Genomic DNA, 288358 nt, shown 5'->3' on the forward strand with positions numbered 1-288358 from the left:
TCGACTCAGACTATGCTTTATCCTCTTATAAGAGTAAGACCTAAATATTTACACATAGAGTTGTACCAATAGACTTTAACAAACGATTTGAGGAACTAGAAAAATTCTACATACAAACCGAATAATTTTTACCAAAATTCTCTTTCTCAATTTAGTTTTCTTACATTGACTTGAACTTGAGAAAATGTTTTTGGCAAGGTGCGTTCTTGTTCGAAGAATAATGATTTTATCTTCAATATATTATAACTGAACGTATCTGAAGATCACCTCATTAAATCCGTACTTATTTCGTTCTCTGCCCAGTCTATGTGTCTCTACATTTTATGCTCTTAAAAGAAAGTGTATTCTATCTGAAGTTAGAAAATTGTCTAGAAAGTAAATTATTTCTTTCAAGATTATTAAAAAAATCACACAAAAAGGTTAGCTTTTTTATAAACCTACTTGATTTCAGAGCAACGTTAAATCGGATATAGACTGTCGTATTTTATTTAGACAAATGTGTCATTATTTGAGCTGTAGTATCAACCGAATTAACTGTCATTAGAGATTCAGATTCATAACTTTCTCCAAAGATCCTACTCCTAACTTTAAGTAGCACGTTTTGAGGTGTTTTAAGATGAGTCGAATCCAATGAAATCTGTTCGCTCTTCCAAGCAAATAGTTGATCGTGTTTTTTGAAAAAACTGGACATGTTGCAACCATGCTACTAGAACAACGAAGAACAGTATATTTTAAGTGGTACGCAATCATTTGTTTGCCAGTTGTCTTTCCGGAAGATCAACCGCCGAAAACGGACTTAATAGCTAAGGCCTTCGGCGATAATTGTTTGTCGCAAGCAAGTGTTTTTTGAATGATACAAATTATTCAAACGGAAACGCGTTGACCACGTACCACGTCCAGGACGGCCATCAACTGATGATCAATACCTCAATAAAATAAAGAAATTGGTGCTTGAGAACGTTGATCAACAGTCAGAGATCTTATTGAAGAAGGAAGCATCATTGAAAACTATGTTGAAAGATCATTTGAGTCCAAGAAACAAGAAAACACAAACCAAATCACTAACAAACGATTACTAGGGCGTTATAAAACGTATTGCTAGTGGCGATGAGTCTTGGATATAGCTTACGACCCGAAAACGGAGGTTTAATCGGACGAATATCGTGGCTAAGGGGAGCCGAAACCGAAGAAACCACGTCAAAGCTGATCAAACTTCGAGGTTATGTGAACTCCGAACTCCTTCCGACTGGCAAAACTGTCAAGGGAATACTATTTGAGATTTATGCATCATTTGCGCGAAACAATTCGTAAAAAGAAGCCGGAATTATAAGCCGACAACCCTGGGTTTTTGCACCACGATGCACCGTCGTATATTGCATGGATTCTTCGTGAGTTTTTCGCCTAATTTTAAACTAATATCGTGTCGCAATTAACGCGTTTGCCTGATATAGCTTCGTGCTACTTCTGGCTATTCAGCAAACTCAAACGATCGCTCCGGGGAAACCGTTTGGAGACAACTAAAGACATTAAACGTGAATCACTTCGCGCATTGAAGACTATTCCAGAAATTGACTTTAATAACTGTTTCCAAGATTGGGAAAAACATTGACACAAGTGTATTGGGGCCAAGGAGATTACTTTGAGTGGGAAGACATAGAATTTAAAAAATAAATTAAGAATTTTAAAATTAAGACCAAAGTCTTACTATTTTTTGCTCATGGTAAACGATTTAATTTTGGATTGAAAGATAATGGAAATCTCAATTGGAAGCATATCCAAGTGCATATGGCTTCAATTGCACCGCCTTAATTTTTATCAAAGCTTACGACGGGATACATGTTGGGGTTAAAGTAAATTAGCAAGGGTACTCGGTAATGAGACAAACTAATAAAAATAAAATCCGAAATAATGAAAAATTTTCATTTTTTTGTTAATTTCTCGTGAGCATTTACTGGCGACGCGCATGAATTGCTGCAATTTTTGTCATTTGGAGGCCTTTATCCGCCCTTTCGGATGATATTCTTCGCCATTAAGCACATCAAGTTCCTTTCAACCAGACCGTGCGGGTACTCCATCACTTAAGCGAATTAATGACAGCGATTGTCAAAAAAACATGCTGGGTCACTGGATGGCACGACGGAGGTGTAGCACGAATTACTCGAGCGCGCACACATACACAGGCGAAGACATAAAAATAAGAGTACAACTTTTAATGCGCTCACATACACACGTATGTGGATGTGTTTGTGCATAAAATGCCTATATATTGCTGGCGCAAGCATTGTTTTTATGTATACCTGATATTATACTATACATGTATGTATATACCATATGTGTGTTTGTTTATGCGGCTTCTGCGAAAGTGTGTGCGTGTTTTATATTTGGCACATAATTTCATTCGCAAAAAAGTCCTACACGTGCCCTTGTTTTCAACTTTACTACTCTGACGGTTATAAATATACATGTGTATGTACATATGTATATAAAATTGTATGTATATGCCTGCAGTGGTATATAACATGTTTTGTATTCATGTTTTGCTCCTCAAAGACACATTTCGATTTTATTTATGCTACTTCGACGTTAATGTAAAGGAGGTTAATAATTCCTAGCTGTCGATTTCGATTCAAAAGGGTTCATACCTAAATATCCTTCCCTTCTCATTTCTACTATGGGCAAAAAATAGTAAGACTTTTTTAATAGTTTTAAAATTCTTGTGCCAACGTTTTTTCTAATCCTCGAAACTCGTTGTTAACGTCCATTTCCGGAGTAGTCTTCAATGCGCGTAACGATTCACGTTTAATGTCTTCAATTGTCACCAAACGGTTTCCCCGGATCGGTCGCTTGAGTTTGCTGAATAGCCAGAAGTCGCACGGAGCTAAATCAGGCGAATACAATGGTTGCGACACGATATTCCTTGAAAATTTAGCGAAAATTCACGAAGAATCAGTGCAGTATAACACAGTGCATCGTGGTGCAAAAACCCTGAGTTGTCGGCACATAATTCCGGTTTCTTTTTATGAATTGTTTCGCGCAACTGACGAATAACTCTCAAATAGTATTCCTTCTTGACAATTTGGTCAGTCGGAAGGAATTCAGAGTACACCACACCTCGATAATTGAAGAACCGCGATTTTTAACCTGCTTTGACGTGGTTTATTCGGTTTCGGCTCACCTTAGCCACGATATTCGGCCGATTGAACGTCCGTTTCCGGGTCGCAAGCTTAGATCCAAGACTCATCGCGAGTAATAATACGTTTCAATAGATCTTGCTAGTCGGAAAGCATTGTTTCACAGACGTTAAGCCGACGCTGTTTTTCGAAACAAAATTAGTGATTTTGGATCCAATCGTGCTTTCACTTTTCTTTCAAAATGGTTTTCAGTGATCCTTCCGATATTCCGAAGATGCCAGAGGGATCGCTGGTAGTTAATAGTCGATTCTCAATCACGAGTTCCTTCACTTTATATCAAAATAATTTGGACGTCGAGACGAATTGATTTCCGGATGCCTGACCGTTCCGCAGTCAAAATTGGTTAATATTGCACTTACCGATCACAAGCCGTCATTAATCGAAAGAATATATTATGTTACAATTCAGTCACTCAGTCGACTTTACGAAGCTTTGACGCCGATGGTTTTCTGTGGATTTGCCTTCTATGATTTCAAACAAAAGAACTTTCTTGGACCCGGCCACATTTGGGTGAAAACCCATATCTTGGAATCTACTCGATCGATATCGACAATATTTGGCAAGTAAGATTATCTTGACATTCTTATATTTCAGTGCGGAAGTGGATGAAATCGGACTCCAACCACGCCTACTTCTCATATAACAGAGTTTTAAATTCGATCTGATTTCTTCATTTCTCTGTATACAATTCAGGAACCAATCACTGTATCCGGATAAAACTTTGCATAAATAGTTCCTGAAGTGTGCCAGCCTTTGTCCAAAAATTGCCATCAGATACCAAATACGAGTATGTGGACCCCAATTCCTATTGCGAACTTTTTACCGAAAATATCAGTCAGCCTTTCAAATATATTATTGAAATTGCAACTTGCCAGAGTACAAAATGTTCAGTTGCACCCGAACTTAGCTCTTCCTTACTTGTTTTATTTTAATTTATTTATTTAAAAATTTTCTGCATTCTTTTTTACATTTCAACTCTTTTTAATATATGTACATACATATGTATGTGCAAGTATGTATGTATGTAGGTATTGGGTATGCCTTGTTCGTTAACTTTTTTGTTGATTTCACTTCGGTCTTCTTTTTAAAATGTACTTACACATACATACATAGATATGTGTGCGTGTTATGAGGCATGAGCGTTTGTTGTTGTACGCCATTGAAACTCATTCGTCCATGCTGCCTATATACAGACATTTTGGGATTATATACTTGCATCTACGTATATATGTATGTGTATGTGTACGTGTAAATACCAGTTTCCGTTGCCGTTCCTGCATACATACTTACTTACCCACACACACACTCAAACACACACATTCATTAAAACTCTCTTTTTGCGCTATATACTTGAATGAATGCACACACACACACATGCATGTGAACTTGTATTAATTTATATCTGCAACCCGTCCTCTGCAGTTTTTTTCTGCATTCATTTCATAGCAGCATATGTGTTGGTGTGGTGAGGCTTTATGTGTGTGTAGGCACTCGCGTAGTCGGCTCGCACAGACCAGCCAAGGAAAGAAGAAAATATTATAAAACACAAAATATAAATAAAATAACAACTGATGGCAATGTGTATGCATGTGTGCGTGTGAGTTTAAGGCGCAGGCCGTTTCGGAGTTGTTCGCCGCAAAATCCATTGGAGGCCGCCAATACAGGGCCTTGCAGAAGTTACTGCAAATATTGTGTTTTATTTACCTGAGAGAATGTACCTTAAGGCGGACTTCATGAGAAAAATGTGTGGGTTTCAAAGCGAAAAAATCTATTTTAATATTGTTTACGTCGAGCGAGTCAACTAAAAACATGGTTACTGAATCGTGGACGTGGTAAACTCAAATATGTAGTTAGTGCTAATAACAGTGCATTTTTGACGTGTCAGAACCTCACATAAAACCAATCAATCCGAGGTGGTTAAAAGCTAGTATGATCCGACGAATGTCCAAAGACTATCTAGTCGAAGCAAAAGTGGGAAAATAGGGCTCAAATCTGTTAAAGATTTCCTGTAAGTGAGTCGTGTCAAGCTTTCATGTTATTCTATTCGCAACACCATCACCCATCTTCTAAACCTGCATTCATCACTGGATAATATTCGACCGAACCCGACCGACCAGTGAAGAAAATATAGCAGCCGTGGCTGAGAGTGTACACGAAGACTGTGGAGAGTCAATTCTAGTTCAATGGATATGTAAACAAGCAAACTTGTCACTTTTGGGATGAAGAACAATTTGAAGAAACTCAAGTGCTGCCATTTTATTCAAAAAAATCAACGATTTGGTGTGGGGCCGGTGGGATGATCTATATTTCTTCAAAATTGATGCTGGCGAGAACATAACCGTCAATGGCGGCCATTTTCATATCATGATAATAGATTATTTGGTACCGGAAATTGAAGCTCGTGATCTCGGCGACATTTGGCCTCTACAATACAGCGCCACTTCTCACACATAACATCAATCAAAGGACTTATTGAGAGAACACTTCGGTGAGCAGATAATTTAACGTTTTGAAGTGGTCGATTGGCCACCAAGAGCGTTTGATATCACACCGTTAGACTGTTTCCTGTGGGGATATGTAAAGTCTAAAGTCTATGTGGACAATACGGCTTCAATTTAGGTCTTGGAGCAAGACATAGCGCATGTCATTTGCGAAATTTCGAAATGTTTGAAGGAATAATTGTAAAGTGGACGAAAAGGGACCATCTGCGATGTAGCCACGGCCAATATTAGAAAGAGAAAATCTTCAAAAAAGTAAATGCCAAAGAATGTTCTTTCGAATGATAATAAACATTCCTCATTTAATTTGCAGTTTCTGTGAATTTTCTTTAAAAAAGTAGGGAACATCGCAATGGATCACCCTATATAAGCAAAGAAGTCTTTGTTTTTAGCTTTTTAGTGATTATTCATTTGTCGGACCCTGTATTATGTCAGCCTGAAATGTTAAATACATACATATATGTACTAAGTATGCTTCCTTTTGGTCTTGAAATTTTCATTATTATGTTTAACTCTTATTTTTTCTTAGGTCTCATATACGTATGTATACACATAAATATATGTGAATATACACACATACATCTACCATCCATATATTAATTTGAACATGCACTTGTAGATGTATTTCGGAAAATCGGATTAAAGAAAAATTTAAGATACTGCAGGACCACCGAATTGTACTTTCTCTAATATCGGATCTCAGGGTCTCGTGGGAATATGTGGAATAGAGTGACTTTGGTACAAAATTATATTTTTACTCTACCAAGGCTAGTTATGTTTGGTTAAGAATTCGATCCTAACAAGGAAATCACTTGGAAAGCTTAGAACGCCGGTCCTACATATATATGTATATAATTGATCACAAGACCTACACAAATCGACAAAGCACTTTGAGCATATCATAAATCTGTTGAAATCACTGATGTCAGATTCGGACGGCGAACCAGGAGACATCGCCTTACATAAGACTACTAAGACGTTTTAAACTCGATTTTATAAAGGCTGGACAATGGAGTAGAAAGTTCCTTACCTTCTACAATACAAATTTGGAAACTTGCGTCCTATTGGAGAATGTCCAGTAAGAACTCCTACGATTTTGGCAGAAAGAAAGGTTTATTCTAAGGGCAAATACTTCAGTAGTAAGTTACCTCAAGTTCTACTATAGGCCCAAAGGATCATGCAGTCGCAAAGAAGTGGGTCGTCGACTAAAGTCTACTAAGCACACGTGAGGTCAATTAGCCCAGTGCTTCCGATATAAGCGGGGCAAGGATGTCTAGCTCATCTGCTTTGCATATATCAGTGATTCCGCTATGACCGGGCAAGCAAACGAGTCTGATGATGAAGTTATGATAATGAAATATTTCCGATAAGAACATACACTCTACAACTAACTTTGAGCGCACAGTTAGCGAGCTCAGCGCTAATTCTAAGATTGCCAGAGAGCCCTAATAGAAAAGTATCCCTCTTAACCTCGATTCATCTAAGAAAGAGCTCACTTTGTCAACGACTTAACCTCAATCATATACCTACATACATGACATGAATAGAACCCATCCTAATATTCCTTAACCCCTTATATAGACTCCGAACTGATGCCAGATCTTATGAAAACGTATTTCATCATGAAAAACTTGAAGGTTCTTTAAGCTCATAGGAGAAGAGAATTGAAGACAGGTAGTAGTGGCAACTGTAATTACAACACCATCTTAGATGGCATCATTTACTCGTCTATCTTGGAACCAGTATGAACACCACCAACAATGTCAGCCTGGAAATCCAACGCAGAATAACTCTTGCCAACAGGTGCTACTTCGGACTGAGTAGCAATCGAGAAGTAAAGTCCTCCAAGCAAAAACCAAACTCTATAAGTTACTCATAATTCCCGTCCTGCTATAAGGTGCAGAGGCATGGACGATGACAACATCCGATGAGTCAACGGTACCAGTTTTTGAGAGAAAGGTTATGCGAAAGATTTATGGTGTTCGATGGAACGATGAGCTGTTCGAGATATCCAACGCCATTGACATAGTTCAGCGAGTTAAGAGACGGCGACTACGCAGGCTAGGTCATGTTGTCCAAATAGACGAAAACACTCCAGCTCTGAAAGTATTCGACGCAGTACACGCCGGAGAAGCAGAGAAAGACTGAGACCTTACTCTGTTGGAAAGACCATGGCGCGCTGTTGTGAACTCAGCTATAATCTCGTAAGCGGTGTCTATGTCACTAGAATACTGGAGATGCCACTACTTTATATTAGGCTAAGAGGCAAGGTGTTAAAGCGGGGAAAGGCTAAACGACTCAGCTCGAAAGCAGAAGTGTGGTAAAACGGAGGAGTTCTGTCTTTAATATTATATAGTGCTTTCAATATAACCTTCAAATGCTGCCTCAAATCTCATTTCAGTCGTTTTTTGTCCAGTATATATACACATATGTATGCACGTACATATATGTATATGTACATACATTTGTTCTGCTGCTTGAATCTCCCGAATATAATAAAAAGAAAATGTAACAAGCTGCGTCAATCATCATCATTCAATCCTTTGCTCCAATAGCTTCCATATGCTTGTAATTATGAATGATAACTATTTCGCCAAAACGGGTGTTTATAAATTCCCGCACAACTACTAACTATTTACGCAAACTACGAGTGTGGAATTAATTAAATACTCATTACATTACAGTACATGCAAAAAACAAAGAAAAAAAAACACAAAAGTGGAAGAATGCCAGAGCGAGCGAATAAGAGTTTACATCGGCAGCTGGCTTTTTATGGTGTAAGTACGTATCCCACAGCCAGCCAAGCAACAACAAACATACTTACACTTATTATATACATATGTACATACATACAGATTACTCCATTTTATTATTATTAGTGGGTCAGTGCAGACAATACATGGTCGCTTCATAACAAAATTATTTACGAGCACTCATACTCTCGTTTAAGTCATACGGCGACATCAGCTGTCCTCCAGCTGTGATTCGCTTTGTGCCACACTTCCCGGCCCTGCCACTAACACAAGGCAGTGGCTTTTACAGCGCACATTAATGCTAGTGACATGCCACAATTTCGTTGCACTCGAGTCTTCGAATATGGGAATGTGGAGTACTAGTTTTGTACCACTTCTGCTGCGGTTGTCCTCGACGAGATCGCGTGCGCTCCGCCATATAGTGGCAAGTTTTGGTGTTGTTGTTGTTGCTGTTGCTGTTGCTGCAAATTAAATGCATTTCTTTGAAACCGCATTTAGTCCTTCTTAAACCACGCTATGCCCCAAGCGCTGGTAATGGGTTTAATGTTGCTGCACAAAGGCTTAACTACTGGTATTTATATGCCTTCATACATACTTATAGATATATGTATGTATATATATGCATACATAAGTTGCTTGGAATCCAGCACCATTTACATGCTACAATAAGCCGCACAAAGTAACGTCTGACCCGTTGTGGCCCAATAGACCGGACGGCCAAGCCGCGGATAATGTTTATTTATGGCGTTGTCGTAGTGTTGTATAACTTTTCTATATGAATACATTTATTTAAATGCAATGCATATTTATTCTCGGCTCTTCGTTTGCACTATGCCTAGCCTAGGGGCAATATTTTTCACCATAACCTCACAATTTCAAAAGGTGTGCAAAAATAACTTTTTTCTAGAGTTTCGCAGAGAATTTGTCATGATTATCGTATAAGACTTGATGGAATCCCGCAAATGGCAACGAAGCTATGGTGAAATCCACCACCGATATAGCTCGAAAGTATATTATATCGAACTCCGAGAAGCTTGAGACATTCTAGTTCGCGATTCGGAATAAAAATACGAGGCATCTGGGAGCGAATCACTTTACGTCGTAGGGAACGTACTTCACACACCTCTGTGTTTCCACACACCTTCTTATCATTTTACTTAGCAGAGATTGTACTTAATACCAGTTGCTTTTGGCTTCCACTCAGCTTCTAGGATACACAGCTCCACCTTTTCAACTGAACCCGTAAATATCCAGCTAAATCGAAAGCTTAACAAGAAAGTCAATGATAAAACTGTCCCTTCAGTATTCAAACTTCCGTCATCTATTGAATGAAACTTGCCAGTAGTATTGAGAAACTCTGGTAAATTCATAATTTCGCTTAAGAGTTGAATCGAGTTCGGGACTATAAAGTTATCGAACTCGTTAACAAAGGTAATTTTGAAGGTCAAATAACTAAGCTTAGAAAGTTTGCGTGTGTATTTCCGCATTTCAGTACTCTAAATTAATTTTCTATACTGTGTTTTTAAAGCTCCTAGAACTACCATTCCAAGGTGTTGAGTCCTTTTCATTGGGGGTGATTTTTCGAGTGTTCGTAGCGAGCCCCAAGCTCAGCGGACACCGATGGCTAGGTCATGTCGTCCGAATGAATGAAAACACTCCAGCTCTGAGAGTATTCGACGCAGTATCCGCCAAGAGAAACAGGCGCCAAACAGCGAAAAGGAAGAACGACTGAGCGCTGTCGTAAAATCGGATATAACCGAGTAAGCGGTGTCTACGCCAATAAACAAGGAGAGGAACTACCAAGGACTAAGGAAATTTCATTGTTGCCATTGTTCCAAGATACTAATGTCCGGAAACTAAATCAGAATTAGACAAGAACAAAATCTTCTCTCACCAATCTCTCGATTTCCTTAACACTTCTTCAATTTTCTTCTTCTTTTTTGTCAACCATTGAAATGTGTTTTTGTTTTTTGCGGAATTTTATTTTCTTGTTTATTTTCGCAACTCAGATGTTTGTTGGGCTGTTCGTACGAGCCTCAGCGCCAATTTCCACTCAACCAATAACCCGATCTCTCCCCAGGCACCGCCAACATCGCCCTGGAGTTACTTGGTCTGTTGCCGTTGATGATGATTGCTGGCTGCTTGGTTGACTCTGAAGCACATTGGCGTCGCTATTCTAGTGGCCCCTTCAGCACAGTGTAAATAAAATCCAACAAAAGGATATTGGCATGGAAGGCCGAGGCAAGTCAAATGAGAACACTAAAGTCATAACGACCGACTGAACGGTACGCTGGTAGTGACTGTGTGGTAGTGGTTGTGGCTGTGCTGGATTATTCTATGCACTCCCATCGTCTCACTTAGCTCAATTTGACTCTCATCACTGACTCACTTTGCTATGATCATCAAGCGTTGGAGTCGAATTTGCAGCCGCAATGATGGTTTTTCATACTTCTGAGTGCATGCATAAGTAAATACGCAGATATATGTATGTATGTATATACTTATGTATGTAAGTACATAATAGTACTCGTTAAGTATATAAGTGTATGTGAATATGTATGGTATTTATGTTGGGCAACGAGTAGACACAGTTCTGAACTATGCCGAGTCGAAATGGAGAGTTCGTCCATGGCAGTGAAGTTGCTGCAGTGGGCTGATAAATAAACACACATATTTGTCCGCATATATGTACATATGTATATACACATACAAACACTTGCAATGGGGCAAGCGCTTCAGAGTAGGACAACGAGTACCGAACGGCACAATGTTGCAAAAACAAAACAAAAGCAAAAAGGTTAAAACGCAAGATAAGCCGATACTATAATACCCCTCACAGGTGCTTTTTTTTACAGGTATGAAAGACATAAAAGGGTATAAAAGACTTTTATTTTGATTTTAATACGTATATGTCAGTTTGTATGACGGCCACCATATATGTTATGGACGTCCGAACTGAAGAATATGTTTGAAGGTTAGAGCGTTGCCTTGGTTAATAATCCATGCCAAATTTGTTGAAGAGTGGTCCGATATCGGCGGTTCCGACAAAGAACCACTTTCTTGTGAAGAAAAGGACATGTACATACGAAAGTTCAGATCGTTATCTCAAAAACTGAGAGTTTAATTCGCGTATACGTAGATGGTCAACAACAATCGTTGTGATTTACGTGAATACTTGCCATCGATGGCCTAACCTCACGGTGCTTTTTTAAAGCTTTTATATCTAAACAATGCAAAGGTCGCGTTCGATGCTGTTCTAAAGCCTCTGTAAGTCCAGCACCCGACCGCAGTGCGACTTCACATTAAATTGAATTTTCTAATTCTACCTGCCTTAGATTTAAACAATAGCCACCATGAATCTCATCAAAGCGTCAAACCCAATGAGCAGACTGGAACGAGTTCCAGGGGATAAGTGCTCTCCGTCGTACCAGATTTAAGACTCTGGTCAGACCTTGCAACTTTTGCTGCTCATGTTGAGTACCCATCAAACTCAATGACTGGTGACATTTATCGCTTTAACTTCATTTTTTTTTTCAGTAGAAGGAATCTCACTCCAAGTCTATAATACCAGTTCAAGCTGAGTATTATAGCACTATTTCTGACAAGACTGTGCTCAAATTTCGAGGCAAGCTTTAGTCGCCTCTTACGACAGGCATACCTAACCGCGGGCAAATTCTATCCCCTGCCCGCTGGGGAAATATATGTAGATGGATAGTCACATGGAGATGGAAAAATCGGCTCAGCTCGCCACGCTGATCAATTACTATATACATATGTATATGTATGTATGTATATCTTATAGGATCTCCAAAGTTTCCTCCTAGACATTACAAAATTCCTGTCAAACTTAATATACTCTGTTCGGGGTATAAAAATCAGAAATATAACCAAGCTTGTATATACATACATACATATTTATGTCAGTACTTACTTATCCCAATGCCAATGCCATTATCATGGCATGACTACGTCGTTGCAGCTCCTCTTGCTTTTCTTGCTGTTGTTATGTTTATTGTTCTCACTGTTTGAATGTTCGGTGCTGGCGGCGGGGCAGCAAGAACAAGCTCCACAACTGTGGTGGATTGCAAAAATAAAAAAAAAACAGATGTGGCTACATTCAATGCGCCAACTTCCTTCACTTCTTTCCGATCTGCTTTCGGCGCTGCCAACGTTTACGGACAAGCCGATACTCTGTTTACGCCACTGCACCCTGAATGGCGGCGTGGCGTGGATGTGGATTCGCCACGTTTCCCCACACACCAGCGCAGCTTGGTTAAAAACCAAAAGCGACAGTGACTGCAAATTTTTAGGTTTTGCTTTTTATGCTTGGTTGCACGAAAGTCAGGAAATATATATATATGTATGTATGTATGTATGTACTTATGTATAGTTGTGTACTTGTATCTACGAATTCCCATACCTATTAAATACTTCTCGCATATATTATATTTACATATACATAGCTATGTGTAATTCTGGTTAATGTTTGAAATGGAAATGATTTTTAATACCTTAATGCCTTTCGCTGTGTCTAGGCATATTCTATGTTCGTATCTTTCTATGAGGATGGCAGAGTGTTTGCAAAGAAGATGGAGTATCTACAATGAGAATATATAAATAGATGAATTTATAAATATGTATGTATATTACAGTGATTTTACTTAAGTTGTTTTCGAGAAATATTTGTGCTTATTTCCACTCTTTAAATCCACTAAAGAATCTAATACAGTTTTGATTTTTATTATTTTCTAAACATATTTTTGATTTGATTTTGATCGGTCAGTGGGAAGAACAACTTTTTGCTATAGTGGTATGATCTGAACGATTCAGTACTATCCCATTTATTAAAAATAAATCCAAATAAATCCATTTATTGCTGTGGTGTGTGAGATGTGGCGCCTTCTTGTTGAAACCAAATAACGTCGAGATCACGAGATTCAATTTCAGGCATCAAAAAGTCGCTTATCATGGCCGGTCGCCATTAACCATTGCCAAATAATACTGAACAAAAATAGCATGACAACTTGAAATGACTCATGCGTGATCTGTCAAAAACAGGCTTTTGAAAAATGTCTACTAGCCCCAAGGAAAACAACCATCAAGTGTCGGTAGCCTAAGTTTAGACGTGGCGAAATGAGCATCGAAGACGGTGAGCACAGTGGATACCCATTTGTAATTGTTAACATTAAAAAGTCCAATAAATAGTTTTGGATGACCGTAAAGTGAAGTTGTTCCAGTTAGCAGGCACTCTAAAGATGTCAGATATTGATCGAAACCAACGACGATGATTTTGAATCACATCGACCCAAATCGAGGTTACATCTCCGAAAGTGTAATCCTTTCTTCTTCTTCTTCTTAATTGGCGTAGACACCGCTTACGCGATTATAGCCGAGTTAACAACCGCGCGCCAGTCGTTTCTTCTTTTCGCTACGTGGCGCCAATTGGATATTCCAAGCGAAGCCAGGTCCTTCTCCACTTGGTCCTTCCAACGGAGTGGAGGTCTTCCTCTTCCTCTGCTTCCCCCGGCGGGTACTGCGTCGAATACTTTCAGAGCTGGAGTGTTTTCGTCCATCCGGACAACATGACCTAGCCAGCGTAGCCGCTGTCTTTTAATTCGCTGAACTATGTCAATGTCGTCGTATATCTCGTACAGCTCATCGTTCCATCGAATGCGATATTCGCCGTGGCCAACGCGCAAAGGACCATAAATCTTTCGCAGAACTTTTCTCTCGAAAACTCGCAACGTCGACTCATCCGTTGTTGACATCGTCCAAGCCTCTGCACCATATAGCAGGACGGGAATTATGAGCGACTTATAGAGTTTGGTTTTTGTTCGTCGAGAGAGGACTTTACTTTTCAATTGCCTACTCAGTCCGAAGTAGCACCTGTTGGCAAGAGTAATCCTGCGTTGGATTTCCAGGCTGACATTGTTGGTGGTGTTAATACTGGTTCCTAAATAGACGAAATTATCTACAACTTCAAAGTTATGACTGTCAACAGTGACGTGAGAGCCAAGTCGCGAGTGCGACGACTGTTTGTTTGATGACAGGAGATATTTCGTCTTGCCCTCGTTAACTGCCAGACCCATTTGCTTTGCTTCCTTATTCAGTCTGGAGAAAGCAGACCTAACGGCGCGGGTGTAGAGGCCAATGATAACAATATCATCGGCATACGCCAGCAGCTGTACACTCTTATAAAAGATTGTACCTGCTCGATTAAGTTCTGCAGCCCGAATAATTTTCTCCAGCAGCAGATTGAAGAAATCGCACGATAGGGAGTCGCCTTGTCTGAAACCTCGTTTGGTATCGAACGGCTCGGAGAGGTCCTTCCTCGACTACGTAAACGACGTAAAACAATACGCCGACCAGACTTACGACGCAACAAACTTCAGACATGCACTGCACTGACCGGCATTCAAAGTGGAGGCAATCGCAACTTCACCCACTCCCTCATAGTGAATGGCGTACTTGGAGTGAAACCACCACCCATTGCAGATGGAGAGCTCGGGTTGCCGCGAGAATCGAATGTGCAGCTTCGTTCTGGATACTGTACCAGGTTAAACATATCAAATATATCTCCAGCGTGCAAAGAGTCTCGGCATGACACTAACTCCACTTTGAATGCCCTGCTAATACTACACATCTAACACCTCCATCCCTATGGTCCAACCCCGTCGAAACAGCACTTTTCCTGGGTCTGCCGTTGGATGACCTCGATGACAACTTATCTAATCCTTACCATCCTAATGAACACTAAGTATCCGTTACAACAACAACAACAACAACAACGAGTTGGTGATTCGGATCAGTGTTTGGAGATGTTCAAGCGTAATAAACCCGAACTCCATCATTTCCCTCCGATGTCCAATTGAAAGTAATCCGAGTAGACTGCACAGGTCGGCTGGCAGAGTTGCGGCCATCTATATTTTGGATACGCATGAAATAATTTTTTGAAAAGATTTTGAAAATTTTTTCACTTGAAAAACAGAAGAGCCGTCAACAGCGACTATTACGAGGCGGTATTGAACCATTAGAAGGACGAAATCGCTGAAAAATGGCCGCATTTGAAGAAAAAGAACGTGTTGTTTCACCACGTCAATGCACCGTGTCACAGGTCAAAAATCTATGAACTGGCCTTTGAATTGCTTCTCCGTCACCGTGTTCTCCAAAGAAGGCCGCCAGCGACCATTTTCTGTTCTCAGATCTCAAAAGATCTCGCTGGGAAAAGTTTTCGTCAAATGAACAAGTGACGCCAAAACTGAGGTCTGTTTTAAAGCAAAGAACAAATCGTAATACAAAAATGGCATCGAAAAATTGGAGGGTCTCTGTAATAAATGTATTACCCTTGAACGTCGAAGGGAACGAATTTTGACAAACAATAATTTTTTACTATGATAAGGCGGGGACTTTTCAATTGATCTGTTATATAAAATATACAGAATAATAGAGAGAAAACCGAGATCTGGAGAAGAAGAGAGAAAAAATCTGCAAAACATTGTTACAGAGCACTAAGCCAACCTGAGAACTCTAGGAACTATCCCCGATCTCTCCCTGTGTACAATATAACAGAGAAAATTCAAAATTTATTGGCATGTTATGCTTTTGCTGTGATTTGAAGAGGGATCCGTTTTAGTTATTAGATTTTAGTTCAATACTCTAAAATAAAACATCTCAACATTTAGTGCAATGCCATTTATAGCTTCTACTTTCGAATACCCTCGGTATTTTCCAATGTGTCCTTGACTAGTATCTAAAACCATATTTACTTCATGAAGCAATTGTAACTAGCCGACTCTGGTGGTCAGCTTAGAACCTGAATATTATTTTGACTGAATCAATCTTTGACCTGCTTCGATATGTTTCCGGTCATTATTTTACTCAAACATACATATTTTTAACCCGAGCAGGTTTTGAAAATTCTAACATGGTGGAAAATAGTCATTGAATCCTTGAATTAATGAAAGTTCTGTCTCTATTCTGTAACAAGCCGTGCTTAATCATTAGATTACTGTATTCTATTAAAAAATGGTATAATTGTGTACATATGTATGTATGTATGTATATATGTACTTACATATGTACATATCCATATAAAGCAATATAATGGGATACCTATTAGAAATTCTATTCAGCAAATCAAAATTAGCTCTAATTATAATGCAATAAATAACTGTTTGCATACATACATACATATGTATGTACATACACACATTCTTATGTATGCAATTCGCTTTTCATATCACAACTCAGCAATTTCGGCCAGTCAGCGCTGCAGCAAACAAAAGCGAAAAATGCAGTCGTCGCACAAGCACTGCGCTGCAATGCACATCTTTATGCACATTCACATTTATGTTTACTAGCTAATACATATTTATCTATATCTGCACTTATGTAAACATGTATGTACATATGCATAAGCATAAACATAGCCATCACAATCTGCATGCAGCGAGTACCATAGCGAAAATTCTGATTGGAATCATGTGCTTCATGCCGCTGGAATAGCGCACGAACGTACATTTTTATTCTCTGCAATTCCATGCGCTTCTTAGCAGCGCAGCTGGCAGCGAACCGGCAAGTTATAAAAAAGAGGGGTTGTTTTTGTTGTACAATTTTTGCCGGCTATGTTTTTTGCAATATTTTGTAAACGAAAAAAGCAACACAATAGCGTTATCTCGTTTTCACCGCACTCAAAATAGTATGACGAACATGTTGGAAGCCAACCGAACTTGTTTGGTGCTATGGCTCGAAGCTTTGCGCCGCAGTAACAGAAAATATTAACAGCGACTGCGCAGTAAGCAGTTGCGCAGTATTGTTGTTGCTCTCCCATAGATAATTTCCCTGCATATTGGTTTTTTCAACGCTGCTGCTTGTCTTTATCTCTGCATTTGGCACACCGAAAACAATCAACGTGTTTAAACACGTTCTGTTGTTAATGACGTTCACTGTTACGTCGCCGTTAGTTGGGGCAGAGACTGTTAAAATAATTTCCTGTTGTATGATTTTGAGCGAACTTGTTGCTGGGGCGAACATCGAACTTGGTCGTTTTTTATTTTGAAATTTTTCTGTTCGAACGGAGCTCACGCCGACAAAGTTGCCAACAAATGGAAATAGTTTAAATTTCGCTTTCTGCTGAACAAGTTGTGTTACGGATCATAGCGGAGTGCGTTGTTCATAGTGTGTCAGCAGTGAAGTAGCTGAAAAAATAAGTAAAAACTACAAAGTATTAGAAAAATAAACAGTAAGCATAGTAAACGGAAAAATCGCGAGTTCTGCCAATTATAGCAGAACTAATGAAAACTTTTTGTGTAATTGACGAATACGTATTACTAGTTTTTGGCGAAATGTATTAAGTTGCTTAACTCGAATTTCGAATAATATTATATACTGCCTGAAACGCAAAGAACAAACGAAATAAGTTCGCCGTGTTGCGGTTCTGATTTGACATTTTTGCACTTTGCAATTAACAACTAAATTAGAAAATAGTTAAATCTTTTTGATCATTCACTTTTTAGTAGCCGCGAAACCACAATCGACAACCATTATAGTGATTCCCAGCGCGAGCAACGAAAGTGAATAAGAGGAAGTGTCAAAAGATGCAAATTAGTTTTTTTGTTTGCCGAATTTACAATCGACTCGTCAATTCTTATTGGAATAATGCTTTCTAGTAGCAGACGTTCGTGAAAAAAATTTATGCGAAGATAAAAGGCTTAAATAATTGAAACCAAACTCAGGAATCCACTTGGATATAAATAAAACTATTAACGGAATACTTATGAACTAATGGAAATGTATACAAACATATGTATATAACCAATTTAAAAAATCCTTTCGACGTTTAATAATGAAAATGCGATATTTTATTATCGTATACAGTTAAAACTAAAGAATGAATTTCTAATATAAATATAATGTTTTGATATAAAAATAAAACCGATAACAGGAATAATATATAACTTTTGATACAAAAAAAAAAACAAGTTTTATTAGCAAAAGTGTGCATTGCAAGGGAAATGTATTTTCCCCTTGTGGAAGAGTCGAAATTTTCGGTATAAAAATATAACAAAATTACAAAACGCCATAATATTTGCATATTTCAAATATAACTGGTAATTTTGTAAATAGTATTTGAAATAAACGTACACAATAAAATTTCAAGAAAATAATATCTAACCATTCAAAAGCATTAACCCTTTAATGGATTTATGACAAAAAAATTAAGAGAAAAAGAGAAATATTCGCTTTAAAAGTTCAGCACACAATAAAAATAACAAATAAGAACAAAATAGCGGTGACAAAAAAAATTTTAAATCATGTCTCCCTTTAAAAAAATCCAAATTGAATTTCAACTGTGAAAACAAACCAATACCTACTAATAAAAGTAAATTTTTGTAAAATAAACTACAAACATTGAGCATCGGCATCCTATCCAACTACTAAATGCTACTTATGGCGCCACGTCGTGACAGCAATAGCGCCAACAGCAGCACCAATCTTTTAGTTCAACATCAATTGCCACAATCTCAACAGCAGCAACAACCGCAACAAAGTCAGCAACATATTCAAGCATTTTTGTACTCCACATCCTTATACAACGGGGCCAATCTACTTGATTCCAATAACGGTTCTACCTTGATCACTAACAACAGCAACAGCGATAATCATAACACCAACAATAATTTGAATAATAGCAACGGCAACAACATCAACATGTCACCCATGCAAACGGGTAATTTGACACATGCAACGCTGAATGGTACCACTGGTGCTGTTGGTCCGTCCTCCGGCACTCAGAATGGCCACCACCCACACCATGTTGTCAGCAATATAAGCAATAATAATAATATCAGTAATAATGTGAATGGCAATGTAAACGGTAATATTCATGATCAATACACTCGCTGTTGCTATCCAAATGGTGATTGTTTAAAAGTGGACGGTTCCTGTCTTATTGCTTTGGACGATCTAAGTGACACTGTACGTGTGCTTTGCAATAATGAGAACTGTAACATGGGACAGTATATGCATCGCGAATGCTTTGATTCTTGGGAGCAATCTGTGTTGGTGACCCTCAAGACTATGGGACGAGCACGTTCATGGTCAGATCGTCAACGCTCACAAAACTTGTGGACAAAGAAGGGTTATGATTTGGTATATAAGGCGTGTGTATGCAAATGTGGACATGGTCATATACGCAAAGACCTCGAGTGGTCATCGCCGGTTCAAAAATCAAGTGCAACGCTAAATGGCGGACAGTTTGGTAATGTAAATGGTAACACTACGGCTATTAATGGTGGAGTTGGCCAACAGCGTGTGCTCTTGGTCAATGGTGGTAATGTCAACAATATTGGTAGCAATGCCGCAGAGGATGATGATAAAAAGAAGAAGAAGAAACGCAATCGTAACAACGGATCAAAATCAGCATTGGCAACGGTAAATTCAAATGGGCTCGTTTCAAATGGGCAGCAACAGCAAGTGCAATTGTCACCAGCAACAGCACAAGCCCAACATTCGTTGCAACAACAACAACAAGCAACGCAAGTTTCTAATCAGCAGCCGCAGCAAGCACAATCGACAATTTCTATGCTTAACGGACAACAGAATGGAAACGGAAATATTAGTAATGGAATCAGCGCCATATGCACCACCAATAATGTCACCAAAACCAATAATAACCCAACTACTGCTAATAATGCCATGAATACAATAATTTGCAACAACAACAATAATAATCAAATCAATGCTTTGAATAACTCGAGTGTTGGCGTTATCGGCTCAGGTTTGCATAACAATAACAGTGTCAACCTACAGCAACAACAACAATCGCAGCAGCAACAACAAGCTGTCACCTCTTTGAATAATATTCTGGGTCTAGATTTGCGTGCTCGCGCTGACAGTTTGTCATCCAGTGGTGGTGGCAGTGGCTCGACATCGCCCTCAGCCTCCCACTCAAGCGCCGATATTTCCATTTCGCCCATACACCTTCATCAACAACATCAACAGCAGGCGCAGCAGCAGCAGTTGCAACAACATCAACAAAATAATTTGCAATTGCAACCATATCAGCAAAGTTTGTTGCAACAAAATAATCTCACAAAAAGTATTTTGAATGGTGCATTAAACGGTTGCGTGGACACAATGCAACGCAACACTACTGCACTGTTGGCTGCCACACAGCCGCAACAGCCTGCGGCCACAACAATTGTAGGTGGCATTGGCGCCGTAAATGGATTAAATGGTTTAAAACAATTGAGTGTTTTCGATCCGCATTTGGTGCAACAGCAAAAGAACAAGGAGGTCGAACTTTATTCGGAGCGTGTGCGGTAAGTTTAAATATGCATAAATTCATAAAATAAAATTTGTCTATGGAAATATTTGTGTGGTACGCCGCGAATAATTAAATGTAGCTATAGGTGTTATACAAATGTGATGCAATCAAAATTTGTTAATAATTTAAACAAGTTTAATAAATTTTTATGTCGGAAACGGAATAAATTTGCATACATTAATACTTGATTCTCTACTTCTGCTCACTTGTCTGGGAGAATCGCAAGCAACTTTTTTTTTGTCATTTTGTTCGTGTTGCTGACACAATTTAATTGCTATTAACAGCTGAACATAATATAAACACCGTAAGTATTGCTTTAATAAAGCAATATTTTGCAAATTATTTATTTCTTTTTAATTTGGGTGATAAAGAAATAATTATTTTTTTAATTCCGGTGACAACGACACATTTTTTATTAAAAATATGTCAACGGTGAACGCTCTGACTTAGCTACACCACGCTTGTGAAAATTGCAATCATGAAAGCTGTAGACATTTTTTTTTTTTTAATTTGATTGTTATTTTCAATTGAAAATTCCTAGCTAAAAAACTCCTTAACGTCGACCTTCTGATTGTCATCGCTTTAGATAATTTTTTTTTTTTATCGAAATGCGCATTCCAGCTGTGAGTGATCGTTTGTGCTGTCGTATTTTGCTCCAGCTGTGAAAAATCTTTTATATATCCACCCTCTCCAATCATCTTATTCCATATGTACATATGTATGTATATTTTTTTTATAAAAAACAGCAATTTCATTTGCTTACAATTATTGTTGGTTTGCTTTTGCTGATATTTTTTCACAGTTGTCCTATTTCATTTCCTTCGAAAAACTTTTAGCCAAAAATAATTTGTCAGTTATATTAAACAAAAATAGCAACAATCACAGCCGCGTTACTGCTCGGAGAATTAATTATAATTTTTTGTTTTGCTTTTGTTGGTTTCTGTTTTAATTCATGCTTCGACGCGTCCGGTTTTGTGAATTTTCGTTTTTCCTTTTTTACTTTTTTCCTTGGAATCAAAAGTAGTTTAGTGGTTCTTTTACAATTTTTACGCAAAACAATTCTGCAAGCAAGCAATAAGCCTACATTTGCAAAACAACAATAAAAGCAACAATAAATAAATTTTTTCTATACTGTAATTCTTTATTGTCTTTTGTTCTTCACTCTCAAACGTTTTTTTTTATGTTTTATTTTACACTATATTCGCCTATGAATTAGTTTGTACCTCTATTTTCAAGGCCATTTCTTATTGTTGTGCTTACAATTTCGTGTTTTCTCTGCACCATTTTCGTACAATTTTGCGGGTGTTATTTGTCAGCAATATTGTATGAAGTGATGTAGAAGAGCTAGCTGTAGTATGTATGTATGTATGTACAAATACACATATTTCCATATATAATGGTATATTTCCTAAAAGAAGAAATTTCAAATAAAAAATGTAATACTGCATAAATATATAAGAAATATAAAATGAAAAAGTAAATACTAAATCTTAATAAAAAGATTTCCTATTAGATACATCTTTTTATAATTTTCCTAATAATGAAATGATTATAAGTAATAATAATATAGCTAACGATTTCTTGTTCGATAATATTTTTAACATAATTTTAAAGAGTAAGCATCTGTTCTAACACCTAAATAATTATTCCAATCGGCTTTTTTAATTATGTGCCTCAAATCAAAATAATTAGTTTTTTGTTAAAAAAAGAAATTGCAGCAAAAAAATCGACTTCCTACTTACACCCCGACACTATTCCATTACTCACCATCCATTGTATTTGTAGCTATCAATTAAACGTTGTTCTATGTATTTAAAAAAAACTATTAATATTCTATTAATACCCCACCCACCGCCGCTGATATGTCGTCACCCATTTATTCGCCAATCTGCCTGGCGTTAAATTCTGCTCGTTATGTGAACTCTATCACGTTCTTTATTTACACGTTTATACGCATACAGCTACTCACAAGTATATGTACATATGTACAGCAACAAAGTGTGTTCATTGTGTGCTTATTGTGTGCCCACATTCGCTTTCGTGAAAAAGAATAATTTTAAATAAATTGTGTATGCTAATTGCTTGATTTTGCGCTGAGAAGACAGAGCGCTAAGGAAAAAAAAAAAATAGAAAATAAAATTCATGAACCACAATAAACAATTTCTGGATTCAAAGCGCGTGGTTTTTGTGCCGCAAAAATTTTTTCAATTATTTTTAGTATTTTTTTTCCTTTATTTTTTTAATGTTTTTTTTACTTTATTTTTTTTTTTTATTTTTTTTTTATTTTTTTTTTTATATATTTGTTTTTTTATTTTTTTTTTAATATATTTTTTTTTATTTTTTTTTAATATATGTATTTTTTTTTGTTTTTTTGTTTAATCTTATTTTTTTATATTTTTTTTTTAATTTTTTTTTCATCTATTTTTTATTTTATTTATTTTTATTTTTTTTAATTTTGTGCTTATATTTTTTATTTTTTTCTTGTAATAAAATCATCTAAATTCTTATCTTATATTGTTATTTTCTCACACTTTCAAGTTTATTAAAATTTTGCCTTTGCTTTATTATTTTATTTCCATTAATAAAAAATGTAAAGCTTCATTTATTTTTTTTTACTTTCATATTTATCTCCATTCTGCTCATTCGCAACAAAACGCTTTTGCAGTTGATCGACGCACACAGCGTCACATAGCGCTGTTTTACACTCGGGAACCGCTTGGTGCGCTGATTCTAGCTACGCTTTTCGAATTTTGGCATTATTAATTTTTGTTTTTTTCCATATTTTTTCATATTTGCTTTTCTGGCTCCTTGTTACGCACGTGTCTTCGTGTTTTGCGCAAAAAAAAAAGATAAAAATATATATAAAGTAAATAAAAATTGTGCCGGCATTTATCATTGCGCTCAATTCCTTTCCGCTGTGTTGCTGATAAATGTCGCTTTTGTTGATAAACAATTTTTTTAGACTAGTCAAAATGTTTCATTAAGAGCGGTTGCACACATACATATTTATATACGTACATGTGCGTGTGTGTATTTATACTAAAAAAATACTGTTTCTTCCGGTTATATCCCCACCCTTGCATAGCGAATTTTTCAAGTTTCGTCGTGCTTCCATTTTCGCTTACTTCTAATGATTTTTGTGTTTCTTATTAGCAATTTGCTTTTCAAAATTTCACTCGAGCTCATGGCCAAGGTCATTGCTGGCGTTTGCAGTTGCTCAAAATCAACGATCAATTATGCTTGCTAATTATTTAATTATTTTGTTTGCTTTTGGTTTTCGACAAATTTAGATAAATTTCTCTCTGAATAATAGCAAAGTGCTAAAGTGATTCATTTCAAGGTTCTCTACTTTTTTAAAGAAAAAAAAAAAACGCAAAATGTTTATTATCATTCGAAAGAGCATTCTTTGGCATTTATTATTTGAAGATTGTCTCCTTCAAATGTTGGTCACGGATGGTTCATCCGTTGAGTCCAATTTTCGAGCATTTCGACTGGTAACTAGCGAATGACACACGTGATATTTTGCTCCAAGGGCTGAATCGTAGCGGGATTGTCCGCATAGACTTTAGAATTTATATATTCCCACAGGAAAAAGTATAACGGTTTGGTATAACATGATGTTGGTGGTCTCTTCAGGTTGCTCTTCGTCCCAACTGCGGCAATTTTGCTTGTTTACATACTCATTGAGCCAAAAATGGGTCTCATCGCTGAACAAAATTTGGCTCGAGAACGATGGATCTTCTTCCAACTTTTCAGGAGCCCATAGATCGAAGCGATGTCGTTTAGGAAAGTCCAACGGCTTCAGTTCTTACACAAGCTATATTTTGTACGTTTTCAATTTAAGATCTCGACGTAAAATGCGCCAAGTAGTTCTATACGTCCGTCCGAGTCGCAGCGAACGGAGCCGAATTGACTCTTCACGGTCTTCGTGTGCATTCTCAGCTATTACTACTATATTTTCTCCACTGCTGAATGCTGGGTCTCAAGATGAGTTATGGTGTACGCTCAGTAGGCCGATAAACAACATAAATAACATGACAGCTTGACATGATACACGATGAAAAAAGTACCTATACTTGGATCACTCGTTCTATGCAAAAAACTCGATTTTTTTTATCAAAAAGTCGATTTAACCATTAAATCAATAAATGCAATAATTTTGTGTAATTTTTCTTTTGTCTCTAAGAGCGAAAGTTTTATCTAGAAATTTTTGGTAAAACTGAAAATTAATTTCAAATTAATTTTCGAAAATTGTTTCGTAGAATTGCCGTTAGTTGAAAATATATCAGTTTTCACACATTTTTCTACAAAAAACTATAATCCTATCAATAAGCTAAGCCTTCAGCGCACTGAATGACATAGAGTGGTCAAGTTAGTCCTTAAAACTGTAAATCTTTCATTTATCACCAACACGAACGCAAACCAATTACGCGCTTATATGATAAGTTACGCCGGCACTATCTCGAGCCAAAAAGCATAAATGATGGGAAAGTGAGTGACAAAAAGCGGTTTATTTTATAATATTTTACTTGGAACTGTTTTCTGTGCGTTTCTTTCTCTTCACGATTTACCACTCAGCCTCAATTGCCAGTGTCTTTGCAGTCATTATCGTTACGGCATCGTCATCATAATCACAATTGCTCGTCGCCGTAGCCGTTGCCGTTGCCGTCACCGCCACCTTCGCCGGCGCTGCTGCTGCATTTGAGAATGCAAGTTTTAATTAAAGCCAGCACTCCCACACAAACTCGCCAAATAAGTCGATACGCAGTCAGACAGACAGACGGTTAGACAAGCAGCCGCCTCGTGCACATGCACTGGAGGCGATTGCCCCGTGTCGTTGTTGCATTGCCAAGCGTTACGGTAATAAGCGCGCCACTGCAGTGAGCTTCGCGCGCTTTTCTCGACTTCTCTCCACGCATACATACTTATTTATTTATATGCATTTATTTATAATGGAACCACTCATGTCTGCCACGGCGCTCTTACATCTGGTCTTGGTCTGGGTCTGGGTCTGGGTATGTGTATGTGCGTCGTTGTGCTTTTCGTTTGCGTCTAGCGTTTTTGTTATTCTAACGTTGTGTTGCTCGCGTTCTGTCTGTCAGTCAGTTTGACAGTTCGTCAGATAATTGACTACAAAAACAACACAATACCGACTTCATTGAAGTTTTATATCTTATTACAATTTCGTTTTGAACTTCTTATGCTTCCGCTCTGCTTGGCTTTATAGAGTTGAAACTCATTGTTATTTTTGTTTTACTTATTCTATTTCTTTATTTTTCTTTTAAATCATTAGTCGCAAATGCTTTTAACGGTGACATCAATACATTTGTTTAGAGAAATGCTCTGATTTATTTACGAAGCTTATGTCATTTCCGCTTTTTTGTGTGGAAAGTTTTTAAGTCAACAAATTTCTTCTGATATTTCCAAAAAAATCAAATAAAATTATTTTAAATGTGACTGCAAGTTATTTAAGATCTTGAAAGCTTTGTAGGATATAAAAGCTTTTCTGATTATGAAAGGTCATCGCATCGCTGTTTAAAATGATGTACATTGACTATGAAAGCTATTATTTAAGTTCATGGAAGCTTTGTGGTACCTAAAAGCTTTTCTGGACATGAAAGCTCCTCGTGGCTTAAAAGGTACATTAAGCTTTTCTCACTTCTAAAGCTGCACAATGTTACAGCTTTCAAGTACTTTGTTGTGAATAAAATTTTTGAGTGGTTCTGGAAACAATATTTAAAGCTTCCACAGAATTAGCTGTTAATGAAAGCTTCTAGAAAATTTACAGCAGTATTTATTGGGCGTGAAAGCCTTTTATGATTTGAAAGCTGGTTAAAACAAGTAAGCTTAGCTGTTTCCGAGAGCAAAAAAAATTTGTCAGCTGTATTTAAAGGTCATGAATGCTCGTTAAAACAAATAAAGTGGTTGTTTCTGAAATCAATTTAACGGCTTTATTTGTAGGCCATGAAAGCTTTCTATAAAGAGAAAGCTTCTTTGGAATTGAAAGTGTAGCTGTGAATAAAAGCTTCTGGTGCTTTAAAAGCTACTTTAAGTATGAAAGCTGCTTGTAGCTTCAAGTTGCATTAGTATGAAAGCTTTATGGGAGGTGAAAACATGGGTTATTTTAGTTTTAAGGACTTCGCTGTGCAAGAGTGCTTCAAAAGGCTTGTCAGCAGTATTTACTGACCGTGAACGTTTTTAGTGATATGAAAGCTTCTTGGAATATGAAAGCTTCCAAAGCCATACATACATATATCTTTCACTGTATTTTTCTAAAGTCGGTTTTAAAGTTTTTGTAAGCAACTTGATTCTTAAACTCAATTTTAAATAATGCTACAAATTATTAACTTATTAGAGGCACTGAAAAGCGGCTAATCAATTATTGTGAAAGAAAGCTTTACTAAACCTACAACAGCAAAATAAAATCAGTGGAAGTTTATTAAGTACTACATACTCACATACAAATGATAAAGTGTTGCATGCATCATTGTGGCAGCTGCTATGAAAATGCACTGAGATAAACGCTATTCAGCATGTGACCAGGGAGTGACATTGACCGAGACCCAGACAAGCATTTTCTGCAAGCAAATTAATGCGAAGAGATCACTGAGGGTGCAGCGGTTTAATTCAATGAAAGTAGACAAAGAATCGAGAGTGTGATTTGTTTGTTTTTTGGCTAGCATGTACGTATGTATGTATGTATGTGAACAGTACGAGCAACATACACTGATAACAAAATAAGCATGAAAACCGCACGAAATAAAGCCAAAGTAGGCTTTGCGAGTATGTGAAAGTGCAGTTCGTATAAACAATGCCCAATAAAGGGTCGCAGAATGGAGAAATTGTTGGAAATTTTAACGACAGGAAGTGGCGGCCAGCCGGTTAAGGCATTTAGAGCCAAAGGAGCACAGAAAAATTGGGTTACACAGTGTTGTCTTTTTTTTGCCGAATATTGAGTATGGCAGTATATGGACAGACTTATGGGTGGATACATATGTATGTTTGTGTGAATGTGTGCATTTTCATGCAACTTTGATTTTACCCGCGATTTTGTGGACCCCAATGGACAATAATGGGACCGGCGGGTCAGTTGGTGCACCAAAGCAAAACTTGTGGCCGCCCAGCGGCAACACGCAAATGCGCTCAACAGCAGGAGCAGCAGCGACAGATAACATGCAAAATGCAAAGGGTCCAATGGCCATGATCGTAAATCACCCGAATGTAGCCATTGACATTCGACATGCCAACTCATCTGTACGCTTAGATGCTGTCGGCTGCAGTGCACAGCAGGCTGCCACGTCACTGCACGCATGCTGCACGTACATACACTCGTTTACATTAGTTCGCTGTGGCAATACATGTTGTTGCAATAAAACCGTAACAGTGTGTAAACAACAGTAATGCAGACAATTTCCATATTCAAGTTCAGTGTCCAAGCAAAGTAGTATGTCCATATGTATGTACATATATGTGTTTGCGGCATGCAACTGCTGTCTGTTGTCTGCTCTTGCTGGCATGCAATACTTCCTCCATAGAGCAATGGAGATATAAAGCATCAAAGTTGCAACAAAATGGGCTAATAAAAGCCGTGTAGTACTAAACTAAACTCACTGTGCCGCAACGCCAGAAGATGAGAGCTTTTCACTGGCGTCTGTACTGCCGCTGCCGCTGCGGAGGGAGCGCTGCAAGCGATTGCGGGTTGAAATGCAATTTTATAAAATCCGCAAACATAAACACATCACACAGACGCTCACACACGCAGACTCATTTGAAAATAAATAAACACACACACACGACCCACGCATGTTGCCAACTCCCACACACAGCTACCGCATGCAGCCAACCAGCCAGTCATTCATTCATGCATTCATTCGCACTAAAAGGGCTCATTTTAATAGATTGCAAATGGGGTGTGTTGCTGCAAATGCAATTGCAATCCGCAGTTTACTCTTCGCATCGCACATTTTTTTATTTCGAAAGCTCCATGGAAGTTCTCTGTGGACCGCGCACTGTCTGCTGCAAGCGCCTGTCATTTTGTGTGTTCAACTGTCGATGTTATGACTGTTTCTTTGACAGTTTTGTTGTCTCGCTCCCTGTGTGAAAATAAGTACGACTCTAGTTACCACTGCTTGCGGTAGCCCAATGAGCTTTTTTGAAAGTGATGAATTCAGGGGAAAATTCGAAATATTTAATTTAGATGATTGGACTTGTAAAATTTTGGTTTATTATGCATTTCAAAAATATTTTTGTATTTTTATAACAATAACAACAAAACAAAAAAATAAAACGAAAAAACTTAAACTTCAGTTTCGCCGAAGCTATTGTTGTTGTTTGCACCTTTCACAGTTGCATTTCTAGCATAAAATGGTATAAATTGATCTTTTTCTTGACTTTGAACGTCCATTTTGTATGACAGCTACATATATGCTTTTGTAGTCCGATTTGAACAATTTCTGCAGAGGTTGCATCATAACCTCAAACAATAACCCAAACCAAATTTCGTGAAGATATCTCCTCAAATGAAAAGGTTCTTCATACAAGGACATAATTTTCATCGGTCAGTTTATATGACCGCTATATGCTATAGTGCTTTGATCTAACCAGTTTGTTCGGAGATTGTGTCGTTTCATTTGACAATAATCCGTACCAAATTTCGTAAAGATATCTCGTCGAATACAAAGGCTTTCCACACAAGAACTTGTGAACAATTTCTCTGGAAATTTCATTATTGCCTCAGGCAATAACAAATGCAAAATTTCGTGACGATATCTTGTCAAATGAAGAAGTTTTCCTTACAAGCACCAATTCAGCAAGCTTACAAGCAATCATTCAGTTAGTACGACAACTGTTCGATATAGTGTTCCGATATCGGCGGTGCCGACAAATGAGCAGCTTCTTGGGGCGAAAAAGATGTGTACAGAATTTCAGACCAATATTTCGAAAACTGCACAGCTAGCTCGTGTACACATACAGACGAATATGACAATATGAACTCAGCTCTTCACGATTATCATTTAAATGTATATTTTAAAGGTTCATTGACGTTTTATTCAGGGTATTACAAATTTCGTGGCTAACTTAATATACCCTGTAATGAGGTTATATTACTTTTAGAGAAACTTAGAGACAACAAAATTTTTTAGCAAATAATATAATATTTATAATATTTGTGGCATAAAAATCAGAAGTGCATTACAAATTATTTGTGGATTTTTTCTTCATTAACTGAAATACTGAAAAAATATAATATTTACAATATTAATTTCAATATTTGTCATCTTCAGTTGGCCACTTTTCTTTTACTTGCTATATTTGGGCTCTCCGCTCTCTTGTCTAAAAATTTGCTTGCAAAAATTATCACATAAAAGTAGCCCAACTGCTTAGTATTCTATTTATATTTAGTTATACCAGTTCCAAATACGTCATACCAGTTTAAATATTTTATACCAGTTTCTTATATTTTATACCAGTTGTCTGTTCGACTCGCAACTCTACAAGATTTGGCGAATCGAAAACAGTTATGGCTTGAACATTTAATAAAAACCTTTTAACTTCCTTAATAATACTTTTAATTTAAGACCATCTTCTTTTATTCGTTTCCGCTCTCTTGTCTATAAGTTTATTTCCGAAAAAATCGTTGCTTTCGGTCGTTGAACTAAGTGGTTACCACATAAAAGCCGCTAATCGCTTGCTATTCTATTTATATTTGGTTATACCAGTTTCATATAATTTATACCAGTTGTCTGTTCGATTCGCCACTCTCCAGGGTTTGGCGCAAACTGTTATGGCTTTAATACTTAATAAAAAGCATTTAACTTCCCTAATAATACTTTTAATTTAAGACTATCTTCTTTTATTCCTTTCCGCTCTCTTATCTAAAAGTTTACCTGCAAAAAATCGTTGCTTTTGGTCGTTGAACTAATTGGTTACCACATAAAGGCCGCCTAACCGCTTGTTATTCTATTTATATTTGATTATACCAGTTTATATATTTTATACCAGTTTCATAGAATTTATACCAGTTGTCTGTTCGATTCGCAACTCTCCAGGTTTAGCGATCTACTAACTTCTCTAATAATGCTTTCGATTTAAAACCATCTGCTTTTGTTCGTCTTTATGAACCAAAAATTACTGAATTAAGTTCCCAGCCTAAAGCGCTGAATAAAACTGCTTGGTAACTAATAAAAATAGTTAAACAAGCAATAAGATGTCAAAAGCCAGCGTAAATAAATTTATTGTTGTAAATGAATTTGCCATTTCAAAGCAAAAAAGTTGCAACTGCTGGCTCACTGGGTACCGTCGAGTACTACATACATACATACATATTTCAGCTGCAGCTGTGCCAGGCGCCCTTCACATGTACGCGCATGTGTATGTGTGCGCGTGTGTGCTTGCATTATTGCAACATAAAAGAGGAAATTGGATAAATGCTACATACAAAACTGTCGCTTTTTATTGTCAATTCGCTGTTGTTGTTTTTGCAACTGGCTTACCACCACGCCGTTGTACATATACACGTACGAGACTAGCACACACATACACACACACACAATTGCTGGCATATGGAGTTGTTTGCAAAAGCTGTCGGCAACGCTGCAGCAGCTGCCATTGTCGACTTGGCAGGAATTGGCTTGTAATGCACACACATATATGCACATACATATGTACATGTGTTTGTATGTATGTAAAAATGTGCATTTGTAGTTGTTATGAGTGTCATTGCAGCGCTGCGTTGTTGTTGGCCAAGGCACAATATTGATTGCAATTTTCTGGCTGGCGCGGCGACAAGCCATAAAAGCCTAAAGTCACACACACACACGCGCGTTTGTATGTAGTAGTTGCCCATGTGTGTATATGTGCATTGACATTTTGCAGGACTATGCCGTCGAGGACGACTATGTGTAGGTGCGCGCGTGTGGGTGTCTGCCGCAGTCAGTTGGCGCAAAGCCGCTTAGCCATGCAACAACAACAACAATAACAAAACAGTTGTAGTGTAGAAAAAAGAAATGTTTGGAATAAAAGCGAAAAACTGCAGCTTTGCCAGAGCGCATAAAGCCTTTCAAGTGCAAGCGCAATTCGGAGTCTACACATGGATGGAGTTGCACATGTGGCATTGTATGTTGGCAATGAAAATTGCCTGTGTACCATCATATATTACATATAATGTCACAATATACATACATATACACAAATATGTTGTAAGCTTATATGTATGTGCACCCTGGCTGTGCAAAGGTTGTTTAAGTTGCATGTGGCAAGCAGTGAACAGCGGGTGTGCCTACAAATATCCACCAGTGCCACTGGTTATCATTGTTGCAACATTAGGTGTCGATTTTTTTTTGCCTTCATTTGCAAGTTAGCCTACGAAAAATTTAACTATAGCATTGTAGTTGTTGCAATTCAACCGTTTTTGTTGTAGTGTGTTTGCATTTCTGCTATCTCGACTGTCTGAACTCCAGCAAATTCGCCCACAAGCACCCACATCCCACCGTTTCTTCGCAATGTTGGTGTAATTTCGCATTCATTGCCATTTATCCAGGTCTATGTGCTATATTTTAAATATATTTATACATATGTAGGGGTATATGAAAGTTCAAGCTGTAACCCAGTAGTAAATTTTTTAGTTTCTACTCAACTTAGAAGATTTATGAGATGGCCGGTTGCGCGAGATGCTCTTTAATATACTGTTTTAGAACAAAAGAGAAAAAAGTTGTATTATCGAAGCAATCATACTCTTCACAAATGAACAGATTTCAAAAACTTGATTTTGATCATCTAGTTTGCATGGCAGCTACATACATATGTATATGATATAGTGGTCCGATCTGAACAATTTGTTCGGGTATTGTAGCATAGCCTCATATAATATTTTGTGAGAAATTTTGAGATGATCGCTTTCGAAATAAAAAAGTTTTTCATACAAGAACTTTAGTTTGAGGGGTCAGCTCGTATGGCAGCCATATGCTATAGTGGCCCGATTTGAATAATTTGTTCGGAGATTGTGTCATTGCCTTGGATAATAATCTAAGAGAAATTGTGAGACGGTTGCTTGTCAAATCAAAAAGTTTTTCATACAAAAACTCGATTTTGATCGTTCAGTTTGTATGACAGCTATATGCTATAGTGGTCTCATCTGAACAATTTTTTTGGAGAATATAGCGCTCCCTTAGTCAACAATCTATGCCAAATTTCGTGTAAATGTCTCGACAAATAACAAAGTTTTCCATACAAAGACTTGAGTATGAGGGGTCAGTTTCTATGGCAGTTATAAGCTATAATGGCCCGATATCGGTGGTTCCGACAAAGAAGAGGTTTCTTGGTGAAGGTGAGGCGTGTGCAAAAAATAAGATCGATATTTTAAAAAACTGAGGGTCCATACATATTGTATGAGTATTATATCTTTTGTGTGCACATTTTCGGAGGCGTGGGTGGCTGCTGCCCTGCCCACCATTTCTCCCTTCGCTGCTGTGGCAGTTGTTACGTTTTCCTCTAGCGGATTTTGGATTTCGCTCGCCATTGTTGCACGGCATGTTGCTACATTTATATTTATTAGCATATTCATATGAACCGCAGGCCGCTGGTTGTAGTTTGTTTGTACAAAAACGAAGAGAAATTGAAAAAAAAACACAACAACACAAAGAGCGAGACAAAATAAACAATTAAGTTAAACATTATATTGAGAATCTGGTAAACTTTTTAATTATATTTACTACCTGCCTTAAATATGCAAATGTAATGTGTTTTTTACATGCAGTAGGCCTGTTTGCAAAGGGCTGTTGCATGCAACATTTTACTACTTTTAATATACAAGTAGCTTTATTGGTTTTTTGCAAGCCAGAATTTTCGGTTTTATATGATCTGGTATGAACTATATAACCTTTATTGATTTGTTGTTTTTGTGCTTTTTGTGCTTTTTGTTAAACCATTTGTTCGCCTGTCTGTCTGTATAAACGCGAACTAGTCACACAGTTTTTTTTTTATTTCGATCTGAAATTGTGTATGGATCCTTTTCTCCGCAAGGGGCTGCTCTTTTGTCGAAATCGCCGATATCGGTCCACTATAACATATGGCTGCCATACAAATTGAACGATCAAAATCAAGTTTTTGTATGGCAACTTTATTATTTTTAAAGAATATAGCTTCGTTTTAACCGGAGTAAAAATTTTTTCGTTAAATACTTCAAACAAAGGGTGTTTCCATTTTAATGCACAACACTGTATTTTAAAAATAAATAAATTTTTAAGTATTATTTGCGCCCATCAACATTTTTTCCGTTTTTGCGATAAAGACGTCAAAAAGAAGCTGTTTCCATTTTAATGCGCAACACTGTATTTTATAAAAAAAATTAAAGTTTAATTATTTTATAAATCCAGCAACATTTGTTCCTCTTTTTTCGATAAATACTTCAAACAGAGGGTGTTTCCATTTTAATGCACAACACTGTATTTCTTCAAAAAACTTTATTTTTACGTATTTTAAGCGCTCAGCAGCAACACTCATCAGCCATTATACGCCATTTTCCAGTTTTCGCCTTTAATTTGTTGCTACAAATGTGTTAATATACCCCCGCCTACTCCCTCAAATCTCTCTTGCAATTTGATTTCTGCAGAAAACTGCGCCTGCAATTTAAATTGTCTGAAATTTGAAGTCATCACTGACGCACTTCATCATCATCAATGTCAAATGCAATGACTTCAGCCGGCCAATAGTGAATTCACACCAACCAACCAGCGACGCAACGAAACAACATGTGATCACCAGAAGGCAGTCAAGTGTGTGTATGAAGAATGGTTGACTAAATGACGGGCCGAGGCGTTGACTGACAACACCAGCCTATATATGAATATGCATATGTGGTTGCAGATAAAATATGTGTATTGCTGCAGCAGACAACTTCAGTGTCATTGCGCATTTACAGTAATTATGCCAACTCGCTTCATCCGCTCGTCATTTTGAGTCCCAGCTCAGTTTAACTTCGGGCGCTTTGCGTACTGGCTTTCGAAGTTGAAGCGCGAATAAAATGTCACTGCCGTGCGGTTATCAAAAATTTTCTGTCTGGCTTGAAATATGACTAGTGCTGAGTTTGGTCTTTAAGTGGCTTTCAGTTTAGATATTATAGGCTTGATTGTTTCAAGATTTTCATATTTTTTGTATCCAACTTGTTGGTCTGGTAAGCAATCGTTTATTCTTGATTATGGTTGGACTTTGTTGTTTTTTGTTAAACATTTTTTAACCACTGTCGACCCAAAGCGATGAGTTCTGCGCGTAGTTTTTCTTACTCCATTTTACTGTTGGATCTTGCCAAGTCATTTGGTTAACCACAGCTGCCGGTTGCGAATCGTCCCATTCATTTGACTGCTGCGTTGATTGGGCGACTTCTGTTTTCTTATATTTCATTAATTTTTAATTTTTTTAATTTTTGCAATTTTTTGAAACTGTCACTTTTATGCCTCAAATTGCAGTCGATCGCTGCAGGTTCGCAATACATCTCTTTTGTCCACTAGTCTTGTGTCTTCAATACGTTGCTGGATCTCGTCTCGTTGCTTGAGGAAATTATGTTACAGTAGTAAAGAGAAAAATGGAACAAAGTTCAGACAAACTAAAAACATATGGAAATGTCGGAGATGAGATTAGTTGACTTAGCCAAGTTTTGATGTTTCTCCGGTGGCTGTCCGTGTATACGCGAACTAGTCCCTCCGTTTTTGAGATACTGATCTAAAAGTTTGCACATGTCATTATCCTCGCAAGTAGCTGCTCATTTGTCGGAATCGCCGATATCGGACAACTATAGCATATAGCTACCATACAAGCTGAACGATTGGAATAAAGTGCTTGTATGGAAAACTTTTTTAATTTAAGAGATATCTTCACGAAATTCTGCACGGATTATTGTCCAAGATAAAGGCACAATTTCCGAAACAATTGTTCAGATCGAAGCACTATAGCATATAGCTGTCTTATAAACTGGCCAATCAAAATTATGTGCTTGTATGAAGAACTTTCTCATTTGACGAGGTATTTTCACGAAATTTGGCATGGATTATTGTTTAAGGCAATGACGCAATCTCTGAAGAAATTTTTCGGATCGGACCACTATATCATATAGCTGCCATACAAACGGATTTTTTCAAATTGAGTTCTTGTTCGTTAAACCTTTTTATTTGTGAATGCTGAAGTAACAATCTTCAATGCAACATCGATTTCGGCTATTTTTTACTTGTTTTAATTAAAAATTAATTTATTTACCTGAGTGTGCTAAACCAGGTCCTACTGTATATCAGCGTTACCATTTCAGTTCTTTTGGATTATCTACGCACGATAATCTCGCATTTCAATCACATATCACCCGGTTAACCTTTGCAGTTTGCCAAAAACGAAACAACAACATAATGTATTGAAAAAAACAACAACAACGAAAAAGTCTTCAAAAAATGTAGAAGCGTGGGGAAGCTGACCGAAAGTTGTCTGGCTGCGAAGCATATAAACGCAAATTATTGCTTTTTTCTGTTTTTGCTGCTTTTGTTTGCACGCATTGCATGTCCATGTCCCTGGCAATGGCAGTTGCATTTTCTTTGCAACATTACATTTCTTGTTGTGGCTGTGGCATGTTTTCTCTTTTACGGCAGCAGCGTTGAAATTAATAAATTTCAGGCAATTGACACATTTTGCAGCCAGCAGCCGTTATGTTTATGCAGCGACAACAACAACAAGTGCAACGAAGGGCAAGTTGATTCTAAGTTTTTGTTGTATTATTTACATACACATACATATGTATTTATTTGTATTGCAAACATACATTTATGTAATTATGTGTGTTTGTTGTAATTTACGACAGCTTCTGTTGTGTTTTTGGAGTTCATAATGCGTCACTGTCCATTGCCAGCTGCGGTGTTTCTCATTTAATTTCAAAGATCTCAACACGTTGCATGAATAGCATTGCGATGGTCTCAGAGTTTGGGCTTCTTTGTATGCAGATATGCATGTTTGTGTGTGTATGTGTATTGGTGTATAACATACAGTTGGTTATACTCAAATTTCCATGTTCGTTGTTGCTTAAACTTTTCAATATTAAATATTTTCTATAAAATAGTTTTGAGACATCGCAAATTATTATGAAAAAACCAACAACAACAAAAATTGTTGTATAAAACAATAAACCAAAAATAATCATAACTCGAAATCCCGTTTTGCTCGCCGCGTGAATCACACGCATATTACATAAAAATCCTGTCTTGTAACGGCATATGCCGATTTTCCCAGCGACGACAGCCGGGCATTTTTAGTTGCGAATAAAACCTTAAAATATTCGCGAAAAAGCATTAAAAGGCGACTTTCACTTTTACAAGTTTATCCAATCAAACAAAACATGAGAGAGTTGCCAGATTCGTAAGTAGGCGCACATGTATGTATGTATGTGTTAGTGTGCTATATACTTAAATGTCTGTCTGCATGTATTTTAACACGTACGGAAATTGCGTGGCAACGCATTATTGCTGCTCATCACCAACACAGCCACACACACACTTGCAACAGCCAATTCGACGCACTGGCTGGCAGTGCCATAAAATCACCTAAAATTAATAACAAAAACAAAATTATTTAATATGTTGTAATTCAACAACTGTTGCCAGCAGACAACAATATGCATTACAACAACAATACATACAGCATCACCAGCAGCAAAGCATTCGTGAGCAGGCAGCCGGCAACAACAATTGCTGCTGTCATATAAGGCAGGCAGCTAGCTTCAGTCAACTGCAGTAGTTGTTGTTGTTGTTCGTGGCTCAGCGCTTCGTTATTGTTGTTGCACCGCTGTTATTGTTGTTGTTGTCGTAGTCGATGACAGCATCTCTCGCGCCTTTTACAGCATGTTGCAATATTGCAGGCACCACAGCAGCGCTGCAACAGCGGCGCCAAGTCGTCAATAATTTGGTGAACGCCAGCAACAACAACAACAAGCAGCGAGTAATATTAATACAATAACAGATATATTACGATGATGTGCAGCGAGTGAGCGTCTGGCGACCGACTTGCCACATTTAAAATTGCGCTCACACAGCGCGATTTGTCGCTGTTGAAATCCATAAGGAGCTGTAAAAAGCCATTTTGCCAGTCGCCTAACTGCTCGGCTAAATATTGAATGCGCGTCCGAATGATGACATCACGCTGCATGTTATGTGAAGCGGCAAAAAAATAATCAATAACTAATGAAATAAACACAAAATAAAAAATAAAAAATGCAACAAGTGCAATATGTGGCACAAACCATTAGCTGAAATTGTTGAAATAATTACGTATGTACTTTGAATTTCATGAATAAAATTTAAAAAATTATAGACTGACTTTGATAGAAAAATACATGTTTTATATAAAAATAACTATCAAATAAATATTGTTTACTAAAAAAAATTACTTAATTATTTTTTTTTGTTTCTGTTCTATTTTATTTTTTATAATTTGTTTTTTTTTATTATTTTAGTTTGAATTTATTTTTTTTTTATTATTTTAGTTTGAATTTATTTTTTTATATATTTTTTTTTTCTTATTATTTGACTATTTTATTTTTTTTTTAATTTAATTTTAATTTTTAACTTTTTTTTAATTTTTTTTTCAATTTATATAATTTTATTTTATAAATATGTTATTTTGTTTTATAACCTAAAAAGAATATTGGTTCACCGCAAGTGTTGCACTTATGCTTCCACACAAATGTACATACAAACGTACTTCCAATAATTTACAAATGCACAATGTATGTTTTGCTCATGTATGTACCTGCATGTGCAGTTATTTTCACTAGCTTGCCATTCTCATATCTCTGTTAACATTCGCATTACACTTACCGTTATCATTATCGTTAAAAACGCATTACGCCAGCAGCAGTTCGCGCGCAACACCCCAGCAATGCAAACTTTCAACGCCCCATTTCATTTCATTTGATGTTTTACAACAACACACAAGCACGCACTCCACTTTTTCTCGCGTCCCCTACCACCTGAAGATCACAAAAGAAAGTTCCACGTCCTACACGCTTCGCACTTTGTCAATTTGCGGTTACGGTTTACAAATCAGCACATTTCGCTGTCGAAATTATACAATCCACTCAGGCTCAGCTTTTACGAAACGAAAGTGTCGCACTGGGCGCCCATACGGTTTTACGTCTGCGAAATGCAATGAAGCTTGCATATTAATCGCTCCGCTTTAATGCAGTGGATGATACTGTTGCTTCTTCAAATTGTAAGTTTCTTGGTGGAAGTATTGACTTCGCTACTTGATATTGAGGAAATCAAAAAAATTTTGAGGCTTCAAACACTTATTTTATGCCTTCCAGGTCTTTCTATTTCCTCTACTAATTGTAACAGTCTACTACTTGTCTTCTAAATCATATGAGAGACCTTAATAGTTAGTAAGCATTAAAAAATTCAAGATCTATGCGACCAAGCGCCTATCTAGTACTTCTTTCTATGATTCTATAACGAGTGTTGCAACTTTTTTTCTCAAAAAGCACCAGCAATGTTTCTATATTATACGCCGGGTACACCAAGTAAACTTAATCCAGCCGCTGGCGCCTAATTCCTTACCATCTCAGTTTTTACATAACAATTTTTTTCGAAATTTTTTTTTTCGAATTTGTCTGTCTATTTACCAATCCGCCATAACCGCCCTCGCGCTTACAGCAATGTTATTGCCATCCAACGCGACACCATCGAGTGCTCATCGTAGTTCACGCCACCGGCATTTTCACCACCTACCGCATCGTTTTGGGTGTTGCGATGCGCGTACTGCTGCCAGTTTGCCACACTCGAAATGATCTCCGCAAACGCAATTCCATCGTTCAAAGTCATTAGGTTTTATGATTATTAGCTTGTTTAGTTCCTCAAGTGTTGCCTCAGTCAGTTGTGAGTCAGTCAGCAGTCGCTCAGGCGGTGTGTTGCGTTGTGTTTCGACATATTCATCGTTTTTTTCTTTCCCTGTTATCTGCAGCTTATTATGAACTATGTTTCCATATATTGTAAATTTGTATTTTTTCCTCGTTCATATGTATAATAGTTTGTTTGTTTTGTTGTGTGCTGTTTGTTTTGGTTCGTTTGTCGTTTGCGGCACTATCATATGTTCGCTGTTGTTTTTATTTTTGGTTTTTGTTTCTGTTTCATTTGCAAACTTATCTTTCTGTCATAACAATTTCATGGTTGTTGCTCTTCAAACGTATGCTTTCTTACCTTTCTATCGTCGCTTTTCGTTTTTGCAACTCCCTCTTTTCTATTTGTCAAATACTTATACTTTAGTTTCATTTCGTTTTTTTCGCATTTCGTTTGTGTTTCTACTTTTGCTGTGTTTGTTATGAGTGGACTTTATGGAGCTTGTAAGCAGTTTGTAAGTGCTCAAGTCCAGTTTAATTTTATTGACATTCCCTCGCCAGTTCGGGGGTGGATCAAGTGCTTAATTGAATAAATATGATGACGGTTATGGCTGGTCATTTGCGCGAGAAAGATGATCTGTAAGGATAAATATGTTAAGCAGATGAGAAAGTGTGTTTTAGGAACTGTTGCATGCAACATGTAACAAGTATATATCAACGTTTGAATGTGGAAGTTTGAGATTTAGAGATTTTTATATTAGTTAGATAGATACTTTATGGAAATATAGATAAATGAATGAAATCCGTTGTATAAAGTAATCGATTTTTGTTTTGGAGTTTAGTATTTCTGGGTTTATTACCAAATAATATCGGTTAAAGTGTTTTGCAAAGCACAATAATTAGTTTTTGGCTCTGAAAGGCCTATATTATTTGAGCTACTACATAGCTCTGAATTTTGTCTATATTGAAGCCTTAGGAGTGCACTATTTTGTTTCCTTATATTGTCGAACTCATTCCATACTTCTCATGGTTATCATACTAAATAAAATGCCCATACCACGATTTCTTCAAAGGTGCAACAGGGCTTACTTTCAGCTGTAATAACATTTTTAGAATATTTAAAACATAGACTGTTTCTTTAACATCCATAATGATTGGATAGTAAAAAACCTAATTTTAAGTTTTCCTATCAACAACTGTTTCGAAATAAATTCCGTGAATCGAGATCAAGACGAAGCGTGGCAGAGTTGAAAGCGCAAGTTCGAGATTTTCCCGTATATCTATCAGCTGTAGAGCTTCATCTGGGCTATTACTTGATATAGATTCAATTTAAGTCTTAAACAGTGATATAACTAAATCTAAGAATGTGAAAGTTCAGTTTTCTATATCTCTGCATCTCATCAGGACGTTGGAATTAACTAGAATGTGCGCTCTGGTACAAAAAATAGCCTCTCTACCTAAAGTAATTAAACAGTTCTCGCACTTTTGGTTATAATAAATCAGGTTTAGACTATTTATGATATAAATCTCACATACAAATATCCATACGAACTAAGTCTGTCGTTTTATATGTTCTTGGTTTGATAAAAAGTCACAAAATCTCAACATTAAATCTAAATAAAAATCATATAAATATAAGATAATAGTCTATTATATAAATTCTGCCATTAATAACTTCTCCCTAACATACAAATTATGCAATAAAAACAGTTGTAGAAATTTGGGGTCAATGTGACCCGATGCCATGCTGGCGGGTTAACACTACAAGAAAGTAAGTGATGCTACTTCATAACTTTCTTAGGTTACTTTATGTCGGTAACGTTTATATGATGGTGGTTTGCCATAATTTTTTCACATAAAAATTTTAAATTTTTTATACCAGCCAAAAGCTTCTTGAAACTACTTTCAAGAACCCCTACCAAATCAAGTTCTTATACTAAATTTTTTTTCTTTTTTTCCTTTCAGGTAAGTGTCCAATTTCTATAGTTAAGCGTTCGCATTAAAATTTCGGTAAGTAGTTGAAACTATAAGATTGCTTTGCAAGAAATCTGCAACGAATGCGTCTGCACTTGAACGGCGCGCTCATAAACGCTCCCTAAAGGACTATAAACTATGAAAATATAAGCACTTGTTCACTTGCATAAACTATACGGACGTATTCCCCCAAGTCGTTTGCACACCGTGGGTCTACTATTTGAACAGTTTATGCAACTAATGAATATGCATAAACCACAGACGACACGGCCATAGCCACCAAGTGATGTGTAGAGCGCGCCAAAGATACACAAGACGTGGTGGCAAGTAGGGGGCGCAGCGAAGTGCTCGACTTCAAAAGAAATGTTGAAGTTTTCGAAAAAGATTCTCGTTGCATTCAAGTGCCACAGCGAAAGTTGCAAGCAGGGCCACTACAGCCACTAGTATATTAGCATAATTTGTTTTATTTCTGTTTTTGTTATTTTTTTAAGTTTGTTATTTTTGCTTTTGTTGTAAGGAAATTTCTGGTGAAAAGCAACGTGCTACTGCTTCTTAAGTACTGCATCGCTAATTAGCAGCATTTGTACTTCTGTGCACTTCTCGCACCATTATTTACACTTATGTATGGCTTATGCATTATTTTTTTCTTTTGTTTGTATGTGTGTATGAGTTGGTGTGTGTAGCGTCGGTCATAAGATTTGGTTTTGAAAAGCGCAACCCACAGTCTTCGTAAGAAGTTATTTTCTTTCCCGTAAAAATTACAATTTCTACGGTTTTTTATTTATTTTTGAATACATATGTATTTGTGTATATACCATACATACTTAAGCACATACTTATATTCATAAATATGTATGCTTTTCTTTAAAACTTTGACCTTGCTGTTCTATGTGCAAATCGCTGAAGTTACTTGAAGGCAAAGGCAATATCGCTGGTTGATGACAAATTTATTTTTATATCAGGGAGTGTTAGAAAGTTTTTGTTTGAGAAATCTCTTCTAAAAATATTCAAAGTACTTTATATTATATAAATTTAATAATAATAATATTTTTTATAATTTTTTATATAATTAATTTAAATATTTTCAATTAACATCAAAGAAATATATATGTATATTTTTAATTTAGTTTCAATTAATGATTAAAATTAATAATTAACAATAAAAATAAAAAAAATTATTTTTAATTAAATTTTTTAATTTATTTATTATTTAAATTATTTTTAATTATATATTTTTTTTAATATAATTGTGTGTGTTTTTTTTTAATAATTTCTACGAAAGTATTATATATCATTAAAAAACAGCTATACATTTTTTTTTTATTTTGAAATTAATTGATTTAATTAATATAATTTTTTCATTAATTTTACTATAACTTAGTTTTAAATAGTTAATAAAAAACTAGGTTTTAAATTTTAATTAAAAATAAAAATAAATTTTTTAATAATTTCTACGAAAGTATTATATATCATTAAAAAATAGATACATATATATTTTTTTTAAATTTGAAATTAATTGATTTAATTAATATAATTTTATTCACTAATTTTACTATAACTTAGTTTTAAATAATTAATAAAAAATTAGGTTTTAAATTTTAATAAAAAAAAATAAATAATTATTTTAATAAAAAATATTTTTTTTTTACTTTTTGTTAATACGAAATTCTTTCTTAATTTATCTCTTTGTTAATAAAATATTTGTTTTATATTGAAAAGTAAAAAATGAAAAAAAAAGGAATTTTAACTAAAAAATTATTTTATAATTGAACAATTTCTTTTAATTCTAAATTAATTAATTTAATTTTATTAATTAATTTTTTATTTAATTTTAATAATTAATTTTTCCATTAATTTATATTTAATTAATTAATAAAAGAATATTTTGTTTTAATTAAAAAAAAATAATTAATTCTTTAATAATTTTTCTTTTATAATATTTTTAATTACAAAATTCCTTTTTTTGTAATTTGTTATTTTTTATTTGATAATATTAGTCAAATTTTCAAACAAATTTTTGTTTATTTTTTTTTTAATTTAATTGTATATTTGTTTTTATTTTTATTTTATAACATTTTACATTTATTTAAAATATAATGTTTTTTGATTTTTTTTCTAACTGAAATCTTTTCATATTAGTTTTTATATCTTTATTTATATTTTATATCGTTCTGATTATTGAATTTTTCTATATACAAAGTGAAATACATATTTTTTAATTAAGAAATAACAAATTTATATATTTTTAAAGGTTATTTGTTTTTAGTTTTTGTTTCTATTTCTTTTTATTTTTTTATTTCTTTTTTTTTGTTGTTTGCTAATATTTTTAATTTTAATTTGTTTTTAATTTAATTTTTTCTTCTTTTATTTTTTTTTGTAATATTTTTTTAAAAATTTTATTTGATAACAGTTTACATTTATTTATAACAAAATGTTTCTTTTTACAGTAATGATATTAATATTAATATTTTGTTAAATGTTTGTATTTAAAACTTTATTTAAAATATAATATTTTATGATTTTTAGTTAAGAAATAAAAAATTTATATATTTTTAAAGGTTATTTGTTTTTAATTTTGGTTTTTTTTTTTCCTTTTTTTTATTTGCTAATATTTTTAATTTTTATTTGTTTTTAATTTAATTTTTTTTTAATAAATTTTTTTTTATATTTTTTTTATAATATTTTTTTTTTTATAATATTTTTTTATAAATTTTATTTTATAACATTTTACATTTATTTAAAACAAAATGTTTTTTTAAAGTAAAAAATATTTTTGTTAATGCTTCGTTAATTGTTTGTATTTAAAAATTTATTTAAAATATAATTTTTTATTCGAAAAGAACATTTTTTTTTATTAAGAAAAAAATTATAAACTTATATAGTTTTTAATATATCTAAGAGTTTTCTAATTTCTCTTTTTTATACTTTTAGTCTTTTCGTATATTTGTTTTTATTTTATATTAAATTAGTAATTGTTTTGTGAAATAAAATGCTTTTAAGGGTATTTAAGCGAATTTAAAATCCATAATAAACAATTCTTCTTAATGTTTTATTTTTTTATTTTTTAAATATATTTTTTTTTATATATTTTTTTTATATATTTTTTTTATATATTTTTTTTATATATATATTTTTTTTTTAATGTTTTTTATTTTTAAGTTTTGTTTTTTCATTATTTCCTTGTCATAAAATTACTTTTTTATACACATACACAAATATTACTATAATGAAAATTGTGTTTCAACTGCAAAATGAGTTCTTAAATGAATATTTCTTGTTTTCTTCATAAATTTAATTTTCTAATTTGCTGTTTCCTCGCATTGCCGTCTCTGCGTCTTCACACCACACCACCGTGGAAAAGCGAAATTCTTGTAACTCTGGCACTTTTGAATAATTGCAGCTGAGGTTAAGTGTGCAGCCAAGCTGCTTTGTTGCACATCCACTCCTGCCCAGTGTTGCACTTGGAATTCTTACTTGACATTCGCGCTTAAGTTTTATGCGATTTGTAGTGCCTGCAGACGGCGGAAGAAATAGTTTACAAGAAGTTGTTGCGCCCCACAGCGCCCGAGCGCCTTCGCTGGAAGCTTAACTACTTTTTCTTGTACTTACTTGGCTTTGTATTCTAAATCCTTTTCGAGTTTGTGCAACAAGCAAATATGTGGCAGCTTCTGTTTTTAAGAATTCATACTTTTTTTTTACTTTTTTCTGTTATTTTGTTACTCTTTACTTAAGTTTATGACAAGAGCTTGGGAAGCCGCGCCGTAGTTTCGCGCTTGCAACATGTAGTATCCGTTATAGTTATTAACCGAAACTGATTTTACAATATGTTGCCACTTTAAGCGGCTTACTTGATCTTGTCTTTTGCATATGTTATTTAGCGTTCTTTCCCAACTCGGTTCTTTTCTGTGCGAAACACCATTTTTTTTGCCTTTTACCCTTGACACAAAACGTGGCATTTGCAGTTTTTCGCCAGCGAAACTCCAAACCCCAACGGGTTTATTGCCTTTAAAGTGGCAACTCAGTTTCCTTGTAGAACTCTTCAATGTTTTCCACTTATACCCTTTGCTTTGCAGCGACTTACTTAATTTTCGGCAAGTTTCAGCGCCAAACGCCTTCAGCTCCCTCGTCGCCGTTTGTGTTTTGCTATGAATTATGGCGAGCACATGCCGCATTGCTCTTGTTTTTGTCTACCGCACACACACAGGGTACAGGGTACAGCGTCTCTGGCAGGATACCCTCATAATTGCGAATTCTACATTTCGGTTTAAGCGCTTGTTTTGCGGTTGCCGCTCTCGTCGCAGCGTTAATGTGCTTTATAATGTTGAGGGCGTGATTTTATGCAGCAACATTCCACACCAACCCCTAGCCAGCGCCGTGCAGGGACTGCGTAGACGGCCATAACTGATTGGTTGCGTGTGTGTGTGAATGGCAGTTTCTGGCTCCTATTCTCCATGGATCAATTTCTGGAAAAGCATGCGGGTCGGCGGTAGGTTGATGGGAGGGATCGCTTGCCGCACACGTTTTTGTTTGTTGTGTCTACGTTTTCTGCAGCACGTTTCCACCACGGCTGCTGACGACTGCGTCTGTGCCTGCGACGGCGACGGCATTGGTTCACCGAAAAGTGCAGCGAACTTGCACTTGTGGCACTTGCGGTTATTATTGTCGATTATTTATGCAGTTTATGGCTTTTGAACAAAAGCTCTGACACCGACTCACACATACGCACACATACCCACCCATGCTGTATTTACAGCATTTAAACGGTACTTTCTTTTGGCGTGAGTTATTTTTGTGGTCGTCGCGCTCAAATGGTCGTCCGGATGGGTGCTCTACAGCTGCTGAGGGGTTCGCAAATGATTTGCTCAAATATAAAATGTGGATATAATTTTTGTTCCGCTATTTAAGCTTGCGAAAAGTGGTGTTTAAAACTTTCTAAGTGGTTTAAGCTTAAGAGACCATTTTTGGAGTAATAATGTGAGTAATAGATGTGCCTTCTGAATCAGCTTAAAGTTTGTATTTATAGCTTATTTCCAAAGGTCTAAAGTGTATTTTATACATACATACTACATTTATTTTATCGTGTGTATTTTCTTTTACTAGCTTCTGAGCTTTGAGTGGAAGCTCACTAGAAGTTTTTATTATATTTAAAGCTTACCACCAGGGTTTATGCTTCAAAGGGATTAAAATTTCCAGAAATTAGATATTCAGAGACTTTCAGTGCAGATATTGAGTCAAATTCACCTAAGTGTCATTAGAGAGTATTACTTATGTGTGGACTTACGAAAATAGCTCTTCCGAATAATGAATAGGTTAGGTTATGTCCAGAATATATTTTTTTGTGGTTGTTGTAGTGGCAGAAGATATTCCTGAAGTAATTTCGAGGCCCGCTGCCGAGCCGACAGACCTTGGCCGCATAAAAAACCGGGTCCATTCCGGTTATTTAGATCCGACGTTCCAGAAGTAATTTCGAGGCATGGTGTCGAGTTTACAGTCCTTGTCAAGATAAAAATCCGGATCCATTCCGGTTACATAGACCCGTCTTTCGTGGAAACGGGAATTTTTTCTAAAGCTATGGTTGTCGTTTACCTTTGAATTTAGGAAAACTGACTTAGTGGACATAGCAAGTAAAAATAAAGGCTTACTTATTCAATCAGTAGTTCAATATTATTCCTTCACACGACATTCTACCCCACCGAGACTATAAATAAAGCTCCTCAAAAAAGCTGCAATGTCGAGAGCTTTTACAACTCCAAGGCATGCCTCTCCAAAATTATACCGTTATCAGAATCTAAGCATCAGCTTTCGGCACAGTAGTCTGAATATTCTAGCAGAACCATACTAAGTTCTCAGAACTCTTCAGATTCTGCTTTTCCTCTCTTAAATACCCTCCAAATATTTCGACATCTTTCAAGCCAAAAAACCTAAAATTCTTCATTATTTTGTACTTTGAGCGCTAAATTAATCAAAATCCTATGTGGAACACTCTGACTGCTCTACAACAACAACAACAACATACGATACTTAAATTCGAGGTAACATAAATTGCTTTAAGAAAATATCTGAGTATGATTCAGCTGCCAGAAATGCAACTGCAAGCCTTCAAAACTAAGACAATGATGCAATTGAAGAATTCGAGCGCTAATAATATTGACTCTTCCATGTTACCTAATCGTCTACTATTAAGAAACTTATGCAATAACGGTATATCTATGTAATTTCACATTTCTTTTGTTGTCATTGTGGTCGTTTGTCTGGCCAAATAGCTTTATGTCAATCGTCAATTTCATCTCATTGGCAATTACTGACCACAGTCATGCGCTATCGTATGTCCAGTTGAGCGACAGTTTTCCCTTCGGCAATTTATCCATGACATTCTTGTAAATATTTCCTTTACTTTCTCAACTTCCATTGTTTATATGTATATGTAAGTAGTGGTCGATAAAAATGGCAACTAATAAATATTTAAACTCCTGCCTTTCTCCTCGCAAGGCAAGCTATCAATTTCCATTTCATGATTGTCCTGCACTAGCGTATGTACGTTGCATGTCAGAGGTTGCCACATAGCACTATATGTGTGTGCATGTATATTTACCGTTGCTATTATGCAAGTAATTGCACCATTGAAAAATGTCGACTAGACAATATAAAGGCGGTGAATTGACCATACCATCTCTACCCTACCCTATCCTACTTCGTTTTGCTGGCTGCCTAAGTTCCCTTTGACGACAAAAGCCCACAATTGCTATGGAATGTGCGATGGAATTCACAGTTATACACGTATAAATTGATTTGCTGGCACCAAAAATTCACCATAAACAATTTTTAATAGTTTCGCTAATATTTCTATGAAAATTGCATGTTTTCCATAAAAAGAAAACACTATCCACTTTAATATCTTCTTTAATCACCGTGAAAATCCTTCGGCATTTAGTTTTTATTGTGCTCTTCCTTCTTTAAAATACCACCAACACCAGCGTCGTTTGGCTTTTCATCAACTTTACTTTTAATTAATTTGCAACAATGGACCAGACAACAACATTCCATCATCATTTTGCTTTATGTCATAATTAACTTGGCAGCTGCCGTCTCGACTTTGGCTGGCTGACGGCGCGCTTGCTTTTGCGAATTTATTTCGAGCTTTTCTTTTCTATTGTGCGCTTCCTTTTCGCCAATTTTATTTCACATATTTTCTTTTCCTTGTTTGGCATTTGATTATTTTTCACGTTTTTGTTTTTGGTTTTGCAAAATGCTCATAAAATTTACGAGTTCAAGTGCATGTTCGGCATCCTTTCAATTCGTCGTTGCTCTCGTCTGCTGGAAATGGCGGTTGTGTGGCCTGTTGGTCTGGCGCTGTCGCTATTTTTCTTTGCCTCTCCCTTCCGGCGCGCTTAAAATGCTTATATAACTTTTATTTTTCAATTTCAGCATTTGCTGAAGCCGAAACTCATTTGAGGTCGTATATGCAGAGTTGCCATAATTTTTGTTTGAAAATTATTAACAGTTTTGAATTTTGAAGCCAAGCGAAGTTAAATTCGTTTTCAATTTAATTTTTTTTTATATACAATTTTTTTATTATTTAATATTTTATTTGATAAATTTATTAATTTTTTTTATTAAGTATGGTTAATTTCAATCATCCAAAATTTATTTAATTATTTTTTTGTACTTTTAATTTTTTAATTTATTTTTTAATTTGAACCTAATTTTAATTTAATTAAAATTTTTAATTTTTTTTTTTAATTTAAATAAAATTTTTAAATTGTTTTTTTAATTTTAATTTTTTTAATTACATTTTATTAATTTTGATTAATTTCAGTTTTGAAAGATTACTTTTTTCAAATCATGCTTTTTTAATTTATTAATTTTTTTAATGTGTTTTTATTAATTTTGATTTATGTATTTCAATCAAGACTTTTATAATTTAGTTAATTTTTCAATCGGTATTTTTTATTTTTTTAATTTACTAATTTTTTTAATTAAATTAATTTAAATTTCTTTAGATTAAATTAAATTAATTTTTTTATTATTAATTTTTAAATTTTGATAATTTCAATCAAGATTTTTGTAATTTAATTATTTTTTCAAAAAGTGTTTCTTAATTTATTAATTTTTATATTAATTATTATCTTAATTAAATTAATTTTTTTATTTAAACTATGAGTTTTAGAAATAATTTAAATATTTTTTTCTATTAATTTAAATTTTCTGTCTTTTTGACAGTTTAAACTATTTATATTAAAAAATACATATGTATATTTTTATAACTTTTTTTTTTAGAAGTTTTGACAACCCTGCTCCCAGAACTAATTTTTTCGCCTAATACTGTGTAGTTTTGCCAACCCTTTACCGTATTGCCATTATCCTTTGCAATTTTATGGTTTGTTGTCGCAATTTTGTTGGCCCTTGCCAGCCTTTCGTCTCCCTCCAACCATATTTTGCACTGCTCGCATTGCCTCATTTTTGAGTTGTCCTTCTCGGCCGAGATGCTAGCGATTTGTTGCTGTTTGTGTAGTTTCCGATAAGCTGCCAGCAATACTTCGTGCTAGTGGCACGAGTTGGTGGCGCACTCCAGCACCAACTTCCCAGCTCGCTACTTGGCTCCGTTCTTGTCTACTTGTTTTTGTTTAGGGGCGCTGGCGGAACGATTTCGCCCGCTTATCTTAGTCATTTATATTGTGTTTGTGTCATTTCGCTTTCGCTCCTGCTGCGCGCCACAGAGCGCTCTTCCTGCTGGCAGCAGCAAAACAAAAGCAGAACCCTGCAAATGAAAATCTGCACTAAATGCTGCTTTTTGTATTTCGATTTTCTTATTTTTTGGCTTTTTGTTTTGGCTGTTGTTTGTCTGGCGCGCGTTGGTCTGCTGCCGTTGCCAGTCTGCGCACAGAATCGGATTTGCTTATAATTTTACTGACATTTTAGAGTCACAGCGGCGCGACAGCCCGCATTGTACCATTCTTACCTCCTACCGCCGATCTCCAGCCTCTAATCGCTGTTGTTGTTTGCTAGCTTCTACAGGTCAACTAGACACAAAATTGTTGTTTTCTGGTTTAAGGACAAAAGGTGGATTTTGGCTCGAGTCGGGTGCGTGTTTTGAAGGAAAGGGATAAAGTTTGACTTGGCCGTGCATCATTTCGCTGCTCACACTTTTGTTACATTTGATAAAATTTGTTGATTCCTGGATTTACAGCTTACTGTAATGACTCACTATTTGGTGTGTTTTTTGTTTGTATTTTTGAATTTTTGTTTTTATGTCTGTCTGATTCATAATGCAGTGTAACTGTCACTCTTTTGACATTTGTTTATGAATTACTTTTTTCCTGTTGTGTCTGTTGGTGTATTCGGTGATTGCTCTTCTTTTTGGTTGTTGTTGGAAATGCTGCAATTAAGCGGCTGCATTTAATCACCGCCATTTTAAGCCCCTCATCTTTCAGAGATTATGTATTTTTATATATTTTTTGTTTTTTTATTTATTTAAGTGCGATGGCAAACCACTCCGCACCAAAACAAAGAAAAAATTTTAAAGTCAAGCGCGAGCCAGTCCCTCAGTTTTTAAGATATCGATCTGGAATTTTGCACACGTTCTTTTCTCTCTAAGTAGCTGTTCATTTGTCGAAAGTGCTGATATCGGCCTACTATAGGATATGGCTGCAGTACAAACTGATAGATCAAACTCAAGTTTCTATATGGAAAACTTTTTTATTTGAAAAGATATCTTCACGAAACTCGACATAGGTTGTTATCAAAGCAAACGTTACAATCTCTTTAACAAAGTGCTCAAATCGGGCCTCTATATCATATAGCTGTCATACAAACTGACCAATACAAAACGAGTTCTTAACTCAAAAACTTTTTTATTTGAAAAGATATCTTAACGAAATTTGGCACAGGTTAGTGTCCAAGAGAACACTAAAATCTCCGAATAAATTGTTCAGATCGGACCTCTATATTATATAGCTGCCATACAAACTGACCAATAATAAAGGGGTCCTTTACCGAAAAATGTTTTATTTGATAAGAAATTTTCACGAAATTGGGTATTATTGTTTAAGTTAACGGTACACCCTCCGAACAGATTGTTCAGATCGGACTATTATTACATATGGCTGGCATGCAAACTGACCGATCCAAAAGAAGTTCTTGAAAGGAAACTGTTTTAAAAATTTGTGAATGGTTTTGTAACTTCAGAGCAAATGAAAATATTGTTTTTATATTTGGGTTGCCACATATTTTTATTTTTTTTTATTTTTAATTATTTTTAGTTATTTTTATTTTTAATTTTTTGAATTTTTTTTATTTTTTTAATTTTTTTTTTTATTTTATTTTTATTTTAATTTATTTTTTTTTTTAATTTTTTTTTATATATATATTTTTTTTAATTTTTTTTTTTAATTTTTTTTTTTTTATGTGAGTTGCCAAATATTTTCATTTTATATTTTTGATAAATTTTTTTTTATTTTTTTATAATTTTTTTTTAAATTTTTTTATAATATTTTTTTTTTTTGAGTTCTGATATAAAAATAACTGCCGGAGTGTCAAAAACACTTTACCCACCGATGAAATTACATACATAATTCCAAATTTACACCTTTCTCTAGCATGACAGTTTAAGCAAAAAAAAATTGTTTCTTCAGTTCCACACTCATTTCTGTGCTTAAACTTAGAAACCATAAGTGTAATTTGAGCAAAAAAGTCTACGCCGAAAATGGCCGCTTGCCAAAAAAGTCAACTATTTTCTTTGTCGCTTCTCCACATAATGCGGTTTCTCAAACCACTACGCACACACGCATGCATATTTGCATAACTCCAACGCGCCGGTGTTGCCATGTGCGAGCATAAACGCATAAAGCCATAACAATCCACAGCCAGAAAGAGCTCCGATAGCCTGGCGTTTGCTTGTGGATTTAGTATTTGGCATAAACAAATTTGGCTAAAACAAGCAAAGGAGCGCCAAATGTTGTTGTACAATAGTTGTTGTTGTTGTTGTGCTGTTGCCGAGGCTTGCACAAGGCTGTGGAAATAGTTGCAGCGACAGCAAGCACCAATTGTGATATGCTCATAGACACATACTTATATATTATTATTTGTACATATATGTATGTATATATATACGCACACTTATCTATCATGTGTGTGTGTGTGCAAAAATATACATACTTAGTTAGGTACTTACGTGCAATGCAAGTTTGCTGCTACGCATGCATGAATGCCGCCGCTCTCGCAAGCACATGATATGCTCGTACACACTTGTGTGCATCTTGTTAAGTTTTCGCAGGCGTTTGCCTTTCGCCTTTGCTTAGCAAACACACAGCCCCAAAAGGTGAATACACTTTGCTTGAGTTGTTGCTAGTGTTGTTGCTATTGCAATTGGTCTTTGATATTGCTGTGTGGCTGTTGCTGCGCTGCGGTTGTTATTAGCAATGGCTCGGCTCTGTTGTTGTTGTTGTTGTTGTTGTTGTTCTTGCTTTTGACGTTTATTGATCGTTTGCACTGCGCCGCATTGCTTTTCAATTAACCGCCTTCGATATTCATTTCAAACCAAGTGCCTTGAAGCATTGCGCCAGTCGCACGCCGGCGTTGGCTTCCATGCCAAGGTGCCCAAGTGCAAGCGCACACACACACAAGCGCTTATATAAACAAAGATATATGTATATGTATATGCATGTAAGTTTGTAGAAAATACATATGTGTGAATGTATGAATGCATGTGTGCCTTTGTTGCTTTTGCCCAGCGCTTAGTGTGACATTTACGACCGCATAACTCACAGGCGCGCATTTTTTTGTTTCCATTTTGTAGTTGTAATGATAGACACCCGCCCATTTCCGCAGCAATGGCTCACAATTTCCTTGGCGCGTTTATAAATAAAAACAACTGCGAAATATAACTGGATTTTTGCTCAGTTTCATGTCACTTCGTAACCTTAAGCTCATTGACCAGCTGAGCGCTACTGGCGAATATATCGAGAAAATATGTCGGCTTGGCTTTTCTGTGTTGGAGCTGCACCAACAATTTTCCGTTTAACACAATACCCTGCGAGTTGATCTAGGTCCAAAGGCACATGTGTATATGTATGTATGTACTATGAGGCTGTGATTGATTAGTAATTCTATGATTGATGTTGGAAGTTTAATTTTTTTTCATTTTTGAAAGTTAGCCGTAATTAGTTCTGGTTTGAGAAAGATTTGTGTAAAAAAATCGAAAAAATTAAATGACGAAAGAGCGAATGTTGTTATTATTGTAGTATTTATTTTCCTAGTAGTTTTCATCCACACCAATCTATCAGACTACATTCCAAATTTGTAATAGATGACTTTAATTACGCCTGATAACTGAAATATATGAATATATCTATTACGTTGATTCCAAAAACTTAATAACTGTATTCGAGCACTATCCATTCGAGAACAGTCCGTAGCAAATCGACCACACCAGACCGTCCGAACACTATAAATTAAACTATAACTAGAATACTTTCATGTTACAGGTTAATTAACCGATTGTTGAGTTACCCAAGATAGTCTGCTGTACCGGGCTATTGACTTTTTGATGCTTCATCTAGGCCATTATACTGTGGCTTCTAAATAAGGCAGGACAGTAGTATAGGAGCTGTTCTAGACTTTCTGTCATGCTTACTTCCCTGCATTTTCCGCATTTATTGTCGTTATTTATGCAAGCCGGATGTGCATGGGGTCGTGAACCGTCATTGGACTAACAAACGTCCTGCATTCTTCTCGAGACCGTGTGAATAAAAAGTATGTGTGTTTTACCTCTGGGCCCTTGCACATGATCTTGGCGATCCTGCATGTCTTTAAAGCATCATCAGTCGGAAATTTCATTGAATATCGTTTTTAGTGACTTACGCCCTGTACTGGCTCGGTTTTACAGTTAATTTTCATGAAAATAGTGTATTAATCATATGTAATCTATGTACTAATCGGATATTTTAGTTCGCAATGGACGAATTTTTTTCCCGGTGACCCTTACTTGGTAAAGTCATCTCATCATCTCGGAAAGTCATGTCGTTTTAATAGGTAGAGATCACTTTCTGGCTCTGGAAATAATTTCACGAAGTATAGTAGGCGAAAATATGTTGTCTCGACGACTTCAGCGGTTATCCTTTGAGCTCTAAGCTAGTTCTCGATGTAAAGTGAGAAAAAAATAGGCGGCTTAATGGAAATTCTTGCGTTAACCTAAGATTTTTTTTAAGGATAATTACAGCTAGATATGTTTTGAATTAAAGAACAACATTTCAAGGGTCCGCATTTTCATGAATGCAGGTTCCTACGTTGGCTTAAAATTGAACATTTTTAATTAGTCATAATAAAAGCGTAAACTTCAATTATAAAGTATACGCTTAAGCGCTCATTATTCCATAAAGAAATAATTGTTTTATTCTCACTTCCACTGCAACAACCTACGTCTCTTACTCTTCCCTGCTCACGCCACGCGGCTTGTAGAACTCAAATGACTCAGTCAGTGCATAAAATTTGCGATTTGTGGTGTGCGGCATTTAAGGTCAATACTTTGTTTGTCGTAGTATTGAGAAGCGATTAACACCTTCAACGCTTGACCATGATCGGCAACACCTCAACGCTGCGCCGATTCATACCACACGCACAGGCAGTCGTCATAAATTGACGTATTTACGCGACGCGTTTCTTCACGCGGTTCTTTGTTTGTTTTTGCAATACACGCGCGCGCCGATTCTCAAGTACAACTGGTCCGCGCCGCCGTAAATTTAGTGCGAAAAACGTGTAGTCGACCGCTTTTCACAATCTTCTGAATGAAATTGCAAAGAGGATCTCTTAAGACGAATGCATTTTATACAACGAGTTTTTAGTATTTTTTACATCTCGTTTGATATAACTTCATTAATTTTTTTTATTGCTTTAGCTTCATTGTTGAGCTACCGATGAGCGTGCACCTTGGCTGATGTTGTCGGCAATCATAAAATATGTTTATGGCTAAATTGTTTTTTTTTTTTACTTTAATAATGTGGAGTTTGGGGTGTGGGGAGTGTTGACTACCTTCCGGTTGCAAAAAATTATATTTTCTGATAATTATTCTTATTTATTTGCATTTTTTTCATATGATAATAGTATTGTATGTGTGGGTCTGATATGGTTTCCACTGTCGAGAGTTTAAGTTGGGCTTAGGTTTCATTGTTATTGATATAATCTTATCTAAATCATCCGATCCCTTTAAATTTAGCCCATATTTATACTCTTAAGAGATGGCAGAGACTTTCGTTATTGTCTTATGGCTCCAGTCGACATACTTCGGTTAATGTTTTGGGTAGATAGCTTGTTGATGCCAGACAAGTAACATACTATCTGACCTATATTTTTCGTTCTTGCTTACTACAACTCAAAAGCTAACAATTATTTTATTCGAAAATAGAACTAAAAATGCGAAAATCGAGTTACCAAATACAAGAAGTCCGAATTCGAGTAAATCTTATTTCGAATCGAGTTTCAGAATAGAGTCCCTGAAATTCTGCACACATTTTTTTCTTCCCAAAAAGCTGTTAAGTTGTCGGCATTACCGATATCGGACCTCTATAGTATATATAGTATGTAACCATCACACCAACTGAACGAGCAAGATCAAGTCCCTGTATTGAATACGTTTGGAACTTTCTTTTTTTTCTTGATTATAATTACTGGTTGTCTTCCATTCCATAAAATTCAGAATATTGATGAATCGAACAAGCAGCTCGTATAAGTCATAAAACTACCATATTGCAATAGAGATGGAATATACAGCAACAATTCAATGAGATTGTACGCTGAATTTCTTCAATTTCGCTCAAACTTAGCAAACAGAGAGGCGGTGAATAGAACGCGGCTATCAGCACTACTGGTTTATTATACTAGCCATACACATACATACTTACCGACATATTACTTACACCTAACAGGCATTAGTACCGGCTTTAGTAGTTCACTAGCAACAAAGTTGCAAAAAAATCCGTTGTAAATCATTAGCTTTTCGCTTGCTCCTATGATTCTCGAGACTCGTACGCGTTCTTGACATTCCAAACTCAGTTCGTGTTATCGCACTCCCATTCACACACACACACACTATAAACGGTGCAACAACACAACTACGAGTCGGCATGCCATTTGCTACTCGTTTTGCCATTGCTTCATCGGCTATATGTGCGCTTGTTTGTATGTGCATGTGAATGTTTGTTGGTGCTTGTAATTGCATTTGCTGCTGTTTAACTCTTTCTTTGTTGCTGTTGTTTTAGCTACTACATCGCGTGTTGCATATACCGCAGCGCCCATGTACCCCAACGCGCAGCGCGCAACGACAGTGAAATCTACAGTGCAACGTTCTCTGTTCGTACGTTTGCAATTGTTGTTGTTGTATTGCCTTTAGTTTGTTGCTTTTGCCTCGTCGCTTTGCTTTAATGCATTTGTCCTTGGCTGAGTGCATTGCCAGTGTGCGCGCTGGTGCAACCAACTAGCCGGCCGCTCAACTGACTGCCTACCGAAAGCAGCTCTGGACTGGTGGGTTGACTGGCTGTCCGTACGTCTGACGCGGCGACTGACCAGGCGCACAGCTGTGGCTCACTTGGTCATTTGCTGCCGATCACCAGCCTAAATGTCTATACTTTCGTTTGACTATTTGTCGGTTCGTTCGTCTGTCTAGTCGGACGACTACTGTTTGTTGTTGTTGTGCTTAGTTGAATGTTCTAGCCGAGCGCCTGACTAGCGAAGCGCACGCTAGCAGCCGGCTGAGATTACAACTTGTAGTGTGATCACTTTTTTGTTTTATATTTTCGCTTTTTTGTTTTTTTTTTCGTTTTTTTCTCTCTCTATGCGCTCAGTTTCACTCGCTGCTGTTGGAATCGTTCGCTTTCGTTGCCTATGTTTTATTATTATTTATTGTTGTTGTTTCGTTTGTTGATAGTAAAATTAGTTGCGCCTAATTTATAGCTATTGCGCTTGTCTTCGTTCCCTCTCTCTTACTTTTAGTTTCGTTGCATTTCATTTTGTTGTATTTTTATGCCGTTTTATTGTTTAAGTAATTGTCGTAAAGTGACGTGTTGATTGGCTGTTGACTGCTTTGCCGGTGTCCAGCCACTACTGTTGGCAGTGTGAAAGGTCAGTTAAGATCAGTTGATGAACGTCAAATGATATTTAACTTTTGCTATTGTTTTTGTAAGTTAGCATAAGCTAACATTTAGGCTGGTAGGCTCTAGGCTTCTCAGCTGGTGATGTTTCTAGATTGCCGGTGTAGTTGTGGTGTTTAGGTGGTAAGCGGGTTAACTAAATTCCTTGCTTTGAATATAACCATGGCATTTGTATATGTATGAGAGGCCGCTTTTTAGTGAGCGCTGTGAAAAGTATTCTCTAAAAATAGCGAGTCAAAATATTTAAATTTTTTATGTTGTTTTTGTTCATTTCTTGTGTTTCGTTTGTGTATGTATTCGAAGAAATAATTAGAAATAATAATTAATGTGTTTCTCGAAGAAATGGATGAAAGCTCCGACTTATACTTCTTCATTCTTTGAAAACATTGTTCTTGTCTTCTATCAGTTTAGGGCTGAAATAACAATCGCTTAATGCCATGTTGGGTTGTTAGCCAAATTAGTTTTGAAGAGTATTTCATAGGAAAACTTGCTTTAGTTCCGAAGATAGGCTTAGGTCACTAAATACTCCCTTTTAAATCTTGAAATATTTTTCTAAATCTTCTATATCATAAACATCTGATTTCCGAGAATCATGGGATCAGGAATGTGTGTTGAGTGATCTCGAATTTAGACGAGTCTGAAATCATAGTCTGGAGTTTTATGGAAAGAAAAAAGTTTATTTAGAAGAGTTTTGTGAAAATATGTTTATGATCGGAAAATAGATCTTGAAATTTATTTCCAAGAATATCTATCGTTGTTGTTGTTGTTAAATGGATGGCATAAAACATTCCTGAATCAATTTTGAAAGATGGTGCCGAGTTGACAGCCCTTGGCTGGAAAAAATTCGGGTCTGTTTCGACTACAAGGCGCGAATGTGATGGGAACGGACCTATCACGTCTGTATGTATATGTTTGTATGACCGCTTAATGTGAAGTTAGGTTTGGGAATTGTACAATCTAGGGCTTTAACAAGATCTAAGATCCAAGTTATTCATTTTCATAAACATAATTGATCGTTGAGTGTCATTTCAGGACTGTGAGCTAACTTCTCCAATATTTTAATGCGTCTGGAAACCTTGTCTGGGATTTCATGTAAATCTTTTAGATCTCTAAACTATCTCAAGATTCATATGAAAATTTGGCCCGAATAGACTCAGGTAATGTATTTCAAGAAGATTTCTATTGTAAAGTATGTATGTATGATATGTACATATGTGTGTGATCGCTCAGTGTCAGTTTAGGGCTGTGAGGTTATTTAGTCAATAAACTAAGGGTTTTCAGTCAGTCTGTCGGTTACTTAATTTATTTCAGCTTTTTGAAATCGGTTTTGCACTTTTAAAACTTTTGAGAGCACTTTCGTTGTGCACTTAACCTCAGAGGTGATCGTGTTTTGATTATTCATATTTTAAATTCTTTAAACTAGATAAATAAATATATGTATATATAAAGAAGGGTTTTTTCTACGTTTTAGAAAAACGTCAAGCTTCGTGATATCCATTATACACATATGATCACATTTTTCCTGTTTTGGTCCGATTTTGGAATCGATAAATGTTTTTTTTCTTAGATTGGTATAGCCTTTTGAAATGTGCGTGTGAAGTTGGTTTCTCCACATTTCAATTAGTGTGTGTTTGGATCAGTCCGGGACAAATTTGATCTTGAGTTTACTCAATGTCCTAACAATTATTTTTTTTTTTCGTTCATACAACTCGGTAGCGAATTCTTCTAAGATATGTATCTGACTCGATCTTCTTAAAGTTCGTTAAACATACTGATAACTCGTTCTAATACTGTTATAAATAAATCCACTGGGCGAACTTAGGACTTTACACACATTTTTAGACAAACCGATCTTGTGTAAACAAGAAGACCTTTACGAAGCAAAAGCATATCACGTGTGCGACTTGATAAGTGAGTGATTTAGTGCGGAGATTTAGTGAATGAAGTAAAACGCAGTGACAGAGTGACTAAAGTGATTTATAAAACGCAGCTTTAATTCGAAGGATTTAAGGAGATTGTGATTTATGAAATAAGCGTTAAATGTATTTATTTGTGAGACGTCACCGTCACCTTCCCACCTCTAAAGAAGTAATGAATAATGCGCTGAATATGAGAGTTATTTTTAAATCTCTGATACTTTTAATATAATTTATAACGGTGGGGTGCGTGGGTGGCTATAGAGATACATACCTTACAAAATCAAGAAAGCAGCAGTGTCTTTATAAATATACCAGAGAAATATATACTACATATGAATGTATGTATATTCGTATATACATATGTACATATATGTATATAATATATATATATATATAATATATATGCAAATGCATGATTTCGCAAGCAAATAATTGAGATTACGGACTTGCAATTAAGCAAGCAAGCGAATAAGACTCTCCGCGGCAAGGGGACGCTGCGGCGCATGTGCGGCGGGTAAGAGCGAAAGCGTTAACTGATAAAAATAAACATTGTGTTGTATGTTTACAATTTATTTATTTGCATACGTTTGCACTTTTTGTTGTCGTGTTGGGTTTTTCGCGCTGGACAGCTGATAAAACAGACAATCGCACACATCACATCACACACACACACATTCGCACACGCAATACGCAGTCACTCGGGCACTTGAGCCGATGCCTATGTAAACACTTGCTGTTTGAAAGTGAACGCTGTGAGCGCGTGTGTTCCGCGCTGGCGATACATTAGCCGGCGTTGTATGCAGGTCAACGCGGCCAATCAGCTGTGCAATAAAAGCGATAAATAAAGAAATCTGCGCATGCAAAAGCGCAATCGCTTGCACATATGCATATATGTATGTATGTATGTGATTATTTAAGTTTCTTGCTGCAATTTTGCGCTGGCTTCTTCAGATTTGCGCAGCGCTCGCCTTGAGCTTCAAGGAGGAAATGCGCTACACATACTTATGTATATCTATGTATACAGATGCGTGTATGTGTGTCTCTGTGAATGCATGCGCTTGTTCTTGTTGCGTAAGTGTGGCAGTAAGTCTTGGACTCAAAGATCTGTGTAGAAATAAATCTTTTATATACAGCTGTTTTAAGATTTGAGGTTATGGTGTATTGGTCCCTCATTTTTTGAGATATCGATCCAAAATTGTGCACACCTTCTTTTCTCCCCAAAATGCTGCTCATTCATCGGAAGTGCCGAAATCGGATCATTATATCGTATAGCTGTCATACAAACTGAACAGCCATTAACCAAGTTCTTGTATGAAAAGCTCTTTTAATTGATAAGGTATCTTTATAAAATTTGGCATAGATTATTATCCAAGGCAACGCTACAATCCCCGAACAAATCATTTAGATCGGACTCTTATAGCATATAGCTGTCATACAAATTGATTGATCAAAATCAAGTCCTAATATGGAAAACTTTTTTATTTGATAAGGTATCTTTATGAAATTTGGCATAGATTATTGTTCAAGGAAACGCTACAATCTCCGAACAAATCATTTAGATCGGGCTTCTATAGCATATAGCTGCCATAGAAACTGACCGCTAAAAATCTAGTTATTTTTATTTATGCAGAGTATAAACGCTTTGGTGCAACAGAAGTTAACGTTGTTTTTTATTTTTTTTTTCAAGTTAGTAAAGTTTTTTTTTAATGAAATTTCGGCTTTACCGTTGTTTCAACTGCAATTTTCTCACAACTACTCTATTCGTTACTCATTTTTACTACACTCATAGCTGCTCGCAAGCAAACTATTGAAAATTTTTCACTTTTTTGCACAACTTCTTGTTGCCACACCTCCCCTCCCACACATCGATCGTACACACATTGGTTTCAATGCGAATTCTGCAACTTAAATAGGTGCTTATTTGCGTACTTTACCCTGCTTACTCGCATATTTACTTTGATATTCTAAGTTCAGCACTTACATACATACATTCTAAAGTATATATGTATATTAATATGTATATATGTATATTAATATGTATATATATATGTATATACTTATGTATGTATGTATGTTTGTATGCATATTGGCATTGGCCACACGGGCTCATATTTGCTCGCCTCGAAAGCACAAAGCGTCGCTTTGTTTGCACCCGTGATATACTCGTACTTCCAGTGTGTGTACACATACTTTTGCGCTTTCCCTTAAAGTGCTTAAAGAAAATAAAAATGTAAATATGTAAGTACGTAATCAAAATATATGGCAAATAAATAAATAACAAATATAGCGGAGGGCCAATGAAACAATCACTTTATATTTATACAGAATAAGTGATACTTTCTGCTCGCCACTTTCCATATACACGCCATATCTTTCTTAATTTTTATATATGTAAGTAACTGCCAGGGAATGGTGTGATTGTTTACATATTTGCATATTTGTATGTGTTTGTGTAATGACATTGTAATGCGCGGTGATATGGGTCGCTGAAAAATTGTATGAGAATCAGTACATTATGTATATCTACATATGTATGTATGTTTGTGTATTCTCCCCCACATGGCATTGATATTAAATTGGGTCATAATTGCATGAGGGGTATGTTTATCTATTATTATTCGATCGCTTTTGCATATTTAGTTAATAAATTAAAAATAAGCTCATTGGCTTACCATTTTTGACGTTTTTCCTGGTAGGGAATAGAAATTAAAAAAAAAAATAATTCCACGTCTTCGAAACTATTACTCGGATCAAGTTGAAAATTTAGGGCAATATTCTAGAGGTATTGTAGAATTTAATGAGACAATAAAAGCATTCGATTTTTTGAAACCCGTAAACCCAAATAACAACTTAAGTTTTTTGAAGCTGAAAATAAGATTAGAAGTACAAAAAAAAAATACATATGTATGTATTTCCCTTCTGGCTTTTCACGGTCAGTCTAAATTTCTCTAAAAGTCTCAACCATCAAACATTTGCTTCTCTTTGTTTCTTATTGTTGTTGTTTGCAAGAGTTTTGCTACTCCTGTTTGTAAATTGGCATGCATCCGACCTCCGTAACCTCCGAAAAATAACAGAGTCCGAACTGCAGAGTGTTAAAACTATACTCAAAAATTTCGCTATTTTAATTGAATTGTTAAAATCTGGATCAATAATAGCCATCCCGTCTTTATACTCTCAACAGGGTATATTAACTAACGAATTGGACTCTCAGGTTTTGTGGTAGCGGCCCGTAATTTTGTTCACGTCTTTTTCATCCCAAAAAGCTGTTCATGTGTCGGGATCGCTGATATCAGATCACTATATTATATAGCTGTCAAGCAAACTGTACGATCACAATCAAGTTCTTGTCTGTGAAAACTTTTTTATTTGATAAAATATTTTCACGAAAACTTTATAGTGGTTTTATTATTGTAAATTTACCCAATGAACTACCCTGAACCCTCCCGCATATACATATGTATGTATGTAAACATTTGTTTCAATATTTAACAACAAATAGCGTTCATGTGATTCCCACTAATCTACTGAGGAACAACGGCAACTTGACGGACATTGTCGGTTTGCGGTTTTTAAATGCATATATTATAAGTCCAATCTGTGGTTCTCCCACAATTATATAAACGTAAATTTAATATATTTTACCAACACTGTTATCGCTTCTAAAATATTGACATATCGAACGATTTACTTAATTTGCGGTCGGACGTCTACCGGTCACATTCACATGAAAATGCGCGAAAATATGATTCAGTCGCAAATCGCTGAAAATGTGGGTACTTTCACGTAGCGCTGAAAACAGCTATGTATGTATGTATGTATGGTAACTCACAAACTGACAAAGCGTTGGGCGAATTTATAAAAAGCGAAATTACATCATGCAATTAGCGGCCACCCACTGTCGCTCGTTCTGCCCGCACGCCGCGCACTCTTGCTCCCTGCGCCTCTTTCGTTGCATTTAATATGCTTTCGCTCACTGCTCTCTGCTTTGCATATGAAACGGTAATTCATATCGGGAATATCCAAGTATATTTATTTATTTAAGTGCATTTATGAGGATACTGACTTTTCAATTTCCCAGTGTTTGCCCTATTTCTCGCTCTATTCTCTTATTGAATATATTAATTGTTTATTATTTTTAATTTAATTTTTTTTTTATTTTAATTTATTTTAATTTTTTTTTTAATTATAATTTATTTTATTTCATTTATTTTTTTATTGATTTTTTTTTCATTTTAATTTACATATGTATGTATTTTCATTTTTTTTATTTTTTTTAATATTTTTCTTTTTGCTTTTAATTCTGTGGTTGCTTCAATTGTCAATAAACTATTTTTACCCGCCCAATACAGCGCTTATATAACGGTTTTTTATACTTGCTTATAAATATTGTTGCCGCAAACTTGTTTAAACACTTGATTTGCCATTTGTTTAATTATTCATATTTTTATTTATTTAATTTCCTCGTGTCTTAAATCCCACACTCTCGTCAAAGTTGTCATTTTTTATTCGCACTCTCTCGAAATATTTCGCTTCGTTCTTCAAATTCTGGCAGTATTTACCGTTTATCGGTTTGCATTCATTTTTTTATAGAGCTTTCACTTGGTTTTTTTTTTTTTAATTTTCAATACTTGTTTTTATTTTTCAATACTCTTTTGTTTATTAATGTGGGTTTTTAATTATTTTATCTTTGTTTATACATTTCTAATGATTGAAAATTACCTTTTGAGATAATTTTAATTAATTCTCAAATTTGTATTAAATTATTTTAATAAACAAAAAACTGACAGTTAATCACAATTTACATACATACATATGTATGTATACTTGCATTTAATTTGTATAATTTTGATTTAAATTAAGATTTTCAATGATTTATACATATTTGATGCAATGTTGTAATTGTGGGATTTCATTAAGGGGTTATTTACTAAGGAAAAAAAGTTTCGTGAATTTTTTTGAAAGGGCTTGAACGCTCTGACTGACAGACATACATATAATCATTCAGATTTCAAAACGTCTCATCATCATCCTGATCACGTATACGTAGTATATTGTTTATAATCCTATATCTGTCTCCATTACTTTTGGGTAATGCATACAACCATTAGGTGAACAAAACTATTATACTCTGTAGCAACATGTTGCAAGAGTATAAAAAATGTTTTTTTTTGTTTTTTTTTTAAATCTGCAAGTGGATATAAGCTCTTATGTATAGTATAACTGCAAAACGACCGCCAGTTTTCAAAGTCTTTTTAGCGCTCTCACCTCAGTGAATTGATCTACAAATTCCCATTACATTTATGAATAAAAGTGATGTAAGCTCCCTAAGGTTCTCATTTCTGTTTTCTCTAGTCTGCTTAAATGCTTGCGGTAATTTACAGCTATAATTTCCTATCATCGGTTTATTGTGCAGGCGTTCAGATCGCTTTCGTAATTGTGCTCGCAAAGCTCACTCGTATTTATTGTAAATCGCGTGAGGCAGGGGGTGGCAAGGCGCCTTTGAATTGTCTTATTCGTTCGTCATTGCGGCACTAATGAACTCATTCCAAATAATTATTGAAACTACAAAATTGCTTTCGGCCCAATTGTGGGATATTAAATTAATTTTAATGTTTCTGTATGCTTGAGTTTACATTATAATTTTCCCTATGATTCTAGCGTTAATGGAATATGAATTATGGAAGGAAATTGCCTGTTATTTCCATCTTATTATTTGTTTTTACAGCAGAAATGATCTGCATTGTAGAGGTTTGGGTTTTGTCTTTTTTATTTTTTGATTTTTATTAATTGATTTAACACGCTTGAACACTATTCCTGCGGCACAATCCTGTTTTAAATGAAGATTTGGCCTATTGTTGACTGTTTTGACAATTTAAAGACATCCATTTTTAAACACCCACAAATTATATGCAAGACTTTTCAAACAACGAGTTTCGCATCGTGTGCAAAATTGCATTCGGACGAATATTTCATTGCACTAAATGTCTTTATTGCTCTTGTGAGCTCATGTAGATTGAGGTAGATCAGTTGTATTTCGTGTTTATTTCACTTCATTACTCAATTACAATAATTAAATATTATAAAGTTTCAACCGAGCGTGCGACATGCAAATTACAACAAAACTAGTTGTAAATTTTTATTTATAATGCATTCAGATTCGCGCACTTTTTTCTCTTTTCTCCCTGGCCAATGTATTAAGCATTATTCTAAAAATAGTTCTAATTGTTTTGCTCATATTTACATATGTATGTATGTACTCGCGGCAGAAACTATCATTCATTCATATCACTTCCTTTCCATATACATATGTACATAGTATAAAGGGTCTGCTTTGCTGTTTCACTTGTTGATCTTGTCGCTTTCTTGTGTGGATTAAATGATTACATAATTTCATGTTAAAATAATTTTTGAAAATATAAATCCATGCAGCATAGTAAATTCACATTCATTGTTCCTCGAAAAAAAAATTAATTTTTTTAATTTTTGATTACACGCAGATAATACAAGGATTAACAGTTGAGAACTATAATTTGTAATGCACTAATATTTTTTGCAAATTATCTCATCATAAGTATCTAAAACCGATTACAACTGTTGAATGCCCGCAATTGACCTATGGGCGGCAACCCAAGCTAGAAAAAGATCTCAACAAAATCTCAAACTCTCCCACGAGGTACACAATTTGTTTGTGCAGAAAGGAGTCGTAATGCGTTAAACTCGAGTTTATGCTGAATACATACATACATAGGTACACAACTCAATGTTCTATTTATCGCATCATCCATTGTTGTTTGTGTAATTTGTTCGGCACTTGCGTGAGAATAACATTACAGTGTATCCGAAACGTGTCGCCCTTTCTCGGCACTCTTGCATTTATCGCTTTTTTATTTGTATTAATATGCAATTAATTGCCATGCAAAGGTGATACGCGCACAAAATACTGAAATAAATACACAAATGTAAGTGTAGAGTGAAGCAAAATAGCCGCTTTATTTCGTTTAAAATGCATATGACAGCGCCACCCAAAGTGAACGATCGTCAAAGTCAACTCACAAGCCAGCAACAAATGTCAATATGAAAAGAAACGCCAAAAAATACAAAAAAAAATGTAGAAAACGCCGTTGAAGTGTCGGCGATCTGGTAAGATCACTATCAAGCGCGGACACAGACCACAAAATTGCCAAAAAAAAAAACGAATACTTTTAACCCACTGATACACATCCCGAATTTATACCACAGCGTTATTTCTACAAAGTTTCGCGTGTTGATAAAAAACGCGATAAGACAGACACAAGCACATGACGATACCTGCGATCAACAGACAAGAGTAACATATACATACAAAAAAAAAAAAACAATCGCCGAAATAATAATCATAAATATCGAAAAAATAGGAGAAGCGAAACACGTAGCTCTGCGCCGCTCCCAAAAATATGTCAAAGATCACCCAAAACGCAATTTAAGAAATAATAATTTAAGCTTGTATTCAAGCGTTTGTTCGTATTGTACGTGTGTTCGATATGAAACACTTGCCCGAAATTATCTGGCTACGAAAACTGAGTTGCAGGTATGAATAAATAAAAATTACAGCAAAAAAATGCCTTTAACAGCTGCTCCGCACAGCCGGCCAGTCAGTCACAGAAGTGTCAGCGGAATAACAATTAAAAAGTATACGAAAAGTTTTTTAAATTAATTTGAAAATGTGGAACTGAGGAAGTAATGGCATTGATCCAAAGTTGTGTACAAAAAATTTATATAAATATATATAAATAATCAGTGAAAGCTCTCATTTATAGGTGAAAAATATAACAAGGAAACAACCGTGAGCTGTGTTAAACATACATATTCAGTGAAAGCTCTCGCAAGGAAACAACCGTGAGCTTTGTTAAACATAAATAATCAGTGAAAGCTCTCATGGATAGGTCAAAGCTATAACAAGGAAACAATCTTGAGCTTTGTTAAACATACATATTCAGTGAAAGCTCTCATGGATAGGTGAAAGCTCTATCAAGAAAACAATCGTGAGCTTTGTTAAACTTAAATATTCAGTGAAAGCTCTCATGGATAGGTGAAAGCTTTAACAAGGAAACAACCTTGAGCTTTGTTAAACTTAAATATTCAGTAAAAGCTCATGTGGTTAAAGAAAAGCTCTAAGAAGGAAACAGTGAGATTTATTGAACACAAAAAATCACTGACGATTCTCATTGCTGGGTGAAACTTCAAATAAGGAAATGCCTTCTTGAATATAATTTCGAAATAATTAATCACTGAAAATTTGCATTGCTGTGTGAAAGTTCTAATAAGGAAATACCTCCTTGAATATATTTTCAAAAATGTCGAATATTCCAGTGTTTAAAGTTCATTTTTGTATAAAAAATGAACATAATCGAACGTTCATGTTTCTGCTGCCTTAAAAAAACAGCTTTCTGCTGATCTTTGGAGCTTTTTATATATAATCATGTTTGAAAATAATAAATATATGACTTTGAATGGTTTAAGGAAACATTTGCATTGCAATAACAAGAATATTTGTTGAAAATTTTAAACAAAATGAAGCTTTAAGCTTTTTAATCGAGCTTTTTTTAGTAAAAGTTTCATTTGCACACATTTCTCACACATTATTTCATTATTTATCGAAGTTTTTTATTATGCTAACTCACTTCCGGAAAATAATTGTTACTACAGATGAGAACCTAGAAAGCTGAGCTCATCGAGCTTTGACTGAGGCATAAATTTTGACACTATTTTTGGTTAAGTTAAGCAGTTTGGTGTGTATACTTTTACAGTTCCCTTTATGAAAGTGGTGAATAATAATAATTAAACAGCACACACAGAGTTGCATTTCCTGCGCTTTTCTCCACCTATCGATGACGAGGATAGTGAGTGCGTACTCTTAATATCGACTGTTGTTGCCAGTTATTAACCCACTTTAAACATAATTGTTTTTCTTAGCCACATGTGTGTGCGTCCGCTTACATGCAAAAACAACAATAATTGCAACGTAAAAGTGCGCTTTGTCAGCCAGCAATTAATCAAAATCGAAAGCGTAAATCCGATCTCATTTTTGTACAACTTTTTCCCCTACATATCCTCATTTTTTGCCGATTTATTATTCAGCTTGTAAATCACAAGCAATAAAAATAAAAATCAATAAAAAAATATGCATTTACGTGCAACGAATTGCAAACTGAAGTGCCTACGAAATTGCAGGTCCGCGACTCATAAGGTGATATGAAATTAAATCAAATGCAAATTAAGCTTAAATACGAAAAAAGGAAAGAGATGAGGGTCCCCAGCAGCAGACACCTGCAACTAAGAGGTTTGCAAAAACAAAACAAAAAGTGAAAAAAATATAAAAAATTGAATAGTCAATAAAAAAATAATAAAGAAAAAATAAAAAAAAATTAAAAAAGTAATAAAAAAGAAATTAAATTAAAAAAATAATAAAAAATTATAAAGAAAAATATAAAATTAATAAAGAAAAAAAATAATCAAAAAAATAAAAAAACATTAAAAATTAAAAAAAAAAATTAAAGAAAAAATAAATGCAAAAAACTTACAGTCGAGCCCATGTGCAATAAAAATGGCAAAATCGCTCGCCAACCCATACAAAGCGTGTAGACACTTTAACCAAATAATCACACGAGTCACACGGAACTGCAGGTGCGGCTGTTCAATTTACTTTTTACTTTTATTTTATTTGATTTTTTTTTTATTTTCGCATTTTATTTTCGATATCCAAAGCAATATTTGCACTACACCACTCATAGAGATTATGTCTGTGCAAAAACAAAATCGCTTAGTGTGAACCGAAAGCGCAATAAATATATGCTATATAATAAATAAATTGAACATAAACAACAACAAAAGCAAAAAAAAACGTAAAATATCAACGAGCGAAAACAAAAGCGAGCAATCGCTACGCCAAATCATAGCCATTAAATTGGTGGTGACCACACCTTGGTCGCGCATCAGATAGAAGACCGTTACGCCGACACACTAAGCCCAACAAACTGCGAAGCAACCGCCCGCCTGCCTGCCTGCGGCTGCGTCTCACTGCGACTGACGGATAGGCTACTGGGCGCTTTGTTGCAGTGGTGCAATGAACTGTGGCAACCAGTGTTGCAAGCAGCGATCGTTGGAGTGCGGGCGGACGTTCGCGCGTTTTGTTTGATGGCGCGATCTGCGAAACAATTAACTAACGGTACATTAGCCAACAAGCGTGTTGTTGCAATTGCTGCAGTGTGTTAGCCGATATAGATCTGCTAAAGAATTGCGCATTTAGTGGCTAGATTAGTTTGTTGTTATTATGCCATTTACTGGGTATCTTTTTCCCCATTGCAATTTGGCTTCGTTGATTCTTGCTGCAAGTGCACGAACGGCACACGAACTCAATGCAAATAGACATTATTTTTTATGGCGCTCGTAAATCAACAGCGAAAACGTGAGAAGCTGGAAAAACGTGAACGTGATGACCGGCTGGCAACTGCCCCATTAAAGTTTGGTATTTGCTTAAGAAAATTAACGGAAAATTGGAAAGAAAATTAAATTTTTTGAAGTCTAAATTTAATTTTGGAACAATTTCTTGAATTAAATTAGACCTTAATTTCATTCAGAAAAGTGAAGAAGCGTGAAGATGTGATTTTTTATATATTTTTAAGAAGTTGAGTTCCAGCGCTTTATAAATATTGTTTCAAAACAAATTTGTATACAAAAAAATTCAAAAATTCCCCACAAAAATATTTCCTCAAACATAACCTCTAAAAACTTAATTTAAATTATTTTTATGCAAAATATTCTGAATTATTTGTTCATATATTTTCGAAAGTCAATATTTTTTCCAATGAAATTTCAAAATCGCTGCCCATTTCCTTTTCTCATCTTTTCACAAAAATAATGTTCACTCGGATATGCTTAAAACAACAAAGTTTTTAGTTAATTTACAGGCAAGTCAAGTCAAGTGCGGGTTTGAGAAATTCACTTTTATTCAACACTTCACTTCATGGCGCTAAAAATATGTGCTTTTCATTAAATATTTAATTATAAATACTTCCACAAACAATTGCCTTGTGGATTATTAATTGTTGTGAGAAAGTCCGATTGTTTGTTGTATGCAAAAAGTTACAAGGCAATGAATAAAGTATAAATGGAAATGGTAAACAAAAATATATTATATATGTACATATGTATGTGTATATAGTATGAGTGACGTAAAACTTTGTATGATTAACGGACAGCTGGAAGACGAACGACCAATAATATCCTGTGCGCTTATTTCGAAACTCGGTTTTCCATATTTTATATCTGTGAATAAACAGATTCATTGAAAGAGGTATGGGACGGAGGGATACGGTGGAGGAGCGGTGTAGTGAGTTGAGGTGGAGAGTAGGCTATCGGGAACTTTTCATCAGCTCCTGTTTTGGGTTGCCTGCGCACTGCCAAGCGGAGGTGGCTGCCATAAGGGTAGCAGTAGCTCTACTGATCCGTTGCACAGATCACCATCAGAGTGGTGACGATCCACTGCAATAGTAAGGCAGTGATTTTAGCCATGAATTCGGTGGCTGTCCGCTCAAAACTAGTGAAAGAATGTTTGGACTCTTTATCTCTAGGATAAATTTTTTTCAAGATTAGATTAGGTTATGGGTGCCTGGCGACTGGGGTATTACAGGAAACTATAAGCCTGATGAACTTACTTGGGACAGGTACTTCAGTCTTAATAATGTCATGGGAACAACGGGAAGGAGCTCCTTTGGCTTCCTGTGGTTCCCTACTGTACTGTTGGACCTCAAACCCAATCTACAAGTGCTGTTCAACGACCAGCCGCAAGGTGCTTCTGACCCATGCTAAATAGTAAGGAGTTCGCTCTCGCAAAAGTTCATCTTTCAGTGGTTGTATGAGTTCTAATTGGACACTGTCCGTAAACAATTTGTGATAGATTCACGGAATTTGTTTACCGATAGCTGATATCCAACTGCAGGTTCCAGAATTGGGCTTAACAATCTAGGTGATGATGGGTGAGCCATTTAACCTAATCTACCTTCTCCTTCAGAGTTTCTAAAAAGATGATGTTTGTTGCTAAATCTGAATGTACGACTTTGGAACTGTAAATGAAATAAAACTTTACATACCAGTACTCACAAACATACATATGTACATATTTACAGGACAAAGTGCGGCACACTGATTCATGAACAAGCGCTTACATATTTCGCAGTTTTTTATTAGTTTCGAAGCAACCAATTTAATATATTCATACATACTCATATAGTACATACTTATAAAGAAAAAGAAAACTTATTCTCATTATATTCAGACTTTTTTGCAGCTAATAATAGCCATTTGCGATTTTTTTCGAGTTTTTGTTAGTCACTGATACCCTTTGCGAACTGTGGGCGATGCCGCATATGGCAAATAATTACGGTATTAATTACAATAGGCGCACACCAACAATAAGAGCTCTAGCACACAAGCAAATATGCTTATCTGGGTACAAGGTACTCATGGGAAAAAGCTCTTCGACATGCAAAAAAAAATAGTTTCTAGCTTCGTTTTTGTTCGAAAATTTATGGGATTACTTAAAGCAGCGCTGAGGGCTTTTGGGCGGCTCTAAAAACCCAATATGATTAAAATTAACATAGCGCTATCATTTTTCATACAAATATACCATACACGTGCGATACACTTAGAAAAAAAAATAAATAAAAAAAAAATACAAATAAAATATAAAAAAGTTGAAAAGCAAAAAATATATTAAAAAAATATATATATAAAAATATTGTGCAATAAAAAATTGTTACAGAATTATTGTGCAATAAAATTGAAAAATATATAAAATAAAAATAATTTTTTTTTTTATTTTAAAAATTTTTTATTAAAAAAAGTTTTGAAAAATTGTAAAAGGAAAAACTGATAAAAATTATTGTGCAATAAATGTAGAAAATATGCATACATATAAAATAAAAAATAATGAAAATTAAAAAAATTAAGGAGCTATTGTGCAATAAAAATGGAAAATCAGCTGCGCAAACATTGAGCGCACTTCGTTTCATAAAAAACGGCACCCACGAGTGCTGAAAATATTGAAAAAAAGTTCCGGTTGCCAAGCTTCAGCTTTACATACATACATACATATCTCTCCATACTAGTACAAATAACATTTGCTCAATACAAATACGCAATATGTTTTTTGTTTTTGTTTTAATTATAAAATAATCATCATTTTGGTGACTTAACGCACATCAAGACGAAGACGTCAGTCGTTTGCTCAATGGCGTTGCCAAGTGGGTAAGTGAGTAGCAGCTGCTGCCGAAAACACGTGTGCCCACAAAGGCGATTTCAAGCGATCATTGAAATTGGAAAGCATTAAGATAGCTTTATTTGCTTTGTTGTTGTTGTTGTTGTTATTGTAGTATTTATTTATTTTTTATCAATCACTCAGCATTTCCATTTGCATGTAAATAAACAAATCGAAAAGCCAATTCCGGCGTCATTTCATACTACAAAAAGTGTTCTGCTTGCCTCAGTGCATTTATTTATGTGCGTGTGCGTATGTGTGTGCATTCATATGTGAGTGCTTGGGTATGTTTGTATTTATAAGCACATAAGGCTTAGCATTCGGTAAACTTAAGATAACTGTAGGGAGTATTTTATTAAATGATAATTTTTTATTGACTTTGTGAGTGGGCGATGATATCAGCCGAGTGCTTGACGCTCTTCTCCGACCTCATTTTCTTATTTTGTGTGTTGTTGTGCGACGATTTTGTATGACTTCTATTTCAAATTTGATTTTTGTATTAATTTTCAATTTTTAAATTTCGAGCAAGTAGCAAATTTTCGAAAGTGACGGTACCTGCATTTTATAAACCATTAATCAATTTATTAATTAAAATATGACTCTATTAGCCAAAGAGTTTCCTAGAAGCCTGCTGTGACTCAACGCAATCCCTATACACGTGTGGCATGCAACACGACGCCGCAGGTTGCACGCTTTTGTGCACATTTCAACGAACTGCAATTACTCATTGAAAACTCACCTTGTTTATCGCTGTAATCTCATACTTTTCCCCCCACTTCTCTCTCGCCAAACTCATTAAGTTTTCTTTGCGGTTTTCACAGTGAGTAAGTTCGGTAATTTATCACTTTTTTCGACTGTCATCCATTATTCGGCCACTATCTGTTTTTAATTCAGCGCTTGCTTACATTTTCTTAATTTTTTTCCAAATTACTTTGTAATTCTCATTAACTTTATTTAAAATTTAGCTCAAAGTTTGTCATTTGTTAATGAATTTATCATTTTTCAGCACTTGATTTTTCCTTGCCACACAATATTTTGCATATTTTTTCAATTACCGTTAAAAATAACAGCAAGCGCCTACCTTTTGCACAAAAATTGTTTTTGTTCGTAAATCGTGGAGAAAGTGCGCTCATATCGATATCTCCATGAATTTGTGTGTGTGTTTGGGTGCGTTGGTCAGTTGTTGCCCAGCACTGCCGAAACATTTAATGGCTGTTGTTTCACGCTGTTTGCTGTCCTATTGTGGTCCATTAATTTGCCACAACAAGGTGTTAAGCTGGTTGGTTGCACTTGCCGCCGGCGCTGCAACATTAGTTGTTAGCGTTATCAGGTGCTTCGATGCGGTTTGTGGTTAGCCGTTGGCCTTTATGTTGCTTGTTGTTGGTGCTTTACGATATTTTGATTTATAATGCGTATTTCTTTTATGGAAATGTATGGTCAACGAAGATGTTATCGCTATGCGTGCAACAACTAAAGCGAGCTGCAGTTCAGCGGCCCATGGGTTTATTCGAATACCCAGTGCTGGTAATAAACTGTGGAAACAATTGAAAAATACAATTTAAAATTCATAATATAATAAAATATCTGTAATATATTTTTTTTATATAACGGCACTTTAAAAAAAATCGTGTTGTAATTGTTTTTTTTTTTTGTGTATTAAATTTAAGAGCGTTATTTTCTTCATATCTCTAGTACTGTGTTAAGTTTTCAAAAATACAATACCAAAAAATGTTGATTTTCAAATTTTCGAAAATGAAACTTTCGTTTATTACTTTACTTTCGGCATATTTTTAGTTTTCAAAATTTTTAAATTAAAAAAAAATGCTGATTTCCCAAATTTCGAAAAAAATTTTACTTGTCGAACATGGTTTTCTGCGCATTTTTAACGCTGTTTTCCAAGTTTTCGAAGATAAAATTAAAAAAAAATTCTGTTTTTCAGAATAATGAAAAGAATTTTAGTTTTCTAACATTATTTTCTTCGTATTTCTAGTGTTGTTTTCAAATTTTCGAACATTAAACTTTCAAAAATATTGATTTTCGAAATTTCGAAAATGGAACTTTCATTGCTGAAATGAAATTAAAAAGAAATACTGCTTTCAGATTTTCGAAAACATCATTTTAGTTTTGATAATCAAATTTCAAAAATACTTATTTTCGAAATTTCGAAAATGGAACTTTAGTTTTCGTACATTATTTTCCGCACATCTTTAGCGCTGTTTCCAAGTTTTCGAAAATTAAACTTAAAAATATACTATTTTTCAAAATTTTGAAAATATTTTCAGTGCTCGAACCGTATTTTCTGCACATCCTAAGCGCTATTTGCAAGTTTTCGGAAATAATATTTGAATTTTCGAAACTTTTTTACAACACAAAATAGTATTTTCAAAATGAAACCACCAATATTAAAAAAAAAATTCACAAAGTTGAAACATACAAATAAAATATATTGTGTTTGTTGCTATTACTCCCACCATATGTATGTAGGTTATGTCCGCTGTCCAGCAATTTTGTGCGTCAAAAATGCTTAGCTTGTAACAACCAAGCGCGTTTTGTGAAGTGCCGGCGGACAGCAACAACACCTGCTTTTTAAACTAAACAACAACAACAACAATGAAATTACAAACAAACAAAAACAGAAAACTATAACAAGCTCCTGACAGTGACAACCGTCAGAGTAGAGTGATGATGTTTGACGGGCATTGTGACGTTTTGATGAGGGTGTGGTCATTCAGACGCTCGCTCGGCTCACTTGTTATCTGAGGGTCTCTTGACGCATTGTTAGCGGCAATTGCCATGGCTGTTGTCGCTTTGTTTTTGTGTGTTAAAAAGTGCACTTTGCTATTGCCGTTGTAGTTGTTGTTATGCGTCAAAACAATGCTACATGAGGGCCGGTTGTACTAATTATGTTGCCACTACAAGCGTTTACAACAAATTTTATGCGGAACATTTTCTGTATATTTTTCTTGTTGTTGTTGTTTTTATTTTCATGTTTGCATGTGTTAATGAGTTTTAATTGCGTACGCAAACATAGTAAAGACGACCACCGCTCATATGGGATAAGGCGGTGGAGGCATTTCGTCCAGGCGCGTAATCCAAAAGTCAAACTGCAGAACTGCTGGTCGGCACTACGCTGGCGTTATTGCGGTACGCATTCGGCTGGAACTTAAAATTTCCGACAGCTGAGTTATTTCACGCTAAATAAATTATAATTATTTCTTGTTTATAAACACAACTAGGCTCGCTTGGCATGTCCATCAAATGGATTTCTAAAATTAATTCTCCGAAACTTCGAAATAAATACGCGCCGCTACTTTTGTTTTATTGAAAATTTGCCTGCTGCCCAGCAACGTCTCGCGCTCTCGTCATAGTCTTATCATGTCTGCGTGCGTGTTTTTCATGTTCTTATGGCATTTAATGGCTTTTATGCGGGCGGCTATATTATTTGTTATTATCTAGTTAGCATATTTAAACGCTTTTACGCTCGCTATTCAACATTATTGGTTGTAAAAATGTTTTCCTTTTTATTTTTCTGCGTTACATGTTTTATGTAGTGGAAAAAATTGTTGGCTAATAAGCGCCTGCTAATTGCTTCACTACACACATATTTTATTAGATTATTATGATTGAAATTTGTTTTAGTGTTTTTGTATTTAATTAATTTTTTAATTAGTTTAGTAATTTTATTATTTTTTTCATATGAAATAATCAGCGATTTGCATTTGTTACTTCAATACATTTATTTTATTAATTTTTTTGTTAAAATTTTAATTATTATTTTTTAATTTTTTTATTAATTTTTTTACAAATTAATTAGCACTTTGCGCTTGTTACTTCATTACATTTTTTCAGCTTTTCTTCGTAATTAGTTTTTTAATTAATTATTTTTTTTTAATTTTTTTCAATTAATTATTTTTTTTAATTTTTTTTAATTAATTATTTTTTTTTTAATTTTTTTTCAATTAATTATTTTTTTTAATTTTTTTCAATTAATTTTTATTTTTTTAAATTTTTTTAATTAATTATGTTTTTTAATTTTTTTTAATTAATTATTTTTTTTTGTTTTTTAATTTTTTGTTATTATTTTTTATTTCGTTTTATCGAAACACCAACCACATGAACAAGTATTGCATTATATAATTTTATTTATGTATATTTTAATGCAATTTAATTTCTTTATTTAATTTGTTAATTTTTTATTTATTTTTTTTTTGTAAATCATATTCTTTTTCTTTAGATTTATTTATGCTTTTATTTTTAGTTTTTGTAAATTTTTGTAATCAGTTAATTATTTTTAATTAATTAATTTTATTTTTTCGTAATTTTTTATTAACATTTTTTATATATTTTTTATACTTATTTTTTTCAATTTTCATTATTATTATTTTTTTTTCACTTCTCCATTTGTGCTTCAATGGGCGCTTGTTCATTATTGCACTATATAATTTTTATATAATTTTTTAATTTATATTTGGGTTTTCCTTCATAATTTTTATTTAAATTATATGCATTTTTTTCATTTTATTTATTTCCCTTTTAATGTAATTTAATTTTTTTGATTTAATTTATTAATGTTTCATTTAATTTTTTATATAATATATTTTCTTGCATTTATTTATATTTAAATACATTTTATTTAATTTTTTTTTATTTTAATTTTTTATTTGTTTTTCTTTAATTAATTAATTTTTTTTTAATAATTTTTAATTAACTAATTTTTTTTAAATAATTTTTTATTATTATTTTTTATTAATTTATAATTTCTTTTCAATTAATTAAGTTTTGTTTAATTATTAATTTTATTGATTAATTTTTTTTTTAATTTTTATTTCAGTTTTTTATGAAACTTCAATCGGCGCTTGTTTTAATTTATTTTTAGTTTTATCCTCCGTAATATTTGTTTAGATTCTACTTTTTTCATAATATTTTTTTTAAATGTAATTAAATTATTGTTCTTTTAACATTTGTATATTATTAACAAATTTTGTTTTTTTTTTTTATTTTTATTTTTTTAATATTTTTTATATATTTTTTTTTATATTTTTTTTGTTAGATTTGTGTTTCTTTGTCAATTTTTTTTATTTATTTTATCAGGTGTAATATCTTAATTATATATTTTTTAATTTAGTTATTATTTTGTTAAAATGTCAATAAATATTTTATTTAATTTTTTTGAAATTTTTATATTTCTATATCAAAAATTAAATATATTTCGTTTATTCCAAGTTCTCTCTTTCTTCAATTTAAAACCGAAACCTTCAAAAAATCAAGCTTCCATATAATTTATGACTTTACCATAATTACCATAAGGCTCCGCTTAATTATGCACAATTTAGCCGGTTTGCATTTGTTAAACATTTGTTTGCTCTCCTTTTTATGGCGCTCATGTTATTAAAATGTTAATGTTATTAAATTTCGGTACATAACGCCTTTGAGTTTCTAGTTTAAGCGTGAAAAACTATTAAGCGTAGAAGAAAGATAGCTCCAAGCAACACATGCTGGGTGACAACTGACAGCGTTGATGTGAAAACCAGTTTGCCGCGCATGGCCAAATTAATTTCCATAAGCAAAATCTTTATCCTACATATGTACATACATACATACATGTATATTTCTACAGTTACATATATGCCGCTGTGACGGACAAACGCCGCCGGCAGACTTATTGTGTGTTGTATAATGTCAACTGATGTATTCAATGATGACTAAATATGGCAAAATGCTGTCAATATATGAACTCGCCTCACGTTGTTGTTGTTGTTATTGGCTTGAGCTATCTCGCAAAATATTTTGCTTTTGTTTTTGCATTTTTCATTTTTTCGATTTTTTTTATTATTTATTTTATATACATATGTATATACATTTTAATTTTTAATTTTTTTTTATATTTTTAAAGTTTATTATTTTGTGGAAGTAATTGCGTCAATATATAAAAATTGTTTGTTGTTATTATTCTCTGTGTTGCTTGTAAACCGATGACAATATTACAGCTGGCCAATGGTTACATAATTCTTAATTTTTTTCTCTGCTGATTAGGATGGTTTTGAAGATGAAAGCCGTATAACTCGCTGACGCAGCTGCGTAAAGCGTTGTTTCTATCTTTCTATGCGGATAAATGCCTTAAAAACTCGTAAGCTAAAATTAATGAGCTTCAAAAAAAATTGTTAACGCCTTTAGTTCCAATCTTTGTGGCTACCATTTGTTTGAACTCAATCTTTTTTAATGTCGCTGAAGCTTCGTTGTACTTTTTGTCGGCACACTCATCGCATGGCAGTTCTGCGGTCTACGCGTGTATCCACCTCTACTGGAGCAGCTGCGCCAATTACCGATTCGTAAGATTCGTAACACTTTGAGAAGGTTCAAAGTTGATTGGATGCGCAATAAAATTGATATTTATGACTTCGCCATGCCACAGCTACGCCGCCCCCGAGCAGAGCATTGAGCTTTGCTTGGCTTGCAGCTGTTTCGCGAGAAGATGCTCACTTTTCGTTCGTTTTCGAATAAAAACTAATTTCAAATGAATTAAGTAAAGTAAAATATTTTTGTTCGTTAATAAATGTCTACAGATTGAGTGCGAATGCTGATTTTTTGGGGATTTTATGTATGTATGTATGTATTTATGTTTATTATGTGTCCACGCCAATAAAGAAGAATATATGGATTTGTATAAGTGAGGCATAAAACGGTTGTCAGGGCAAGAAGAAAAGTAAGCAAAAATAATTTCTGAAATTTATTAATCTAAGGACAATCTACAACTTATCTTCGGCGGATTATTTGCTATTTATAGAATAATTTCTAATATTCATAAGTATGTTGTATGAAAAAATGATAAAAGCTGTGTGGCATATGTAAGTGTATTCAGCTGAAAAAGTTCCATCATCCTAATCACCTCACATCACAATAATTAAATGCTTCTCTTATCGCACCGTATCATATCTCTCCATTTATGCCTTTAATTGAATTTAAGAAGTTACATGGGTTTCCTCTGGTAATTTCAATAATTTTTTCTCATATAAAAAATGAAATATTTTTTTTAGAATTTTTTATTGTTACAAATATACACTATTAACAAAGAAATTCTGAAACCTTTGGAAAAAAATATTTTAAACTCAGGCACTGTGACGAAAAAATCCTTCCTTCAAGTCTTTAAGAATTGTATCTTAAAGACCTGTGCAAAATTTCATAAAGATCGGTTCAGTACTTTTCGAGAAATCCTTTTCCTTTAATACCTTTCATTTAATGATCGTTTGCTTCCTAATATGAATGGGTAGTATATTTGAATCTGAAGGTAATATAAGAAAACGCACTAAGCGATCTTCAAACAAAACAGGAATGATCTCTTAAGCATTCAAAATTAATTTCCTCATAATTTTTATTGAGTATCTTTCGTTCAAAATTAAAAGGTTTTTCGTTTCCTCAAAGAATTTTTCTTAAATGATGAGATCTACAATACAAAAACGATCCCAATTTATATCCAATAGATGCTGTAAATATTTCATAAATATTTTATGCTATTACAACAACAACTACTTACAAGAAAGTATAAAAAAATCAGAGGAAAAAATATAGAACGAAGCATCAAAGGAATTTTACATCACAGCGAATCATCAATAATACGTGTAGAAGACCAAGCGTTCGCTCCCGAATAGCTAATTTTCGTTAGCAGAATTGTCGATACTATACTTTCTGAAAAATTCTGTATTAATTCTTAGTTATATTATTTATCGCACTGAGTTGGATTTATTTAGTTTATTCAAAAATAAATATTCTAATCAAAACAACGTCGCAAATGTTCGGAAATAATCGAATTCTGAGAGAAATCTTAAAAAAATATATTTTTTTCTCTACTTTGTTTCGTTCTTGACACGACACAATCGCATTCGTGTCTGGAAAAAACGGTTTACATACTTATACCAGTAGCTTGTATGCTCTACAATGACAGCAACAAGGTTATTGGCGAAACGATAGCGCCTTTCTGCCTTCGCTTTCTCATATCGCTCATCTCAACAGCTTTGATTCGAGTTAATTGCATCACTGCGCAGCGTTTTCCGTAAGCATTTGCAGTTAGCGCGCAGATTAATAACCAAATTACACATTTGTCTATAGATACAACACTACACTGTTGCTGTTGCTGATTTTTAGCGCTGAGTTGCACGTGTGGCAGCGGTTAATGCGAACACAGACAGCAACAAATTAACATAAAAAATGCATTATGGGAACTCTGTGGCATTTGATTAACAAGCCGAGCTGTGGTTTCGTCGCCGCTAAAACAACCGTTGTAATGCTTAGCCATCCACATGCCCACGTACTTTGTTGCTTCAGTGCATGTGTGTGCGTGTGCAGTGCACATGTATTGTGTGTGCATAGACAAGTGCAACGATTATTGAACTTTAGAAACATGTTAGCGGTATTTTAGGTTTGTTGTGGCGTTGGAAGCGCCGAGCAGCATTAATTACATTTGCAATTACAATTACAAATTACGCTAATGACTCATACGACTGTCCAGTTGAGTTAGTCAGCGACGAAAGTGAACGTGATTTTCACACAAATGGAAAAATGAAATTCTGAATATTTTAGCGTTTTTGTAATGCATTTTAGTATTTGTAAATATTTTATTAGCGACCATTACTAATTGATTTTTTACTTATATTTTCTTCTCTCTCTCTCTCTCTTTGCAGGTAAGTTCACTAGTACTGCCTGCTAATTTTCATATAAATATAAATATTTCAGTGGGTAAGTGTGAAATTCCCAAAAAGCATTCAATTTTGAAGTTATTTACTGCTGCAACAACAACAACTTACAGCTTAACAAGCTGACTTTGGCTGTTAATTGTTTTAAGCGCAAAATATTTAATTGTAAATACATATGAAATTTTAACACAGCAAAGACCACCGCTCATGTCGTCTGCATGTCTGTATTGATTTGAGTCAAACAGAAAATTTTTCGGTAAAGAAAAAAAAATAAACTTCAGTTGTCTTGAAATTAAAATACCACTCACAAATAAAAAAGCTGCCATACAATTTGATATTGATCGACCAGTTTGTATGGCAGCTATATGCTATAGTGTTTCGATTTGAACGAATTTTTCTAATATTATACCTTTGACTCGGATCACAATCCATGCCAAATTTCGTCATGATATCTCATCAAATTAAAAAGTTTTTCATACAAACGTTTGAGAACGATCGGTCAGTTTGTATAGTTGCCATATGCCATGCTATAGTTGTTCGATCTGAACAATTTCTTCGGAGGTTGTATTATTACTTTAGGCAATGACTCTTACCAAATTTTGTGGAGATATCTTGTCAATCGAAGAAGTTTTCCTTACTAGAACTAGATTTTTAAGGTTCAGTTTGTATGTCAGCTATATGCTAAAGTTGTCCGATCTGAACAAATTCTTTCGATATTGTACCGTTCCCTCGGACAACAATCCATGCTAAATTTCGTGAAGATATCTCATCAAATTAAAAAGTTTTTCATACAAGCGCTTGATTCGATCGTTCAGTTTGTAGGAAAGCCTTTTGCTATACTTGTTCGATATCGGTAATTTCGACAAATGTGTAACCTCTTGGAGAGAAAAAGACGTGACAGATGGACATACCTAAAACCACTTAACTCGTTACATATACATATAAACACTTTATAAGGTTTTCGACGTTTCCTCCTGGGTTTTACAAACTTCATAGTCAATTTACTATACGCTGTTGAGGGTATAAAAAATAAATCGATGAATTTTTCATTTCTGCCATTTATTTAGCTGTAAATATGTACAACAAACAAACAGCTGGCAGTTTGACTGAAGCAATATGGCAGCATTGACGAAAAAACAATATATCGCTTATATCATACATATACACACACATATACATAGCTGCATATGAAACACTTGTTAATTCGCATACAATCAATATTTATGAAGTTTATTAAAAATTTCACAGATTTTCTGCTTATTTTTCGTTTGTTTTAACGAGTTCTCAATGTCAAAGAGTCAGTAGCAGAATGAAGGCGAGTTAATGAATGTATGAAGCACAACGCACACATGCGCAAAAATACAAGCAACTTAAAAAAAAAAATATTAAATAAAAGTTTGCGTATTTGCATGCCACACATTGACACAAATTATACAAAAAGAGAACCTTGTGTGCGAGTCGCCACATATTTTTGTTGCATTTTTTCCACACACACATGTAAATATTTACACAGAAGAGTCCTTAAAAAACTGACATACACAGTTTGTTGAAAACAAATAAAAAGTGCTTAAATAAAAGTTATTTATATTCAACAAATAGCGCGCCAGACGTTGAAAAAATAATTGCAAGGATATTCAAAGCCACCACACACACACACACATACATGCTATAAACACAGACATATACATACATATGTATGTATGTGTCTGTGACGTGCAGTTAACAGCATTCTCGCAGATTATAAAAAGACAGCAGTGACTTTGATTTGTTCGCAATTAAAAGGAGACTGTAAATACGCTTAATTGCCAGCGGGCAACAATTGCTCATAGCCACACATACTGCTACATATCTACACACACATACTTATGTACATGCCAGTAGTTCGTGTGTGGCCATGCTAAGCTCCAGACTAGCACTTTGTATGTACTTTGTGTCTGGCATTATGGAGGCGCACATGCGGGAATGCAATTGCCACGGGATCAACTGGGGTTAAGCGCAAATAAGTGAGGTGCTTGAAAAGCGCAAATGGAGCAGGCGAAAAAGAGCGCAATAAAAATTGCTCTATAGAAAACGAAAGTATGGGTATGTGGTCAGTCAAGCGGCAAAGGCCGGCAATAGACGGTCGGCAACATATGGTCAAGAAGCAAAATGTAATTGCCAGCGAGAAAGAGAGAGAAATGGTAAAAACACACTTACATACAAACGCATGTCTGGCGGGTAATAGCGAAATCATGCTCAGTAGTGGCTCTATTTTAAATTGAACATTGTAAGCTGCGGTAATTAAAGTATTTAAACAATATGGATTGCAGTTTGAATTGGAGAAAATATGCGTTTTTACAGTAGTAACCACTTAATTGACTCGTCATTAAATTAATTAGCTGCTTTTTGGAATCAGCTCATCCATTGAAAATATTTTGAATGTGAAATGTTCGCACAAAATTCGTCACAATTTTTTTTTAGGAAATTTTTAAATAATTAATAATTTTAATTATGCAAAAACTCTTCTAAAATTATTAAAATAGTACTAAAATGTTATGGAGTAAGTAAAACGTTTTGCAGATGTGGAGCCAGTCATCCGTTTAATTATTTTGCGCAAATTTCAATCCAGAAATTTTTTTTATCAAAATACTTTAAAACTATTTACAACGGTTAATTGTGCAACAATTATCGTCAGAAAAATTAAAATTATGTGAATTTATTTTTCTGGAGCTGTTTAAGTGATCCGGTTTACTATAATTTTATATACTATTATAATTTTATTACTCATTTTAGAGAAAATCTCATACTTAAAATTTGTTATAATCAGATTTAGAAGATTTTATCTCGTTTAATCGCGCAAAATTTAACGAAGACACTTTAAAATTGAAAAAACAAGTCTAACTTCGGCTGCATCGCAGCTATAATACCCTTCACGAGTATATTTCTTATAGCTTAAAAGGGTATAAAAAGGTTTAAATCGGTAAATTTGTATGGCAGCTATATGCTATAGTAGTCCGATCGGGATAATTTCTTCGGAGGTTATACCGTTGCTTTAAGCAATTATTTATACCAAATTTCGTAATGATATCTCGTCAAATAAAAAAGTTTTCCATACAAGCATTTTACTCCGAACGTCCAATTTGTATGGCAGCTATATGCTATAGTAGTCCGATGTAGAAAATGTCTTCATATATTGTAGCATTGTATTGGATAATATTCTATGCGAAATTTCGTAATGATATCTCGTCAGATGAAAAACTTTTCCATACAAGCATTTTACTCCGAACGTTCAATTTGTGTGACAGCTCAAATCACTATAGTATATAGCGGTCCGATATCGGCGATTCCAACAAAATGAACAGCTTTTTGGGTAGAGAATAATGTGTGCAAAATTTCAAGACGATATCTCAAAAATTAAGATACTAGTTCGCGTATATACAAAAAGACAGACTAAAACGACTTTATAAGATATCCAACGTTTCTCACTGTCTTTTATAAAATTCGTGGCACCCAAGTCAGGGTATGAAAAGTCGACAAAAATGTCGTGATTACAGCATGTTCCATTAATCTCGTTTACACTAATTGTACCAGCTACTGCATTCATTTAATTGACTCAGCCCCTAATTGAGCCACAAATTTACTCAATTTTGCAGTGAATACTGTATGCAATATAAATATATTCTAGTATTCTCAATGTGGATCGGTTTTCGCCGAAAAAATGTTTTGTTAATTTTTGGTCTTTCGCTCTTTCATATTCCCCACATGCGCCGCCACTAATACCCCTAATTAATTTAAAACAAATAAACGCGGCGCTGACACGAAAATTTATTGACGATTAGTTATTTAATGTGCTTGGTCTTGCAAGTCAAACGAAATGTTGGGTGGGTACGTGTTTACGAATTTGCATAATTTTAGTTCGCCGTCAGTCACAGTTGTTGCCTCGATTTGTATTTATTTGCTTGTTTTTTTTTTATTTATTTTTCATTTTAATTTTTTTCACACAAGCACGTAATCGCAGCTGCAGTGAGCTGAATTATATTTTGAGTATTTCAGTTTTTTTTTTTTAATTTTAAATACAATTTTTTTTTTGTATTTTTTTATTTAATCTTTTTATTGTATTTTTAGCTGTTTCTTTGAATTTTTTTTATTTTATTTTTATCTTTTGTTTATTTAGTTATTTTTGGTAGCAAATTTTGTGACATTATGAATGGTGATGGATCGACAACGGTGACGACGTGACATTGGCTTTTATACCGACGGACACATAGCTATTTACATATCTATATATGCTATTTACATATACATATGTATATATCTTTAAATCGCTCATTTATGTGTTAATGCCTTTTTCGGCACGAATTGTCAAATGATGAGTGAAACAACAAGAGGAAATAGCAACAACTAGCACAGTACGGCAATGTCTCACATATGTATGTACATATATACAATGCTTGGAAAATAATTTGCTTGCTGCAGCACAACTATTAGGAAGCCATTGAAAGCTGTGCTAGTTGAGAGCATAGAAAATATTAGTTTCATAATTTTTTTTTCCATTGCTCGACTGCTAATTTTTAATAATTTGACATGCATTGTTTATATTTGCTTTGTTTTCCGCTGTATTTGTTGTGCTGAGTTCGCTGTCGTGATGTGTTATATATGACTTCCTTTTATAAATCAATTACACAAAAGCCAAAAATATACAAAAAATAAAATATAATGTACAACAACAAATTTGCACTAAACAAGCGGTGGTCTGCACTGGTTTGAATTCGCTTTTAAAGCCAATCAGGTAATAAAAAAATAAATAAGAAATAAAAGAAAAATATTGAACTAAATTAAAAAAAAATTAACAAAAAATTTAACTAAAAAAATTAAAAAATATTTTGCAAAAATTAAAAAAAATAATTACAATTATTTAACAAAGAAAATAAAATTATTTAAAATAAAAAATAAATAATAAAATTAATTAATTTTTTTCAATTCAATGCCATTTTTTTATTATTAAAAAAAATCGAAAACTAGTTTACAAAAATTAAAAAAAATAATAATTACAATTGTTTAAAAATTTTAAACATTAAAAATTTAAATTAATTTAAAAAATTACAGTTAATTAAGAAAATTTAAAATTAATCAAGAAGAACTGGTAAATTTTTTTAATAAATAAAAAAACAAAATATTTTACAAAAAAAAAAACAAAAATTAGTTAATTAATTTTAAAAAATAAAATCAAAAGTTTAGTTTTCTACATTTAAAAAAATAAAATTTATTTAAAAGTTAAAAATTTAAATTAATTCAAAAAAATTACAAGTTAATTTAGAAAAATTAAAATCAATCAAGAAGAACTGGTCAATTTTTTAAAATTGATTGATTTTTTAAATTAACTTGTAATTTTTTTATATAAACTAATTTTTTTTATTTTTTACAATATTTTGTTTTTTTACTTATTAAAAAAATTTACCAGTTCTTCTTGATTGATTTTAATTTTTAATTTTAAATTTAAATTAATTTAAAAAAATTAGAATTAATTCTTGGTTGTTTAATTTCATGCTATTCTTTAATTCAATGCCATTTTTTATTATGTAGAAAATTTAATTTATTAATTAATAAAAATTAAAATTAATCAAGAATTAAAACTGATTATTTTTTTAATTCAATACCACTTTTATTAAAAAAAAATAATAATAATTTACAAAAATAAAAAAATGGTAACTAAAATTAATGGATTAAAAAAATTAAAATTAATTCCAAAAACTTTAAATTATTTAAAAAATTAAAAATAATTAAAAAAAAATTAATTTAAAAAATTAAAATTAATTATTATTTTTTACTTACATGCTTTGTTTTTATTATTTTAAATGCCTTATTTTTATTATGTAAAAAAATTTGAATTAAAAAAAAAATAAAACTTAAAATATAAAAAATTCTAATACAAAAATTTTTAAACAAAAAATCAAAAACTTAAAAATACACCGCAACTCGTAAGCATCATTAGCTTACATACGAAAAATGACAACAATAGATTTTGTATCTAAAAAGAATTTGAATAAAACGTGCAAAATTCAACGGCATTCGAACAAACTAGCTCGTTAACTGGCCGACATGAGCGGCAAGAAGCTTCCAAAACAGAATAATAATGAAATAAACTAAAAGCTAAACGCACGAAATATACATACATATTTACATAATACATAAATATATGTATATGTTAAAACCCAGCTTGCAGCATTTGCTCATTCACTTTCGAGCGCGACAAGATCTCGCTTTCAATTAGCCTACAACATTGTATATCGAAATATATTCGAATAAGCAAGAAGTCTATGCCATTAGTAGTACATACAAGTACGTAAATATATTTTATGTGTCTGCTAATATTGCGCCATTGTTAGAATACCAAAAGGTATTCATTCAGTTAGCCATTCTAGACACTCGGTCAGTCATTCAGTCAGCTAGTTGGCGCGCATGTCAGCAATCTGCGCATAAATCATATCAATCTTTGACATGGCAGCGCACATGCGCATTTACTCATAAGTACAAGCGCAAATATATAAACATATATTCATGTATTTATAATGTATATAGTGTAGTGTAGTGTGTTCGTGCGCGCTGTGGCATTAATTCGCATTCTCAGTAATGTTGCCGAAAACATTTCCTCAATCTAAGTATGCGTAAGTAAATTTGAAAAATGTATCGCCATAATTTGACTTACAAGCATACTGCGGTACTTACATAATTATTCGCTTGCTTGTGTGTGAATGCGCTAATGCATATTCTAAGTGCGTACACTCCCAATTCATTTTGTGTTGACTGACAGGCGCTCCAATGGACACACTGGCATACTTTTGCAGATATCGTCGTGTTGAACAATATTGCTATGAAAAGGCAACCCTGTGGGTATAAGTAAGCAATGTTTAAGAAACGAAAAAAACATAGTTTGACGTTTTCTGTTACTACTCGAAGCATGACAAATAAAGTCTTTCTTTAAATTTTTTTGTTATTTAAAAAATTATGTTTCCTCACAATTTTCTATCAGCTTATAATTATTAACCCTGTTTGGATGCTTCTGTCAGCTGTTTCGACTAAAACGAAAGCTGTCTGACCGTTTTGTATTTTATAGTTTAGATTAGGCTTAGATATGAAATTTTTACCCTATACCATGTACCAAGTTGAGTAAAATTTTTTTTAATACATATACATATGTATATATATTTTTTTTTATTTTTTTTTTTAATTTTTATAATAAATTTTTTTTTTTATTTTTTTTAAATATATTTTTTATTTTTTTTAAATAATTTTTTTTTTTATTTTTTTTTTTTTTTAATTTTTTTATTATTTTTTTTTTAATTTTTTTTATTTTTATAATAATATTTTTTTTTTATTTTTTTAATAATATTTTTTATTTTTATTAACATTACTAAATATTTTATTTTATGTTTTTATGTAATTTTTTAATATTTAAAATTTTTTTTAATATTTCATTTTCACTATTATTTTATATATTTTCTTATAGCAATTTTATAGCCCTGGTAACACCCTTACTGTTTAATGTATTTACCAAGACATTTTGACCTTTGCTGAAAATGAGGAAATCTTTCAAGAGAAAAAATTGTGTGTAGCAAGTTCTAAATTAATTTTTTATATATATATTTTTTTAATTTAAACAATTTTTTTTAATATTTTTTAATAGTTTCTTGTATTTTTTGTATTGTTTCATAATAAAAAAATAATATTTATTTTTTTGCATTTATTTAAACAATTTTTTTTTTTTATATTTTTTAATAGTTTGTTGTATTTTTTTATTGTTTGTGTAGTTTTTTTATATTAAAGAAATAATATTATTCTTTAATTTTTTTTGCTACATATGTATATTTTTATATATTTTTTTTTGTAATTTTTTTTTTATTTTTTGCTTGTTCGTTATTCTATATTTTTTATTGTGTTTTTTATTGCATTTTTTATTATATTTTTTAATTTTTATTTTTGTAAAACATTTTTTATAGTTTACTGTTTTTTTATCGTTTTTATAATTTTATTTTGAATTATAAACTTTTATAATATTATTTTATAATTTCTTTTTAATTATTATTATTTATTTTTTTATTTTCTTTTATTTATTTTTTTTTACATTTTTTATTATATATTTTTTTACTCAATTTTTTATATATTTTAAATATTTTTTTTTAATTTTAAATTTTGTAACCAATTTTATACAACTTGTAAAACTTTTTACTCTCTTGTGCCAATTTTTCCTACTGGGCTGCACACTATTGCCGTTTTTTACGGCTTTGAAGTTGTAATGACGTCGTTTGATACACAAATTATAATATTTCACTTATTTTTCTTAAGAATAAATTATATGCATAAATAAATTAATGCAGAATGAGCGAGTTATATATTACACAGTGTCAGCAGGGCGTATGATTTATATTTTAATTCGAAATCAAAAGATTTATTAAATAAAATTTTTCGAATGAAATTGAGTGGCGCAATTTTCAAGCAACTACTTCGTCGATAGCAATACAGTTTGCGAAAATGTCTAATTGGAAAATTTCGGTTTAATTTTTTTATAATTAATTCATATTTTTTAAGCTTCATGCCGTCTTTGTTGTTCACAAATTGTTGCAATAATTTATAGTAAATACAAATCTCTGCTTCAATCTAAAAATATTCAGCAATATATACTGAAGAACAAACTATTGAATTATTTACTTAAAAGGATAAAAGTATTTGTTGTATATACATAAGTGTTTATATCAGTCGTTGCATGCATGTTTGCTCTAAGAAAAACATTTACTTTGCTTGACTTTATCGAAAAAAATATATAAATAAATAATTCAATTCCGTACGAATTTCTCAATCAATTGCGCAAATAAAATTGCTCACAACCAAGCCCCGAAAATCGAATTGAAATCTCCACAGTAAAAGGCAATTAATACGAAAGCGAGAGTGTGCATGCAAAAGGCAAAGTTGAAGTTGCCACAAGCGCGCGAGCGCCTGCAAGCAGCTGGCAGCCAAAAGACTTGTGACTTCTCCATTAATGCTGGTAAACGCTTAACAACAGTACTAATAAAATAACGATATATTTTTGTAAGCATATATGTACATATGTACATACATACATATATGTTTTCATATTGTTTTTTTTTTGTGCTGCAGTACATATTTTTATGATCGGAGGTGCCACACCGCATATCTCTACATGTATGCATGACTTTAATTTATATTTCGGCGCCATTTAACTAATTCACTATGACTTTTTGTTGTTGTTGTTTTTCTTTTTTTCCACCAAAATATGCATGTTTTATGGGCAAATCTTTTTATCGCCTTTGATTCATGTTTTGTTTGGTTTCTCCTTTGCAAACTGTTAATCTCCAATTTCGTTCAACTTAAGCACATTACATTCGTCCACCCAGGGGATATGCATTTATTAAGCCACACACACACACATACACATGTATGATAATTTTCACTTTCATTTTCGCTACCAATTACCAAGGCACCAAAGCAGCAAAGTATAAATCAAATGCTACCATCTTTTACGTGCAGCTTCCACCCGAAAGCGAGCGCTGGTAATTGCCAGCACCGATTACCCAGCTGGTGGTGGCAGCCAGGAGCCGCCATGCAACTGCAACAATGCAAATGCCGCCACTGCCACCTTTATAGCTTGCGGGCTTTAATTGAAAGGAGTGGTCGTCAGTTATTTTTGCGCTGCCGGTCGGTCGGTTTTTTGGTAGTTTGCGATTTATTTTTATTTTTTTTTATTGTTGTTTGATAGTTGATCATAAAGTGAAAAGTGTGCAGTCGTTGGTGCTACTAAATTTCTGTGGAATGAAAATAAAACAAAAACAACAGCAATAAAATTGTAATCGAAAACAGCAAGCTAATCTGCGGGCGTTGCTGCCGCTAACAACCTGCGCTTTGTTGCTGGCTGGCGCATTTGCGGCAACCGCACTCACCCACACACAGCGTGTAATTTTCCTGTTGGCGCTGCGATCTGTTGGAATTTTGCGGCCGGGAGCCACGTAAAAATGAGAAATTTTGCAAACGAATGCTTATAATCGCGGTTAGCTGTGCTGGAGCCTTTGATTTGCAGTTGCAAAAGCGGGGCGGTTTAATGAATATTGTCCAGAAATTAACACGAAAGCGTGTATGCAATGGGAAAACAAAATTTTTCACGTAAAGCTTTGCATTTTTGCACACCGCGACACGCCTCTTTGCTAATTTAATTGATTAATTTCCTTATTGCAACGATCCATCTAAATTATATTGCACAAATAATAGTGTGAAGGGTATATAAATATATATAATTTCATATTTTTCATATCAAGTTTGATCAAGTTTGGCTTCGTGCTTATTTTTCGCCACTTTTTGCAGTCAAACTGTGTTATTTGATATTTTTATCATGATTTTTGTTGTAATTGTTTGTGTCTAGTTGTTTTTCGGTCGACATTATATTGGTTACAGATTGTTGTCAGTGTTGCCATGTAATTTAAAATTGATATAAAAATAGTAAGTGATTGGCCACTATAAAATTATGATATCTAAAAAAGCTAAAAAGTATTTATAAATACCATAATTCTTAATCCTGGACGTGCTTTGTTAGTCGTTTCGACAAACAGACTTTGATAGTCGATTAGCAAACAGCAGCAAAATAACGATGCCCGTCCGGGTTTAATTAACCTATGCAATTTTTCAGTCTAGTACCTTTGCTTTCAGTAAGGCTTGAGTCTACCTATTAGTGGAGCAGCAGCAGCCTTAACAGCATCCACGCTGTAAGCTTGAGGCAGAAGACAAGCTAGAAACATCGCAAGGCTTCCTTATTGATTGTTCCGTGTTTGCGAGATCAAGGCTGAAACATTTGACAACTCACACTATCAAATATCCCACTGAGCTGATGGAAGTAGTAGACAACGCCCAAGAAGTTCGGTCCCAGAAATTATATTTTTATAGCTTCACGAAACCCCATACAGTACAAGTGCGATCACCGTTTTGGGGGTCAGCCATCGAACTCTTCCTATATTTTAGCATACTAGATAAGTTACCACACCTCTAAAATCGCCTCACTGTGTTGAGGATTAGTCATACACAAATCATTGTCTTCCTTTACTATCTCTTGGTTTGGCTATGTCCTCTCAGAGTATTGAAGATAGCTCGGTTGCATGATTATCATCGAAATTGTTGTTCATATCTCCTTGACCCTGCATTAAAGTGATGCTTGGTGGACTTGCGTTTTCCCATATCTAACTGTCTTTCGTTGACACCCAATACTACTTATTAGCAATTTTGCTCCACTTTGACGAAAATACTTTATCCGATGGACTTACAAGAAAAGGCAGCCTTATCCAGATTCGAGTAAGGGTTCCCATGTCTTCGTGTATTCTATCGCGGGATCTATTGGTGCAAGCTAAGCGAACGTTGGTTAGTAATCGGCACCTGTTGAGTTGCGAAAGTCTTCTGGTCCAAAATAGAACTCAAGTAAAGGTTCAGTGAGCTCTTAACAACGCTCTTATCGCTGCCATGATAGGTATTCTTCTAACTGAACACTGTCCCATTGGCACTCATGTGATGAGACTAAATATTTTGGAGGACACAACGAGTGAAATCTAGATTATTCGAACATATTTGGCGATTGAAGATAACTATTCACCGACTTAGTTCCCATAATGTTTAAGAATCTGATATGCAATGGTTCTCATTAATTAGACGCTCGGGTGAACGACTCTTCGAAGTTTTCGAAAGATTATTCCAAAAATCTATGCTAGAAATCAAGGTATTGAGGGAAGGAAATCAGTTGTTGCTTGAGCTCCCAAGTTTCTTCAGACTGACGAAAGCCTCAAATACTCCGATGTCAGTTAACTATAGCCCTCTGAAGTAAAAAAAGCTAAAAAAGTTGTGAAAACCGCCGAATTTCCAATAAATTCACACTTCATTCGAATTTCATAAACATTTGTTTATTTTTTTTACTTTCACTTAATCTGGCATCACCAAAATGAGTGTTATGTTGCAACTAACAATATCAGCTTCGCGCACAACTGCCAACTGGCTGAAAATATTTATTTATCTCAATCTACTGGAATTTATGTGCACATTTATGCAATTTCTCGTATTTCAAACAAGCTCAACGATTTAATTTTTATTTTCGCGCATATATTTTATTCCCGAAGCTTTAGCAGCACATTTCGCGTGCAACTGCAGCGGCGTGTGTCCTGCTAATCGCAGCAGTTAGCTCGCAGTGGGCACCCGCTTGCTTGCCGATGGTTTGGTGGCGCACAGTGGCACGTGGGTGGTACACCGTTTGATTGGTTGCTCGAGTTAATTTGCACGTAAAATGTGTAGCACCAGATCACTATCGGCTGTCTAAACGTGAAGCACGTTATACATAAGTAGATTGGGGAAATATAGCTCGCTTTTACCCACCGCTAACAGCGCTTGTTGGCTGTGGATGAGCGCTTAAGGCGCAACGCTTACTCATTGCAATCGGTGTGTTCGCTTGTTGTTGCTGTTGTTGCCTACAAATTGATTAATGAGTTCGCGATTACTCGGTGCAAGCAAAAAGTCAAACGATTACCTAAAATGAAAAGCATTTCACAATGTAATCCAATACTACTCCGGCCATTGCAATTACGCCTGCATTAGTGCGTTAAATCATTTTCGCTTTGAATCGTGGCGTTTGTGTTGTTGTGGCTACTGGTCGGCTTTTGGCTTTCTGTATGTGAAACTAGCTTGATTCGTTATTTTTTTCATTTTATTTTGTTTTCTAGTTTTATTTTCTTTATTTCCTCAAGCGTTTTAATTAATAGCTTATATTTAATATCTTGGCTCGTAAGCTTTGTGCTGCCTTACATGGTGCTCCCACCCGTACTTATCGCAATTAAGCGATCTATCAATGCTGAAGCGATCTGTTGCTCTCAAAACTTACGGTTCTGCGCTTTATGTAGCCACTGACTATGCATTAAGGTGGTCTTTAAAAGTTAATTCGTCGATTTATTTATGTTGCAGCCTTGCTTTCGTTAATTCCAGAATCCAATTATTTCAAACGTGATAGTCACTTATAGGTTATATAGATTTCTATCCTGCTTATACGCTGGTCTAGCCAGTCCGCAAAGAAGGCTTCACTTTGACATTTTATTCTGGAGAATAAGAAAAGCAATCAAATTTTTTTTTTTTGACCAATAATTTTATATAGAACCCCTACAAAATGGCGGCTACGAGATCAGTCTTCAGAGTAATTTTGTCAAGAGGGCTGCCACGAGCGAAATTTTCAAAGACATTTCGATACTAATTTTCGTAGTCACCATTTTCAGTAGGCTCCCTACAGACCACTATTGTTCTAGGAACACATCCTTTATCAGAACAAAATAACAAAGGGACCACTCTTTAATGCCACTTCTTTCAAAATGTCTTATGTGGAAATTTTTTTCATATTGACATTTCATTCCAAAATGACGGCTACTTTGAAATAAACTTTTTCAAAAGGTTCTCTACGTATTATTCTGGTTCGAGGAGTACGTACTAGTGAGGAACAAAATAAAATCATTATCTTAATCTACTGGAACAATCTTTGGAGGCACCTTTTTCATAAGGTCCCCTACAGACAAATTTTTCATATTGACATTTGGATACAAAATGGCGTCTACCTCAGAGTCAAGTTTTTCAAGAGGTCCTCTCCGGGCTATTTTGGTTCAGGAGCACTTACTATCTGAACGAATTAAAAAAATGGAACTTAGTCTACTTACCAAATTTTTAGGGTCACCTTTTTCAAGTGGTGGTGGTACGGACAAATTTTTAATATTGACATTTTGTTACGAAATGGCGGCCACTTCGAAGTCAACGTTTTCAAGAGCAACACGGACTAGTGACGAACAAAATAAACGAGATTATATTTCATATAAACCTTATTAGACATGTTTATTTATTTAATTTTTGTTTACTTGTTTTTATAGATTTTTTACTTTTTTTTATTTCTTTTATTCAGTCTTTTAATTTTTTTTTTATTTTTTTTTTAATTTTTTTTATTTTTCTTTAATTTTTTTTATTTATATATTTTTTTAATTTTTTTTATTGTTGTTTTTATTTCTTTTTTATTTAAAACTTTTTTTTATTATTATACCAATTGATGTTTTTAGGACCCTAAAGTGTAATTCAAGCCAATTTTGTTTTTCGACATCACTTAAGTACCACCCTAATATACATTCAAATATCTATGTTCCTCGATATGTGTCGTTGCTATGGCTTTCGATTGCCGCTAAACGCTGCCAAATGTGGCGTACACTCAATTTGTTCCCAATTTGTTTATTAATAGCGACATAAATAAATACAAGGAAAAATGTTCGAACCATTTTTTTGTTGGCTAATTGTTTTTGTTGTTTTTGCTCTGCTGCATTGCACAACTAATTTGTATTTTGCATTGTTTACTCATCACGGTTTCGCTTTGACTTTGTTGTTGTTTTTTTGTGTTTCGCGCGCAATTAATCTCTTCTGTTCGATCTACTGGCAACTCTCTTGCACTAGTTTACACATACACACACACATACATGCATGTGGATGTTTTTTCCCATGCTTTGACCGCCAATGTTTTCACCTTAATATTTACTAATTAGTTTTGTGTATTTGTATTCAGTTCGTGCCGGCGACGGCGCCACGCTGTTGGTGGCATTTCGGCAAACTTTTCCGTGCAACGGTAACAAGTGCAACAAACACATGCATACATCTAATGAAAATACAATTATTTTTTGCACAAGCATGTGCTAATAAGCGCACTTCAGCGTTGTTCTTTCGCGCCGCCACTTCCACCAAAACGCAGCTGATTTATTTACGCCAGCGCGCCACATTTAGTTTTTGGGGTTATTGAACCGTTGTTGCATAGCAGCGCACATTGTAATGCTTCGGTTTTGATTTTTATACCCTGAACAGGGTAGATTAGGTTTGTCAGGAAGTATGCAGCAGCCAAAAAGAAACGTTGGAGGTCCTAAAAAATATATTTGTGTATGTACTATATGTGTATGTATGTTAATGATCAGCCAGGTCCATCTGTATAAATGAGATCTAATCCCTCAGCTTTTGAGTTATCGATCTGAAATTTTGCACACGTTTTTTTTGCCCCCAAAAATCTGTTCATTTGTCGGAACCGCCGAAATCGGACTACTATAGCATATAGCTGCCATACAAACTGAACGATCGAAATCAAGTCTTCGTAGAGAAAACTTTTTCATTTGACGAGATATCTTCATGAAATTTGGCATATAATATTATCCAAGGCAACACTACAATATCTGAAGAAATTGTCTACAAAGGACTACTATAGCATATAGCTGCCATACAAACTGAACAGTAAAAATCAAGTTCTTGTGCAGAAACATTTATATGAAGGCTATTATATTTCCCGCGCAACTGAATTCAACGTTTGTTCTTGTTGTTTATATATATTTTTTTTATTTTGGTTGCATACACTTTAATTACCTAATTTACTCGCATTTATTAGACGCTTGTTAATTTGCGCTTAGCGGCAACAGCAACTTGCCACTCTAGTTTTTATTGCAACACAATTTTTACCCAACTCATATTGCCAAAGTTGAACTTCGTGCTGCTGCAACAATCCACCGCAATGTACCGCAAATGTTGCTATTCCATGCAGTACATTATTTATTTGTTTTATTAGTTTAGCCGCAAATAGCAACGCTGTGTTGCATGTGGCAAGTGTAACTATCTCAACTATTACGCTTTTGAGTAAGTGCTTTGCATTTGCTGACACATTGCTTGCGGCGTGCGTTTTGTGGCGCCACCACATCACGCTTTTGCTACAATTAAGTTGCCACTTCCTCTGCCTGGCGCTGTGCGACACTTCGTTTCCATTCAGTTCTTAGTTCAGTTGAGTTCATGTGCTCTGTTGCACCGCTGACATTCACGTTTTATGCAAACATTTTCATTCATTCACTCAATTCGCCATTCCTCTACCATTCCACTTATTGGCATTTGTCACGTTTTGCATAAAGCACTGTTACGCTTACTGTGTTGATTTATTTTTGGTTGTTATTGTAATTGTCTCGTTCGATTCTTCGATTTGCTTCGATTTGATTTGAATTTCCATTTCAATTCGCCTATTAGTACTTTTTTCTTTGTCAGGGATTGGGGGTACGTTCTCGACAAATGTCACAGCTGTCAAATTGTAGCGGTAAGTAGCGCGCTCGAACTCTCAATGCATGAGCGATGATGGCGGCGTTGTGAGGTGAGGCTGTAGACAGTTTAAGAAGGAGTGTGTCGTAATTAAGCCATGTTTAATTTCGAATGTATTTTTAGAGTGTTAGGTTAGGTTAGTTTATTGTTTTTTTTAGAAAGGTTGACTAAAAATGTAATCGTTTTCAAACTCTGAAGAAGACGTATAAAACTTAGTTTTTTTATGTTTATAGTCGAATTCCTCGTCAAGATTTTTCGTCATATCTTAAGCCACTACGGACCTGATTACCCTCGTTATCCAATGTATGTAGCTTCTGAAGGTCCATGCCTGGCTGGCATTGGCTCGAATTTATTGATTGATGGAATTATAGTTATGAGTTACATCTTCTGGCTCTATAAAAACATTTTAAATACAAGTGTTTGCCATGCCCCCATATGGTCTGCGCCCTTAGGCGGACAAAAGTGCTGTGACATGTCTGGTTATATGGACAGCTCCCTTAATAGGACAAACACACTGCGACGTGTCCGGTTATGGGAAATTTCACTGTATTTTATTATTTTCTTTTTGACTTTTATTCTAATAGTCGAAATCCTCGTCAACATACTGAACAGCTCCTATAGCCGGATAAAACACTGCGATATGTCCGGTTATGAGAAACTTTGCAGTATGTTGTTATTTTTTCTAAGTTTTCTGAGTTTTATTTTTTTGCACGCGCTGTTTAATTATATTTTCTTTCATTATTGTGATATTACATACGAGTTCATTAATTCTTTCCCATCAATATTACGCTTTCGGAATTTTCAATCAACTTTTCGCATAAATGTATTCATATTTCGTGGTTATTATTGCTGCAGCTTGACATTTAACCTTTTTCGCCTGTTGATTTCATTCATGTTGACTCATTTCGTGACAACATCAGTGTGTTGCTTGTTGTTGTGCTCGACAGAGTTCTTGCGACAGGTTGACGTTGGTTTTATGTTTTTCAGCAACAATTATGATTTATGCGGCACGTTTATTGTTCGCTTGTAACGCTACCAGTTTTTAATGTATTTTTGAAAAGTCCACTTGTCGATTGACTGTTTTGTTTTTGCCACGTTGGCTGCCACAAATATGCGTTTGCAGCGTGTAATTATCGGCTGCTGCGTATCGGCTTTGCATTAAACAAGCATAAATTAATGTTTTTGTTGTTTTTTATTGTATTTGTGGGCAGCGCTTGATTTGCAGGTTGTCCTCAAAACATATACGCATTAATGGAAATTTTGTGGCTTTTTCAAAATGATTTATTTCATGGCGTTCTCGCTGAATATAATATGCGCAATGCAGTCGGTTGCTGTTGTGCAGGGTATTAGACTTTTTGTAGTGATTTTTTTTTGACATTTTGTAATTAGTTAATATTTTTTATTAATTTTTTTTATTTTTTTTTTGTAATATTTTTTATTAATTTTTTTTATTTTTTTTTTTAATATTTTTTATATTTTTTTTATATTTTTTTATATTTTATTTTAATATTTTTTTTATATTTTTTTTATAACTTTTGAGTAGTCTTATATCAAGTTTGTATAAAAATCGTCTAAGTGGTGTTTGAAAATTAATTTCGACTCATTGGTTTTATTGAGCAACACTTTGGTGTGAAAATTATTGAAAAGGCTTTACTAAATATCGAACGAACGTTGTTATTTGTGATATCTTCCACAAATATGCAACATTGTCTCAGCAAATTTGCTTTCATTTATTTTTGATTATTTACCGAAACTGAAAACAAACAAAAAACAACTCTGTAATTATTTACTTTTCTTATATGCGATAACAAAATATTTGTCCAAAGAAATATTGCTCTACGCTTAAAGATTTCAAACATTATTGTAACTTATACAGGCGTTTGTTTTTCTCACCAGTCTGCAAAATCGTTTAAATTTTCACTTTTTTTTATACCGCTACACAGCCATTGTTGACATAATTTGTTCGGGTCCCACTAGTTCTGACAACTGTTTTCGCATACGCAAGTGTTGGCTTTTTGCTTGTCACTTGTCGCTTGGCGTATGTTAGCCGCAAACATCGTGTTTACCACGCTCTTAATGACTGTTTACTTCACGTTTTTCAAGGTCAAAGTCAGCTGGTGGAACCGTTGACCATAAATTCGCGCTCAGCAGTAGGCAGTAATTGGCCTACTACTCAAGCGCCGAAATTGTTTTTTGTTGTAATTGTTTCCTTTTTTGTTGTTGCATAATTACGACTTACATAGCGTTTACTAACAAATTTTGCTTGATTATTTTGGTCTCTTTTTTAGACCAAGTTGATTGTTGCCTATAGTCTTTAAAGTTATTTTTGTTAATCACATGCGCAATTTTTGGTTTGAGTTTGTGTTAAGAAATCTATATTTAATTTTAATATTTTTGACTTTGAATTCTGAAGCTTCTTCCGCTGCTTTGTCTTAATTGGCTGTATAATTTTTTTTGTTTTTCTTTTTGTATATTTGTTCTTTTTTTGGTTTCGTTTTGTATTGAATTCAGTTTGTTGCTTTTGTTTGCTGTTTTTTTGGTTTATGTTGTTGTTACGAACGTGTGACATTAAGCCACAATGAATACACCACGTTCTTTTAGTTTTATTGCTTTTGCTTTTTTCTCTCTGTTTAGCTTCTTCTGTCTTGAAGCCTCTTCCGAAATTATGCGTTAGCTCGTTTCGCCTTTTCTTTAATATATTAAAATTGACTTTATTTCTGAATTGTCAGACAAAAATTCAAGGTGCCAGAACATAATAAAATGTGTTCAAAAATGGTCAATCGGCACATTTATATGTATATCTAGGCTTAGAACATAGTAGTTCTTGCCGTACCTATTGAAAATGACACCTACGACAACTGTGAATAAATTAATGACTACCATAAGGCAATTACTGAAGGGAATTGTCAATTTAATGGCATTTTGAAAACGTTGTGCGAAGAAAAAGCTCTCAAAAAACTTCAAAATTACTCAAGTGGGTATGAGTGTACGGCTTTGGAATTCTCGCATACATACATTTTATGTCAGTCATTGATGATACTAATTTTTTTAGATTCAAAACGATAAAGTGCTTTTCAACCATGCCTTGTTTCTTAGACGCCTTTAGTTCGACAACGGTGAAGTGAAATATTTTTCTTTGATTGTCTCACTGTACACAGTGTGGAGAGTAGATTTCGTGGTTATATTAAACGAATTTTTTGAGTAACTGTTTATAAAGGATTATACACCTCCGGCTTCAACCATCGTATATGGTGACCAAACACATTTTCCAGTCAGAAAACAAAATAGTTGTATATTTCGATGGGTTCTGCCTGCGTACCGTTAGAAATTAGGCATTTACTTAGGTGTAAAATCGTATCAAAGGTCTTAATCTGTGAAGTTATTACATTGCTAGAGTTTCTTATATACAGCTGTACCCAGTATCTTCTGCGAAACTAGGCGATCTCTCTATGTTGAGTTCCACCATCACTTGAGATCGTGTTAGAACACCGATCAATCAATTTAGGTTACTTACCTCCCAAAAATGTCAAATTATTGGCATCATAGCTGTTATTCTTTGCCTATACTTTAAAAACAAAATAAGATAAGACTTCTAACAGCTGTTAAAACGCGTTGGAATTTCTGACGTCGAAAAGTCTGACAAAAAATTGTGATTTGAATTTCTGATTTTATTATTTATTGCTTTTTGTTGAATGTAAAAGCAGTATTAAAAAGCTCAGTGGCGTATTTAACTGAAATTTCATTCAAATATAAGTACTTACAACAACAACGGCAGAGAAATATTTTATGTCTTTCAAAAGTAATTACTTTTTGTTTTTGTTTATTATTTCGCAAAAGAATTGATTTGTATAACAACAAAAGTTCTATCATTCAAAATTTTTATTGAGCTCTTTTTCTTTGTGAAAAAAATAAATATTAAAATTTCCAGCGTTATTTTTTAATAATTTTTGAATTAATTTTTTATATATTTTTTTTTTAATTTTTTATTTTAATTTTTTTTTTATTTTTTTTTATTTTTTTTTTATTTTTTTTTTAATTTTTTTTAAATCTTTTTTTTAATTTTTTTATTTTTTTTTTTATTAATTTTTTATTTTTTTTTTTTTTATTAATTTTATTAATTTTTTTATTAATTTCATTTAAATAATTTTTTTCTTATTTTTTTTGTGAATTTTTTTTTTTACTTCTTCCCTTTTTGATTTTTCTATAACTCTTGAGCACGTCACATGCCATTCATTAATACTCTTACTTATCAAAACTCTTTTATCTATTCGCATTTCCTTCTACACACACACATATTGCTCGCGACTGTTAAAATTATATTCAATGCCAAGGTTAAATGATATGAAAATTATTTTGTTTTGTTTTTTAATTTTACTTTGCCATTACTTTTTGGCAGCGCACTTTTTCGCTTGGCATGTGTTGTTTTTGGCGTTTTTGCTTTGTTTGTTTTGCCTGACTTCGTTCTCACCATGAGCTGATAACTAAATTTGCTTGGAAATTACTCAACACCTCAGCGGGTAGCGGTGCGCTTCTCGCACATTTCGGTTGTCTTCGTTTTTTAATACTTTTAATTTAAAGTCGCTTATAATTTGTGCTTTTTTTGTTATTTGTTTCGTGTTTTTTTTCGTTTCTTGTTTTTTGTTGTTTGTTGTTCTTATTTTTGGTTTTGTAGTACTTTTTTTTTTGTTTTTAGTTTTTTATTTTTGAGTTTTTTGTTCTTTTTTGACTTTTTTGCTTTTTTGTGTTTTTTTTCAGTTCTTTTCTTTAATTGTCGCTTTTTATTTTCGCCACTTTATCTCTTTGCGCTTAAATTTACTTGACGCTTTGTTGTGTCACGCTGTTTGCACATATTATTTATTTGTTTAAGTTGTTTTCTCCAAAATGTTGTTGTTATTTTCTTATTTAGCGAGTTTACTGCTTTAATTTCCTAAGGTTTTTTTTCTTGTTTACCGAAATTTTTGAACATTTATTTTTAACTGTTTACATTGGCCCACTCTCCAATCGCTCGTGTACGAAGTTTGTTCAAAAAGTTTAACGAATTTGTTTTCTTAAGAAAGTATTTATTTATACATGAATATCTATTTGGTCCCCTTCAAAGTAATCATCTCCAAATATATTGCACTTATTCCAGTTTTTTTTCTATTCTTAAAGCACTCCAAAAGTGTTTTTTTGTATTCAGCTCCTCATTCAATGCAGTTTTTCTCTCCTTAGTCTTAGTGTAGCGTCGTCCTTTAATGGGCCTCTTCAGTTTTGAAAACAAAAAAGTTCCATGAAGCCAGTTCTGGGAAATACGGTGGCTGCGGCACCATTAATGTGTTGTTTTTGGGCAAATATTTTTTAGGATAAAAATAAAAAATATTTAAAATTTAGGTTTAATATTTATGTGGGAAAAGATCTTGAGAAAAATATACATATTTTTCAATTATTTTTGTTATAAAATTATATAGCAATATCACACTTATTCCCACAGCATTGCAAGTGTGGTAAAATTTCTTTTTATCCCCTGCAAATCCGCGATAAAATTTATGATTAAAGCGTAAATGTTGAATGTAAATAAACCAAAAATTAAACAAAAATAAGCATGTGACTAAATTACGAGCGAAAACGAAATATTAAAATTTTTTTATTCTTTTCCGCTCTCAATTAAAAACTGGTTGCCGTTAGCGCCTTCGCATTGCCTGCCTTCGGCGCGTTGCCTGTTTATTTTAAGAAGCTGGCACTAATTTTAGAAAGCAAAAAAGTGAGGAGTACATATACGATACAATATAAAAAAATGTATTTCCGTTTTATTGTTGTTTATTTATTTTCATTCTCTTAATTGATGTTGACACAGCGAAATTGAGTTATGTATATGAAAAGCTTGTTTTTTAATGACCTATAAGCTTTCAATGTTAATATTTTAATTATTAAAACAATTTTTATAGCCAACCATATTTAATAATTCCTTATTTTTCCTTACAGCTTAACATCTGGCTGCAATGGCATTTTCTCGCGACGCTTGGACTTTTCATCATTCAATTTGTTGCCGAAGACACGCTTGAACTCCTATCAAGTTAAGGTAAGTTTATGCTTAGAACAAGGCGAATCCGCTTCCTCATCATCAAAAATGAGTTACTAATAATAGCTTTATTACGTCCGCCAAAGTTTAGCAAATGACGAGTAGAACAAGAAAGTGGTATAAGTCACATAAACTGGCATAATCGCATAAAGTTTATATAGTAAGCGTTTTATGCCACTTTAATCAGTTTTATACTTAATTTGTTGTATTTAATTCATCTACGAAACACTTTTCTGTTATATATAAGTTTTTTGGACAATAGTGGTCGCATATACTCGTATAGTGAGTGATGAATCGAATGCGGTCACTAGTATATTATATTCATATACATACATACATACCTATGTGATCTCAACAGTTTTCTGCTTCCTCAAAAGCCGTGAAAGATTGTAAAAATATATACATCTATAAAATTCCCATATTTTTATTTTTAAATAAGTAAATATTGGGAATTCGTTTCCCTACTTCTTCTTCTTCTCTTGTGAGGGCGTGGAATTTCCAGTTACTCAGCATTTACACCAACTTATTTACATTTACAAATGAGTATATACATACATATGTAGATCCGCACGTATTTAGTTTATTAGAATTCATAGTCAACTGTCAGCGAGAACTTCCTATGCAGTTCTCTAACTCTACTGAATTCTTAGAAAAATATCTAATCTGGATGCTTATTTTCTTACACTTGCATATGCATTTGTGTACAGTTCTGATTGAAATTTTAAGTTCAAAATATTATAAGATATAATAATCACATTATGAGGGCACCAGGGAAACAATGTAACACCTCTTGTGCACTTGTCCTGCATTGACAAGACTACGCGGTAAGCATCTGGATTCCCCATGGTGTGATACACTAGAGGAGGTATCGACCAAAACTAGTCCATGCATGGCTTATTGGCCTACCAGATTAATCGAACCTACCTTTTTAGTATTAAGATCCCATGAAAGCATTTGGCTTACTCTTTAATACTGGATGAGATGCTTTTTAAAAACGAATTTTTTGACCGTTACGCGCTACTTTTTCTTCCATTAATTTACAAATCACTCGAATATAATACAAACACCTCATTTCGTTTAGAATTTATGGAACAATAATCCTTTTTTGTCATAATTTATGCAACTAAATATCATACGATCGGAAGTTATAGATCAAAAGATCATTTATTGTAACAAGTTCTATATCAAAAGAGACCATATCTTATTTAAGTAATGGAAGCATGTAAAAAAATAATGACGAATAAACTCTGAACTTGTGAAACATCGTTGATTAGGTTGGTTGACAATTATCTATAAATTAGTTTCCGAGTTTATTTGCTATTTTGGTGTTTAGCATTAGACATTTCCAGTGAATTTAGAGTTTAAGTTACAAAAGAATTCTCATTAGTCTGCTATAAACTACCTTCCTTTTTCTCTTTTTATTTGTTTCGCAAACTTGAACCATTTTTCGTACAAATACTCGGAAGTGTTTTTCAGACAATAACATGGCAATAAAATAACAAGCAATTTCGAGAATAAGTGTATTGTCACTGCACTTTTTCTTTTCGCGTCTGCACTCCATATGCTGTATATTATTATTGCCTTTTTTGTTTTTAACTCAAATCTAGAACACTCAGCAGCTTTCCATGACTCGGAGCGATTCTCGCCAAGCTATTTCAGTTAGGTTTCATTCATATTTTTTGCAGCTGCTAGAAATTCTGAGAATTGTTTTTCCTTGTGAAATTATAGCAATTTGAAATATTTGTTTACTACAATTTGAGCAAGCTCAAGATAAAAGCTTAGCTTCTGGAATTTTTGTGTATCTACTCTACTGGATATTTGTTTGTGATTTCTTTTAAGGTATTTCTATTACATAATATAATATTTTCAGTTATTGAAAATTATTGATGTTTAGTGCGTTCCCCTCCTCCGCTTAATGTTACTGCTGCGACTTCAGAATCACTTAAAATACTTCTACTTTTTCTATAATCAATTGACAAACTGTTTTTACTTTTGTTCAAGTCTCCTTGAATTTCATGTGTGTAACTTGATGCTGCATTTCAGAAGTTGTCGTGAAGAGTGGGTAAAAAACAAGGTGGGGGAACTGTAATGTAAACATTGCACGTAAACTTAGTTACCTTTAGCTTTTCCTTCAGCCCCAACTTTCATTGTCTGTCTCGTTAGTTATTGATGTTATACAGACATTGGGCCACCCGCTTTGAAATAAAACAACAGTTATGACTTGCACGATATTCTTTAAAATCATTCAGTATTTGTGAATGACAATGTCAGCACTGCCAGTTTTGCTTGTTAACCAAGTCAGCAGTATTGCAGGCACTGAAAATATTTTTGCTGATTAAAAAAAATATATAAATTGAAATCAAAATTATAAAAACTTATAATCTGTAGTAGGTTGCACGAGTAAAAAAAATTAAAAACTGATATGAAATAGATAAATTTAATAAGTTAAGGATTAAAATATGAAGAATATAAATAAAAAGATTTAATATAAATAATTAAAAAAGAAAAGAAAAATTATAATAAAAAATATAAATTTTGCTGATAAAAAAAATTAATATTTAAATTAAAATCAAACTTAAACACATTTTAATAAAATTATTAAATACCTCACAAATTAACAAAATAAAATGGAAAAATATAAAAAAAATAAAAATTGAAATATGAAAATATAAACTGAAGAGAAAAAAAATTATAATAACAAAGTAAATTAAAAAATATGCATTTTATAAAAAATTATAATAAATCAAAAAAAAAACATAAAAAATGTCAATAAATTAATTAAATAATTTAAAAAATTAATAAAAAAAAAATAAAATTAAATTAAATTACAAAAAAAAAATATAAAATTTAAAAATGTAAAAATATAAAATAAAAAATAAAAAAAAAATTAAAATAGAAAAAAAAAAATAAAATGAAAAAACTAAATATGGAAATAAAAACTGAAGAAAGAAAATTTTAATAAAAAAGTGAAATAAAAAATATTTACTTTTAAAAAATGTATTCCTAATTTACATTATAATATCTTCAAACAAAAAATAGTTTTAGCAATTTCAAACGCTAAAATATTTTTGCTGATTAAAAACAAATACCAAGAATATTAAATGAAATTGAAAAATATTAAATTCATTAAGTTTGTTGGAAATCAGAACTAAAATATGTTTAAATAATATATACTAAAGTATGTTAAAATCTATTCTCCTCTCTACCATCAACAATTATTTTCAGTAGTTCAACCTTTTTGGCTTACTGACTTCCTCGATTCCCTACGCAGCCAACGATAGCACCTGACATAAAACAATTCAATTTAGCACAATTCGCAAAAAACAAACATGCTTACGTGCACATATACCACCTTTATGCGCCAAAATGTATGCTTTCAAATCATACACAACCGTCCCCTCCATCCTTTGCTAGACAATACGCATCCACAATCAGGTTTGCGCGCCAATACTTTTTTGTTGTTGTTTTATATCTTTATTATTTTTGCTTAGATGAAAGCCAAGAGCGGCATGGCATCACTGTTGCAACATGAAAATAGTTGCAAATAGTTTTGTTTGCAGCAGCTTGGCTTGTCTTGCCACACCGCTCTCTTACTCTCCCGACAACCTTTGCAAATTGTATTGAATTTATACATATTTAATTCGTTTCGAAATGCATACAATTTCCATTCGCCGTCAAAATAATATAAAATATGCGCCATAGAATAGAATGTGCTGCGACTGCGGCTGCTGCTGTTGCAACAAAAGAGCGCAGCAATTCGAAAGTGCTGATCTGCTGCAGCTGCACGACGTACGAGTGTTTACTGGCAGAGCAGCGCATAAGTAAGTGTGTATATGTAGGGGTGTGTGTGTCAGTAAGTAAGTGAGTAGAGTTGCCTATGGGAATGGCTAGCAGCTCTAGCTCGAGTTGCTGCTAACCTGGCTCATGCCTTTCGTTCCATCACAGCAATCTCTTCCGCCGCTCTCGACTGTCTGGCGGATTGCCTTTGATGCGGCATTGATATTTCTTTTTTGCCTCACTCCTTTTGCTACATTCTAAAAAATATATGTAGTACATATTGTTCTTCGTTTTTCTGCCTTTCACTTCGCTCGCTTTCGGCGCTCAACTCTTCCGCTTCCCAACGCCAAAAGTGCGCTGTGTCGGCATTATCCTCCAGTAGGGAGAATACATTTCGTGCTTAATAAACTTTTTCTTCGCTTGCATATTTGCTTGTTCGATTGTGCAACAGCAGTTCAGCAAAATGCTTCGTTTTTTTGTTTTTTATTTATTCTTTTTATTTTATTTTTAGCATTTCTTCGCTTCCCGTTGCCGCTTGCAGCGCATTAAGTTATTACAGTATTATTTTGAATCGTCGTTATTTCGCTCACCTCCGAATGCTTTTGTCCGGCAAACTTTGTGAATTCGAAATCCGCTACAATTGCGGAAAAAATATGCGAAAAAGTTATTTGCTTATTGAAATTCCTCGGAGAGCAGAACTTTGATTAGTTTTATGCATTCGAGTATTCATTTTTTTTATTTTTTTGTTTTTTTTTTTTTGTTTTTTTGTTGTACTAGCAGACATATTTGGTATTCTTTTTCCCTTTGCTTTTGTATTTAACTCTTATTTATATATTTATTTTCCATTTAAATATTGAATTGGCAACCAAACAGGCGCCATATGTCCGGTATGTCGTGCCCCAGGCGCACCCTCTCTTTCTCTCTCCCGTTGCACTTTTTCATTTCGTCTCTGCTTGCCCTCCTTATTTACCTAATTAGCATTTTTGTAAACACCTTCTGCTTAGCATGTTGAAACCCAATTAGTAGCGGTAAGTCAACTTCATGTGTTCCTCATTATTAATCCCTTTTAAATTCGCTTTCCGTGAGCATTTTTCTGCCACTTAATTTTCACTAATCAAATTTTGAAACTCCGTCTGCAACCCTTTTGACAACTAAGCTGTTGATTTTTTCTGTTTTTGTATTTATACACTTTTTACTGCGCCATATCCTTTGGCAACATCATCTGTCTACATTTTGCCTAGTTTTTCTTCGTTTATGTTTTTTTTTACAGAAGTTAATCATCACTAAGGGTTAAGGGTGGTGTAAATCATTGGCAATAATTAGTAAAGCAGTAAAGCATCTTATCTGTAATATTTGAGTTGGGAAAAGCCATCACATGTTTGCAGAGATGATTAATTATTCGCGTCGATTTTTTTTTGTTTTTCTGTCTTTAACCTTTTTGTGATACTCGCTTGTGTTACGTTAAATAAGTTTTATGTTTTTTTTTTAATTTTTTCTACCTCTTTCCTTTGGTTGATTCACAATTCTCTAACATGTCTTTCACCTTTTCTCACTTGTTGCTTGTGTGTTGACTGATTTTCTAACTACTTCCTTGCTGAAATGTTTCCATTTTAGTTTTTCAAAACGTTGTGGTGACAATCTACATTATTTACAGATGTCATAGGGGTGCCGACACAATTTAACTGTATATTTTCTAGATGAAAAATGAGATTTAAAAAAAATCTGAAAAGTAGCCAAGAAAAAATAAAATTTTCCTCTGAAAAGATAATAACTTTTAACTTAAAAAATTTATAAATTTTTAACAAAAACTATTGAAATAGCAACTTATCTGCTTTCTCCAAAAAAACTCGTAAACTTTGCTCTTAAACTCCAAAACTAGAACCTTAATCTAAAATACCAAACACAAAAGTCTTTCGGACTTGTTTCCGACAGCTCTCGTATCCACTTCACTGAAATTGCGCCGCATTTATATCCGTGGAAAAATTATAAACACAAAATTATTGCCCAAATATTTTAACAACAACAGCAACACATAACTTTTTCGGCTTGGCATATGACATATCTATTTGTTGCAGCATTTTGTTGCAATGTGGACTGTTTGTGCTTCTTGTCAACTGTGACAATTGCTTATCAGCTGTGCTGTCGTCGGCCATGCGGGTGTGGCTGTTGCAATTATCTATGCAAACAGCAACTTTATTACGCCTCCTTTGTTCTATGCAACTTGCCACACCATGCATTTGTTGCGCGCAGTTTCGGCAGCATTTTTATTTCACTCGCATGCCTTGACATTTATTGCTGCCAGCTGACAGCAGCGATAAAATATGTTGCCACAGTATATCTACCCAGCTTACTGCCGGACAGATGGCTACTTGTCAACGCTGCTGCTGTCATGGCCTTAAGCAATGTCAGTCTCATAATTTCCTCACACTTTCCCCTTCTCTCCCACTCCGCTCGCCAGCAAAGTTGCCACTTATCATTTTTGTTAGCAGCAACTGTATGGTTGTTGATTTTTTTGTTTTCGCTTGCAACGCGCCAATTGCTACAGTAGTCGCTGCAAGCGCTTGCCATGATTTGCTTTGTCGCTGTCACCGTTTTTGACGTGTTGCCTGCCATTAACGGCGACATTGCAGACGTGTTGTCGTCTGCAGTCAATAGCTGTGTTGCTTTTGTTGCTATTTGTGCTTTTTTCTTCATTTTATTATTGGGTCTAATGCGGACTGCCGCTGACTCGTCCCACCAATCGGTCTCGGCGCTGCGCTTTCAATGCCAATGCCGACTGCTAGACAGGTTTCGCTATTGTCTTGTTGCTACCGGCATTGTTTATGCTGCAATTGTAGTTCCTGATGCTCAAATTGTTGCTGCTTTTAACTGCTGAAACCGCCAATTTGCATGAGAAATTTCAAGTTCAATGTTGCTGCGGGTACCAGCATGCAGAAATTTGCACGTTTAATGATAAAAGGTATATACAAAAACACAAAGAAAACACGAACAGCGTTAACTTCGGTTGCGGCTGTGATACCCTTCAAACAATAATAACCTTCACGAAGAAGTTTCTAAACAAGAATTTAATTTTTATTAGTTAGTTCATATGGCATGCTCTGGATCCGCTGCGATTTTTCGAGGGATTGTGGCTTTGCCTCGCATAATACCCAATTTCGTGAAGATATCTCGTCAAATATAAAGAGTTTCTATGTAAGACTTGATTTAGATCGATCTGTTTGTATGACAGCTGTATGCTATAGCGGTCCGACATCGGCGGTATCGACAAATGAGGGCCTTGCCGGATCAAATTAATGAAAATATATTTCTTTTTCATTTCCCACTTTTCTCACCATTTCCTTTAGACCGGAAAAACATTATAATAGTATATAAACTATCGGTCCATTAACACCCAGCATCTTCATCGGCGTATTAAAGCCAAGATGCTGCACATAATTTGGCTTCTTCGACTGATTTGTTCTCCGCTGAGTTTTCGGCTGCCAATTTTCCTACTTACTACATACTAGCTTTGTAGCCGTTAGACTGTCTGCTTGGCTTTCAACTCAAATTAATTTACTCTTGTAAACGGCTGGCTTGTAGCAGCACGACATTTCAGCAGCTTACTTTGTCTGCCAATTTTCCTCGAAACACACGCGCACACAACGCTGTTGCAACTCGATTTCGCGCTGTTTTGTGCATGTGAATGTGCGCTTCATCGAGTAGCTTCTCGACTTTGTTATTTGCCTTTCCTTGAAATCACTCAGAATTGTAAGAAATATTACTTTGCAAATGCGATTACGAAGTTTAATTTCACTTTTGCCAATTTTTGATGTGCGCTACACGCTGTTGCACGACTGCCACACACACACACTCACATACATATACACTCTTTCAAGCGCATACAAGCCTGCCTATTATAAATGCACGTTTCAAGCCAATCTTGACTCCGCATTTATTGGCTTGCAGTCAAAGGCATTTGTGGCAAGTAGTAATAATGCGAGTTTTGTTGTTCTTGTTTTGGTGCTGAGTACCATTGACCTCTAGACTGCCACAGAATAGTGCTTTTCTGTACAGATATTTGCAGTTATTGCTACATTTCATGTGCGCAAAGTGAATAGTGGCAAGTGTGGCAAGTTGTCAGAATTTAATAAATTTTGTTGCAGCATATTGTTTATTATTTTGGCATTTAATAAAGTGTATTTTTAACTACAATTATTTCCATATTTACTTTCAAAATTTACAACGAACCGAAAATTCACGCCACATCCTCCAGCTGTCGGCTCAAATCCACTTGAAGCACTTCTAGCTGCGTTCTCATACATCAAGCTTGCACATGAACAATACGTTTTGCATATCTATAGCCACTATACAAATGTCAATCATGCATTATTTCAAAATACTACAAATTAAATTTCGAGTAGGCATTCGGTCGCTGTATGTATGTGTGTGTGTGTGTCTGTAAGCACGGCTCGGCTCAGTTGAGTGCTTTTAAAATGTGTCTGGCCAATGCATACCTCAGTGACTTTCAATTTGTATTGCGTTTTAGCGCATGATACGTGAGGCAAGCTGGCAATTTTATTGACTTTTGTGCTGTTTGCTCGTTTGCCTGTAAATCCGCAAGTTGTAATTGAAATCATTGACAACAACAACAACACTAATCAAATATATACATATATACATATATCACATAAAAAAAATTACTAAAAAGTCACACATTAGACGCCTACACACCGACTTGTACTTAGAATGAAATTTTTCAAAACAAACACTGCGTTGCAAAAGTAATGTAATACAACCGCCTTCAGGGATGAAACAAAAGAGAGTGTCGGATAATTGTGGGAAATCCTAATTGTTATTAAAAAATGTATTTTCATTAAATATACAATGAAATTGAAGAGGTCAATATTTCTTCATAGGCTAAATACAGAATTCTAGTCATCAGCTGTACTGGAAAAAAAAGCTTCTGAACCCATGCCTCCTTTATGGTTTGCATCCTATTTGGAAAACAAGATGATTGTTAGTCGATTCGACGGGTCCAGAGTTAAATTTATAACATAGCTTACTCATGATGAGGTCTGAGCTCCTTCAAGTTCTATATCAATTTTCGTAAAGCATTAGTTTCTGTTGTTCTTAGGTTATATTGGCCGACTATCATGTCATACATAGAGTAGGTACCTAGTAATGCTTATAAATGCTTAATAATGCCAGTTGGAAGCATATTTTAACTAGAGCTAAAATAAAACGCATGTGATGTCAGTATGTTGGGACCTGCATTAAGCCAACAATCGTAATGCAGTCCTCTCGAGCTCGAAATTTAAAGCTATTTGATTTTTTTATATAAATTTTCTATAGGATTGATAAGAAAATATGAGCGTATTCAGTTTCACTGAGATTTAACTAAAACTTGATTCAAAGAGTACTTCCATATTCTAAAAATAGGGCCTTTAAAACAGCATGGAAAGATTCGTAGAATTTCTCAATATTTTTCTTTTCATTATTTTAATAATCACAAGGTTCCGAATATTTGATAGGCGATCGGCGGACACATAAGAAGGTAAAAAATTCTTGTATCTGCAAACATTAAGCGAGTTTCTACCGTTTTGTTCTATTTTATAGCTTCAAAAATGATCTATTTATGTTGTTCTAAGAGCCCTTTGCACTTCTTCTGAAACTAACTGGACAAAAAACGATCCATCGTTATTCGTATCAAAGTAAAATTAAGAGTGAACAATCACCAAAGGACTGCTTGACCTGGTTACCTCCCTTTACATTCACAAATATTTATCAAAAATCTTCTTTCTTCGATATTCTTTTGATCATTGCTTGGCAAATATGTATATACATCTAAGAAGGCCGGTTAGGTCCAGCCGATTCAAAGAAATTTTCTTCACCGCCTCTAAACCCAACGTTTAAAGTTACGGGAGCTGACTACACTAAGCTGAAAAACTCTTACAATTCTCCTTCTGCAACGTTCCTATATCCGAAATTATTTCAACTATCAACTTCAAATTTTTGAAAATATTTTCAAATACTATACATGGTTATTCGATATCTATGCAAATAAATGATTTTTTAAAATTCTCGAGTGGATATAACTCCTTAATAATAATAATTAACGCATACATTGTCATTAGGTAAATCTCTCACAAAAACATTTACTTAAATAAATTCGATATTTAGTACACCAATATAAGTACTAAAATACGTACACTCAGCATATTTTAAAATACTCGGCATATTTCTAGAGTGCTCATAAATAAGTACTATCAATAAACACCCACTACTCATTACAGCATTTGTTATTGCAATTGAAAGAAGTGAAGTGGAAGAAAAAGTTAAGCTCGACGCTTGGATCTAAGTAACATGATTCGTAAGGTTCCAATGTCTTTGAGTTTTGTTGGTTTTCTCAATCATCTCATTTTTGTTTACAGTCGTCAGCATTAAAAGTAATGGATACACAGGCAAGCAACTCAGCTCATTATGGGAGTTGCCGTTGCAAGCAAATAAATATCATGTGTGTGTGGACCATGGGTAAGAACAAGAAATGTTTAAAAAAAAAATGCCATAAAGTCAATAGTAATAATTTAAAAAATGAGGTCAATATGGCGCGACAGTTTTATTCTATTTTTTTTTTTTAATTATTTTACTGACAGTCGCTCCCACAGTTTGCCGTCAACTTGTGGAAGGCGTCCAACTCCGCCCAGTTATGTGTATATGTTTTTTGTTTATAATGAAATTGTCATTAATACAAATCTTGCAGGGCTATACGCACATAAATCATACTAAGAAATATTTCAGCATTTTTTGGTTTCGTAAATGCATTTTGTTTGGAAAATAAGTGTTTATTTTCACTAGCGCGCTTGAGCTCAAAATCGCCTTTTGAACTTAATGAAGTGGACTACTTGCTCTTTATACGGAACACTTTCCTCTCGAAGCACACTAAAAATTTCAAATATTTTATTAGCATAGTAAATTGAAAACACTCACTCTCGGTTTTCACTCCATTTTCTAGCATTTTTTCTAGTATTTTTTCGTGTATATATGTATATTTTTTGTACTTAACTTATTTTTTTTGCGCTCCACATTTAACTTAAATTCGGTTGCACTTATTTGAGCTAGCATGCCTTGCAATTACGTGCACTGCAATGAGTTGCATAATGAGACATTTTTTAAATCATGTAAATGCCACTCAAATAAACAAACTCATTAACTAATTGCACTGAAGTAGCTTCTAATGTCAGCCGGCGTACCAGTGACACTTCCGCACTAATAGTTCTCAACGATCTCTTGTTACGAAAGCAAGTGAAGCTGTTTAAACCTCTCACTCTGTTAGTGTTCACCTGTTTTCGCAAACGTTTTTCATCTGCTTTTACAAGTGATCGTTTTTAATGCTTTTTTTTACAACTGTCACATCACTGAAAGTTCCCATTGCTGCACCGGCCACCGGGCATCGCACAACGAACGCTCGCATCTGTCACTTGATGCTAATGACAGTAATGATGCCATACAAAATCAATCAAATTCAGACGTTCGTGCGATACATGCAATTGAGGCTTAACATATTTTAAGTTTAATGATTTTATTTGCAGGTTGAAGATGGTAGAATTTACATGTTTTTTTTGTCAAAAGTTTTGTAGTTATAAATCGGGTAATAAAGTGGTTAGCTGACTTCATTTGTGTATGTCTAATAACTGCCAACAAACTCCACTTTCACATTTAGACCGCTTTAAAGTTTATGTATGGGTAATTAGAGGAGTTCAGGACGCTAATATGCCAGTGAATCCATATTGGAGTTCTGAATTTGTAGGTACTTAGCAAAATGCACCCTCATTAGATAGCTGATGGCATTTTTGAGAAGCTTAGTACCCTAATATTCCATTAGAGTTCTGAGTTCGGCATAAATCACTAACCAAATATTGGGTGTTAGAAATTATTTTAGAGAACCTTGAAACCGTTTCTTCTTTCCTATCAAATAATTGTGTGAAAGTTTCAGTTATCAGTTGTGTAAGCGTAAAATTACTTCTAAATGCATCCTGCTCAAAAATGTTCTAAAAAACTGTGAAGGGACTTAAATATTAGCAGAAAATAGATGGCTTTTCAACAGCAAACAATTAAAAGAACCTTGAAACTCAGCCTGGTACAGAAATTATTATATTTTATTAACAGTAAAGACACAAGAGACTTCAGAAGGTACTAGATGTATGCCAGAAGACAGATTAACGAAGAATCAAAAGGAAAATATCTTCGAATCGAAGAAGATCTAAGCTATTAATTAATGTACTGAGGGGTCACCAACTAACTACTCATTTATTAATTCGATACAACAAATGGCATTTTTTTATAGCAGGCAACATAAAATATGATAAGAGATAGATGAGGATTGCACCGCGACCTTGGGTCTACTGTACTCTTACATTAAATATGATGTATGTAGTAAATATTGGAAGAACTATCTCAAATACTCGCAGTAAACATATAAAACATTAAAGGATGTCTATATATGGACTGAAATTAGGACAATCGGTTATTTGTAGAAAAAATCGTGAAACATACTGGAACATTATTATCTAAGGACCAAATCTGGAACTGGAACAATCGGTGATCTCTAGAAGGAATACGTTGAAACCTGCTTGATCTTTGCTCTCTGACGTTGCTTAGGACTAAAATCATATTTTTCTGATATGTGTGCGATAAAGAGACCAGCCTACACTTGCTAGGGCCAAATTTTCAAATATTTGCTCCAACATAACCAATCTCGAACAAACATAATTGAAACATTTGAGCAACCAAACTGAAAACGACTGATGCTTTTCATATAAATGGTGATCCATTTCGATGTTACCTCCTTTTTTTTTAAAGAAAAAACGCAGAAACTTCAATTTTAATGGTGAATGGTTGTCATCATTCGAAGGAGCATTCTTCGGTATTTATTTTTTCTTTCAAATATTGGACGCGACTACGCTTCTGTTGGTCAATCCGTTGAGTCCAATTTTCGATTAATCGTTCGAGCATTTCCACTGGTAACTGACCAATGACATGGGTGATGTTTTGATCCAAAGCCTGAATCGAAGCGGGATTCTCCGCATAGTCTGAGAACTTTACATATCCCAACAGGAAAAAGTCTAACAGTGTAATATGAAAGGATTTTGGTGTTCTCTCAATAAATCCATTGATTGTTGTAATGCGTGGAAAGTAGCAGCGTCTTGTTGAAATCAAATGTCGTCCAGATCGTGAGCTTAAATTTCAGGCATCAAATATTCGGTCATCACTGAAAAAAAATTCGGTTCGAAAACATCGGATCTTCTTGGAACTTTTCAAGAGCTCGTAGAGCGAAGCAATGTTGCTTAGGAAGGTCGAGCGGCTTCAGTTCTTGCACTAACTGCATTTTGTACGCTTTCAATTTAAAGTGCGCCAAGTCAGTCCATATGTTATTTTTAATAGAACATGAATTCTCGTAAAAAAGTTAAAGGTACACGCTTTGTCTAACAATTCTACTAAAAGTAGGATGTTGCAATGAAACCCCTCGTATTTACAGTTGCAACGCATATTTTGGATAACGAACGCGCGAAAAACTAGTACTGCTCATACAACAACGTAGACGTAACAACAACAAGCATAATAAATTTAAATTAGGTTAAATGTGTAGCATAATAAAATTAACAACTACAACACAGACTAGAAACACTTCATGAAGAACAAGAACAAGTGCCACTATTCCATAGAATCCGAACAAAATGCACAAAACAAACATTATACTAAACAAAAGTATTAAAAAATATAAAAAAAATATAAAAAATAGAAATGCGAAAAATAAAATTTACTGTACAACAACACAGCATGCGCTCGTAAAACTTAATAAACATGAAATAGTAAAATAAAAATGGCGTAACAAAACGAATGCAACAAAATACAGGCGACGCGCAACACCAACACCAACACAACAACAATGGCAGCAACAACAACAAGTGCATTTATCAACAGCTGTGGGTTGTGAAATTCTCGCGCCGCACTCGACAGTGTTGTGTAACAACAAAATGAAAGGCGCAATTTTACTAATTAAAATTTTAATGTTCGCCACTTAAGAGCAGTAATAAAAAGATTTAAATCAGAAATGCTATGCGCAAAAATACTAGGTGCGTTACGGCAGCAGCCTGTTATTCTGCCGGCTGCTGTTTTCCAGTTGTTGCGCAACCGGCGCTGCTCGTCAACGCACGTCCCGTCCAGACGAGACGGCCGAACTGACCAGCCCCACTGCGACGCCTAGTGGCCTGTACTTGAAACTGGACGCGCTCGCATGCAAAATAGCTGGAACTAATGCATTTTGCGAACTCGCAAATTACAAAAACAAACAGAAAACACAACAACAATTGCAATGCGGTAAATTAGAATAGCAAAGCGCACACGCACATACACACCCATAATCACATTGCTACATTGATTGCCGTGTAAAATTTTTATTTAATTTAATTTTTTTTGTTTTCTTCGCACGAATTTTCGCGTTTGTGGAGCGTGTCGCATGCAGCGTTTTGTGGCAGCGCACGATAAATGCGCGCCTAAAGTGGACGCGCGTGAATGACACAAGCGCTGGATGTGCTGGAAATTAATAAATCAAATAAATAACAACAACAAAGTCTAAACAAACAAACAATTGACATGAAACGTTATGGTTCACATCGAAAATGCGTCTGCTTGTGAATAATTTTAATTAATAAAAAGTTGTGGGGTGAGGCGCTCGAAATTAAGCCATTTACTTTAATTAAGAAAAACAATAACAATTCTGCATTTGTTTGTTTACACTTTCACGCCTGCGTGGGCGCACCAATGCGCAGCTAGCGGCCTCTTAAAGATCTCAGAATGCTTTACTAAACGCTAGACTTGGAAAAACTACAAAAAATAGGAAAAAAACAACAACAAGCGTTGTTTGTGACCACTATAAGTGGCTGCGCGCTTACACATTGCCGCCCATGGCATATTTCCTCAGACTGGAGGCTGTGGCTGACAACACCATTTCGCTTTGGGTGACAGAAAGTGGGCTTTGTTGTGACAGTTAGCAAAGAATGCAAATAACTGTTGATCTTTATGTATTGTATTTCCACAAAGGCGGTCATATAGCTGTTGTAACCATAGTTCCAGTAATTTAAATACATGCAAATAGTTAAAGCGCTATGAAAACTTCTATCTAAGGCAATAAATTAAAAATAAATCAAATAATTTATATAACAAAGCTGTACAGACGGAAATTCAAATACTTATTTTCTCTGCATTCATTAAAATTATTTTCAGAGTTGCAATTATAACTGTTTCGGAGTGACGTTTATATGTTGCAGCTTTTAAACGTTGGCTAGAGAGGAGGCGAAATCGCTCAGTTGCTGAGATATTATTCTGAAATTTTGCACACATCATTTTCTCTGCAAGAAGCTGCTCATTTGTCGGAACCGCCGATATTGGAGCACTAGAGCATATAGCTGTCATACAAACTGCACTATTAAAATTATGTACTTGTAAGAAAACCTTCTTCATTTGACGAGATATCTTTGTCAAATTTGGCATGGATTATTCACCGAGGCATTGAGACAATCTCCGAAGAAATTGTTCAGATCGGACCACTATAGCTTATAGCTGTCATACAAACTGAACAATAAAAATTTAGTGCTTGTATGGAAACCATTTTTCTTTCAAGAGATATCGTCACGGAATTTGGTGCGGATTATTTCCCAAGCCAATGTTATAATCTCCGAAGAAATTGTTCAGATCGGACCACTATAACTTATATCTGTCATACAAACTGATCGACCAAAATCATGCTCTTGTATGGAAAACTTTTGTATTTGACCAGATATCTTCAAGAAATTCGCTTAATTTGTTATTGTTTATATGTGTCAATTTATTTATTTTTCACAAAAAAAAGCAGCTCTGTAAGGTAACGAGTTGAGATATGGCGAATCGAAGACTGTCTGTTTATTTTAAATGGTATTGTTAGAGCCTTCTATAAACCAAAACTAAAAAAAAAAACAAGTCTTTACTTAAAATATAATGATTTTGAATTTTTAATGCATAATCATGGACCATCTTCCATAATTGATGGTGATTATATATCAGATCTCTTACCATAACATTGAAAATATACTTACTCGTATAGTACATAATCCCCTCTTTCCACAAAAATCCCCGTCTAAAAATATTCCGTATCCTATCCATCAGCAACTTCATATTAGATAAAGGTTAACTTATGCCATTCGCCCCTATTTTGAACCTTCAAAGTCGCACATTCCAACACACACCCAATCGTTTTGCGCCAACTCGCTACCTCTCCACGTTACACACTTATCTTTGTTTTGAAAAATAACCTTAATTCTTAAAAATTACTACACGACTTATAGCAGCTGCCATCAATTGCTGTCGCCACGCCCCTCATACCAACTTATCAGCAAACTAAAAATCTGTTAGGTACCAGCGGAAGTTCGCAACACCTTAGCTGGGGACCCCACTTTCCTCAAGCCACCACGGCGAAACAGCGAATCACAGTCGCAATGTCAGCAGCGTAGCAGCAGCATTTAATGCCAATGACAGTTGTCTCCAGTCGCTCGTCTCACTATTTATACCGCTAACTATGCGATTGTCTGGCTGCCGGCTGCTTGCCTGTTTCGTGCGCTCGGCATGCCCTATCGATGTAATACTTTAAGCTTTATTTTATTACCGTCATTATTGGTTGTGAGATGAGATACTTAGTGCGCGAAGATACTGCTTGCTTCTTACTTTTTTCTGCTTCATCTCGATTTTCATTTCTTTTCATATGCTTTTTGCTGTTTTTGTATTTTTTCTTTCATTTGTGCGACATATCGAATAGCCACTTTTTAGCTATCAAACAGCGCAAAAGCAGGGGGGTGCGGCGCAATTTTCACCGCTGCTAGTTTAGTCGAGTTCGAGTTTCGTTGTAATTCGATGAACATAAAACTTAAGACACTTTTTCAATTTTCCACACAGCTTTTATGGGTAATTTTGGTGAGTAAGAAAATATGTTGACGCCATTTCGGTTGGGTAAATCGGCAATAACCGGCGTTGATCTTGGAACTAACGAAAATAGCAGCAGGAATTTACTGTGGTTCGGTGGTATATTTTTTGGTAGACAGTTTCTTTTTTCGCTGTATGGTATACCGTGGCGTCCGAAATATTGAGAATAAAAAATAGTTGATTATTTATTCACCGTTATATATTTAATTTTTTAGATTTTCAGGTTTTTGTTTTGTAATTACAATTTTGAAAAAAATTTTCATAACTAATTTCACAATTAAAATATATTTTCATAAACAAAACTATTTATAAACAAAATCTCAAAAGAAAAATATAAAGTGAAGCAGTAAAACAACTATTTGCCTTTCTGCAGCCTTCATAATCCCTCCAAGTGAAAAAGTTCCAACATTTCTCTACTTGCATTTGCGTTATCGTTGCTATACTGTACTTAAATAAATTTAAATAAATTATAAAACTAATTAGGCTCTAGAGAAAGCCTGCAAATGCGCGCTGTAAATAAAAAAACTGTAATTACTTTTGTCAGGTTTCAACTGTCGAGGTTCCACTGTAAGTTTTCAAAATATCCGGTGAAACCCTGTAAATCAAAGAAATCTATAATTACTTTAATCGTGTTTCAATTATCGAGGTTCCATCGTATTATTTAAAATTATCCTGTAAAGCATTGTAAATAAAAAAAATTTTTTTTTTTACATTTATCAGGTTTCAGTTATCGAGGTTCCACTGTGGTATTTCAAACTATTCAAGTACTGACCGCCCTACAGCCTCGACAGGCTCTGGGGATTAAAAACTAATAATATTTAATGGATTTATTTTATCGAGAGCCCACTTTGTTTACTAAAACTCAACTGTGTGCTTTAATTAAAGTTCCAAAATTCATAATTTTTTTTAATTCTTTAGATTTTCTATTATTTTCTGTTTATCCATAAAATATTCATTTAAAATTTCTGCACTTTCTTCGCAATGCCACTTGTAGTTATCCCGTTCGCACAAATTGCTCGGCCATGTGTAGACACGAAGCCATGAATAAGTAAATATGCCAGCTGCTTGGTTGCTAAGTGGAAATCTCGGTGTTGTGCGTAACTCAAAGTGTGTAAATTTTTAATGTCACAAAAGCAACGAAAACTGCTTGCCAGCAGTCGCCCAATGACAAAAATAGTAATAATAATAATAATGCATATAAAAGTCATACGACCAAAGTTTGCTTGTTGCAAGTTTAAAGCCCATTGTAAAGTCCATGGACTGTGCAACCTCTCCCCTGCGCTGCGCTGTGGCAATATTTGCCATTTTATTTTCACCATTCTACAGTTATAGCAAAGTTTCCGTTGTCTGTTATGCTCAATGAATATTTTTTGTTTCTTTTGTTTGTGTGTGTGTACGTTTGTTATGCCCGCTGCCATAAGTGCCACTGACCTTTGGCATTTAAATACCTGAATGCATCAAATATGCTTAGTATACCCTCGGCTGGCATTTTAATCTGCCAAGTGCCCTTATTTGTACACCAACACTCGCATGTGTATGTGTTTGTGTGTGTGTGTGTTTCTGGCAAGACAATAACGCAAACACCTGTCTTGGCGGCAGACACTGACATGCTCAAATAAATATACCTTTTAAATGGTTTCGTTGTTTTGTCTGTTTTTGTTGTATTTTGTTGCATTTATGTGTTAAATAGTCAGTGCTCAGTGTTCAGTCGCAACAACACGACCCTTGGAAACTTAAATAACTTGCGCTGTGAACCTGAAAAACCAATCAAAAAGTTCGCGCAGCATTGGCAAATATTTATCGATTTGAAATATGAAAAAACGTAAAAAATCGTACAAAACTCAAATAATGTTGTTCGATTTAATAGCTTTGCTAGTCTTTATTGGCATAAATTAAATAATTAAAAAAGGAAAAAAATAAAATTACTGGCATAATAATTTTAATATAAATTATTTATTAATTATTTTTTTATAATTATTTTTTAAAATATTTTTTTTTAAATATTCTAAATATATATTTTTATTTCTCTATTTATACATTTTTTGTTTTAATATTTTTGTTATTATTACTACTATTTTCTTTTTTTTATTATATTTTCAGTATTATTTGTTGTTAGTTTTTTTTTAAATTATTTTTTTCTATGAGTTTTTCAAAACATTTTCTTAGTTTTATCTTTTTATTGTGCTAATTGTTTTAATAACTATTTTTTAATAAATAAATAATTTTTTTTTCTACATTAGTTTTTTTTTATTTGTTTTATTTATTTATGTTTTTTTCTTATTAGTCTTTTTATTTTCTTTTTTTTGTAATATTTTAAATAACATTTATTATTTTTCTGTTCATACAAATTTTATTTAATTTTTTTTTATAATTAAATTTATTTTTTTAGTTTTTATATGCTTTTAAGTAAACTTTTGTATATTTAGCTTTTTCTTTAATTATTATTTTTATTTTTTATTATTAAATTTTTTTTATTATTAAATTTTTTTTAAATTTTTTATTACTTATTTTTTTTAATTACATTTTTTTTAATTTTTCTTTAATATTCAAATATTTACTTGCCGTATAGTATTAATTTTTTAATCTTAGTTTTAGTTATAATGGATGAGTGTATTTTATGATTATTTTTTATTTAAAATATTTTTTTTATTTATCATATTTTTTAAAAAGTACGTAAACAATATTTTCATTATTTTCATACTTTTGTGATAAATTTCGAGTTATAAGTTGTATAGCATCAATTATTGGTATTTTTATTTTTTAAATCATTTAGTTCTTTTTTCTTTTATTTCTTTATTATTTTATTTTCATATTTTTTAATTTTTTTTCATATTTGTTTTAATTCAATTTAATTTTTAGAGTTAATTTTTTATTGATTTTATAATTTTTTTAAACTTTAACTTTTCAAATTATGTTTTCATATTTTTTATTAATTTTATAATTTTTTAAAACTTAAATTTTTCAAATTATTTACATTTTTAAATTAATATTATTTGTAAATTATATTTTTTTTATATTTTATTTTTCTTTCTTTTTTTCATATTTGTTTTAATTTAATTTATTTTTCAAGTTAATTTTTTATTAATTTTATAATTTTTTTAAATTTTAATTTTTCAAATTATTTACATTTTTCTTGAATATTATTTGCAATTTATATTGTTTATATCATATATTTTTTAATTTTTTTCATATTTATTTTAATTTAATTTTTTAAGTTTATTTTTTATTAATATATAATTTTTAATATTTTTCTATTTTTTTTTCTTATTAAAACTTTCATATTATATTTTCCATACTTAATGTTTATCCATTTCACACCTCATTTTTCTTATCACCTCGTTGAACGGCAAAAAATGCCTGGCATTAAGCACTTCATGTACGCCAGTGCGTATACGCAACACCAGCTCAGTCGTCACAATCTAACATTTGTGTATGTATAAATGCCAAATATTATGCTGCTCGAGTTCAAAAACCTTATTAGTAGGCCACTGGCAGAAGGTATTTCCAATTTGTGTGTCTGCCCCACGCAACCCCCCCACACCGCGTCCACTCCCGCCAATCATAAAGGTTATCACAGGACACCGATTGATTTGTAGCGGTGCATATTAAAAATGGTAAGTGGTGCGCAATTTGTGCAATAAATTGAAAATGAGAATGTTAATAAAAGCACTCCGCCCTCCTTACGTCAGCAACGCGCTTCTAACGGCAAACCCAAAAAGTTCTCACGCGCACAAAATGCGCACAAACAACAATAATAAAAAAGCTCATGAATTTAATGAAACACACTGAAGTGGAATATACAAACGTGAGGCGCTTATGAGGCTGGCGGCATGCCACAAATACGCCAAATGCTTAAACGAACCATAAACACAATAATTTGCGTTTATTTCGAGGACAAGGTCATGGCTCCCTAAATAGCGCACACGCACACAAGCATACACGAAAGTATAGAATAAAATAACGGCAGCTTTACGCCAATGTTGAGCTTACAAAGATACCTCGGAAATTCATCGCACCTCCCACCAAAGCGACTGCTAAACAACGTTAAGGATCCGAAATTTCATTTAGACCCAAACGCACACGCACACACACACAAATATGCGGACCCGAAATTTTGTCTGCTGCGACTGGCATGAATGGCTCAAAATATTCTGCTTTGCGGCGTTTTTGCTCGCGCTTGTTTTGCTTGCTTTTTGTGCGTATGCTCCGCCGCTGCGTGCTCGAGTTTATTAACATTAGCCCGAATAGGTAAATAACACCTCATCAATTTGTGTATACACACACTTGATGTGACTTCACAATTTTCTGCCAGCACTTTGTACGCAGGCCGCTGCCTCCGAATTGCTGCGCGCCCAGCAGATGTCCCTAGCAAAGTTTACGACCGACGTGCGCGGCCGATAGGCCTTGAAATATGCTGCAGCATAAGAAAGAAATCCTTGACACAAGGGCAACTGCAAGGGCAACAAACTCGCCAAGTGTTTGTGCACACTGTTTATACGCACTTCGTATTTTCGTAGCGGGCTGCAGGCGTCCATGACCATGACCATAATTCTCACGGTCACAATGCAGAGCCTTTTTCCTGCTGCACTACGAGCCAGCCTTCGGCATCGACACTGCCGCTCATGCTCCTATTTGTAGGCCACTATCTACGCTCGCGTGTGTATAGCAGTCATTGCCACGGCCATGGCCATGGCCAAGGCGTGCACCGATTGCGGCACGTGCAACGCACTCGCGTGACGCCGAGTCTGTCACTCTGTAGCGGCATGTATCTGTATAGTAAAATTTTCTCCATAGGCAGCTTTTAGGCGCATACACATTTTCGCCACGCTCACACACGACTTCGTGCTGGAAATCATTCGTTTACTCTCGCCAACTCACATTCCCCGGATACTTGCCCGAACCGCGTCTTCCGGTGCTCGCTTGTTGTGCGTACGCTTGCAGTAGGCTTTTTATTGCCGCCTCCATGGCGTTTGGCCGCTACTGCGCATGCCACTGCTCGGCTCCGCGCCAATCGGCTCAGCTCGTCGTGATTCCCAGCCGTTTGCTCGTCGTTTCGGTGTTTATCCTTAAGCCACGTTGTAATTGTTGGTGTGGTGCGCTGGATGTCGTTGCCTGCACTTTTCATAGGCGCCCAGTTCAATGACCTCAATACACGTCGACGGCAAGCAAGTTTGCGCAATGTCTGCCGGGTGGATACAGTCGGAAAGAAGCAAGGTAGCAGCTGCGCGCCGTTGTGGCATGGGTGGCGTACACCGCAGACGGTGCGCCTTTATATGTATTTGTGTGTGTGTGGCTTTTCTCTACATATTTTTAGTTGTCGGTATAAGGTGGGCTTACTTAGGCGCTCAATGGCCTTTCGGCTCGCCTCAGCCCCAGCCTCAGCCTTAACGCCTGCTAAGTTGTGCTAGTCATCAGAGTTGTTGTTGTTGGGTATGAGTTGAATTGCTGCTTGTTTGTTTATTTTCATTTCCAGAGCGAGAAAATGAAACTCGCTTTATACTGTCGAGCTTTGGAAATTTTCATGACTAATGTCAAGGATACGCTTGTGGGATTTCCATTTCAAGTGTGCGCCTTGCGCTGTTTGCGTAATGGTGGCGATTTAATATCGCAACTTTTTTTTGTTCAAATACTTTTGCAGTTTTCATTGCCATTACGCGAAAGTTTTTATTGTTTTTGTTTGATTCATTTTAAGTGTTTTTTTTTTACTTTTTTTAAATTTTCTGAAAAGAGATGAATCGTTGTCTTTTACTTTACTTTTGTTTGGAAACATTAATTCTCTTTGGTGTTTTTTTTGATGCTTTTTTCTGTAGATTTTTCTCCTTTTTTTTTTTTTTTTTTTTTTTTGTTTTTTTTTTTGTTTTTGCTTTTTTGTGTAGATTTTTGCTTTTTTGTTTTCTTTTTTTTTTTTTTTGTTTTGTTTTTTTTTTCTTTTTTTTTTTGTTTTCTTCTTTTTCTGGCAATTGATTGGCCTTGTCTCGTTTTGACTTTCTTTTGGTTCTTTGGCTTCTTGTCAGCCAGCATCTGCTTCACTTCAAGACATTCATTCCTTTTTTTCAATCTGCTTTTGTTTTCAGACTTTTCTTGCTGTTTTTGTATAGTCTTACGCTATTCTTCTGTGATTTGCTTGTTTTGTTGCTGTTCGTTTTATGACTTATATGCGACTTGTGACTTTATTACCCAAAAATCATATTAAATTGCAATTCATACTTGATTTAAATACAAATGTTCCATGTCGTGTGTAATAAAGAGAGCGTTGACTGCTTTGCTTTCCTAAAAATTTATGATTTGAAAATATATATAGTTAAAAGTTTCTACTTCTATACTTTTTAATCTGTTTGTTAGTATATTATTAAATGTATGTCCCATAAGACACATATATTGTATATTATACACAATTTTCTCATCATCTTTTTCGTGAGATCCCATCAAGAAACTATTCCTCTCAACTATCAATATTGCTTAACAGATGCATACCGCTTTCGGTTAGTTAGTTGTTTATAATTCCAGCTAGGATCATAATGATTCGTTAAGTTGTATTGGGAATATCTTCACATTTTATATATTCCTAGAAATCATCTTTGTTGCATTTAGTAGGGATCTTGACCAATAAAGATTCAACTAGTTATATTAGAAGTATTTATACGTCATCCTTTGGTAAGATTGTCTGAGGTAAACCTTCATGTTGACACTATTATTAGCTTTAAATCGCCAGCGATCGCGCTCCACGGACTCTTGAAAAGTTCCAAAAAGACCCGACGTTTCTAGCCGTTTCTGGCTCAGTGGCTATGGAAACATTAAATTTGAAGTTTCCGTGTTTTTTCTTAAAAAAGTAAGGTGCCTCAAAATGGATCTCCCTTCATAATTGTATCGTATTCTACTCCGTTGCTGTACTCTACATCTGACCTAGCAGATTGTCATTAAATTATGCCTCTATAATTTCGAAATGAGCCTTTCCGTAGTTACTTATAAGAATTTTACTTCTTCTCAGTATTTCTTGGACAAATGAACCTGGAATAATTCTTTCTTTTTCTCATTTACCACAACCATAATAGTATTTTCTGAATTAAAATGCGACTTTTTCAAGTTGGTTAACTGATTTCCCATATTTTATTTTCTAAAACATATTCTACTTTAGAGGAGTCTAAATAATTGTACTTTTTTGAAAATGCTTGTGCTATTAAGGAGTGTACTCTCACGAAGGCTGCGTAATGAAACGATGTTAAGTGTTATTGAACGAAGTTTGCTTTATTTGCCTTTTAGACTTTTATTCAAGCTTATATGTACCGTTATATGTATGTATAAGAGGTGTGAGTGTATTGATTTTCTCTCATAATTAAATTGTCATTTAATTAAGCGCGTTGTGAAAGCAACGCTATTTAAAACTGCGTTGTTTGTCATTAATACCGACTTTTATTAATAAATATTATCATTGTTTTTTGTACTCTTATACATATCTATTGTTTTTTTTAATTTCATTTCTTTATTTATTTTTATAATTTTCACTCTTCCCATTTCTCTTGGTCCAGTCGCTGCAAAGCACTTTAATTATGTGGCATGAAAAATGCGCTCATTAAAGCCTTAAGAGCAGCTACACACACACACATGTTTGTGTCAGTGCAGTAAAGCAAAAACCTTGAAATATCGCTGCAATGTGTAGACGACGGTGCGACGAAAAAATTGCATACACTTGACAATGACAAAGCGGATAATTACATGGATCTGCGTCAATGAATTGAACGAAAGTGAACGTGATTTTTATTGCATTGCCGTCGCGTATGTGTTTGCTGTTGTTTTTTGTTTGAATTGTTTTTTTATGTTGCATGTCTACTGCGTTTATAACGAGTATTTCTGCTGCCACAGCTGCTGGCTACCACTGACTGTGGCCCGATTGCTTGCTTGCCTGGCCTGGGTCGCTCGGTCGATCGGTTGGTCGGTTGTTGGTGGGCTGGCTGCCGGTGGCGCTTCAATTTGTTGGTTTGCATGGTTGTTGCTCACGGCGGCAGGAATTAATTGCATTGATACGCAACAATGATTTGCCGTTAATGACACCGACACCGTTGACAGAGGACACAAAGGCATTTATTTTGCAAATAATTACATATAAGTATATGTGTGTGCGTGTGGGTACGTGTGAGCGGCAGACAAAGTTGCAATACTGGAGGATATACATATAGTTGGAAGGTATTTAATTGAAATGGAAAAATGCAATTTATTTTACACAATGCTAATTAAAAGTGTTGGAAAAGGCTTGAAATTTTTAATATTAAATTAAATTAAGAAAAAAATAAATTTTACCCTAAAAAATGAAAATGTTATAAAACAAGAAAATTGTAGCAAAAAATAATAAAAATTACATAGAAAATAAATTTAATAAAAATAAAAATAAATTATACAAAAAATTATTTATAAAAAAAATTTAAATTTAAAAAGTAGGTTTAATAAAAAAAAAAAACAAAAATCTATTTAAAAAGAAATTAAATTTAATAAAAAAAATATATGCATAGGTAACAGATGCATAAATTAAAATTGCAAAATATAAAAATTACATGAAAACTAAGTTAAAAAAATAACTTAAAAAAATTTCAAAAAATAAAATACCTAAAAAATAAATAAAATTGTAATACAAAATGATAAAAATTTGACAAAAAAGTTTAATAAAAATAATTGGAAAAAATTTATAAAAATAATTAAATTAAATTAAATTAAAAAAAAATATTATTAATAAAAAACAAAAATTTTAGAAAACAAAAAATATTAAAAAAATAAAATTTAATAAAGAATAAATAAAAATGTAATAAAAAATAATAAAAATGCCTAATATATAAAAAATAAAAGAGGAAAAATTTGTAAAAATAATTAAAGGTAACAATAATTTATAAGAAATAAGATTCTTTTTAAGAAATTAATTAAAGCTGAAAGAGAAATTTTAAATAAAGGTAAGTTAAATAAAAGAATTTATAAAAAAAAATAGTTGATAAAAAACAATATTAAAATAGCGTCAAAAAAATAAATTCAAATTTTTAAAAAAATTTAAAATTTAATTAAAATTAAAAAAAAAATCAAGCTAAAATTAAAAATAAAAATTACATATGTTTGTATGTAAAAAAAGTTTAATAAAAATAATTAAAAAAATTAATTTTTATGAAAATTGAAAATTTTAGGAATATTTATTAACACATGTAGTTCAAGTACGCATTTAAATTTAATTTGAGGCATGATTATATGAACTGAATACAGTTTTCCAAAGAAGACGCAATCAGAAATAGCACTCGAAAATAATTTTTATTATTAGAAAGTTTTTATAACAACTTCAAACTGAACAACTGAGCGAACATCGACTTTTCTGCTTTTACCTAGAATAAATGCTGACCTGTCAACACATCGCTCTGCAGCTGCAACGCCGGCCGCATCTTCGTTTGCTTATTGGCCGCGAAACCATATTTCCATTGTTTTATACGCCAAAAAATGTTCGCTTAAACTTTTGTGCGTTTTCTGTGTCCAGTATCTATGCTGCAGGCTAACGCCCGACGATTTGATAAATGACCCCTGCAATCGGCCAACGGTAGTAGTTGCTTCCTTAGGTTGCACAAACGATTGCGTTGGCTATGCTACTGGCTGGTGCAAGAAAACGCTTCCTTCTAGAACACGCACAAATAAAAAAAATGTAATTTCTAAAAAAAGGCTATGCAAACAATAAATAAAAATTGATTAGACGGTAGTTGAGGTTTAAGCGAGCATCTTTAAGATTTATCGTTGTACACGCCGAGTAAAACTGTTGGGGGAAATTAAAATAAATATTAGTAAATGCACACTGAGTGAATTGAATTTCCTTTCTCCCTACACTTTTGTCCACAAATTCGCCTCTTGTGGGTTGCGTACCCCACTTTTCACCGCTGTGTGGCTTTTCTGCGACGCTACGGTCATCATAATTTAATTAATGACTGTCATTGTGCTGATAAAAATGTTTGATCGGTTTGCAGTGTAAATAGAAAAAAATTGAGGGAAATTTGAATGAAAATGCAGGACAACCAATACTAATGTATTTTGTGTGTAAATATGATGAGAATTTTAGAAAATCTGTAGATTAAATAAAAATATAAAAATACATCAATTAATTACGCATCTACTCGCGGCTTACGTCATTTCACCACTTGTGGTTAACTCATATTTCATTTCACGTTTTTTTTAATTTCTTTATTATTCTTATTTTTTTTTTTTTATTTTGATAAATGAATTTCATGCTGTATAAATTTGCATATTTAATTGAAACTGACTTAAAACATTCATTTACAACAGAAATCATACTTATAACCATAGCCTATAGACAATGAGCTAATGAAGTTTTTCGGCTTCACAATGTCAAAAAAACACCCTAAAATCACCTAAGCATTTCAAGGCAGAAGTCACTGGTTTTTTCTTCTTGCTGTATTTTCACAAAAGAGCCGTGCATTTGATGAGGATAGTTTTACAAAAGAGGCTTGCATTTGTTAAAGATATGAAATAAATAGCTTAAAATGCAAGTATGAAAAATTTGTTGCATATCCCTAGGCGACGAATAGCTTTTTTATGTTTTTAATGCTTTTACGTTTACTGTAGAGAAATTTACGCTTAGCAGACCCCTAGTGAAATTGTCTGGCGCATAATTCTCTAGAACATTGCAAAACTCTAGGGAGCTCGTAAAACAATATTCTTCAGTTCTCAAAAGATAACTCGCCTAAATTTCCAACTTGTAATCGAGCTAGTGGGTTCAAATGTTCTACAAAGTTATTCCTCATAAAATTTTAGTATATGTGTCCAAAGCAAAGATTGTGCTCAGTTCCGCGCTTAACCCACTAAAAGCAAGAAAGTCAACAAATTCACTTTTGAATTTCAAATGTGTGAGAAACAGTCATTTCGTCGTAGTTTCCATTATTCTGTTATTGTAATTATTAATTTTGTTCATCAGCCTCCAACCTAATATTGAGTTTTGCACTTTGGTACAAAATAATTTAGTTATTTGTTATTTAATTAAAAAGTGATTTCACTTTTTTGCGAATTTCACTTAATTCACCCCCTTTTTTTATTAAATCGTATATCTGTATTTTACGTTCAGTGGTAGTTTTTTTTTTTTTGCATTTTTTATAGTATTTCTACGTGCAATCATTTTTCATAATTCATTTACATAAATCCATATTTCATGCCGTTTTCTTTACTATCAATTGTTTATTTAACATTTGCATAATTTTCTCAAGATTTTCACCACAGCTGTTTGACCACAGTAATTAATCATAATTTCTACGCTTCTTCAAAGACGTTTATATTCTTTTGTGGACATTAACTTGATGCGGTGATATCTTCTTTAGTATTTTAGTGTGAATCGCTTCGACTTTCGGACGCCAACATTAAAAGTGAATTAAAAAGCAATGAAAAAAGAAAAAAAAAACAAAATTAAAAAAAAAAAAAAAATTATATTAAAAGCTCGTTTAGCATTTATCTTTTCTCGCTTAAATCTGTTTGAATGCACATTTTATATTGCGTGTCCTGTCGCTTGTGGCAGTTTCATCCTTTTTTCGATTGCACATTTGCTTGTAATGTTTATAACTTCCACTTGAGCGCGTCGCCGCACCATGAATGTCCCACACACACACATACACATTTCTAATAACTTCATAGTGTGTTTCCGAAATCTTCCACTTTTCGCTCGCAAATTAACCTTTTCGTTAAAGATTTGTTGCAAGCATCTCTATTTGTATGCTGCCGCTGCACAATTTACGCAGCGCCACAGAGACAGTTATTTATTTTTATTTATTTGTTGCCTTCTATGTGTTTGCTTATGTCTGCTTAATGTGTTTTGTTGCGTTCATCACCTGAAATTTTGCTGCTTTTGATCTAAAGCGTTAGACTGTAAACTGTGCGATATATTTGCTACTAAGTCGCTGCTTGCAGAAGTGAGGTTAAGGTTGCAGCAAGCTATAGACATGCAACTTGCTGTCATATAGCAACAGCAGTATTTGTTGTTGTTGTTTTATGCGAAAATCTTGCAAACACTTTGAATTGACTTTAATTTCACTTGAAAATCGAAAGTGATATTGCTTTGGGACAAGTTGAGCTGAGTACAGAGTGTGAAGAGTTAGGCGATTTTTAGAGGTGAATTATTTTATTCGATATTAGAGTTTAAGATCTTAGAACATAAATTAAATGCTTCGAGTAATTTTGGGTCACACCGAGGTTAGAATACAATAATAAAAATAAAATTTGCCTTTCAAGTACTTGACTTTGATAGTTCAGTTTGTATGGCAGCTATATGCTGCAGTGATGCGATCTAAACAAATTTTTCGGAAATTATTCCTTTGCCTTGGACATTTATCTACGCCAAATTTCGTGAAGATATCTCGTCAATTAAAAAAATTTTTCTTACAAGAACTTCATTTTCATTGTCGACTTTGTATGACAACTATATGCTATAGTAGTCCGATCTGAACAATTTGTTGGGAGATTTTGACGTTGCCTTGGATAATAATCCAAGCTAAATTTCATGAAGATATCGCGTAAAATAAAAAAGTGTTCCATACATGAACTTGATTTTGATAGTTCAGTTTATATGGCAGCTATATGTTAAAGGCGTCGGACATTGCCGATTTTGACAAATGAGCAGCTTCATGAGATGAAAAGTACTTGTGCCAAATTTTAAGTCGATATCTCTAAAACTGCGTACTAGCTTGGGCATATAGATTCAGACATTACTTTTCCACATTTAAAACGCCTTCAAGCAATTGTCATATATCCCAAACCGTGCGCTACTCGCTACAGTTCGTTTGCCTTCAATAGCCACAACTCGTCGCTTACATGCCACGACTGTTCGAGTTCACAATTCAGACTCCCACCGCTTAAACTTGACGTATGTGTGACGCAGCTGTTGTGGCTTGCTTGTGCTGTCTGCTTCTCCTTAATAATAAATTTTATTTGCAAATGTTTATCCTTTCGTTTGCATTTTGTTTTTTTTTTTTCCACCCGCCCAGACGCCGCATATTCAAAGAACCATGCAGCTTACTTATATTGCACATAACCTCAACTTGTACGCTGTTCCTTGCCACATACTAGTAACGGTGTGGAGCTGCGTCGGTTGTGAGTCGTCGTCGGTCGTCTCAGCTGCAGCTACACAATGCAATAAACTCTTCCACACCTAATTTCAATTGCAAAATGATGATAGACATTACTGAAATTGTTATGATGGCTCTTAACAAGTTCGTTTACACCAAAGTGTCAGCTACAGACGCAGCGGCGGAAATCGAAGCACCAATAACAACAACAACAATCATGTGCATGTAATAGTTGTATGTGTGCGTGTGTTCTCTTGACAGTTGCTTGATTTGTTCGCAATCGAAACTAATATGATCGTGTGAAAGCACTAACAACTGACACTTGCCAGCTTGAGGAACGCACTCGTATGTAAAAATGTCAAATAAAATAGCAAAGGCGAAATACATGGCAATCTTGACTTCATAAAAGTATGAATGCGTCTTTGATGAAGGCAAATATTGATGCTGCAATATATTGAGGAATTGTGGTGCTAAAGGAAAATGTTATCAAAATAACAGTAAATATATGCATGAAAAGCGCATAATGTCCATGTATGGCGGCCGGAGTTGGAATGTGAGTGTGCTGGTCCAGCTTAAGTTGAACTTTGTTTGCACTTTCACTTCCGGTTTCACAGACCAGTGTGTAGCAGAGGTGACAAGACGAGCAGCAAAAAAACAGTCACAGATTTTTTTTTTTTTTTTTTTGTAATAAGACTTACTGTCGCAAAAAATATAATAAAATCGCCGGCATCGACGTTGGGTATGAGACTCACACTAGAGCTGGCGTTCTTTTATGTAGAAAATTTTCACAAATCTGCCTTTGATTTTACAATGAAGTATTTTCAACTGGAACTAATTTTCTTAAAGCTTCTCCACACTGTCAATAAATATAATTTGATGCTTGAGATTTTAAATTTTTTAACTAAAATAAGTTTAACTACCGTCAAAATATCACAACCGCAGTTTCTAATTATTTAAATTTGTTTATACCCAACCAATATCTACTCTCCAATCTCATTTACCATATATTATATTAATATATATTATATCTGCATATACAGTTATTTATGTAAAATTTCCGCATCCACTGTCTGCTGTCGGTCATTGAACGCTTCGTTAGTGTCACCTCAATCGTGTATTTTTATGCACACTAGCCAGCATTCGCATGCAGGCAGGCAAAAAGCCGCCACTGCTTGCTGTTGCCTACTTCTAGGGGCCCAGTCATGCATGCGCTGCTTGCCTTATCAACGTCCACTATTACTCCTCGCCTATGCTTTGTTGCATTATTTTTTAGTTCTTTTTTCTGTTTTCTGCACTCTTTTATTTTTGGTCATTTCTTACAGCTGTCAACCGAGCGCTTGGCTATCTGCTGCGCGCATCTCTATGGGTACTTTTCCTTTGAAATACTGCTGCTCTTTGGCATTTAGTAACTTAACTTACTTGTATATTTTCCATTGAATGCGCTTTATAGTGCGATATTGACATTTCGATAATGGTAAATGACAGCTTGTTTGTTACAAAATATTGTACGGTTGCGGTTAAATGGGTGTGGTCGAATACTATGTGTTTGTTGAAAACGTAAATATTTCAAGATTTTTATAGGGAATATTGGTGCTTAATATATAATAAAATATATACTATATATTTTTTTGTTATTGTAGATTGTACACGGTCTTCGAAACATATATAAGCATATATATCGTATATTCCCAGAGTTCCGAGTTGGAAGGCATTGCTTTAATATAAGATATTTTACGTTTTTTGGTAGCCCAATTTTTTTTATTTTTTTTTTAATATATTTTCTTTTTATTATTATTTTTTTTTTTTTTTTGTTAGAAGCCTTCACATTTTTCTATTCCTGCCTTTACTATCCAACTCTAACAGTTCCTTGCAATAATATTCAGACTTTATTTTACTATTATACTTGCCAACTTGCCCCCTCTGTCTGTGTGCATTAGTCGTATGAGTATCCTTTACATTCTCAAAGGAATATTCAATTTGTTGTTGTTGTGTTTGCAGTATATTGTTCATGCCATTTTTATAATTAAACTTTTGTATCTTTCATTTAAAGTTGTCCGTAGCTATCAAGACAGTACAGAGTACACTTGAAAAAATTTGAAGGCATTTATTTATTTTTTTTGATTAATTTAAAAAAATATTGAAAAGCACTTTAAAACTACTAATATCAATTTTATTTTACAGTTTTATTTTTAGCTTTAACATTTTATTTATTTCCCTCCAATTTTGTTCTGCTTTTTGATTAAATAATTTTATTTAAACAGTTCCCTGATTGTTTTTTTTTTTCAAAAAAAAATAATAATAATTTATAATTTTCCAAAATTTTTCTTCTTTCAAAAATATATATAAATTATTATTTTAGTTCACTGTCCAGATCAAAAAATTTTCATCATAATACCAGTCCCTTTTTTTTAATTTCAATATTTTTTTTTGTTAATATAGTACATATATTTTCTTTTGTCTTCTTTTTGGATTTACAAATTTTTAATTTTTTTAAATTTTAAATTTTTTTTAATTTTAAATTTTTTTAGTTTTAATTTTTTTATATATTTTCTGAAATTATTTTTAAATTTTTTTTATCAGCAAATTTTTTGGCATGTAACTAAATTTTATTATTATATTTTAATTTTTTTTATTCTTCATCGCCAGACATTTGACATAAAAATTAAAGTAAAAAAAAAAAATAAATAAATCTTTAAATTTTTATATTTCTCTACAACAATGAACAATTTCCATTAAAAATTTTTCTCAGTGCACATTCTTTTCACACAAAACTTTCAAGTAATTATCTAATAAGAATTTGTGTGCATGTATGTGTGTGTGCGTGCGTGCATGTGCTAGACATTTTAACAATTTTGCTTTCAATTCAATTTCGATTAAATTAATATTGTTCTTTTGTTGCTTATTGACTGTACGCTTGGGGAAAGCACGAAATTGCAACACTAGTGGTTTCAGTTTACAAAAGTATATGTACATAAACAAATACAACAAAAATAACAATATTGCCGCTACTCACTTAGTTACTAAAGCAAGTGCTGGAAAAAAATTTTTACTTCCCTCAAGAACAACTCGAAGGACGAACTAACAAAGTAAGTTGGCAAAGAAGCGTGCAAAATGTTAGTTGCCATTTACCTTTAAACTACCGGGCACACAGTTACAGTTTACAATGTCTGTCTGCTCGTTTATTTTTTGCTCTTCGCCTACAGTCGGCAAAGTTTTATGGAGCGTATGATGCATATTTAAGGCAACTAACTAACTCAACTGGCGAAGGAACGCCGCCGCTTCCCTCGCAGGGAAAGTAATATGTGCGCCACAGTTGTTGGTGTTGTTGTTGTATTTTGTCGGCATTGAGGCGACGAAAGTTTTTGCAACAGTAGACATGCAAATGATTGCATTTTCGGTTTTGGCACTCGTTAGTGCAGCGGCTAAATAACTTTTAATTTCGAATTTTGTTCGGTTGTATTTTTCGGCGAAAGTTTTCGAACCAATTTATCTATAGAAGTAAATAGAACTTAAAAAATACTTTTTAGAGTGTTAGCGTGTGGACGTAAATAAGTGGTTTCTCCTTTGAAGTAAGCTCGAATAATTATGAAATAATTTGGTTATAGTATGGGTGGTTCTACTCTTATTAGAGGAAAGTCCTATTTGTAGAAAAGAAGTTGAAAATTGCTGTGAACGCTCCTTGGTATCTCAAGTTATTTAAAAAAATCTTTAAATTAAGGCAGTTCTGATTTACAATAAAGCTGTTGCAAAAGTCTGTAGCTTTGCTACACCAATACATCAAATGCCAAATTAGCGCAGTTAGCGGTAAAATTTCAGTACCAGTTCGAAAATCGAAAAGTGCTTGCATATACTGCAGTCACAACAACAACAACATTGAAAACTTCCAGCGGTAAACACCAGCCTCAATCACGCTCCTAAACTTAACGTTGCCTTTTTCGACCACTTGAACTTAAACCATTTAGAAATTTCCAGCAACTACAACTACAAATTGCAACACCAACACCGAACGAGTCTATAATGAATGCGCTCCTTTGTCAGGATTATTGTTTCATTTGTGTTGCTGATCGAAATGGTTATTGTTGGCGCAGAAAGATTGCGGGCATTGCCTTGCATAACACAACACTGATTTCCATTGCAGCGTCTACTGCAGGCACCCAACTCGCCCATAATCCGTCCAGTCGTCCATATCCGCCGTGTCCGCTGGCTGTGTGCGTTTTAAGTGCTTTGGTCGCAATAAATCGCACCTGGACGTGGAATTGACGTGTGCACTCAACACCGTCGCGTACAACGCAGTCAAGTGGTATTTATCCAGCACCAACAACAACAACAGGTACAACAATTGAATATAGCGTTGCGACTAACGGCACTTAATAACGAAATTAAATAAACGTTGGCCGGACGGACACAAGCAGTTAGTTCGTTGCATGTTGCAAGTGTGTTCGCAGAATCAAGTGCTTGTTGCGACGGCCTGGGAATGTTGGGTGTTTGAAATGTGTTTTTTTCATGTTTTTTTTTTAGAAAATCGCGCGTTTTTTTGTGTATCTGCTGGTTGATATTTTAAAGTTTAGGTATTTTTAATAATTTAAACAATTCGAGCGGTCTAGTTTCTCCAAAAAAGTCTGCTTTTGACAATTTTTTCTGGATGAAAGGAAAACGAAATCGAATTTCGCACTTTGAGGCTTTATTAAGCATGTCGTTAGCTTTATAAAATATTTTTAATTTTGACGTTTTGATACGAAATGACACCTTCGTGGTCAATCTACAAAGTCGCATTTGTGATGAAGGTCTCTAAGAGCGACGGTGCTTATAGGAACTCTTGCTATCTCAAAAGAAATGAAAGCTAAGAATATAAGATTTTATGTTTCTCAAATTTGCAAAACGGTAAAAATTGTTTTAATTATCAGAACCGCCGATATTGGACCACTATATCATATAGTTGCCATACAAACAGAACCATCAAACACATGTCCTTGCATGGAAAAGTTTTTTAGTTGACGAGATATCGTAACGAAATTTAGCACTTATTATTATTCAAGGCAATGCAATAATATCCAAAGAAATTTTTCAGATCGGACGACTATATCATATAGCTGTCATACAAACTGTTCGAGAAAAATACAGCGTTTGTATGGAAAACTTTTGCATTTGACGAGATATCTTCATGAAATTTGGCACTTATTATTATTCGAAGCAATGAAGTAATATCTGAAGAAATTTTTCAGTTCGGACTACTATAGCATATAGCTGCCATACAAATCGTTCGATCTAAATCAAGTCCTTGCATTGGAATGTTTTTTATTTGACGAGATATCGTAATGAAATTTAGCACTTATTATTATCCAAGGCAATGCAATAATATCCAAAGAAATTTTTCAGATCGGACGACTATATCATATAGCGGTCATACAAACTGTTCGAGTAAAATTCAGTGCTTGTAAGGAAAACTTTTGCATTTGACGAGATATCGTCACGAAATTCGGCACATATAATTCTTCAAGGCGACGATGAAAGCCCCGAAGAAATTATTGAAATCGGTCAACAATAGCATATAGCTGCCATACAAACTGTTCGATCAAAATCAAGATAAATATATTTTTATACCCTTTTATGCTATAAGAAATGTACCTGTAAATGGTATTGGTGCCGCTAAAATATATTTTTTCTTTAACTTAAAAATTTTATGCAATTATTTTTGTAAAAATTGCTGCTATGGTTTTTATAATTAAGTTGATGTATTTATTTTTGTTTTTGTACTCAACTTTCCATTTAATTGCCCAAATTTAGTTATTTTACTTTCCCTCGCTGCCTTTATTTGCCAACTCAAATTTCGGCTGTCGTTTATTTGTGTATTTTTATTATGTATAGGTTGCTTTGTTATTACTCATGCCTTGCCACAGACACACAGGTCCACATACATACACGAATGCACTCTCGCTTTGGCAACAACCGGCGTATTTCCGGTTACCGTTTCAGGAAATATTTGGCACTTGTTCATTGCATTATTTATTTTCCGGTTTCAATGCAATACATGCCACTACAACAACAACAATAAAAAAACAGTGACAGCAGATGCAACCAAATGCAGACATGCCAAAAAACAAGTGGCATTTGTGGCAGCAAACACGCGCGCACACACATGGATGCCAAATATATGTACATATATGTATGCAATATATGTGTATATTTGTGGAACTGCAAACGCATCTGGCGAATTTCGTAGTTTGCATATATGCACTCTACACACACATCTCCAAATATGCTCACACACACTTGCAGAGAGGCTTTTGCTGCTTTTTGTCTGTCCGCCATTGCCAATGTCGCGTGAAATGCAGACACAGCAATGCACATAACTTCCTTTAAATATATTTACCTATTTGTTTTGTCATTTTTTGGGTGTTTTTGCTTAACCTCTCACCCTTTCACCACTTGCAACGAATTTTTGTGGCATGTTGCAGACGCAAACATGTACACGCGCTGCACATAACTCAAAACAAGTGAAGGAAAAGTTGTTTCACCAAAGCGCTTGTGCAAGTGAACTCCAACTTGAAAGGAAGCCCTTGCTTCTTTGCTTTTTTTCCAGCCGCTGTCGCCGCCGCCGTCGCTTGGTAGCGGAAAAAGCGCCATTTCCGACTGCTGTCTGCCGCCAGCTGCCTCACTCACGGCATGCAACAACAGCAGCAATAAAAGCAGGCATGCATGTTTTTCGAGTGGATTTTTATTTCTTGGCTGCATACCTTGCATTTGCGCCAAGATGTATGCTATGAAATTTTTAAAGCTTGCAATTGCTTGCCTTTTTGCACCGGTTGCATGCCGCAAATAGGTGTTGAAACACCTACTAACGCACACATACACATGTGCATCGTTCGTTTGTCTGTTTGTGTGTATGTGTCTGTGTCTTTGGGTGGTAATTTATTATGCTTGTAAGTTTCTTTGCGTCGGTGTTGACGTTAGCGGGGTCAATGTGTCTGCGCTACTCCCCCCTATTTTTGTGTGTGCACTCTCGGTCGTAATATACAAGTAATAGTATCGGAAATTGCATCTGGGACCGTTATGTGCCACAAAATATCTAACTTGCCGGGCGATTTTTGCTAGCCAAAAATAAAAGTCTCCGTTGCACTAAACTTTTGGCAGCTCATTTCGTATTTGGATACCCTAAACATGGTGTATTAAGTTTGCTATGAAGTTTGTAATACCCTGAAGAAAGCGTTGGGGACCTTATAATACACTGTAATAGATATGGATGTATAAATGATCAGCATGAGGAGCTTAATCGATTTAGCCAACTTCGTCCGTATGTCTAGTCTCTCCGTTTTTGAGCTATCGATCTGAAATCTTGTACAGGATCTTTTCTCCCTAAAAATCCGCTTATTTGTCGAAATCACTGATATCGGATCACTATAACATATAGCTGCCATACAAACTGAATGATCAAAATCAAATCTGTGTAAAGAAAAGTTTTTCATTTGAGCATATATCTTCACGAAATTTGGCATATAATATTACCCCTGAGAACGGCACAATATCTGAAGAAATTTTCTAGATCGGACTACTATAGCATATAGCTGCCGTACAAACTGAACGATTGGAATCAAGTGCTTGTATGTAAAACTTTTTTATCTGACCAGATATCCTTACGAAATTTGGTATGGCTTACTGCTGTAAGTAACGGTACCGTCTCTAAAGGAATCGTTCAGATCGGGCTACCATAGCATATAGCTGCCATAGAATCTGTCCGCTCAAAATCAAGTGCATGTGCGCAATCCTTTGCATTTCCGAAGCAACCGTGCAACCGTTTTTTCTTTCTCTCATTCTTCCACTATTTTACTTATTTTCCTACTATTATTGCTTTATGATTTGTCTACTCCACTTACTGCGCCCTTGAGCGAGCATATCTCCCCGATGGCGTATAATAATTTGTGCGTCTGCAACAGGAAATTTATGTGGCCAGTCTAACTGCAATTTTTGGCAACTTCATCCTTTCACATACGTACAAACTTACAAAATTTCCTTATTTGCTTATATAAAATATAACTAATATTTATTTTCTTTTCCATTTCTCTTTGCAGGTATGTTTCGTTGCTAAAATTATATTCCCTTACGTATTTCGGTCAGAAATTATGGTGAGTTCACATGCGAGCGCAATCATTAAATAAGCACAAATATTTTCATAGCGTACTTCATACACACACAAACATACTCATACTCATATATATTATATATAACCGCATGTGTGCGCTCCAGTCGCGCAAAGTGCACTCAGTCACATCATAAATGGCGCAGAAATCTCAAAACCACGTGTAAATGGTGCAATGAAAATTCTTGCAACTCGCATAAACAAAGCTCTGACTAGTAATGGCTTTAAAGCACGCACATACATATATACTATATGCATATGAACATAAATTTTTTACTAGTGCTCATATTTATAATCGACGGTGTACACGTCCATGTAGTCCGCTACTATTTATAAAGCCTCACACACATACATAGATATATACAAACGAACAAATATTCATACATACATACATACATTCCGTTGTGGTGATGAACGTGTGAACAACTCGTAAAAACTAATTCAATTACTTGCCATCTTCCGCTCTAAACGTTGCATCCACCAAAACTACTCGCCATGATTTGCGCTTTAATTAAAGACAGTTCTTCATGTATGTCTCATAAAGTTTTGCGCGTAAAAAAAAAGAAAAGCCAAAAATAGAAGAATTTTCTTTAGAGTTCTTAAGCAAGCAGCGCAAAGTTTTCGCTCGTAAAAAATATTTTTACTTTGCTCTTTTTTCTCCTGACCGTGTCGGCTATTTAAAGAGAGACAAATCCAGAAAAAGTGCCGTTAGCAGAAAATTCAAAATGTTCTAGGCACATCGCAAAGTATTGTCGATGATTTTTAATTAGTAAAAATTCTGTTCTCTAAATTTTCGACGCTTTCCTCTTTGAGACTTTTGCATTATTAAAGCCAATTATTCACTAAAAACTCATTCGAATCTGATGAGTCATTAACAGATTCCTTTCATGGCGCTTTCGAAGCCATTTGAGTAACTGTTTCTAACAGTTTTTGTTGCAGTGATCTTTTAATCATTTTTGCTATGCTCCAAAGCTCTCATGACTATCTTTACTCTCGAGGAACCACTCTTTATCGCTATATCGTCTTCTTCACTTCATAATGAGAAAGGTACCAATAATAGCCAATATAAAAGGTAATTTAGCCTAAAATTTGGATGAACGAACGAACAATATGTATATGGAACAAGCCGACAGTAGAAAGCACCAATTTCTAATATAGATGATTTATTGGATTTCCTTTCTAAAGACTGTTGACTGTATTTTTTTGAAGCTGTTAAAGCTTTAATTGAAAATGGTATTTTTACAGGATTTTGCCGACAGTAAAGCGCGTTTAACACGAACTTTAGATGTTCATTGGATGGACTTTTCCACCATCCAAATAACTTTTTCGAAAAACCGGGAAATCTTCAAAGATTCACTTGTCTAACTAACCGATAACCCTTGTTTATGAACATCCATCACATCAATTGAATTCGTTTTAGGTTAAGGGATTGTCTCAGTGTGACCCTCCGAAAATCACCGATTTTCACTGATTGAAATTAACTAATCGGTCCGGTTTTTTTTTAATTATCCCATAATTCTTCGGCATGAAATAAACAGACCGTCGAATTCGTATGAACACGAGTAATTTCACTAAACTATCCACACTATCTCTTTCAATCAGCAGCTAAGGAATTCAGGGATCGCTGCGAATGAGCGTTTAACTCAACCTGAGACACTCTGCAGCTTCATATGAGGTTAGGTTAGCTTATCAGGCTGAAGTTCGTGAAATCAGGAACTCTTAAATAGGGAAGAAATGAACCGTCGACTTTACACACTCGCGAAGAGTAACCGGAACTTATTCCGTCAAACTATGTATATGGTGTCCTTCTTCACCTGTTCTTTCAAACGGAGTGGAGGTCTTCCTCTTCCTCTGCTCCCTCCGGCCGGTACTGCGTCGAATACTGTCAGAGCTGGAGTGTATTCATCCATTGGAACGGACATGACCTAGCCAGCTGACTTGTTGAGTTTGGTCTTTCGCCGAGAGAGCACTTTACTTCTCAATTGCCTACTCAGACCTAAGTAGCTCCTGGAAAGACTTATTCTGCGTTGGATTTCGACCCTGACGTTTTAGTAGAATTTGCGGGCATGCCGAATTCAAGCATAGCGGCATAAGCGCAGCTCCTATTCCTGCTGTCAAAAGCAGCTTCCCAAGATTTGGGTCATGGTGAATATCTGGTCAGCTGTTGATTTTCCGGGCCTGACAGTATAAAGATCAGAATATCATTTTCACGAAAAAATTTCGATCTCTTGAGGGACTTCAATAATTATCCCATGAGATATTTTTCTAACCGATTTCGGAACAAACCAAATGATTCTTGTCTGATGATAAGAGTTTAATACTCGCTTTTGGAGCAAACCATACACACCACAGCCCAGCATCGCATAACATAAAATAGTCGCAAATTTATACAATACATCATAAAAGTACGAGCGCATCACTCTATTAGGCACAACTCAAACCAGCGGCTAATTTACTTCTCCACTTGAATATTCGCACTCCCAACCAAACAGGAGCCAGCACGCCCTCTGCCAGTGCGAATACAAATGTCAAACGGTTTATTCACCTTAAACACCTTTTCTGCTGCCAAAGCGCAGTACAACGGACAATAAGAACAATAAGCAACAGCAAACAACGGCTATAAAAATACATAAAAGTAAAAACGCAATAAGCCGCACAACAAAAGGGCATTTGCCACTGTGTGTGTGTGTGTGCGTTTTCTCTTACCCTGCGAATGTGTGTAAGGGCGATTGTTGTGCTGAGAAACTATACTAAATAAAGTTGTACTAAAATGACAATAAACAGAAATATGCTCAAGCGAATTTCACGTGAAAATGCAACAGCAACAACAACAACAACAACACTAATAAAAAACAAATAAAAATTGCACTGCAAGGAATACTAAATAAGAGTACGAAACACACACACACTCACGCACGAGCTAAGTGCACCAAATTACACCTTTAGTACAAAACGGTACTCCATCGAGAGCGATTTGTCTGTGCAGCAGCAGCATCAGCGTTGCAAGACGCTAAAGATCCTTAGAATTTCCTAATTTCCACAAAGCGTTGCGCCTGTGTCAACACCGGCAAGCGGTAAATTAAGCGCAGTCGCACGCACACAAGCACACACACACGCACGTGGGAGATAATAAAGTTTTTAGCACTCTGGCAATGTGGTCGTAGCATAAGTTATGGCCACTAGCCGCGCGTGCATTGCTGTCACCGTGCAATTTATCAAAAATCTGCTGCTGCAACAACAACAACACGTGCATATACATATATGTAAATTTCGGATGTGGAGCAGCTTGCACTAAAAACGCTAAAAAGCCACCGGTGAGCGTGTTTTTATTAAGAGAATTTATGTTGCGTATAAACAACGGCAGCCAGTAGTCAGCAGCGGCGGCGGCGGCAGTGAGTTAGTCTGTTAGTCAGTCATTCATCTCTAGTGACTAATTCATTGCCCTCTGTGTGGCGAGCAGCGAAAGCAAAAGTTTTTTGATATTTATTATTTTATTATTTGTTGTTGTTATTTTCGTTTTTTGGCAGCATTGCGCGCTTCGCTCGCACGCTGGGTTATAAAATTTCGTTGCATGCAATACGTGTTTGTGGCACGAAATGAATTGTGGCATAAAAATGAAATGCATTTTATGGCAGTCGAAACAGCTCCGCAGCATGCGAAAAATGCAAAACAAATTGCACCAGCAACAACGATACCAAAGTTGCAACAACAATGCTTAAGTTGCGGTGCAACCGCCTTTTGTCGCAAAACATTTGCTTTTACTTCGAAATTTTATGTTAAGTGAGCAATTTCGAAAAGCAAAATAACAGAAAATTTTTGAGTTGAAAATTTCTTCTCTAGTTCGCTTCCGACTTCAAAGTGAGTTCGCCATATAGCCATATGGGCGCATTGCCATGCGTATTTTCAGCTAATGATGGGCGTTTCCGTCGGTTGTGCGCTTCGTGTGTGTGTGTACAAAAGGAAGCTGCGCACGCTTATTTCTAGGAAGTCGTCGAGTGAAGAAAATCAATAGAAATTTTGCAACTCTTTTGAACTGAACGCTGTAAAAGAAGAATCAGTGTACTTGTATATACATATATATACCATCCGTTCATTTCATTCGGACTGACAAGAAAACTGCATTATCGCCTTCAAAATAGGCTGCTGAGCCGATTAGTACAATTTTCCATAAACTTGTTGTTTTTGTAGCAGCAGAAGACATTCCTTATCAGAAACTCATATGAGAAGTTCGAGACTTTGCTTAATTTTTAAGGATGAAGTATTTTCAACAAGATTTTGAACTTTGACTAAGGCCTGTATCGACAACACTTGAAGAGAAATAACAAAAATTTAACACAGAAAAAAATTAAAAAAAAAACTGATTTCTTTTTTATTAAAATTGATATTTATATTAAAAATAATTATCAAATTTGAGTTAATTAAATATAAAATTTCTTTAAATTTATTTTATAAGCTTGAAGTTTAAAACAGTTTTAATATAAATGAAGCATATTTATGGGATTAAAAAAAATAAAATTAAAAAAAATTTTAATTAAATTTGAAAAAAATAAGGTTTTTAATTAATTAAAAATGAATTCTAATGAAAATTTAAAATTAAAAAAATTAATTGTTATAATTAATTTTAATTAAAGTTAAAAATTAAAAAAAATTTAATTATTATTTTAAAATTAAATTTTAAGAATACAAAATTTTTAACTTTAATTAAAATTAATTATAAAACTTGATTTTTTTAATTTAATTAAAATTTTTTTTTAATTTTAATTTTTTTAATTAAAATGAAAAAATAAAATTTTTGGATTAAAAATTAATTTTAATTAAAATTAAAAATAACAATAAAACAATTTAATAATTACAAATTAATTTTAATTAAAATTTAAATTTTTTTCATAAAATTTTTGGAGTTTAGTTTAAGAAAAATTGAAAAGAAGATTTAATAAAAAGATATTTTTAAAAAATGTAAATAAAGTATGTTATTTTAAATGTTATAAAAACTGCGAAAACAGCAACAACAACAATATTTTATATAATCCTCTAAATAAAGCTATTTACGTCCCAAATGCATGAATAAAAACAAGTTTTATAAAAACCGTTATTCATTTGTTGTTTTTGCACACAATTGCTGCGTAGCTGGAATATGCTAAGCTAGTCCTTTGTTAGTGTCAGCTGGATGTGGCGTAGTTCTCGATCTGCTACTGCAGGTATTATAATATTATAGACCCATGAGTTTATAAGCACTTATGTAAATACATACATAAATATACAGTTATACGTAAAAATGTAAGTGTGTGTGTGTGAGGCCAGGTAATTGCGCTGCCTGTGTCCTACTTGTACAAATTACTTCGCACATGGCACCATGTGAATCCAGTCAAGTTGTAAATTACGCATTTCAATAACCGAAAGCAGCAGCAACAAAGAATACCCGCCACACATGCATGAGGCATGCAACAAAGCACCAAATAAAAAACTTTAAATAGGCAGCGTATTTAATGAAAGAAATGCCAACAAAAAACTTTAATATGCGACCCTTTTATTTTAAATACATACATACATACAGACGTGGCGCAAAAAGTGAACACAAATACACACGTGAGGCTTCACTTGTGCGTGTTTTGCGTGTGATAGTGTGCGTTTCTTATGAGGTTTACCTCCGCTGTTTATCCACTTGGTGGTTCGTGATTCCTTTGTGTGCTGGCGTTTATTCATTTGCCTCATGTGTGCTTGTGTTTACAAGGAAGATGCAGTGAGAAGCAGAATTTGCGTCCCCTCTCCAACCGGTGTATTTGCTGAAGCAAGTTCTTTAGGTTATTTCAGTGCCAAATCGTTTGCATGCTTTTCCTTTTTTTGGGCACAAAAATTTTACATATTTCTTATTTTTTTGCTGAAGTACTTTTTTAAACAAATTGACACGAAAAGTTGGCCATAAATTATTATCAATTATAGTGATTGCGAAAAGTGTTGGAATATTCTCAATTCTTTTACTAATTTGGAATTCATAATTCCGACATAATTTATTGTTTTCGTCATTTCTTCTTCCTTTTTAAATAATTCTGAAAATAATTATGAGAAAATTTCGCACCAGCGATTACACTAATATTGTTGCCAATTCGAATAAATTAGCTTTGTTTTTACTGACTCCACTAACAAAAAAAAAATTTTTAACTTCGCCCGTACCCAAGCTATACACCTTTCACAGGTGCATTTATTATAGCATAAAAGAGTATAAAAAGATCTCTATCTTGATTTTCATTGTTGAGTTTGTATGCCAGCTTGATGCTATCTAGACCCGATCTTAACAATATGTTCGGAGAGTTTAGCGATGCCTTTAGCAAAAATTTCTGCAAAATTCCGTGAAGATATTTTGGTAAACAAAAAAGTTCTCTCTACAAGCACTTGCTTTTGATCGATAAGTCGTACTCGTATCCTGTAGTGGTCCGATGAAGGCGGGTCGACTAGTAACAGTTTCTCGGTGAGAAAACGATGTGTGCAAAATTTTCAATCGATATCTAAAAAATTTAGGTGTATAACAACGTCCGATGTGTATACCGTGGGTACCTGCTGACGACAGCCTTACCCCATGGCGTTCTAAAGCACGGCGGATCATATCAGTGCATTGATCAGCGGCCTGAAAATGCCAGGCTTTTTCAGTACCAATCAAATCCATATTCAAATGACAAAGTTTCGGTTCTTCCCGCATTCGAGTTTTAACCCCAACTACCATGATATTCCCCGAGGGGCTAGGCCGCATGAGCAGTTTGGAGCGTAATCCAGGGGCTCCTGCTCTCCATGGTACCAGAATTCAGTCTCCGGTCACACCTCGTAGCCAAAACTACTACCAGTTTAGCTTCCATACTGCGCTAGACTAGGAACCAAGGATTGGACCCCGTAAGCACAGTACACACACACACCATTCACACAAGAAGCTAACCCTAATTCGGTCTTCGCCGCCTAAACAATTCACGCGCAAACGCTCCTAACTGTTCGGGATTCCGACTAGTGGAGATCACACCGCTAACTTCTAAACGTCCATCAGTCTAGCTAAACCCTATAACACGCAGATCCCTAATGTCCGAGTACATCGAACATTCTGCAATTACATGTACCCAGTCCTCTACCCCGGCCCTACAAAAACAACCCGACCTATCATACAAGTATAAATGGCTCTGATTTAAAAATGCATTCATAGGTCCATGCCCCGTAAGCAGGAAACCCAGACTCAGGCTGAATCTAAAGTCTGGGTTACCTTTAACAAAACTAACGTCTCGAATGTTAGGGCTATCATTTTACAGGGTCTTCAACTTTTCGTCCTGGACGTTATAAAAATCGCGGCAAGCATCGCTTACCAATTTAGAAAGTTTTTAATAGACAATAAGGTTAAATTTCGAGTTCGAGTTCGAGTTGTATCTATATCAGAACTTTGAAGCCATACACTTCCATAATTTTTCCCTAAAGAATATAGGAATTCTTCACGGAAATTTCACTGGAAGAGACTGTTTGAAGAATGTAAAGTCAACGTTGTAGCCTACAACTTTGTATAGTTTCTTACTCAAAAGGTCATAATGATAGAGAGAGATAGTTAGGATAGAGTGAGAGAGAAATAGAGATAGATAGATAGAGAGAGGGAAAATGAGAGTGATAAACAGAAAAAATAAAATATTCTAGACTTTTATAATACTAATTTTTACTTGCTAATTTACCCAATCAACCAAAAGCAGTACTCCCTATCCTGAAAATGTAATGGAAGCTGAAAAGTTTATAGAAAAATTCTAATAAATATCCTTGATGCCTGAGGGTTAAAGTTCAACGCCGTCATCATTCAAAGTACAAAAGTTTCGCATGCCATCCGCCAACTATTTTTAACAAACTGTTTGCTATATTTTTTCTATATATTTAGTGATAAGTTCTGCAAACACAATTGAAATGCCAAAAGTTACAGCACAATAACGCGTACAATCTCAATAATTTTTATGTTGCCAGAATTGTCAAATAAATTGCAGCACGTCTGCAACCACAGCCAAGAGACACAACTAACTGTGAAAAGCAGCGACTCTCCGCGAAATATGTGTGTAAAAAGGCTATAAGTAGAATGCATATCAGAAAAATGAGTATTGCAGGCAACTAGCAAAAGTAAGATGAATTTAAATGAGCGCTGATAAATCTGGCTGCATGCACACACATACGCAAATACATGGTGGCAACATTGTGCCACCCACTTGGCGACACGCACAACAAGATAAGCAAATGACCAGCAAATGCGCTGCCAAAAGCAAAGCAAAAAACACTGAATTTGCAAAAAAGTCACAAAAGTTGTGAATTGTTGTGCTTGGCGTCAGTTTTACTCCATTTTCTCTCATATTTTTTTCACTCCGCGCTTTTTGAAGTGAAAAATTTGCGTTGACGTCAGTCAAATCCGCGCTCACTCCTTTCGCACCGCATGCAGCGCTGCACTTCAATGCTGCAGCTTTTTGGAACTCATTTTTTCCTGCACTCTTTATTTCACTCTTTTATTGTGAGTGTTGAGGATTGAATGTTGAACATTTTCGAGAATTTCGTTTTCGTTGTAAAACTTACGCTTTTTGGCGTGACTTTTTCGGCGCAACCACACACTACACGTCTGCTCTCCCCACAGCGTGATTGTTGTTTCCACATTTGCTTTTCAGTTTCACGCTTTTATTTAGTTTCACAGAGTTGGTGGGTTGTTGAAGCTCACACTATTTCACTTTGTTTTTGGTGTTTTTTTTGCTGCTTTTCGTTAAGTCTTCACCGAAGTACTCTGTTCGGTGTGGTGTTGGCACTCATGCCCTCCATTTGCCTGCAGCTCTTGACACCATCACCACCAACTACATGACCACCTCTTCGGTGCAAGTTTTCTCTCCTAGCCGCCAAACGTTCGGTCTTTGTGGTCGCTGCCTGCCATCGTGGTTTTCTTGCGTGTCTGTCTGTCTGTCTGTCTGCTTGTCTCGTTCACTTCTCAAGATTAGTCTTTGATAAAGTGCATTTGGAGTTAATGCAAATGACAGCATGCCACAGTGACACCTACACCAACAATACCCCAAGCAATTCAACAACAGTCTTAGTTGCTTTGAAAGAAAACACAACATTGCAGGCGTTCAGGAAATGCAGTGTTTGTGCCAAGAAAGTTGATGTGTTTCTTTTGTATTACGTTGAGTAGGAGAGTTCTAGGATTTACTTACAACTATCAATAGATGATGCGAACAATTTTGACTGTAGGGGTATATTTATGAGAGAGCGAGGGTGTGATTCGTAGCAGGGATTGTATGTATGGTTTTCGGGCATCTAGAACAAATTATTACTGTCTGTATAGAAAATAGCGCATCGAACAAATAACTGGTATAACTCGCATACTTCGAAAATGCGAATAATTTTTGGCACTAGGGATACAAAAAGGAAAGCAAAAGTTGTTAGGAGTAGTAAATGTTGTTTATACGTGGCTAAACTAATATATATTTGCTTTACTGGAGCGTGTCGAATCGAACAAACAACTGGTATAATACGAAAAAATTGGTATAATGGAAAAGGTTAGAATAGCAAGCAATTATACTACTTTAAAAAAGTGATAGAGAGTGCTATAAGTTGTACATCTGGTTTATAGCCGAATATTTCTTGCTATGCTGGAGCACAGCGAATCGAACAAACAACTGACATAACCATATAATGAAAACGGATAGATTAGCAAGCATTTATACTACTTTGAACGAGAGAAAGAAAGTGCTAGGCGTAGTATATCAGGCATATATCCAGCTATGTTATGGAGACATTTGCTATAATGACGCGTAGCGAATCGAACAAACAACAGGTATAATCGGAAAAATTGCAAGAATATATAATAAAATGATAGATTAACAAGCAAATCTACTATTTTAAACTAGAGAAAAAGAGTTCATGGAGCCGAATATTCGTTGCTATGCTGGAACGCAGCGAATCGAACAAACAACTGGTATAATCTGCATAAATTTGTATAATGATGAAGGACAGCAATTATACTATTTTGAACGAGATAAAGAGATTCGTAGGCCGATCTCAAATGAAGATATATGGTATAATAGCGCGTAGAGAATCGAACAAACAACTCGTATAACCTTCATACACTAGTATAATGATAAACGATATATTAGCAAGCTTTTTATGCTACTTTAATCTGCTGGGAATAGTTTTACTGTCTGAAATTTCACTAGATAACTTCCATGTGTCTTTTCCCCTACGTTATAATTGAATACTAATTTAGCTAGTAGAGAAGTGGTGAATCGAAGGTGATTATTATTAAACAAAATTGCTTATTTTTCTGTGAAATTCAATGGTGTTTTCAAAACTTTAAGACGTAGTATACAAAATCTGTAATCATAAATTGGCCAAATAGTCTTAGTAATGACCATTATTTCCCGGGAATTTTTTTTTTTTTTTAATTTTTAATTATTCTATGCTTACTTAACAACAGGAAAGGGTTGCTTCAGCGCTTACTTCCGCTGCCGTGGCAACGAAAAACAAAAAATGTATGTCAATGATAATTCCTTCAGTAAATCGTCAAAGGGTTTGCAGACCTTGTTTGAATGGCTGCTTTAGCGGATTAATTTTTATTAATTTGTGTTTCGCATTAATACTCATATTATAAATATGTATATAATTCCAGCGCCATCTAACATTATGCCGCTTCAATGACTAGTGATAAAAGCCTTCTTTTAATTGCGCTTTGTTGGGATTATGCTTCACACTGACTTGATTTAGTTGAAAATATATATTTTTTTTATTGGACTTTGAAATTAAAATACTATTGTTCACATTTAAGGGCATTGAAAATCCACTAGAAAAATTATTGGTGCATAAAAGCTTTGAAATGGCAGAAAAGCCGCTTTTTATGTCTATAATTATAGAGCTTAATATGTGAGATGGGTGTGTAGTAGAGTGTTCTTGTGTATGTATGGTAGAACTAACGCTCTTTTTCTACACAAAAATTTGCATTCTCAGACGATATTACCTTCAATAAATCATAGTAAGCTTATAGCAGTGTTGCAATGCGTTGGGATTAAGCCATTAGAGCCATTAAAAGGGTTAGAAAGTGCCTAAGTCGACATTAATGGCGTAATTTGTGTATAAGAAATGGCTGTAACGTGTTGCTGCAACATAATGATAACTGCAGTTAAAGGTATATAGAGAATTTTTTTTAAAGTAATTTTAATAAATATATACTCGTGCGTATATACAAATAAATTTTTTAATTCCAGATTTTTTTTTTTTACAAAATTAAAATTTCTTTTAAAATAATTATGTTTTAAGGCTTCTTATTAAATAAAAAAATTGAAAAAATTTGAAACCAATCATAAGCCAATATAAATATTTTCAGTTTTTGCACTCTGCCACCGCAACGAATCAGTAATGCCTGCCTCGCTAGTTACCTCCACATAGCCGAATTTGCATTTCTTCGCTTTAGCAATTTAAAGATGTTGCATGCAACCATTAAAAAATCGAAGAACGGTGTTATGATTAGCATGAATAAGGCTTCTTTCTGCCTGCTTTGCTCATTTCACGCTTCATCCTGTCGATTTGACGGTAAATTGGTGCAATATTGTCGATAGCAAGCGGCGACTGCATGTGGCAAGCAGCGTGCGGAGCCAAACTTGAGTTGGCCTCAACACGGCAGTTGTGGCGCGCTTCGGCGGCAGATATTAAATTACTTAGACGTTTTTGTTATTTATTACTTAAAAAATTCGTACAATTCTTTCAGCAGCGTTTTTTTCGTGCAACATGCATACGTGCCTGTATATATGTATATTGTTTTCGGCGTTCTCGTCCGTCCGCACAATCGATTGTATGTGCAGCTTGTGTAACACAGTGTAAATACTTGTATATCCTTTGAGGCTCGAGTTTATTATTTTTTTTGCTTTGTTGTCTTCAGTTTATCTCGCAGAAATTATCTGTGGCACACAATTGCCATTGTTTTCACCTGCATTGGATTCAAGAAAGCGGTAGAAATGCGCCTTTGCTACCACATTTCTCTTTCTTCACCTTTTTGTGGTTTCTCGCTCACTTTGTGTGCGCGCATGCGTTCCTGCTGTACTTTTTTTAGGATTTTTTCTTTATATTTTCGATGCTGTGTTACCTGAGCAACGCGTTGTGCTTCTTACCTGGCGCATAACCTACCTTGTTTTTCTAGGTAGTATGTGTGTGTGAGTTTATATGTTCGTCGTTCGGTTCGCTCGCGCATGTATCGTTCGTAATATCAGACATCTTATCAAATTACTTAATGTGACATAATTAATTTAGTTTCCATTCAGTAGCACAGCAATACCTGTACGCTACGGGGTATTTAGAACAAGAGGCAGCGACTGAGTATTGCTATTTTTTTGTAATTAACTCGGCTTCTTTACTTTTTTCTTGTTGTTTCGATTTGAAAAAATTATATTCATAAATTATGAAATTGAATTTTATCATTATATGTATTCTTCAAGCTTATGTGGCTTTATTCAGTTCATTTCAAAGTTTCAAATGTAATATTAGGCCTGAAAATCGCCGTGGATTAATTTCGTTCTCCAAAAAAGCGCTCATTTCAGCTGTATGCAACTAAGTAAGTACTCAGACATTTCTTCAGAAACGTGCTCCAATTTGCTGCAAGATTTATTTACATAATATGCCACTCGCTTCTCTTCCATTAATTCAACGAACATTTTTTAAATCTTGTTAACATTTCACTAAAAAACAAAAACAAAAAGATTTCGTTAACCTTTTTCTCTTTGTTTTTTTTTTTTAATTTTTCTATTTTTAGTAGTTGAAATTATAAACGACAACACATTCTTTTTATAGGGTGAAAAAGGTATATTTTGTCGTTCCCAAAATTTGTCACGCGCTTATCATTGCGCCAGAAATCTACAGTGAAAGTTGTCACTACACAATCATGTAATGGAAAATTAACTAAACATTGTAAAGTGTCGCTTCTCTAGAAAAACCTTGTAGTGAAGCTAAAAAATTTTCAGTAAACGCCAAAAATATTTTACAGCAATTTCTTTTTTTTCAACAATTTAAATTCCAATAAATTTAATGCAACTTAAATAAATCTCTAAACCTATAAATTAACCGCGTACCATTGATTTTGGCGAATATGCACGCAAGTAGACGCATGAGACTGCAGACAGCTGAAAATAAATAAATAAAGTCTCCATAAATAATAGACACGCTTGATGCGCTGCGTGAGTAAGTGAAAGGCTTTTAAGCCCAACAATCGCAAGTTAGAAGTATTTGTTTATATATTTTTGCTGAAAGGCTCTTACTTTATATAAATTGGCTTTTTGTGCAAAGCCTCGGCTATTGACACTCTCGCTTCGTTTTTTGTTTTCTGCTTATAGATAAGAGTTAACGTAAAATATATTTTATTGCATTTATCAACTAAATTGAATCGGTTCGGATTCATTGTGCTGACACACGCGCACCAAAAATGAGCATTCACCACACGAGCTGCTCACATACTCATCATACATTTTTTTGGCAAAAACAGCACAAAAGGGGTTTAAATACAGTGCTTTTTTGTATTTTCATTTTTAAATATTTAAGCTTTTAGTTTCTATGAAAATATGTCATCTTTATTACCCTTGCTGAGGTATGTAGGTGTAGGAATAAATTCCGAAATTGTTGCAACAAGCGGAACAAAGCGAAATTTTAGGGAATAAATTCAGTATGAACAGAGTTTTTTTTGTTCGCATTCTCCGTTTCGTTGTTTCGTTAAAATTCTCAAAATTAGTCACTAATAATTTTCTCAGATTATACTGTACTTTGGATTTGTCAGAAGCTGAAAACCACTATAAAGTGTATATGAAGGACATAGAAAAAATCACACGGAGCCAAATCAGGTGAATACGGTGTTCAATGCGTCATTTTGGCTTTAAATTCGGTCACTATTGAAAAAACTTTAGCTTTATCGGGACGAGTTGAGCAAGAACGCGTTTCATACCCTAAATATCTACCAAAAATCATTCGAACGGACTTGCAAGAGATGTAGAGGTTCGATGACGATTTTCAAACACCTTATCCTTCATTTTAATATTTTTATGAGTTGAAAGGGTCGAAGCTCGTCCAGAACGAGGCATGTCTTCAACGATCCTCGACCGTCTTTGAAGGCTTTGTACCACTCGTAGGCTTGTGTTTCTGATAAAACTGAATCATCGTAAACCTTTTACCAACATTCGCAACGATTCCGCTTATGAAATTTAGTTGTTCTTTGTTCGATAATTATATCCATTGTAAAAATCCGAACGCTTGTTTGTCACAATGTATATACCAGGTTTATAGTACGTTCAAGCTGCTTCTAAATATAGAGGTTATTGGTCAGTTAGAGGATTACCATTAAACTTTTTTCATATAAATATGTATATGGTGTTAACCCAAGAACAGAATTTCGTAACTCGCTTTAAATACCATTCGCTATAAAATACTAATGCTTATAGAACTTCAAGCTAGTGTCACAGCAATACTTGAATACTTTTCCATTAAGAAAAAAATCGCTTTAAACACCACTGTTCTGGTGTTTACAGAGCTTTCGTCCCATTTTACAGCATACCCTTTTTCAAAAATTTTCAATTGTTGACTGTTTTGGCGATTTACCAACACTTAACGAAAAACATACAATTCAACTCAAGAGTTTCAACCCAATGAGAGAATTTGACAACTATTCATGACCTCTAATTCTTAAACTCAAGTTTGCAATACTCATACAGTAAAATATGCGTTGAAGAATAATTTGATGGATATTTTTGAAATCATAAACACAATATCTTAAACTCGAGTTAATGACACTCCCATCGTTAACCACGAGTATATTTGTTTCCTTTGCGAGATTTGAAGGAGAGAATCAGAAACGCGAATTTTACCAAAGAAAAAACTTGTTTAACTCGCCTTAAACACCACTTTTGAAGTGTATATAGAAATAAAGCACTGCGCTGAAAAATAGTTTCATCTGAACTGTTGCAATTATAAACACTATATCTTAAACTCGTGATAGCTGCTTTTAAGTTATATAAATTTTCAATGCTAAATTTATAGAAAAAAATTACAAACGAGCAGTTAACCAAGGAATATTTGTATTAACTCGCCTCAAACACCACTCTTAAGTGTTTATGAATAGAAAATCTTGAATTGAAATGTTTTTTCAACTGAACTATTTAAACCACAAACACATTCTCTTAAACTCGAGTTTGTTGTACTCATACTGCAGCAAAGTTTCATTGTGAGACTTGCACCAAAGTATAACCACCGTGGATTTAACCGAATAAAAGTTTCATTAACTCGCCTCAAACACCATTTTTGAAATTTTTTGCATAAATCATAAACCCAATATCTTAAACTCGAGTTTGAGATAAGTTTCATTAACTCGCCTTAAACACCACTTTTTAGTGTTAATAGAAAAAAACCTCGCGTTGCTGAATAATATGATCCAAAGTGTTGAAATCATAAACACAAAGTCTTAAACTCGAGTTTATGCTGATATGGCTTTCACCTTTTAAAATAAACATTTCTTTATTTGTAGAAAAGATTGCAATAAAAAGCACTCAATTGTATTTCAAGCCATAATTTCACTTTATAAACAAGCAATAACTTATAAAACCGCATAAGTCTATTTACAATTTGCATTTTACTATCAATTAACTAAAGCTTTATTAGCCTACACTGTGTTGCAAATATAGTGCCACTCACGCTGTAGGCATGTTTCAACATTGTTTCAAAACTAGCTCAACATATTTTCTATTGCGCACTTACTTGGACGCCGCGCGGCGCAACGCCAATACGCAATTGTTCAAAAAGGCGTGAAACGGTAAAAATAATACAATATTATTTCCACATTTTTGTTTTGGCTTCTTTTCAATGCCATAAATTTTAATTGCTCCTAAAGTGGGCGATACTAGAAAATTATACGTTTTATAAGAGTGGCGCTTGTACGCATACTTATATAGCTGCCTGTGTGTGTGTGTGTGTTTGGAAAATGAAATATTCGAAAGTACACATTAAGTATTCCGCTAAATTGGTAATTGAAACGGCTGTAAATGTAATTAATTATTGTAAAATTTAAAAATTAGACGAGCTTAAATTGATATCGCGCACAATGTTGCACAAATGGCAGCAAGCAAACGCGCGCATTACAAATATGCATATTCATAGGCGCATACATATGCTTATATAAGTAGTTTATATAAATGTATATGTGTATGTGTGTTTGCAAATATTATGCATTATTACAAGTTTTATGTGCAGTAGGTGCCACTAGAAACGATTGTAAATTACGCTTAGTGAATTGGAATGAACACTTCACGGCGTTCATAATGCGCGCGCACACATACACCGACATACATATGTACATACAAACACTTGTCTATTAATCTATATACATTTAGGTACATACATGCATACACATATGTAATTGCATTAGTCTATAAGTTCGTCTGTGCGCCAGTTTGTATCGCGATTTTATAGCTGGGCTGCGGTGGCGGCATGTCGCGTTGGCTGCGGTCATGATTTTATGAGGCGTGGTGCGTGACTCTCGTGAAATTGTAGCTGCCAATTCGTATCAACTACAAACCTTGGCAGCGCCATTAACTAAAACAAAAAACCCGAACAACAACAAAAAGCCGTGCACTAGAAATGTGCTAATAAAATCGGCGACTGTGTCTTATTGCGTTGTAGCAACTGTTGTTAGCAGGAAGTGAAAATGCCGCGAACGGCACAACCAAGCGCAATGCATCAATTCACGAAAATTGCTATTCATTTGCATTTGAAATGTGTTTGACTTTTTATTAGTTTGCTTTTTTGCAGCTTTTTTCGGTAACATGACATTTCCGCGCTGATTTGCGCGCAACATATCGATTGCCGCCTGCATGCGCGCTGCGCTCTCGCTACTAATTGGACCGAACCTGGTGCACGTTGTGCGATAATTATGCACTTTTCGCAAGCATAAAAGTGGAAAAATAGATTCTGAAACAAAAGATTGCATTTACTTTTGTGCGAAATGCACGCACATGCCATCGAACTAAACTTAAACTAAACATTCGTACATACATACATGCAAGCGTTTGCATATTCTAAATAGCCGCGCGCAAAGCGGCATGACCACCAAATTATAATTACAATGCATACTGATTTGCGCACACAACGCGATGCATTATTACTTCATACTTGAACTCTAAGCGCTGTAGTCGGCGCGTTCAGCGTGTAACTAAATACTACTAATGCAGCGCGCCACAGCCACGCACCGCATGCATACAGTGTGCCGCGCGGCAACGCGCACTGCATTTGCATTGCCTTGCTTTGGTAGCGCGCGCGTTCGCTCGCAGTTGTGGGCCGGCGCGCCATATCAATCGCCCAGAGTTCATCGCTCCAATTCAATGATAGTTGTTTTGCGCGCCGCCGTCACCGCCACCGCTGTCTACTATAGGCTGTATCTGCTGGGCGCGTGCACAGGCAAACGCACAACAAAACACTTGTACATACATGCGAGCGCGCGCGCACGCACACACACTTACATGCACTCATGCCGGTGCAAATTGCAGCTGCCGGCCCACTTGGCTGGTGGTATTGTGGCGTTGCACCGTACACCGCGCGCCAGCCAGCGAGCGCAGATTATTTACACGCTTGCATTTGGCGCGCGGCGCTGCATTCAGTTCGTTTGCTTTTATCGCTTTTGCATAATATTAGCAACAATATTTGCGTAAAAATAAATGAAAAACACTCAACTACCCACCGCTGGTGACGGGCAGCTATTGCGCTACCGCCAGCCGCTACCCGCTGTGCTGTGTGTCTGGCCGACTGACATTCTGTACGCTTGGACGCTTTCGTGTGCCGGTGTGTCGCGTATGTACATTTGTGCATTTTGCAGCGCAACGAATGCAAATTATTTCCAACGAGCGCTTGTATGTGTGTGCGGTCAACTGCAATCGACAGTGTGCTGATTTTGGTGTTTAAGGCACTTAAACGTAATTTTTTAATTTGATTTAATATTTTTTAATTTAATTTAATTTTTTTTTACTTTATTTAATTTTCTTAACTTTAATTATTTTTTTCTTTTAATTTAATTTATATTAACTTTTTTTTAAATTTATTTATTTTTTCTTAATTTTATTTAATTTTCTTAAGTTTAATTAATTTTTCTTTTAATTTAATTTACATTAATTTTTTTAAATTTAATTTTCCTTTTTTTAATTTTATTATTTTTTTCTTAAGTTTAACAAATTTTTTCTTTTAATTTAATTTTTTTAATTAATTTAATTTAATTTTATTTTTTTTTAATTTCATTTTTTTAAATTTTTTTTTTTTTAATTCTTATCTCCGTATTTTTTGCTTAATTGCTTCACTGTGCTCACTGTATGTGTAGTGGGTTGGCATAGCACTGATTGTGCACGCATATTTCTCTTACAAAATATTGTTTTTGTTGTTGTTGTTGTTTGTTGTCCGCTGGCAGTGGCCGTAACAATTGCCATGAAGGTACTTTTTAGTTCCCATGTGCATTTGTATTTTCTATGTATTCTTGCAACACGGCTATAATTAGCTTTTAAAACAAATGTGTTGCGCAAATTGTGACAGTTGATAAGTTATTTGATAAATTTAAATTACTTTATTTAGCATTTTAAATATGCGTTGTCAATATTGAGAGAATGTAGTTGTCTTTTTATCTCAAAACAATTAGAAATATGACAGTAAAATTAATGACATAAACATATCATTGCCTCTGAATAAGCATTGTTTTTAAATTACCTAAAAAATACCATTACTCGCCATCCTAACTATGGTTTTTATTTACAATTCAGTTGAAATTTTAACAGCGTAATATCTGACGCATGATTCGTATGGAGCCGTATGTAGAAGTTTACGCAAGTGAGGAAGGTTCTCTGAGTGCTATTCACTTAGCGTGACCAGAAATGATTATTTTACATATGACTTAAGCAGCTCACTACTTCTGGTCTTAGACCAAGTATCTTCTTAGTAGCCAAAAAACATATATTTGAAAGTGAACGAAAGGGAGAGACAAATCATATCTCCCCAGGGTTGTCCGCTGGGTTTAGGACCCGTCGGATGCTTAACCGCGTAAGCGGTGTCTACGCCAATAAAGAAGAAAAATATCTGTCCTGATGAAAAATATCGCCGGAATTTACCGGAATTGCAGCAGTATCTCAAACCATTTCATAAATCATTAAGAAACCTAAGACCACTACTATCATTATGAAAAATAAACATTCTTATCTTTATATCTCGAACTTTAAAAAAGTCCAAATTTGAATACTGCATCGATTCAATTCAGCAAGCGTTAGATCCTAGCGAAAGGTACAAACTTCTTACTTTGGTGGAGAAATACTTCTTTCCGCGCCAAATAATATTTTAGTAACCCTTTGATATCGACTTTTCTACGTGTCCTTATGTTTTCAATTATTAACAAAAATGAAATAGTTCAAAATAGCTTTCTTACTAACATTTTTGTTATCTCAATTCGCCTTTAATAATACATTAATTTACGCCATCAGCCAACATCCCAGGCACTAATCGCTAGCAACCACTAATTGGTGATTACAAAGTTGTCAGCGGTTTTATGACCAATTTATGATTGCTCTCACCAAACTGGTCACTTTTCTACACACACACACAAACAAAGCTAACATATCTACCAAACCAGTGTACTGGTAAATGGCAACATTGGCATCAAAGCGATTAGCAGCAATCTCGTTTGGTCGCTGCCAATTCGTAGCGCTTTAATTAAGTTCACAGCAAACGCTCCCCCAGCAACTGCTGGAGCATGGACAAAAATTAGAAAAAAGTGCAAAAGTGTTTCTTTCTGTACACACGTCCGCTTCAAATCAAAATTTATCCGCAGCAGCAGTCAGCCAAGTCATAACACCGCTCATCCTGCTTGCCCTACCAACTATGTATCTCACTCATTACTTGCCACGCTTCTTGTCGCACATGTTGCCACTTTTATTGCAGCAATCACGTAGTGTGAGTTGCCTTTCAAAGCAAAAGTAATTCGGTCGCCTTTCCTTTCGTGTCGCCGCTGCGTGCGTTGTTCATTGTGCGCAATTTAAACAAATCTCCTTGGTTTAGTGCAGCCGTTTAAGTCGGTTTTGAGTAACTGCTTAATGCGCTTTAGTGCTTATGTGATAATTGTCTGCATTATGAGCAGTCATTGAGTAAAAGTACTTGGTTTTGTACTACGCTTCAGCCGCTAATCCAATTCACAGGCAGCAATTTGACAATCATGCCACATGTTGTTGCCGCGGCACGGAGCAGTCTAACCACTCTGCTGCAACGCCATTTTAATTTGATTTTTTGCTTTTGTGGAAATTCACTTTTTGTGTTTAATTAAAAGTTTTTCATTTGTTTACGCTCATTTATTCGCTTCCACATTTTTTTCGAATGTCACATTCAATTACTAAAAGACTATGTAGCAAGCAAAAATAAGCTCATGAGAGAGTTAAAGTGGCATTATCTTTGTGGAAAGAGAGCAAGTGTATAAAAGTTCCAAACAATTTAACTCTAAATTTCCAACTGGAATTTTTGTGGTATTATATAATTTTGAATAAATTTACAAACGTGGCTTTTTGAAAAGGCTATTCCCAAAACATCCTTAAAAATTTTGAACAACCTCTATTACTCCACTAATCATAAAGAAGGATAGGAAAATCGACAATTCTCAATAATAGTATATTGGATCTATAAACAATTTGCGAATTACATTCCAAAAAAACTGCCCCTGTTTTTTGGCCTAGAATGAATCAAGTAAATTCTTAAGTACCTGTTCTGATTTGAACTGTATTCCAGTGAGATCGTGCTGCATCCAACAGAATAAATAGTACTCAGAAGGCACAATATCTGGACTATGAGGTGGTTTCCTAAAACTTTCCAGCCGCTGTTTTTTTTTTCAAATAGTTTTTAAACGGTGTTACAACATGAGGTCCGAATTGAATTCCCTGCTTCCAATTTTCTTTGCCTTTGAATGTCTACGGGTGTTTTTAAACGTTTTGACTCTCGACTCCTACAGATCTTGGGACCAATCTTCTTCATAGCGAACTGCTTTCAGTTCGTCATATTCAAACATTTTGGCCGCCTAGTACGTTCTTCGTGTTCCAGGTCAAATTCATGGCGTTTAAATCGTACAAATTAGTTTTGGCACGTTCGCTCAGCTGGAACAGGTTCGCTATACCAGGGTGGTCCATTTCGAGGTTCTATACTTTTTTAAGGAAAAAACACAGAGACTTCACATTTAATGGGTAATGTTTATTATCATTCGTAAGAACATTTTTTGGCATTAATTTTCTAAAGATTCTCTCTTTCGAAATATTGGCCGCAGCTACCACTCAGATAGTCCTGCCGTTTAGTCCAATTTTCGATGACTCTCCTGAATCAATGCGGGATTATCCTCATAGGCTTTAGATTTTACATATCCTCACAGGAAAAAGTCTATACAAAATACAGTGACTTTTGGCTCAGAATTTCTACATGTTAGAGTAATGTAGAGTAGAAATGCTTTTTCAGACATAAAGTTTGGCATACATATTTTGACTTTTCGTGCGGCCAGGAATAATCCCACTTGGACAGCTAGAAAGATCTGTCTATTGTGATACAAAGAACTTCTAGGTATGGATCATACCGTCGCATGTCGACAAAGCGCCAAGAGGCTGCCACAAATTCATTGAGGCCACTAAGCTCAATTCCAGCCAATTATTTTCGTTAACATATTTTTCTTGGCGATTAAATGTTTAACACTGACAAAACAGAATTCGAAAATCAGCGTAGAAATTTTCACATAAATTAAATGATAATTAAATCATAATTAAGAGCTTATTGATTAATTAATTTGTTAATTTTATGGCAATTTAGAGTTAATTCAACCACTTGTTTTTCAAAATTGACAATTAGTGATTAGTTCATATAAGCTACTTACTAAACATATGCCGCAGGGTTGCATTAGGTCACAAGTTTAGTGATAATTAACTAGTAATGTAATGCTAATTGCATTATCTAATAATTTTAATTACTATTAACCATTTAATGAATACATTTTTTTTTCTTACAATAGTTGAGTATTAAGTCGTCTATGTGAACAGAGTATCAACTTCAAATAAAAAATAACCGTTACGACTGCAACAACAACATGGTTGCTTCTCAACTTGATTTTTTTTTTCGAATATCTAACTTCGAAACATACAACTACCACACAGTTAATAAATCACTCCAATTTAAGCATACGATTTGCGAAACAATATGCAACAATTACCAACCAAAGTCATTCAATCATAACTGTTAACTAAAATATTGCGAAATTCAAATGCAACAATCAGTCAAAACTAATAGTAATCATTATAATAGTAAACGCCGATTAAGTAAGGACGACGCAAATACATATGTTGTATGCAAATCGAAACGCAGACGTTGAACAACGAAGCAACAACACACAAGGGAGCGAGCCAATCGAAGAGGCAACCATCACGAACACGCAGTGGCGGAGCAAAGCGGACGTGAACGATGAATGGACAAGTCGATGAATAGACTCGAGTGAACGCAAACGTCAACAGCTGAAAAAACATTGGAAGCGCAAAGCGGAATGAGGAAAGAGTGGGCGGACGATAGCACTGGGCGAAGACATGCGGCGGCATGCCATACAGAAGCGCATGCACACTCACATACACCGAGACACATTTATGCAAAATAGACACGTCAATATGTGCATTGGTGTACATTCAACAGTTGCAAGCAGCGAACGAACGAACGGCCAAGACCGAGTATGCAAAGACAGCAAACAACAAATTCAAGTAAATCGACATAATTGCAGTAAAACAAAAACAAAAAATAGAAAAATTAGAAAAAAAGAAAAAGTGAAACACGTTGTGAATGAGTTACAAAGCGCAGCTCAACTGTTGCCATCCGCCGGCTGTCACTGTTGTTGCCACTGTTCTACGACGACGACGACGACGGCGGCGGCGGTGGCTATTGCCTCAGCTGCATTTGCAATTATTGGTGGCGACATACGCTGGCTGTGCTTGCCTGCCGTTGCACGGCGGCGGAGTCGCGCTTGTGTGTGTGTGTGCGGTGCATTGACCGACGCCGGCAACAATTGTCCACGGCAGCGGCGAAAATGCAAAAATTCGTTACGCGAATTACGTTTGCCACGAATGTGCACTGATAATAATAACAACGACAACGCCAACGAGGCAACGGCTGCAGTGGCGACAACTAACAATAACAACAACAATTATAACAACAGCCGGCTATGCGGGCCATGCAGTCAAGCAACTGCAGCTACTGATTGCTAGCTGCCGATAGTGTGTTTCTTACCCTTGTTTTTGTTGTTGTTGTTGTCGTCATTGTCGCTGGTCAATAGAAATGTGTTTGCGATAGGTCTAGGCATTTGCAATTGTGCTGAGTTGAGCTCACCGCCGCACACCGACGCAATCGTGGCAGTGGTTGTTGTTGTTGTTGCTGCTGCTGTTGTTTCTGTGCTCGCAATGCGAAATTGCTCTAGCTATGCACGCTCTCACTCGGCGCGCTAACGCTCTCCACCTTCATTCTTACTATTGCTTATTGTGTTTGTAGTTGTTGTTGTTGTTTTTTGCTATTTTTAATTGCTCACTCACAAGCGTTAAAAGCTGTTTAAAGCTATATTTTTGTTGTTATTGTTGTTTTTGTTGCTTTCACAATTTGCTTACACTTATAAGTTGTATTAGCATTGCTGATAGTTGCCGATTGTGCCTAGCCCCTTTCCTCAGCGCCTCTCTCCCCTTCTCCACTAGCTAGGCTGTAATCGAGCTCGCGCGTTCAACGCTTTTGCCTTTTGCTTTTCGCGAATGTGTGTTGATTTTTGCTCAATTTGTTTGTTTGCTCGGTTTGTTGGTGTTGTTTGCCGTGGCTGCTACTGCCACCGCGGTCCCTGCAACAACAACAACACATATTGTATAATTGTCCATGTTATCCAGAGGCATGTGTGTTTGTTGTTTTCACATTAATTGTTGCTATTTTTGTTGCAAATAACAGCTCTTGCGATTATGATACTCGCTTAGCTGTGTTGTTGCAAACTATTTTTTTTTGTTATTTTTGCACAATAATCGTTTATTTCTAGCATTTTACATTCGTTGTTGTTGTTGTTTGTGCGCCGGCAAGTTTAATGACCGCCTACAAGGCAATCCCAATGCTAACTGCCCCAACGACAACAACAACAACAACACGCTGACAGCTGCAATTGCAACAAACATTCATAATTCACTGTTTGTGCATATTGCCCATAATGTCCGTCCATCATAGCGTTGTAAGTAATATTAATTTTTTCAATTAACCGTTTGAATTCACTTTGCAATTTTACAACAAAAAAGCAGCGGAAGTATGCCGCGTTGCACGTTGCTGTGCTGATATCACTGGCGTATTGATTGCAGACGCGAAATTGATTTTCGCGCAATGACTCATGCAGGCGCAAGGCAAATTAGATTTCTTGCCACTTTTTGTTGGCATGTTGCATAATCTATTTGGCTTCTTTGGCGTCTCCACTTTTGGTGACCCACTAAGTGCTGAAGTGTAATTTTATAATGCTCAGAAGTGAGATTTTCTTGGTTTTTGGTTATTATTTCTGACATAACTGTAAATACATACATACATATGTATGTATATAAAAGGAATTAAATATTTGTTTGAATGTCTCTCAAGCCTTAAAACTGTTTCAGTGCATATACTCACTTTCTATTTAAATTTATTTTTTTTATTTCATATATTTTAATGAAAGTCAGTTGCCAACTCCGTTATTAAATATACATACTTGTACATATATACATATATACTTCCTAATTTTTTTCTTTATACACCTAATATAATAAAAAAATTATTTTGTACTGTTTTTTTAATTAAGGTGGCAACTCTGTAGTACTTTATTATTTATTCTAAAGTAATTTTTGTCAAAATATCGTTTTAATTTTTCTCCCATATTTGAGTATATTTTTAAGTAGTACTTTATGTTTACAGTTCTTTAATTGCACACATCTGGCAACGCTCGTCACAGAAATTCGCTTAAAAGCATTAAATTCTGCACCTTTAAATATATGAAAAATTACTTTTTTTTTTTAATTTAGGTGGCAACTCTGTATAATTTTTTTTTAATAACTTTTGTTAAAATATCGTATTAACTTGTGCACCCGCATTTAAGTATAAATTTAAGAAATACTTCATATTTACCGTTTCTTAATTGCATACATCTGGCAACGCTTATCACATAAACGCGCTAACTTAAATTTATTTAAAAATCCATCAAATTATATACCTTAAAATCTATAAAAATTATTTAGAAATATTTTTTTTACTTAGGTGGCAACTCTATAATAATGTTTTTTTTTTAAATAATTTTAGATAAAATATCGTATTAATTTGTACACCCATATTTAAGAAATTTTTTAATATGAAGAAATATTTTTTATATACAGTTTCTTAATTGCATACATCAGGCAACGCTCGTCACAGAAATTCAATAACTTAAAGTTATGTATAAAATAATCAGTGCATTATACTCGTATGCTGTATATTTAATTGAAAAATATAATATGTTTTGATATTAAAGCAGATAAAATAGTATAATATAATAAAATGTACATACATATGTACATACATACATATGTATATGTATGTATATATATTTTTTTTTTTTTCAAGGAAACGAAATGTCTCAATATCAGCTTCCAACTTCCAAATAATGTATGCAATCCCCCACATGGACACAACGCTCTTGATTATGCCATAAATATTTTGGCCATTTTATTTGCCATTTCCAGTCATTAGTTAAGTCATTCGCTGTAACTCTGATGCTTTGATCGTAGAATCACACGCACACGCGCATATCTACATGTATACTCGTACATACTTATGCACGTCACTTGACTGATTGTGAGTGCTATTGGAGCGCCCATAAGCCATGGCGGCTATGTCATAACACTCGGGTATAACGAGTCACGATCAAAAGTGACCAAATAAAAACTAATTAAAATTGTAAATGCAAAAGAATGACAACAAACAAGTGCTCAACTTAGCCGCCAAAGAGTCATAAACGGTGCGGCAAACAAATTTCAAATTCAGGTTCATGCCGCTGCGGTTGCATTTTTAATAACTAACAGCAAGCATATGCAGCATGTGTAGATGTGAGTGTGTTTAGTGGCATTTTATAGCAAAACAAAGTAGCAAATTTCAATTAAGTTGTGTTGCACATATTCGCACAACGCCGGCTGTTGCCACTGCGGCCGTAAATAGAGTTCAATTAATTTTGCATTTATTGGCCAAGCCGAGTATGTAATCCTTCACAAACATGCACACACACATATGCGTACGCTCGACCAGCTGGCTCTTACATTTGCATTAATTACGGCTTTTGCTTTGCTTTGCTTTGCCTTGCCAGTTGGTCACCAACTCACTCCCAGCAGCGGCGACGGCTACTACGCGGCTTTTCAATGCTAATTGCCAGCATTAATGTCAACCTTTGCCAAAAACCGCCGCCGCCACCAACTGTTGCTGCCGCGAAACATGATGAGCGGCCGATTTTTTTATAACGCTCAAGAACATTTAGCAGCAATTTGCTTTTTTACTGCCGTTCAAGTAATGGCCAATATAACTGGCTAATAAAGTTAGTAGCTTAATTTGAGGCATTGTGCTGTGATCGTTTGTGGAATGTGCTTTGGCGCTGTGTGTTGCTTGGATGATTTGACATTGAATGCGTTCGAAACTGACGGCTTGTTTTGGTGTCTTAATTGTAGTTGATGCTATTTTTTTTACAATATTGTTGTTGTTATTTTTTTTATTGAAAAAAAGAATTAATACTTGTACTTCTTAATATTTCCATATACTTTTCATTATTTTCTTCGAAATATGTGCTATTTTTTCGAAAAATAGTCATGAATTTTATATGAGGGCTCTAAAGGTCTCTTTAATTCAGAATGCTTCTAATACTTTTTTGACAGGAATGACGCAATTACCAATCAAACTTTGACTAGTTTAACACTTTTATGGTTTTCAAAAGTCCGTCTTCTTTCAGTTTATTTACATATTTTGAGTTATTTACATCAGTTTTGACAGCAATGTCAATCTGTTTAGTCACTCCTAGGCAGCTAAAACGTCGCACACACAGTTTGAAAGACTTTTACAAAAGGACATGTCTGAAAATTACAAAGTCATGGTTTAAATACGAAGTAAGCTTAGATATTTATATCCTGAATAGGGTATATTAAGTGCGCTACGAAGTTTGTAACGCACTAAAGGAATCGTCGGATTATTTATAATTGATCAGCGTGACGAGCTGATTCGCTTTGAAGAGATATCTTTTTGAAAATCGACATGGGTTATTGCCCAAGACATCAGAGCAATATCCGTAGAAATTGTAAAGATTGGATCACTATTGCATATAGCTGCCATACAAACTGAAGGATCCAAATTAAGTTCTTATAAGGTATCTTTTGTATTTATAGTGGGTATTCAGTTTCGGTAACGAAAAATGCTATCAAAATTATCTGTCCTTCGATCATTACCTGACAAATAAATCTGTTCCCAGATTGGGAGAAAATTTCTTCATCGACTCTGAAAGCAGTGTTTCGAGAAAATGCTTTTGGGCAACGAATACATTAAGTAAAAAATCTTATTACACGCTCTTTTCTCAAATACTATTTGCGAATCAATTTTAATATTACCGAAAATATCTCTTCATTTTTTTGGTAATCGCAAGTGGATATAATCCCTTAAAAGCACGCAATTTTGTTTACCATAATTTTATTTATTTAAAATATTTATATAATATAAAACGTTTAAAAAATCTAAAGTGAAATGTATAAAAATTTAAATTATCTTTCGGATTACATTTTCACTTATCTTAGATCTCTAAAAATCATTATTTCAAAACCATTAAAAAAAATCCTAAACCGCGTCTTTACTATTAAACTCATTTCAACCGTTTATCAAAGGCGAAAAATTAAAAATCGCAAATTTGCACTTTGCATTAACCCTTAAATGCATGGTTTTTCCTTTTTAAATACCAAGTGTGTATTTTTTAAGTGGCGCGCCAAGCTGTCAAATTATTAAAATTAAAAAGTGAAATGTCATATCATGAAAGTTTGCATTCAAAAGTCAACACAGATATTTTTAGCACCTAATAAAAGTAAAAAATACTGTGTTTGAGTTACCGTTTAGAAATTATGTAAGGAAGAAAACACTGATGTATATATAACGGGTGATTTTTTTGAGGTTAGGATTTTCATGCATTAGTATTTGACAGATCACGTGGGATTTCAGACATGGTGTCAAAGAGAAAGATGCTCAGTATGCTTTGACATTTCATCATGAATAGACTTACTAACGAGCAACGCTTGCAAATCATTGAATTTTATTACCAAAATCAGTGTTCGGTTCGAAATGTGTTTCGCGCGCGTGTTTTGTTCAGCGATGAGGCTCATTTCTGGTTGAATGGCTACGTAAATAAGCAAAATTGCCGCATTTGGGGTGAAGAGCAACCAGAAGCCGTTCAAGAACTGCCCATGCATCCCGAAAAATGCACTGTTTGGTGTGGTTTGTACGCTGGTGGAATCATTGGACCGTATTTTTTCAAAGATGCTGTTGGACGCAACGTTACGGTGAATGGCGATCGCTATCGTTCGATGCTAACAAACTTTTTGTTGCCAAAAATGGAAGAACTGAACTTGGTTGACATGTGGTTTCAACAAGATGGCGCTACATGCCACACAGCTCGCGATTCTATGGCCATTTTGAGGGAAAACTTCGGACAACAATTCATCTCAAGAAATGTACCCGTAAGTTGGCCACCAAGATCATGCGATTTAACGCCTTTAGACTATTTTTTGTGGGGCTACGTCAAGCCAGCAACTATTCTACAGAAATAAGCCAGCAACTATTCCAGCTTTGGAAGACAACATTTCCGAAGAAATTCGGGCTATTCTGGCCGAAATGCTCGAAAAAGTTGCCCAAAATTGGACTTTCCGAATGGACCACCTAAGACGCAGCCGCGGTCAACATTTAAATGAAATTATCTTCAAAAAGTAAATGTCATGAACCAATCTAACGTTTCAAATAAAGAACCGATGAGATTTTGCAAATTTTATGCGTTTTTTTTTTTAAAAAGTTATCAAGCTCTTAAAAAATCACCCTTTTACACTTTGCATTAATCACAGCAAATGTTCTCGCTTTTTAAACGCTCATGTCACAACAAATTGCCGGCTTTCAACAGCACGAAATTAATGTGAGCAAACATTTTTCACTATAAATAGCTACTAATTTGCACATTTTATAAGCAAAAACAAAACGAAAAGTCGAAAAAATCAAATAAACTCGATTTGCATAATTTGCGAAACGCAGCAACTGCACATTTGATTATTTGAGGTTAGGTCAAAATTAGTGCCAGCACTAGTCTTCTAGGCAAGCACATAGGTAGCTACTTAACAGCAAGTCGCAAAAGGCGCTTCGAAACTCGTGGTGTCTGTGCACTGTCTGCCTTGGCTCCTACATGCCGATGCTACACACACACACACACACACTTTGCAACAACTACTTGCTCTACAATTTATGCGCACATTCAACAAGATTAATTCATATTTAAATGCGCCTGTATGCGCTCTCAATCGCCACATAAATACTATTTTACATTAGCGGCCCACACTCTAGCATGCTGACGGCCCGCCAGCAGCAAGGAATGCGCTGCTGCTGCATACCTAAGTAACTAACGATATTTTTTAGTACAATATATATTTCTCATAATTTTATTTAAATTGTTTTGTCATAAATCACGCTCTAATGTTGCAGACTTCGAAACACATTTTGTAGTGCTTAGTAAATCATATGAGCCGCATTGCTGCTGATGTTCTTGTTGTTGTAAGTGTATTAACCAGAGCCGCATGTTGGCGTGCCAACATTTGTTTTTGGCGCTGAAACAACTCGCTGAAATGCTTGGCTGACAGCGTACACACACACATACACATTTTTGTGTTTCCATTTTTGCTTATATAATTTACTGCAATTTTCTAGGTCAATACTAGTCATTAGCCTCATGGCTGACAGACAAGTTTGCTTCGTTTGGTAATGCTTTTTTTCTAGGCTTTGCTGGCTTTTAACACCTAACATTGTTCTATTGAGCACTCGTTTAATTTGGTGACTGTTAAATTTTTACTGTTTTTTTTCTTAAATAAGTAAATTTATAAATGTTTTTTTATTTATTTAGTTGTTCGCGCTTTTGTGCGACTCACAGTTGTTTCTTTTTGTGTCATTCCTTCATTGTGCGCCACGCAAATTTGCGTCAGAATTATTTTAATACATTTAAGAAGTCATCTAACCAGCATTGTTTCAGCCAGGTTTTGGAGCGTTTTCGGTTGTTAATTGAAAATGACGATAATAAATATTAAAAACAGCGTAGCACTTAACAAATTTGGCTTACTATTTAACGGTATGCAACATTTTCAAGGTCATGATCGCCAGGTGGTGTAGTTAACACTTGTTACCAAAGCCGTTGTGGCTCCGTAGTGATGAAACCACCAAATTTTTCGCGTACAAAATTGTCGTTTGACTCTCAGCACCTTATACATTTTTGCTTAAGTGATGAAATGTTAATATTAACACGAAAATGCGAAGTGTAAATTTACGATTTTTAGTTGTTCGGCTTTGAAAAATAATTGAAGGGACTTTTATAGTAATCGATTCGATTTTTTAAACGCTTTATTTTTATATATACAAATAACGTGTCACGTTGTTTTTCCGCGAGAGACTTCTAAACTACTTAACCGATTTTAAGATAATTTAGCACACTGTGTCCAGTTCAAACCAACTTAGAAGATAGGATAGTAAAAAAATCATAAATAAAAAATACAGTGAAAGCTCTATTGAATGAGTGCTCTATTAAGGGGTTAGGGGTAGTCAGAATTTTCAAAAAATATTTTTTTTTGCATTTTCGTTAATTGTAATATCTTAAAAATATTCTCTGAAAATTTCACGTTGATCCGATAATTAGTTTTTGAGTTATTCGACAAATAACAAAGAGAGTTCGGGCACTTCAAAGCTCTAGTGTGAAATTTTTAACGCGTTTTTCTTAAAACTATGTTTTTTGAACTGGTGACAACTGTAACACGAAATCCGCTGAGTAAATTTTAATGAAATTAATACAGCTTTTAGAATACATAAAAAACTCGGGCTTGATCGAAGGATTATTATTTTTCAAAAAATTTCGATTTTTTAAGACCAATTAACTGTTGATTTTTTCCCAAAAATTTAGAAAAAAAATTTGTTAATTTTTGAAAACAAAAAAGATCCTTCGATCAGGCCCGAGTTTATCTATTTATAAAACTATTTTTTTTTGTCCAATTGATTTTAGATGAATTTCCAAGGACTTGGGGTTGTCACCGCAAGTACGTTTTTTTTGGAACAGGGTTAACACAAGCAACTATAATTTTGAAAATTATTATTTTTTTTTTAAATTTCCGAGAAAAATGTGTTCCATCAAGAAGAACTTATGCATTGTATCAAATGATTGCCAGCTGTTTCTGTGTATAGCGTATTATTTGGCTGAGAGGTGAGGTGAGATATTCGCCCAAAGGAAATTTGTGAAAATATACTGTCCCATATACCCACTAAACCCTGTATTTGCCTCAATTCGTAAGATATAATTTCAGCCTATTTACCCTGACTACTTTAACAGGATTCAGCGTTTCAGTAGTTTAGTGCGTTCCTTGGGCTACTTGGTTTGATTACCTGATTTTGATATTTTAGTATATTAAATCAGTGGATGATAGCTATACATGATACAAAAATGGCGACTGGCGACTCAATTGCCTGTGATTAGTAGCGGACAGCCAGGCATAATGTAAATTTTGAATACGGTTGTCGAGTGACTGCTATACTCGCTTTAGTTGCTATAGACAATAGGCTGTTTTATTGGAAAAATGCATTAATGAAGAGTTGCAGCTACATACCTAAAATAACCAAATGGTAATCTTTCTTTAATAGTCTATAAAAAGGCAATTTATAAATATTTTAGCTTCTTCCACTCTCAGGTATTTAAATCGCGTCCCAAAACAACTAAGCGTACAAAAGTAAAGATCGAAACAGCTTTCGCATGACTCGAATAGCTCGCCGTCATATTTTTAGTTACGACTGTAGCCATTATCTTACTATATCACTCACATAAACACATATGACTGTAATACCTACCTACATACATGCACACACATACTTACATTTGTAATAAATAAACCGAAGTTCACCAATCTTCTAATAAAAGAGGACATAGACGGGCACACATGTGCGTTCGATCTGTGTGAATTCGTTTGCCCATACACGACACACAAATCCATTTTGCGTTCGTTCTTCACACAGTTAACATGTGCGACAGGCAAGCGGAACATTTCTTCGAATTTATTTCTAATGTAGCACTTTTATCTATTTCTTTGTATTTCGTTAATAAGATATTCCAACTTTTATTTTTCTCAATATTATTTTTATATTTATCACTTTTCGTTTGCCAAATTGCGAATTAATTTTTTATAAGATCAATAAATTCAGATACGAAATCTTTATTAAGGGGAGAGCCTGCTTTAGAAGCTTCAAACAATCGCTTAAATCTCTTTAAAAATTATCTAACAAACAAAGTTATAGATTGGAACTCTAAATATTGTCGAAGCTAGAAGGGAAATAGTGTCCGAGCGTCAAACAGATACATACATGAGCGCTTGGGAAAAAAGCGAAAAGCGCGATTTCTCGGTTTTTTATTTTTACGATTATTTTAATTGGCGGGCAAAGTTGGAATTGGGCAAAGTTTATTATCTTTGGCATAAAATTATCTTCTATTTAAACTAAAAAAAACTAGGAAAAGTCAAGTTTGAACATATTTTTAACCCTTGTGTTGCTACCCAAAAAAAATCACACTGTCTGCCGCCCAGGGTACCCGGGTACCCGTACGCAAATTCGTGCGTATAAGTGCGTTATACGTAAAAATAATTGAGTGCATTCTATCAGGATCTCTTTATTGACATCTGAGAAAGGTATTTCTACTTGAATGTACCATATAAATTATGTACAGACACCTTCATAGTCCTAAATCAAGAATAAAACGCGCGCTGCTCTAACGTAAATTTCTCGTTTTTGCGAAGGCCAGTTGCGTGGAATTCGAGTGATGGGGAAACAGGTCGCTCTCTTAATTGCTTTGGACCTCAGGAACGTTCCAGAATTCCGTGAAACGAATATAAGCGGTATAGTTAAGTTTCCGTCGTTGACTCACTGGAGTCACTCCAGTCAGTGTGGATAGTTCGTTAGCGTGTGTGCATATGGAGGAATTACTGAAAGCACAGTTTTTGAGGTAATGTAAATAAAATAAATACACGATTTATTTACCACGATGGGTTTTTAATTTTATCGAAAATTTAATGCGAAAAATATGAATAAAATAAAATAAAATAAAAAGAAAAACAAAGCTGTAATACTTATTAGTACGATGCACTATGATTATGAAATTTCTGATGCAGCTCACAAAAAAGCAGAAATGATTTTGTTTTATAATCAAACAAAAGCTGGCGTTGACACCATGGATCAAATGTGTACGAGGTACTCCACCCGACAGCGAACGTGTAGATGGTCGCTGGCTTTCTTTTTCAACATCCTCGACATTGCAGGTGTACCTGCTTATGTCATCTACTATGAGAATAACAGCATGCTTTGCAAGAAAACAAACAGACGAAGACTTCTCCTTCGACAATTGTGAGAAGAATGAGCAATGCCGATGATCGAAGAGCGTGTCCCGAATCAGCAAATAATACGAAACCACTCTACCAAAATCCCAGTCGAAAGTTTCTTTGAAGGGCCAATAGTAGAGGTGGTAACCATAAATGACAAATGTCGAGGCGCCACTGGGAGGGGAGCTGTTGATGGATCTTGTTACATTTATAACGAGCAGCCTATTCGAAAACGCCGAAAGACACTGAAATCCTGCGTTGAGTGCGATAAGCCCGTATGCGATCAGCTTTTGGTGAACATTTCTAAATGTTTACATTGCAATGACTAATTTTTCTTAAATTTTTAATGAATTCTTAAAATTTAGTTATTCAAATTTCCTTGTTTAAATTATTACTTATATTTCACTGTGCAGAAAGCAAAAAATTCATTAATTTTTTTGCAACTTCATGTCGCTAAATAAAATTATTATTATTATTATATACACCATTTTTTATCAATAAATAATTAAAAATGAACATAATTTGTTGTAGTTATCTTATAGATGCTTATTTACTCCTTTTAGATATAAAATAAAATTATAATCATAATGTATTATACGAACTGCGCCGAACTTCTGTCGGGGTACCCGGGTGGCTGAGACGTGTTTTTATTTTCAAATGTAACATTTCTGAAGTTAGAAAAAAATTTAAACTATGTTTAATGGACAATTCGCTAGATAATCGGTTAAACCATGGGGATCCAAGAGGATTTTTGCCTATCTTTTTTAGAAAAAATATTATTCAACAAAATACACTCGGGTGGGTACCCGGGTACCCGGGTGGCAACACAAGGGTTAAACAAAATAAAGTAAATTTTTTTTGGAATTTGGAATTTTCTTAGTTTAACTAGAAGATAAGTTATTAAAAAACATGAATCTCTTTGAATTTTTTGTTCCTGATAAATGTATATGCGAGATGCATCGGGTAATTGCTTCCTAAAGGCAGAATATCAAAGATTTCGTATTCAAAAAATTTGTGAAAGATGTTCGAATATATGACTATAAAGCCTAGAAATTTCGCTTGAATCAATTATTTCTTTCCCTCCCAAAAAAATCCTAAAAAAAAATCGATTTTTTGATGCCTCTAAAGCAGTCTCTCCCCTTAACACTTGCAATTGTCCGCGATCTTCACTGCTCGGCGACACGAGAGAAATGAGATTTTGTGTGCTCACAACGCCATACACGATAAACATGCTCGCGCACCGATCGTAAAAAATCAAACATTTTCGCGAACATGGATCGGTACGCGAACAAGCCCATACACGAGTAAACCGCATGTTTACACATACCGATCGAACGCACATGTGTGCCTGTGTATGGCCGCTATAAGCTACCGTCTGCCTGGTTATCAGCGTTGAAGATCTGTGTGTCAGCCAAAAAGTGATCGCGTTGTTCAACCAGCTACCTACCTAACTAGTTCGTAAGCTGGTAGCATCAGCGCGCCACTTCCTTCAACTTGTGGCTCCCCAATTTGCATATGTATTTGTATATGTTACATACATATATGCTTACATTCATAAATACTTCTTCAGCTTTTGTGTCTTTGTTTCGTGTTTAATGTTACCATTTTTTATGTGATATCACGATCGGTCTGTTATAGTCTCAATATATTTCCACGAATGCGCTCAAAATTTTATCAGCGATATTTCCCATTTTTCTAATTCGGTGAAGTTTATTTGTTATATTTTCTTGTTGATTTTTTGTAGCAATAAATTTATATCTTTTACGGCGAAGTAAATTTAATCCAAACTCATAACCGCAACAAACACACACATGCCTCACAGTGTTTTTGTTGCCCGTCAATTGTTGTGTGATTGTGAATCTCCAGTTTCCCAGCTTCCGCAGCAGCAGCTGCAGCTTCGGCGTATGCTGGCAGCAAGTCAACAATATTGTTGAGCAATTTGTTAATGTACATATCAGTGTCTTTTTACCGCCATCGCTGGACGATTTGTTTGTGGACTCGCATTGCTGCTGCTGGCGGCAACATTTGGCTTGAGTTATGGCGCTATTGAATGAGCTTATAAATTATCTGTTTCTACATATGCTAGTTCATAAAGGTTATCTACTACTGGTGGCATTCTGCATACACTTGCTGCCAAAAGTTCTAGCCTGTGCTTAGTCGCAGTTATTTAGTAGTATACTAGTGCAGTTTGTGCCTACTGTACTTTAGCGCCAATGCATTCGAGTGCAATTTATCAGCATATAGCAATCGGTGTGGAATCACATGTAGCTGCTTGCTGCTGTTGGTTGTTGTTGCATGCCACGCTCTTTCACTTTTCCGCTCGTACGCGATTCTTTTTGTTGAACCTTCATTTTATTCGATCCATACACGCAATCATAAATATTTTTTTTATTTTTAATTTAAAGCAATAAATATACATACTTATATCTGGGTTTACATATACTTATGCATATAACACGTACGTATACCTCCGTTCACCGCAGCATTAGCATATTTAAGCCATAATTTGCCTTTTCATTAAAAGCCACAAAACAATAACGTATAATTTTATATTAATATTGCTTTTGTTGTTCTCTATTTAATTTCAGGTATGTTTGCTTCCATTCGAGACATCATTGTGTTCCATACGCCCCTACTTTTTCCACTGAATACCCAATTGAGTTTGTAAGTATATACATATTTGTGTTGTAAATTTGCAAATCGGTGTGAGTTTTCCGACGAAATCGGGGTTAAATGGTGTGTTCAAATCGAAGTCAATACGTACATACATATGTATGTATGTACATGCCGTAGGCCACACCTGGAGAAAATAAGTTGTGAAAGTAAGAAATATAAACACTACTTAGAGAGTTAGCCGCTAACCCAAAGCTCCTAAAGTATCTCAAGGTGAAGAAAAAAACTTTTAAGAAACATTTTATTTAACATATAATAAAAAATAATGTACATTTACTAAATCTTATTGGGCGATTCATACAGAAAATTTCAGTTGCCTTGATTTCGTAGCCGAACTCCAGTAGAACTTTCGAAAAGAGTTGTCTGGTGTTGAGAAAGATTTTACTCTTAAAAATTATCTCAAATCCAACAGTCAAAAAAGTTTATTGTTGTTATAAATAGATACAGGTAGAGATTGAAGAACTAGTCAAAAATGTGAGTTTTGACAAGGTGACGGCTTCTCAAACAAAAGTAGTTTTTTTTTTTTTGAAAAAATTTCCACTTTAGAGTGGCTTAAAAAATCGGAATTATTATTTAGAATCTTATTTCTTCGCTCATTATTTATCCAATACAAGTATGTATGTACATGTATCAAAGCAGGTCATGAGAAAATTTCAGCACGATAGGTTTCGGAGAAATTTTCCTCATTGACTCTCAAAACAGCGTTTCGAGAAAAATATGTTTAACGGTTTGAGAGCCGACTACACTGAGTTAAAAAACCCCGAACCCAAAAATATTCTTCAAGCAAGCATTTTCGAAACGCCCTCGACACTTCTGACATTGTTAACAAAACAAATTTGCCTTTTTTCACTGATACCTCACCTGTTGAAAATTCTTCGATAATATTTTATCATTATTGAACCATTATTCTCCCATTTAACACCTTAAACTTAGAGCTCATGTTCTTGAAAACATAAAACATTCCCCTTTTTTTAACAGTTTTCCAATTCAATTACTTTATAGATAACGTAAACCTTCATCAGATTCGTACATCTCAAAGGGATCTTCGAACAATATTGTATGCTTTCAAAGATTTTTACAATTGGAAAAGTTGACAGTTTAGGAGCCAGTTTAACAAACTCGCAATATTCGTTTGATACTTGTCATTCTGATCTAACGTAGAACTTGGTCGATGGAACATATTTCTATGTAAGAGTTTTCATCCTTTTGGCAAAAGTTGTCTTATTTGGTTTTTTTACAACTTAAAAATCTTCATAGAATTCATTTACCTTTCGGATTAAAGAATTTTGAGTTTTCATTTATCATACAAATTTTTTGTGTTTCGAATTTGACTACCCAATTAGCAACCGTCTTCGATTCGCCACTTATCTGCTCGCTGTGTCAAATATTTTACTTGAGAAACTACAACAATGCAATATCAAATGATATAGTACATACTTATGTACATATACTTATGTATATCTCAATGTTATAACTACTTGCCATTTTCTCTTTAGTTAATTATACCAGTCTATGCCATTTATACCAGTTGCATGTTCGATACGCCACAATATAAGGCTTAGCGAAACAGTTAGTGCTATTGTTATGTTAGGCTCGACTCTCATTTCTTATGAAGATGTTACTTTTGTTTCCAACTGTACAATTATTAAGAATATGCTATGCTTTTCTCAGCTAAGATCACAGATATAAACAAAACAGAGCTTGTTCTATAAAGACTTGTAGCAGTTCCGTGAGAAAGTCTTTGAAGATTGCCACAACAGCTTTTCTCAGTGTCTATGGCTGCGTTTGGCCAAGGTTTACAGCTAAATAGCACTTAATTACATACATACATACATATATGGTACATACAGACATAACGCCACACCCATTTACTTTAGACAGCCGGTATGTGCCTCGAATAATCTTATGTAAATGCGGTTTACAATCAAACACATGTGAACCAAATCAAAATTAGCATATAATATACTCGACGCCTGTTAATTATGGACAAAAAACGGCATAAACGTTATTCGCTTAACGCCACCGCATTATTTGAATATTGTCGGTTACTGTATGGAAGCAGATACACAGCCATCTTTACTGGCATATGAGTTTTCTGCGGCAGAGAAGAGCGCGTCGCTCAAGATCAAAAGTTCAAGATAGTAAAACACTTTTTTCAATTAACTAAATTTTTTCTTGTTTTTGTTGTCGTCTTTGTTGAGTAATTTTATCGTTCTACTTTTTGGTTTTTTGCCTTTTTTATTTTCTTTTCCTATTCACCTCGCTTTCGTGTTTTAGCAGCTGCAACCCACAGCCAAGCGTGTTTGTGGAAATGATGCCTTAGTCTAGGTAAACTTAGTTGGAAATGATTTAAATGCTCGCTAAATGCCGTTTCGATGTCGGTAGCACGAGTAGGTGGGTTCGCGTTAGCTCGCTACCTGCAACGCCTTGGCCATCTTGACTGGCGTTGCTTATTTGCTGTTATTGTTTCTAATTTGCTTATAACTCAGACCATATATGATTTCAATATCACGATGGTAATAAATACCGGGCATAACTATTGTATTTCCGGAGTCGCGTTTGCTGGCTGGCAGCAGCAGCCGCTTGGCGCAAAGGCGGTTCTTACCAATTGTGGCGGCCAAAGTGTTCGTTGGCGTTAATATTTCTTGTTTTTATTATTATTTTGTTATTATTTAAATATTTTTTCGCAGCTGCACTGCATATTTACATATTATTTTTCTATATAGATACATATGTACATATGTATGTATGTTTGTAATGTTAGCATTTTCCGTTTTCTGTCTACTGCGATTGATTTGTTTTGATGCAACAGCACGCGGCATACATACACAGCCCGCCTTTATTGCATATTATTACTGTTTAGTTACGCGATTTACAGTTCCCGTTTGCTCTCGACGACGCAGTAAATTTATGACAAAGTATACAGTTACCTACATACATGTACATATGTATATGCATTGTGTGTGTGCTTGCAGTTTGTATGCCACAATTTGCATTTTTATTGTTTTTACTATTTGTTTTTGTTGTTGTGCTTGCACCGACACTTATTTTTTTCCTATATTCGAAGTTTACAAATTCCATTTCTATTTCAATTTGAGTTTTTACATTTTTTATTGTTGTTATTATTTTATTTTGCTAATTCTTCCGTCTGCTCTCGTCGGTAATAGTGCCATTAAAGTCGTCTGGCTGACTGATTTTCTATTATACAACGCAGCTGTGTGTGCACCATATATACTATAATTTACTTACAGCAATTTTATGACCCAAAATCTATTGTTTTTGTCGCGCAGTCGAACGTCATTTCGTGGTAAACAATTGCTGTCACGCGTGATCATATGCTTATATGTGTATGTTATACACACATACCTATGTATGTATGTGTTACATGTGCTTATGTATGCATTGACACACATTTGTTCATACTTGCATAAGCAGATTTTATTTTTCAAACTTTTTCTCCATCAAAATTGTGTTAAAAAAATATAAAATAAAAAAAGTTGAGGTTGTTATTGTACAATAAATATGCATTTTAGCCACAGATCATGGGGTGTTACTGACGTGCATGCTGCTGTATAAGTTGTTGTTGTGCGATTGCGCAACCGGGACCACTATACATATACATACAAGTATGTTGTAGCTGGCATGGAACTTGATCCAGGAAAGTCAAGTCCCTGTATTGAAAACTTTTTTGCTTGACAGAATATCTTTACGAAATTTCACATGGATTATGGTCCAAGGCAACATTACAATTTCTAAAAAAATGTTTCGGATCGGACCACTATAGCATATAGCTGTCATACAAACTGGCCGATCGGGTTCAATAGCTTGTATGGAAAGCTTTTCTATTTGATGAGATATCCTTACGAAATTTGATATGTACTACTGTTCGAGATAAAGCTGCAAAATCCGAACAATTGCTTTTAAATTGGATCACTATAGCATATAGCTGCCATACAAACGGATCGTTCAAAATCGGGTCCTTGTATGGAAAGATTTTTTATTTGATGAGATATCCTTACGCAATTTGAAATATACCACTGTTCAAAGCAAAGCTACAATCTCCGAACAATTGATTTGAATCGAACCACTATAGCATATAGCTGCCATACAAACCGAACGATCGTAACCAAAAAAGCCTTTGTAAGAGAAACCTTTTTATTTGCTGCTATTATATAATTAGAAAATCATTTGTTATTGTACAAAATTAGTGTTAAACACTAAAAATACAATGCAAAAATACATAATCATTAATTACAAACCACAGAAGCCAACACTACAACAACGCACAGTTTTATTTGTCGCAGCAAACTGTGGTCAATGGCTTGCCGAGCTATTGAATCACTTAGATAAGTATATACATATGTATGTATACATATGCCTATGATTATTTGCTGCACATGCATACATACGTACAAGTATTGCAGCTTTTCAGCGCGCCACACTCGGCCCGTTAATCACTCATGCGGTCGGCAACCGACATCACATGAGCAAACGACGACGAGTACATAGGTACGTACAATTTTGACTGCAACAGCAAACAGCAAAAAGGTGACGACAAAGAGTGATGCGGCGGGTATCGTGCTTGTTGCACAAATTTGGCAGCGTTATGTGTCATAGCGAACACAACATGCCACAAGCGAACGTACATCGCGGCGATGTGCAACCTATCACAACTGAAATCGTGTTGAGTGCGCGCTGAGCGCCGCCTGCGCTCCCCCGCCAACTGCAAGTCTCCACCAATGCGGCGCGCTGCTGCTTAACTCACTCCTACACTCGCTCGTCGCTGACAATGATGAGTGTTCGCAACCAAAAGCATAGTGCAACGAAAATAGCAAAGCAACGTAAACGGAAAGCAAAATACAAAAAAAAAATAACGAAAATTGTAAAACTATGAAAAAAAATGAACTGCAAACCGCAAAACTTCGTGCAACTGCAAAGGCAGCGATGTGCAAAGCTTTGGTTGGCGGACAAGCGCGTTTGCTGCCGTTGCTGCGCCGGCCGCTTGCGTCGTTGCGCGCGTCGGCGGTGTGCAGTTGCCGCGGCTGTTGTCGTTTGGCCGCCATCGCAATCTAATGTCAGATAGTTTTGCGGTCGCTAACCCCCAGTGGAAGGAAAAATAGTACGATGCCACACACACACATATGTACGTATACACGAGCGTGAGTGCTCACATGCACGCGCAGAATGGGTGTATTTCGCTAAATGTGCATGATATATTCATATGTGCGTTTATTTTATTGCGAATTCTTTTTTAATTTTTTGTTATTCTAATTTTTGCATATTTTTTAGCTTCTATTTGTCTGTCGCACACACACAGACATACCCATGTATGCATCTAAATGCGTTTGCTTGCGTTGCTAAGTGCATTCGTGCGTGTGCTCATCTTGTTGCGTGCAATGCATGCAAATTTCATGTGAACGCATACATAAACATGTACATGTACATAAAAAAATACGTTTGTAAGTGTGTGCGTATGCGCATATGACAACTGCAAGCACTTATTCATACGTCTAAGCTGCCTTGTTGCCTGCCTGACTTGCGCGCCAACGTTGCTGCGCGTGTGTGCCACTTAAGAGCTGTGCTATTTATACCTTTTATGTACGTGTAGGGTATAGCGATAACTTAATTTACATATAAGTGGGAATTATTGTAGGTTTGACTACTTTCATGTGTCTATATAACGGCTGTCTGTAAAATTTTTATTGTAATTGCCTTATTTGCCTTGAAATAATATTAATTAAAAATAAATTATTTTAGAATTCCCTACAAATAGATAATTATGCGTAGTTTGTTAAAATTGTACCATTAAATATTTTTAAATAATTTTTTTTTGTTGAATATTTTGTTATAAATATTTTTAGTGTTTTTGATATTTTTAATTTTATCTTTTAAATATATTTAATTTTTTTTAATATGTTTTTATGTAATACTTTTTTAATATTTATATTTTTATTATTTTATTTTTTTGTTTAAATAATTTTTATTTTTTTGATATTTTTTTTTTCATTTTTATTTTTTTGTTAAATACTTTAGTTTAATTTTTTAATTGTGTTTTTTAAATATGTATATTTAATATTATCTCTCTTAATTTTTTATATTTTTTTAATATTGCTTAAATTTTAATTAAAAAAAAAAAATTATTTTTATTTTTTTCTTCATATTTTTTAATATTTTTAATTTTTTTTAATATTTTTAATAAAGTTTTAATTTTTTTTACACTTTCTATTTGGCTTTTAAATATATTAAATATGTTATTTTCGTTTGATATGTATATTTTATTTTTTTAATAATTTTTAATTTTTGTTTAATACTTTTATTTTATTATTTTTGTGTTAAAAATATTTAATGTTTTTTGTTTAAAATTTTTTTTATATTTTATTATTGCTTAAATTTTGCCTTTAAATAATTTAATGTTTTTACATATTTTTTGCAAAATCTTTGAACATTTTTTTTAATATTTAATTTTTTTTTTGGTTTGAATATTTTTTATTTCTTTACGAATATTTGGAATTTTTTTTATGAATATTTTTTATTTTTTTATATAAGATATATTTATTTTTTTTTTAATGAATATTTTTATTTTTTTATATTTTCTATTTTTCTCGTAAATATTATTAATATTTATTCTGGTTTAATATTTATATTTTAATTTTTTTATAATTTGTAATCTTTATTCAATACATTTGTTTCGTTTTTAATATTTGTAATTTTTTATTGCTTTTATTTTTTTCTTTTTGCTATTTTTGATTAAAATTTTCTTAAAATTTAATATTAAACTTTGCATAAAATAATATTTTCTTTCGACCTAACCGTAGCCACCAACGCCCCTACTAACTTCTCCTATTTTTGAGGTCTTCATGCTTTTGTTGTTTTTTATTTGCTGTTTCTTCAACGCTACTTGATTTACTGCTGACACTCGCTCAGCTCCATAGCTCTTGCTGCCTGCCTGCAGTCATGCAATGCCATGTGCAGTCGTTGCGAGTTGAATGTTCTTCTCAGTTGCGTTGATTGCAATAATTATTGCCGTTGAAATGATAATTCCATTTGTAGATGAAAGTAAAATTCATTTACATATTTATTTTTAGCTCGCTCGCAAGCTCTGCAACCCGCTAGTTGCATGAAATCATTTCATATTTTACAAACATGCGATTGTTAGCCAGAAATATAGAAATTAATTGGCATTAAAAAAGAAAAGTTTACATACTTATAATTTTCCTTGTTTTTCTAAGCAGCCTTAAGCCCCCCATTGTTTTGCCTTTAATACACCGTCGCAGAACCATGACCTAAATAACTTCATTGATTTATAATTTCTTCCACTCGTAGCGCTCAAAAGCTTTAAAATTTTCTGTTAACTCCTTTCAAGTATTTGCACCACTACTTTACGCGGTCTTTTGCTTATTGATAGAACGTTTATGATAACGAAATACAAACAAAGCAATTGTCGCAAAAGTATCGCCGTTTTCCCCCTCCTCCTTTCGAGCTGCTGCTGCTCCACTTACGCCCACTCATGATATGACAGCGCCCACTTCTAATCACAAGTCACCTTTACAAGTACCATACACAGTTTTTTTTTTGAAATTCAGTTGATTGTCTCTTCATACATATATAATACATACACTATCAATGCCTCTTTATTAGTATCTATGTATATATTCACCAACATCTCTCCGCCTTATCAACGTACAACTGAATCAGTTGTGAGCTCACTAAAGCATTTTTTACATAACACTAATTGCCTCTATGTCTCATATTTCTATTTTAGCGCAATTAATTGTTTCGTCTGTTATCGGTTAACAACCTCCAACATGTTTTTTGCCTTCGCGCGGCTTTTGAAAGTTTTGCAAAAGCTTTTCGCGACATTATTAGAGTCAAGAAAGCTCTTATCACTTACCTTGTATGTAGTGAACAATTTTAATTAAATTGGAAATAGTGATTCAGTAGCAAGATTTGCGCGGCCTGTTAGTCTTTAGACCAAAGATTGATTAGAATTTAAGTATGTGGTAATTAAAATGTAATCTTATCATCAAATTGTTTTAAAAATTAAATTTTGAAGTTAATTTTTTAGGAGAATGCGGGAAAAAAAGTTAGTATTAAAAATATTTAATCTTCTAATCTGTTATGCTCCTTCACTCAAGAAACCTATCACGAGTTTATACCAGTATAGAAGTTTCCAATCATATTTATTTTTGTTTGGCTTAACCCTTTCGGACCTTAGGGTGGGCCATATAAAATTTTAAATTTCGAAGATAGGGCGTAAAAGATTGAGTGTAGCGTTTTCTGTATGGTACAGAGCGCCGTCCTGTTGGAACTAAATGTCCAAGTCTTCCTCATCAATTTACTTGAAGAAAAATTCGGTTAACATTGCGCGATATCGCTCACCATGGATGGTTATGGTTCCTTCTTCATTTTCGAAGAAAAATGGGCCGATGATTCCATCAGACCAAAATCCGCACCATACAGTGATTCGTGCTGGGTGCATTGGCTTCTCGACGATTACGTGTGGGTTTTCTATGCCCCAAATGCGGCAATTCTGCTTGATAACGGAACCATCGAGGTGGAAATGAGCCTCGTCCTAAAATATGATTTTTCGGTAAAATTGACCATCCTGGGTCAAACGATATTCTGCCCAATCTGCGAAATGTAGAATAGTGAATAGCGACCCATTTCGTAAATTTTAGACTTTTTACTGAATATCTGTCACTTTCCGAATGGTATTTGACGTTTCCAATGTCGAAATTACGGTTTAGAATAAATTTTCGCAGGCAAAGTGATTTCCGTTCTCCTATTAAGGAGAAAATGTTGAGTTTAATTGTTAATATTTCCATATCCTACTTAGTGTTTGTTGATAGGACACATATGTCAGATCTTCCCAGGTCCTCCTAAAGGAAGTGGGGATTTAATTTTGCGTATTTTATGCTTATACATATGTATATATACCCCTAAACCGAAAATTACAGGTTGCTTTTGGTTCGAAAGGGTTAAAGTACACTTAGGCTTCTAAAAACTCTATTAAATTGTTCGAAAATGTAAAAAGAATATATGCTTGTCCAAAGCTGTAGTGTTGAAGTATATAGGGATCAATCAGCTTTTCTCGAAACTTCATTTTTAATTTCGGTCGTCGATGGCGTCAAGAGATTATCACGCACAGCCACTTAAAATTGTAGAAAAAAATTCTTATGTAGATCCCGTTTTTTGGTTGGTTTTCGCTTATAATCTCCGTCGAGTTATTTTCAATAAGGTGAACTGAAAAGTGGTCCAATAGCCGCCAAAATCAAATCAAATCAAAGTTAAAAATATTTCGAGTTGAAATTCTTCGAAATATTATTTGAGTAGCGACTAGCAGTTCAAACCTTTTATTTTTTTAAATTGTATGTATTAATCAAGCGCCTAGAAGTATGCAACTAATTTGCAATAGCCATTAATAAAGCTGGTCTTCCACACCCTGCACCCACTCCCCTAACAAATGTTCTCAAGCTTTACATAATTTACAAATTACCATAACTCCGGCCATTAACAGCACATTTCAGTTCTATTTTTATGTCTTTTAGCTATTTTCTTTTGCTTTGCTTCACATTTTTCTGTGGCAAGCTGCAATTAACACGCCCACATTTAAAGTTTCGTTTTAAAGCCGCTAAGTTTACTTATGTCCATATTGAGTGGCAATTGAAACTGCCAATTTGCTTGCCTAAGTGCAACAGGTTTATCGCATTTAAATGTACAAACGCACACACACATATATACGCATTCACATATAATATACAAAAGTATGCGCGCGTGTGTGTGTAAAAGCCGGCCTGCAGTAAAGCGCTGATAACGAAAAAATACAACTGAAATAAAAGCGCATAGAAGAAACGACAAGCGATTTGTAAAATGTTGCTGTTGCCACACGGTTTATGCCGCCACAGCGTCGGCAATTGCATTAGTCGCTTGGCTGCTTAGTTAGTTTGCCAGCTGTTGCGTTGTCGGCCGAGGCCGCACCTCTCAGCTGTTTGCGACGCGCGCTCGCGTTGTCAGCGTCGCCGCTGCGCTCAATTCGCGCTGACAACACACACACACACAGCTAGCTGAGCTGCGCTTTGCGGCGCGCTCAGTTCGTCGCGCGTTCATTGACTTTTCGACATAGATAATGCATTGTCGATTCGTTCGGCGCGCACCATTGCAGCGCGCTCGCTCGGCGTACCGGCCGCGCCAGTGCCCATGCCCAATATTGCGCGCGTGTGTGTTGTTTGTGTGCGCGCTCGGCGTTTCCTCACTAGTGCAGCGCTGACCGACACACAGCAAATAGTTGCAGCATTTTTATTGCCTATTTTTTTGTTTTTAATTATTTCTGCTATTTTCAACTACATATTTCCATAGTACGCTTGGCAACCGCGCAAAGTCTTCGACACCTCGCCAACCGCTTATGGCTCTCACTGCGCGCAGTTCATTTGCTTGCAATGAACGCTTTACATAGCTATCTGAGCGACGCGCCGCCATCTAAGTCAGTTGCATGTCCGCCGTAATTTTGGATTTTTGTCTTTAACACTTAATGCTTGGCGTTTTTAAATATGAAGTGGCATGCCACTAATGCCACATTTGTGATGGCGTTTAAAATATTAACACCACAGCTGTCATCACGGCTGCGCCACATCGTTTGAACCTTAATCGTTGCCACGGCGATACTGCCCCCCCACATCTCCAACTCTGAAGTTAAATAACCGTTATACCTGTGTGTATGCATATGTGTGCCGAGCCTGTCCTCCTTCGACACTTAGCGTATTAAGCATATGCATTGCAATAGTTGCCACGGTGCAAGAGTAATGTCTCTTTGCAATTGTGTGGCAGCCTTTTAGCTTTATTGTTTTTATTTGCAGCTAAGCTGCCGGCAAAGATTTTACGGTCGTAGTTGCATTTGACATTTGCACTTTTCGCGCCACAAGTTGCAACCGTTGCGCATACGTGTTTTCGTATTACAGCTGCATGTTTGTTGTTGTTTCTGACAACGTATTTTACTTTGTCTATTAGTTATTTGTGCGCTAAAGGTCTGTCAGCTTAACTAAGCTCATATCAATTTAGCTTGCATTATCTTTATACACTGATATTTTCGATACAAATACGAGTGATAACCATTTTTGTATTCTTGCAACATGTTGCTACAGAAATATACTTGCTATATGAGATATACATACAATTGAAATTCAGTGAGAATCTTTTTCTGTTAGTAGTATCTCTCTGTATCAAAAATGGGTTGAATCGATTGAATACTTTCCGAGCCCACATATATGTACCTAATATAATATAAATATTTTCGATTACGAATTTTATACCGCATTTATAGGCCAAGGAGTGATGAACTTTAATGAACCAAGTATGTACCATTTTGTTCGACCACTTTTTGCCATTTTTCCGCTGTAGACAGTATTCCCTCAGTGTAAAACTTTCCTGGTTTCTCAGCGAAAGACTGCAACAATCCATTAAGGGAGTTCTGCATTGACCGAAACAAATGATACTCCATTGATGCAATGTCAGGGCTATTTGGTGGATGCATCAAAACTTCCCAGCAAAGCTCTCCCAGTTTTTGCTGAGTTATCACGGATGTGTGTAGTCTCGCGTTGTCCTGATGGAAGACAAAGCCCTTTCTGGTCGTTTTTTCCTATTGCTTGCTTCAATCTCATCAGTTGTTAACAGTAAAATGTAGAATCAATGGTTCGACCAGGCTGGAGCAGCCCATAGTGGATGATTCTTTTCCAATCCCACCAAACACTCAGCATAACGTTTCGAGGCGTCAATCCTGGCTTTGCGACCATTTTTTGAGCTTCGCCACAGTTGGACCATGATCTTTTTCGCACATTGTTATCATATTTCCACTTCCATATCCACTCCTGTTACCATTCGCTTCAGAAATGGTTCGATTTCATTTCGTTTCTCCGTTCTCGTTTAAAATCTCTCCTTTTCAACACTATATGGTATGACATAACGTGATAGGTAGCACTTGAGATATACAACTACAGTGACATCTATTGACAAAATACGAAAGGCTTTTTCGACTACCCAATATAAAGTTAAATCCTCAAGTGGGTGTTTGCGATAGTCTTCGAGTACAAACGTCGTCTATTTTTAAAAATGCCGTTTCGAGAAAATTTTGTTCCGGGAAACTAACAGCTCTTTTTTACTATTCTACAATTTGAGTAAGGTTTTCAGAACCCTACTGAACCAATAATAAGGGTGTTGCCTACTTTTAGGAGCGAATAAAAATGTTATGATACTTTTTCAGTTTTTTCACTTATTTGCTTTTTCTACACTGTACAGGGTCTGTTAAGTTTCAAAGTAAATCTGAAACATTGCACACCTTTTTTTCTCCTCGAGAAGCTGGCCATTTATCGGAATCGCCGATATCGTACAACTATAGCATATAGGTATCATACAAACTGGACGATTGGGACCAGGTGCTTTTTTTCATTTAACGAGACATCTTCGCGAAATCCACGACGTGTTATTGTAGATGCAATGATGCAATATCAAATTCTAAAGAGGAGCACTATAGTACCTTGGGTGCAACCGCAGTTAATGCCTTCTTCCTTTTTATATATAAATTTTCTTGCCACAAGCTATATCACTTGAAACCAACAACATAATTTGTTGTAATTTGTTGCAACAGCTCAATTATAGCTTTTGCATATCAGCTTATCAGACCATTTCCATCGCAATGCTCGCTAGACTGAAGGCATATTGCTATATTTTATTTCTACTTTCAAATATATTTATGCATATACATACATACATGCATATGCAGTGCAATGAAGTTTCTAAAAGTTTAAATTCCAGTGGGTAGATGCCAGCCGCGCAGGCGAACAGTCAATCATGCAGCCACCCACTTCCTTGAGGCGCAGTAGGCAATTGCAACATAACACATGAATACAACAAAAAACAAAAACACATGCTGTTGCAACATATTGTAGAAGATTGAATGCTAATATGCGCGACGCCAAGCAATTATAGACAGACAACTTATACATATATATACATATACATATATATACTACCTAAAGCATAATATTTTTCGGATATACCCATTTATACTAGTTTTACAGTTACATAATTGTAAACATACATGCATAACGTTATGTAGCTGCATTCATTTGCCGTCGCTTACACATTGTTGCAATTTGAAATTTCGAGTTTATTTTCCATTTATTATTTATGCTGTTAAATAAATGTTTGTCTGCCGCCATGGCAATTTGCGCCAAACAACAATCAGCAGCTAAGCCAATAAATTAGTAGTTGTTTGTTGTCGAAACAATTGTTGTTGCTTTTGTTGCACACCACACACAAACATACATATGTACGTGCGCTTTATTCTGAGCGCTTGCACTTATTGCAACATAATTATTGGAATAATTCCGCATACGCCACCGCGACCCAACAACGCCAACGCCAAATACGCTGAGACGATGAGACGGGCGGGGCGCAAGTCGCTGCCGGCTGCAGGGCTGTCAGCTCGACTACTGGCAGTTGAATTATTTTTAGTTGGTCCACAGCGCGCTTGCAATTGCACATATACACATATAAATACAAATACATATGCATATAAATGTATATACACAGAGGCATGCATATTACATTTGCAGTGAGTCAATTTCGTCTATTTGTGCGCCACGTCCGCTGGAACAAATAATCATCATAATTACCGCATATTTCATATGTTCACATGTTTGCCCATGTACTCGCTGCACTTTGATGGCAGCAGCGACACAGCTGCTGTGCTTAATACGCTTCGAGGCAGTCATAAGTGCGCAAACACATGTACACACGAGCACGTTGCAAGTGTATAGGTAAACGTGAAGCTTGCGCTCGGCAGTGTCAGCGTCTTTAAGATGTCGTCGCTGCTATGCCGCGCTGTTGTTTTTGCGCATGTTGTTGCTAAATTTGTGCTTGGTAAGTGACTGCCTGCCTACTCGCCGCTGTACTTCTACATATTCACATATGTGTTTGTATGCCTGTTGCAGCGTTTTTAGGTGAATGAACCACGAGCGCATTGCAACTGCTCTAACTGTCTGTTATTATTCCATTTCAACTATGTGTGTTTGTTGTTGTGTTTGTGCCACATAGCTCATATCACATAGCAGTCATGCCCGTGCTGGCTATCAATTAGCAAATAAATTTAATTAAATGCAAACACAGCCACAGATAAATGCACGCGCATACATACATACATACATGCAGACATTCAAACACATATACATTTCTGCAAACAGCGTTGACATACAATTTGTGGCATAAACGCGAGCTTTAGCGAATGTTGCTAATTTCAGCTGATTTCGCATCGTCTGAGAAGAATAAGGAAATAAATTAATTTTATGTAGAACATTTGTTTTCATTTCATATAACTTTTTATCAAAACAAGAGAAGAAAATTGTTACTAACAAAAAATTATATTGTAATTAAAATTATCTAAAATCTTTTCAACGAAAACTGAAAAAAGACAATAGGTTAGATTACCTTAGGTCCTATAGATGTAACTCACTTTTACAACTGTGCAGTTTGGTTCTCTGGGTTACCCAAATACTCCTAAAAATGGATTTCCAAATCCTCGGGGAGACGTTTTGAGTTTAACAAAGGCGATTAATATCGATCCCAGCTACTTCGCTAGGTTCGCCCAAGCTATGTCTACTGAGATATCTCAGTCTGGCAAATGCCGGATTATAGTGGAGATGACCTCGCCTTCCATTTTGCAAACAGCCTCCGAGAAAGTATTTAACCGCACTGCGTTTGAACTTATTGAACAATCTCCAGTCAGAATACTTATAACACAATGGCGGCGAGATTTACTTTGCTAAAAGCAATTAGTTCAAAGGACCTCTTACAGTTCACTCTGCCTCAGAAAGATCTCACAACCGCACTAGTACTGTTGTTGACCAGTACTTGACGAACTCACGGCATGTCCATAGATCCAGCGCTAGACCGCAAGTATGTAGACAACGAAATACCGACTCGCTAACCAGCCATCGGCTTTAGAGCTTTCGGCGATTCCGCAGTGGCCGGACACCCAAGCAAATCTAACACAAAAGATGCTAATGCTTATAAAGACAAAAGATAAAAATTAAAATGTATTTAATATAACTTTGTTTTAAAAGTGCACAACTGAGGTTAGTTAAGCATAGCATAGTAAGTGTGCTGGGCAGAGAAGAGAAAGAAAGAAAACTAAAAATAATTAATACAGTTGTATATGTATAAATATTTAAAAGTAAGATATTCGAATAAGGCATTTCCTTTGAATAACCGTTGAAAGTTTTTTTCTGAGGAACATACTTTTTCTTAAAGCTATTTTTTATCAACGCTTCATTTAAAATTTTTAAATATGTTTTCTTATATATATTTTTTTACATAAGGCAATGTACTATTCATTTATGATATTTTTGTAAAAATTAATTTTTTTAAATTATTTTTATTTATTTTTTTCTATATCGAATTAATCTGGCAACCCTCTTTCTTCTTTTACTTCAAATAAAGCCTTTGAAAGCGTATAAGGTTTAGTGTCTATATTATATTAAAAATAAAAATATTTTTTTATCTACAAAAATAGTCTGGCAACACTGTCTAGTAATATTATGATGATAAACCTTGTTGAAATAATAGGTTTAGTGTCTATGTTTTATTAAAAAAATATATATTTTTTTTAACTACAAAAATAGTCTGGCAACCCTGTGTAGTAACACTATTCCAATAATTTTTACTCGCTATTTCTATACACAATATTTTAAAAATTTTTTTGTAGAATATTGTAATTTTTAATCATCACAAAAAATTATTAAAGTGGCATCCCTGTAATAAACTTTGTATAAATAAATTTTACTCCAGCCAGTCGATGTCTTATTAGCTTCAAAAGTGAACACAATTTTTTTAATATATATTTTTTTAGTACTTTTTTTTCGATTTATTTTTGCATTTTTAATTTAAAAACTGAATTGATAACTCTTCCGGTTAATATTTTTATAATATTTTTTTACAAGTTTTTCGCTTTATCCATATTATAAATTTTCCCGTCGTTTAAGTATTTGTTTATCGGAAAAAATAGATTAGTTGGCAACATTTAATATTATATACTAACTTTTTGTGGTATTTTCTATATTTTTTATTTATTTACCTGAAAATAAATATAGGATGGAAACCCTGCAACCTTCTCTCATAAATTCACCACAGTACAAAAGCTTCGAGAAGAGTACCAGAATTCAAAATAATGCCACCTTAACGAAAATTTACTGCTATGCATACCACGCATACACATATATAGTATATATATATGTATATATATACATACCGACTTTATATGAACATATGTACATATCTACTTATGCGTTTTTGGCATTTGTACCAAAATCTTCGCACTGCAATTTAAAATAAATTTTGCGTCATTCAAGCCCATAAACGTTAATTTTACTGATTTTCGCAAAATTAACGCTGCAACGGTCATTAAGGCAGTGGCCTGAATGACAGACCTGCATTTTATTTTCAATTCCTTTTCACTTTGGTGCAGCTTGACTGCCAAATTTTTGACTTTCACACCATTTTGCCACTCAGAACTCAACACACACAATCACGCTTCCGCACAATCTGCTTGCAATTATGGAAAGTTAAAGTCAGTGACGAGGCAAATGCTGCGAGTTAGCTCCACCAGCCAGCCGCATTAAGCAATTAGATGAGCTTTTATTTTTCGCCTTAATTGCAGCAAAGTCAGCGCAGCCCGAAAATTTGTGCCAAGCGCTTTGCTCTTCGCCCGGCAGCCATGCCAAAAAATGTGTTTTTTAAACATTTGCGAATACCCAAAACAAAGAACCCTTGTTAAATCGCCGACATATTTCACTGAGATCGTAAAAAAATCCTTTTTTGGTTTGATTTTTGTTCGGTTGTTTGGTCGGCGCTTTGCTTCACTGGCCACTGCAGCAGCAGCAGCAGCTATTGACTTTGCGGCGAGTCAATGACCATTAGTGCGAAATAGTAAAAAAAACAAACAATTAAAAAAAAAAATAAAAATTTGGAAAAAAAAATAATAAAATAAGTTTGCCGTGAAGCTCTGAGTCGTTAATGCGTCCTTTTTGCTTTCAGGCGTATGTTTTTTTATTTCGTTTGTCCATTTGACAACGGTCGTCCATAAGTCGTTGTTTCGTGTTTATTCTAATTGCTACTGGCTATCAGTTTCATTTATTTTGTTTTTTGTAATTGAATGAAATTTTTTTTATTTCGAAATTAAGTAAATTGTTGTAAATTAATTTTTTTTGGCTTAAAAAGCAATGCATTCAATTTAAATGAGCGTAGTTGCCACTTAGCAATAATAAATTGACTACAAATGACCGTTTAATTACAATTTTTTAATTATTGAAAAACAAAAATTTAAATTAAGAACAAAAGATTATTTTAAAAAACTCATTTATGCCAAATTTGCGCCGCAAATCCGACCGAAAGCGAAATCCATTTAAAATTTCCGCAATTTTTCGAATATAATTGATTCGATAATCCCCAAACAAATCGTTTACAATTATTTCCTTCACTATTTTGCTTATGCAACGTCACTGCATTTTATGAATTTCAATAATTCAGCTTCCGACACTTGCCATGATTTGATTTTTTCTGCATAAATTCACTCATTCAGCGAGGACTACGTGCAGGCTGGTGACCCTGCGTCCTTAAGCAGCATTGCCACTACGTGCCGTTATACCTTTATGCACTCCCCGCCTGTTTGCTTGTTAGTATCCCATGCACAGGTCTGCCATGTCGTGCATGCCTCAGCATTTAGTTGCCAGTTGCAACCACACGCCATACACATACAAATGCAAATAGATATTTATAATATTTTTTGGTTAAATTTTCAACATTGATTTAATGACGTTGACATTATTGGCGACCATTGCTGCTGCATAGCAAAGCGAGATCGTTAGTGGCATCAAAAGCTGCAAAGCTTGTAAGCAATAAAAACAAAAAAAAAACTTGTCAAAAAACGAACAGTACTGGCTTCGGTCCAGATACGCTATCTGTGCCGTCTCGCAGCTTTTTATGTCCTGCGCCAAGATTTACGTGCTACACTCGCTCACTCTCTTCAGCACTACTTCAAATGTTCCATTTCTTACACACACATACATTCTTTCTTGTGTCGCTGCATCCTTTGCCAAGTGAAAGCGCCCGGGAGACGCGCTCAAACTGCGTTTACTTGTCTCCTACTTTCCTCTTCGCAACTTGCGCAAGTTCAAGTGCTCGGCATCTGCATGTTTTTCTCTTTCCTCTTTCCTCTTTGTTTTTGTTTTTGTTTTTTTTTTATATTCTATTCAATTTTTTTACATTTTATTTTCACACTTTCCGTCGGTATAACTGCTTTTATGGTTTATTTATTGATTTAACTTTCCATATATTCACTTTTATCTGCGTCCTTGTTGCGTCGCTCTCTCGCTCCGGTTGGTGGCTTGAATCTATTGCTACGCTTATTATTATGATGCCCGGCATTCTATGGCACTTACTCACGGCTGATGCATTATTTACCGTTTTTTGTTTTTTTTTTTGAAATTTCAACTTTTTTGTTTTTGTATTTTCCAATCGTTTACTATTTTTGTATGCCATGTCTTCTAAAGTTTTTCATAATCTCTTTTTGTTCAATATTCCTCGCTGGTTCGTGTCTGCGAAGTTCTTTATCTGCTTAACTGCATATCTACCTTTGTGGCGGATACAAATACATACATATATGTATATAAGGTTTATTCTCAGACGTTTGCACGAATTTATGCTTCGTAGTGCTGTCCAACTGCACGCCTGGCCACTATTACTATTTCGTATATTTTTCTTTACTATTCATATCTTTATACCCTTAACAGATGGTGTATTAATTTTTTAATGAAATATTTAAAATCTAGAAGGAAACGTCGGAGACTTTATGAAGTATATGTATATAGAAATTTTCTTCATGACGAGTTGAGTCGATTTTGTCGTGCCAAAGGTATAAACCCAAAATAATCCCTCAATTTTTGAGTTATCGATTTTAAATTTCGCATACATTTATTTTTCCTCAAGAAGTTACACATTTGCCGAATTCGTCGTTATCGGACTGCTACAGCATATTGCTGCCATACAAACTGCCGATCCTAATCAAATTCTTATATGGAAAACTTCTTTATTTGAAAAGATATCTTGATGAAATTTAGTACACGTTCTTTTTCTCCCACGCCACTGCATATCTGTCAGAATCGTCGAATTCAGAATTTGAAATTCTGCACACGTACTTTCCTTTCTAAGAAGCTGCTTATTTGCTGAATTCATCGATATCGGACCATTATAGCATATAGCTGCCTTGTAAACTCACCGATCCACATCAAGTTCTTGTAAGGAAAACTTCGTTATTTGAAAAGATATCTGCACAAAATTTGGCATAGATTATTGTCGAAGCCAAAGCAACAATCTCCGGGCGTATTTTTCAGATCGAGTTACTATAGCATATAGTTGCCATACAAACTGACCGATAAAAATCAAAATAAATATCTTTTTACGACATTTTATCATAAAAAAATGAACTGTGTAAGGTATTATAGCTTCGATGCAGCCAAAATTGCGGTTTTATAATTTTTTGTGTGTGTTTTTGTTCTTTTTTGTTGTCCACCAATCACTAATAATGAGCTGAAATAAATCATGCTAACAATTTTCCATTTCTTTGCTCTCTAAACTAGCCCTTGCAGTCTATGTTTGTTTGTTTTTTTTTGCGGTTTTGTAAATGATGGCGTTGCAGCGTACGGGCGATCATTCAACGCTGGCAGCACCGTTGTGGTGAAAATGGTGAAAGGCGTTGATTAAGAAAGTTCATTGCCGTCATATATCCTTATTTGGGTTTTTGTTCTCAAGCATACAGCCTTTAGTCAGTTTTTTTATTATTTTTTTTTTTTTTTGCTATTTTTTGCTTTATTTGTTGCCGGCGCGTTCACTATTTCCAATTTTTTCGATTTCATTAAACAGTTGATTGGATTTTTGCGTCTGCATCCGCCACATCCTCCGCTGCTTCAATGCTGGTTGCTGCCCTTGAATGATTAAATAAAACCTTTCCGGCGCCTCTTACCCCGCCGCCCCTGCATGCCTTGTCGTTCGTTGGCATCGTCGAGTGCATTCACTGCTTTCGAAATTCGATATTTTCCTTTCAACTATTTAGAAGGAAATTAATTTTCTTTTCATTCACCTGTGTTCTTAAGGTTTCTTTTTGTGTAAACGAATGCTTCAATTCTTCGGTTCTTGCTTATTTTTCCGCTCTCATTTGGTAACGCCTTTTTCTTGTTGCATTTTTTCCCACTGCTTTCTGCAGAAATGAATGTCTGTCTGCTTTTAGACACATACATACATATGTATATATATGTTTACTGTAGTACTTTTACCCGTCGCTGCACTTGAAAAAGTACTTGAAACTTCAAGTTGCCGTCAAAGAAACTGTTGAAGTTTGCCAAATGAGTATTTGCAACATTAATGTGCTTAAAGCTCTCGATGACATTTCTAAGAGGAAGAGTGAGTACCTTAAAGAGTTTTCTATGTAGGATTTATGAATATATTTTTTTCATTTGTTTTTCCTTATTTTTATGTAACGGCACTTTTTGTATTTAATAATTACTTATTTAAAAAATCTTTAAACTTTACGGTCACAATTACTTATGGCAATCTCCAGCCATTAACCCAAAACTCCAATATTCTGCGACAAACTTACCCACCAACTCCGCATAGCTGCCACAAAAGCTCCAAATATTTATGCAATTTAATTATGCGTCGGTTCAACACTCGTTGCAAGCATTTATGCACATGCCTCTAATGCGCCACTCAGCCCCAGCTATAGACCATTAGCAACTAGGAGCCAGTGTCCTGTCGCTGCACCTACAAATGCCCAGCCAATATTTGCAGCGCACAAATTCTTAGTCATGTGGCGTTGTGTATGTATGTGTGTGTGTTGCATATATCACGTTGCATGCGTTATTTAAGTAATTTTATTACATTCCAGCTCCAAACAGCCACACGCACACACACACGTTCACGCATACGAGCATCTCGTGTGTTGGCCATAAAATTTGCCCAAAGGACATGACATTACGAGACAATACCGCCCCGCCTGCCGTGCGCTCTGTGCTGGTGGCTTGTCGTCAGGTACGGCTAATGTCATTAGGCCAAGCCGACGTTGTGGCTTGTTGTTTAGATGCACAAAAGGACATAAAAGACATGTACCTGTCGGTTGCTCTGTCTGTGTTTGTGTTTTTGTTCTCCTTGTTGTTGTTTGTGTCGTCTGTTGCACGAAATTGAATTTAATTATAATAGCTTTGAGTACCGTTGATGCAATAAAACGCTTAAATAGCTCCCGCTAACACACACACACACACACTTTAAAATATAATCAAATATATAGCCCGTCTTTTAGTCGAGCTTAATGAAGTTTTGTGCAGTTTTGGTTTGTGAAAAAAATTTTACATGAATTTTATGCGATTTTTGCTTGTTTCAAACTAAAGTTAGGTTTCAGTTAGTCTTTTCTGGCTATGTGGTTAGGTTTTCTGATATTAATTAACAGTTACCAGTTTAATTGAATCATCTCTCACATTAGCGGAATATCGCTTCATTTTACATACACCCTCAGCTGTTAAAAAGTTAGGTCCGTCTGGAGCACTCAAAAAACGCACAAACGTTGACAATTTATATTGGCAGTAGGGAAAAGAAAATCGATAGCTTGCTTTTAGGCTTTACTAAACATGTATTTGGGTATATAAAAATATTTTAATTTAGCACTTTTATGCAAAATGTTACCACTGGGTCCATTCTCGTAACTATCTTTTTAAAAAAAAAAAGTGACGGCATTTCAAGGAACCGTAATGTTGACCACAAACTATAATAAACAGTTATCTTATATTACAGGTAAGACTTCGAGGTATTACCTTAACCTTAGTATTATTTAGCCTTACATGAATTTTTCATAAAATGGGAGTCTTGAATACATGCCATATTCTTTGAGTACCATCATCGCTGGTTGTGATAAACTCTCTTTACTCTTTACGATCTGAAGCGGATTGTTCCAAAGGCTTTGAGAATACACCGGATTAGACGGGAAAACTATTTTTTCATTATTAGAATTGAGTAATGTTTTTAAGCAGCCGTAGACCACGTCAAAACCCGGTTTTTTGAAACTCCTAGACTCTGTATATACGTGAATTAGTGTCTCGGTTTATGAGATATCGGTCTGAAATTTTGCACACGTCTTTTCCTTCCCAAGAAGTTGCTCATTTGTCGGAATTTTCGATATCAAACCACCATAGCATATAGCTGTCATACAAACTGGGCGATCGGGTTGAAGAGCTTGTATGGAAAACTTTTTCATTTGATGAGTTATCTCCATGAAATTTGGCATGGATTATTGCCTAAGGCAATAGTGCAATCTCTAAAGAAATGGTTGGGATCGGGTAACTATAGCTATAGTTGTCATTAGGGTGCTTCAAAAATTTTTTTGAAATTTTTTTTTTAAATCTTACCTCCTCAAATGCTAGTGACTAACGAAAAAAAAATCCTCCCTCAAGCCAGGCGCTGCAGCTTAACTCTAAGGGAACGCTTTTCCTTAAATTTGTCCTAACTGCTCCAACTACTAATTGTAATGGTCATTGCCTTTTGCAAGCCAAAAACCCAAAGAACGCAAAAAATTCCAACAAATGAAGGAAAAAGTGAAACTGTCATGTGAAAGCAATGACATTACAAAAAAATGGAAATTATTGCAATGACCATTCAACAGCAAACATTAACGTGATTTATAACTCAATATGAACTCAAATGTATTATATGCTTACAATGAATTTAGCTCGAACATATGGCGCACGCATACTCACACACATATGTACATACATACATATGTATATGCGCTCATTCACAATTTCATTTATAATGGCGAGCTTTTGATATGTCCCCTCCATTACCATACCAAAAGTCATTTTTTATATTTACGTATACCAAAAAGCACTCCACAGCCAAACACAACCAGGGTAAGAGCAGCAGAAGAAGCAGAGCATTTGCGCAAACAATAACTGTAATTCGTTCAAATGCGCGCCAAATTCCACTCAACAACTGCCTTCATCAAATTGCGTGTAAACTTTTTTCTGTTTTCAACTGTGAAGAGAAATTACTTGTGTTTGCTCGAAATCCTGTCAACCTGTTACCCAGCACCACCAAAGAGAGCGCAAAGTTTTTTAACCTCAGCGGCGAGCTAATACATCTTGTTGGGGCTTTGTGCGCGCTCCTGCTCCGGCACTGCTAAGTGTGCTGCTCTCGAAGGCTGTGCTGTGCTGTGAGCATGTTGAAGCAGAGCAAAAGACTTGGTGGGGAGCAGCCAGTGTGCATGTGTGTGTGGGCGGTGTGAGAAAAAGTGGCGCACAAACCTTGTTGAATGGCCACTGACATTGCCACAAGCTGCTTAGCGCAAGCGACGACAGCAGCGCCAATGAAAGCGTTGAAGACAAGTGGTGGTCCTCTTTAAAGCACCGCGCCACACTTCGTGGCGAATCGCTGAGTTAGTCCTTAAGGAGCGCGCATATGCTTTTGCTGAAATGTTTACAGTTAACTGTATATGTGTCTGTCGTTGTGTGTGATTAATTGCACTTGAATGTGCTGTGGCATTTGCTGTGAAGCATTAATGTCGCCAAAAGCAGGTTCGCCGGTGCTTGTGAGTTGTGTGTATGTGTGCGTGTGAATGAACGCGCTAATTATTAATGTATATAAATGCTGTTGCCTTGCCACGCTGACCCGCCCAGGTGAACAAAGCGCTCGCTCGCAGGTTTTGTGGCAACAACACTATAAGCTCCTGTCTAATCAGGCAGCCAACCGACAGACGCACCAGCGCGGGTCCAGTCAAGCGGCCATTATGCGCAGAACAAAGCAGCACAGCACAGCGCTTAATGAATTTTGTAAGCGCGCGCTTAAATCGTTGTTAAACACGAGCGAGCGCACTCTGATTGTACTTTATTTTGCTCGATGAGTTTGGTTGCCATTGTCACGCGCTGATTTGCAGCAAACTTTGCTATTACATTTTCATTAGTTTATTTCGTGTTTGCTTTTGTTGTTTGTTGTTTGTTTTTATTTTTATTTTTATTTTGTTTTTCGTATAAAACTGTTGGCAGTTTTCACTTTCGCTAACCCGCTCATCACTACACTCACCAATGCTCTGGCGTAGTTAGTCAAGCAGGTGAGCGCTTTGTTGTTGTTCACCGTTTTTTCTGCTTTGCAGCGCGCGCTGGGGCACAGGTGTTGTGTTTGGCACTCGGTGGCGCTGCTGATGTGCTTATAATGTAACAATTTGTAGACACGCGATTTTTGATGAAGTCATTAAGAAACACAATTTTCGCATTGTCGCTGCGATAACAAGGCGCCCTGCATATTTACATGGCACGCATTACTAGGCAAATTGAATTAGGTGACAATAACAACATTGCTTTATGTTGTCGGAATTTTGATGAAGAAATTACTGGCAAAAAAACAGACGAACGAACAGTCAGTGTCATGCATTTTTATCTAATCTGCACTTGTCTGCGCATCTCCGGGAATGAAAGGGTAATTTTCAATTAATAAGTATTGCTGAGAAGATAGTTAATGAGTGGTTGGTGTGAACTTGAGATACTTAAATAATCGTAAAATGATCAGCAATAAAAGCAATTTTTTTATATATAAATATTTTATATACCCAACGCCAAGTTGGGTGGGGGATTTCGGGAGTATTAAACCCACTTAGTAAAATAATTACTACAATTTATAAAAGAAGACGCTTTTTTTTCTTATACATATACATTGAAGTCTTAGAATTTATACCAGTTGTTTGTTCGATTCGCTGCATAGTCGGCAAGCCTTTGTAAGCAGCAACTGGGGAAAAATAAACCAAAAAAGTTCGTAAGTCTAGAAGTTTTTCGGGGTTTTAATCCCTGATAACAGAAAAAAGCATTTTTATGAGTCTTTTTTATTTTTTTTTATTTTAAAGTAAGGGGAAATTTAGTTGTATAAAAACTTTGAATCATATCTTTCAATATAAATATGGAACTACAAAAAATGATTCATGAAAATGAATGTAGAGGGTTGGTTATTTTTCAAGGTTATGTAACTAGTTCGAAACTCTACAGTAATTTTCTCGATAGAATTATTATTTTTATAGCCTGATATTATATCCTGTTCAGTTTCAGTGAATTTTGCCATGAAGCTTGAAAGAAACGTCCGACATCTTAAAAAATATATAAAGAAACGACCAGCGCATCAAGCTGGCTCGGTTTAGCCAAGTCTCTCTGTCTCTCTGCGCAATAGTCGCTCAGCTTTTAAGATATCGTTCTGAAATTTCGTACACGTCCATTTCTACCAAAGAATCTGCTAATTTGTTGGAATCGTCTATTCGGACCACTATAGCATATAGCTGCCATACAAACTGAACGATAAAAATCATGTCCTTGGTTGGAAAACTATTTTATTTGACGTGATATCTTCGAATTTATCGGCACGAAATTTTTTTTCTTAAGCAACGATGCGATCTCCGAAGAAATTGTATAGCTCCCACATAAACTGACCAATCAAAGTCATATTTTTGTATGGGATCTTTGGTATATGTATGTATGTGAAGGGTATTATAGCTTCGGTGAAACCGAGTTTGATGTTTTTTTTTCTTGTTTTTTAATATTTTAATCTCTTTTCTACAACCTACTAGTTTTTTTTATATTCACAATTGGAGGCCTACATAACCTCAAAAATTACTGTAAATAACAAAAATTTCAAATTTTTATTGGAAATTTTTTAGAAATTTTACCAATCTTTATTTTAAACAAATTTTGAATACAGTTCGAAGACTCCATAAGTAAACGTAAATACGCCATTTAAGCGCTTGTCTGACAAAAGCTGTAATTAACCTCTTACCCCATCTCTTACTATATTCTGCATACGACACTGCAATAAATACCAGGGTAATGAAAAAGTAATGTTTATATAAATAAAATTTTCTCAAAAATCGCACCACTACATAGTGTAATAGCAAGTTTTTATTTAATAATAAAATTAAATTTCACTTTTGAAGAAGAAATTTACTTCAACGCCACCTGCCTCCAATGCTTACCACTTAACTTTCGCTACTTCGCACGCATGTTTACGCCGCATTCGAAAGGAACTGTGTAACCCCTGTAAGAAGTTGCTCCGTATTTACACATAACCCATGGAGCCATACAGCTTAAATGTCCCTTTCAACACGCTTATCCGCCGCATAAACATACCTTAAAGTATGAAGAAGTCTACTAACTTTAGCTGGCCCGCCTCGCTCGGGGTCGTCGTTCCTAAATGAGTGACTGACACTGCTGCCTGCCAGCAACAATCGTAACGATTGTTGTGTTTTGGTCGCACTTTCTTGCTCTTATCACTTTCGCACAATCTTGTCGAGCGCATCTTGCAGATGTTCAAAGCAACGGTACACATACCCCCGGACAAAAAAAGTGTATCAAGCAGCTGCCACAAAGCGCATTTTGTCTGTAAATCGTGAAAAGTTTTAATCTGTTGTTTCGCATTGTGTTCTTCAAAACAATTTGCTTGATGTTTTTAATGGTTGTTGTTGTTTTCATGTAAGTCCTGTAAGGTCTTTTATGTGCAAAATTAATACCTTTAATATTGAATGTTGCTTTGTCTGTGGAATTTTCGAATACAGCTTCGAAAATGCTGCTTTAAAGGGCCATTGTCTGATGCAATTCGAGATTTTAGTGAGCAGAAAAGGTGCCGTGAAGCACTGAGAGGCTGCACTAAATGGAGATACATAGGTTGTAAAAGTTGTTGTTGATTTTAAAATTTTTTTTTTTAATACAATTTTTTATTATATTTAATGTTGAATAGCTTACAATTTGTTTAATTTACAATAATTGTTTTTTTAATTTTCATCCATTTAATATTTAATTTGTTTGAGCCTAAAGTTTTAGTATTATAACTTTTATTTTTTTATATACAGCCATTTGAATTTATTTTCTATTTTTATGTAAATTATTTTTGTGGAATTTATTTGTTTTTTATTTATTATTTGTGTTTTTTTTAATACATTTTTTATTTATACTTTTCTTAGTTACTTTCTTTTTGCTTTAATTTTATAATTTAGTAATTTGTTTGAAATAATTTTATTTCTTAATAAATTTTTTGTTATTTTTCTTAATTTTTTTTTATCTATTTTCTTTTATTTTGTAATTTAACAATTTTTTTGTGTGTTTATTTTATTTTTTTTTTTTAAGGAAATTTATTTTTTTTATTTATCATTCATTTCAATTGCTTTTATGTTATTTTTTTAATGTTGTTCAGTTTTTTTAACTTTTCTTTTTATTTTTATTTTTGTTTTATTTTTATTGGTTTTTACTTTTTAATTTATGTATATTTGTCTTAAATTTTGTATTATTTTTTGCGTTTTTGTTATTATGATTATTTTTATTAATTTAAATTTTTTTATTTTCTTTTCTTTCTTTTTAACATTTTTTTAATTATATTTTTAATAATTTTTTTTATATATTTATTTTTTTTCATTTGTAAATTATTTTTTTTATAAGTGTATTTTGTCATTCGTTGCAATTGCATGTTTTTTATATTGTTTTTTTTTTATTAATATTTTTTAACATTAATATTAATATTTTTATTATTTATTTTTTTTTTTATTTTTTAATTTAGTATATTTTGTGTTTTGAATTATTATTTTTAATATTTATATTAATTTTTTTTTGAGTTGCTGTTTTAATGTTTTTATTTGTTGTATTTTTTTATATTTCATATTATTTTATTTCTTCTTAAATTAATTTCTTTTGTTCAATTTTTGCCACAAACGCCTTGTGAAGTTTCGATTTCATTGCATACCTTAAGGCGCCTTCACATCTCGCTGTCATTGAATAATTCATACGAACTCATTAGCCAAACTAAACTGATCATTACAAATAGTTATTAAAAGTGTCATTATCCTTTGTTCGCCACCCCACCGCCCCTCAAAGCCTTGTCTTATTGGCAGCCAGGAGTCGCGGCAGGCTATCAATTGGCTTTGTCTGTCGCAAATTCACTCACACACACACACGTGAGGAGACGCTAATAAATAGCTAGCGCATTGCATACACTTAGCATATTTAATTACCTGTCGAAGCGGCAAAGAAAGCAAAAACTCGAAAAGTTGTATAAATTTCTAAAGTCGAGTCGCTCTGTCACACCTACTTAGCGCGTGTCTTTATTGGCACTTTGCCACCGCATTGCTGTTCGTGGGCGTGCATACATGTGTGAGTGTGTGGGTGCAATTATTTGCATACGCGCAGGTGTTTCACCTCCGCATAGCTCCTTATTTGTGGCGCAACAAAAACCATATGTGTAGTCGCAAGTAAACTTTGCACACACACGCACACATATGCGCACACAGAATTTCTTTTGAAAATTTCAGCAAATACTCTTGTATTATTTTTTGGTGCTTTATGCATAAATATGCGGTGTTACGAACTGGCGATTAGTGGCTTAAGTAATGTCACTTTGGCGTTTCTGCTAGACAGCGCACCTATGCAAATACGCAGCTATGTCTATGTGTATGCGTGTGTGTGTGTGCGCGCGTTTATGCTCGTTTATTATTAGCCTTTTAGCTGAAACACACTTCACGTCATTGCTTTGGCAATTTCTTCATTGACTCCTTTAAGTGCAGGTAAGTGCAGACTCTGCTACTCCAGCTCAGCGTGGCAAGCAAACAAGCGTATAAGAAACAAAAACACACATTCAAGCATACATATATGCAAACATCCTACACACAAACTTGAGTGTGTGTTTTCTTACCTTTAAAGGTTCTTCAAGTGTTAGTGGGATTCAGGAGTCAGTGGGCGCTGCTAGTTTGCGTCAATAGTATTAGTTTGGAGTTCGTGAGCTTTTGAGCTTTTCATTTCTCCCACTCGCTTGGCTGCCTTTCGCCTGGCTTTCTATTTCGTTTATTCCGTTTCAGCACTTTTGAGTTGCTTATGAAAAATGGCAGTTAATGTACGAAATAATGAGCGCAGCTAGTTGCTGTTATTTGTTGTTATTGCACTGAGTTGCACAAGTATTTAGTGCGTATAGCTCTTGTAATTCGTGACAGTTTCATTGTGTCTGCTTATGTTTTTTAAGGTTCTTTGAAGTTTTAATGCCAGATTTAGGTTGACGCCCAGCTAAACATGTTCTTTTTCGTTGTGTGTGTGAAAGAGCTTTATTGCTTGAGTTAAATTAATAGGTATTCTGTAATGACGGGATTTTATTAAAAACTCATTTTAATTGAAGTTTAAGGGATCAAAAATATGTAGTATATGTTTACATATATATTGTATCCTCTCGCTCACGTTTTATTTCTTCCATTTCTTTTGATCTTCATTTCACTCCATCGCTTTTGGACCTTAAATATTTCGGTGTCCTAAGCTTTTCTGCAGATTATAGCGGTTCGATCTTTCCATCGGTTACCTTGTGGAGTCAGGTCAATGGTATTTTGGGTCATTATGTCTGGATCTCGTGTCAGAACATGCCCATTCTTTGCTTTTCATTTGAGAATTTCGACTCACAGCACTGTTTGGCTTGTTTGTGACCAAAAGTCCGTGTTAGAGATGGCGAGGGACCTGAAAGTGCTCGTACAGCAACAATATAAATTATACTCCTTTTGCAGAGTATAACTAGACTGGTTCGCAAGAAAGAAAAGTAGTAGATGTTAGTAAAGAAATCAAAATACTATTGAATTTTCTTATAAAAAGTTAGGCATACTCTAAAAATATATCTAAAACTATACCTCAAACTTTATCTAAAACTAAAAATTATAAAATAATTAAACATTTTTTAATTTTTTCGAAGACACTTTGCCAACAACAACTCTGTTATCCGCTCGACCTTTGGACATCACTTTAACCCAACATAACCTATGTAACTAAATATAACTTTTTCAAATATTTTCAAAGTTCTTATTCTAAATTTTTGCAACCTTACTTATTATTAACCCCACAAAATAAAAATAAACACCTAACGGTGTCTACAACAATAAAGAAGAAGAACCTCACAAAATACCAACAAATTTCCTCAATCCTTAGCATTTTTCTTAAATTCCAACGAAAACGTTAATTTCCAGCAATTTATGCTGACTCTTTCGCCACACCGCGAATTCAAAGTAACTTTCAATTTACCAGATTGTGGTTAGGTTCATTGACTTGCAACGTTTCGAGTTCGCATCTGTTGCAGGCAACTGTTTAAATTTATAATTACCCAAGTATAACGATGTTAGTTGTTGTTAGTGTTGTTGTTGTTGTTGTCGGTCGTCTCCTTAACTTTTATCGCAATTGCTAATTTGTGTGCGTAGCTAATTAAAATGTACAGAACCAACAATAGCAACAATCTATACGCGTACAACAATACAAACAGAAAAACAAACTCGCGAAAGCAAATAATAAACTTTGCTGTCCCTTAATAGCTGTCGCTTTGTTCCAACACAACGCATTGCATTTGTATTTGCACATTTCTATTTATATTTTATTTTGAAATATTCCTTAAAGAAACTTGTAATTTATGGCTGAGTGACTGACTGTGGCGAGCAACGCCTGGCGGCCCCTACAACCATTGGAAACGTGTGTTATCAGTACGTGCAACATTTGTCGTTGCAATGTGTAGTCGCGCACGTACACACGCCTCCACTTAGTTCATTGATCTGCCACGTCGCTAGAGCGCTTATATTAGTTGCCGGTCGGCTGATAAGCTCTCACTCATCAGCAGTGGCAGTGCAAATATGAGCTCGCATGTGCCGCATATTTGCCATTTAATATTGTTCACTTGTATGTGTATGTGTTTAAGTGCATTGGTTGCTTGCTGGAGGCACATCGTGCACTATGTTAAGTGCATAGCTATTAAATATAGAAACCCTGTGATAACAGCTTATCAGTCAAGTACTTCAGCTGTGTGCTTAGTGGTGGCTTGTGGGTGTCGCATAGGCGTCGCCGGCATAAAATACGAGCGACTTATCGTCTAACGATGGTGGTCACGGCAGGGAGCTTTGGGTATTACTGCTTTAGATTGCCAAGAAAAGGGTACAAGGCAATATAGAATAAGGTGTCTTTGCGTGCAAGAAACTGAGTCATAAAACTTCAATATTTTTCTATATTAGAGCCTGTTGGCTTTATAGCCGCAAACCCGCAAGTAACTTGGGAACTTGCTTATCACTAGTAACGCTTCGATAATTTATGAGTTATTATTATTTTAAATATTTTTTGAATTTTTTATTAAAACATCAGGTAAATGAAAATTTTGAAATTCGAAAATGTTTAAGTTTTTATTTTCCTGTTAAAAAAATTTAATGAAATCTACAAACAATTTTATAGAAACTGAAATAAGACGTTAAAAATTAAGGTTCTTGCTGAAATTTATACAATAAGCAAATGTTTTGAAATAAGTGAAAGCTCATTTATGAAAACTTTCCGCCTAAGCTTTCTCTAAGCTTTGTTTCATAGCATATCTGTTATAGTAATTGATGCGAATTATATACTTTATTCATAATTATTAATAAAATTGTTTAATAAAGTAGCAGCTCTACTACGTTAAGATAATTTAAAAATTCCTAAATAAAATGCGACCTATAGAGTTAGGTGAAAAAGGGTATGACTTTAAGCTTATGCACATTTGAAATCGTGAGAGCATTCCTTAAGCACCCTAAGAAAATAATTTTTTTGAAGTTTTAGAGGTGAAAATATAACAACGGAGTTGCCACACTTTGGAAAAATAAAATATATAATAGTTTAATTTGATTTGCGATATAATTTTATTTTTCTAAAGTGTGGCAACTCCGTTGAAATATTTTGTTCATCTGAATGCACTGAAATATATTTCTCAAATGGCTGTCACATGGTAAATACCCTTTAGTTATTGACACTTTTTAGTCGAATAAAAATACGGAACCTTTCCGCTTACTTAGACCCGAATGAAGTAAAAATCTAGTAGATGGCGCTAAAGTCAGATGTTTTTTTTATAACCAGCGATTGGAAGGCAGCTCAACTTTGGTGATCGGCATTGGTCTTAAATTATGTTGTGTTAAATCTTATTGATCTAACAGTCTCAAATTTTTTTAATTTTTATTTAACTACCTAACCTTAAAATTGCATCTACGAAGCAAACAAATAATTAAAAAATATAAAGCATTGCACGCGATAAACTAATTCCCACAAACCGCTGTTATAATACCAAGGTTGTAGTCTATCTGTCTTGTTGGTTACTGCAAATGGGGATTAACTTAAGTGGAAGAAATTACACAAAATACCATACAATTACTTTGTTTGCTTGTCATAGCAATAGTAATCGTCATTTCCATTTCCATTACCAGTGTGTCACATGAAGGCAACGCAGAAAAATATGTTAAGAAAAAAGCTGCTGAAATTGCACTTACACTCACATATAAATATGTTTGTGTATATGTATTGCTATGTGTACTCACTTTATACTCCTGCGTCCTTCCGCCGTATATCCACATGCACAACTCTATCAAATGTCTGCTCTCGCTTTTTCCCCACCACCTTCACCGCACTGGTGCCTCACTTACTCGTGCACTCGCTATATGCTGCCTGCATTCATCCGGCTGCATCTAGTAAGCAATATTGCTGAGCTGAAATGTCTTCCAGTCGGTTGTGCACTGGTAGTGCAAATGTCCTGGGGATTAGGTTCAAATCAAAGTAATGTAGTGTGCCATCGTAAGGAGCAAATCCAATGCAATTCACAAATGGCAAAACGCACATCAATTGCATTTAGATGCTTGCCATTGAAGATGAGATGAGTATATGTATTTATATAGTGTCTACATATGTCTCTGTCTCCTTCGCTCTTCTTGCACACCCTTTGGCGCTGTTAGTTGCTTGCTGCTGAAGCTGTTAAAGGCGTCAAATATGTGTGCTGCATTTTTAAACAGTGATTAACTTTTACTATGCCACAAGTCTCCGTCGTCGTCGCCTTCATTGCAAATGATTTTTAAATGCACTGGCAAATTATTTCGTTTTAATTGAGTGGAAGTGCCGAGGATATAAAAATTAAAAAATAAAATAAAAAGTACAAGTAATAAAATGTTGTGCTTGGTGGGAATTAAAGCTTGAATAATATAGTTGCGCTAAATTTAAGTAATATTTGTGGTAATATGGTAAGGATAAGCGGTTACATAGGTTTCCTCGGTTGAAAAACAGTATTTTTTAAACAATTTTTTTCTGAAATAAAAAATGAAATATTTTATTCGAACTTTTTTTTACAAGAGAGCAAGGCCAGAGATAGCAAACAGCGAAATGGCGAATCGATAATGACTACAATAATCTTATAACAGTGATAAAAGATCATGTAACATTATTTTAATGAAAAGCTTTTCTAATTTTTCTTCTGTCTATGAAAGCTCTATTCACCAAAGATACTTTGCTAAAATTGGCATTATCTATATTTTTAAAAAGTTTTCCTATCTATATCGTTTAAATTTTCAAATTTATTATTTATATTTACGCTAAACTCAACACACAATAATCACGTGACCTTTTTCGGACCTTGCCCATCAGCCGCACACCTTACACCACAAATGTGTGCACAACACATACTTGTAAGCAACTTGTGTCAACGATTCGTAAAAGGACATGCAAAATGCTGACGAGTTCAATAAACTGCTTTACTTGATTGCTTTCCAAACATTTGCGTATCAACGAACCATTAAAAACGGCAACCAATTTTCCCCATACGCCATGCCGGCTCAAACGCGCGTGTGTATGTGTCTATACTAGCCAGCTACTAACAGACACATTATTATTTTAAACTCTGCAGTTTTGCGACTTTTTTCTATTTTTATTTTATTTTGATTTTTTATTTTATTTTTTTAGTATTTTATTTTATTTTTATTTGATTTTTTATATTTTTTTTAGTGTTTTTTTTCTCTGTTTTGCTCACATCCTGTCTGGCCTTATATCAAACACTCGGGCGGGCAGCACAAACGCCTTTGCATATAAATTTCTAAAATTCGCATTGCTGATGGCTCGTGTCTAAGTCTGTTGATTTTAGGGGGAAAATGCCAAAAAAAAAGTGGAATTCAAAATAAGCATTAAAATCAGCAAAAAGGAGCACACTTCAGCGGACCCTGTCATCAGCCAGTCGTCTATCCAGCATGTCTACTACACGCCAGCAACGCCAACATATTGTTGTTCGAGTGCGTGTGTGCGACGCTTTGTGTCGCTTTTGTCCCTAAAATGCACTTTGCAATTTAGTTGGTTGTTGATGTAGAAAAACATACAATATATGCTATTTATATTGCGAAAAAATTGTGAACTCGCAAATATAAATATCTGTTTTTTTTTCGTTTTTTATATTGACTACATTTTTGCAAGGTTTTGTTGTTGGTGGTGCATATTCTGGCAATCCCTTTGTTGTTGTTTGTGTATATTTTCGATTTCTTTTTTGGGCTCATTAAAAAGTGGAAAATTTTGTTTATCCAAGCTCACATTACGCTTGCCAAAAATGGGCGGCTGGGTGCGGTGGTGGCTGTTTGACCGGCCAAAGAGGTCCCTAAGTGCACTTTGCATTTTCAAATTTGTTTTGGCTGGTTCGACAAATTTTCATTACCCACGCCATTGCAAAAAGCGCGCAAATATAGACATTGCAACTTTTTGAGGTTTGGGTTCATTATATAGTTTTAATTTTCAGTGCAAATGTTTGCAAACAGCATCAATGTTCATTGTTTTTGGTAATTGCAAGGAGTATGTGTTAAAAATTAGTTGAAATTAACGGGTTTAATTAATTATTAGATGTTTTAATTTATACTTTTTAATTTAATTTTTTTGTCGTATATATTTTTTTTAATTTCTTTGAAATAAATTTTTTTAATATTTAATATAAAGTTATTTATTTTGTAATTAATACTAATTTTTTTTTTTAATTTTTATTATATTGCTCTAATTTTTTAGTAATTGTTTTTAATACTTTTTTATTATTTTTTTTAATATTAATTTCCTGTATTCAATTTTTTTGGTAAAATATTTTTTTTTATTTTTATATTCATATTATTATTAATAAATTGCTTTATTTTTTATTTTATTTAATTTTGCAGTTTTTACTACAATTATTAATTAATTTTTTAATTTTAATGATTTTTTTTAGTTAGGATTTCTTCTTAATTTTAATTTTTTTTATATTGATTCGATTAGACACCATCTCTTAAATTGCTCTAATTTTTTTTAATTTCACACTATTTTATAATTTTTATAAATTTTAATTTTCTACATTAGTTTTTTTTTGTGACAAATTTATTTTTAATTTTCTATTCTTATTTAATTTTTATTTTAATTTTGATAATTTTTTGATTTATGTTTTTTTTTTTGTTGAATTATTTATTTTTCAAATTTTTGGATTAATGTTATAACTATTAAATTTCTTTATTTTTTTATTTCAGTTTTTGTTGTTAATTTTTAAACCTTTTTGTTTTTTTTTTAATTTTAACTTTTTAACTTTTTAATTTTTTAAATTTTAACATTTTAACTGTTTATAATTTTTCCTGTCAGACGTCTGCATGTGTAATGCCATTCTCTTAAATTACCCTCTAAAATTTGTTAACATACAAACATTCCTCTTTCAACACGCCATAAAAATGTATTGCAACAATTTCGTTGCGAAAATGAAAATAGTGAAATTTGAAAGCGTTTACAAATTGAATTTGCACCCCTGCAATATTCTCACACATTTGCAAGTGAAATGCATTTGGCCAAATTAAATACGCATAAATGCCATTCGTCTGGTGAGACTACCCGGGCGAACGCAAACATACACGCAATAACAGTACATATTCATGTAATAATAATACATTTTAAATCTAATACTTGATGACATCCTGTGGCTATCAATGTGCTGCATTGCTTTCATGCTTTTACTGCCAGTACTCATTGAAGTTACCGTGGCTGCTGTTGAAGAAAGCTGTAGAAAGCTTAAGTATGCAATTTAAATGCATTTCAAGCGATTCGCTCGGATACATTGCGCTTTAAGTGTAAGAAATATGTTTGTGTATATGCGGAGGGATGGTTTGGAAAGGATAGAAGTGTGCAGAATTTCAAAAAATTAAATTTCAGTCAAAGCTATGGAGCTTTAAGAGCTTTTTAGGGCAGATTTTTTTGTTTGAAATTTAACTGTTGCTTTAAATGTGCCAAAGTTAGTCAAACCGCTATTTTTAATTTCACAATTAAATACATTATTTCAATGCAAACTTTATTTCATTAAAATATTCAAAAAATTACAGTACAAAAAAATGTAAGTATCAGTGAAAGCTATGGAGCTTTAAAAGCAATTTAAGTCAGTTTTGTTCTTTGAGATTTAGCTTATTATTAATCAACTTTGCTTTGGTTTTACATTTCAAAAAGAGATCACAACTTTACTTTAGTTTGCAATGCAAAAATAATAATTTCAGTGAAAGCTTTGGAGCTTTAAAAGCTTGTAAGCCAGTTTTGTTGTTTAAGGTTTAACTTATTACTTAATCAATGTAAACTTTGTTCTACAATATAAAAAAATCATTTCTGTGAAAGCTTTGGAGAGCTTTTTAAGCCAGTTTTGTAGTTTGAGATTTAACTTATTACTCAATCAATGTAAACTCTGGTTTGCAATACAAAAAAAATTTAATTTTATGAAAGCTTTGAAGCTTTAAAAGCTTTTCAATGTATATTTTCACTTTGAAATATATATATTTTTATTACTTTCTCAATTTTGTTTGGTTTTAAATGTTTTTATAATAAACACGAGATTTTTAGTGAAAGCTATGGAGCTTTAAAGCTTTCTATTGTGGCATATTAGCTTTGAAATTTACTTATTACAGTGTTTTCAACTATTTTCGTTCTAAGTGATTTAAAATTATTTAAAAAAATATTTGTGGAAAATTTTTATCATTTTTCTTTGTGTTTTGTATTCATATATTTTTATTTATTTTTTGATAATTGTCGTATTTTTGATATTACATTGAAGAATTTCGTTTAGATTACACGCCACGCACCTCTTTCCATTTAGAGATGTTCAAAGCTTTCATGCATTTATTGGCGCTTACGTTTCCACGCTGCAAATCCACTTATAAGCCGTTGCAATGTTAGTATCCTGCACTAAGTACTTCCAAAGAAGTTTTTAGACTTTCAAATGTTCAAAGGAAAAACTTAAGAAATCCAACCAAACCAACAGAAATAGCAGATATAAAAAGCACAGAGCAACGCTACTCCTAATCCATGCTATCATACTTTGCTCGGCACTTGTGTTCACTTTATTCGGTTTGTCTCACGCAAGAGATCTACAATCTTTATTTCGCAATTGTGTCTCGCATTTAAATTAAGTGTAAATGACATGAGATTTGTGCGGCGGCGGCGATGGCGGTGGCACTAATACCAACACGAACAACAAACATCAACAGCAATGGCAACCATAACGGCAACTGCAGCTGCTTAAGCCACCGCCAGCAACACGCGACAACCTTGTACAACCAAGCACATAAGCACCGCACATAAGTGGTGGCGGAATATTGCATAGCCGCCTGAAAGTATGCTGCTCTGTATTCGGTACTTCAACATAATCACAACAACATGCAATTTCGCTGTCCTTTAGCGTGCTCATGTTGCCTTGTTTACCACTCGTTTGCATCTGTCGCGTTGTCTCCTAAGCCAGTACACGCTTTTGAAGTGGCAAAACAGCGTCGCAATCGCACGTCGCGCTCTGCGTTAGCGACACAAGCCTCAACTACAGTGTCACTCATACCCTGCCACTGCCCTTGAGAATCCATTGCATTCTATTATGTTGTTGCACTCACTGGATTTATTGAAATGTTTGCTTGCTCAACATTGTTTGGCGCACTCACTACACTCACACTGCACTCTCTCTACTTCTTCACTCCACCTGCATCTTCTGCCGCGCGCTCCTCTCTTCCGCTTGCGCCAATCTTTCTCTTATATTGCATTATTTCCGTCACTGCTTTGTGTTATCCTTAAAATATTATTATTCCATTGCATTTCTTGTAGAACACAACAAAAGCAGCACAAACAAAGCTTCAGTTAAAGCTTAAGCTCTTTACAAGCTACAAAAATTTGGTAGGAGGGGTAAGAGTTAAAAGCAGAAAACATGCCAAATTGACTACTCACTCTGTTTTTTCTATCTGCTCAAACTTTTCCGCATTATCCACGCCAACTCCTGCATCCTGTTTTAAACCAATTCGTGCATTGCACCGTTATGTTGTGTTGTTGCAATTCCATTTCATTATTGTATGTCATTACCACTGTCATTTTCATTCATTGAAGTTGCCTTGGCTAGCTGGCTGCGACCCCCTCCTTCTCTCTTTCTGTTTCTTTATCATTGCCAGCATGACACTCGGCCTTGTTCGTCGTCATTTCGCTCACCTCTACCCGTTACTTCACATTTATTGTTACTAATAGTTGTTGTTATTGCATTGGCAAAGCTTTTGTGTAGTGTTGTAGTCACTTGCCAGCTGCTGTCTCATTTTTCATTGCCTTCAGCTGAAAAATAGCTGGAGAGAAACAATTGCTGCTTGTTGTAATGCCAGCAACAATTGCTTATTTGTTGCTTGTGTCACTCTCTAATAGCCAGCCATTGTTATTGTCCGATGTGCAACGGTTTGGCGACAGTATCGCATCCTTGCTGCAATTTGTCTGCGTTGCTGTGTTTTTCCTCTTTTGTCTTTTTAGTTTGAAAATCAAGTGTCGCTTTGGCAAATTAATCCACCTGTTCGTGTCTGCCGTTTTATCATCTAAGTACTTGAGTATTTTGTTGCGCTTAAGTAGGCGGGCGTATTTTAAAGCAGGAAGCTTACTTAAAAGTTAGTTTTATTGCCATAAAATATTAAGCGATTTTAAAGTTTGCCAAGAAAGTTTGACAAATTTCTCTTCGAAAGAGGACTAACTCAACTCTAACCATCAAAATAAAATACAAATTTTCTATAAAAAAGTTTTAAATTATATATATTTTAGCAATTATGCGGTCGAAAAGAACTGTTTATACTAACCTGTTAGCCATTGGTGTTTATTTTTGAATATAATCTTTTTCGAATGTTGGCCATCCGCTGAGTTCGAGCATTTCGACTGGTAACTAGCGAATGACACGCGTAATGTTTTGCTTCAAGGCCTGAATCAAAGTCGGATTGTCCGCATAGACTTTATACTTTACTTATTCCCTCAGAAAAAAGTCTAACGGTGTGATATCACACGATCTTGGTAGCCAATCGACCCGCCTAAAAACTAAAATTATCTGCTCACTGAAGTGTTCTCTCAATAAAATCATTGAATGATTGGTGTGGGATCTAATGTTGAAATCAAATATCGCCGAGTTTACAAGCATCAATTTCTGGTATCAAATAGTCGATTATCATGGCGCGATAACGGTCGCCATTGACGGTTACGTTCTCACCGGCATCGTTTTTAAAGAAATATGAACCGAAGATTTCACCACACCAAACCGCTGTTTTTTCTGGATGAAATGCCCTTGAATCTTAGGAAGGTCGAGCGGCTTCAGTTCTTGCACAAGCTATATTTTGTATGCTTTCAATGTAAGATCTCGACATAAAATGCGCCAAGTCGTTCTATGGGTCAGTCCGAGTTGCTGTGAACGGCACCGGATCGTTTCCCCCCGGTTTTCGTGTACACTCTCAGCTATGTCTGCTATATTAAAAAGTGAATTTTCATAATTTTCATAATGACGTTGAATAATTTGTGAACGTTGTTCAGGATTCCATGGTGAAATGCCAAACAATACTGAACAAAGATAACATGACAGCTTGACACGTGATCTGTCAAAAAAGGCTATTGAAAAAAGTACCTCTACTTGGATCACCAGTTAAATACGAAGGTCGTGTGAAAATTTCAAACGGCTTGGTTCTGGCTTTTTCTGGAAGTTGTCCTCACCGGCTCTGAAAGCAGGGTGTCGAGAACAAAAAAAGTTTAAACTTTTGGAAGCCGATTTAGAATAATAACACTGGTTTACAGTCATTTTGCGACTGTGATTAGAGGCTGATTTTTGCTCACTTTGGGTGCTAAACCCGTAAAATAGTAAATAGTAATTGTGCCGTAGGCAAGCGGTGTGTGGGTCAAACCACCACCATTTAGTAAAATGACAAAAATAGCTATACGTGATGGAAAACTTTTGAGCTCAAACTTATAATCAAGACAGCTTAAATACGCCACAGACCGCTTAGCACATCAGTCGCAAATTTTTCCTACCGATATGTTGATTAGTGTAATGATTTTTAAATAATTATAACATTTTATTTGTAATTTACTAATTATTCATGCATATAAAACTAAATTTATTACTTAAAATTAAAAACTTCGCCATCCATAAAAAACTTATCAATAGAAGCCCTCTTTGGCTATTAGTGAGCGCTTTCGCCAAATTAATGCCAGCAAATAGTCAAGGCAGTTGCGCCTTTAATCGCCTACGCCGCAAGTAAATCACAGCCCGCAGCCATTAAAGTTAGCCTGTAGTCATATTAATAGACACACACGCATGTATACACATATGCATAATTATATATCTATACGAGTATATACATACATACATATAATATACTTGTGTGGAGACGCCAGTAAAATTTCCAAATCATAGCAACGGAGTTTTGAGCGACTATCACACTCCATCAATGAAATGCAAAATTTATGTCTTCCTAATGAAATGAATTTTCGCCAACCCGCGCTGGCGCCCACCGACTTTCCACACAAACACACATGCACACAAATAGACGCCAGCATTAATTGAAATACAGTTGGCCATATTTTGCGCTTTTATTGCAACTTGCAGCAAATTAATCATGCAACAAGCGCATTGTGCGTCAATATGTACTACGCTACATATATACATATGTATACGTATATATAATACATATGGATAAGTACGTGTGTACGTATGTTTATATGTGTGTGTGTTTTGTCGTATTGTTGCTGCTGGCAGCTGATTAGCATTTTTTGCTGCATTAAAATTTCACCATAAATCCTTTCCGGCAGACAACTGAGTGTGCAACAAAAGCGTGCCACATCGCGGCAGCAAAGCTGTTGCATTAGCATGTGGGAGTGCGCCGTTGCTGGCGTGTCTCTACAGTGTTGCTGCGTGATTATGAGTATTTGGCTGCCTGCAATATGCATCCGAGTGTGTGTGTGTGCGTTTTGCGCCTGGCGCCTTTGCACGTTTGCGCGCCATGTTGTTGCCTCACTGCCGTCTCTCTGCTTGATTGCTTAGCTATTTGTGTCTTATCCGCCTGCTGCTGTGCCAGCGCTGCTCGCCTTCGTCCCGTTTCGTTGCCATTTCGCCCGAGAGACACCTACGCATTGAACCAGTCAACTGTCTCCTTGTTTTGACTGCAATTTGAATACGCCCATGAAAGGTGGCAATAAAAATCTCAAATTTTATATTCATGCCTTGGCTGCATGCAGCAATTTGCATGTTGCTGCAAGCAGAGCACTCTTCTACCCGCCACACATTTCTCCTTGGGCGCGCGCAATTTTCACTTAACTCAGGCGTCGTTTGGCAGCGCCTTCGCCATTATATCGTTGCGATCATTATTTCCTAGTCGCAAGTGTGTGTGCATCACGGATTCTTGTAGCTGTTGTTGTTGGTGTGCGTGTCTAGTGCTGGTATTAAATCACTCAAAACCGCCCACTCATCCAAAATGTCCATGTGTATATATGTGTGTGTGTGTGTATGTGAGCGCCCGCGTGCGTGTCTATCAATGCCTTCGGTGCTCGCATTGACGACGACGACATTGTCTGCGGCTCTGCGCCGTTGTGTGTCTTCCATAAGAATGTGACAATTTTCTGTGTGGCTCGCTCATTCGATTCGTTTTCTTTTTTGGCCTTTTTCGCGTTTAGTGCGCCTTTTGTTTTTACATTTGGCCAAATTGACGCCTGCAATAAATTTCAGCTTTGAGGAATTATTGCTTTCCTTACGGTATTTTGTGCCTAACTTAAACTGTGCTTTAATTTTCATCGAAAAAAAATCATTTTCAATCAGTTTCGCTACATGACGTCCCACTATTTTGTATAACGGTTTATATGTGGCTCTCAAATTTCAATTATAATTACGCCCAAGTGGCTGCGTCGAGTGACGTGTGTGTAGACTTATGTTCCTACATATGGATATAGAAGCACTATGCCAGCTTTAAGAGGTCATACTAATCCAGAAATAATAAAAATATATATTTATTTATTCCAGAAAAAAAAATATATATTTATTTATATTCAAATAATTTTTTTTATATTTTCAAAGTTTAACTACTCAAGAATATGTCCATAAGAGAATTACCCAAATTCCAGTTATTTTCGAAGATATTTAGAGGTATTTTAACCGATATTTATTCGGTATACAAACTGGTTCGGCCGATACTGAAACTTAAAACAACGCCTATTTCTCGGAACTGTCTTTTTCAAAACCATACCAACGAGTTTTCAGGTTCTACTGGACCAATTTAACTGAAATTTTTAAACTTATTCATGTCTGGAACTCTCCATATCCACAAATTTAAATTTTTACAATTTCTAAAAAATTCGAAACTTTTAAAAAAGTGGTAAAAAGTTTTTTCGAGCAGTCACCTTTTTGTGAAAATTTTTTTCCGTATAACCAGACCAGTATAATATATACCATACCTATATATATTTTTTGGTTTCATATTGCTAAGAGGCTTAAAATCTTGGGTGTAGTCACGTGCAAAGTTTTTGAGACCGCCTACTTTTAAACTGTTAATTTTTAGTTATTTGAAATTCATGTCTAAAATACCACCTTAATTATTAATTGTTGCTCTCTTAACTTCATATGGGGCTAAGTTTGTCTAACTATATAGTGCTTAAGTAATGGACTATTTAATAGTTGTCTTCAATTAGTTATTTCTCAAGGCTGGTCTCTCGTCAACGCCACAATACTACCAAGTTTTCTCTTACGAATTTTAGACCAGTTTTGTTATTGTGAAGTGTTCAACTGACAAATTACTGTCAAACATGAAAATAAAATTTTTTATTAAAAATAATGAAAATAATAGGTTTAAATCCAATCCAATCCGCCAGCTCCGCCACAATTAAAAGCTTTCATTGCTCTCAACCAAAACTTGCCTCGAGAGCTTGCACTTGAAATGCCATCAGCTGGTCGAAAAAATATTACCACTAACAAGAATTAAGCCATTTTAACTTTTACGCTCCAAAATGCTTCAACTACATTTTTTTTTAATTTTCCTTTTAGTTTTTCCGTTATTCTCGTAAGAAATCCAATTCAACTTTTAAATTGGGTTGTCCTTGAGTCTGCCGACGACCGCCGCCGCACAACTCCAAACTATTTTTCCTCCAAAAACTATTTGCTTTCTACTTGGTTGGTTAACTGTGGTGGAAGTTGCAAAGTTGCAGAAAAATCGGATATTGCTAGGCGAACGGAACTTTATTGGCGAAGTTTAAAAAAAAAAGGTTTGTTGTTTTTTTTTTATGCAAAAAATATAAATGGCTTCAGTTTATTTAAGAATATTTTTTTGATTTGCTGGCGGCGAAATTTTTCAACTTTCTCAGCTGCTGCACGAATGTAGAAACTCCGAACTTACCTTGTTACCTGAGAGTTCAACTCTTCACTTGCCTGCCACAGAACTGTTCATTCATTTCATGTTTTCGATAAGTTTTCAGCGCGTTCTTATTGTGTATATTTTTTTGTTGTGTTGCTATAAGTTTTTTGTTGTTATTTTTATAGATTTTTTTGTTACTTTTCTATAATTTTTTTGTTCCTTTTCTCTACCATTTTTGTTGTTGTTGTTTTTCATAGTACAGGTAAATTTATATGATTTCATTATAGTAAAGTTGTTTCGTGTTTGGTACGTGATGATTTGATAATTTCACTCAAACCCGGCATTTAGCACTTTTGCTTTCGGAAAGTTTTCCATTTTCAATGCAAAGTGTGTACACCGTGTGTAGATCCCTGCATCCTTGTCGAGCGCGGTAATGAGTGTTCGTATATACATATAGCGGTACAAATACTTGCTTTTCTTAGTTTACCTGCAAACAAGCGAATCAATCGTTGCTCGTAAATTTAGCAAATTTATTACCCACATCTATTTGATGTGCGCATATGTGATCTATGTATTTTTTCTAAGTGTATGTAACCATGTGAATCGTCAAAATTTCCAACAACACTTTATTTCGTCAAATGAATTGGTTTTTGTCTAGACTCCAACGCCAAGGTGTTGATATTTGCAGATATTGTCTAAAGGATATGTTTCTATTTACACTCATATGATTTTATTTGCTTCAAGTTGTATATTTATGCCTGGAACAGGGTGTATTAAGCCATGTTCGTCTACCTGTGTATACTCGAACTAGTGCCTCAGTTTTTGAAATATTAAGCTGGAATTCGGTACACGTCCTTTTCTCTTCAAAAAACGGATTATTTGTCGGAATGGTCGATATCGGACCACTATATCATGTAGCTGCCATATAAACTAATGGGAAATTTATTTATTTGACAAGATATCTTCACGAAATTTGGAAACGAAGATTCTACAAGGGAACGATACAATCTCCGAACAAATTGTTCAGATCGGACCACTATATCATATAGCTGCCATATAAACTAAACGATCAAAATCAGGTTCTTGTATGGAAAATTTATTTATTTGACAAGATATCTTCACGAAATTTTACCACGACTACTCTACAAGACAACGATACAATTTCCGAACAAATTGTTCAGATCGGGCCACCTTAGCATATAGCTGCCATACAAACTGACCGATCAAAATCAAGTGCTTGTATGGACAACTTTTTTATTCGACAAGATATCTTCACCGAATTTGGCCACTATCATTCTACAAGGCCTGGCTACATTCTCCAAACAAATTGTTCAGATAGAACCATTATAACATATAGTTGCCATAGAAACTGAGCAGCAAAAATCAAGTTCTTGTATGGAAAACTTTTTTATTTGTCAAGTTATTATAGTTTCGGTACAACTGACTTTAACTTTTTTCCTTGTTTTCACACTTAGAATTTCATGAATTACCGTTAAATGCTCGCCATTGCTTTCAAAGCCACACACACAATTATTTAATTATCTAAAAATAGTACATTATCAATCCTTCTCCACCCAAGGAGTTTCAACTGTTGTCTGTTTATAGTTTTCCGCACCCATTTTACTTGCTTGCCGCCATTTTTACGCTCAAGCCAACCACCTCCAACTCCCTTATTGACTTAACTACACTTAATGTTATTATTTGCGCTTAAGTGTATTTGTTTTTATTTACATTTCTGTAATGCCTCGAACGTTAATTCCACACCAGCGCTAATAAATAAATCTCAGCGCTTCCTACTCACATAAATATTATCACACTCCACCCACCCGCGTGCCACTAACCCCATATAAAATGTTACTTCTTATTTTCTACGTGCTCACCACACCCTCCCACAAACGCCCAACGCAGCGCGTAATGATACATTACAACCATAACTGTTCAGCTCGACAGTCACTTTTCCCCCCTCCCGTGCAATTTCCGCTCCTGTCTGCCACTTTCCACTCTCATAACCTTTGCCTGCTGGTATCAAGCACTTCATCGCCGCTTATTGCCGAAAAGTAAAACAATAGTCATAAACACATTAAATTAAATTGCTTTTCAATTTGCTGCCGCCATCATCAGCATACAAATACACGCTTTCTGTTCATTGTTGTTGTCATTTCAATTTCCCTTTTCGCTACCAGCGCAGTTATTGTTCCTTTGCCGAAACACAAAGTCATATATTAGACGCGTACAGTGGATTTGAAAAGCATGCGTACCACTTTCGCGCTGCTGACAACAAAAACTGTCGAAATAGAGATTTATGTGCTCGCACAATTGTTGCCTGTTGTTTTTGTTATTGTCACATCTAATTTATTTCTAAGTTTTTACGCTTAACTACTATTTAGTTATGCTTTGATATATTTTTAATGCCTCAAAACAGATTATATATATTCCTGTGTATGAAATGCACATACATTGGATACACACATATGTATATAGCTTTGTATGTATTTTTGTAAGTTTGTATTTGTATTTGTTTATTGTCTAGCGTAATCCATTAAAAATTTCGCCTTTGTTGGCATTTGTGTCTGCCATAAATTGTGTTTCCTCATTGCTTGCCCGCTACAAGGATATTCTCTACTATCCTGCCGCTGCTTTGTGACAGCGGAGCACCTCCTATTTTTTATGTTGTTGTTATGTTGCAGTTAACCTTTCATGTTCCCATTTATTATATTATTATTTTTGCAACAATAGCGACGCAGCAGCAGCGCAATTTGAAGTGGAGTTTATTAAAAAGCAATAACACGCTAAAAAATACACGCGAAAATATGAGTTGCACTGGAGGCAGAGGCAAGAGAACCCACAGGAAGCAAAAAAATGCAATTATAGCAGCGAAAATGTACAACCAAAAGAAGAAAAAAATATATATACGTATATCTAAGCATTGTCTAGCGCGCCTTTCGGGATCTCAGCTGTCTGCTGCTATTACTTTTCGCTTGCCGCGCTCGACAGCGTTCTTCAATTGTTCACATATCCTTTTCACTTTCCGCTCTACGGTCTCAAATCACTTTTTGCAGCAAATATTTATTTTATATTATTATATAGTTTTACCGTTGCTGGTTATCTCTTTGCGTTGCTATTATGTTTCGGCGTATAGAAATCACTTAATCTATTGTAACTTCCTTTCGTAATAAGAATAGAAATAAGATAAAAGTACTCAAATAATAACACACACACACAGTCAACAGTTCGACAATGCTTTGCCATCGTATGTCAATAGCCACGCCTTCATTGTGTCCATAACGGCTTGTTTTAGTTTATTTACACTGCGCTACATATTAACCACTCCATAAGCGCCCCGCTCAACTTACACTCTGTAGTCATAAGTACGAGTATAGTCACTATAAATAACTGCAGCGCTAAGCATCTCCACAAGTAGGCACAAAATCAGTTTATCGTTTCGCATCTCGCAAGCGCAAACGTTCATTAATCGAATTTATTGTTTTACTTTCGTTCGAGTGTTATTTTTGCGCAGCTTTTCCCTGCTCTGATTGTTTCACAAATAAGTGCTTTGCTTAGTTTAGCCTCTATCCATTAATTTCGTTGTGCAAATTAGACAAACTTCCAGTGCGTTTGGGTTTATGTCAACATTCATTTGTTGCTTGTTTACATGCGCCACACTCGCCAAGCGGACAATCACAGTCTTCTGCCGTTACGGCTTTTCTATCCAGCGGTCTTTAATTGACGTTTCCGTGAATTGACACTGCACTTATTCAAGCCTGTTTCGCTTTGACTTTTGCTTTGCCAAAATGCGCAGAAAATTCCTTGAATCATTTTTGATTATTGATGATGCTTCCTTTAAGGACTTTCATACACAGGAATATACGAAGTAGTGAAACATTTATATAAATAAAATAGGTATTCAGAACCTTTTCCTTAACCAAGTGATTTCCTGAAACTTTGTATAGACCTAATCGATACACCATTTCCCGATAGAATCACATATGAAGCTGTTTCTTAAGATTGTTTTTTGGACATTGGTTTTCAAGCCAAAAAAATCGCATATAATTTTTTATTTTTTATTGTTATGGCGAAACATTTAGCTTTATTATAAAGATAAGGGTTTGTCATTATGTTTTGTAAATGGTTTCGGGTACCCGACCTAAGCGGCTGGCTCGAATAAATGCCAGCCGAGAGACTCAACTTTCGACTACTTCTTACTTTTTACCGCAACGTGCCGAATATTCTCATCCAACGCGTCAATCGTCTCGGTTTTAACTGCGTAGACAATCGACGAAGAAGTCATTAATCAGCCCTCTATAGCGTTCCACATTGACTGTAACTTTATGGCCGGCTTAATTTTTTAAGAAATTTGCAACACTTTGAGATTCACTCTGCCCATAGAACACAGCAAACAATCACTTTTTGAAGATGTAACAGCGTCTCAAAGTGGATTATCATCAGAGTGGATTTTAGATGAATCTCCAAGGACTTATGGTTGTCACCGCAAGTACCTTTTTTCGAACAGGGTCAACACAAACAACTATAACTTTGGAAATTACATGTTTTTTTTTGAAATTTTCATGTCCTCAACTCATCACATTCTATAATAATGCCATATTACTACTTTTGTAAAATAACACGATTTAATAGAAAAAAAAAATACTGAAAAATCCCATTTTTTCGTGCCTCTGATTACCCCTAACCCCCTAACAAAATTTTTATGTGAAAATAGGGATCGGTGGCCATCTCGTTTTAAATCCATATTATCAAACGTTTTACCGGAGTATGTCTCTTTTTGTGAAATGACAAACCAACTCCGAAAAAGTATTGCATTATTGAAAACCACACGTCTAAGAAAAAAATGTTCCAGTGACAAAGTGTTTGGTTTAAGATCGCACTAAAATGGTTTAGGTTAGGCTAGGTCGATCCAAGAAGCATCTCACTGAAATGTCTTACTAATTCCAAAAAAGTATAAGCAAACTAATTATCCAGGAATTGATGAATGCATCAAGTCTTATTAAAGTGGTAACAGCCAATGAATTGGGTCCGAGATCTGGTGACGACAGCACTGATGATGCGGAAGGCATTTGTCACTTACCTTGGCTTCCAATATGCACACTCTTATCTCTCATAAATATTAGCGCTGTAAAAAGTAAATAAGAAATTACTTCGTTCAATTAACGTGAATTCTAAAACTTCAACGCCTTTGATTATCCAAATAATCATTATCAGCATTACCTGTGGTATTCTGAACTTTCACTGAATAATATCGCCTTCGTCCGCGAATTTGGAGTTATCACACCAAGAAGAAGCACCTATTGCACTACATAGTGTATCCAAGATGGCCAGCAACACTGAAATGCTATGACCGCTAACATGCACACGTAACGGTTAATAAAGCAATGAACGCCCGTAATCTATGTGTAATCGCCTTTGATGGACACCTGAGCGTATTTCGTATTATGCGCCAAATTATATGGCGCGTATGTCAATAAACGCATTAGTCTGTGCCACAACAACACACACACAGACATACATTACTGCCACTCCTTATACGGCTTTGATGGACAAATCAGCATTTCAGAGGGGTTCATATATACAAACACGCACACAGACATAAGTATACAAAGCTGGTATTTCGATTCGAGCGCGAATACTCATATGACTTTAAGCATATGTTTCTTTGCCACTATGGGGAATTGAAAGAATTTTGCGAGATTTTTTTACGCTTATTTTACATTTGCAACTTAGTTGTTGCTGTTGTTGTCGAGACTTTCGTCTATTACTATATTAACCGCAAAATCGCAATCGCACACACACACATCCAGCCAGCTAGCCTTATTCTTATTGATTATCAATTTGGGAATATGTTATGTCAACACCGGCAATAACAAAAGCCACACACGCACACATCTACACATATCCGCAGACATGCATGTACAGTATGTAGTCTCAAAATAAGGATTTCACAACACGTTCATTCATTTTGTCTGCTGTTTTTAGCTCATTCAAGACTTTAGGGAAATCCTTTGTTATTGGCTCCACTAGCTTTGGCTAAGAGCGCACATACACAAATACACATAAGCTTGCGTGTTTTTCGTACTTAATATGCTCCTTCACACGGCTACTTATGCGAATTCAATTTAGCATAACTTAACGGTGCCTTATTATATTTCGCAGGTATCCCTTGCTCTGGCATCTCTAGCCACTTCTAAAAGCTTTTGCATCTGTGGCTGCGGTTACACCAACGCGTCAGCGGGCTTACATGCTCGCACCGACAACCAACGCTTGCTGCACTTTGTTTTGGCACGTTTCGCCTTTATAGTTCATTTACTTTTTGGTTTATTTGTTGTTTTTTCTTTTCTCTTAGAAAATGCTTCGCATGCCATTGTGGTTAAGGAAAATTGGATTTTAAGCGAAAGCGCTCGTCCTTTCTCATATTTACGCTATTTGGTCTTTCTATGAAGGTTGTTCGAAAGGGTCAGTTCAAAGGATTATTTAAAGGAATATAAGTTGTTGTTTTCGAGAAATTTTTGCTACAAAAATAAATTAAATTAATTCATACACATTTTAGAATACTTTATCTCTTAGAATATTTTTTATATAATAAATGTTTTATAGCTCCCAAGTTTTAATATTGTTTTTTTTTCTTCTTCTTGCAGATCGAAGACGAAGGCAACCATGGCAACGACGAAACTCGTCTGTTTATTTTGTCCTCTTTGGCTCAGTCGCAAATGAGTCGAGTTGCATGCATTTTATGCGAGGAGCCAATGCTGGTTTTCGATCGCTATCCACTCGTTGATGGTTCGTTCTTTTTGAGTCCGAAACAACATTCAAACGGTTGCATTGAGGTAAGTGTAACCTTCAAAGTACTTTTAAATTAATTTCAAAATCAGTGCTTAAAATGGCATTTATGGCTTCCACCACCAGAAACTTAATATATCAAATATATACATACATATATTTATAAATATCTTAAAAATACTCAGTAAAGTTATTTAGGAAACAATTTAGATATTTTCACGGGATCTTCAAGGCTCTCCACTGCTACTGTGATTTCTGCCTTCGCCGTGTATGAATTTTTACCGATAAAATCATCTTGTTAAAGGCTCATTGTCCACTTCGATGAGCCACGGTTAACAAGCAAATTGTCGTATTTGGGGCACAGAAAACCCGCACGTAATCATCGAGAAGCCAATGCACCCAGCACGAATCACTGTATGGTGCGAATTTTGGTCTGGTGGAATCATCGGCCCATTTTTCGTCGAAAATGAAGAAGGAACCGTAACCATCAATGGTGAGCAAATTGAAGAGGAAGACTTGTACAACATTTGGTTCCAGCAGGACGGCGATACGTGCCATACAGCAAACGCTACTTTTAAAATTTTAAATGGCCCACCCTATATGTATGAGGTAAACATATACTCTCTTCTAGTAAAGTCTAATTGCTATTGCGAATTTTGTTTTATCTCTTCGATCTACTGAAAACGGATTCCATTCCGATGTTTGCTGACTTGTTTGCATATCAAACTTATAAACCCGTGTCTCATCGGCAGCTATAATGCTCTCCATGACTGTGGAATCGGAGTTTGCACGATCAAGCATGTCCAAAGAGACCTGTTTACGGTACCCTTTTTGGAAAAAAGATCAGCTTTATCGCAATAAGTCGAGCAAGAACGCGTTTCATACTTAAAATATCCTTCAAAATCATTCGGACGGACTCGCGAGAGATGTCGAGCTCTTTTGCCATCTCCTTGACACTTGCCTGATAATTTTCACGCACAATATCCTTCACTTTTTTAAGGTTTTAATCACTTGAAGAGATCGAAAATCGTCCATAATGAAGCATATCTTTAACGTACTCTCAATCGTCTTTGGAGGCTTTGTACCATTCGTAAGCTTGTGTTTTTGAATTATCATTAGCTTTTAAAATTTTCTCTGGTACTTTGGATAAGAACATCATAAAGTCAAGGTAGTTGTACAGCGAATTAATCTAAGCAGAATTTATAATATTTCTATGAAGTTCCTATTAGAGAGATGGTGGGAGACTAAAAGAAGGAAAATGAGAATTATGATATTTAGTTCAATATTACACAATGTTATATGCAAAGTCTTGCCTCTAAAAGTTTATTTGCAGAGCTCTCTAATTTCCACTTTTCCCACATATTATATATAAACATACTCAGTTCTAGTAATTATCTATCACTTCCCGTTAATGGCTTTGAGAACACTTAAATAATTGCACCCACTTCCTGCTTTCTCTTTGTTAGTAACCATTTTGCTGTCATTAAGTACGCCTTCTATCGTTTTCTATGCGCCCATCGCCATTCAACTCAACTTCTTACACTTTTCTTAAGTAGAACTTCCAACAATTGTTGACATTATTACAGCAATAAAAATAATATTTAACGAAATTTCGGCACACCTTTCGCTCGCCAAATCCCCCACGTAAGAGCGCTAAACGCATAAAGAAAGACAGGCGTTTGTAACTCTCGGTCTGTGTGTGGGCTGCTGTTGCAATTTTGTTGCCCCTTAAATTCGCAGTAATTACACAAATGCCACACTAATAATCTACATAAAAAGCTGGCATGATTGGAGACCAAGTACAAAGCCGGGCTCGCATGACGCTGTCGTGTGGATGTTACTGGAGTCGCGGTAAAAGTTGAGCGGCAACCAAGGCGGTTGCTTGGCTGCATGGCGGACGTGCAGCTTTATGTAGCCACACGCATATGAAATGTGTGTTCTTAAAATCACATGCAACCGACATGCCTCTTCACTCTCCCCTCTCAGACAGCTGGACCCACCATAGCAGTGGCATGCAATCAGTCAGTCCATATTTTGTAGCCAACTTTCTTTACTCCCACACATAAAGTGAAGCCTAAATTCTATGCAGTTTCGGCTCACGTCCTCACATATACATACTGACATTCATATTTATATGTTTATATGCATGTGCTTTTGGGCAAAAGGTTTTAAACTCCCGGCCTGTTGCGCCAGAGGCAGCCACACTTCAAGTTGCATGCCACAAACTGCCGCTAAACGTTGACTAATAACGATGGGCTTAACGTGGCTACCTCTTGCATATATGTATGTACATCCATACATACGTGTAGTTGTGTGTGGGTTTGCATTCGACTCGTCGGTCGTGGGCGTAAATGTCTCTGCTGTTGTCGTTGCACCATTTGGCCATAAGGAAGTTTATGCCTTGCATTATTTTGAATTAATATGTCTAGCTGTGGAAGTCAGTGTTAATGTGCGTGTATGTGTGATAGCAGCGGATGGACGTGTGCCGCCCAGTGCCATGGAAATGTCAGCATAAGTAGAAAGTTTCGCTTGCAGTTCGGTACCGACTTACCTCCCTTGCCACGGCCAGTCGGCGTGCTGTCAAAAACTTTTGTTACGTTTTAGCCGTTTCAAGCACTTTTTGAAGCTCGCTCTTATTCTTTATACCTTTTTTTTAGTTTCTTTTCTGTTTTCCATTTAACTTGCAAATCTTTGCATTTTTGCAATGTTGCATGCATTAATCTTATCCAGCTGTGGCTATCGGGTGTGAAAATATTAATTTTGAAGAAATTGCAACTTTCAACTCAATATATCATATGATCAAAATTAAACCGGACTGTGGCAAAAAACGATAACTCACGTCTCGTCTTTAGTAATCACGAAACCTGCGTCATTGTCACGCATCTCTTCTGCGTACTCTACTCAGCGTCGTTATTGCAAAAGACGTAACCCTTTTGGTACGAGTCTAACTATGACGCGCGACATACCCAAAAGGTTAACCGAAATGTGTTAAGTCGATCTAAAGATCCTGATCTATCTCTCTGATGCCAACACGATGATATTTAAGCTGTCTTTCTTCAACTCCGTCGATGTTATCAACAGAGGTGGATGGACAAGTCGCATGAGGCCAGTTTTCGAAGACCTCACGTCCTTCACGGAATGCCTTGCGACACTCAAAAACACTTCTGCAACGTTCTCAACAATTCCGTGGCCGTGATTTCATTGAAAAAACAAAACACCAACCAAACTTTTCACGTCGTAAAAAACAGCTGTCAAACACAATGATTGGCATATGGAGTTGAAATTCACACGAATCAAAAAAGGTGTTTCAAGTGTACCAAAAAATGTTCTCAATTTTTGTCTGCGCGCTTAATTTTAATGGTATGGTCCGTGTTAAAGAAGGAAAGTGATATAAGGTTCCTACAAAAAAATTACCACGGAATTAAACACAAACTAACAAATATAGCTATTTGTAAACCTAAGGCTTCGAAAAACATTTCCTCCATTAACCTCTATTTGAGACACTCTAAAATGTACAGTCATTATAACTTTGGATTTTCCACACATTTTCTATTTTAACAGCAACAGCAGACTACTATTTTTCTTATTGCGCCCAAAAGTAGGCAACATTTTTTTTTAAATAGCTTCAACAATAAATTTGGTTTTGCAAAAAGTGAAACGCATCAGCTAATTATCATCTAATATTTCATAAAAAAACATTAAGCATATACATATCTCAACCATTTTTTCTCCTGTTTTTCCAATATCATTCCAGGTCAAGTATGAAGGCAGACCATTGTTTTTGACTTGCGTTTGTATGGCTTGCTTGGACGGAACCTCTTCCAATCGCGTCATTAACTGCAGGTAGGTTTATAAGAAATTTAAAAAAATCTTAGTGTTAGTGCACAAAGCACATAGATACTTGCCATATTTGTGAAACATTTGCTAAGCCCTGCAACACATTATATTTTCAGATTCTGCGGTGAAATTTGGGATGGCTCGAATCTAGTCCTGGGCACCATGTATTCATATGACATTTTCGCCGCTATGCCATGCTGTGCTGAGCGTCTGAAGGTGTGTTCAGATATTTATTTTTATATTGAGGCTATATGGCAACATCCTTTCTAATTACCTTTACGCCTTGACGGGACTAACCTCAAATATTTTCTCTTCCATATTTTTGCAGTGCAATAATTGCTTCAAATTGCTCTTGCACCCGCAACAGCGGCTCAACTTCTATAGCGACTATTCGCATTGCGTTACTTGTCCTTACTGCGCCACACAGGATACACACTTCGTCAAGCCGTTGAGCTTCTGCTACACCAAGAGCAATGTGTTGCGCCACCAATCCATCGCATAACATGAGGCCCCGTTGGAGACCACGGAAATGCTGGCGGCAGCAACAACAGCCACACAAACAACAGCAGCAGCAAATATTGCCAGCATTGCCGCTCCAACGGCGAACATTAGAAACACCATCAGCAACAACAACAACAATGGTACCAACAACATGCAAACGAAGAAAATTGTGCTCTACAATCCATCAGTGGATTACTCAGCACCGCTGCAACAACAAATCAATCCTGACATCATCGGCGCACATCCGCACGCACAACACTATCAGCAGCAGTGCAGCGGCGGCAGTAGCGGTGGCAGTGTATCGAGCAACACCCTACACAATACAAATCAGGTAAGACAGCCACTACAACAATCGCAACAGCAACAACAACAAACCCAGCAACAGCCACGCTTGTCCGCATTTGCGCCCGTGGCTGCCGCACGTCTGTCCTTGGCTGGCCTGGCAGCTGCCGCAGCACCAACCGCAAACGCCCAGGCAAGCTCAGGCATTGTGTCAACACAGCAGCATCAGCAGCAACAACAACAGCTCCAGCTACAGCAACAAATGTTGGCAACACTAGCACTACCGTTAAGTAATTTGAATTTGAATAGTTTCTCTAATGAAATGAGCCCGATTAAATCTGGCCTTGAACAACAACCACAACAACATAATAATAATATTAATAACAATCAGGTGGTAGGGCTGTTAGGACGCAATGTAGGCGCCAATGGTTTACTAGCAAACAATAGTGTCGGTAGCAGTATTAGTAATTTATTAATTAGCAATAATTTAACAACGACCGCAACAACAGCAGCAGCAGCAGCAACAACAACTGCAGTCGGCGTTGGAGACGGTGCAATGTCTTTATTGCCAGCCAACAGCAAATTGAATGCTTTGTGGGGTCAACCGCAGGCCGCATATAATCACTCGGTTGGCAACGCTGGCGCTGGCAATCTCTTCAACAATCCCACCAACACCGCCGATGCCATCTCAACGCTGTGGGGTTGCTCCTCCTCGTCCGCCTCGAGTGGCGCCTCGTCCACCAGCGGCTGCTCAAGCGGTTCCGGCTCGCAACCATCGCTCAGCCCCACCTCCACCACATCCACGCGCCCAGATTATCGCTGTGGCGCCGCCAATGGCAAAGAGCCACTGTGGCCGTCGACACAACAAACATCACCCAACAGCAACAATACACTCAGGGATACTTATTACACCGCCACAAAGACGGCTGGTGTAGCCATAACCGCAGGAAATGTGTTGATGGACGGTGGCGCTAACAACACCACCGATAGCGTACAACAATCAACATCACCCACATGCTCCTCCACCTCATCATCGGCCTCATCGACTTGTTCATCGGGCGTGAGCTCCAATGCCGGTCTCGATATCGGCACTTGGCCCAACTGCAAGTTGCAGAACTATTTTGCCGTCGACAATTGCAACACCAACACCGCTGACGATGTCGCGCACTTTGCCAAAATCAACAACATTTGGGATATACCAAGCGCAGCCTCCAACGCAAACACACGTACCGCCGATCTATTCACCGATCTCTGGTGCAATAACGCCGACAATAGCGCTGCAACAGGCGGCACACGCGCTAACAACAACACAAATGCCGAATTTGAACTCGGCACCGATTCCATTGACTTTGGCGATGCCTCAAGCATTTGGCGTACAAACATAACGACCACATCGTCAGTAGGTGGCAGCGCCAGCGCTTCTGGACGAGCGCAACCCAAGCCACTAGCAGCAGCCAACATTGCTGGCAACAATAACAAAGCAATGCGTGCAAATCTGCCAACCGATCAGGATAACGGTGCTGGTGTTGCAGCAGAGGAAGACGGCAACAGCCCGGCTTGCATGCAATTGTTCTCCGAACAGTTTCTCAACTACATGAACATAATGAATTACACGGATTAAGCTCGTCACGTTGGTGTATGACATAAATTTAGCGCAATTATTTAACAGTAAATAATTAAAAATGAAGATAGAAATATGTGACAAGTGCAGCAAGCGCACTGCAAAGTGCATAATTAAGCGAACTAACCAAACAAATCAATAACAAAAAGCGAAAACATAACGGAATATGCAAAGACAAGCATGAACTAATGTTTGCTGTAGCAAAAGCATAAACATTTTTTTATGATAAAAATTTTTTTGCAATGCAATTTGTGATCGATTCGCGTGAAGAGAATTTTGATATAAACTGCAGTTATGATTGACAACTGCAAACTACGTTTGATAACAGCATATATATAAAATAGTACTGTTATTTAGTGAAAGAAATAATAATACTAACATTTTTTTAATATGAAGTAGTAGCTGTTTACCGTTAAACGAAGGCGAAAAAGTAGTACATTTAGTTTAGCTTATTTTTTTAGTTGTAATTTTATTTTCCACACAGTGGAAGAACGTCTACAGCGAAACATTTTGCATTTACCACAGCAGCTGGGTGTTAAATGAATATTAGCTGATCGAAAAAGTTGGAAATAAATGATATTGTCAGCTTATTCCAGCATCGAAGCAAATTTGTTTGAAAAATTTATTTGGATTAATTAAAAAGTTCCAAAAAATTCGGTTTAATTCAAAAAAATTTAAAAAAAATTTATTTAATTTAAAAAATTTTATTTAATTGCAAAGTAATTCAGAAAGTTTAGTATAATTAAAATATTCTTGCCTCCGCCAACTTATTAACTTACAACATTAAAAAAAAATAAATTTGAATTAATTAAAAAAGTTCCAAAAAAATCGTTTCAAAAAGTTTGTTGTAATTAAAAATGCTTGCCGCCAGTGATTAATTAATAATTTAGAAAAAAAATTGCAAGTAACAATATTGTACTTTTTTCCATTGTAATATAATAACTTTATATAACAAAATAAAGAAATTGTATTGCAGATAATTACTTTACTGTTAAAATTTATTTGCTTTTTCATTAAAAAATAAAATTAAATTGCCTTACAATTACAATTACTTTGCAATTACAAGCTAATTATTTTTCCATTACAACATTATTACTTTTCCATTACAATTTAATTATTTTTCCAATACAAAATAATTTATTTTTCACTACAGCATAATTTGCAACAAAATTTACATTACAGCGTGAACATTTTTCAATTACAATATAATTACTTTTCCATTACAAGATAATTACTTTTCCATTACAACATAATTACTTTTTAATTACGACAGAATTTTCAACAAAATTTGCCTTACCGCGCGAAAATCTTTCCATTGCAATATAATTACCTATTCATTACCATGTAATTACTTTTCCATTACAACATAACTACTAGTTTAGTAATCAAATAATATTTTTTTAACACCCACGAAATGGTTAAGCGCAAAATGTTGTTGATTACTTTTCCATTACCAGATAATTACTAATGCAGTAATCAATTAATATTTGTTTAACACCCGCGCAATCGTTAAATGCAAAATGTTTCCCAGACTTGTAATTAAAAAAAAAATAATAATTTTTTGCGCTCAAAAAATTATTTGAATTATATTTTTTAGTTAAATTTCGAAATATGTTTCTTCAATTAAGAATTTTTATGAATTAATTTTTTTTAGTTAAATTCCGAAAACTGCAAATTCCATCACCGAAAATTTGTGTACATTTACGTTTCTGTTGAAAAATAATTTTGTTGAATTTAATTTGAGTTTTATTTAAATCAATTTACTTTACACTAATCTTACCTAATTTAATGCATTCAATTATAGAACTTAGTTTATTTACGGCTACAATCTGCAGATTTTTAAAAATATGTGTGTTTGTGGCAACTCTCTACTTTAAGCTATTAAAAATGGAGTATGCTTAGGATTTTTAAAAGAAAATTTACCAAATATTTTTGTTAGCATAAAAAAAGGAGTAACTTAAAGCAAATTATTACTACAAAACATCACTAATTATGCGTTTTAATTAATTAATTAGTTTTTTTTTCGTAGCAAGTTATACACATAAATCATAAATTAGCGTTACTTTCCATTTATACTTAATTAAAAAAAAATAATAATAATTAAAAATTGCTGTGTTTTTCAATAAACATAAAAACCAACTTTTTGCAAATATGAATGAATAGATATTACATAATATAAATGTGTATTTAGATGAGAGCCATTCTTTTGAGCAATGGAAGAATGTGAGGCGAAAGAAACTCCCAAATTAGTTGGTAAGCGCATAAGTAGCTATGCAAAATGATCTTTAGTTATTATTTGATTGTAACTTTTCATCATAACATCTTTACCTTAGATTGGTAATTATAATGTAGAAGAAGGACTGCTCGCCACAGGGATGACATAAAAATAATTTTGCACTGCATGCAAGCTTGCAATTTCGCGCTTGAAAATGTAGTGGTTTGATTTTTTTAGCTTTGCATATGGTACAAATAAACTTTCGCGCCGAAATGTATGCTATGCCGGGCACTACGGACTTAAACGAGCGGGTGTCTGCGCGTTTCAATGTTTTCAATACAGATTTTTCAACAATTTCAACTTCCTTTTAAATATAAAATTAAATATAATTAAAAAATAATAATTCCTCACCACCAATCACCGTGAAGTAACTGTTGCAAATACGCCAGCTAACTGTAAATAGCATTCGTGTAATTCTCTTATTATTTTGCATGCAATATGCATTTCACTTAATAGCGCAGCGTGATCATGTTAGTTGTAAGATACACCCCTAACCCCCTAACCCCCTTACCCACTTACTCCCTACAGTTTTTGCAAAGCTTAACTTTAAGCTATTTAATATAAGCCTCTCTCTAAAATTTAACGGTATTTGTGAAGTTTTTCTTGTAAATGTTTTACATAATATTAGTATTCGGTATAAAATTAATGTAAAAAATAAAAGAAAAAAAATTAAAAATTACTGTGTTTGTCCCCAGGAAGTATATAAGGAACGGCCACATGTGATCTCTTTCAAAATTTGCTCATAAGCATAGTTTTAGGCAGTCAGTGCACCCGAATGTGAGTTGTGTCATTGACACTGGCAATTGTTGTCACACTTGAACCTTGAATTGTTTCGCTTTTAATTTGATTTGATTTACTTTAAATAGAGCAAGCTTACGTTTTTGTGTGTTGCGCTGAAAAGTAGGCAACACTTTTGACTCATTTCAACTGTGCATGGTAATTGTGATATTGCTTAGCTTGAGTGATCACTTGTGTTGTGCTGCCAAAGCGCACACAACGTTTCAACATTGTGATATGCAGTTGTTGTTATTTTGATTTGAAGCTTGTCTCTGGTTTCATTTGTGCGGGTATGACGTTACAAAAGTTATTAAAAATAATTATAAACCAAATTACTATAAAAAAATATAAAAAGAATTATTATAAAAAAATTAAAAAAAAAATATATTTCTTTCAAAATAATTTTTTACTTATTTATCAGTTATAAACGCACACAAAGAGCGGTTCGAATTTAACTGTAAATTTCGTGTTTAGTTTTGGAAATTAGTTTGATTTTTTTGGAGCGAAGATTTAATTTTTACACAGAAAGTTTGTCTTAATTTTTCTTCTTCTTATTTTGCATTCGAGTTCGTTTATTTTTGGTTTAAAAACCAAACACAAATTTTTTTTTACAAATTAGAAAAAAATAACAAAAAACGAAAATATTATATTTATTTTAATTTTTTAAAAATATAACAAAAAATTTCAATACTAATTTTTTATTTTTTTATTTAATATTATTTTTCTAGAATTTTCTTAAAAAAATATCAATATAATTTTTTTTTCAATAATTAAAAATTAATATATTTTTTTTATTTTTAATTCATTTATTTAATTAAGTACAAAAAATAATAGTTCTATTCAGAAAACAAAATTATTTTTCTTTTGATTTATTAAAAAAAATTCTTAAATTTTATTTTATTGTAAAAAAAGTTGGTTCAATTTTAATAAATTTATTTCATCTAAAATAAAAAATTATTAAATTTTATTAAAAATTCTTTAATAATAAATATTTTTCTATAATTTTATTTTTCTTGAATTTTCTTTAAAAAAATAAATGTTATTTTTAGTTTTCTTATTTTCTGAAATACATTTTTTTTAATTTACTTTATTTAAAACAAATATATTTTTCTTTAATTTTACTTTATTTTTTTATTTTTTTTTTGTATTTAAATTTTTTTTATTTAAAATTTTTTAAAATTTTTTTGTTTAAATTTAAAATTTACTAAATATTATTAAAAATTGTTTCCTTAATTAAAAAAAATATTTTTTTTTACTTTTTTAAACCAAAATTTTTTTCACTAATTAGGTTTAAATTAAAAATTCGTTAATTTGATTTAATTATCACACAAAATTTTTTCGGTTAAATTTTAAACTTTTTACTATTTTAGTAAACTCATTTTTTTTCAACCGCTCTTTTTTAAACTTTTGACTTTCTGCAGCTCTCTTACTCCAAATTGTGAAAATTCTTTGGCAACCAAAGTGAAATTAATTGTGAAACTCGTTCGAAACGAATATTTCGGATTAGGAAATATAAAAAAAAAATTGAAAATCTGTGAAAACAAAAATTTTAAGTGAAACTTTTAAAATATATGTATTATAAAAGCTGGTAATTTGCAACGGTGGCTCGGAATTGACTTTTTTTTGTGCAACATGTTGCAAGTACTTTCGACTTTTTTACTTTTTTGCTTTTTTTTTGTCCTGACCGGCACTTTTCTCTCTGCGTAGAATGAAAAATCGATACCCCTAACTCTTCAAACCACGAACAAAGCAATTTACAATTTTCAAGCCGCATGCAAATGTTGCACCTATGCAAGTATGGCGCTGGTGCTTCAACTTCTGACGAATGCGTGCAAAAGAATCCCGAAAAGCGAGTTCAACTATTCCCGTTGTCCAAATGTCAAACCTATTTGTAGTTTTTAAATTTACTCCTCAATAAAATGTAAGTTTACCACACACACACACACACACACACACACATGCAACAGTTAGATGTATTTAAGGCTAAGGCAACAACAATTAGCAATTTTAAGTAAATTCATGAAATTTTTATAAGCAAATGCTTATACACACACACACACACACTGACTCACACACTGACATACATACCCACAAACGCAGAAATATGCATGTGTATGTGAACATAAGTCACCCCATAATTCAGTTTAGCTATTTGCGTAAATACCGCAAATAACTGTTTGCAAATTTTTCAAATTGTTTTTGTGACATAATTTGATTTTCGTACACAGTGTTTGTTGTAAGTAATTAGCAGTTGTGTAAGAAAAGTAGTGCAAGATATATAGTTATATAGCATACGTTTTGTACATACATATAAATAACTGTATTAAGTGATAAGGAGTTGCGAGATGCTTTCGAGCTGTAAGAAAAGCTAAATTTTATTATTAAATACAATTTTTGTTTTTGTAATTGAGTATCGAGCGATGAAGCAACAAAAAGTAGCAACATTTTGTGGCGACACGCTGTAACGGTTTAAAGTTTAGTAACTGTAATATGAAAATATTCTTACCCACCATTACCACCAATTGCATAAAAAAAAATTAAAAATTGCATAAAACTTAAAAGTAGACAAGTGAAGCGCGAAAAATTGATGGACAGACAATGCTGCATACATACATACATAGTTATATACATACATATTTATAGTAATATAAATAATTAAATTTTTAATACAGATATAAACTAGTAAATATAATTCACCATTTATGACAGTAAGTTATCGATAATCGATAACACATGAAGTGTCACCGAGAATATTTGCAATAACTAACTAACCGAATAAATGAATTACAACAACAACATACATACATACATATAGTGAATGTTAAATAGCAAGTATGCAAAACTAAGCAAATTTCAAAATACAATAGTTAAACTTTATCTTACCATAGTGCAAGTACATAAAGCATATAAATTAATGCGAAAAGTAATATCAATTGATAAAAATAAAATTTCTATTGATAATATTACCTCTTAGCAAAAGTTTAATGAAATCTAAAAACAGTAACCTTAAATAAAAATGTTGGTATTTAATGAATAACGACATAATAAGTTAGTCAACTGCAATTTCACTTATTTGTAAAAAAACAAAAAAAAACTTAAATTAAATAGAAAAAATATTGTAATAATGCAGCACATAAACAACAAAACATACCGACGTCATTGAGTTGTTATAACCCTAAAAACTAACCTAACTTTTTTGACATTCGCATAGTTTAGCACAATCTCACACATGAATTCCTCGAAATTGTATTCCAAAATGTTGAAGAAAGCTGAAAAATGCTGTTCAGCACTCATAAAGCAACTTTACGACACACTATAAATACACCACATTACTACATAACTACATACATAACTACAAGTTGAAAATATCTTTTTTTAAACAAAAAATTTTAAGTGAATTCAAAAAAAAAAAATTTTAAACAAAATAAAAGATAATAAATTCAAAGCGCGACATAATTTTGTTGAATTAAATTTTTTTTAATTTAAAAATTTAATTAAAAAATTTTTTTTTAAATTTTTTTTTTAATTTTTTTTTCATTTTCTTATTTCTTTAAATTTTTTATTTTTTCCAAATTGCCAAAGAAAATTTTTGTTTGTCAGTTTTCATTAAAAAATCACTTGCATACATGTTCGAAAAAGCTCGCGTTATTAATTTCGAAAATTTTTACAAATAAAATTCAAGCTTATATGTATGTATTTATAGTTTAAATTAGTACATCTTCGTGTTGTGCGTTCTTTATATACTTAGTTTATTCCTAATCTAAATTACTACTACTTTATTTTTAGTACGCTAATTTCTAGCATTGGTTTGTGCAACACTGTCTTTCCAAAAAATTAACTAGAATTTTTCTTTCGGAAGTGCGTGCCAGCTGTAGGGGAATTAAAGCACAGTCAGCTCAAGCCCTAATATTTTTGAACCGATTTATGAAAAACTTCAAGAATATGGTTTTCAGACATCATGGACTTTTTTTTTTTGGTTTGTCAGTATTTTTGTTATATCCCATTAAAAAAGAGTAATATCCTTTCAGTTAATCTATTTTTTTTTTGGATTCTTATTAAACTATTATTTATTTGGTGAGGTTCTAGACTGTTTTAATTTATAAATTTTTTCTTTATTAAATTTTTATTTTTATTTATTTCGATTTATTTTTTTATTTTTTTTATCTTTACATTTTTTTTAATTTTTCCTATATGTTTTTAATTTTGTACTTTTTTTTAATTTTTGTCTTTTATTCATTTTTTTTAGTTTGTTTTATTTTTTCTCTGTTTTAGTTATTTTATTAGTTAATTTTATTATTATTATTTTATTTTTTTTTTTCGTAAAAATGTTTAATAAGCAAAAAAATTATTTTTAAATTTTGTTGTTTATTTATTTATTTTTTTTATTTTGTCTTTTATTTATACTTTGAATTTTGTTATTTTTTTATCTTAAATTTTTTTTATTATTTTTTATGTTGTTTTTAATAATTTATTTATTTTTTTTTTAATTATATACTTTATGTTTTCCTCAATTGTCATTATTTAATTTTTTTTATTTGTATATTTTTTTTATTATTATATTTTTTATATTATTATATTTTTTATTATAAATTTTAATCCTGAAAATATAATTTATAAAAATATTATTCATAACGTTTTAATTTCCCTGCAACTTGCGCTACTCTCTCAGATCATCTGATGACAAAATGTACAAACTTTGGAAAGGCACTAGGCGCATAACACCCATTGAAATGAAAATCAACATTTTAGTTAAAATTACAAATTTACTTCTATTACAGAAAATTCATTTTTTTCTGGCGTTTCTTAGCCTATTTTTTCTACTTATAATATAATAATTTTATGAAAAGGTTTATTTGTGTAACTTTATTTTGAATAAAAACAAAACGAAAAACACTAAATTATAAATTAATTAAACAAAAATTTATACTATTACACTACTTGTTTGTTAAATTTTAGTTAAAATTATATGAACAATACAGCTAATACAGTGATAAACGCATACAATATATAAATACAGACAAACATACTTACAAATACCCATAAAAAACGTGAAAACAATGCAAATATCGACAACATTTGGCAACTTTTATTGCTAAGGCACAATGTTGCTGCAACAAATGTGCGTTCAGCAACATGTTGCCAGCTCGTGCATTTGCCATTTGGCATTTCTGGTATTTCACGTATTTGTGCACAACAACAACAGCGTTGACACAACTCAGCACACACCCACATATTAACACACATACACAAAATACAGTTAACTCCACATGCAGTTGCAGATCTTGTAAAACTTAAGTAAAGTAAAAGTTTAAATTAATTAAATATTGTGAATTATGTGTAATAATTTCATTGTACCTACATCCTTGGCACTTTACAGTGTGACAATGTAATTTAAATTTAATTTTTAATTAACTCCAATTTTTTATGGAATAAATTAAAATTACCAAATTTTAATGAGAACACCTACATACATATATATATAAGCATTAAATAAATATTTTTTTCTTAATATTAAGTGAAAAGCCCAGTGTGTAACTCTGCAGTAAAGCATACATACATACATACAAACAAACATGAATTGTTTATGTATTCATATGTTCGCATCACTTTTCTCCTCTAATCCTCACTTATACTCCATTTAAAGCAACAAAAAGAAAGCATTTATGCATTTTATTGCACTTAAAAATAATTAGTAACAAAGAAGTAAATAAGCGAATTGCAAAAAGTATATATATGAAAACAAAAACAAAAACATATGTATGTATACTAATAAAGTAAAGTTTTCTACGAGTTTTGTAAACTGTCCGAGGCGCGTAAGTTTCGTTTATTTTCGCAAAAATTTTCGTTTCTCGATTGAAAAGCGCAAAGAGCGCATTGAAAAGGCACCGAAGCAGAAAATGTGAAACGAACACTCTAAATATGCATACATACATAAATACAAACATACATAGTTATATGCTTATATTGTATTAATGTAATTTAGATAAATATTTTAGTTGATTTTGTCTATTAAATAACAATTTAAAGCATTATTACTTTTAATGAATTCTTAAAATAATATTGAAGAAAACAAAAACCAACAAAAATGTAGCAAACTACAACTACTTGAAGCAGGCAAAGCGCATATGTATGTAGATCCTACATTCATACAAGTTTTTTTTTATATATTCATTACATTATATTACCGATTAATATTGAAATTTTTGTTGACTATTCAAAATATTTAATAAATTATTTTTTAATGCAAAATATAATTTCTTGTTTGATTTTTTATTTACTTACACGTGATTTATTTTCCTCATTTGAAGTGTTTTGAATTGGTTTGTATTTCGATTTCTACGCATTTCAGTTACGCTTTAATTTATGTGGTTACCAAGTGATGGTGAGGAATTCGATGGAAATGTTCATCTATTTTTTGATTATTTAATATAATACATATATATTTTTTTTTGTATATTCTATTGGAAAAATTATTTTACAATTAAAATTAATTAAAATTATTTTCTTTATTTTATTTAAAAAATTGATTTCAATGAAGATAGAAGTAAAAAATTCCAAACAAATTTTCTGAAACAATTTTTTTTTAATTTTTTATTTAATATTTTAAAATTATTTACTCATTTTTTAAGAAAAATAACTTTTTGCTTACATTTTTGATTCTTTTAATCAATATTTTATTGAAATATTAAAAAAAAAAATTGAGATTTATTATTTATTTTAATATTTTATTGAAAAAAAATTAAAAAAAAGTAAAAAATTCCAAAAAAATTTAATGAAGCAATTTTTTTTTTAATTTTTTATTTAACATTTTAAAATTATCTATTGTTAAGGAAAATACTTATTTTGAGTATCTTATAATTATTTTTATTTAATAGTTTACTTAAAAACAAAAAAAAACATTTTCTTGTATTATGTTATTTAATATTTTATTTATTTTTCTTAAGATTTCTTTTAATTTTTTATACAACAATTTTTTTTTTTATTTATAGAATTAATTTAATTTAATATTTTATTACATAAAAAGATTAGATACAATTTAGTTAAAATTTTTTTATTTTTTTTATTTAAAAAATTTAAAAAAAAAATATATATTTTATAAAATATTTTTATTAAAAAAATTATTTTAGAATTATAGTTATTTAATATTTTATTGAAAATAGCATTTAAAATTCAATTAAATTTGAAAATTATTTATTCTTTTTAAGGAAAAATATTTTTTGAATATTTTTTATTACATATTTTTATTCAAAAAAATCGTGTATTGACTTTTTTATTTATTTATGAAAAATTACTTTTTTATTTATTGATGAAAAAAAGCAAAAATTAAATAGTTTAATAATTGATGAAAAAAATATTATAAAATTATTCATTAATTTTTCAAGAAAAATATATTCTTTTGATTTTTTACGAAAAGATATATTTGTTTTAAGTTTTTTAATGATAAATATAGTAATTTTTAAAAATAACTTTTTTTGAGTTTTCATTAAACTTTTTTTTGACAAACACAAAAAATATTTTTTGTTTGTTAAAAGAAATATTTTAGAATTATAATTATTTAATACTTTATTAAAAAAAAATTGAAGATTCAATTTAATTTTAAATTATTTACTTTTTTTTAAGATAAAGTGTTTTTTTTTAAATATTTGTATTGAAAAAAAAAAAAATTGCAATTATTTTTATTTATTTAATTTAATTAATTCTGTTAAGGTAAAAATATTTTTATTCAAAAGCTACTAATTTTATTAATTTGATATAATTTTTTTTGTTTTTTTAATTATTTTTTATATTTTTTTTTTTAATTATTTTTTATAATTTTTTTTTGCTATTTTATTATTTTTGCATTTTAAGATTTTTTGCAATTATTTTTTGTGATTTTTGTAAATAAATGATTTATATAATTTATTATGCATATAATTTTTGTTTCGTTAAACGTTCATTTAACTCTCGAAGCGCTCGCTTTTCCTTCGGCTTTTCAAAAATTAATCGTGAAGCATAGACCATTTTTCGATATACCTCAATAGAACATTGTATTAGTAAAACCTTATTATAAATACTATATAATCTATATATTAGTGAATAAAAATAATAATAATGCCGTAGCATTCTAGCTTCAACTTGTAGAAGACAAAGGGTTATTAACAACTTCTACAGCTGAATATTGTCCTCAGTTTCATCAAATATGAAAATAGGCTTCAACAAATACTTAATAAATACTTAGCATATACCTATATGCTATATGTAAGAGTAAATGATTAATTAATGATTTTGAAAGTAATGATTAGCGCATGAAGAGATTAACAGGATTACGTAGGAACATATTAATCGCAAAATATGTAGCTTAAAACCGTTAGTTTTACTTGTCAAGCTAATATGTAGAGCCATGAAATTCGGACAGTCGATTCCTACAAAACTCATCAAATAAGCACTCATACACACACATACATATAATTTCATGTTTCTCATTAGCAGAGAAAAATAGTGAATTAATACCTTGAAAACTAGTTTCACGCTCGATCCACTCTAAAAAGCATACTACTATGAATTATTGATATTTATTAGTTGTAATGTATTTTGTAAAACTATAAGAGTATTGTAGTTGTTGTAAGTGAAGAACAGTGAGTTTCTAAACAGATTTTTAGTTTTTAGCGCAAATAGTATATTTAAATTTATTTTATCCATTATTTTACATATTTTTTTGTATTATGTTTCGCATACATTGTGACCTGTCCCCTTTTGTGTAAGTTTAGTTAAATATTTAATGACCTTTTTTATTTTTATATAAATTGTTGCAGTTCGGTTGGGGTGAGGTGGCATGGAAAAAGTGAGGTTAGTTGTGGCCTGGAAAATGCTTAATATGCTGTATATGAGAATGAAAACGTTTCGAGCGTATGAAGAACTGGCTAGATGATGCGTGATTTGTAAAGTTACCATTAGAAGATATTCAAAGTTCCTACAAGACATTGAAGACTCTTGTATTTTTAAAATTGCATACTTCACAAATAGCCAATTCACAACCTTGGTTGCACCTTAATGCATTTTTAATAAAGGAATAACTCCACCTAATTGCATTTTTGAAATAAATATGTTACGTATAGTTTTATAATAGAAAATGGTTTCGGTGGGAAGCAAGGCTGTGAATTTTTTAGTTCAAAAATTTTGTAACTACTAAATTTAAAACTATTTCGAGGAGTTCATACATTATCCACGAATTACAGTGAGCTTTACACCGTCGCACATTTGCCGAACACGTTTCTCCATATACTCCTTCAGTCTCCTCTTCGTGTAGCACCTCGAGCCACCTAACAAGCAACAATTTTTCTTTATTCCTGTAGTTCAATATTTGAAAGCTGCCACGTGCTGCATAAAACTGACGTTCGTGAGCGCAGCTTTAAGCTTTTGAAGCCTTTTCCTTTTGAAACTTTGCCGAAAGTACAAACCTTAAATGAAAATTTGCTAAAGAAATTCTTAGACCTTATTCGATTACTCACTACCTGATTTATTTAATTGTTTATGCGTTAAAGTTTAGTTGGATTTATTTGCAATATTATATTAATTATATTATGTAGCTAACATACATACCTACACATATACATATGTATATGTACTTACCTTCACTATATATACACATATATACAGATATATATGTTTATGTTTTTAGTAATATACGATCGTTTCTATTGTCACCTTAGTTTAATTCTATCTCCAAAGTAGACTTCAAAGGGCATTTGTTTGAAGAACACACACACGCACCTCTTCTTAGATTACGTACATACATACATACATTTGCATTTGGCTGAAGACGCAGCTGAAGCTGATGTTGCAATTCGTTTGAAGATTCACATAATTTTTAACGAGTACCTCCTACCTCTTAAAATGCTTTTATTAAAAACATAATTACCTTACTACAATACATACATACATACATACACTAAAGTAATACTCACTATATAAGTAAATAATTTTTAGAAAACCATTAAAATTAGTAATTTTTTTAAACATGTGTTAATTAGCCTAAAAAAATTTCAGTGTTTATGAGAAAAACCAAAAACAAAAACAAAAGCAACTCTTGTTAGTTTCGTATGTCACAAATTATATACGTTTATAATACATACAAACATATACATATACATATGAACATATGAGTCGTATGTCATATGCCATTAATCAAGTGATTATTGATTGTAGTAGAAATCGTTTAGTATTTAGACATTTAGAGTTATTCAAAGATTATATAATATTGCTAAATATATCTATGTGTGTTTTAGTTGTAGTTCAATGTGTTTCAAAGTGTTTTTAGTGGCGTTACGTTGAGTAGAATTTTGTAAACAATGTTAAGAGTCATAATATATATTTATTATTATTTTATTTACGTTTTCAATTGGGCTGCACTTAAAGAAAAAAATCATACAAAATGCAAACAAAACAGTTTTTAGCAACTAAGCTAGTTTGTAAGCAACTGAATTCAAGCAAAAGTGAGAGAAATAAAAGATTTTCGGTTTTAAAATAATATATAAGCGTGTCTAATATTAAGTTTTAAGATAAGTTAGTAGTTATGCCGTTGCATAACGGTCGAACAGGTTTTGTAAGAAACGAATTTTGAAAGAAAAAAATTGTATATTTATGTTTTGCGAATTGTTGCGAGCGTAAAACCGAAAAAAAGCGATTAAATACATTTAAAATTAATTAAAAAATAAGTAAATAAACAATTAAGCTATATAATAACAATAAAATACGAAGCTTTCACTAAAAGCTTTGATATTCTTAACAAGCGAATAAACATTTTGTGAAAGCGCGCATGAAAGCTTAGGGAGTAATTAGTAAGTAACACACTTAATCGAAGAATTAAATACGCAAATTATAAAAAAAAAATTATATTTTAAAAATATTTGCACATGCTAAGGCTCTCTGAACTCTGAAAGCTTTCCGCACAAGTAGGTAGTTTTCATCGTTAAAAGCTTACACCTAAGTATGAAAGCTTTCATAACAAGTAACAGCGTTAAAAGCTTACACTTAACTGTGAAAGCTTTCAGCACAAGTAAGCAGCTTTCAGCGTTTAAAGCTTACTCTTAATTATGAAAGCTTTCATAACAAGTAACAGCGTTAAAAGCTTACACTTAACTGTGAAAGCTTTCATAACAAGTAACAGCGTTAAAAGCTTACACTTAACTATGAAAGTTTTCATAACAAGTAACTCTAAAAGCTTTCATAACAAATATTTAACTGCTGAACCTTTTATCACAAATATCAAGATTTCATGGTTAAAGCTTAAATTTACTGCGAAAGCTTTCATAAGAAGTAAACGTTGAAAGCTTTCAGCACCAGTGTACGCGGAAAGCTTCCATAACAAGGAAGTCGCTTTCATTATCAAAAGCCTGCACTTAACTGCTTAAACTTTCATTACAAATATCAAGATTTCATCGTTAAAGCTTACATTTACTGCGAAAGTTTCATAAAAACGCCTTTTGTAGCAGCAATTCGCAAGCCAACGTATAATATCAACCGTATTCGTATTTAATCAAGTATTTTTGTAAAAAAATTTCCGCTTCTCAATAATTTATAGCATTTAGTTCGTAGTTTGCACATATGAAAAAGTGTGGATTAAGCAATATAACGTTTAATTTTAGAATTTAAAAGCATGGAGGCCATTGTGGCACTCATCATGCATTTAAGCATATACTACACACTTACTTACATATTTATTAAGTGCTTTTTGCAAGTATTTTAGTTGAGAATGTTTTTAAATTGAATATAAACTGAAAAGCATTGATGAATTGTCGAACAATCGCTAAATCCACTAAAGTGACAATACGCGTTACATAACTGTAAATATGTTACGAGTATGCCGAAGATATACACAAGTAAGCGGCATAAGTATCGGTTTTGAATGCGCCAAAAACTGACTGGTATTGTGAAGTTGAGCTTTTAGATGAGCATTTTTATACAAAACAAAAACAAAAATCTTTTTCGCCTAACGGCGTAAATGAGCAAGTGATGACTTACCGTTGACTGGTTGTAGAGTGTTAACCCAAATGTGATGTGTTTGGACTGCGTTGAGCATATACAAAAAGACTGGTTTACAAGCATGCAGATATAGAGAGGAATGAAGTAATTATTGGAGCAAAATTATTTTCAAATGAACTATTCATTATTAGCAATATTAGCATTCCCTTTCCTTTAAAAATAATAAATTTTATATAAATTACGAATATAACCTCAAAATACTAACTAAGAGACTAAAAGCAAGCACAAATAAAACAAAAATATTAAATGTAAGCACTTCCAAAATTTTAAATAAGTAAAAAGTAATTACATTTAACGGTTATTTTAGCATGTGCACTTGCTTACGAATAGTGAGAGAGAAACATAAGACAATTGAAACTTTCGAACCAACCAAACAAATAAAACTCAAATGCATCACTCAATGCTACCTCAGCACAGAAGTTGTAAAGTGTAAGGACCATAATTACCTCATAATGCAGTTAATGAACCCTTAAAGCTAAGAACATTGACGAAAAATGTCAAATGTTGAATTACAACTGCCAAATGTGTGTCAAAATTAGTAGCAAAAGTCAAGCCATAAATGAAAAATGTCGAAACTTGCAAAGCATCATACATACATACATACATGAAGCATAAAAGAGATTCGAAAATTTTATAAAAAAAAAATTATAATAAATATATGTGCATATAAATGTATGTTTATGAAAATCCTTAAATTTGTACTCAGAACTCACCGCCATTTGCATTGTAAACCACTCATTCATGAAAAGTCATTCTCATGCACACACACAAACGCAAACGTTCATTCATGTATTGGCAAGAAGCGCAGCTCTCATTGACATCCTCAAATTTGAATCCATTTTAAGAAGTTTGGAATATTTTTAATGGCCTGTAGTGTTATATTAAAGTAGTCTGAAAAATACTCGTTTGTAACTGGTGTATCCAGACTGAAAATTAACTAGTACGAAAGCGAACAGTTCTGTTAATAGATTGCTTTATTTGTCTTCTATGATTTCTAATAATTAATTTCGAGTTTTTCCATGAATTGTTTCACTTCAAAGAAGAAGGAATTAAAAGGTGATCAAAAAATAATATGCTTCTTGGAAATTATGGTTTTCGAACCTTAAATTTAAACCTTGAATATGAAGTTTGTCACCTGGAAGTAAATGTCAGATAACCGAAAAAATAAGTTTAGGTAAACAGCCTGAGAAGCTGTGTTGATTTAACTATGTCCGTCTGTTTTTATACACGTGAACTAGTCCCTCAGTTTTGAGATATCAAATTGCAACTCTTCACACATCTTTTCTTCGTCAAGAAGCCGCTCCTTTGGCGGAACCGTCGATTTGGGACCACTATAGCATCTAGCTGTCATACAAACTGAACGAAAGGTATCAAGTTCTTGTATGGAAAACTTTACTTTTTGATGAGATATCGTAACGAAATTTGGCACTTTTTATTAACCAAGCAATGAAATATTATCCCAATTTGAGATTTTGGGTTTCGAGACTACTTTTTTTTAAATAGTTAAGTCTGCTTTAAACTATTTCTCTTCGAAAACTGAATATTATTATATCATTATAATTTTTGTTGTAAGAATATAACATTTCTAAAAACGCATACCGTCTAACTAGTTATGCTTACGTTAGGGATACCCGTTATAATTCAGGTCACAACCAGTTACTTGCGCTGCAAAAGCACTAGGCTTTGCACCTATCCCATCACAATTCTTCATAAAAAATCATAAACATGCCAATTACACTTGCAATCACTACAATAACGTCACGAGTATTCATCTCTATCATGCATAAAACATTTCTTCCAAGATCCTTCAAGTAAACCAAGAAGAAATGAAGCACATTTTCGCCATTATTATACAAATTCTTTGATTAAATTTTAATCACAAATCTTCAACTCAAACACATCATACTTTTAGAAGAATCCACTCTTCTGACATTCATGCCATCTGCTCATCACAAACGTCGTTTTCGTAATCATTGGAATCATTACATTTTAACTACTTGAAATACTTGCTTACATACAAATCTACATGCATACAGTCATACATATGAACAGCTCAAAACCGTTTTCTGCTGTGCAAACATCATTGTAAGAACACAACACCAAAAACATTCTCGCGAATTTTAGCATGTAATCATTAGTAATTAGACCATACACATTATTTTAGTAATTAGGAATCAGCTATTAATCGGTGCACCCACTTTTAGCGCATGTAAAATTGTAAAAGAAAGCGAAAGGGTCTAAGTACGTGTAGCGTATTAAATATAAGAAGCGCATAACTGCAAATATTTCGATTTTGGAATGAATACATATTATGTTTCCTATAATAAGTAGCCAGTAAATAATGTAAATGTATAGTATTTAGTAATTTAAAAAAGTAATTGCTTGCAGAAAACTAAAAAAAGCATACAATCAGAGACATATATTATATTAAGAGATTTTTATATAAAGAAAATAAAAATAAAATACAGCTGATAACAGTAAGTACTTTGCTATGTATTACATAAATTGTATTCATATAACAAAATACCGTTAATTTTATATAGTAATTAATGCTAATTAACGATTTCCGAGCGCCATTTCGGCTTGGACTGTATTTTCTGAAATTTTCGTAACCGACAAAAGACAGCCACAAAAGAAAATTGTTCATCTAAATTGTTGAAAATATTTTTGTGAATTATTTTTTTCCACAAAAGCAAGCAAATTTGCAATGTATACGCAGTAAAAAGAAAGAATGACGAATAAGCAATCATATTTTGTGCGAAAAGTTTTAGCTTAAACTTACATATATTTTCTGAGAACTTGTTGAGCCTTTTCAATTTGACATTTTTTATATACGTAATTGGATAATCAAGCGTTTACATACAAGCAAACATAAATATATATTAAGTATATAGTAGTTTGTACTAGGTGTCTATTAACTTACTCTCATTCTCATATATATAAACAACTTTTGTGCATATTTTTTAAAATATATATGCATGTATTTTTATAAAGACATACATATATGTACATATATATGTGTAGATTTTTTTCGAAATATTTCCAAATTTTTTATTGGCATTTAAGTATTTGGTATAACAACGCAAATGAGTGTGAGAAAACGTGCGAAAGTAGACGTTTTAAAAGAGCTCCCGAAATGTGATACTAAATTATTTAAATACCCATAATGTATTGAGCAAAAAAAACGCATAACCCAAAAATATAAAAAGTAAGTTAAAAATTACAATTATTATTATGACAAAAAAAATTTAAGAAGACGCATTGTTTTATGAAATAATTGGCTATTAGCATAAACCAATTGGCAAAGTAAATAAGCAAGCACAGCAAAAACGGCATAACTCAAAATTAAAAATAAGATACAAATTAAAATGATCACAAATACAAAAAAAAAGATAACAAAAATAAAATAAAATTTTCTGTATGAAATCATTGGCTCTAAGAACAAACGAATTGGCGAAGTAGATAAGAATGCAAAATAAAAGTGACGTAACTCAAAATTTAAAAATAAGATATAAATTCAAATTATTATAAATACAAAAAAAAATATTTTTTAATGATTTTTTTTTGTATGAAATCATTAGCTCTTGGCATAACCCTATTGGCAAAGTAAATATAGTTTTTTAAGGCTTAAAAGCAATCAGAGCAGAACACCAAAATACACTTCTGGAAAAAAAATTAAAATTAAAAGAAAACAAAAAATTAAATGAAAAAAAAATTATAATTTTTAACGAATTGGCAAAATTTAAGGAACTCAAACTGTGAATTTGGATTTAGAATTGCGTTTACTTACAAACAACCCTAAACTTTAACTAGTTGTAAGTTGTCAAAATTGTGAAAATTAATTGGCTTAAGATTGGAAAGTAACTGTGAGAATTACAAAGTTGTGGTATTTTCTACTTTATACACACATACACAGGCGTATATACATACATACACAATTATTTACTTATACATATGTTTATATGTAAAGTTCGCCTTAAGGCATATGACTAAGAAATTGCAAACAACATAAGTTTAATTGGTAAAAAAATATAAAAAAAATCATTAAATTAAAAATTTTTAAAATAAAAAAAATGTTTAATCAAACTAAGTTTACCTTCAAATTGTCTACACAGAAAAGAAATTAAAAGAAATTGGCTTAAGTAAAAAAATTAATTGCTTGAAAATTAAATTAAATTTAAATTAATATTTTATTGGCTAACTAATTAACAATAGTTACAATAAACAAGAATTGGCGTTGCACAACAATCGCAAAACGTTGCTTAACTATGCTCCACGCAGCCGGTGTGGACCCTCCAGGCCACACACACTACTAACCAACAGTGGCTGGCGTAATTTTTGAGCACTTTTCCTATAAATAATTTTATGGCTAAACTATCTGTACGTATGTGTAGTTATTAATTACTCACAACTGTGAACTTTTTGTAGCGTTAAGTCGGTGTCTATATTCTTATGTAACAGTAAAAATTTAACTCTGTAGTTGTGTTTGTATATGTGCGTATTTTGAATTTATGACTAAGCAATTTTCCTAACAATTATAATATTAAAAAAATATATAAATAAATAACTCACAATAAAGCTCAACGCTTTGGTTATTTGAATTTCAAAAACCTTTTTCAGTATACTTATTTGAAAAAAGTAACAAATAAATGTCATTTATCATTAAAATGTAGTAGTTTTTACTAAATGCTTGCATTTGTGCCGCTAGAAATTGACAAGCAGCATGTATTCGCATTAATTTGACTCCCGCAATGTCAAAAACAGCAGCGTTAATTACCGTTAGCGCCAGCTTTACATAATTTTCCCGTTAGAAATGTGGTTGCTTCAAAGTATTTTCGAAAAATATTTAAAGAGAGATTTTTAAACGTTTTGAGTTGCGCTCAAAAAACGCAAAATATTAAAAACAAAAGCAAATGTATAAAAATTAATATAAGCAGAAAAAATAATGTAAGAAAAAAAGAATAAAGTGAAAAATATTGAACAAAAAAACATTGGAATAAAAAATATTGAAATAAAAATATTGAAGTAAAAAAAAATTTTAATTAAATATTATAACAATTAAGAAATATTTTTTTATTGACATAAAAAATATTGAAGTAAGAAGTATTGAATTAAAAATTATAGTAATCAATAAGAAATATTTTTTTTTGTTTTTTGTTACTTTTTTATTGAAGTAAAAAATATTGAACAAAAAAAATATTAAATTAAACATTATAATAATCAATAAATATTTTTACCTTAACTTTTTGTTACTTTTTTATTGAAGTAAAAAATATTGAACAAAAAAATATTAAATTAAACATTATAATAATCAATAAGAAATATTTTTTTTTGTTTTTTGTTACTTTTTTATTGAAGTAAAAAATATTGAGCAAAAAATATTGAGCAAAAAAATATTGAAATAAAAATATTGAGTTAAATATTAAAATATTTTTTTTTTGTATTTTTTTGTTGAAGTAAAAATTATTGAACAAAAAATATTGAAGTTAAAAATATTGAAGAAAAAAATATTGAATTAAAAATTATAATAATCAATTAATTTTTTTTTAATTTTTTGTGGCTGCTTCTAAGCGAATTTTTTTTATTCGATTGAAAGCAATTATATACATACATACAAATGTATAAGGTAAACTATAGTATTTTCGCTTAAAAAAAAATATGAAATTTATAAAATATATGTGCACTACGTTACGCTAAATATACAGTAAGTTAGAAAAGTAGCACAAGAAATAAATTTACAAAAAAAAAATAATAATAATATTAAGCATCTAACAGCTTTTAATGTAGTGATGTATGTATTTGCATAGAATTGAAAAAAAAACAAAAACAATTGAGTAACAGTACTTACGCAATTACTTTCATATTTAATACTACAATATACTAATACTGTAAATAAGCTAACATTGCTTAGTAGTGCGAGAATGCCCAGAAGATCATAACCTATACAAAACTGCTTACGTTTTACACATTAAATATAAAAATTATAAAAAGCAACAATAAATATTATAATATAAAATATTCACAAAAAAAAATGCTGTGTTGTTGTATATTTGAGCATAACACAATTAAAACAGTTAGAAATCCATATTTAAAACCCTTAGAAAGTGAACCATAATAATGAAAACCGTAAATGGTAAAATGGTATGGCAGTGAAAGATAGTTGCAACAATTACAAAAACAAAAAAGTTATCAAATACCTCAACTAGATTTTTTTTTAGTGAAATTCTTACATGAAAACAAAATAATCTATTGAAAAATATGCAAAAATGAAGGAGTATCTATGAAGTATCGATGAGATAAAGAAAAGCTCAGTAAAAGATATAGAAAAAAGAGAGAAAAATATGGTATGCATTTGAAAATAATTAAATATTGATAAATATATAAAAGAAGAATTCAATAATGCGTAAAGCAAAAACAGCAAAATGCAATAAATACCCATCCAAAGCCAGAAATGCAGAGAAAATTTTCATATTAGATTTCTACTTACATACATACATACATATGTACATATGGTACATATAAACATAGCAAGAGCAACCAGCTGTAGTCAGTTAGATATCAAACACTTTCAAAAAAGCATGAAATGTCAGAAATTCCGAAAAATAACGCATTTTAAGAATTAAATCGTATTTTTACGTTAAATACCACAAAATAATACTTTTCAAACAAAAACCACATAATTGAAGTTAATGGTATTGTAATTTGTCTATTTGTGACAACATTGATTTTGCAAATGTATATTTCAACGTTTAGTAAATCAATTAAACAAACTGTTAGAGAAATAGAGAAAAAATAATATCCAAAAACAAAATTAATTCAAAGAAATCTCAAATCAACACTGCTAAAAAATTAATCTTGAAGTCAAATATAATTACATAAGTAACTGCAGCTGCCACTGCCAATATTACTATGACATGCATACGAGCAATAGTAACGGTATTTGGCGAATTTGCGCAACTGTTTTTGTGCGTCAGCCTACAGATAGTCTGATTTACTGCAGGGAATATGTACACATTGCATATGAATCCAATGACTTAGTGGGGATTTTCAACAGAAATAAAAAAAAAAAATTAAAAAATTATTAAAATACTTAAATTATCAAAGCAATGGAAGAATGAGAAAGTCAAAGAAAAATAGTTTAATCATATTGATATCGGAACAAAAAATAGATTAATATGCTTGTAGAAAAATGGTAAAAATCGTAGAAGGGATGCCAACAGTTTTGTGGAACTATTTTCGTTCATTTTTGAAAACATAAAAAATGTGGTGCATAAACTTCATCAACTACCACTACTATAATTAATTTCTAATATTTTTATTTATAAATATTTTCTTTGTTATTTGCTTTTAATTGTATACCTTCAGTCTTATACTATTTGCAGCAAATGCCAATGATTAAAATATGATTTGTTTTTGAAGTCCTTAAGGTCACTCACACATTTATTTATTTTTTATTCAATAAACTTTGAAAACAGACACTTAATTGAGTCAATTAACATTTTTCAAAAAAAAAAACTGATTTAATTTATTTAATTAAATAAAACTTTCTCATAAGTACTTAATTGAGTCAATTAGATGCTTAATTGAATTCATTAGTCGCTTAATTGAGTCAATTAGGCGCTTAACTGAATCTATTATACGCTTAACTGAGTCTATACGGATCTTAATTGAGTAAATTAAAATTTTAATTGAGTCAATTAGGCGCTTAATTGAGTCAATTATACGTTTAGTTCAGCAAATTAGACACCTAATTGTGTTATAAGCAATTTCCTTCACATCTCCATTAATGTAAATCATTATCTCATTGACTAAATTAACAGCTATCTGTCACGCCTTTTTGGACACTCAGTTCTATTTGTCGAAAGCACCACAAAACTGTTGCACACAACGAACCCATACTCACACAACTATAAATTAATCAAAAAACAGTAAATTTTTAAACTAACTAATGTAGCAATTAAAACTTAGAGCATATTCACCACGCACCTCATAATAAAGTAATTAAATAAATACATACCAACTTACCTACCTAACGAATAAAACTCTCTTAAACACACACAAACATTTATTACTACTACATATACAATATATAAATATATATATTACTAGAATTTATTGCAAATTAATTACAACAATTTTCTACTCTATTGCATTTATGTATGTACGATGAATTACTAATGAATATATTTCAATTATTATACTACTTATATATATAGATATGTTATGTTACCAGACTATAAATTAACTAACTTAATACGCATTATAAAGCAAGAACATTTTTTAAGCTACGTATATATATATACACAAACGTATATACGTATGTATATGTATTAAAAATGCATAAAATAAATAATTGTCAAATTAGCCCAATCCTACTTAAACTAAATGAAAGACAAAGCATAAACATTTAACATAGCGAAAATGATGATGGCAGTGACCTAAGCTTGCTAAAGTCCTGAGAGAGTTATGCGAATGCCAGACGCCGGTGTGGCTGTGATTTGTCGACCAAACTCCGGTGCGGCGTCGAGTTGTGCCGTTTAAGGTTAATTGCACTCAGGTAAGGCACAATTCACGACGGCCGGAGCGAAATTGGCGCGCAATGGCAACACTTAGCGTGGCACTATGTGTAGCACCCTGTATAGATGGTACGCGCATAACACGCAATGATATGCATACACATGTAAACATAGTTGAAGACATGGACTGTTTGGGTTGGAATATAAATTGTTTGCACGTTACTTTAGTTGAAATCCATAGAAAATTCTGTTCTGTTTTGTTTCATCCGATTGTTAAGTCCTTTCTCGCCACAAAGCATTGCTGCCAATGTGAGAATCGTGAAAGTTGGGGCACGATGAACACATGTGAGTTTATTATTTAGTCTGATTTTTGAATTGTGAAACTTTAATTCCTTAAATTAGTGAAATTTAATTTGGACCTGAACGATCTAACCTAACGATCGTGTATTATTGATAAATACCTACAAATATACAAATAATAAACGAAATATAAATTATGAAGGATTGTGTCACAGCAGCAGTAGTCAATGAACAGTTGAAAGTGTGCGGTGGCGCGCTAGCGGCTTAAAAACGACATACGAGTTTAGCGAGTTGGCGAAAAGAACAGCAAACCCACTGAATGTTGTTAATTTCGTAAATTTGCTTCTAAGCCATTGCGTGTCAACCCAAACTACTCAAACAAACAAAAGTGAATAAATAAAAAAATATTGTATGAAACATTTTGTTCTCCTAAACATGTGTTTTCAATATCGTTTAAACGATTTTTCTTGTTAAAAAAAATATTGGAAACAAAATTTTTCGAAACCATTACATAATACCAAATATGAAAACGAACTGTAACTTCTAATGAAAATAATGACGAATGTATGAATATGATGCAGAAATGACGACAAAAAACGCTACATTGATACAAAAAGATAAACCTCAGTAACCCTCAAGTCCCTCATAAGCAAGTTACAAAAACAAAAAAAGAAAAAGAACAACACGTATATGAGTGAACCACAAAACAAAAGAAATCTTTCTCCTCCCCCCTTTCGAGAGTACAAATTGTTTTTTATGGTAAATGAAAATAAGAATTTTTTAAAGAATGCGACGAACACGTATGTATGTTTGAGAAGGATAATTAAAATGCAAAAATTAATTAATTTAAAACTAACTTGAAGGCATTAATATTGGGAAAATGAAAGGCAATAAATTAAATATAAAGCAAAATAATAAAAAAATAAAGCGAAATGAAAAACAACTTAAACTCACAGTCTAACAAGGCGAGAGTAAGCGACTTGTACACAGAACATGAAGAATATAATATTAAAAAATAAAATAAAATTAAAAGAAATGAAGAATTGCAGAATCGAAGACCGCAAAAATCACATACCAGTAGCTTAAACAATAGCGTACTCGAAAACGCTTCAAGATAATGCATACTTTTCTCTATATTTATTGAGTGTATTATAATTATTGTCAGTATTCATTACTTTTACGGTATGGTATTTCATTACTTTTATGAATTTACAGTTTTTGATAATTAAATATTTCTACACTTAAGAATTATTCAGTTTTTAACTGCCACAAGCAAAGAAACGAAAATAATAAAAAGAAAAACAAAAAAATAATTAATAAATAATAAAGATCTTGGGAACGTTTTAACGACGAAAAGCGTAAGACAATAGACTTTTGACTAAACAATTTAAACTGTCCGACTTTTATGCAATAATAATAAAAACCAGCAAACGAAATGGCTAAAAACAATATCTAAAGTCTGCAATGAGAACAAAACATTCAGTCTGAACAACTCAGCGAGGTGAATTTTACCATAAAAAAATATTAAAATAAAAATAATAAACAAAAATTGTAGCAAAGTATTTGAAAATTTTGTAAACCCCCTACCTTAAAGCTTCAAACAACACAAAAACAGCTGTTGGATATAGTATATACACATACATAGAGCATAAATACATATATTTCAAAGAAGTAACAATCTCAAATAATTTTGGCTTTTTACACCTTTGTAACGGTAATCATAGTCAAGGAACAGGCATAAAAACCTAAGGACGCATTTGCTTCATAGAAACAGGAAAACAATAAAAGCTAGAAAAAGCAGTGAAATTAAAGAGAAAATTTAAGAAAACACTGTAAGGCATATTTTAACAAAAAAAGCAACGCAAATAAATCAATAGACAAGGAGGTGAAATATTAAAATATTTATGAAAAAATATAAAAATTATATTGAAAGCAAAAATGCATTTTTCTATAAGCGACAATTTGTAGCCTGAATAAAAAATGAAAACAAAAAGTTATAGTAAAAAAAAAAAACAAAGAGCAAAGCAAAACAAAAAATTACAACAATTATAAAATATAAAAACCAAAATAAACAAATAATTCAAACACACAGTTAATATTAAAATGCTTTCAACATCATTAAACTATAAACATAAATGCAAATAAAGCAAAAAACAGAAAGAAGAAAACAAAAAAAAATAATAATAAGAAGGCAAAGAAAGTGGAATAAGAAAACCGAGTAAAGCGCATACACATTACATTTATTATGAAATTTTAAATAATATTATTATATTGGATATATTATATAATCTATGTATACCATTATAATCATACATTATATTAATCATAAACGTTATTTGAAAATACATATACATATAGATATCACATCACCATTGTCTTAAGCATTTAAGCAAAATATTTCATTAGAAAGTCTAAAACACTAACACTTAAGCAGAAGATAATATGTAATGTTTTTCATTGTGAAATAAAAAGTGAAACATGCAGTTTTTTACGAAAGTCTCTATGGAAAAATGAAAAAAAAATTATATTTCAAATAAAGTGCGACACAAGTCGTTTTGAAATAATAATAAAAAATATATGTGTTTTCTTTAAGCGTTTTCAAATGAAGCTAAAGTTGTATAGGTAAGTAAACATCTCCTCCATTGCAGCGCTATGTATTGTGGCAGAAAAAGGGAAAATGGAAATAAAATGCAAAGTACGAGTATTTAATTATTCATCAATATGTATCATATCGCCTTCAAACTAATCTCCACCAGATGTAATATATTTATGCCAACAATATCTTTCGCTACTTCAGCGAATTTTGTTTTATCCCTTCAATCGACTGTGAACCGATTCAACGAAGTAGCAATTTCAGGTTAGGAAACAAAAAAAACACAAACGGATCCAAATCTGGTGAATACACTGTTGTCTTTAAATTCGGTCACAAACGTGGCTCGATGTGACGGTGCATTATCACCGTGTAAAATCCATGAATTGTTCTTCCACAATTCCAGCCGTTTTCGACGGATGCTCTCACCCAAACTCCTCAATACTTCTACATAGAACTCCTTATTGATAGATTCCGATGAAAATCACTCTTGCGGGTCCGAGGAGATGTCGAGATCTCTTGCCATCACTCTAAAACTTGTCTGACGGTTTTCAATCACTATATCTTTCACTTTTTTTTGGTATTTTCTTCAGTTGAAGAAGTCGAAGGTAGTCCAGAACGAGACATGTTTTCAACGATCTCTCGACCGTCTTTGAAGTCTTTGTACCACCCGTAGGCTTGTGTTTTCGATAAAACTGGATCATCTCAGTCTTTTCCAACATGTCGTTTGTTTTTATTCAACATAGCTTCCTTCAAGTGATAATAGCGACTCTCCTTCTTTTCAATATTTTTGTAGTACAGAAAAATCGTACTTTGCTTCATACAAGGCCTCACTTACGGCCATCACCAATTCATTGGACGAAATTTCGACGATCATTTTTTTGTGATCTAGAAAGAAAGGAACTTTGGAGAATGTGGTGTATGGGGGAGTAATTCATGCATTTTTGCCATCGTTTTCGTTACTTTTTTCAAATGCGACAGTTTTCCGGCGCATCCCAAAATACAGCCGACTAATGTGCTTTTCCACGCTTTGGAGCGGGTTCGTCGTGTGCAGTCCAATCGGATGACTGGCGATTGGACAATCGAAATTCCTTTTTATCCATTTTCTTCACCATAACAAAAGTTACTTCATTCAAAGTGGTATAATTCACAAAGTAATAATCTGACAGATGTCAAATTTTTACACGCGCCTTTTGCAAGCACCGCCCACATTTCGATGAAAAATCCATAACTCAGGAACTACTCGATCGATATCGATCAAATTCGGTAAATAAAATTAGCTTGACATTTTTGTATAGCAGAACGAAAACGAACGAAATTGGACTACGACCACTTCCCTTATAGCACAATTTCAATTCTTACAATTTCAGTGTGCAGATCAAGCACCAATGAATGTATCCGAATAAAGCTTTGCCCAAATAGTGCGCTTAAAGTAGGCCAAAAATTGTCCAACCAAAATTATTTAAGCCCCCACATACCGAATATGTGAATCAAAGTTCCAAATGTATATTATAGAAATTCGTAGAGAATGCTTTTCTAATCACAATATGATATGTACAAGTATGTCAAAAATGGATTGAATCGGATCACAGGCCCGTAGCCAGCTTTTCATTTCGGGGGGGGCTGAAGTAAAAACATATATAAACTTTAAATTTTCTGTTTATTAAAAAAAAAACAATATAAATTCATATACATATTACTTAAATTATTTGGTAGTTGTAACTTAAATAAGTAATATTTTTCTTTTCTTCTTGCTTGCCATAATATTAATTACTTCATCTGGATCTATTTTAATATCCCAGTGCACTGCAATAACAGCAAGTGCACTCAGCCGCTCATTGCCCATCACACTGCGTGGTAAAGTTTTTATTCTTTTTAAGGTTGAAGAAGTTCTTTCGAAGGAAGCGGTCGTCACTGGAAGAGTTGGTAAAATTGTAAGCAGGTAGTGAATATTTTTAAAATACGTTGCATCGCAATGTTGCAGTAATTTCAACACTTCTATGGTTGGATCTATTGTTGATAAGCTGGCACACCTCAATCGATACTCTTTAATGCTGTCATTGATATTTGCTCCTCGAAGTAAATAGTTAAATTTTTTAATTCTTCGGCATTATCAATTGCAGCAAAACATGGGAGTAGAATTTGAAATGACGAGAGTATATCCTCATTCACTAATAAACGTTCTGTCATGTTTTGAATCAGAGCATCAACGCATGGAATAAATATTGTAACTCTAAAGTGGCTTTCAGGGGTTGTGCAAGGTGGATTAGCACGAGTAGTTTGACGCGAAGTCACTCTAGGCACTACAAGATCTATGTCAAAAAGATCTTTAGACATTTGTGATGCTGTTTGGAAAATATCGTTGAAAAAACCATCCGCTGTTTCTCTTATCTGGTGCAGAGTTCTTATTAATTCTTTGGCTCGGTTCATTGCTGATACAAAATCCATAGATTTTTCTTGGAGTTGCACAGACAGTGGTAGCGTTAAGCTGAACAATTGCTCACAGACGAATAGACTAAGCAAAAAATCGCTTTTCTCTACCAAGTCGTCTTTTTTTGCTTTCTGGTGCGTGCTTCTGTATAACGTCCTGGAAAGTTGTGTTTGCATTTGAATGGTTTTTAAATAAATTTCCTATTTCATTGACAATACCAATGCAGTTCCGTATTGAAGGTAATGACATAGTATTAGAAAGCGCAAGGTTCAATCGGTGACTAGCGCAATGAACATATCGTGCTTTTGGATACAGTTGTCTTATCCTGGTTTGCACTCCACTTAAATGCCCTGACATGTTTGCTGCTCCGTCATATCCCTGTCCAACCAACTTCGCCATATCAAGATGGAGATCTGTACAACGCTTAAGTATGACTTTTGATAAGTTTTCAGTCACCGTCTAGTGTAGTTGCGTACGACTGTTATAGGTTTGAGCTGAGTTGTGTATAAGAGTTTCAAAAGATTCAGTCAGTGATAAATCTTTTTTATTTGCGATTTATTTAAAAAATTTCCTTATTTCGGGGGGGGCTTCAGCCCTCTAGCCCCCCCCCCTGGCTACGTGCCTGTCGGATCAATAAGATTTTCGAATTTCCAGTTGACCTTATACCGCGTATATCAGCAAATATGCGAGTTATATTAATACAAATTTTCTATAATAGTGTATGCCTTAAAATAGATAGAATCACGTGAAAACTTGCTCTAGTCCCTATATAACTTACAAACCTTATGCACCTGAAGGTATTTCACTGGTTTTAATTTTTGCGATTTGCAAGAGTATAACCCGAAGTAAGGAAGTGCTAAGTCCTGACTTGTAAAGCGATTTGTTTTATATTTTTCGATTTCTCTCTTTTCAGGTCTGGGTAAAGCAAAATACAGGCGATCGGTTAATGCAGAACCAACTTCACAATTGTTTTCAGACACAGCAACCACTATAAATAAAAGTTTCACATTCTCATATATTTAGGAAGGATATGTCTAACATGTTATTCAAATATCGTTAGAGTGTGAGCTTTCTCAATTGACTTCACTTTTCAGTGAGTTATAATGATTTTGAATATTTCTGTAGTTCTTTCGCCCTTAACAACCTATTTTGGCCACTTCCATTGAATAATCTTCATGAATAATCTCCATTAAGTCATATTATAATACGGAGGCTGCTATATATATTTCTGGCCTAAGCAACACTAAGTGTTGCCAGGTGCAATCTGACATTTCCATTGGAAAGTTAGACATTTTTTAGCATAACATCACTCAGAACGTTTTGTCATTTAATCGTGAATTGTTTTATTTACAGGGAATTAAAAAATTCATCTCGGCCAAAAAATGGAATTAACTCGTGAACATTTTCGTGCGATCATTTTTCACAACTTTCGACGTGGATTATCACGACAAGAGGGCATCGATGAACTAAAATCTTTGTATGGCTATGAAGCACCATCCTATAGCACTGTGAAAAACTGTTAGAACGAATTCAATCGTGGCCGACGCTCGCTCAAAGACGAATTCCGTGAAGGTCGTCCAAAAACAGCCGTTGTGCCAGAAAACATCGATGCCGTACGTGAACTGATAATGCAAGACCGTCATGTAACATACCTTCAGATAGAGGCATGCCTATGCATTTCTCCCACCAGCATACATTCGATATTGCATGAACACCTGTCCGTAAAAAAGGTTTATTCTCGTTGGATCCCGCACAATTTGACAATCGCTCAAAAAAAGGCACGTGTGGATTGGTGTAAAGAAATGCTGAAAAAATACGATCGCGGTGCTTCAAAAGACGTTTATAAGATCGTCACAGGTGACGAATCATGGATCTATGCGTATGAGCCCGAAACAAAACAGCAATCGACCGTGTGGGTCTTCCAAGACGAGCCAAGTCCAACGAAAGTTGTTCGTGGAAGAAGCACTTCGAAGCAAATGGTCGCCTGTTTCTTCGGTAAAACTGATCATGTGGCGACTGTTCCGCTTGAGCAACGTAGGACGGTCAATTCTGAGTGGTACACCACCATTTGTTTACCTGAAGGCTTCGGAGAAATTCGAAAAAACGAATCATTGTGCACCATGACAATGCGAGTTCTCACACATCTCAAACCTGCGCCTTTTTGACCGGCCAAAACGTCGAATTGATGGGTCATCCGCCGTACAGCCCTGACTTGGCACCCACACATCAAGAAAATAATGCGTGGTCAACGATTTTCGTCGCCAGAAGATGCTGTTGAAGCATTCAAAAACCATGTTTTGGAGGTGTCTCAATCGGAGTGGAAAAAGTGCTTCGAAAATTGGTTTGAGCGCATGCAAAAGTGTATAAATCTTGATGGAGAATATTTTGAAAAACAATAAAACCATTTTCGTTGATAAATATTCCTATTTTCATTATTAGGCCAGAAATATATATAGCAGCCCTCGTATGCAACTAAAAATTAATAGACACGATCTCTGCTAGGTTGAGCTCTGAATTAGAACGTCTAATGGATTTTATGGCAACTTATTCGTACGGGGAGTGATCGCTTTGAAGTTTTACGGAAAAGGGATAGAATCCTGGTAGTACATGCCGGTTATCTCTTCCCCACTCTTGCAGTCATAACATAACATTAATAACTACATAATATTTGACAGATCCACCTCCATTTGAAATATGGAAGTATAATAAAGACATATCTCGAGTACTTAGACATTACCTAAAACATTCTAAATATTTTGTTTTAGAAGTTCTCTAATGATTTACATGAATATCTATAACGATATCCGAGCAGGTTGCCAAGAGGCGATGTAACTTGGTCATTGTTCGAAAACTCCGAACATGCGTTGGAAAGCTACTGCCTTGTGCGTGGTTTTCAGAATACACCAATATGTCATTCATTTGAAGCATAAACAACAATAATTTTTTTTTACGCAAAAATTACGACCTTTTTACCTGAAAAAGTGTTTTTGTGGCGAGTTCTTTTTTTTTACTTTAATTTGAAGAAAACCTTAGTTGAATGTCAGTGTATTTTGGTGGAAGTTATAGGGGTTATATACAGTTAAAATTTTCAAAACATTTTTTTTTTATTTTGTTTTCTTAATGTACATATGTATTTTTAAGAATACACACAGAATATTTCATATCGTTCCGGTGAATATTTTCAAAGTTATACGCTTGGAAGTGCATTCCAAACTTTAAACACGTTTTTCTCAAAATGGTATTTTCAAAGTCGGTGACCTATAGTACATTATTCGAAAACGGCTAAACCGATTAGTCTCAAATTTTAAAACGAGCTTCTTAATATATTCTTTGCTAATTAATTGCAGATTTTTTCCCACCGATAAACATTTATTTTATATAAAGATTTTAGGGGCGGAATTTTGGTCAAAAATCGATTTTTTTTAGAAACCGCCATTTTGAAAAAAAAAAAATTATTTTGCTTATTCCTCCATTAATTACTAGATTAAACACTACTTTAACGAAATATGTTTTTTGTTTAATTTCAGGGGATTCAGTTCATAGGCATAGTGGTCATCGCAAAATGTCTTTTTTGAGAGGAGCTCCTGGAGATCAGTAGAGTGTTCCTTTCCAAATAAATAGTTTTGCTAATGCTAAGTCTTAAAATACAGTTAAAAGATACCTTGTATGTGTGAAAGTTTTTGGATCAATAATTTAAAAAGTTTTCGCAGAAAAAATTCTGGAAAATTCTTTTTTCGGCCTTCTAACTGTACATAACCATTTATTGTGAACATGTTCTGGGTGAACGAACGGGACAAAAGTAGGTTACACGATTCAAAAATTTTAAATTTGACTAGGAAGACGAAGAACCCTCTAGGCGGGCAAAAAAGTTTGAAGAACATGGATGCGTTGAAGACTACTGCCAAACACAAGTTGAGCTCGAAAAATCTTTGGAAGTTATTCAAGCATAAATTTCTGAGCCTTTAAAGCAGGTCCAGATCAAAAGCAATGAAATTAATTATGAATTTATGAATTAAAGCCAAAAGACATTGAAAACCCGAAAACCGTACGAAATTTGCGCTGCTTCCTTGGATGCAGAACACCTTCACGGGATTTTGGTTCACATCAGAATAGGCCATAAACTAAAATAACGTAAAAATTAAACTATTAAAATATTGTAAAAATACCTTTTACGGTAAAATAATTGAAGACAACATGTGAAAATCCCGCTATTAACGATAAACATATGAGAGAAGCAGATTTTCATAAAACAATTCTGTAGTGACAGCTAAAAGCTATTATTCAAATGCTTACATTTATATATACTCACATACACACCTATTTATATTTCATACACACATTAATTCCCACATATATATTAGACGAAGGATAGCAGCTTTCTACCGCCAAACACGTTAGTGTTTAGCCATTTCATTATTATGCATTCCGGCCACGCCAGAGCGAGACTCGCCGCCGCCGCAACCACAGCTGCAAGCGTCATGTCAACTTTCACTGAGCAAACAATTGTAAAAGTGTTCGAGAATTTCTTTATTTTTGCACACCTCGCACTTTTTGCAGCCCTCACACATATACATACACATTTGTTTTTACCTTCTTGCTATACAAGGATATGCGAGAAATGCACGTTATCCTTTCGTGCGTGAGCTTTACCACCGCAACGTTTAACTGCCGCTGGCGTGTTCCGCACGAAGATTCTTCGTACCCACGCAGCTGAAAGAATGTCAGACGACTACATTGTTGCCGTTTGTGTTAGGACAGATGTGAGTTGGTGTGCGCCGACATTACATGGAATCTTGTTATCCTGCCATTGAAGTCTTGTAAAAGCATAGCTTAAGGTTTCGCACGAAGTGCATTATTTGCAATAGAGTTTTCTTGTTCAACTTTTTGCCACTTTTCCATTTCTGAATTTTTTCTTGTTCTGAAAGCTACACTTATTATAGATTACATGAACTAGTCTGTTTTGAACGACTGCATTAAAAATAGACGACAACTGAGCTACCGTACAAGAATGTACACACCATTTTTAGATTCATTTCCATTTAAATTGTAACCATAATTTTTACCGAAGCAATTCGATAATTGAAATTTGACATAAGTTTAAAAAACAAAGAGAAAATCAACTGGTGAGCAAAATCGGCGGGACGACTACTGTCTGTAGGAGAATTTACATATAGACCTTCGAGCATAGCTCGAATAGGTAAACTAACGTTGCGCAATACCAAAAGCTCTGTCAGGATCTGGAAGGTCCCCCTTTCGTGCGACTTCTTCAATCTGCTCTTGGAGAAAATAATTCGAGCTGCAGAACAAACCAAGGAAGGTACTATCTGTTGACAGGCATAACTTCGAAGTTGTAGATAGTTTCGTCTATCTTGTAACCAGCATTATCAGCAACATGTCAGCGTCGAAATCCAACGCAGAATAACTCTTGCCAACAGGTGCTACTTTGGACTGAGTAGGCAATTGGGAAATAGAGTCCTCTCTCGACGAACAAAAACCAAACTCTACAAGTCACTCACTACTACCGCCCTCCTATGTGGTGCAGAGGCATGGATGAGTCAACGTTGCGAGTTTTCGAGAGAAAGGTTCTGCAAAAAATGTATGGTCCTTTGTACGTTGGTCACGGCGAATATCGCATTCGATGGAACGATGAGCTGTTGTTATCTAGGCTATAATCGCGTAAGCGGTGTCTATGACAATAAAGAAGAAGGTAAAAAGAAGATTGTTTGGCATTTTATCACGGAAAGACTTATGCCTGAACAATGGTTAGAAATCGGTCAAATTCACTTAAGTATAAAAATTTATTTATATAGAATTTATTTCGCGCGCTTCGTTTAACATAATCGGCCAAGAGATCGTACTATTCGCAACCCCATAACACATCTTGAGATCCAGCATTCATTATTGGATAATATTCGACCGAATAGACCACGTCCAGCACGCTGTGAAGAAAATATTGCAGCCGTAGCTGAGAGTGTGCACGAAGGCTGTGGAGAGTGGATTCGACACAGCAACTCGGACTGACGTTTGGGGAGACTTGGTGCATTTTACATTGAGGTTTTCAATTGATACAGCCGCTCGACTCTATGGCCTCTTGAAAAGTTCTAAGAACATCCGAAGTTTTCGAGCAAAATTTCTGGCTCATTTGATATGTAGACAAGCAAAAATGCCACATTTAGGACGAAGAGCAACTTGAAAAGATTCAAGAGCTGCCAATTCATTCAGAAAAAACAACAGCTTGGTGTTCGTTGTGGACCGGTGGATTCAACGGTTCATATTTCTTCAAAAATGATACCGTCTCGTGATCTCGGCGACATTTGGTTTGAACAAGATGGTGCCACTTTCCAAACATCGCATCATCCAAAGGATTTATTGAGAGAATACTTCGGTAAGCAGATAATTTGACGTTTTGGGCCAGTCAATTGGCCACCAAGATCGTGTGATATCACAGCGTTAGGCTTTTTCCTGTGAAATTATGTAAAGTCTAAAGTATATGCGGACATTCCCGCTTCGATTCAGGCCTTGGAGCAAAACATCACGCATGTCATTCGCCAGTTACTAGGCGAAATGCTCGAACGAGTCATCGAAAATTTAACTCAATTGATGGACTAGATTACAAGATAGTCCGAAAATATGAATTAAAACTGTCGTAAAATTCTGTCCTACTGTTGCTATTAAAAAGAATTCAGATTCAATTGTAGCACCTATTAATGTTGGCAGAGTAAAGTCTCTACGGTCTAAGAAAATATATTATCTAATGTTACATCTTACGCAATTAATTACTTATGGAAATAATAAAACTTGTTAATCTCTTTTAAAAATAAAAAAATTATATTGGAGAAGAATTAGAAAAGAAGAATTGAAAATGATGTCCACTTCAGTTACAAATTCCCTACACATGAGATAAGAAATTAAGATACTCGCACATCATAGCCACATCTGCTCACTATGAACGCGTACCCCTTTTATATTCGGCTTCAACAAAGTGACCATTTGTCGCAATTTAATACGCTCAAGTGCCAGCTTAGCAAACCAAAAAAAGTGGAATGTCAATCGGAATAAAATAGAACAAATAACCGCAGAGAAATAAATAAGTAAAATCGAACAAAAAAGAAAATAAATGAAATCAACTAAAACAATCAGATAACACCAATCTACGCAAAGCGCGCCCTTTCCGAAGTCGTACTCATATTGCCAATATCGGCTGTCCAGCACATCAAAGCAGATCCCTTAAGGGTATTTATCAAAATCCATCATCGCATCGCAAACGGAAAATACCAACTGCACACACACATGAATTTGTATGTGTGTTTGCATCCCATCGCACCATTAACCCTTTCGGCTGCATTCGATATGCACGATGGCCACGAACAAATAACTCAGATGGAAAGAAAACAGTAAACGCGTCAAGTTGCTTGGGGAATTCGTCCAGCCACCGCATAGATTATTCCATTTCATTTTTTCCACTTGCTCCTTAAATATTTACCGGATTGTGTTACTCACGGCCGCAAATCGAGCTGTCCAATTGCGGACATTTGCAGTATTTAGAGATCCATCAAAAGCTTTGCGACTTCGACGCGTATTGTAATCGCTGTTGGATTAATTTGTTGCTGGTGTTTTTGCACGCTAAGTGGCCAGTTATACAATATCATATTCCAAGCACGAATAATACTACAAGTGATCAAATGTATGACTAGAAGATGTTTTATTACATTTAAACCGAAATTTGAGAAATGATAAAGTATTGCAGCTCACCATTATGTTGTTGCTATATGTGCTTTCTTGGTGTGTACTACTAAGATTTATAACTATGTATTTTCATAATTTGAAAATTAACTATAAGAATTTCTCTTCATTCTGGAATCAAAAGAACTATCCCATCTTGGTGACATTTGGCTTGTATCAAGCCAATTTTGAATAACCAACAAATGGTTAGCAGAAGAGCCAAGGTCTGGACTATTTAACGGTTACGTTAAAATTTCTAAACCGCTGTTTTCCAAAACACAGTCAAAACCTTGTAGTCACCGAATTTGCTATTGGTTTAACCGATCAGGTTTGACATGTTGTTTTTAAACGTTTTGAAATTGCTGATTGAATGACTTCCAAAGATTATTTCGGCTCTTCGACATATTTGATTGGTAAAGCGATTGTTGTTTTTACTTTAAATGAATGAGATAAGAGTATGCCCAAAATGACGCACAAGAACATAATCATTCCATTGTATGTTCTGAATATTGGAACAATTATATACTTTAAAAAAGATATATTAAGTTTCCCACGAAGATTGTAACGTGGTACCCAGAAAGAAGCATTGAAAGCCTTATAATTAACCCTATAAATTTGTATGTATATTAGCGTGACGAATTGATTCGATTTAGCGATGGCCGCCTATCTATCTGTCTCTCAGTTTTTGAGATATTTATTTGAAACTTGACACACGTCCTTTTCTTCACAAGGAATTGATCATCTGCCGATATCGGACATATAGCTGCCATATAAACAGAACGTTCGAAATGCAGTGGTTGCATTGAACACTTTTGTATTTGACGAGATATCTTCACAAAATTTGAAAACAGTGAATATTAATCAAGGTAACAGTGCAATCTCGTAAGAAATTATTTAGAACGGATTACTACAGCATATACAATAGTTACTATACAAATTGAGTTGTCAAATTCAAGTCGCTCGATGTCGCGACATGATAACTTAGTTCTTTCTGCCGAAATTTGATGATATTAATGAAGTCAATATGTGGTTTCAACAAGACGACGCCGTTAGTCATACAGCTCTCTTCCTTTTCAATTACTACATGAGACATTTCCAGCTCGTGTACTCTTTCGTTTTGGTGATGAGAATTGGCCCTATGGGGGGTCATGTTATTGCATTTAACACCATTCGATTTTTGTATGGAGCTATTTAAGGGGTTACACGGGTTTCACAGTTTCAAAAAATCGAAAAATATTTTGTTATCTTATTAAATTCTACAACACCTCTAGAATATTGTCCTAAGTTTTCAAGTTGATCCGAGTAATAGTTTTGGAGATACAGCCTTGAGAACTTGTGCGCTCGAGGCTAGCTAGGCTAAGTGTGTCGTCTTTAAACGCGTTTTTCTCAAAACTATGTTTTCAAAGTCGGTTGTCAAGATTTCTCGCGAACTACTCAACCGATCTTAATGAAATTTTACACAGGTCTTCGAGATATCATTTACAAGGTTTTGAACGAAGGATTTTTGTTTTTTAATTACAACTATTTAAAAAAAAATGTCGAGAAATTTTCATCGAAATTTGCATTTTTTTATAAAAACGTCTGCCAAAAATTCAATATTCATTTTTTTTCCTTCGTCCAATACCAAGTTTACTGTCTTTACTAAAACACGTATTTTTTATTTTTATTTCAGATGATCCTGAAAGAAGTTCTGCTGACAATGCGGATGCACCTTTTTTCCGAGGGTCTGCCGGAAATGGCGTCGTAATGACTGCCATTTTGATATTTTTTTTTGAAAATTTTTCAAAATGTTTATTAAATATGAGTCTTCTAAACAAAAAAAACTTCATTAAAATATTTCATTTTTTATATGTAAAAAAAATTATGGAAAAAGGCCGTTTTTTGCTCGAGGACCTCAACAAAGAAGTCCCATAAAATTTTGCGTTTGGAAAAAAGTTTCTGCTGCCTCAACGTTCAGAATGTTGGAAAAAGCCTTCGCAGATTATTGTTTCTTGCGAGCAAGTGTTTTTGTTTGGTACAAATTATTTAAAATTGATACTTGAGAATCAAAAATTGTAGTAATAGATCTTACTGATATGGTTGGAATATCGGAACGATCAGTAAATTTCGAAAGATCATTTGGGCCTTAGAAAAGTGAAAGCACGATTGATTTCAAAAACACTCAGTTTTTTCGATAAACGGCTTCGAATTAATGTCTATGAAACAACGCTTTTCGACTACCTGGATGCCATGAAACGTATTATTACTGGCGATGAGTATTGTATCCATGATTACAACTCGGAAAGAGACGATCAATCGGTTAAATATCGTAGCACAGGTGAGCCGAAACCGAAAAAACCACATCAAAACAGGTTAAACATAAAGATTAAGTTGCAAGTTTTCATCGATTATCGAGATGTGGTACACTCCTATTTCGTTCCGATTGCGATTGGACTAACTGTTAACAAGTAATATTATTTTGTTTGAGTGTTATGCGCGATTTGCGCGAAGTTATTCGTAAAAAGAGGTCGAATTATGGGCCGACAACTCTTGATTTTTGCACCACGATAATGTATCGTCACGTACCGCATTGATTCTTCGTGAGTTTTTCGCCGAACTTTCAACCGATATCGTGCCGCAACCATAGTTTAGCCTAGTTTATCTTTGTGTGGTTTCTCAAACGACTTCGAAAGACTTAAAGCTGTGTAATCTATTTAATTCTAAACTTACGTCAATTTAGGGACATCCTTTAGCTTCCGAAATTAAGGTTTTTTCCTGTTTCTTGTATGGTTAGGGCGCCAACTTACTTTACTAAATAAGTAATTTATTTTTTATAAAAGAATAACAAATATTATAGAGAACTATGAACTACTTATATAAACCAATACAATATACAATAACAAAGAAATAAGTTTTTAATTGAAAAATAATAATCTTCCATATTTTAATTATAAAGAAATATTTTCATAACTCTATTCACACATACATATGTGCATATAAAGGGTGATTTTTTAAGAGCTTGATAACTCTTTTTAAAAAAAAAACGCATAAAATTTGCAAAATCTCATCGGTTCTTTATTTGAAACGTTAGATTGGTTCATGACATTTACTTTTTGAAGATAATTTCATTTAAATGTTGACCGCGGCTGCGTCTTAGGTGGTCCATTCGGAAAGTCCAATTTTGGGCAACTTTTTCGAGCATTTCGGCCGGAATAGCCCGAATTTCTTCGGAAATGTTGTCTTCCAAAGCTGGAATAGTTGCTGGCTTATTTCTGTAGACTTTAGACTTGACGTAGCCCCACAAAAAATAGTCTAAAGGCGTTAAATCGCATGATCTTGGTGGCCAACTTACGGGTCCATTTCTTGAGATGAATTGTTGTCCGAAGTTTTCCCTCAAAATGGCCATAGAATCGCGAGCTGTGTGGCATGTAGCGCCATCTTGTTGAAACCACATGTCAACCAAGTTCAGTTCTTCCATTTTTGGCAACAAAAAGTTTGTTAGCATCGAACGATAGCGATCGCCATTCACCGTAACGTTGCGTCCAACAGCATCTTTGAAAAAATACGGTCCAATGATTCCACCAGCGTACAAACCACACCAAACAGTGCATTTTTCGGGATGCATGGGCAGTTCTTGAACGGCTTCTGGTTGCTCTTCACCCCAAATGCGGCAATTTTGCTTATTTACGTAGCCATTCAACCAGAAATGAGCCTCATCGCTGAACAAAACACGCGCGCGAAACACATTTCGAACCGAACACTGATTTTGGTAATAAAATTCAATGATTTGCAAGCGTTGCTCGTTAGTAAGTCTATTCATGATGAAATGTCAAAGCATACTGAGCATCTTTCTCTTTGACACCATGTCTGAAATCCCACGTGATCTGTCAAATACTAATGCATGAAAATCCTAACCTCAAAAAAATCACCCGTTATTTATACCGAAGTATGCATGACCACTGTGTTATTCTGAGGATATCAGACATCAAAGCTATATAAAGTTAGTCAACTAAGAAAACGGTAAATATATGTATGTACATATGTATACAACGAGATAAAAGCGAAACTTCCAAACTATTTATAAGTTTCGGGCAACTTTGAAAACTATTTATGTGCGCAACGGTCAGTTCAAAATAAATGTCATTCGCCCAAAATGCATTACAACAACAACAATTAACACTATACTGCTATATCTATACATATAATAAGTCAAAGTATTGCGAGTGAACACACATGCCCTTTGTAAGTAATTCACGCACACACATGCACACGCAATTGCCCGAAACGAGTGAAAGTTATCGTAATTACCAAAGTTTGCTAAGAAATCTTAATAAAACGAAGAATAGCCGCGAGCTTCAAACATCGGGACAGTGACCGTAGGAACAATCGAGCGATTCCCAAATTGACCATAAGTGTGGACTTCGAAGGAACATAAAAATGGTAATAAATAAATATTTGTGGGTGGTGGTGCAACCTTTGGTGTTTCGATAAATAAATTTACACGCTCAAATAGGAAAATGCGCATAAATATAGTTCTTAAATTAGACATGACAATATTCTACTATAAACACGATAAATCAAAGGGTATTACACGCTCATAAACCCTAAGCGTATGTGTGTCCTTCTAATGGCCAAGTAAACCCAGACTCACGAAGAAAGAAGTGTGCAACAACAACAGCAGCACATACTTTTCCCCAAACCTCAGCATTCTGCGTAGCCATTCACCGACGGAGTGCCTGGGATTCTTAAGTGTCGCAGAACCCTTTCGCTTAAGAATGCCAAACTGGCTAGCAGGACAACTCAATACATACATACATATGCACTGGAGGTGTGGTGTGTGAGAGTGTAAGTGTGTGTGGCGCACTTTCTATGATTTATATCTAATTTAAGCATCTTTGCTCAGCTTAAATCTTAACTACAATTGCCTGTCTCCTCGCCACGTTTCGGTCCAACGTCCGCCGGCAAATGCAAATCTTGTCTACATTCCCCAAATGGGACAGTAGCAGCCAAGAACTCGGAGAGTTGTGGAAATTAAACATGAAGAATTCGAAGACACTTCACGGTTGCATGTGGAATACTCTCGCCGGCAAGTGCTAATATGCAAATCCATTTATTGCTTGTTGTAAATGCCTGTGATAACTAACTGCTGGCGGAACCCGGCTGGCGGTCCAGCGCGAGCGTTGAGTTGATAGCCAACAGCGAGCTTCTTCGTTGGTTGTTGTTGTCGCACATAAATCTTGTATTAAATGGCACATAAGTCAATATGTTAAACCGGCATTCACCTTCTTATCACCACCAGCTTCCACAATGGGACAGTCGACATTTATATTCACTGGACTTGCCAGGCTCTCGTGGAAGGGTTACTTAAGAATGTCTGCTTGCGCCCCTTATATTCCATATGTAGTTGCTGGCATGCGATTGAATGTGTGACTCTGAGATTTTAATCAATTGTGGCATTTGAAGCATTGCAGATTAGAGATATTGCATACTCAAACAGGTGCTTGCCGCTTGGGTATGGCTTGCTTGTGTCTGAGGAAATATGTAATCCTATAGAGCTTGTGTAAAGGTGTTAAACAGAAGTCTGATTAGTGTTATTTCAATTTTTATAGTTTAACACGTTGAAGACGGCGCAGCTTATAGTATTCAGTTTCACCTTACTGCGTGACCCACCGGTGGGTCTCGTCGTTCGATAACGGTACGGTTAAAAATTACTGAAAAACGCGATAAAACAATAACTAAATACATCATGGACGTGGCACCGCCTATTTTTCGGTGAAATTACATATATCGGTACATATACCAACTTCGACTAAATTTAGTACGTGACATTCTTCTTAAATTCCTATGTCACAGTACGAAAATGGGTGAAATCAGACTACAACTCCGAATATGTGGGCCGCAGTATCTATTGGTGACTTTTGACCGAAAATAACGGTGAATGTATGGGATATACAATTGGTATTCAGAGAGAACGCTTCAATAGTAACTCTGTGTATCAAAAATGGGTTGAATTCGGTTAATGCTTCCCTGAGCCTTCATATAACAGGGTTTTCAATAGGAACGCTACAAAAGTAGACCGATAGGGACAGCAAACGACGATTTTCCCCGCTCCTTTGACAATTCTATTTAGTAAGATTTGCTATTTTATTTTGGAAAGATATCCAATCGAACGACGAGGCGAAATTATTAAAATTTCCTACCGAAATTTCGAGTCACTGGTCTTAACTTAAGGCGCGCTGCGTCCAATTTATGGTCGTCATAATCGTCTAGTGGAAAAATTTTAATCCATAGGCACAGTATAAAATGTTTCTGTGCTAGTGAGACAAAGAAGTGACGCATTTCTGGCTGAATGAAGCTATTCAATAAGCAAAATATGCGTTATTGGTCACCATTGCATCCTTAAAAAATTACGGTTTGTTGCGGTTTATGGACCGGCGGCGTACTTCTTCGGTGAAGATCAAGACCGGTACGTTACTGTAAATGTGTAACCGAATATTTTTGACCCGAATTGGTCAAATTATCGAACGTGAAATTGCAGCAGTATCGACGGATTTATGCCTGAAAACCATTGAAAATTGGGCTCAGCGTCTGGGCTTCTAAAAGCGTGCCCGTGTTGGTCATGCAAAAGAAATCGAGTGAGAGGCGACACAATCGCATCGAATGTACTTTCACTTTTGTAGCGCTCTTATTAAAAAGCTCGTTACCTAATATTAGCTTTACAAATATCTCCCTTCCGTCTTTTTGCTTTTCATTCAAAGTTTTATAAAAAGTGTTACAGTGATCGGATTTAGTTCAAATATGCGCCGTTTCGTTCGTTAATCTGTTTCCATCTCTCCAATCTTTCCATCTAGACGGCAACTTCAGAAAACCCCCCTCGTAGAAGCCCCCCTCCTTATTTGCGAAGAACTGGGACAGCCGCTTTTCACAAGCTTCTTTTGAGTTCAACTTTACACCAACATGGGAGTTTGCCATGGACAAGAACAGGTGGTAATCACTTGGCGCTACATCCGGGCAATATGGCGGATGCGATAAAACCTCCCATCAGAGCTCCCGTAGCTTCTGACGAGTCATCAATGAAGTGTGTGATCTGGCGTTGTCCTGGTGGAACACTACTCTCTTCCTGGTGGCCAATTCTGCACGCTTCTGGTCGATCGCCTTCTTCAAGCGGTCCAGTTGTTCGCTCATAGTGGATGATTCCCAATAAACACACAGCACAGTTTGGAACGATTCACCGGCCTTCGATCACGACCGTTTTCGATCGATATTGTCATATGTGATTCTTTTATCATCGCCAGTCACCATATGCTTCAAAAATGGGTCGAGATCGTTCCGTTTCAGCAGCATATCGCAGGCGTTGATTCGGCCCAGAAGTTTTTTTTTGCGTCAAATCATGCGGCACACAAACATCAAGCTTTTCTGTGTATCCAGTCTTCTGCAGATGGCCACATGCCGATCTAACTCGATGTTTTCTATGATTTGATCGGTATTCGTCGTCACAGGTCTTCCGCCGGTTGGCTTATCCATGGTGTCGTTTTCACCCACTCTGAATCCTCAAAGCCATTCCTCCGCAGTTCGAAGTGATAGAGTACACTAACACAAACCACCATTAATCTCACGGAATGTTTCTCAAGCGGATTTGCCTTTAACGAAGGAAAACTTTAATATAGCGCGAATTTCAGCGTTAGTGAACTCCATGTTTACACGTCTATAACTGTTGGACGCAATACCCAAACTAATCTTGCATATTTTTGTAGGTTATGTCAAGACCTTTCAAACGATGTATAGTATTGCCAGATATAAGCTCTTTAACCCTTTATATGTACATAGCCGCGAAATTCAAAAAACAAAAAGGCGGAAGCGTGATATTTGACAACCCTATATAAAGATTTTGAACGTCCAGGTGGCTTTATAACGCTTACATCGACCAACATTATGAGTATCTGGCATATTAATAGATTGTGGTATTAGCAAAAATAGATAAAATCGGGTCAATTTATATATATAGATGATATACACATTTAAAGATATATATGTATACAGTTGAACTTCCATAACTTGAACCCTTGAATTGCCAATAGAAGTCAAATTTCATACGAATTTCCTTCAATAACTCGAAGTTTTCTTGTGGATTATGGTCATTTGAGTTAAGCAAGTTCAATTGTATATATGGGTGGCTGATGAAAGCCGCTACCAAAAAAAAAATTAAATAACTTTTTGTCTAATTAATGAATCTGGTTAATTTTTTTTTTATTTTGCAGATTGACTTTTACATTTAACAAAATTGGATAATTGGGACACTGAAACAAGAATTTGGATTGTCCGCCGCTATCACGCACTGGAGTCCGTAGTTTAGGTTCAAAGAGAGTATAGGCGCACGTTTGGCGGCAATCCTCCGAGCAGATGGACCATAATGAGACTTCTAAACAATTTTGCCGAGCATGGGACAGTCAACAGAAGACCTTACCATCGAAACCCTTCAGGTCGAACAATCGCTGCTGTAGCTGCTGTCATACAAAACAATCCACGTGTTTCGACAAGAAGCTTATCTGCTCAAATGGGTGTAAGCAGACACTCATTACAGTCAATTATGCACAAAGATTTGGACTTATTCCCATATAATCCCATATATTCAAATGGCCAACAAACTGAACGCTGCAGACTTACCGATTCGCTTGGAATTTTGCCAGAAGATGCTTCAAATGGTGGAAGAGGATGGAAACATGTTGAACTGTCTTTTCATGTCTGACGAGGCCCATTTCGATTTAAACGGCAACATAAACAAACAAAATTGTCGAATATGGAGTGCTTCCAACACACAGATACTCCATGACACGGAATTGCATCCACTTCGTGTCACAGTGTGGTGTGCAGTTTACTTGAGCATGTTGAGAGAGTTTTTCTATCCAGAATTACCCCGAATGAGAATTTCTTTCAACTCTGTGTGGTTTCAGCAAGATGGTGCAGCTCCTCGCATAGCCCAACCTGTTATGACAGAATTGCGACGAAAATTTGTCAATAAGCTGATATCCAGAAACTCCACATTCCGTTGGCCACCCAGGTCGCCTGACCTTACTGTACCTGACTTTTTCTTGTGGAGTTATTGCAAACAGGAAGTCTACAAAGCAAAACCAACAAATTTGAATGAACTAAGGCAATCCATTCGAGAAACAATTGCGGCTATTCCTGTCTCAACTCTCCAAGCAGTAATGAACAACTTTTTGGTAAGATGCCGCACATGCATCTACGAGCAGGGGGGGCATTTAAATTCCATTATTTTTAAAACTAATTAAGCTATATTTAATAAAATTGAATAAGCTTTAACATGAATAAAAGAAAAATGAATTCCATACACTGAAAAAAAATTATTTGAGTTTCTTAATGTAGCAAAATTCATCAGCCACCCTGTAGTATAATTACTTGAATTCCGATCCTCTCGTTGACTGTTTGTACCTTAAGGTATTTCCCTGGCTTTGATTCTTGCAAGTTGCAATAGCATTAAATGTTCGGTTGCAGCTGAACTTAGCCTTTCCTTACTTGTTATATGAATATTATAAATTGCGCATATGCTTCTTGGTTTATGTAGAGCTGTTATAGCTATTCTAATGTGATTTATAGAAAATGAAACTAAATATACTATTTTTTTAAAGCAGAGAAGACGAAAGTTCAGCATAATTCGTCATCATTTGTTTTCTGTTAGAATAATATTCTTAAAAATAGTAGAAGCTTATGATTGCTCAAAGGGCGTTTTCTTCTTTTACATATTCACCATACACGATTACATGTCTCCACACCTAAGTACAATCACATTATTAATGATACTAGTCCGTTATATCTTTTCCAATAACAAATGAAAAATATATTTAAACTCAAATCAACTGGGTTGGCGGATGTATGTATATTTGTAGGATATAATTTTCTTCACACCCACACAAAGTCACCGTAGCTTTGGTTACGGTGACCGCATGTCAACCATTTCGATTATTTACACAACTATTTGCTTTATCTAAAAACGCAAAAAATAAATAAAAAGAAACACGAATTCATCTTGGACACGTACAAATTGGTGAATAAAGGCAAATGACCAAACGCCCCTTTATGCCTCATTTCCAAATTTGTACAAGTATTAGCAATGGTGAGTGGCTGTCAACACTTTCACTCGGCGTTCAATCCTTTTTATATTAATATTATTTATGCATGAGAGTATGTGTGATTGAACAGATTGACAGCAAACTGACAGCTGCAACAAGTTATCATAATTCAATACATGTCCTGCGACTCTATTTGTACTTACATACTTTCTTTTTTTCGAATAGTTATGCTTCAGGCAGCAAGAGGAATTTTGCTCGAGATAATTTGCTCACTTATAAATTATTCTTTTTGTGTGCGAAGAAAGGCCGCATTGAAGGGTTAATGGACATATATTATGTATTTTTTTGAACTATTGAAAATTTAGATAAGGGTTGAAAGATCCCCTTAAAAATAGAGTATTTTATATGGCGGAGCTAATTTCATTCGGGCTGAATGAAATTTAATTTAGTGTAAAGTATGAAAGAGAACCAAGAACATCACAATGCGGCAGCAACGGTGGCAAACTTCATGCAACGAACGGTGGACCCACATGGGGACCTGAATTTCCACCTGACCATGGGTGTTTTAGAAGCTACCTATACAAATATCGTCGAGACTTTGGTTCAGTGTATAGAAGACTCTGAACAATGATCTTATCATTGCCTTCGGTTTTCAAGTATAAAGGAAAAGCTGAAAACCGAAATTGGAAGTAGTCTCACGGTGGAAAATTTTACTGCACTGTATGTGCGAGTCCTCTGTAAAAAGGAAATCTGAAAAGATTGAGACATTTGCAACTGATTATTTGTCACTAAGTCTGTACAATAGAGGAGACTTCAATGTCTTCTTCTCTCTAATGAAATAATATTTAGTCTAGTGGTCCCGTAGGAGAGACATGAGATGGGAGTAGGTTTGGTTTAGCTGATTAAAGTTCCGCACACCGGCTTTTCCATGCTTTGTCCTAATATAAAAAAAGCATGACGAGCTGAGTAATTTTAGTCATGTTTATCTGTTTGTCCGTCTATTTAAACACGAACTAGTTCCCCAGTTATTGAGATATCGATACGAAATTTTGCACATATATTTTTCTCGTCGAAACCACCGATATCTGATTACTATAGCATATAGTTGCATACAAATTAACGATCAGAATCAAGTGGCGCTTTTCTATTTTTAATGGCACGTAGGAAAAAATTGTTTAGATCGGATCAATTTACATTTTACTAATTCGCACCTTCTCTTTCTGCTATGATGATTTCGCCGACTGAACCATGTTATACTCCAACTTCTTTAACTCGTCTGGAGGCCTGCAAATTCGGCTTTCGTGGCTCGTTGATCGAATCAAATCCAAAGAGTGAATTTTTCAACTATAAAAACAAAAAAAAACTCCCTCGAGGCTAAACCTGGAAAAGCGCGATTCAACTAAGTTGACCACGGTGAAAGTGGAGGTGTATGTCAGTGCGGTAGTCATGGTAGGAAAGTACTTTTTTCTTCATCAAATTGGCCCTTTTTTTGCTATTCGTCGATAATAATTTGGCATAGTGGGGCGTTGTGACCCTTTTAAACCTTAACAAGTACAAGTTTTAATCCCATAACATCATGACCATCACCTTTCCGGCCGAAAAGACAGTATTCGCCTTTTTAGGGGCACGTTTAGCGGATGAAATTCTCTATTTGGACGGTTTCTTGGAATCTGTCCTGTACCAGTCGGTCTATATTTCGTTGATAGTACCAAAATTACGCAGAAACCTGGAGTGGACGTTTCATTGCCTGACCATGAAGAAGTTCGAATAGCAATTACCCGTCTGAAGAACAACAAAGCGGAGGAGCCGATGGATTGCCGGCCGAGCTATTGAAATACGGCGGCGAGGAACTGATAAGGGCATGTAGTTTCTTTGTAAAATATGATCGAACGTAAGCATGCCCGACGATCAGAATTTAAAAGGGAGACAATCTGCGACAGTTACTTCAACATGGCAAATGAAGTTCTATGGAGCGGACGAGGTGAAAGGTTAAAGCCTCCCGTTAACAAACTGATTGGACCTTATCAATGTGAGTTCATGCCTGGAAAATCAACAACTGACCACACAGTTTTTGCAAACTCGGCTATAACCGCGTATTGCATGCAAGGTATGACACAGACGGTCAACAAAAAAAAAGACGCGCGAACACGTTGAAACTCGAACAATGACCTACACACTTATCGGACCGCCCAGGTATGTTACCATATCCAATACCAATTCAAAACTGTACATCTCCGAAAGTGTAGTGATGGATCCTAATAGGTAGGGACATTATTTTCGATATTTGCTCTATTAGCTTCAAAATCTGCCTAACTAGCGTTATTCAAAGCATAGCCATTTCTATGTATTTACCCACGTATTTAAGTACGCATTGTTATCACTCACACAAGCGTTATCTTAAGTCCGCTGTTCCACGACTTTTGATTGACAAATAAATGGTCGGCTGTCAAATTCTCCCAAAAGCCACAAAACACAATGCTGATAAGTGAAACTCGTGTTTACTTTAAACTACTTTGAATCGCAGTAGCCACATGTATTTATTATTCTTTCCGCTTTTCATACACATACATATGTTACATACAGGTTTGCTTAGTGACAGAAATAGCGCACACGCTCAGCCTTAATAACAAATAATTTACGATGCTCAATGTTTGTCGCTAAAAAAGCATAATAAATGCATTTAAATAAACTTCAATAGATAAATTAGTGTTTGTAATGGCACTTAGAGAATATGAATTTCGACAAGAAATGGAGCCCCCGCCTTCATGGTCCGTTATGAGAAAAGAATACATAAATGCATGGCTTACTGTATTTCTGTGCGGAGTACTTTAGAAATTTATTTGTGTTTTCAATACCAATTATGTACTTATATAATTGACTTTTTAGAGGAAAAGTTTATAGAAAATAAAATTTAGAAAAAAAAGTGAAAATTAAAATTTGAAATTCATTTCCGATTTTTTTAATATACTAATATATTAGAACACAATAATGCAAAAAGAATACTATTATTTTTTCATAATTTCAATTCATACATAATTTCATCACTTATTTATTTAGTTGGTATAAGTATAAGAGATAAGCACTGCTCCTCCTTCGTACAGCACATGCCGTCCGTCTGTTGGTGTTGAGTTTGGTCTAAATGTTGAATGTTGATGACCAACTGACTGCTTGTAGAATTGTTGTAGTTGTTGTAGGAGGTAATTTACAATTGCTTGTCGAACAAGAATTCGCCCAAAGCGCCTTGGGTGGCCATCATCTTGGTGAGTGTGCTCAATTTGCCAGCCAAATCGCGTTGACCGGTGAGTTGTTCCTCCAAGAATTCACCGGTTAGCCAGTCGACCAAGTGGTACCAGTTGGGTGTCTTCTCGCAGACCTTGATCAATGAGCGAATGCTCTTGGTGACCTTAGTTTCCAATTCAAGCGCTTGACGGAGGGCGTCAACACCGCTGTCTACCTTAACGTCAACATCCTAGGAAAACACAGAAAAATATAACGAAAATGGGATGCATTAGTGGAGATTGCAAAGACAGTAAATTTTTAAAATTTTAATTTGCAAAATTTTAAATTTTAAAATTTTAAATTTCAGATTTTTAATTTCAAAATTCTAAAATTCAAAATTTTAATTTTCAAAAAGCAAGATGTTAAAAATATGTTAGTATGCACTTACAATGAGTTGAATCAAATCGGTGACGCTGTCTGTTAACTGACCACGCATCGACAAGTATTCAATGAGTTTCGAGCCATGCTGACGTTCCTCGCGTGCCGACTTGAAGAAGTGCTCAGCGAAACCGGGACGATTGACGACGTCGCGTGAGAAGTGTGCAGCCATGGCCAAGTAGATGTTGGAGGCATTGATCTCCATTTGGATTTGCTTGCGCATCTCCTCCAAACATTGTCCGCTCTTGTCATTGAGGCCTATCCACTCGACGGGAATGCGTGGCTGCTCCAAACGGCCTGTTGAGAGATGAGAATTTTTGAATAATTAGCAATAGCTGGAAATTAGCGAAAAAAGTGTAAAAGTTTTGCACAGATTTTCGAACTTTTCAATGTCATACATTTTCAATCAGTTTTGTTGTGACGTAGTACAAAATTTCCGAAGCTCTAATTTGCATATGTATGCATGTATAAATATGTATATACTATGTGTATGTATATCTCTCTACATATTATATGCATGTACAGTACCTGTCCAATAAATTACGAACGAGAGCAAAAAAACAAAAATGTATATATATATATATGGCGACAAAATATTGAATATGATTCAATACAAAAATATAATAATTTAAGTTTAATGTATATAGCATATAAAAAATAATTTTTTTCTAAAATTAGCCAAATATTTATGTTTTTATTAATGATTAAAGATAGAACTATTTTTTACTTCGTTCGTAATTTATTGGACAAGTACTGTAAGTATATAATGTAAATGCATTTCTCTAGAACTTCTGAATCAGCATCTGTGTATCAATTGGCGACAAAACAAAATATTGCCCTATAACGCCCTGCCTCTACTACCCTTCGACCGCTCAGAAAGCCTCGTTAGATTTCTGGTTTCGGCATTTCAAATGAATTTAGCGTGTAATTACGGAAAATATATTTTATAATGTGTTGCATATATGTACATAATATGTATGTATGTATGTACATATGTACATATGTAAGTCTTTATAAATATCGGTTTATATACATATATCACGTAAAGTCGGGCGTATAAGTCAGGATTGTAAATATGTAGGAAAGACATAATAAAGAAGCAACAACAACACGTAGCATATTGATTCACACGTTCCCACAGTGGCTTGCCGAACAACAGCACCTCTAGGGCAGCATAGTTGAGGGCAAGGGGGATTTACCAAAGCAGCGTTTGGTGCCACTAGCCTGTAGTGCCGTGTGCAAAAATCTCTCGAGTAAAATACTCGACACTATGAGTACGTAAACATTTTTGTGTTGCTCAGTAAGTACTCAGAGCGAAATTAAATTTAATTGAGTGAAGTCAATGTGGTACTTTGATCTTGTCAAGACAATACTCGCAAACCTACATACATACGTCAAATGTATATATATACATACATATACTTATATAAAGTGGGAATATAAAAGGTGGGGATACGGTGAAATCAATAATTTACAGTTTAACATTTTATGCTAAGTATATACATACATACATATAGGAAATGAAAGTGAAATGAAGTGAAAAAATAAGAAATTAAATATTCCAACGGAAAACTTGAGAGTAAGTTGAAAGTTGTATGTTGTCCCTGGGTTAGGGTGATGACTTTTATATCGAATATAAATACTTTGAAATAGTTATTTTATACAAAATTTGAATAAAAAGTGGAGTGCGAAGGTATAACTCAAAAACGACTAAACAGATTTTGGTGGATATGCTTTATTATTATTTCGTCTATGCCGCGAATAATGGAATGTTAAAATTTTGAAAAGAAATTTACTGTCGGCTCTAAGTAACCATAGCATAGCCGGATTTTTAGCCGGAAAGGTCTGTCAAATCGAAATCATTCCACGAAATTACTACAAGAATATTTTCTGCCGCTACAACCACAACAAATACTGTATATTTACAGTATTTTTATTAATTAATACCAAATACGTATGCGTATGAGCTGCCATACAAAGCTAACCGGTTTAGCCAATATGCTTGCAAACAAAGAGTCTGAGTAGCTGAGACGGAAAACGGAAAAATAATTTACAAATTAAACAAAAACAGCTGTTACCTATTTGACTAAGCTAAGCAATCAAGCAATGGAGAAATTTTAAGAGTTTCCGGCAAAAATAAAAGAAATATATAAAAAATATGCGAGTTCAATAAGTTAAGAAAAATAACATTGCAATAAAATACAGTCAGTCAATATTGACCGGCAAAAAAATTAAAACACACATATGTATGTACATATATGTACATATTTGCATATATCACCGCTTTTTTGATAAAACACTTGGCAAAACGCCGAAAGTCGAAAACTTTTCAATTGTCATTGTTTGTAAACAAAATCAGTTCGCCTTTCGTCAACATGCTAGGCTTAACAAAAAAAATCTACGTATTACCAAAACAAAGAGGTTCTCATGCCTTATTTTTTCTTTTTCTGGGTTAAAGCCAAACCAATTCACCCTTGTTAAGAACAACATGACTTTTGCTCGCTGAAACGCACTCGTTGAAATCCACAGCATATTTTTGTGAGCGGAAATCCACACGCTCTCTTGTTACTGTGACACTAATACACTCTGAGCGGATATGACTCGAAAATGCGCAGCAACATGAAATTTCCAAGTTTCTTTTCATGTTTATGCATTTTATTTAAGAAAAACAATCACTTTGCACTTTCACACTTTAAATTGAATATAATTTTAATATTTTTTGTTAGTCCTGAGTTCAATACTTACATGTCATTTGTGCGTTGACCGCTACGGTCAGCAACAAAACTGCGGCTAATAATTTCATCATTTTGTCTTCCTTTGTTATTTTGTATTATTTGTGGGAAAATCAGGATTTCTTGCACTCTTTCTATGGCGTGTCTCTACGTTAACTGCACAAAAGAAAATGAATAATTTTAATTAAAACACGGTAGTTAAATATCTTTCAAAAGTTTATGATTTTTCAATGGATATGTATGTATGTATTTGCCGTCAACTTCACACTAGCTTGGTTATGTGCACAAATTTGGAAAACAAATAATCGATTTACTATCACTAAGTGAATGATAAAAAAGGTGTGAGTGTAGGAAACACGAACTTTTTTCTGTTTTTGATTGAATTTAGATTTTGACAATTTCTTCAAACGACTGCTCGATCTGATCTGATTCGCAACCGCCTCTGTGCCTTTATACACACTGGTATAGAAGACGAACGTTGGCCTTTGATGAGTTAATGCGTTAGTATATCG

General features: G+C 34.3%; 2 protein-coding genes across 5 annotated transcripts in view; one reads left to right on the forward strand and one right to left on the reverse strand.

Annotated features, from left to right (window-relative positions):
* The first annotated feature begins 17546 nt into the window (after positions 1 to 17546).
* LOC105231772 (headcase protein) lies at positions 17547 to 238143 on the forward strand. Its single transcript, XM_011213228.4, is given in 6 exon segments — positions 17547 to 20765; positions 103753 to 103849; positions 228376 to 228564; positions 232272 to 232360; positions 232471 to 232570; positions 232683 to 238143. Coding segments are annotated over 6 exon segments (4434 nt in total). The 5' UTR covers positions 17547 to 18882; the 3' UTR covers positions 234759 to 238143.
* A 46117-nt stretch (positions 238144 to 284260) lies between these two features.
* The window catches only part of LOC105231771 (ferritin subunit), a 4475-nt gene continuing 377 nt past the window's right edge, over positions 284261 to 288358 (reverse strand). For 3 of the 4 annotated variants that reach the window (XM_049450441.1, XM_049450439.1, XM_049450440.1), the window contains exons 2-4: positions 287860 to 288002; positions 285125 to 285411; positions 284261 to 284926 (exon numbers count right to left, since the gene is read on the reverse strand). In XM_049450441.1, the coding sequence (XP_049306398.1) occupies positions 284660 to 284926; positions 285125 to 285411; positions 287860 to 287920 (615 nt within the window). In that variant the 5' untranslated portion in view covers positions 287921 to 288002 and the 3' untranslated portion in view covers positions 284261 to 284659. Of the gene's footprint in view, positions 284927 to 285124; positions 285412 to 287859; positions 288003 to 288208 lie in introns of all 4 variants that reach the window. The other variant, XM_049450438.1, reaches the window with a different exon arrangement.

Source organism: Bactrocera dorsalis, chromosome 2 (assembly GCF_023373825.1).
Source record: "Bactrocera dorsalis isolate Fly_Bdor chromosome 2, ASM2337382v1, whole genome shotgun sequence".
Lineage (NCBI taxonomy): Eukaryota > Metazoa > Arthropoda > Insecta > Diptera > Tephritidae > Bactrocera > Bactrocera dorsalis.